The sequence below is a fragment of the Onychomys torridus genome, chromosome 13 (assembly GCF_903995425.1).
Source record: "Onychomys torridus chromosome 13, mOncTor1.1, whole genome shotgun sequence".
NCBI classification, from domain to species: domain Eukaryota; kingdom Metazoa; phylum Chordata; class Mammalia; order Rodentia; family Cricetidae; genus Onychomys; species Onychomys torridus.
Window position 1 is genome coordinate 60,872,689 of NC_050455.1, and position 288,358 is coordinate 61,161,046.

General features: G+C 37.8%; 1 pseudogene; it reads left to right on the forward strand.

The window, feature by feature from the left end:
- Positions 1 to 27,947: 27,947 nt before the first annotated feature.
- LOC118594552 lies at positions 27,948 to 182,534 on the forward strand (annotated as a pseudogene).
- Positions 182,535 to 288,358: the final 105,824 nt, after the last annotated feature.

Here is a 288,358-nt window from a genome sequence, read left to right on the forward strand (position 1 = left end):
AAAAGGTGTTTATATTTTAATGATTTATTTTTCTTTTATAATTCTCTTTGCATTCTGCCTTTGATCTTTATAATCTGTGTTCAAATTGTATTCCATATGTACCAGGGAGGGAACAAATGTTGAAAGAGGCAAGAGGCTTGTGCAATAACATTCAGAAGTGAAATCAATCTGACTGCTCATTTGATAAATGGTTCTTCCTCCCATATCACCCACCCTTGACCCAATGGTGAACAATGTATGGGAGGGGGGTCAGACATGTTAAAGGACTTTCATGTGATTTGAGAAAACACTCTTTGGGTTTGTTTGCTTCCTCGTCCCCAGTTAGAAATATGTTGTTATTGGAGAAAACACATTTTCAGGTTTAATGATGTGGCTAAAGGCTTTAGGCAGTAAATTTGCAACTAGAATGAGGTTTGTACTCTGTACTTGATACCTGGGAGAATAGGTGAAATTCATCATGTCACTTACCCAGATGTAAGCCAAGGAGGCACAATTACTTATTTGTGGTTGATATATGGAGCTCAGAGCTGATCACATTTTCTTTGGGACCCTCACTGAGAACCATCTTCTTACTGAAGAAAAGTCCCCAGAGTCAGATAAACTTCATTCCAGTACCTCAAGCTTCAAGCTATTTATAATTAGGATTTTACCAAACAAGATCTTTCATCATATTGTCTGCTTCAGTGAAATTTTTGTAAGATTCTTTGACTCATCAATATGAACCCTTAACTTTTCTAGTTGGTAAGAACTTGTACAAAAAGCAAATTATACAGAACCCTAAGTTTGGTTGTGATTGCATATCCACAAAAAAAGATAGAGAAACACAAAAACACTATTATATGGTTATACATCAGCACCATGTCATAATACAAAGTGAAGAAAGGGAGTTACATATTGGCAGCTGCCTGCAGGACATTGAACATACTCTCCAGTGAATCCTTGATGTGTCTGAGAAGCTAAAAGAAGGAAAGCAAAAGGAAATATGGAGAGGAAAGAGTCGGTAAAAAAATAATGAAATTGAAAGAAAATGGCAGTTAAGAGCAGAGATTTCAATGAGTTGTGTGTCTAAATTAGAAATAAAAAGGGAAGTCTTACACATTTTTCTCATTGGGGACTGATATGTTACATTCATAGCTGCTCTCAAGTGTGCTGGGATTTATTCAGTTGTAATAACTTCTTAGATGTGACAGGGAAGTGACTACTTACTAAAAGCATGGTTTAAAGTCCTCAAATGTGTAAAGGGTTCTGGATGGGTTTTCATGGGTAATATGAATATCAGAGCTGCCATAGACAGTAGCATAGAAAGGAAAAAGACAAAGACTTCACCCAGACAACGTTTCTCAATGACTTAACCTGGCTTTGGGGATGGGGATTTCAAATGGCCATAAACCTATCAGGTAACCAATGATACAGATAGATAATACAGAGGGTAACATTGTGTCATAGCTTAAAAGAATTATGGTCTGAAAGCAACTGAGAATTTTTGAGACCATTTCCGGGTATTACAGTGCCAGTGATGTGAGAAGATTAGTATCACTTTTACAGAAACAATGAAAATTCAATTCAGAGACCTCGAATAATCCAAGGTATTTAATGTCCAAAGGAATATGATGGACAGTTTTGTAGCTCCAGGACTAAACAATGTAATCTTCTGAGTGTTTTGAGGATTTTATGAAGTAAATACTCATGCACTATAGTTATATAAATGGAATCCTTGGATGAAGTCATACATGATACTTTTTAATGGATAGTGACCATGTCTAACCTATGATACAGCTAAATAACAATCATCCCCCTCTGGAGGAGGATATAATCTTTGTAAAACTGGAAAAATCAGAATAGTTCCCCCTTGCCTCAAGAGGATAAGCTGAGGCTATTAGTTAACTATCCTAGAGGCACTCAGTAGCTCTGTCTAAAAGACATATAGAAACCTGAAAGCTCCTTGGAGATATGTCCCAGGACTGGCTCTGACCTTTTCTTTAGTTTTAGGACACCTGACTATTTGATCTAAAATTACAACCCCACAGTAATACTAAATGGAAACATTTACAAATATGACTTTTAAAGATAAAGAAACATATGGATGAGACTACTATATGCCAAGCACAGCACATGACGCTCACTGCTGGGACTATGATGTGTTCCTGGTAATCAGTGGGAAGAAGCAACCAAACCATAGAGAGAACACAGCTCATGTTGCTCTGAAGGAACCACCAGTTAGGAGGTTAGAACAACTGTGCAACTCAAGAACTAATGGCTGTTCTTGGGTAAGACAAGTATTGTCCAATTTTGCCTTTTTATTCTTAGGTTTTCCAAGTCTACAATGACTGGGTAATTGTGAAGCCATGCCTTTAAGTCAGAAAAAGTACTTGGGCTATTGCTATTGTGCCAAGTTTTAGGTTATGTCCTACATCCTTGCATCTTTCTGCTCTAATGCTCTGTGCATGATATTTCTACTTATGAATCTGAGTGTCTGTCTAAACCTCAACTTACTACACAATTGACAAAGGTGAGTATTGCCCCTTAGCCAGCACACTGCTCACACTCTGGGAATTCACTCTGCACACATAATTTTCAGTGCTTTATTTCTATCTAATTCCTAAGCAGTTCACTGGTTTGCTAAAGCTATAAAATAAATCCAAGCTTTTAGTATTTTGAGAAACTTTGCCTGTCTGTAAGGGATCAGAGAGGGGATGTGAGAGTTAATGTTATCTTTCATATAAAGTTCCCACTGGTCTTTTTTTTTTTTTTTTTTTCATCACTCTGAGAACTAAAAAGTGCCCAGCCTCCTGCACAATTCTGGGCTCATCCGCTAGGATTTCTGCTCTACTCACATGGACTTTCTTTGTTTCTACTTCCCTTTCTGCCTATTGTGCTGTGATTTAGCCTCCGCTTTTCAGATTTCTTTTTTTTTTAATTTTTAATTTGTATTACATTTTATTTATGTACTGGGAGTGTACATGTCAAAGTCAGAGGATACCCTTTAGGAGTCCTCTCTTACCCCTCATGGATGTGGGGGATCAGACTCAAGTGGTCATACTTGACCACAAACGCCCCTATCTACCAAGCCATCGCACCAGCCCTGTTTCCTAGGTTTTGCAGCATGTTTTTATTGTTTACCATAACTTCTTTCAGTTTGAGTGAGATTTTCTATTTATATTTTTATGAATAAATAAAATGGAAACAAAATCCACTGATGGAAGTTTTAGTGCTGTGCTGAGAGAGAGCCAGTGGAAGCACATTTGCTCAGACCCTTTTCCCCTTTGCCTGGGCTGTGATAGCATTTTTGTTGTTGTTGTTGTTGTTGTTGTTCACGATTGTGCAATTCTGAATTGCAGACTTTTTCCCCCTTTAGCACTTTATAGTTCTTGCTCCACTGGCTTCTGAATAAAACAGCTTCTGATGAAAATCTTTAATAATTCTGAGTACTTTTTTATTTATTCACTTATTTCCAAGTAAATGCATTATGATGCTTAATTTGTAAAAACAAATATTGCAGCATCCACACAAATGGTAAATAGGTTACTACAGTGAAGCACCTCAGTTATCTTTTTAGATGTGTGATGAGAACAGCTAAAATCTCACTTAGCATATGCTTCCAATGTAGTGTGTTATCATTGCTTCTATCCATGATGCAAATTTTACTCTAAGACTTATTCATCCAACCTGTCTGCTACTTTGAATCTTCTGACCTGTACCTCCATTCTCCTTCCCCAGTAAAGCACACTTTTAAAAAAATAGTAGGATCTTTTTGTTTTACATTTTGTGATAAAGTACAACATTCCTCCTTTCCAAATTCTTCCATATATTCCCCCCTTTCAAATACATGGTCTTTCTTTTCATTAGTTGTTATTATATGCCTATATGTATAGACACATGCATATATATATCTGTGTGTGTGTGTGTGTGTGTGTGTGTGTGTGTGTGTGTGTGTATGTATATATTACTCTTAAAAATAACCTGCTCAGCCAGGCGGTGGTGGCGCATGCCTTTAATCCCAGCACTTGGGAGGCAGAGCTACGTGGATCTCTGTGAGTTCGAGGCCAGCCCGGGCTACCAAGTGAGTTCCAGAAAAGACACAAAAAAGCTACACAGAGAAACCCTGTCTCAAAAAACAAAACAAAACAAAACACAAACAAACAAACAAAAAACCTGCTGAGTCTGTATGTTGCTTAAATATATATTTTCAGAGCTGACCATTTGGAATTAGAAAACCAATTGGTGTTATCTTTCCTGAAGAAGACGATTTCTCTCACTTCAGCATTTTTTACTTGCTTGTAGTTTTATGTGAGGTTCAGGCCTCATGGACTTTGCACAGTCCACTATGATGCGTCCATGGGTATCATTGTTCATTTCATGTTCAGCAGTCATGTTGGCAGGACTTTATTGGTATAGCTTCTGCCATTACTAGCAGAAACAATTTCATAGAAAATTCTCAGATCTTCTAGCCTTATAGTCTGTTCTGTCTCTTTTCTTGCAGTGTTTCTTGGTAAATACAACCTTCACCCCTCATCAAGGAAACTTCTTTTTGCGACAGAGAGACTACCACAGAAAACAAAAACCAATCAAAATGCAGAGTTTTGCAGCTCTGTCCCATTGGGCACTCTTTTCTTCTTCATCTCTGTATATTTTATTTGTACCTTGTTTAGTTTTGTAGTTGTTTGTTTATTTGTCCAAGTTTAGGGCTTTTTCTTGTCTATTTTTAGTTACTTTGAATGTGTCTTAGGCCTGTGTGTATCTCACATTTTTTTTCTAAATTTCTCAGAGTGGTAATTTGTCTTGTATCAAGTGTATAAAAATGTATCTTTACTTTACAAAGCATATCATCCTCTTCTGCTCTTTTGACAGTTTCTACTCCTTCTGAAACTTCATTTCATGCAGGTTAGATTATTTGAAATTGCCCTTCTGAAGTTAATATTCATATTTACCTCTTACTGATGCTTTTTTTTTCTTGCTTTTTCCCTTTTTCTTCTTGTAATTTACATTTTAGAAAAGTTGCTTTGCTCAATCATTGTGTCTCTGATTGATTTGACCATCTATCCAGTTTTCAGATATGCAGGTCACAGGACTTATTTATACCTTCATGGAATTACTTCATTCTAGCACTCTATTTTAGTCTTTCTTTTAGTCTCCATGTCTTTCGTGACACTCCTTTGTACATATGTATCATCCTGCTTTCTCACCAGATTCTTTCATATATTAATTATAATAATTTTCAAGCCATTACTCAACAGTTCTAACATCAGAAGTATCATTTAGTCTATTTATTGCCAGGGTCCCCATAATTTTGGTTGAACATTTTACAAAATGTGTAGGAGGTCAAATATTGAAATAAATCTTATTTTTCCTGAAACTAGTGTATCTCATCTCCTAGCTAGCCGTGATGAATTATATGAATCAAATAGGTAGTTTAAATTCTTTCTTCAGTTCATAACAATTTTCAAATTCCTTTACAGTAGGTTTGTGCCAAATGAGCGCTTTGGAACAGCAGAATATTGTACTCAATGTTTGTTTGCTGCTGGTTTCATCTTACAGAAGTCCCTGGAAGTGTACACAGTGAAAGGGGTCTCTTCCCCTGCTTTTACACTTCCCTCGGTTTCCAATGTTTGTTGACAGCTGTTTAGCTCTGGGCTTCTCTTGAGCACAGGGTGTGACTCTTATGGTCAAGTAAAATTTTACTCAATACTTCTGTGCCTAGGTCTTAAGGCATGGAAGTTTCATGCCGTTACCAACACTAACAAGCCTCTGCTATCTTTTCAGTTAGGCAATGTTTCCCACTCTTTACCTCTGTGAATACTAGACTGGACCTCCAAAAAAAAAATCTCCTTTCTCCTACAGTCAGAAATGTTTTTCTCTATCCTTCATCCAGAAGGCATTCATTTGTGCTGAAGTCTAGAGTGCGGAGGGTCTGATATTCCCACTCCCATTGGCAAAGACTTGTTTCTAATAGGAGATATGTACAGAGACACAGGGTAGGTACATCTGTGTCTGCCCCGCCCCACTCCATCAATACTGTTTCATGTGCTACAGACAGAGATGATCTTCTATGTCCTCTGTACCCAACAGAAGTCCTAGATAGGAGCTTGCAGAGGAGGGCACATGTTTCCTGTATCTGGGGCTCACAGTGATTCAAATCTAACCTAGACTCAGCACTTAAGGTTCAACTGATTTAGTTAATTTCTTCCCAAATTACTTGGCTTGAAATATCTCTTCTGGGGCTGGAGAAACAGCCCAGCAATTAAGAGCACATACTGATCTTGCTGAGATCCAGAGTACAGTTCCTAGGGTGGCTCAAAACTACCTGTAACCCTAGCTACAAGAGATCTGAAACCCTGTTCTGGTCTCTGTGAGCATCTGCACTTGTCTATACATACTAATCCCCTCCTCAGGCACATGCACACATTCACATAATTAAAAGAATACTTTTCTTTGTTTCTTCTACACAAAAGTGAAACAGCTCTTTTAACCCTATGTGTCCTGGTAAAATTTGTTACTCTGAAAGTTCTGCTTCACAAACTCAACAATATACTAGATTTAACTAAAGTTAGTTTTTTTTGTAGTTTACCCAGGAGTTTTTAAATTCTTGTTAAGATGAAAATATTGTTTTCTTTTTTCCCCCAACCATACAAGATTATTTTATTAGGATTCACAAAGGACATTGAAAAATCAAATATTTGTTCACCATTAAAAAGACTCTTTGCTGGGACTGACGTAGTCACTCTGCATATATGTTACAGTTGTGTAGCTTGATCTTCTTTTTCACTGAAGAACTTTCACCAGTAACTGGTGGAAGTAGATATAGAGACCCACATCCAAGCACCAGGCCAAGCTAGAGCTATGGGAGTCCAGTCAAAGAAAGGGAAGAAGGATTATAGGAATGGGGGTGAGGGGTGTCAAGATCATGATGGGAAAACCACAGAAACAGATGACCGAAACTTGTGAAAGCTCACAGACACTAGACCGACAGCTGGAGAGCCTGAATGGGACCATGGGGGATGGGGAGTGTTCTGCTTCAATTGAGTGTGCCAGGCTTCCTTGTGCCAGGTCTTATTGACTCCCCATAGGAAGTCATACCCTTTCTGAGGAGTGGATGAGGGTGGGTTGGGGGAAGTGAGGCAGGAGATCAGGAGGAGGGAAGGGAAGGGGAACTGTGGTTGCCATTGTAAATGAATAAAAAATAAATTAATTTTAAAACAGAGAATATTGTTTTCTTATTTTACTATTTATTTGTTTATGACATCTTGAACAGAAGTGGAAAATATTTAAATTCTATAATTGGTGCAAATAGTTTCATCAAATTTAAAGCCAAAAATGGATCTCAAAATTCTCAAAGAGTTGACATCAGGCATTTTAGGTTTACGAAATTCTTTGACTTGTGAACCAAGCTTATAAGAGTTGGGATGTCAGTAAGAATTTTAAAACCCAAACTTAGAAAACAGTAATGAAATAGAAAACTCTCAGTCGTGAGTATTCTTCTCATTGGTCAACCCGCATTGCTGGTTCTCTATGCTTATGAAGCTTTGACACACCCTGGGTGCACCATCTGAGTTACAACAGAGGGCAACCAACCGTCCATGCTTAAGCGGACTCCGATTCAGTCTGTCCCCGGCTCCAAATGAAACCTTGTCTTTTATTTACAATGTTTTTGCTCCCTTTGTGTTTGCGCTCCATTTCCTGCCCACCCCAAACTTTATTAAAATAGCATGTATATGCTCATGGAACAAACAAAAGTTCGTTGTAAAACAACTTTAGTATCTGGATGTGGCAGGTTATTTACCACCTTTATCCAACTCCTACATTCTATAGATATACAAACAAAATAGAAGTTAATACTGTCACATACTAGTAGATACAATGATACAGTTCAGGTCTTGTGACTCTAGTGTCATGAATTTACAAAACCAATGCACTACAGGATATAGTGGTACTATATATATGTGGTACTAATTGTTTTAAAGTCTACTCAAAGTTGGACAATAATCTCTAAAATTACTGTAAGGTTTAAAGAGATAAATTCATATTTGCTATCCCATGTATGGACAAGCTTAGGAAAAGCAGAGGCAATACACCATCACTAATTTTCTTTGCCTCTTCCAGCGAGTCTAGAGTATTTGTCACGTTAGTCCTTATCTATAAATGAATTAAGCTAGATAAGTATTTCCTCAGAATGACAGATATTCGATGGCCATTTGTATCGCATATATAAATATGTAGATAAATACATTCAAAACATCTTAGAAATCACCCAATGCATTTAAGTATTCTATTGCATTTATATTCAATATAGAAGTCAAAGTATCTGTCTCCAGTGATCTTATAAAGAAAAGTGAAAGCAATGTCTTTGTCTTCCTATCTGTCTGTCCAAGGCATACCAGCCGCATCACATAGAGCTTATGGTACAATTCATCCTTTAAGACAAGAGGATTTTTATTAATTACACAATTATTTAATTAGCTGGTTTAAAATTCAGAGACCATATATGTGTATATATAAATTATATAGAAATTTGACATATGTAAAAATTATATGTCACAAAGGTTAAGTGTTTTTATTTATTTTTGGAAGAGTATAATGATAATCACTGGACAGGATAACCAAGGAGCAGCAGAAGGTGTTTTAATCTCCTTTGTAGTTAAATCACATACATATAAAAAAAAATCTTGTCCAAGATGCACACTACCGTAGATTATTTCATACTACCGTCAAATGTGGGCTAACAAGATTCAGCAAAGGATAATGTAACAAAATCACCTCCATTCACTTTACTAAATATAACTATCATAAATTATTGGAAATCTTTGCAATCATGGCTTAAAATTGAGCATTCAACTGGGGACTAATAGAGCCCATCACCCTGTTAATCCTTAGATAATTACAAAAATCCTAAATTGCCAGTCTTGTGATTGAAGTAGATACATAGAAGGCAGTAGGGTATCCCTGATCACTAAAGAGATGAAAATTTAAACAAAGGAAGGAGTTTACAGTGTGGGTTAATATTAACAAATGTATGGAAAAGGATGTTTACCTCTTTTTATGCTTGTTGAACCTTTTTTCCACCAAAATGTCAGTCTCAGGGCTAAATGTACTCCCATTTCTTGGCATTATTTAATTTTCTATTTTTCCTTGAAAATCTTCCATCTGTGCCTCCCCTGCTTTCTGTAAATCTCCAAACAGTTTATCTGTCTTGATGCTTTAAAAAAGCGACTAATGTTGGATCAACCCCTACCCTTTAAGTTGTTTCAAGTATTGGATAATTCTTTTAAAAATTGAATTAATCAAATGCTCAAAAAAGCACATTTCTGAAAAAGTTTCATATAGCTAGATAAATGATGAAGTTCTGAACCTCATGCACGATGTACTGAATTTGAGTGTTATTGGCACAATAATTGCAAGTCAACTGGTTCCTGCAGAAATACTTCTGCATGTCAAAGTTATGAAAACCAGAATCAGAAAGATTCTTTTTCAATATTAATCACTGATTACTTAGTATATCATCACCTTCCATCCAGAAAAAAGAACTCTCTCTGTGTATTTTAAACAAGAGAGATATGGCACAGGGACTTGATTTCACTGTTGACAAAAGAAACCATGCAGCCAAATGGAAAAGGCAACAGTTAACTAAAGAATTAATCATGACAAGATGTTGCTAGTACCCAAACACTGGAGTATTTTAGGAGAATAGTTGATGTTTGTAGATCCCTGAATCCAAAGAACTCTCAGAGAATGGAGAATTATGGGACTACTCTTGAGAACTTGAGGTAGAAGACAAACACAGCTTTCCCTCTCTTTCCTGGTAGTTTTTGTCAGGCCTTGCCAAGTATGGAACAACACAGAATTGGCAAGAGTGCCTTTTGATTGGAGAACACAGAAGAGGGTGGAGGAGGACTGAGCATAATCATGGACTGATTGACTCTCATGATTACTGACAGAAATGGTACTAGATAAGATGGTGATTGAGACTCTATAAATTTATAGTGTTCTTTTTTGGCCTCAAATATTTATCTTCTCCTTCTTATTTTACCCAAATAATTCCAATAAATTTGGGAGCTTGATGATTCAACCTCCTCTGTCTAACTGGTTCTCTAGTGGTCCTACTGACAGGAGTGAGATTTTCTAAGATATTCTAATCATATTAACCACAACAATAAGTGTATATCAGAAATTCTATCTTCTTAATTTTATTATCTCTTTCTGGCATAAAAAAACCATCTGTAGGCAGTGTCAGACTAAGGACCTTCCATTGACTGACACTGCTCTTCAATAACATTGCCACTTGCCTCCAAAGACTAAGTTAATAAAGTTAAGTCATCCATGATTCTCCCAGCCTTCTCAATGTCTTCCCACAGTTTTTACAATATAGAAGAATTAACCATACTACTTAGGAGCTAATAACTTTCTATCCCATCATTAACTAATAATTATTTCATGCCCATTATCTTAGAATATGAATATGTTGTGAGCACTTGATTAAAATGACTCTACACTATACCACTCATGAATGCTCTGTATCTTTTGGACTTATACTGATAGTGGGCTTTTAGTACTTGCTTAGTTTGTATGTGTTCACTATGCCTAACAGCTACTGTTTGATATCCCCATCTACTGCAATAGAATTAGCTTAGCATTCCATTTCATCTTCCTGTCTACACATTTCCACTGTACTTTTGGGTCCTCAGATGATGTGTATAGTTGCTAACACTTGTCTAGTGCTCCCTTGTATTCCCCTTGGATATATATCTTTCCTATAATCTTTCTCTTCTCCTAGCCTATAATGACCCTTAAAGCTGCGAAATACATCACTATATTGTAAAACTTCTATGTATCTCTGGTTTGGACAATGTAGCTCTAAAAAGAACAAAAATTGAGCATGATAATTTTCTATTGAAACCAGAAGTTACAATATTTACATATAATAGATCAAGACTACAAGCTTAGTAGATGAATTAATGATAATAAAAAAAAACAATATAAATTCCTCTGGACAGTGGTGGCGCATACCTTTAATCCTAGCACTCAGGAGGCAGAGGCAGGTGGATCTCTGTGATTTCGAGGCCAGCCTAGTCTACAAAGCGAGCTCCAGGAAAGGCGCAAAGCTACACAGAGAAACCCTGTCTCAAAAAACAAACAAACCAAAAATTTAAAAAACCCATAAATTCCAAAACTAAGAAAAATTAGAATAGCTTGAAGATATTGTCTTTCTTTAGAGTGTAAGTATAATGCATTCCCTAAACCTAAAATGTTCAAGGAACATTGTGGAAAAAGGGATGGCACAATGTAAGAACCAGGGACAAAGACATTTGCTGTGAGTTAATATTTTCTATGTATGACAAGAAACTTAAATCCAGGAATCAACAATATCGTTGCCTAAGCAAGACCTGAAAAATGACATCAGTTGGTATGCTTGTATAGATACAGGAATTCTCACAAGATTTCACCTCTAGATGAAGAGATGCAAGGAATTCATGGTTGCTGAAGGAAGAAGAGTGGATCTTTTACAGGGAGGAGCCCCCTGATAGGTTATCCAATAGCTTAAACATATATGAGCAACAATTTTTAAAAGCCAGCAGTTTGCATAGCAATGATAATGAAAGAGGAAGAGGCCATGAAAATATTAGTATAAGAGTAAACTGAATTTCAAGTAGTATATGGAAAGAATATCATAATCTACTGATGCCTAGCCTCTCATACTGCAGAATATAACTTCAGTTTATACTTTCAGATTCTTTCCCAATAAAAGCTCTAAGCAGAAATCTAAAACAAGAAAATATGTTAATTTCCTTTTTTGTTCCTCAGATGCACTACGGTTCACACTCTAAGTAATTTCAGGAAAGAAGGATAACATTAGCTGGAGCATGGAGCTTAGACCAACTGCATATTAGCCAGCCATGTGCTGATTTCCATGTCTTGAAACAAAAGGTTAAAACAAGAGATTTTCAAGTCCATGGTTTTAGGCAGAATCAACATTCTCCTTAGAAAAAGTGTGTTCTTTCTACTAGAAGTAATTTACTTACTCTCTCATTAGAATTGACATATTAATCAAATTGATACGTATTTGTAAGCTCAACTGTATTTCCAATTGGCAAAATTTGAACTTTCATGAGAAGGAAAGGCTAACAGTTTCCAAAGAAGAGGATGTGGTAATAGGAGAGTAAGGGGCAGACTTGTAGGAGAGAGAAGGTAACCAAGCAAGGAGCTGGAGGAAGTACTGCCTACTTCACAGTAGTGCCACAGATTCCTTTGATTGCCAGCTGAACAGGCTCAAATGACTGTCTTTATAACACATTAAAGAAAAAGCTGTTTCACCATTTCATCTTGAAATACAGAATACAGGACAGAAATCTTGAAGTAGTACTCCAGAAACCTCTAGCTCTATTATCCCCATGATTAGAACCCAGATGTTTGAGAAGTTACCTTCATTCTTTGCTGGGAGGTCTTGAATCACGTGCAACACACCCCCACAAAGCACCAAAGGCACGCTCCTCTCCCCTTCTCTGCCACCACCTGTCCTGACTTGCTCTCACACTTCTCACTGTCTCTCCTGCTCTCTCCGGAGCTGTGCCTCTGAATGTCCTCTTTGTCCTCAAATAGCAAGCGTACTTATTTGTATAACCACACCACAGCCATCCTGTCCACGTTGTATACACACTCAGATATATACATAGACCTTCATGAGTATCCGTATACTTTTCTTCAACGAAAGCCCTGTGCTTCTGGTTTCTCTCCTCAAACTCTAATGGCGTTGTCCTTTTGGGAAATCGTCATAGTTGCTCTTGTTTACTCTGGGAACTCGTTATTACCACTTCTTGAATTTCAATGTTTCTTTATGAGCTTTTTCACAGATCTCAGCCAGCCCAAGCACAAAATGCCTTTCACATTAGCTGCCATGTTTGATGTTCATTTTGAAGCAAGCCCAGGAGAATCACAGTTAATAGCTAATTGTTCAAAACTATACTGTACATTCTTTCCCTGAGACATACTTAAAATAGAACTCTTGGAATTGAGTTCAATAAATACCTATGCAGATTTCTGTCTTCTACCTAGGGTGAAGAAAGTAAAAATAAGCAACAATCCCATCTGGCAGCATCACATCAAAACAAAACACCAGACAATCTGCAAGTTGACAGTTGTTTTGATTCCATCAGAGAACTGAAGCAGAGCAAATAGCTAGCCCCAAATGTAGGAGTCCTCTAAGGAGAGGAAGCATGCAATCACATACCTACCCTGGTAGATATAGCTGTACTCTGCAGCATTGACAAGGACCAACCATTTTAATTTTCAACAAATTTGTAAGACAGCATGTGAACTAGTGTGACAATATATCCTCTGCTGACAGATGCAAGGGAAATTTGTACCTGTGGAAAGGCCCCTTACCCACATGCCTGTGGCCCAGAAGAAAGTTCAGGGATGGTGCGTGAAAAGTGAGAAGGCACTGTGATGCAGCACCCACTTGGGGCAAAGTCTAGAGCCCATTGTAGTGGATAGCCATCCCAGCATTGGCCTGGAAGTTCCAACCCCCATTGAGGCTTCAGTAATGATCACGCCCACAAGGGGGGGGCAGAGGAGGGAGCGGAAGACCGAGGATCAAGAGGAAGTCGCTCTCTTGGTTCAGGGACGCTGGACGCAGGAGGTAGACCGAGCAGAGTTCTCCAGAGAACACCGCCGGACTGTGCTATACCTTTGCCAGACCCTGCAACCTACCCCTTCATTTGTACGTTACCCTACAAAATAAACCTCCCTTTTAACTACGTGGAGTGGCCTTAATAATTTCACCAATAGCCCATGATCCTTTTGCCCTACAGGACAAATGTCTTCAGACAGACATCAAAAAAGAGACAGCAGATTCCGGCACTGCAGGTCTCAAGTGAAGAAGTATGAAGGGTGGAGAGGGAAATAGCTGAAAGCTGTTCCTTTGAGGGACACAGGTATCTATCTGTCACCACTGATGATCACTGTCTCCTGCCATTGGAATCTGGACCAGAGCCTTAGAAGTAAGAGATCTCAGAGCTGAGAGCTATTTATTCCTTCATTTCCAAGCCATCGAGGGTTTGTTTGCTTGTTTGTTGGTTTGTTTCTCTGCTGTTTAGATACTGTGAACTTGGCACAAATCAAGACCCCTCTAAAAAGAGAAACCTTAAATGAGGGGTTGTCTCTATCAGATTGCCAATAGCCAAAGTCGGTGAGGAATTTTTCTTGATTAATGACTGATGTGGAAGGATCTAGCCCATTATGGGCAGTGCCAACCCTGGACATGTGCTCCTGGGTTATATGGGGAAAAAAAAGAGTAAGCTGAACAAACAATAGAGAGCCATCCTATAAGCCCCATTCCTCCATGGTCTGTCCCTCTGTTTTTGCCTCCAGGTTCCTGATGTGCAGATGTTTGTGTCTTGTCTTCACTCTATAATAAATTAAGTCTATAACGTGATTGGCATGTATGTCAAGTAAACCCTTTGCTCTGAGAGTTGATTTTGGTCATGGTGCTTATCAGCATCAGAAAGCAAACTAGGACAGCTTCTGTGCCTCATGCTAATGCTACACTTGGTTTCCATTATCGTTGCTGATGCCCAGACATAATTTTTCTAAGAACACACTCTTATTTTTCTCCTAGTCATGGTGTAAGATTAAGCTTTTTGACTTTTTGAATGGCTGCCAATGAATGGGGTTTAGACAATCCTTTTATTGCAGGGCGTTGAAAATAGACAATAAATAGAGAAAGAGGAAAAAATATTAGAGGATTAAAAATTCAACAGCCTTCAGCACTTGGCTGTGTTTTCTTCTGTGAGCCTTCCTCTAAGTCTATATTTTTTAACATTAGGTCGCTTGGAATTGGAAAAAGGAAGATAATAACTACATAGGGTAAAAATCTCCTGCTCTCAATAATTGTTCCATTTGCCTTGTTCTTAGGTGGCAGATTTAGAAAATGCAGAGGTAAAGGGAATAGACCCTAGCATTTGCATGTGGCTGAGGGATGTGATTTCTCCACTAGGGTCCTGTGAATACATGTGCAAAGAGCAGCACAGGGCGCCAGCCTTTCTACCTTCCTCTGATCTTCATGTGTCCCACCTTGCAGCTCTCCTGGGGCTTGTTGGAAGACATTCATGGTCCTCTTGTACTTGTCTTTTAATCTTCCCTTCCATCATCCATCCTTCCATTCTGCAAGCCACTGAGGGATTTTCAGAAAACAAGCTGGGCATAACTTCACACTCACTGTATTACATTAAACAAGAACAATGACATTTCCAGACCCCCACAGTAATGAACAAAAAAGAGAGATAATTATGCTTATATTGTCTTCTGATTAATCCCCCAAAGTCCCCTAAGCATTCCAACCCCAAGAAACTACTTTCAAAGTCAGAAAAGGGCAGACATAGAAGAGCAAGGCTAAGGTGTTACATCCCTAGGGAATGCTATACTCCAGTGGTTTCATCATGCTTAGGAGGCTTAGCAGGGAATTTTGATGTAGTCTGTTTTCCTTTTATTATCTTTTTTTCCTTGCTACTGGCTGTGGAGCCAGTGTTCCCTGAGTGAGCACTAACATCTCCTTGAAGATGACAGTGACTTTTTTCTGTAGCTGGCATCATAAGTTTTAAGTGATAACCAAGATCTCCCTTCTTCCTTCCCTCCCTGATTTCTTTGTCAGCAATTTTTAACACCTTTGTATACGAAATTCTTTGTCTTTATAACACCAGTTGATTAGAAACAAGGGAGGTGATCCCAAAGGGAACAAAACAAAAACTTTCTGTAAGTTAAGAGGTATCTATGCCATTCCATCTTGGTTTTAATCAGCTGACATTTCACTGTAGCACAATTTATCTATCATGATAAAACTTAGAAGCAGGTGCCAAGGTGGGCAGTGGGCATTCTCACAGCCCCCGTGCTTAGTCATAATGCTTCTTGAAACAACTATATAAGTGGGTGTGTTAACATTGACCCGACATTGGACTTTCCACACACATCTATTGAATCTGTTTCCCCAAACCTTCTAACTGCAATTTAGATAATGAGGAATCCAGACACACATGTGCCCTGCTGCTGTACTCCCTATGGTTACAGGACAAAGAAAACAAAGGTGGAATGGGGCTTCAAACTCACTCTTTGCTAGCTAATATTTATAGACTGGAATGTACTATGCAGACTGAAGAGGGGAGAAAATTCATCAACAATCTCACCCAGGTGTAGATCAAATATGCTACAGTATCAATCTACCAGGCAAAATATGCCCAATGGTGCAATAATAGCATGGCTATTTTGAAGACAATGAGCTACTTTTTGATTAGATTGGAGGCCTACTCCAGGGGAAGGAATACAGAACACAAATAAAGCTGGTCAAAGGCCTATGACTAGAGAGAGCATGAGAACTGTTTTGCTAAATGGTCATGCTATTACACTGTCTTCTAATTATTTATGTTTTTAAAGATTTTTTAAATTATTTATTTGGTGGGTATGTGCACAAGAACACAATTGTTCTTGGAGGTTCCCCCTAGATTTGGAGTTAGAGTTGATTCTTGGCTATTGGACTTCAGTGCTGGGAAAAAAAAATCAGGTCCTCCTTAAGAGCAATGTGAACTCTTGATTGCAGGCCGCGAAGTAGATGAGTTTATACACATAGACTAGTATTGTTTTCAGTGTGGTACAAATTTGCAAAGTGTGCTGTCAATACAAGTTGTCATGTCTGAAAATACTGAAATTAATGAGTGCTGAATATTTAGCCCTAGATGAAACACATATAACATTTCCCAAGACCCAGAGGACATCAAAGAATAAGTGAGGGGAAGTTGGACAGAATTAAAGATGTGGAGGAGTACCCTTGCCATCCAAATATGGCATGGCCATTGCCATCATGAACCATGCAGTGATGGAATTGCAGAAGACTGGGTCCTTCAACATTCCATCATGGGTGCAGGAGATGCACAAAGTGTCATCCATTCTGAGGATTATTGAATATTAATGTTTTCTAGAAGAAAGGGCCTTGCTTTCTGTAGTCATGTAGCCACTGGGAGCCTAGTTGGAAGAAGGGGCTCATAGGGAAAGGAAGGATGATAACAGAGGAAAAACAGGGAAACATAGCTATAGTGCATTGCACATATGTATGAAAGTGTCAAATATAAAGAACTTGAAAGTACCAAAAGGGATTTCCAGGTCTGTGATTCTTGGAGGCTATTTTAATGGCTGAAAAATATGAATAGGACTGCTTTTCCTGAAGCACAATTTTCAAACTGCATAATTCTAAATAATTACTTATCTATTTTGTAAGAAAAACAAACCAAAACAAATGAACAAACCCATAAAGTTTTAGTGTTCTAAAAACTTCACTTCCATAATTTTTAAACATTTCCAAATATTACTTTCATTTATGAACCTTTTTTAAAAAAAAAAAATGTTTTAGTGTCCTTGTATGGAACATTTGCTTTGCATGGGAATCTCTTCGCCAATATTTCTGGCAGGTATTTTTTCAGCCTCAACCCAAAAGACATGAGTTAATGAAGCAGCAAGATTTTTCTTGAGAGAGCCAGTTCATTTTATGGACAACTATTACTGTATGAACTTCTTCTTTATAAGATAGAAATTACTTGGCTATTGTTTTTTGGTGATATTTCCACAGCCTCTATAAATGCACAGAATAAATATGATCAATTTTCCACATTACAAAAATCTCTAATGTCACCAACCTTTCCTCTCTGTCTGATACATTGAACCCATCCAAGACATACTTTTCCTGTAATGATGTTCTCTTTGTCTCTAGGATTTTAGACTCTTCTCATATGCTTATCTCTCTTTACTGTCTTACAGAAAGTAGAAATATATAGATTTGAGCAGAGGTCCCCAAATATAATCAGGTTCATATAGACAGTTTGTACACTCTTTAACCAGGACAGGTCACAATAGCATAGCAAGCATGTCACAATGGCATTTCACAGCCACCCAAAGTTACCTAATGTAATTGAATGAAGCTAAATGAATGCATAGACTTTTGTGAGCCATGGTGATGATGGGTACATCAAATGCAAAAATAAGTAGATACTTTTGACAGTTGCACAATGTGTTCATGTAGTAGAATATCACACTTATGTGTATTCCAGAATATGTAGAACCACTAAATACAAGAAAAAGGTAGTTTTAAGTATTTGGTTTGGGAATTTTAGCATTTACTGATGAAAGCTACTATTACCAAAGTCTTCTTGGGTAATTAATCATTTAATTAAGAGTTTAAACAAAGTCTTGTTGATGTAAACACATAGTCACTATGATCTCTACAGGAAATGAGTCTATGCTTATCTGGCTACAAGCATTGACTGGAGCTAGATATTTAGCCATAAAGGCTTCAAAGGTGTAGCAATACTTGAGGTGGGTCTGAAAAGCTGGGAATAATTTGACAAAACATGGCCTGAGGAGAAAGTTTCAGCAGGAGTCGAAAGTATAAAGGTGAGACAAGATAGGACATGTCAGATGAGTCCACAATGATTGGGAGTCCGAAATAATATACATGGGAAAAGGGTAAGTCTTTCCAGACTAAATGACTTTGGTTGTCGTGAACAGAATGGTTGTTCTACTAAGAAAGTATGTATGAAATAAAGACTATCATCACAGAAGTGGCATGAGCCAGGTATGGCTCTCAAGAGCTAATTTTGGGGGGCAGTGTGAACAACAGCTGAGATAAAGGGAAAGCAAAACAATGGAATTAGCTACAAGGCTTCAACAAGAGTCCAGAAATACACTTTTGTGTGTACATATTCACACATATAATAGAGATGTGTAAATTATAAAAATGCAAGTTCAAATGTACTTCATATCTGTTCCACTGCAAACATGCAAAATTTTCTCCACTGACACATACATACATGCTTTGAGACCAATTAGTGATGAAAGCACAGCAATGAATTGCAATAATCTAGGTTCATTTGATTTTATCTATCTTCTAGTGATTGATGATTGATTGATTGATTGATTGATTGATTGTGAGAGGGTTTGTTTCTACATCATTTTGAATTTATTCATTGAAAATTTTGAGCATTTATACAATGTATTTTGATCATATTCAAGCACTGTTACCCAAACTCAATTGGCCCTATTAGCCTCTAGTCTTCTCTTCCAATTTCATATACTCCAATTTTTGTTGTGGTTGTTTCTGATAACCTCTTGAGTTTAATTAATGCTGCCCATATCCACACTATCATCACTGAGGCATGAGCAAACTCCTAGAAGCCTTGTACCTAAAGAAAAGTGTTTTTTCCTCTTTTAGCAAATCATCCACTGTTGATATATCTTCTGCCATCTGTTGGATTTCAACTGGCCTGCTATTGTGCAGGTTCTTGGACAAGTAACCAGAGATACTTAGATACATAGCACAACAGCCATGTTACGGCCTGAAGTCAGCATTTGATAACTATGTCTTCATCTGCCAGCTCTTATCTTCTTTCTGCGGGCTCTTCCATGATGTTTCCTAAGCCTTGGATGAGGAGAGCTATAGATGATTTATCCACAGCTGAACACTTACAGTTACTGGTACTTGACACTCTGCATAACCTTTACCCACAGCCCAAAGAGGCTTCTTCATCAAAATTGAGAGCTGTACAGATCTATTGGTATAAGCATAAAATATTTAGAAGGAAACTTGAGAGCCTCACTATTTGCCAAAAAGGCAGTAGGTTCCTCATAAGGCCTATGATGCTCCTAGTCATAAACTTTTGACCAAGTTTACAATACTAGGAATGAAATTTTTCTTGTGCACTAGACCTCATGTCCAAGACGAAAGTGGTTAGTTATCTTCATTAGTATCGTGCCACTATTGCATAAGTGGGTACATTTGGCCAGGTATACCTTTACTCTATGCAGTATCCAGTTTTTGATAAAACCACTGATGTTTGTTCTTTCCTATCAGCCTATATAACACTTTGTGGCACTCTGAAGTCTAGACAGTAGGCAAAGTTTCCTGGCCAGTTGAGATTGATTTTCTCTTTAGTAAGATCCTGTTGTTGAAAACACCATTCACTTTTATTGTCTTGTTATGGTTGGTAACCAAGAGCAATGACAGTAGCCCATGATGTTTGGGATCTTTCACTGTCCTCCCTGACCTATACTTCATAAGGAAGTATCCCATACCTAGCACAGATATTTTCATTTAGTGAACCATGTACTGAGGGAGCAGTACTGTCTGCTCATACATGACACATCTGTTCAAACTCATTTTATTAACATATATTTTAATTAGATTATGAATTAGTAGAATTTCATTAAAATTTTCAAACATTCCTAGTTTCGGTTAACCCATTCTCTACCCTCTGCTCTCTCCTATTGCCCTACCCCCACCCCCACTTATACCTTTAACTTTTTAATTTGCTTCTCAAGCAAATACACAGGAGATACATGATTCAAATTGATTCAGTACCAGGGTTGTATAAGGCATCTCTCTCCTTGTACTAAATTTATTTTCTTCAGTAGTTGCTGCACCTGTGTTCAGGTGTATCTTGAATTATGCAAATCACCAAAATCTTCAAAACAATGTGCTATAATAGTAATGCACTGGGGAGCATTATAAGGTTTTTCAATGTTTATAAAGAATCTAGCATAGTCAAATTCATTGAAGCAGAAAGAAAACTGTGATTTTTAAGGTACTGAGGAAGAAGAAATTGGGAAGATCAATATCTTAAATTGTATAAAGTTCCAATTTTTTTTTAAGATAATCTTAAGAATCCACCACACAGAACAGGCTCTCTAGTAAACTTTTCTGGATGTCTGTAAGATAATGTATGAACTGAGTTTTCTGAGGGGATGTAGATACTTTGTTTTTTCATAACTCTTACTGAGACAGAATTATCAATAATCTAGTGTAGTACACATCTTCTGAGGCCAAATTGAAAGCACCCAAGAACCCAACAAGAGGAAACTATAACTGTTTCTTAGGAAAAACAATTATTATGTCACAACTATACTCTCCATATGAACAAGTCATTCATTTTTTCTGCAATTATATTACAATAAAAAATAAGGAAAATGATAAATTGGGAAACGGATTCAATGAAAGTATTAAGGGAAAGCATATGAGTTTGAGTCAAATATTTGTAAGAACATAGTATTCTGCCATGATTAGTGTATATCTACACAGAACTCTAAGATGTTAAGAATGACAGGAGGCAAAATGAGGAGAAATTAAGTTTCGTTTATCAAAAATCATTTAAAAGTAGATAGTTTAGTTAAAGCTAGTATTAGCATTGCTTCCCTTTTAATGATTAGATGAGCACATTTTGCAGGAGAAAAAAATAGAGTTATCAACACTTGCACATTTACTGTAAAATGAAGTTTATCTCAGAGGTTAGCAGCCCAGTGTCAGTGTGCAAATGAGGGTAGAGTCCAATCAAAGACACATCCATTCTCCTCCCTGCTGGCTGCCTTTCTCCTTCATAATCTACTAGGAAATAAGGCACTGGCTATGAATGCAGACTATGCAGGCTATGCAGGTTTAAATTTCATCTCTAGTACTTTTGTAATCCTCTGGTGTTACTTAATTTCTAAATACTTTTCTTTTGAAATGAGCTTATTTTATGTTACTGAGATATGCTATTGACATACACCAAGAGCCTGTGTGTACTGAGAACATTCTAGTGAACATAGAACAGCAAATAATATTGGAAACCTACATATGATAGCAAATAATGGGGATAGAGGACAAGAGAAGCAGAGATAAAGAAATACTGGGAAGCTTGGTGTGCCATTAAATAGGACAGAGAGCACTGAAGAGAGGGACATGGGGTATTTGACTGAGGGAAGAGGGTATTTTATGTAGGATAAAAGACTTAAAGCCCTTGCCTGGTCTGGTAGAGTTAACAGAGAGCAGGAAGCAGTGTTTTTGTAGTACTGGAGGAGGAAGGGAGTCAGGAGAGAAGGTCAGACAGGCTTATATGGCCAATTCATTTGGACTTCCAGAATACAGCATGATCTTTGGCTTCATGGACCAAATGGATTTAAGCAGAACAGTGACAAGTGCTACTTTACTGTCGACCTGTTCCTGCATTGCATGTTAAGCACATGCTAAGCCAGAATTTCCTTTTTACTTTAGTTACAGCCCACCTCTTCTCAGCCCAAAAGTAGTGTCTGCCCTACACATCCATCATGCCTGGGTAACAGCTACAGATCATCCAACTTGATACCCACTGTGCCCTATTTACGTCACTCCCAATTCCTCATCTTTCTGCTAGTTTTCCCTCAGATAACTCACTTCTCCAAAGTGGCATTGTTTTCTAGGTCATGGAGTTAACAAGTTAGTAGTACTGATGGGCGTGTGTATGTGTGTGTGTGTGTGTGTGTGTGTGTGTGTGTGTTGTGATGTCTTCTATTAATTCTAGAATGGCTTTTAAGAAGCTAAAAGTGATAAAACTGTCTCACCACAGCAGTAAATAGACCATATCATTATCTAAATAACTACTGGCTCTGCCATGTGTTTTTTTTTTTGGTTTTTTTGTTTGTTTGTTTGTTTGTTTTTGTTTCTCATATTTGAAACTCTGTGCTTTGGTACTGCACATGCATAGTTACAGAAACAAGATTTGCTGTTTGTGTATTGCAAGCTTATGCATACAATAGGCCCATACAATAGATTCTGCCTGAGGGCCAGTAAGACTGGCTTAGCAGGCAAAACCACCAAGCCTGATCATCTGAAGTTTATCCTTGGGATTCACATGGTGGAAGCAGAACTGACTATTACAAGGTATCCTCTGTGGCTTATGTGTACTTACGTGCACATGCATTCGTGCGCACACACACACACACACACACACACACACACATACACGCATACATGCATATACAAATAAAATAGGTAAATAAGTAAATAAATAAACATAATAAAATTTCTATCTGAACATGAAACTGTTGATCAAACTTTTACTTGAAGAAAAAAAGTATATTTATAGTTACAAATAGGTCTGCAATTATTATAGGGAAGTAAAACACATCCACTCAGTAGTGCAAATGAACTAGTTTAAACACATAAACAATGAGCAGAAAGATATGAAAATCACCAGGATTTGGTGGCCCACACCTGTAATCCTTGCACTCTGGAGGTTCTAAGAGGAGAGTTGTCTTGCATTCTAGGCCAGTTTGGGATAAGTAATGAGTTTGAGGTAGCTACAGTTGAAGGGTGAAGTCTTCTCTCTCTCTCTCTCTCTCTCTCTCTCTCTCTCTCTCTCTCTCTCTCTCTCTCACACACACACACACACACACACACACACACACACACAATGTAAACATTGAACTGAAAAACAAAACTTGTAAGTCATGACACATATGCAAGTATTTTTAATGTAACACATCTCTGGTGTTGTAAATATAATTAATAAAAAGTAAACACCAAAGTAAGTGGCAAACCGAATTTTTGATGAGCTTTAGAGAATTACAAGCAATCATCCCAGCCAGTGGATTTCAGGAAATATTGAAAACAAAATTTCATTCTAAACTTTAAGTATCTAGAACAAGCTAGAGAGGAACAAGATAAATATAAAAGATGTATCATGTCAGATGGGAGTTAACTTCATCTGGGTGTAAGCATGCCTCTAGTGTGCAGGAACAAATCCTTAAACTGGAGGTACTGGATTCTAACAAAGAGCATCAAAGGAGGCTTCCATGTCCTCTTCAATGCTTTCAGGAAAGACATAATCTCTGCCAATGATGTTTAGGGATCTTACTTTAGGACAAAATGATTACTCATCTGGTTTTCGGTGAATGAATCCAGGGTTCTTCAAAGGATGAAAATATAGCCTGAATATAAGAGTGGTTTGTGGTTTGGTACTGTCTCTAATCATAATCCTACCTAAGTGAGTAATTGGATGCATCTTTCCTTTCAGAGTTCTATCCAGGATGCAGATAAGTTTTGGATTAATGAATGTTATTTTCACTAAACTTTATTAAAATTGGGGGATAACGAAATTGAAATTAAGCCATGAATTCCCTCTTGGCATAGGCATGTATTCTCTGACTAGGAGTTTGAAACTTCAAAATACATTCCAACACAGAAGATAAACTGGATTAAATTAGGCAAACATGGGATCTGTGACCTCTAAGGGCATCAGAGATTTGTTAAGTAAGAATCTGAGAGTCTTTCACACATGAAAATTGTGTACAATAGTTTATATGTCTGTACACTTTCTGATTAAGTCTGAAATGTCCTAGTCCTTTAGCTCCTCCAGTCAGGTGTTAAGCTCGTGTCTTCAATACTCCTAAAGTCTCTCTTACTTCCTCAGACAAAACTGCTCCTCCCTGGAATGCATCATGGCCATGCTGCTCCTCCTTCACCCATTTCCAAATCTAATGGCAAAATCACTTTCTAAGTACAATTCAGATCTGGATAAGCCCATGGATCACCCTCTAGTGGATTCAGACCCCATACAATGAAGAGCACTTTCTTTACTACAGTCTTATTACTAACTAATCTTCCACTGCATTTTTGTCTGCTACAACCTGGCCAGCCACAAAAGGTCTCCACTATTTCCAGCTAACTTGACAGTCTATAGTCTTTTGACCTTCTTTCTTGATGATCATTTCTTGCACTGTGCTACCTCAGTGCCCAGTACTTGTGTCTCTTTTCTGTTCATTCTTGAAGGATCAGCTCCAGAGTCATCTGATCAAAAAAAACCTTCATATAGTTTGCCACAATGTATTGCAATTATTCTCTCCCTCCCCTCTTCTAGCTTAGTCTGCTTATTCAACTGAAACAAAGTAATAGGTAATTTATAAGCTACAGAAGCAAGAAGTCTACAACTAAGGTGTAAACATAGCTGTTTCTGATGAAGGTTTGGGTGCTGCTTTCTCAATGAATCCTTGCATGACCTAAAAATGGTAGCTATCTGCAGTCTCTTTTATGAAGGTGGAAAATGTTATTCATCTTCATGGCCTAAACACCTCCCAAAGTTCTGTCTCCAAATACCACAATACTGGAAGCTCTCTTGTCTACAGTCTGGGTTATTTCCTTGATCAAGTTTCAAACACTTCATGATCCTATTACAACTGTGTCTCCTTGTTCCATGGTGGCAGGTGATATTGACATTGCTGTTCCTGTGTACATGGATCAGAATGAGCCTCCAGGCCTGTCCTTCTAGTCTGATTTTAAATACAAAGTATCTATTGTAGCTCTTTCATGTGCTAAGGCTTGTTCAGTACAGAAAATGCTGTAGTGAGCAAAACATCATTTTCTCCTGTGTCAGTTGATGAGCAAATTATGTGCTTTATCAGCTAAAGGATGAGTTCAAACAACCTAAAAGGAGAACATAGATAGCCTGGACCATAATTTCAATACACTTAGTTAAGAACTAGTTATCTTAACACATGAGCAGTCAGTCAGTCATATGGTGGCTGAACAGATTGCTAACAATTCATGGAGTCAAGGATCTCACAAAACGGAACCAACCTTCCACTACCTCTGGTATGTAGCTTAAGAACACCTGGAAGGATGAAGTCTTTCAGTTCAAAGGAAGCACATTTGTTTCACTGTGTGCTTATCTACCTTTGAGCACTTTCATGGGTAATTTTTTGAGCTAATAAGTAAATGAATGAATGCTAAATAGGGAATGGGGAATTCTTAGCAAGGAGTTACAAAATAAAACCTGTCCCACTCTAAAAGGCCCAAACAGATTTTTTTTTCTATAGAGAGATTACAGTTAATTAGCTCCCAATTTGCTTCAAGTAACAGAAGGGATTTAAGAGTTTATGGTAATAATATGCAAAAGGTTGAAATGCCTTTGAAACATATGCTAAAGTTTGCCCCTGAACAGAATGTAAGATGCTACTGATGCATACAGGGAGGGCAGACGTGGTACAGGGAGTGCCCTGAGCTTCTGAAGTACATAGGAAGGCAGCTGCCAGTGACTCCCAAGGATACAAATTTAGATGCAGGGTTATAGTAAGCTATACTCAGGCTGCACTGTCCTAGGGGGAAATACCCCATAGCCACGGTCAAGGTAGACAGGTGAAACTGCATAAATTTTCTAACAATAGTAGCTAAGTCTTCACGGAAGCTTAATATATACTAGCTTCACTTTTTGAAGAATTATATGATTTGACATAGTAATTCTTAGGAGAACCATACAACGTAGGTATAATTACCTTTATTTTGTGAATGAGGAACTGAAGACACAGGGAAATTAAAGAACTTCCTCAAAGCTTCATGAGTAGTAAGAGTCAGAATTAAAGCCCAGGCAATTGCCTTCTAGACTCTACACTCTTTATAAATATATTGCAGTATGTTTTCTCCAGTTCATACTCCAAAAGTTTACTGCAAGGATCGACTGTGTTAGGAGCATTAGTACCATTTTAGGACATTTCTTGGCACATGGAAGTACCCATGTTGCTTTTATTGTACATGTTTTTTCTGATAAGGCATCAACAAACATTTATTCGCCCAATAGTGTACCCACAACAGACCAAAATAACTATTCTACCTAAGTCTAGCTCAGTGAACCAATAAGTTTATTAAGGTTACTTGCAGGAACATGGATGACTCAGAGGCTATATTACCCCAAATCCCATTTTAGACAGAGTAAAAAGTAGGCCCCTGGATCTCCCTGCATGGACTGAAGGTTGGCTTGCCAAACAGTCTCTTTTTTCCAGTAGTTGTTATTACTTCGATAACATTGGTGAGAAACTTTCTGAACCTTGTGAATTTCAAGAAAATCCTGAGACTTGTGAGTTATTTCTTTTGATGAGCCTTATGAGTTTTATTAATTTCTTGAGTTTTAAGGAACCTTTCTATATGATAATGTTTCAGTTCAGAGGGCATTGCTGCATAAAAGCCTTGAACACTTTTTTTTTTCTCTTGGCTGATGCCTAATTCTGACATCTATTTTTTTTCTTTCTAGTCTGAATTTCCCTTGGTCAAACTGAGTCTCAGCAATCATAAGCATAACACGTCAATGTCTCTTTCTTTCTTCCTTCCTTCCTTTCTTTCTTTTCTTTTGTGGTGAGTCTCACTATGTATCCCAGGTTTGTTTTAAATTGGATCCTCCTGGGTCAGTTTCCAAGTGCTTGGGTGACAGATGTGTTCTACTGCACTCAGTTAACTAGCTGCTTTCCTGCCCAGTTCATTCAGATGACTATTGGGATAAACAGGAAGAAGAAAAGGCTGCATATGCACAGTGGTGACTTATGCAACATCGGATGGAGCATTTTTGGGGACTCAAAGTCTCCACACAGCAGTGTAGTCATAGTGTGATGAACATGAAGTACTATTAAAAAACAAGAAACCTGGAGATGTTAAAACCACTTATATCACAGCCATTAATTTACATATTGTGTCCCGAAGATAATGGCTAAGATTCTAAAATGATAATATCAACACTGAAAGAGACAACATAAGAGGACTGCGGAGATGGTCCAGTCAGTGCAGTATTGATCCTATAAGTTTTAGGACTTTTGTTTGATTCCCAGCACCCACGTAAAAAGCTACATGTGATGAGGCAAGCTTATTATCTCACCAATGGGGAAACAAAGACACGTGGATCTCTGAGGCTCACTGCCCAGCCAACCTAGCCAAATTAGTGATCTTTCAGGTGAATAAGAGACCTGTGTAAAAAAGTAGGGTGAAGAGCAACTGAGGAAGAAACCAATTCTCAACTGCGCTCTCTCTCTCTCTCTCTCTCTCTCTCTCTCTCTCTCTCTCTCTCTCTCCCCCCCCTCCACAAATAATATATGGATTACTAGGAAAAAGAGACAAACAGGGAGATAAATCAGAATCAAACATGGGGCATTGTTATGTTGTGACAGAATGTGCTGCACAGTAAAGAAAAGGTTGTGCCATGGGTGACAGGTGAGAAGACGACGTAGTTGGACTTTGGAGCCATGACTTGAGAACTGAAGACAAAAGGCAATATACACACGTGTTACCACACTGAATAAAACCATAATCTCTCAGGTTCAGACATACCCAGCTTTGGCTTCTCTGCAGAGGAAATATAATATCAAAAGGCAGAATGTTTTGTGAAAAATTTGGCCATGGGGCTAGTCAGTTTTTCAGACAAGCTGTAAGTACAGCTGATAAGAGACAGATAACAAAGGAGACCTTGGTAAGTTCAGAACAAGGTCTTCTAAGCAGAGACCACTGAGAGTTGAGAATTTTGGAAGCCTCAGGTTCTGGAAAAAAATTTAATAGACTGATGAGCAGCTTTTGTGCCATATGAGGACAGATTGGTATTCTGCAGTGGACCCTGATAGCCACACAGCTGGGGGAGATACAGCAGCTGAAGCTAATAATAGAGTAGCCTGGAGCACAGACACAAAGCCTGGTGGAAGTCATGGTGGGCGACACAAACCCACAGGGAAACACATGAGTATCAGTTCTCCTGGCCCTTTCCCTTACCCTGATGAGCAGAAATGGCTGTCATCAGCATCTGAGAGTGTTCAATATGGTACGGAGCTCTGAAATTGATTCCCAGCTGAGGTGCATGATCTGATCTCAGAGCCTGTGGGAATGCTTTGGCTTCATCTTCAGATACTATTTCTAGAAGTGAGAAGCATTATTATCAAGGTGTGTGTGTTTAGCTCTTTCTGCCCACTAGGCACTTCATACCCTTTACTTCATTTGCTCTTCACTGTAATCCCAAAGTGGCAGGAAAGCTTTCTCAAAGCACTTTCATTTTTGCACATAAGAAATAGAAGCTTTTAGAAAACAAGACTTGGTTACATCACATAAAACCGTGATTTGAATGTCATTTGGTTTGGTTGTAGGATGTATGACTGTATCACCTCCACTCTGTTAACTTTGTAGTGATTGTTTTGTATTGGGAGAGTGTTAGAGTGGCATAGGTTCTATTTTGGTGTAGCATGCGCCAACATCTGGCCAGGTTTCTAATCAGTCAATATTCTACTCTGCTTTTTGTGAGTCACAGTACAGAAAGACTTGTAAGTACTCTTAATCTTAAAGATTTGTAGAAAGTGAAGTAATAGTTTTAGCAAGGTTATTTTGTCTAGATAGTATCCAAAGGAACTGAGTTTAAAACTACCAATGACTATCTCCTTGGGATAATTAGACATCCATCAATAGCTAGTTGTTTGGCCGGTGTTATACTGGGATTCAAGGATGAAACAACTAGTATGATACAAAATTCAGATGTCATTATATGAATTATAATGCTAAATTAATATAATTCTTTCAAAAAAAAAACTTTAACCTTAGTACAATAGATAGACGGCTATAGTTGTAGGTTATGTTTTTCTGTTTTCCTTGAGGGTGATCAGTATTTCCCCCATCCTTCATTTATAGACAAAAAGAAAGATATGTAGGTAGTGAAACTGAGCTCTCCCAACTGATCAGAGATATAGACAATGACTTTCTACATATTTTCATCCCTTCATAACCTAAAGTGAGACCTGAGACTTCAGCTGCTCTTAACCCCCTATTCTGACCTGTGTAATGAAACTTATTATGTTGAGTACAAATTGGCTTCAAAGTATGTGAAACAGGAAAAATGAAATGTGTTGTAAAATGAAACAGAATTATAAATGAGAACACAGGGTTTAAAATAAATTTCAATAATCATCTATATCCTCTAGAGAAATAAAATGTGGTAGTCTAGATAAATAATCTTTCCACACTTCATCATGTTTTGAATAAATTTTGAATTCCTAACAAACAACTGTAAAGGAAAATAAATGAGACATTGTGACGAACTAACTAAAGCCCATTTATTAATTGTGGACTGGCTACATATATTATGTTAAAAAATGTACCCTGTGGTTATAAAGAAACGTCTGGAAGTAGAGTAAATAGTCAAGTAGACAATCCCTTAAAGTGGGAGATTACACTTAGGGAGTATAAGCAAGGGTCTAGAATCCCACAATGAGGCAGGGCTGTTCATCACTGGGTCATGGTATCCCTGCCTGGATATCAATGCGCTGGCCCCTGACTTTTCTTTTGTAGAAAGAAACATAAAGTCCTTGCACTAAGTGTTTAAGGATAAAATGAATAAACTTCTGGTTTTTAAAATACCTTCAGGTCTTGACAAATTAGAAAAGCATTGAGCAGACTCCTTAGAGAACAATCATTATGATGGCATCTGAGAGAAACATTTTACCCTTCATTTGGATTCTACTCAAACGCCTACTAAAAAGTTGATCGGACTGTTTGGGTAGAAAGCTTTTGTCAAAACAATGCTGAGATTTCTTTCCAATCAGCAGAAAAGCAGGAGCCAGTCACCTTTCTATTGAGGCATAAATCTTTTATTCATTTACTGTTTTCTCTACTGATCTAGAGGAACATAGTTGATTTATTCTTTTGTAAACTATAAAAATGATGACTGCATATAGCTCATGGTGAGCAGGACTGTCCTTTTGCAGAGACACAGAGTGCCCTTAAATCCCTGGGATCTGCCCAGAACAAAAGAGTACAAACCCCCTTTCAAATGAATTATTCCAGCTTCCTCAATAAGGAATTGCATAATACATTTCTGCAAGAATGTAAACCCTGTCCTCCCTCAAATCAGGTGAAGCACAGAGAAGGTTGGCAGGGAATAATGAACTAATTCACACTCAGGGCTCAGAATTTAACCCTCACAAACATTCCACGAAGTGCTTTGAAACCAATTGAGAGAAATTCTGGAACATGTCGTAATCACACGAATAATAAGTAATATGGCTAAGATTTGGATTTAGGTCTTCTGATTTCTAGACCTTATGATTTTACCACATTGTGGGAAAAATTTGAAAATAGTAGAGATTTTCTACTTCCTTCATGAAAGTTTATGAGAAAATTTACCAGTTCTCTAAAAGCAAAACCTGAAGCTACTCCTGCTAGTTGGGCAAAGTTTTGCACAAGAGAATAAACAGTATATATTTGCTTTGTGGGATTAAAGTCGCCATGACAAGGGCAAAAATAGGCATGGCTGTGTTCTAATAAGACTTAATTATGAAAGTAGACAGTAGACAATTCTTCTACAGACAGACAATCCCATTGAATTTCTAGGAAAGAAGTTGAAGGTGTTTCCTGTATATTGGTATATTGAGGCTTGCTAAGCAGCCAATGAAGATAACACGCTGATTTTTTGTTTTTTTTTGTTTTGGTTTTCTGTTTTTTTTTTTTTTTTTTTTTTTTTTTTTTTTTTTTTTTTTTTTTTTTAAGAAGTGGCATTGGCAAATCACACTCAGGCCAGTCTTAGATCAACAAGTCTAGCTTTGTCTTCTGAATTTTAGCCTTAAATGCAAGTTACACTTTTTTTAAAGGTTAAAATAAAGTTTATTTATGCTAGTTGTTAATGGCACCAGTCCAGCTGAGCAGCAGAGAGTGATGATCTCAATGTCTATACAGAAAAGCAGCCTTTGAACCTAGAGCCTCCTTCCAGTTCTTCTTCCTCCCCAGGGTAGGTATGTGGTGGCGCACAGTGCCTCTAGGCCCTCAGCTAAGAATGTCCACACACTAAACAGTAGAGAAGAGCTCCTGGGAAGGGACAGGGAATATCTCCATACAAAGGAGGCTCAGAAAGATACTTCCTTGAATTTCTCTGTTGAAGATGTTCTGTGGTGAAGTCAACTGGGCTATTCCAGCTCTGGTTTGATCATGAACCACCCAGCAGGTGATAACAAGGTTCCTGGCTGTGCATGTGTCAGTGAGGAAGGAAAGGCCAGGTCAGCACACAGTCACAGGCCCAGTCTTCTAATGTTGAGTCCACTTGATGCTCTTGAGGTCACTTCCATCTTGCACCATCTCCCAGAGGGGACTGATTTCTCAGAAGCGTTTCTCCACAGCATCAAGTGGAGCTCTACAGTGTCAAGCAGCCCACTGCAGAAATAGGGCAGATTTGCAGTTCCAGAAAGGTGTGTTTCCACACTGATGCAGCCCAAGATGCTGGGAAAATCCCACTTGATGTCACTGACATGAAAAATGATCTCATGAACATCAGCGGTCACAAACTCTATGGTCCTAAAGGGGTTGATGCTATCTATATCCACAGGCCCTGGGTGCACGTGGAGGCCCCTCAGAGTGGAGGCAGGCAGGAGCTAAGTATACAGTCAGGGACACTGGGGCTGGAAGCAGCATGTGAGTTGGCACAGCAGGAGATGGAGTATGACCATAAGCATATCTTCAAGTTAGCAGAATGGCTGACAATAGAAGATAATGAACAGGCTTCCAGATGTGGTGATGAATGGGGACCCCCAACAGCACTATCCTGGCTGTATCAACCTCTCCTTTGCAGATGTGGAAGGGGAGAGTCTGCTGATGGCACTCAAGGATGTCACCTTGTCTCAGGGAGTGCCTGCACTTTTGCAGCCATGGAGCCCTCTAACGTCCTCAGAGCAATTGGTACTGATGAGGATTTAGCACACTCTTCTATCAGGTTTGTCATTGGCTGCTTCTCTACAGAGCAAGTTACACTTTTTGAACATCTTGGAGGGAGCATAAGAATAAGAGAGGAAGAAGTTCCAGTAATTGTAGATTGCTATTTATCTGAAAGAAATTCTAGTATTCAAGAATTGGCAGTGAAGAAGGGCTCTTTTATGTCCATTATCTGTTCACTATGGTTTTGTTGTTGTTTTCAGGTCCTAGGAGGTGGCAAATGTTTTAAAGGGTTTTACTTTTTGATAGTCTCATATGTGTATAAAATGGATTATGAGTATATTCTCTCTCTCTCTCTCTCTCTCTCTCTCTCTCTCTCTCTCTCACACACACACACACACACACACACACACACACACACACACACACATACACACACATATTACCCTCTGGGATTCTTGTGCTTTTCCTTTGGAATTAGTTCTTTCAATCTAGTCCCCAGTGTCTGTACCACTAGAGAAAATATCACTCAATCATCTGGATGTTGATGTCCTCTCATTCCGGTTTAAAGTATTTGGGAATTATATGGGGATATGCACTGTTTATCTATGCATGAGTCTTGGGATCAACTTTAGCAATGCAAAGCATGAACAAGACCCCAAACTAAACCCTTGGATATTTAAATCAGCCAGTGTCACTGCATTTGGCCTTCCTTCCTCCTATTTGTGTGGTCTTTGGGCTATGTGCTTAGAATTAGCTGACAGTTTATGAAGGCATGAAAACAGGCCCTCTGATTTTCTCGCTAAAGGTGATCTGTGCTTGTATTTCTATGATCCTTTGTTTATTTCTGTCCATCTGGCCTCTGAACACTTGCAGTATACCCACATTATTCCCCAGATGACCTTGGGAAAAGATCCTTGAGAAAAATCCCTTCTAGGTGCTAAAGAAGGAAACACAATTTTGTGATAGACAGGTTTGTCATTTGTCAAAAGATCAACTTCATTAATAGCTGAAACTATACTATTTAAATATAAAGGTCCTGATGCACCATCAGATTATTAAAATAATTTGAATGCAGGTGCCAATACTTGATCTGTAATGAGAAAATTATACCTGTTTCATGCTCTTAGGTCATCATGACCAGAGGAAATTTTTTTTCTTTTTTTTGGTTTTTCGAGACAGGATTTCCCTGTGTAGCTTTGCGCCTTTCTTGGAACTCACTTGGTAGCCCAGGCTGGCCTCAAACTCACAGAAATCCGCCTGCCTCTACCTCCTGAGTGCTAGGATTAAAGGCATGCACCACCACTGCCCGGCCAACCAGAGGAAATTTTGCCATAATTATTTCCTCTTTATGTGGTAGAAAGTTTTGTGCTGACCTTGACCACCTTTGAAAAGATGCAGACCTCTATCCAGCTGACTCCAAGAGCCCTTCAGCAAGGTTAAGGACAATATTCTTTCAACTGACCAGAGCTAAGATCTATTACCTAATTAGCATTTCTCCTCAAGAAAAATGAGCCAGTTTTTTCCTAGGGCAGAATGTTTCATCACATTTGCTTGCCTATCTCTGCCTTGAGAAATATTACCCAAACCTGCCTGGAATGGGAAGAAAAAGATATGTCTTTGACAGAGATCTGTAACAATGTCTTATGATGCATCTCCCACTTTTTGTGAGGTTGACTATGTTGAATCCAGCTCAGAAAGAAAGAAGGGAATGAAAGAGGGAAGGAAGACAGGAAGGGAGGAAGGAAGAAAAAAGGGAGGGAAGGAGGGAAGAAAGAAAGAAGGGAGGAAGAAAAGAAGAAAGGGAAGTGCTGCGGATATCACTCTGTATAAATAAAATGCTTTTTGGCCAGTGGCCAGGCAGGAAGTATAGGCGGGACGAGAGAGAAGAGAATTCTGGAGGTGGAAGGCTGGGGCCGAGAGACACCGCCAGCTGCAGCCATGGCAAGAAAGATATAAGGTACTGGTAAGCCACGTGACAAAGTATAGCTTAATAGAAATGGGCTAAATATAAGAGTAAGAGCTAGACAATGGTAGGCCTGAGCTAATGGCCAAGCAGTTTAAATAATATAAATGTCTATGTGTTTATTTTACAAATGGGTTGTTGGACTAACAGGGCTTGGGGAGGGGGGTGTGGCTGCAGAGAAGGTCTCCAACTACAGGGAAGAGAAGAAAAGAAAGGAAGGAATGGGCAGATCAATCAATCAATCAATCAATCAATCCCTGTTAAGGATTTTACCCTCTGGAATATAGATATTGTCTTTACTTAGACTTTCTCAAGGACTCTAGATTAGTTCTATGCTCTATATGAGCTCTTCTTGAAGTGGACCCATTATATCATGCCAGAAAATATTTTAGGGAAAATTAATCTTGGGAAAATATGAGGGGTAAAAAACAGCAAAGGTTAGAGTTTTCAATCTCACATTTAAGTGCTAACCAGGTAAAACCCTGCTTAAAACAAAATCGGACACTTCCAGGGTGGCCATAAAAATGTATGCATATATACATACATACATATACATATACATATACATACATATATACATATACATATACATACATATATATATATATACACAAAAATAGTCTAGCCAGGTGGTGGTGGCATACACCTTTAATCCCAGCACTAGGGAGGTAGAGGCAGGCAGATTTCTGTGAGTTCAAGGCCAGCCTGGACTACAGAGTGAGTTCCAGGAAAGGTCTTGAAAAGCAAAAAAAAAAAAAAAAAAAGTCTAAATATATTTATACTATAATGGGAAGAGAATACCCCCAACTCAATAATATGTAGTACCAAATAAAACCCCTAGTACCAGGACTGGTCTACCTGCCTTGGAATTGTTGGCCAATAGGCACCCATAGTCCTCCTAACTGTTACAGGCTATGGCTACGGCTTTTGGTTACCTTCAGCACATGATGGTATAATCCTATTGCTAAAGACACTACATACTTGAGTCATAGAACATGGAGAAATCTTGCTGATATTCAAGTGAAAATTTCATCCCAGTGGCCAGTTTTCATATTGCTAGCAGGGAATATGTACACTATTGGAGTAGAAAAGTGATCATCAATTTTACCCATTCAAGAACTCTAAGAATTATAATGATAATAATCTGTCTGGCAAGATAAGACCACAGGTACAATAATGGCAAAAAAATATTTGGGAAGTAACCATTTTTTTTAAATTTTATTTAAGACTTACTTCATAAAATAGAATCCACATTTGACATTGTCAACAAGGTCAGGAACTTTGGATATATATTTCATCGGCCTTAAGGGAAAGCTACTACAATTTAGTAGGCATAACAAGAAAATGACTCCTAATGACTTATCACTAGACAGATTAGTGCCTCTTCAACCCTTGTCAGAGAAGCTTCTCCTTGAAAGCTATGTCAATGAACAGAGACCAATAGCTTGTCAAATTTCAGAGAATATAAGACTGTATAGTGCTTTGCTCTACAAAGGATGCCTATATTGCACCCTTCCCCTCAAGGCTGAGAGATCTATGTGGAAATGGAGGCAGAAAGATTGTAAAAGCCAGAGACCAGGGATGTCTACAAAGAAGCAGTGTTTTGTGAAGATAGCAGGAGAGTTCTAGAAATGAACTCACAGTGGGTGTGATAGCATCACGAGACCTTCACAAATTCAAGCCAGAAAACATACCAAGAAAAGGGGAGGTAGGCTTGACACTCTATGCATGTTTTGGGGAGCTATTGGCCTTTGATTGCTTCTATAAGAGGGAAAGGCAGTTGTCTTTGATGGTGTGGCACTTTGTAGTGGTATTTGCTCTGCCCATGACCTTGGGCTATAGGACCCTAAGGAGGCAGTGCTTTTTGCCTTTGTATGTGATCTCTTAAAAGGAAAGGAAGGTTCACAACCTCGTTTCCCTGCTGCCGGCTAGGCTTCCTGGTGCGATTAAACTGCCAGGTGGATTTGCTCAGGGTCAGATTAGAGGACGACTTCAGCTGTCTACTCCATTCTGTATTCATGAGTATATTTCCTCAATTTACCCTAATAAATTTCCATAATACTCCTTAACCAGACTCCCATGGATTTATCACATTAACATGCGGTATATCAAGCACATTTCAGAGATGGCTTCCCTGGAAGAGGAAATCAGTCAACACAAACTGGACTTGGTGAGTTTTAGGAACAAGAGAGAGAAAGAGTGGGTATGAAGGAAAACATGACGAAGTTGAGTGGATAGGGATGTAGGGGAGGATCTGAGAGGAGGTGGGCAAGCAATCTGAATATACAGAGAGAAAAGTGAAGAAAAGAAAAACAAATATAAAAAGGTTATTCTTTCTCTAAATTTGTGTTGGGTTTAGAATTCATATTTTGCCCTATTAGAATCATGATGCATTTTTGTTTGCACTGTGAAAACATTGCATCAAAGAACTCTCTTTTAGGAAATGTAAAATAATGTTTTATAACTAATTCTTCCTAAGTAAGGGCAACACGGATGACTTCTAAAGAATTCATCTGTTTGTGGCAATACTAGCTTCAATGTAAAGAACAAGAGAATTTTCAACATGTGTTTCCTGGGTGCTTGATATTATATCAGGAAGCAAAAACTGAAGGTTCCTAGAAGTAAAAAGCAAAAACAAACCTTAGAGTGCCATGCAATTGGTCATTCACATCCCAAAGTACTGCGTGTTTGTTCAGTTGTAGTCTTAAGTATCTCTTTGCCCAGAGCTCTTTTTGAAAAATCCCTTCCCTACTGAGATTTTATGAAGTTTAACTTGTTTTGTTTTTCTGTATTTGTTAGTTTTTTTCTTCCAAGAAGAGCTCTGTATATCCTTAGGACACACATTGGGAAGAGCTGTGTGTTGCATGCTATCTCTCTAGGAGTTGATTAGCAGATGTTTGATGTATCATGTGCCCAACTAAAGAGCATCCCCATTGGCCTCTTATAATAATGGTCCTATGATTGTTGATGAGAAGGGGTGGAGGGCTGCACCTAGAAGGATTATGATTATGTTTGCTATGTGGGAAGAAACTGGGCTGTGCAAATTCTGTGACAAAAGTTCTCCTAGAAACAGTCTTTGAGCTGCTATCTTGGCTGCACAGGATGATGGGAGTATCAAATCAATAGATCTTCCATTAACTGGCAATGTAAGCAAGTACATGTACTCTTTCATATTGGATCCTATGAAAGCCAAGCTTACTAAAAGTATGGCTTTCATACGTATGGATCCCTCTTATAACTGAATTACTAGCATGACATGGTAAGTTTAAAATGGAAGGAAGCAATAAACTTAGGTATTACTTTTCTTTCTTCTGCGTTCAATATTCCATTTTTACTCTTATGTAATGAATATTTATTTACAAAGCAGGAGGATCTCTGCTCAGTGTCCATCTGCTTCAGCACAGTATTTCTCACCTAATGCTCTAACTTCCTGACAGTGATGTCACAGCCCTTTCTAGCAAGGATTGGTTATAATTAGAGCTCCAGGTAAAACTTCAACAGCAGGAACAGATGGGCCTATAAGAAGCCAATTGTCTATACACATGCAAATTTCATCAGCACTTCAATCCTGAAGAAAATTGTAAGAAATAGTCTCGGGCCCATATCAAGCATCTGTATGATGTGGAGGGGTTTGTTGGAGTCAGATGCCCTTCCAGAGTCCACAAGGGAACACAACTTGGCCATTGAAATTCAACGCTGCTGGCTTTTGATATGTGTGTTGGGGGTGGGTGCTGGAGTGGGTGGCACTCTGACTAGGCATAAAGAAGTGGGTATTCACTTGTTTGCCTCTGAGGGAGGAGCTGCAGCCCAAGCAGTGTCAATCTCGATTAGCTCCTTCAAAGAACATTTGTATGTGACATAAAATAAAAAACGATACAGTCAGTGAAGTGAAAAGCAGTAATTGCAGATTCTTCTCAATGAGTGTTTTATATCATTGTGACCCTGTATTATTGAAATCAGTGAATTACCAGTTAAGTGTAAGAAAAAAAAATGTAGCCCTTTATTTATCAGTTTATGTGATTTAGGAGGATTGCAGGATTTGTTCAGTACTTGCAGAAATAAAAAATAAGAAATACAGGTAGAGCTGCCCTGTGGTCTTTCTGCAGAGGCAGAGCCAATCCAAACTGCCTTCCTCCTCTACTCCAATGTGTAAGCAAATTGTCATTACATTTTTTTTCTTTCTCACACAGGGTGAACAGACTTGATCAGTTTGCAGTGACTCAGAGTCATCTCTCCTCCCTATGGCAGTTAATATATCCCATTATCTTATTCTTGTCTATAGCAGTCAAGCTAATCTTCACTTTACTATCCTACACAGACTTTCCTAAATAACTTTCCTAAGATACTTTTGGTCCTGACTTTCTCAACTCAGTTCAGATATGTCGAGTCCCTGGAGGAAAATCCAAGTGGCAATAAAGTCTGCTTCAAAACGATTTACAAATATTGATTGAATATGAATATGAAAATCTTCAGCTTAGCAATTGCACTCCTAGTCAGATATATGTTTCACACAAATGTGCATGTTAGTTGGTTAAAAAACACATACCAGTCTGCATACCTAATAATTCTGCACTTCAGCATTAAAAAAAAATGGTGGTTTATTTATACAGCGAACAATATGTAGACTGGGAGTGCTCAATCTATAACTCCCAAGACTAACAATGATAAGAGTAAGGAGTGTTCATGTAAAGAATGAAGTAATGATCATGTAAAGAATAACAGATGGCTCAGTGGTTAGGAGTGCTAGTTACTCTTGTAGTGGAACATAGTTTGATTCTGAGCACCCACAGAGGATAGTTTACAACCATTCATAACTACAGTTCCCAGGAGACCCAATGCCCTCTTCTGACCTCCCAAGTACCCAGCATACACTTTCATATTTGCTGGCATTCATATGTAAAATAAACTGATTGTGTCCATTTTTTTTTTAATTCAAAGAATAAAAGCAAATGAAGCTAACTTCTATTTGAGTGGCTCTTCCTACAGGATATAGAAAAGGAGAGGTACAGGAGAGCTGAAGGATCATACAACATTCTGCTCTATAATGTGGTTGTGAGCTCCATGGTTTTTGTTTCGTTTGGGGTTTTTTGTTTTGTTTTGTTTTGTTTGTTTGTTTGTTTGGTTGGTTTTTGCTGTGTAAGAATTCATTGAGTCATATGCTTATGGAATGTGCAAAATATTATCTTTAAGAATAAATTAAAATTTAAAATATAAAGGAAAATATCCCAGAATTCAAAGCTTTTACTCTCCAAACACTACTTTACATTCAATCACAGTTACTAATTCTTTGAGATGAGATGTCCCATTTCTTTACTTATTTGGTAGGCATTTCTTTTTCCTTGGGCATCTCCTAAGGTGTTACTTATTGTTTTTATTCTTTGGTGCTCCTTTTATTTTACTTTTACCCTCTGTGATGTATTTTACTTTTAATTCTTGAGTTCATATCACATTTTGAGTCCTCTTTTTTATTCTGTGGCTTATTATTTTTACACTTTTTCATTTAATTTTAGCTAATTTTACAAGGATTTTTCAATCATTTTGACTAATCCTTCCTTCTTTAGGCATATTATAATATTCTTTATATATCAGAATGTCATTCCACTTATATTCTTTTTAATCTCTCTCTCTTGTTTTCATGGTAACTTTGCATGGAATTTGACCTTCCAACTTTACCAATGATTAATATTAGTTTTATGAGATTTTTGAATTGCATTCATGTGGTGGTATTATGATCCCCAAAATATTGTGCACCCTAATAAATTTATCTGGGGTCAGAGAATGAAACAGCCGCTAAACAGACATAGAGGCCAGAAAATGGTGGCACTCACACCTTTAATCCTAGCATTCTAGAGGCAGCAATCCCTCTGGATCTCTGTAAATTCAAGGCCACATTGGAAACAGCCAGGCATGGTGACACACACCATTAATCCCAGGAAGTGATGGCAGAAAGTAGAAAGATATATAAGGCATGAAGACCAGAAACTAGAAGCATTTGTCTGGTTAAGCATTTGTCTGGTTAAGCTTTTAGGCTTTGAACAGCACAGTTCAGCTGAGATTCATTTGGAAAAGGACTCAGAGGCTTCCAGTCTGAGGAAACAGGATCAGCTGAGGAACTGGTGAGGTGAGGAAGCTGTGGCTTGTTCTACTTCTCTGATGTTCCAGCATTCACCCCAATACCTGCCCCAGGTTTGTTTTCATTAATAAGACTCTTTAAGATTCATGCTGCACATTCAAATAGATAGCTTTTCTCCATGGATGAGCTTCTCTTTGTTTAATATAAAAACAAAGTAAAAACTGTGATACTGAGCTTTGCTGATTAACCTATGCTCCCTAAATGTACTTTGGTTTAGACATTCTCATTCCTTCCTAAGCATTGCCCAAGCCTCTTGGTCTGGATTCCTGTCACAACAGTTTCTCCTAGGGGTGACATAAGTCATTGTTTTGTACATAGTGGCAAGGCTGCTCCAGCTTCCTCCGTTCCTCTCATGTCCCTCCTTATAATCCCATAGTCCCCACCATCAAAGTTTTTCAGTTTCTTTACTATATTGCTGATTGAAGTGTCCTCCTATTTTGAAGTTCTGCTAATAATCCTAACACACCAAATAGTCAGTTTTTCTGTTTTCTCCTCCACAGCTGACAGTAAGCTGCAGGACTATTCTATCAAGGCTTTCTCCTCATAGTCAATTCATAGGAAAACTCCATCCCAGCTGTCTTGAAATTGCTGTAAGAAGGTTTAAAACTTCATCTCTATGTTCTGTTTTTCTCTGAAGATTCAGAAGTTCAAAGACCATGCATAATATAACCATCATGTTTCCAGAATAAATCCATCTATTGATTTTTCTCATTAAATATGTCATTTATTAGATACTCTTATGTAATGCCAACAATATAAGAAGTGGTAACTGGCCTTGAGATAATAGTTTAAAAGAAATGGACAAATATTTAGATTTTTTTAATTTTACCCATGCATCCATATCTCTCTCTCTCTCTCTCTCTCTCTCTCTCTCTCTCTCTCTCTCTCTCTCTCTCTGTGTGTGTGTGTGTGTGTATGTGTGTGTGTGTGTGTGTGTGTATGTGAATATGGTGCCCATCAAGACATCAAGACCAGAAGAGGGTGTTAAATCCCTGGTGGGAGTTACAGAAACTTTTTATACACTTGGTGTGAGTGTGGGGAACCAAACTTACAACTTCTGAGAGAGCAGCATGAGTGTTTTTAATGCTGAGCCATCTCTCCATCTTGAAGTAATGGATTATTATTAAAGATCATCTATAAGATATAATATTAAAATTGTAGGATCTTAAGAAGAAAATAAAGCAAGTAGATAGTATTACTAAAAATTTTAATTCAAAGTAATTGAATAGAAGAAATAATATTTAAAACATTGAATGAGCATTATCCCCCAGAGCTACCAACTATCATCAAGATGTATCCTAATGAAAATTCCTGGACATTTAGGAAGAAAAATGTTTTGGTCAGTTAGGTAAAAATTCTGACTTATAAGGAAGAGAAAGTTGGCTTATCACCAGGTATTCTGACAATAATGTTGAAAGAATATTGAGTGATAGTCTGGATACACAAGAAAAAAAGGCAAGAGACAGATTTCTAAAACAAATATAACTTTTCTCTAGAATAACACACACACTATTACCAGCATGCATAGAGTCATAAAACACTGCCTTATGCTCCCAAAAATCTTCAGAGGCAGTCAAAAGTACTGGAACTGTATAAAGGGAAGGATGCATGGAAAGTATTACATTTACAGCTATTTATAGAATTAAAACTGAGAATTGAAAGAGATAATATAGTGATCAAGTGATTTGATAATGTAAACATAGTACCAGCTTCAGAAAACAATAAGCTTAACAAAGAGTAAAATGTACAAAACAGGGATAAGGACAAGCAAGCAAGAAGTGTTTTCAGTGACAATGATTAGTGATAATACCATCAGCATGTGTACTGTGAGACTGTAGCATGGGTAAAGTGGAATACAGCAAATGATTAATTGTGACATTCTAAGTCTATTTGTTGTATACTCTGTTGCTGAGGAACAGCATTCATGGTAAGAGAAAAAAACACTGCTGCAGAACTGTGGAAGGTCCAAGAGATTATTCTGCTACTAAGCTAACAACAGGTGAAGACAGCTACATGGAGTCTGGGAGATCTGCTAACATTTTAGGCCAGAGGAAGGAACGAATTAGTCATGACCTACAACAGCAGCATGACCTTTGTGTTTGTGTCACTTGTCCTGTTCTACTAGACCCAGGAGGTGGCAGAGGAACTTAGTTTGGATCCCCACACACAGGAAGTACCCATCGGAGCCAAGCAACCTTGAGTTTAGCAATGCTGAACGTTTTATATTAGGCTGCAAACTAAAACACTTGTTATCAGTACATTTCTGTGTCATCTTGATTAGGTTTTATAATACCAGGCAATATCACCAAACATTAATCTCAATTGTGATAAAGCTATGTTGTAGACATTGTTGAAATAATCATTCAATCTTTAATAAATGAGAATATTCTTGCTAACAAGCATGAAAATAATTTGTTGAAGGCCTTAAAAGCAGAAATTAGAGAAGATGTTCTGCTTCATGCTTATAAAATCAACTCCATTCTGATGTCCCTAGCTTGCTGCTGACCTGACCTCTGAATTTCATACTCACTCAGCAAATTCTTTCAGTAACATCTATTTAGAAATACCCCTTTGCTTTTAGCTGATGCACTGTTCTTTCCTATGGCGGGAAAAAGATGTTTGTATTATACTGGCCATAAGCAAATCTATACTTGGTTCCAAAGTAAGCTGTTGTCCTTATCATTCAGGTTTGGTAACTATACACATTGCCTTTATAAAGTTGGGTATACAGGCAGCCAGTGCCTCCAATTCCAAGAGTTTCCAAATCCATGGGAATTATTTCTAAGAGTGGCACTGAGGTTAAGTGAGACATTTGTAGCAAAAAACTGTAAAATCAATGTATCAGTCTGAACTCACTCTATATCATATATGCAGATTTCCCCGATTCTGTTGATGAAAGTTTAGGAAAAAAAAAAAGGAACTGAAGAAATGTGTACTGTAAGTCCAGTCTTTCATTGTATTATCCATTTCCCAAGAGGGTTTATGAAGGAATGATTTCTCTTTGGGGTCTGAAATATTTTAGCAACAGAGCACATATTTGTAGACCACTACGGTAGCATCCATGTTAACTAGGAACCAGTATGAAGAGATTTCTACATGGATGATTTGAACTTAATAAGCATAAGAATCAAAGTAAACTCAGACTCAATGTAACTGGCCACCTTCCAAAGATGTTAGACAACCAATTAATTATCTTGAAAAGTGAATAAATAAAAGGAAAGACATGCTGTTATCCTGGCTTCCTTACATGAGCTGGTGGTGGATAATTGGAGAGACAAGTAATTAGCCATAGCTCAAATAACTGACCAGAGACAGAAGACAGAATCCAGCCTAGTTTTCTACTGGGTAAATCTGTGCTTCTGTGTTTTAGAAAAATTTCTGTTATGATATTGACAGTTTTACTTTCTCTTTATGGTCTGATGTGAAAGATGTAAGATAAAGGCTTTGTAAGTTTGGGAAATTTTGGTGTGTTTACAAAAGTCCCTTAAGCCAACATGGCTTCATAATTAAGGTGTGTTTCTCACTTCTATTCTCAGAATTTTCCCTTGGTTCTGTCTTTCACAGACTAATGGAGCAGAGCCCACATTAAACATCCTTAGTTGTTTGTGTGAGGGTGGGAGCAGGGGGAGAGCTATAAAAAGTCTTATACACACACACATGCTGTGGGGTGTTCTGTATGTTAAATGTGTTGCTCTGATTGGTTGATAAATAAAACACTGATTGGCCAGTAGCCAGGCAGGAAGTACAGGTGGGACAAGGAGAGATGATAATTCTGGGAAGTGGAAGGCTGAGGCAAAGAGACGCTGCCAGCTGACACCATAAGAAGATGTTAAGATACCGGTAAGCCATGAGCCACATGGTAATTTATAGATTAACAGAAATGGGATAATTTAAGATAGAAGAACTAGATAACAAGAAGCCTGCCGTGGCCATACAGTTTGTAAACAATATATGTCTCTCTGTGTTTACTTGGTTGGGTCTAAGCAGCTGCGGGACTGGTGGGTAAGAGAGATTTGTCCTGACTGTGGGCTAGGCAGGAAAACTCTGACTACACAGACAATAAATAACTAGGCTTTATTAGCATGGAGATAAATACTTATCACTTAAGTTTGTGATTTGTTTACAAGAAAACTAGTGACATTATCCTAACCAATCACAAATAACCCAAAAGATGCAATTCTGTTATAAGCTTAAAAGATATAAAAATTAAACAACTTTGTTAATCACATTAATAATTCCTGAAATACTTAATTTATCATTTCTTTACCTACCACAGTTCTATGTCTAAAACCAGGAAACATTAGTTATCCATATAGTATATATTAAGTAAGGCAAAGTGTGATGGATTTTGAGCAAACCCATACATTCTAAATTAATATTATCAACTATTTTGAAACCAGAAGAGAACCTCAGACATCCAGGAATTCATCAACTATTAAGCAAATGTAGACTGGGAAGGAATGAGTACTGTACAGTGGACATTATCCTCTATTACCTTTCTTGGAGGAAATCACAAACATATGTTCTCAGTCCTTTGTTGTCTTGTAGAGCGTGGGAATCCTTTGTGATAATTTTAAACACACAACAAAAAGGGAAAAAAAAGAACATAGTATGAACCAACTTCCTTTATAAAAATATCTCACCTCAAAGGGAGTACCTTGAATGGGTTAAACTTTCTTCCTATACAGAACATTGGTCCACAGATACTTGCTTCAGATTCCTGCAAAGAGGTGCATTTGCCCTTATAGGCATTTTGCTTTACTGAGTCTATGGCTTTGTGATAATACAACTTCCACATATGGATGAATTGACTGTCTTCCTTTATGACTTCATAATTCTGATTCCTTACTGCCCATTCCCAACCATTTAGCTGTGAGGAATTCCTCTCCTTCCTACTTCCTTTTAATTCACTTTCAGTAAAATTATAATTTTCTGATCATGATAAGTAGAATTAGGGCCTAAAATGTTTTGCAGGCAAGACTGGAGCTCTACAATGTGGTGATATTGTGTCCCCCAATATATTGTGAACCCTAATAAACTTATCTGTGGTCATAGAACAGAACAGCCACTAGATAGACATAGAGGCCAGAAAATGGTAGCACACATACATTTAATCCTAGCATTCTGGAGGCAGAGATCCATTTGGATCTCTGTGAGTTCAAAGCCACACTGGAAACAGCCAGGCATACATAGTGAGACATGCCTTTAATCCCAGGAAGTGATAGCAGGAAGCAGAAAGGTATCTAAGGCGTGAGGACCAGGAATTAGAGTCTTTTTTAAGCTTTTAGGCTTTTAGCAGCAGTTCACCTGAGATCAATTTGGATGAAGACTCAAAGGCTTTCAGTCTGAGGAAACAAGATCAGTTGAGAAAAACATATTGTATGTACATTTCTAATCTTGTTCAAGCTATTGTACCTATATACCTCATTTAGCAATGTAATGCAAATTGCTAGTCCTTGAAAGTTATTATTAAAAACTACTAAGGATAACAAAGAAATGCAGTAGTTAGTCACTTACTATAACTAAATTTGTCATGTTATATATGTTTTCTAGTTCAAATAGAAATATATTTTAGATAGATAATCTTCAAACACTACAGAGATCTATAGAATATGATGTTTTAATAACATAGGTTCTTTTTTTTTATGACAATGAGACATGTCTGCTTCTGGCCGCACGAATCTACTTCAGAGAAGATGATGAGCATTAAAAAAATTCCACATGAAGTTTACTTTCTTTGTGGTAAAAGTTTGCAACTGGGTAAGAAACTGCCCTTGCCTCAACTGCTGACAGCATTCTGCCCAAACAGAACAAGCAGGACACACAAAAAAGTAACTGCTGAACTTTGTCAAGACAAAGCAGGCAGTCCTTCTAATATACTGCTTCACAGAAAAGTTTGTCAGATGCCAAAGATGGATGCCCCAGTATTTCAGAGGAAGCTTGGGTGACTGTCCAGGCAGCCAGCTATATCTGTCACTTCTCCCATTTTTTGGAAGTTGCATGCTTGCACTTTCTGCTTGCTCAGGTATTATTATTTCCTTCTCGGGTCCCTGATACAACTGAAGACTTTATAGTTATAGTTACAGTTTGCTTTGTTACCATATTCAGAAAAGAAATTCAGTAAAGATGTGTAAAGTATGTAAGGTTGAGACATTAAAAGATAGTATGGTAATGCAAGTTAGAAGGAAAGTGAATTAGGTACAACCCTTTGGACTCACCAAAACAGGATAGATAATGGAGCATTTTCTCTGAATTTATCAATTGTTAATGGAGTAGACATTGTTCATGTGATTATTGCCTATATATACATATATATATATAATATATATAATATATTTATTATATTTATTGTATAAAGTTTTTCTTATATTAGCTATAACCTTTTTTTCCAATTTTAGACAACAAAGGGAGAAATATGGTTATATTTTGTTTGTGCTCTAACAAATAAAACTTGCCTGGAGATCAGAGTGTGGAGCTAGCCAGTAGAGGCCACGCAGTGGAGGCATACAACTTTAATCTCAGCACTTGGGAGGAATAAACAGGAAGCGATATGGCTTGACAGAAAGAGGAAGGGGTAAGGCGAGACAGAGACAGGAGTTTAGCCCTTTCAGTCTGAGGATTCTTAGAGGTAATAAGTCTTTCTAGTGGCTGGCTGATCTGCTTCTCTGATCTTTCAGCTTTCACCCTGATATCTGACTCTGGGTTTTTATGATTAAGACCAATTAGAATTTGTGTTACAAGCTTGTGCATAGAATATCTGGGGTAGGACATGCATACAACCTAGAGTTCCCACACATATTAAACTGATACTTCATAATGAATTCTTCCTCCTAATTCAGAGATTCACTTCTGATTAGAACCAAGTAAGGTTCTGTCAATGAAATGGATGTCAGTAGGGAATTCCTCTGATAGGTTTTCTTTATATTTATTGGCTGATGCAATGGATAGACAAGATACTGCTATTTTAATGTTTTCCTTCCTTGCTTAAATGCACCCTGGAGCTACAACTTGAATATTATACCAATATAGGAAATTTGCTGAGTCATAAGTAGTAATGTTATTGAACCAAGAGAATGCTGATGGTTGGATTCATTGCAGGAGAAAATAACTTTCTATTTAATAAGGATACTCCTGGTCCATTTTTCTGTTCTTTGCAGCCAAAATATTCCACCAGAAATTCCAAATGTGTAAAGGAGCCCTAAAGAGGTAAAATAACTTAACCAAACTCATGCAGATAATCCATTTACAGAGATATGATTGGAATGCAAGAATAGAGACTCACCATCTATTGTCCTCACTGCAAGTCCATTCCCCAGATAGAATAATCTGTGGTAACTGTGAGGGAAGGTGGGGTAAGTTTATTCATTTGCTTTCTGCATAACTTGAGTTTGGGTGAGAAAATACCAAAAATAAATATATGAGAAGAAAACTTCAGGACATAATGTTTAACTGAGTGTACATTTATACAGTTGACCTAGGCCCCCAAAAGCAATGTCTCATTTATCCAAAAGCTTAGACAATTGCATTAACATCAAAAGAGACTTGTAATTGTAGTCTAACTTCTACGCCTTTTGTCTAAGAGGGAAGAAGGAAGTGGGGGAATAGAAGCTGAAGAGAGAGGGCATGAGGCAGAATACAGGCTACAATGGGGACAAAGCTCAAGCTCCCTTCCGTGTAAAATGATACAAAAGTATGTCATGCACAGGTAAATGTGAATTAAGGACATCTGTAAGAAACCTGAGCCTGGGTGATTCTAAATCACTCTTTGCCTGACCAATGTATCTTCGGGATAGGCCTTATTGATAAAAAAGACAATGCAAATCCTTCAAGGACAAAAGTTGACAACTTTTAATGCTTTTCATCAAATATATATCCACTATTGTGCTCCAATTTGAATGTCTTTCAAGTGTTGTAAATTAAAATAGAACTACATTCCTTTCCCCCATCCCTTTCTTCCTTCTAGCCCCTCCCAGCTACTCTTACTTGATGTTTTCCCTGATCCCCCGACTCTCCAGTTGGTAGCCTCTTTTTCTTTGATTATTATCATGTTATATATGTGTGTGTATTTGTGTATACATGTGTATATACACATATATGCACAGGGTGTATATATATGTGTGTGTGTGTGTGTGTGTGTGTGTGTGTGTGTGTGTGTGTGTGGTTTCAATGCTGACCACTCTGCTTTAAAACACTAATAAGGGGATTCATCCCTGAGAGAGATGAATTTTTCTTCTCCCAGCAGTCATTAGTTGCCTGTAATTCTTTTTCTAGGTGTGGTACCCTAAGAAATGATCTTTCTTCAATGTTAACATGTCCATTGATATTACCAGCATTCCAGTCTGGTTTTCTAAGAGACACTATTTCACAGCAGACATCCTAGTATTCTGGCTTATATAATCTTTCTATCTACTCTTTCTTGATGTTCCTTGAGCCATAGATACAGGAGCTGTGACATAGATGTATCCCCTGTAATTATAAAATGATTTCTCATTACTGTACTGACAAATTGACACCTCTATAATACTAAGACATTTTGAAGTCTACCAAGCAAACATACTTGTATTGATGAACAGTGGAGGGAACTGTTATTGAAACATTCCATTTTGGAGGGAAGCTTGTTAAGGATCTACAAGTGTTAGAGAGAGCCTCCTGGAGACTCAGGAAACAACTCACAAATTTCAGGTGGTCTCTGAAACTCATTAGATTCACAAGTCTCCTTCCTTTCCCATGGTCATGAGAATAGTACAGATTACTTAGGAGAAGATACTTTCTGACTTGTTAAACTGCTGGCAATTTGTGTAGAGATATCTGTAGCTGGAGAGTTTCTCTCCAGCTCCTGCCAAGCTCTGGTAGTCCCACAGCCCACTTATAAAATAAACACACAGACTCTTATATTATTTTAACTGTTTGGCCTAATGGCTCCAGCTTCTTGCTAACTGTTCTAATATCTTAAATCAACCCATTTCTATTAATCTATAAGTTGCCACATGGCTCATAGCTTCCAGGTCCACTTCCCAGAATTCTACTCTCTCCTTATCCCTATACTTCCTGCCTGGCAACTGGCCAATCAGTGTTTTATTTATTAACCAATTAGAGCAACACATTTAACATACAGAACATCCCACAGCAGATATTTTTCAGCTTTGCAACTGTTTTCGGGTCTTCCCTGCTCATGTAAGTAACCTCTCACATATATTCCTATAGGTAACTCCAATTAAGTCATTAGATCCCTAAGTTGGTCTTTGATGACTTCCAGATTCATGTCAACTTTGTCCAAGTATGGTCAGACTATTGTGCACTAGCCCAATAGGGGTGGGGGTGGCAGGGCCAAGCGTGGTAGGGCTGAAGGAGGATTCTGAGAGGTGGTGAGTATGACAAGACAGAATACCTGGGAGACTGTGCCATAGGATAGCTCATTTATTAGGATGAGGGACAGGTAGTTATAACCCAGGAAGAATGGCTGGTTGGACCCATGTGATCATATGTTATTGATTGTAGAATGAACATTAAGGATGTTTTATTTGCATAGTCAGGATCAGCAGGGGCCAGAGGAAGGAACTGTAGGCAGATGTTTCTTTCCTGGCCACCAGTACTCACATAGAGACTTACATTAGTTATAAATGCTTGGCCAATAGCTCATGCTTATTATTAGCTAACTCTTACATTTAAATCAACCTATCTTTCTTATCTATGCTTTGCCATATGGCTTGGTACCTTTTCTCAGTACAACATGCCAATCTTGCTTCTCTCTGTGTCTGCTGGCGACTCTCCAGCTCCTCCCTTCTTCCTTCCAACATTCTCAGTTTAGCAATCACACCTAATTTTATCCTGTTCAGCTAATGGCCAGCAAGCTTCTTTATTAAACCAATCCCGGGGATATATATTCACATAGTGTAAAGGAATATTCCAAATTTCCCTGTTTTTGTCTAACTAAAATAAGGTTTTAACTTTAACGTAGTAAAATTATATACAACAAGGAACCTTATAAGATCACACAGAAAACAAAAGAAATCCAGCCCAGGATGTTTCAGCAGTCAAATAAATAGCAACCAGTCCTTGTAGCCTTGGAGACTCAAGTGCTTATCAATCGCTGCATGCACTAGGGCCTGGGGTCTGTTGGTGCCTGAGCAAAGCTGGGGAGCAGCCAAACTACTGCCGCTCTCAGGATGAGAAAATCTGGGCTTTTAGGCATGTTTAGACCCTTAGCTTCAGGCCAGTCCTGCAGGAGACATTATTACTTTTTCAGTCTTTGGTTTCTTACCTATAAGTAGATGTTTATTCCCATCTTCCCAGGAATCATGTTACATAAGAAAGTTGTAATGTTAACAAATGCCCCCAAACCTCAACACTCTGAAATCATTCATTGCAAAACTTAAGGTCTGAGAGTCTGGGAGGAAACATATTCCTTTTTCTGAGTATACAGTTAGGAAGAAATACAGTGAGGAGCTAGAGGAAACTTACATCTGGGTAGCATTTGGATAGCTCTGACCATCCGGGATACAAATCTGGGCCTCACACCTTTCATCTTAAATAGGGAAAGGTTAGGTTTTGAAATGTTAAAGTTACCTTGAAACTCAAACTCTGTAAATTGTATTTTTTGAACAACCATTTCCCCCATTTGATAACCATGAAGGGAAAGTTCCCAAAGTCTGTTAGGCATGCCATAAGCCTGACAATCAAGGTCAGCGAGGAAGGCAAAAGTGGACAGGATCCAGAGACCTATGCCATAGCTCAGAGTCCAGAACCTCAAAAAAATCAAGAGTAGGAACAAGTCAAGAATCAGTCTATGAAACTGACAAATAAAAGGATCAAATTTAGGAAACTAGTTAATACAACAACAATAACAATAATAATCAGGAACCTAAGCCTGGGTCTCGGTGACAGCAGCACAGAGCACATGGAAATATTAATTAATGTATGACTCTGAAATGTCTCCCTGGCTATTTAGTAGCTTCTAGAGAGGAAGACTCAAATGAGCTGAAAGAAAACAAGACCAAATGAAAGTGGGGGAAAAAAAAGCCAACTGTGTGAGTGGTGGTGGTAGTGGGGAATACTTTGTAAAAGTCGATCTTTCATCTTCAGAAAGGCATGGCTAATAGATCAAAGAGCAATACATTCATATGCACATACATACATTCATATACACATATATACCTATAAAAATATCCATGTGTTTCAAAAGGAAGGAGCAGGCTGTCTCCGCGCCTTGAGTTATGAGGAAATAGAAACAGATGCACAGCAAGTTAATAGGTTGCTTTTGCTGCTTGCCTTGTCCCCTCTCCCTGCAGTTGGATTCTGGGGAATATTTAGCATAATATATGGCAACATGTATCTGCCCTCCAGTGCATCAGCAGGAAGGAGATATTTACAATTGAATAGCAGTCAGTACGGGGCCCAAAGGGGCAGCTCTACTGCAACCACTCCATTATTTACAGTCCCAACAACAGGCTTCATTGTTCCATTGTGACTTCTCAGCTGTACTGACAAGTGAACAATCTCAGAAAGGCTTCAGTGGGAACCTGGACATGCTAATGATTCTCTCCGAGGAGACACATTGACCTCACTGTAGACAGAGAAGTAACTTGCGACACATTTCAGGACCTTCCAAAGATGTGCATAACAAAAATAACTCTGGGGCTGTCTGACCCTGGTGCCTGAAAATCTTTTGAAGAAAAGGCCACTCTGAGTTACTACACTGTTTCTTGTTCAAAAGAAAATGTATTTCAGCTCAGAATTATCTATTAATAGTTCAGTTACAAGCTACCAGATCTTACTTAATTTTAAACCATGAAGTTTCTCAGTTTGACAGGTGTATAGAGACAGTAGAAGAGGGTTTAACAAAGCATGGCACACATAATCCAGTATTTATAATTCATATGAATTTATAATAATCCAGTATTTATATGTAAAGAAAATTCATTCAGCAAAGTCACCCTTGCTTGTTTATGTATACATTGTCTATGGCATTGTTGAGTAGTTGCCATAGAGAATGTACAGACCACAAAAATATTATGGAAAAAGTCAGCCAACACATGAAGTATGACAAACCCACTCAAATAGAAACTGATGCCTAAAGGAACTAAGAAACGTGACCTAAAACACACAGTTCTTGCAGACACTAAGAAATCTCAACCATGTCTCTGATTCCAACTGTTATCCCCACCGTTGTTGTCTCTTAAATTTGTCGATATAATAAAAACAAATCACAGAAGGAAAGAAGGCCCATGCACATCAACACACAATTGTGCATCTGCTTCTGTAGAAAGATGCTGAGGTACTTCGTAGTTGAACACTGTGATTCATGAGTTTTCACTGTAGTGATATCAAGGATTTGAGAATGTAAGTAAACCCTATGTACTAAACTGGAAATATTAAGGATTTTTGTTTTACAACTCGACCACCATTCTCTAACTAGATCTCTCACTAGATTAGATCTCTAATTAGATCCCCACTGACTCTCTAAGAAACTTTTATAGTACAATGAATGCACATGTGTGTGTATTGTCTGTATATGTACATCTTAAGCAACTGAATATTGTAAAAAAATTAACCTTATACAGAAGTTTAATATATAAAAATGTATAAAAATTGAACTTAAGGCTTCAGGATTTCCTGGCTGTTTATGACCTTACCAAAACTATTACTTTCCATAGATTATATTGGATAAATTCTAATTTGTTTCAGTTGTCACCTTTATCCCCTGTACATGGTCCCCAATAATTGGATTTCTAGCCCAAATCTGATGGAAGGACAATAAACTCATTAATTCATAAATGCATTCAGATAAATCTTCTATTTATACATGTCTCCTTTTTTTTTGGGGGGGGAAATCCTTTTGTTTTGAACACAAATCTCTCTGTATAGAACTTTTAACACTCATTCCTCCTCCCCATTCACAATTTTACTTTTTGCGATATGGTTCTCAGATGACCAGCGCTGCATACCAACTTCAAATATGGTCAAGGCTCAGAATCATCAGTTTGATCCAGCCCTGGACAATGAGAATTTGCATTTTAATAAAATAACCAAGGGATTTATTTGTACAATAAAGTTAGTTAAATGTGGCTAGAGTATAATAAATAAGATTCAGTCATATTCTATAAGGCAAACTATGAATGCATGGATGAGTGATCACCCTTCAATCAAGTAAAGAAAAAAGATATACAGTTGTGAAAAGAGCTAAATTCAAAGAAACATTTCCTGCGTGTTTTCCCGGGACACTGTGACCAAGAGTCCCTGAGAAGGCACAAGGAATATGCCAAAGTCCCTGACCTCAAAGAACCCCAGTTTCATGGATGAACAGTTCTAGATGAAGCAAAGGTATTTAAAAAAAAAAATGTGCTATAGGATTCCAAAACATGTTGAGATAAAGTCTTTCCTGGAAAGACACCCCCCAGATGATGGTACAAATCTCTAAAGAGTCCTGTAGCCAGATGGCTTTACTAACATCAGGAGGCAATAGATACTAAGGCAGACAGCCATGCAAAGGCATATAAGGCTGTGTTGCAGTGTGCCCATTCCTGCAGGGCCCTGGTGAGTCAGATGCTAGGTTCCCAGCCTCTGTGCAGTCCTCTGCTCATGAGTGTTGGGAAAGCACAGTAACTACAAATACAACATAGTAAAGCAATGGACAAAGTTGACCAATCGCTATCTGCCATGTTGGCACCTACCTGTGGGCACTGTTTTGTCCCTTTACTTGTTGACAAAGCAAACTGTTATAACATAAGCTGTTCAACTAAGTAGTTAATGAAGCAGTGAGCTGAAAGAGGCTTCCTGCCAACAATCCACAAGGAACTGAGGCCTCGATCCAACAGCTCATGAAAAACTACACACCAAAACAACCACATTGTTAGGGACCAAGATTTCAGGAACCAAACTTGAACCATGGAAAGTACTAGCTAAGCCAGAGAACAAGTCATAAGCCCACTGCCCTCCCCCTGAGCAGTAATACCTGTTTATTAACCAGAGGCCCCCAAAGATAAGAGCATTCCATGGTCAGGTAGCCTAGCAACAGAACAAATGGCCCCTGACCAGTCACCTTAGCAGACTTCTTGCAGTTGCATGACCTGCACGTCTCCCACGTTCTGCACACCTTCCATGTCCCTTCCCCTTCCCTCGTTCCTGCCCCTTCCCCTCTTATGCTATATAAGCCATGTGGAGGAAAATAAAGTTTGGCGACTTGATCAGAATACTGTCTTGCTGTCAGTCTCTTGTGTCCCCTGTTCTTTCATTCTCTCCCACAGGTGGGTCGCCCCCTTTGAAACCCTGCTGGTCGGGGCATCTGGTGCCCAAAGTGCGGTTCAACCCTCGCCTCGTAGGGAGTTGAAGGTCCTTCTCCAGGAAAGTCCAGACGTCTGGTGGAGATTTGAAGTGATCGCCCATCGAGACCACCCGACTTGGCGTCCTGGTGATCCTGAGGCAAGCAGGAAGGATGAGGTGAGTCTGAGCTATAGACTTCACCCTGGGACAGGGAACTTCTCAGGACTTGTTCCTAAAGGGCGTTAAAAATGCCCTCTAGACACAAGGGATAAGGGTTCATAAAAAAAATGACTTCATAAAATTCTTTAGTCACTTAGAGGACTGTTGTAACTGGTTTTCCCAAGAAGGGACAATTAATGAAAAATGCTGCAAAAAGAGAAGGCAGCCAGCGGCTCTGGCAGGGTGTGAGTCGTGCGGCATGTGTCTGGTGTGTGTGTGTGTGTGTGTGTGTGTGTGTGTGTGTGTGTGTGTGTGCGCAGTGAAAGGCAGAGCAGAGGGCGGAGAGAGCTGGGAGGGCAGAGGAATGAGAGTGGGAGGTGCCTCTCTGCAGCTCCTTTGCCTGAGTGGAAAGAGCCGAGCCAGCCTGAGCGCTCTGTTAAAACAGCATGGCAGCGTCGGCAGTGGTGGCCACAGCGTCTGGTCTGTGGTGAAGTGACTATGCTGAACCCGCCACCCTCTGTGTTTATGTCTGCCCTGGTCATCATCAGCCTCGCAAGTTTCTTCACAAATGTGGGGGAACAGGAGAGCTTTTTTGCAAGTCCTGGGCATGTGAAACTATGGGCAGTACCTATTGGCACCCCTCTTCTTCTTGGGATTTTATTACTGTTACCAGCAATTATTCCATTGGACATAGTAATACTTATCATGGCACCCCTGATTGTTCCTCCTGGTGCCACCCCCTAAAAGTTACCTTCACCGAGGCTGGGAAGGCTCATTCGGCCTGGGAGACGGGCCTCACTTGGGGTGTTCGTCTATATCAGGAAGGAAGAGATACAGGCGTCACCTTTATCATCAAACTTTTAAAACAGCCTGTTAATTCCCCTAATGCTGTTGCCATCGGTCCCAACTCTCTTCTCAGCAACAATGATTTTTTTACAACCAATATATCTCAGACATCCTTGGGTTTTTCTCCCACGTTCCCACCTCCCCCACCAACTACCAAAAATATGATTACCACCCTTATCACAAAAACCTACCAGGTACTCAATACCTCCAAGCCTGATTTGGTTGACTCCTGCTGGCTTTGCTATCATTCTGCCTCACCATTTTATGAAGGAGTGGCTGTTGATTTAGATTTCTCCCTAACCACTGACCCACATGATTGTCGCTGGCAACAGCCACCCACATCTCACCTTACACTCTCCCAAGTTATGGGCTCAGGCCGCTGCCTTGTCACCCAAGGTGCTATCATTCCCCCTGTTTATCAACCACTTTGCAATGTCACAGACAACCTAAGTACTTCCCTTAAATCTGGACATCTTCTCCCTGCCAATGATACTTGGTGGGCCTGTACTGATGGCCTAACACCATGCATTTCTCTTCATTTAAATAATCCCTCTGCTCCCTTATTTTGCATATTGGTTTAGCTTATCCCTAGGCTAACCTATTATTCTCCAGATCAATTCTCCAGAAGATGGGAAGAGAATACTCTGGCAGAGACAGCTGCCCTCGCACCCACCCATCGCTCGAAAAGAGAGCCTGTGACTGCAGTCACTTTAGCTGTCCTCCTGGGGGTGGGGGCTGCAGGGGCCAGTACGGGCATAGCTTCCCTGGTCTTATCTAATCAACATTATTCAGAGCTTAGAATTTCCATAGATGAAGATATAGCGCAGCTCGAGCGAGGCATTTCCGCCCTTGAATCCTCCCTCACCTCCCTTTCAGAGGTGGTCCTCCAAAACCGCTGAGGGCTAGACCTCCTCTTTTTACAGCAAGGAGGCCTCTGTGCCACTCTTAAGGAAGAGTGCTGCTTCTATACTGATCACACAGGAGTATCGAGAGATAGCATGGCTAAGGTCTGTGAAGGCTTAGAGAAGCGCAAAAAAGAAAGGGATCAAGAGCTAGGCTGGTTTCCAAAATTGGTTGTCTACATCTCCCTGGCTAACCACCCTCCTGGGACCCTTGGTTGGCCTCATTCTTGTCTTGACATTTGGCCCTTGGGCTTTGTCTCCACTAACTCAATTTGTTCACGGTCAGCTGGCCAAACTTCAGGCAAAACAAATTCAGGTTCATTACCATCGCCTAGACCTCCATGAACGTGGTCTTGATGAACCAGATACAGACTCTGTGTCAGCACAGACCCCTCTGCCCAGGGGAGGATGCACCTGTGCCTGGGAGCTGTAACCCACTGCTTAGGGGATTGAGGGTGCAGCCAGGACTGCAGAAGGCAGGGAGACTAAAGTGCTCCATCATCCTGGGTGCCTTGGATGACATGCTCTATTGCATGGTGGTTATGCAGACCCTATACTCTTCCCTCCTGGATTAAAACCCACCCCCTGTAAAAAACTACATCATTCCTGCTTCCTTCAGGAAATGTGGGGACGCCTACATGAACTGACCGACTAACAGTGGAACTGAACTTTTATCAGGGATGGAGCCTCTGTCACCCCTCCCCCATCACGGCGAAACATTTTGTTTTACTGTATGTATAGAAGGGGGAGATGTTAGGGACCAAGATTTCAGGAACCAAACTTGAACCATGGAAAGTACTAGCTAAGCCAGAGAACAAGTTATAAGCCCACTGCCCTCCTCCAGAGCAGTAATACCTGTTTACTAACCAGAGGCCCCCAAAGATAAGAGCATTCCATGGTCAGGTAGCCTAGCAACAGAACAAATGGCCCCTGACCTTAGCAGACTTCTTGCAGTTGCATGACCTGCACGTCTCCCATGTTCTGCACACCTTCCATGTTCCTTCCCCTTCCCTCTTTCCTGCCCCTTTCCCTCTTATGCTATATAAGCCATGTGGAGGAAAGTAAAGTTTGGTGGCTTGATCAGAATACTGTCTTGCTGTCAGTCTCTTGTGTCCCCTGTTCTTTCATTCGCTCCCACAGGTGGGTTGCCCCCGTTGAAACCCTGCTGGCCGGGGCACCACATGAGTGAGGAAATAACAGTATCTTCTAAATAAAATCTCATGGCCTTGTGAGAGCCTGAACCAGGAGATTCAGCCAAGCAAAAGGCTCATGCTTGTCACACAGAACCTATGTGAAATATATAATTCTTCCTCAGTTGGTAAAATTTGGAATAATATGCAATTGAGGAACATATTAGTATAACACAAAATATGGCCTTCTAAAGATATGACCACCTCTTATTATTTCAACCTATGTTATCTTAGAAGGAAAATATTTTACAGATATGATTAAGTTCAAGAATTTGAAGTAACTGTATTGTTCTAGATTATCCAGATGAGTCCTAAATGGAATCACAAATGTCCTTATCAGAGAATCAGAGAGAGATTTGACATAGACAGAAGAGAGGAAATGTGGCCACTGATGGAGATATAGGTTTGATGAGGCTTCAGGCCAAAGGATGATAGCAGCCATCAACAGCCAAAAGAGACATTAAGAATACTATATTCAGAGGAAGTGCAGTTCTTTTAACACTCCGATTTCATTCCAATGATACTGATTTTGGATGTGTGGCCTCCAAGAATGTGAAGAAACAGATTACTGTTATTTGAAGTCACTAAATTTTTGGTACTTTATTATGGCATTCACAAGAATGTCATAAGCATGGGATCTGACAAGTTTCATGTAGATGGAGTGAGGGATAAACTGGAGGAGTGTCATGAAGATGGTGTGGAAAGAAGAGCTAGAGCCAGAATGTTTAAAGGTTGGTGGTGATAGGCAGAGTCTGTAGCTTGTCCAGTAGGTCAAAAACAGATATTTATAAGAAGTAGAAAGAGAAAATAGTTTCTTCCACGGCATCAAATGCCTCAATTGCTTTATTCCAAAGCTCTCTAGTGGCATCCTATAATCTAGATAGGGTAGGGGAGCCTGGATGCCTTTAATGTCATAAGCAGGAAGCTGAGTAAGAACTAACAAGAATTTGAGGAAACCATCAGAAAGACTCGAGTCACAGAAGTATTTTCCAGAAGAGGCTGAAGAGACAAGCAAAGCTGAGATTAAGGGTTAGAGGGAGCAGGAGGGTCCTGAGCAGCAGGAGCAGCTAAGTGTATTTGGAACCACAAAGTTCTTTGCAGCACGTCACTCCACTACACATGCAGGTCAAGAACCAGAGCCCTTAAACAGTCTTCTGGATCCTAAGAAAACAATAAAGCTTGTTTTCAAGGACTACTAGTGTAAATACTGACTTTCATCTGTGATCAGAGTTCAGAGTTCACAAAAACTTATCAAAAGGTCTTCCAAGAAAAGAAAAAATATAAAAGCATGTACCAGACACAAAAGAATGACGTTAGAACACCAGGGAGAGAGAATCACACTAATCAATTGACTTCTGCAAGACTGAAGGCAGAGTCAGGAAGGGGTCTCATTGACCTAACCCAGTCAACCAGACACTGGGGGTATGCCCTGGTGCTGGTAGCTTAGCCTTGTGGTACTTCAGTAACCCAATGTTTAAACCAATAACCTTGAACTAAGAACAGGAGAATGTCAGTATAAACACAAATTAGGAACTAAAAAAAAAAAAAAAAAGGAGGGAAAAACATAAAACTATTTCCAGAATGAGCTGCTAATATACAAATAAGTCCCAGGTGAATATAAGATAATAGCATGCACAACACTATTTTTTCTCTCTTCACATGAATCTTTAATTAATTAGCATATTGTCTAGAACAGAGGTATGAGTGGTGAAGTAAATGTGTAAAATTTGATAAGCTATTAATAACAGAATGTGATGTGTTTAGAGAGTATCTCACTTACATATAATAAAAATATCTATAAAACCTGTATGTAAAAATATTTTTAAATAAACGAATACAATAATTTGTTTTCAAATAGTTACATTAAGTAAAATATTGTATTAATTCCAATAAAACTTTTTAAGTCTATGGAAAATATATAGTGTTTTTGCTAAAATTTATGAAAAATGAAACAATGTGAGATTTTTCACTTATTTACTGTGATATGAATTCATTTTTTCATTTAAAAATCTTTATTAATTCTTGGAGAATGCCATACATTATATTTTGATCATAGTCACCCCTTCGTCAACACCTCGAAGATCCACCCACTCATTCCATACCTGTTTAGCTTTGGATTCTTAGTTTCTCCTTTAAAAAAAAATCTATTCATGTCATTTCCACCTCTCAAATATTTTATATATTTCATATATTTATAAAGTGTATATATCATAACCACCTATGACTACCCTCCAAGCTCTTCTTAGAGTCCCCTACCACATCATCCCCTACAACACATCTTTCTCTACTTCCTGTCCTCTCTTTAAAATATTGTTATAAATAACCCTTAAACTCAATTAGTGCTGTCCTTATATACAAGTGTGTGTGGCTATCCACTGGGGCACTGAACATCCTTCCACTAGCTGTGTCCTCAAACGAGAATGACTCTCCCTTCTTCAGCCAACATCAGCTGCCAATAGCTCTTCCAGTATGGAGAGTCTCAGGATACCCTCCCCATCTATGCAGGAAATTTAACTGGCTTGATCTTGTGCAGGTAACCACAACTGAATAGATGTCTACAATAGCCATGTCACATTCAGATGCATGTTCTGCATTTCACAGCTTTTCTCCACATTTACCAACTTTGCATTCTTTCTGTGCTCTTCTGTGAAGTTCCCTGAGCCTTGGATTGTGGCAGGTTGGTATAGACGATCCATTCACATCTGATCACTCAAAGTTATTTATGCTTTGGCACTCTGACCAGTTATGGGTCTCTGTATTAACTACTACCCACTGCATAACTCTACTCTGACCAAGGCTGAGAGCCATAAAAATCTGTGAGTATGTGGTTGTTTGAATGACATGACTCCCATAGGTCTCTGGCATTTGAATACTTGATCTCTAGTTGGTTGCCCTCTTTGGAGAGAATTTACTCATTGGAGAAGGTATGTCACTGGTGGGATTTGACAGTTAAAAGAATCCCTCCATTCTCGGTGTTTTCACTTCTTCTTGCTTGTGGTTCAACATGTGAGCTTTAATTCCAGTGTCATACCTGTCTGTCTGTTGCCATGTTTTTTTTTGTTTTGATGGCGATTGGGCTCTTATACCCCAGGATCCATAAACCTCAAGTAAATTCTTTATCTGTGCCACCTTGGTCATCTATAAATTTTTAATCATGGTAACATAAAATTAACCAATTCAGAGAATAAACATAAATATGGGGAATACAGTTTGATAATATGACCATTAAGCAAAATAGCAAAAACAAGTTACTCCTAGAGACTATCATCTCCCCAGTGATAGACTGCTGACAGGCTTTACAGTACAGGGCATTAAATCCCTCCTGTGGAGCAGGACTCACATCAGTCCAATCAGAAAGTGATTAGTTACCCCAGTAATAGCAAGCCACTATTGTACTAGTGGCTACATCCTCCAATTATCTCAGTGTTCTATCATTCAGGGTCCAGTGCTTGATATGGCTGTTGATGTTTTTCTGTACCAAAAGCCTTCAGATCACCTTCTGACATTAAGCGATCTAGTCAGTAAGGAGAGAGTTTTCTGTTCAGTTCAAGGCTGATTTCTCTGTTCTATATCCAAAATCATCAACAGGATCTTACCACCAATTTATGGTGGACAAACCAGAAAAATGGCAATAGCCTGTATTGTTTTGTGTCTCAGGGCCTCCATGACCAATAACTTGTAGGGAGGTGTCTAGTACTTGGCATTGAAATTCTGAGGTTTTCATTTATCCATGTTTTCTGGGAACAGCATTGTCCACTTATGCAGGATATTGACATTCATATATATATAATTAACTTACCAACCAGTAGATTTCAATAGGGCATCTTCAAGTATTCTTAATCTTGGCTAACTCACACCATCCTCTCCTCTCCAGTCTTCTATCCCCACTTAAACCTTGAACGCCACCTGTTTCTCTTCTCTCTTTTTATGAGTTCCAATATTTTCTCTAACTCATTTTTTTTCTTGAGTTGGAAGACAACAGGTTTCCATATAGCTTTTCTTTTTTTTTTCTCATATAAAGGAAAACATTTAATTAGGGTGGCTTGATTACAGTTCAGTGATTCAGTCCATTGTCATCATGGCAGGACATGGTGGCACGCAGGCAGACATGGTACTGGAGAAGTAGCTAAGAATCCTACATCTTGGAGGGAACAGGAAGCAGTCTGAGACACTGGGCAATATCTTGAGCATATATGAGACCGCAAATCCCACTTCCACAGTGACACACTTCCTCCAACAAGCCACTCCCTTTGGGGGCCATTTTCTTTCAAACCACCACACTCATCCACAGTACATGTGCATTCTGATCTGAATCAACAGTAGTTTGTCTTTTATTATTTTGCATTACTGGGGAAACCAAAGCCTTTTATAAAATATAAATAGCTTTTCATAGCCATGTCATATTGATTAAGCCTTCTGTCCACAATGTGGTTGTCTATAATTCACATCACTCCATGCTTAAATTTTGTTATCTGTAGTATTTTCTCTCTCTACCTTCATTTCAACTGTACTTTATTATCTCTTCTACCTCTAGGAATCTACCCTCAGTGGCCCATTTATACTTTCCTGGCTTCCCCATGTAATGTATATTAAACATACAAAACAAATTATAAATTTTATTTTTATAAGATAAATAAAACACAGGAGGTTATTCCAATTGTTTTGTATCTGTTGAGATTTGCTTTGTGGCCAAGTATGTGGTCGATTTTAGAGAAGGTTCCATGGGGTGCTGAGAAGAAGGTATATTCTTTTTTGTTTGAGTGGAATGTTCTGTAGATATCGATTAAGTCCATTTGAGCCATAACATCAGTTAAGTCCATTATGTCTCTGTTAAGTTTCAATTTGGCCAATCTGTCCAGAGGTGAAAGTGGGGGGTTGAAGTCTCCCACTATTAATGTGTGGGGTTTTATATGTGATTTAAGCTTTAGTAATGCTTCTTTTACCTATGTGGGTGCCCTTGTGTTTCGGGGCATAAATGTTCAGAATTGAGATTTCATCTTGGTGGATCTTTCCTGTGATGAGTATGTAATGTCCTTCATCATCTCTTTTGATTGATTTTAGTTTGAAGTCTATTTTGCTGGATATTAGGATGGCTACACCAGCTTGCTTCTTAAGACCATTTGATTGGAAAGTCTTTTCCCAGCCTGTTATTCTTAGGAGGTATCTGTCTTTGAATTTGAGGTGTGTCTCTTGTATGCAGCAGAAAGATGGGTCCTGTTTTCGTATCCATTCTGTTAGTCTGTGTCTTTTTATAGGTGAATTAAGTCCATTAATATTAAGGGATATTAATGACCAGTGATGGTTCGTTCCTGTTGTTATTTTTATTTTTTGGTGGTAGTGTGTGTGTACTTCTCTTCTTTGGGGTTTACTGCTGTGGTGTTATCTATTGCCTGTGTTTTCATGGGTATATCTGCCTTCCTTAGGTTGGAATTTTCCTTCTAGTGCTTTCTGTAGGGCTGGGTTTGTGGATAAGTATTGTTTAAATCTGGTTTTGTCTTGGAAGGTCTTGTTCACTCCATCTATGATGATTGAAAGTTTTTCTGGGTATATTAGTCTAGGCTGGCATCCATGGTCTCTTAGTGTCTGCATTATATCTCTCCAGGTCCTTCTGGCTTTCAAAGTCTCCATTGAGAAATCGGGTGTTATTCTGATGGGTTTGCCTTTATAAGTCACTTGGCATTTTTCCTTTGCTGCCCTTAATGTTCTTTCTTTATTCTGTACGTTTAAATGTTTAATTATTATGTGGTGAGGGGACTTTTTTGCGGGGTCTAGTCTGTTTGGTGTTCTATAGCCTTCTTGTATCTTCATAGGCATTTCCTTCTTTAAGTTGGGAAAGTTTTCTTCTATGATCTTGTTAAATATATTTTCTGTGCCTTTGAGTTGGTATTCTTCTCCTTCCTCTATCCCTATTATTTTTAGGTTTGGTCTTTGCATGGTGTCCCATATTTCTTGGACATTTTGGGTCATGACTTTGTTGGTTTTAGTATTTTCTTTGACTGATGAACCTGTCAGAATGGCTAAGATCAAAAACACAGAAGACAGCTTATGCTGGAGAGGATGTGGAGCAAGGGGAACTCTCCTCCACTGCTGGTGGGAATGCAAGCATGTACAGCCACTTTGGAAATCAATATGGCGCTTCCTTAGAAAATTGGGAATCCATCTCCCCCAAGACTCAGCTATAGCACTCTTGGGCATATACCCAATGAATGCTCAATCACACTACAAGGGCATTTGCTCAGCTATGTTCATATCAGCATTGTTTGTAATAGCCAGAACCTGTAAACAACCTAGATGCCCTTCAACTGAAGAATGGATAAAGAAAATATGGTGCATATACACATGGAGTACTACTCAGCAGAGAAAAACAATGACATCATGAGGTTTGCAGGCAAATGGATAGATCTAGAAAAAATCATCCTGAGTGAGGTAACCCAAGCTCAGAAGGACAAACATGGTATGTACTCACTCATAGGAGGATACTATATGTAAAACAAAGATGACTAGACTGCTACACAACTCCAGGGAGGCTACCTAGAAAACGGGACCCTAAGAAAGACACAGGGATCACCCAATGACAGAGAAATGGATGAGATCTACATGAACAACCTGAATGACAGTGGGAGTAATGAAGGGCAAGATTTGAGGGAAAGAAAGGTTAGGGGAGCAGGAGATCCTAGCTGGATCAAGAACAGAAAGGGAGAACAAGGAATAACAGACCATGATAAATGAAGACCACATGAGAACAGGAATAGGCAGAGTGCTTGAGAGGTCCCCAGAAATCCACAATGATATATCCTCTGTAGACTGCTGGCAATGGTCGAGAGAAAGCCTGATCTGACTTAGTCTGGTGATCAGATGACTAAACACCCTAACAGTCGTATTGGAACTCTCATCCAATAACTGATGGAAGTGGATGCAGAGATCCTCAGCCAGGCCCAGGTGGAGCTCCAGGTCTCCAATGGTTGAGAAAGAGGAGGGACTGCAAGAGCATGAATTGTTGAATCCAAGATTGCAAAAAGCACAGGGACAAATAGCCAATTGAAAGAAAGCACATGAATTATGAACCAATGGCTGTGGAGTCCCTAGCTAGATCAGGCCCTCTGGATAAGTGAGACAATTGAATAACTTGATCTGTTTTTGAGGCACCCAGGCTGTGGGACCAGGACCTGTCCTTAGTGCATGAGCTGGCTGTTTGGAACCTTGGGCTTACAAAGGGACACATGCTCAGCCTGGAAGGAGGGGACAGGACCTGCCTGTACTGAATCCACCAGGTTTAAATGAATCCCCAGGGGTGTATTGGTCCTGGAGGACATGGGAATTGTGGGGAGGGGTTGGGGGGAAGGTGGGGGTGGGTGCGGGAGGGGGAAGGACAAGGGAACCCATGGCTGATGTATAAAATTAAAACACATAATAAAAAAAAACATAAAAAAAGATAAATAAGATACATAAAGATAGCACCCATCTAATTAAACCTATGGATCCACATTTGAAAATAATATTCACTCCTTGGTTTTTCTCTGAAACCAGTGAAAGTACAAATGTACACTAAGAAAAGCTTCTAAAGCACAACTTTTAATTAAGTATGACTGGCATCTGGATAAACATTTCTAACTGAAGAACTTAATTATAATGAGAAGCTTAGGTCATTTCTGAATCAATTATTAAATCTACTGACCTCATAGGTTATTTAAAATATTTCATTTTAAAATAGGAAATAATAATAATAATAATAATAATAATAATAATAATAATAATAACACCACATATTTAAGTATAGTGCTTTCCAATTTATGATTCTTATATAAAACTTTGATTACTGATTCTGTGCTATGCAACCAACACAAATGTTATTTTTTTTCTGAACAGTCTTTAAGTGGAAACAAACAGGATTCAGAGTTCAAAACCAGCCATATGATTGTACCCTTTGGAAAGATGACAGGAAATGAGCTCAGTAAACTTAAATTGTCAGCCTGGAGACAATCAGCTTTTCTCCACAGCTCAGAAAACATTCTGACTCAACAGTTCAATGTCTAATTCTACGGTGATGAACGATGAATATGCACTATCGCATATGACATCTCAGACTTCAATGTCTCTTAACTATGACAGTACAGAGAAAAGGTAGATAGGAAGAGAAAAAGAAGGGGGAAGAGAGACCTGAAAGAGAGAAGGAAGAGTGACTACCCATCCCAATCACAATTCCCTTACTCCAGGTATTTACCTCTGTACATCATAGTCCATTCACTTCCCAAATGTTAGAAAAATAATAAACACTACATTTAAATTTTTTAAATGTCCCTAAGGCCACAGAGAAACTACTGAACAGAAGGATTTTTATGTTAAAATGCATTAAATATCAGACGATTATTGTCAAAGTATAGTTGAAATAGCAACAAAATATGAAAATACCTCAATTTGCCTCCAGGGGCATTAGTGTTTTCTCAGAAGAACTTCTGTCCCTTTTGCTTACTTGTTCTTTCTTGTTACATTATTATCTTGTATCCCAAAGGGGATGTTTCCGTTGCCCAGTGCTTCACTGTCCCTGTAAGCCAGACATGTAAGAAACTGCTTCTGATAGGAAAATATCAATCTGGGAGGTACTAGGAGACAGTAAACTCCACAGTACTGTGCTCAAATGGTAGAAATAAATATTAAGCCACATATAGATTTTTTTTATGTAGAATTATGAAGATTAGCTCCATTCACTATGACATTTTGTTCCTGTATCGGGTCCTGAAGAGTAAGATCCAGAGGGCAATTATTTGTGATTATAAAATGGACAGAAGTTGGGGAAAGCAAAGATAGACAGGAAGCTGTGAGGGTGACCTGTGAGGACCAAACAGAACTCACATCAACTGCTTATGCCTCTACATCTCCAACTTGGACACATGCATATTGATCATGCATCTCACTCAGGATGGGAAAAGTTGGAGGAAGATATAAATGTGTGGTGGGGAAACTAAAGGCTAGATTCTGCCATGCCAACAGAATAAGTCAGGTGATTAATGCTGTATGGGTGTGTGGTTGCAGTGCCTCGGCTTTTCGTCAGCCTTTAGTACACATAAACCATGGGGTTTCCCTTCCCTTTTTTTCTCTGAGCAAGGTATCTCCTTTGGCAGCTGCAGAAATAGCTCATCCTATGTTTTTCCAAAGGCCACAGGTTCAATCCTAGGACTCACATGGCAGTTCACAACTATCTGTAACTACAATGCATCTTCTGGCCTGCATAGGCACATGGCACAGGCAAACAGGGTGCACATACATGCAGGCAAAACCATCCATGCAGGTTAAAGAAAAAAAAAATGTCTTCTTTGGTCCACACTAACACATAACTGTGTATGGAAAGGACAAATATAAGCTGATGGAAGAAATGCACCACAGTTGGCCTGGGGTGTTCTCTCTCTCTCTCTCTCTCTCTCTCTCTCTCTCTCTCTCTCTCTCACTCTCTCTCTCTCAATTAGAAGTGAAAATTGCCCAGAAAGAACCTCATGAAGGTGATTCTTAAATTTTGAAATAAGAAATATCTTAACATTTCATATGGGGCATTTAAGAAAACTAATAAAAATGATCACTCATACAATAATTTGCTTTATAAAAATTTAAAAAAAATATATTTCTGTGCCTTTACACCAAAATTTTTCTTCTCTATTGCTGCTCTGAAAATGATTGCTCTCTGTGTCTAGGAAACACCATGGCTTATAGTTAAAATCAATGGCTTTCAGTAGTTTGTGTTGTTATTTTGAAACTTGACTCTTTTTCTTCTCCCCACACTGCTTCCTTACTTTGTGGATTTCAGGTGAAAACAAACTCGTTTCTCCGGCCTCTTAGTTACACAGTCATTCATCTTTTTAACCTTAGTGAACTTTTCCTTGGGTTTCTATGATCTGAGTTTGATGTTTCACGTATTTCCCAGCTTTCCCCTACCTTTCCAGACCCACCTAATGCCTAATGTGGATGAAGAAGAGGGAAAAGCTTCATTTTGTATTCAGAATAAGGAGGGAAAGGCATGAAAGACAGCTCTCATCCAGCACTTACCAACAGGCAGTTGAGTTGCACCTGAACATATGCACCTGAACAACATTCCATGATTTCCTGAAGTTTTAACATTTTTGAACTTTCCAAGTTAAATATGTGCATTCTTATATACTCTTTTAAGACTCATATGCTAGGCTTTTACATAGAGAAAAGATTTTTAGAAATTTAGAAGTATATTTCTCATTTTCTTTTTCTTCAGAGAAAACTGATGAAATAGGTTTTTCTAAAAACCCAGGAAATGAGACTGTTTGGAAAATTTTTAGCCCTAAGAATAGTATTATGAATTCCATCAGGATCAATTTTACGGATATTATGTTACACAGAAGATTATATACATAACAAGAAGAAAGGGTTCTCTGACCCAAATATCCAAGTCATCAAGTGCAAATCATGCCACCCATAATGGAAATAATTTGGTTGGTGGAGGAACAGGAAGGGCATCAAAGGAGATGGTAATTTTGGCAAATAAGCTTATTCGATAGTCTATGAAAAGACATTTCCTGTGTTTGCTTGTTTTGAATTTGACTTACACATCAGCTCTTAAAGATCATAGTTCTCTAGAGACAGCCACATGCAGTCAAATAGCAAACGTACGTAATCAACCCACAGTGGTTCCTGTGTGCCACCATGTGTCTCTGAGACAGAGAAAGAACCCAGTCACCAGTGGTCAGCAGATAGCTGTCACAGAGCCAGTGGTGTAAAGCACAAATACACTCTCCAGACTGAGAAGCACAGTGCTCAAGCTGACAGGAAGAGGTGACTACCTTTCTCACTGAGTTTCTACTTAATTTCAGCCTGAGATATACATCTGTAACTTGCCCAAGTCATGTTCCATCCTAGAACAGCTCCACTCCAATACTTTGTACACTGTGAGGTGAGGAAGCTGGGGCCAGTCACCTTGCTTTATGATGGATAGCTCTGTCTACATCCCTGATTCTCACAGCCTCCCAAGGCATCAGATATGAGCACTCAGAGCTCAGACACTCTCTCTGTTGAATCCTATATCCACTCCTTTTTTTTTTGTAGGTATTGACCTTGCAGATATTTACTAAAAATTCTTTGCATGTTAAAGCCATCTCAGAACCTACTTCTAGGGAACTGGTTCATAACAGAGTATACATGTCTTTTCCTACAGGAAATTTGTACTTGCTTCTGTTGGGAAGTTATGAACTACATGAACACCCTTCACTTTTATTATTTATTATGATTTAGAAGATTATATGAGTAGAAACTGTGCTTTATTATTAACAACAAAAGGTTATCTATATATGAGGATAATTGTTTGAATTATGTCTATTAAATTAAAATTGTCCATCAAATTTAAACCACAGTGCTTTCTGGTCACTTCTGTTCTTAAATTTGTATTCTGTGGATTGTGATCACTCAGTGATCCATTTCTGAAAAAGGACAGACATGGTGTCAGCAGACTTTGAGAAGACAGCCTTGAACTTAATTTAATGATGCATATTATATTAACCCATTACATTTGCCCTTCTTTCTAAGAATTACTGAATGTGCTCAAATATAGTCACACTCAGATCTCAAGAAATAAATTGAAATTGCAGTGTGAATAGAGATGTATATAAGATTCTCACTGTGGGAAAGGTGATGGAGGAAATACAAGACAGCTTAGCGAAAACAAATTATGTGACACTATAGAATAGCGTCCTCAAAATTTGAGCTCTGGTTCAGTTGTGTTCACCATGGTCCTGGTCACTTATGTTATAACTCAGTTCACACATCAAGAAATTTTTAGGATCAATTGATTGGTGCTGTCCTTCAGCCTTGTTCAGTGAATGACAGCTATAAAGACTCATGGCTGCTCAAGGTATTGAGAACAAGTGACTATGGAATTTTGAAACTTAAATTGGACACTAAAATCACTACACACATACTCCTCCAAGGTTGAGGAAAGATGGCAGATGAGAGGACAGAAAGTACTGGAAAGCTAAACAAAAGGATGGAGGGCAATGACATGCTTTATTGTGGACATGACATGACCATAGCTTTCATGAACTCACAACAGCTACAATTGCCTGCATAGGTCTTACACATTAGCCAATTACTGTTCAGTAACAGATGGGGAAAAGCCCAGTGGGCTTTGCCTAGGAGCACTAAAGGCGATAGAGGGCTGTGGAAGGGAAAGGAAGTCACTGTCTCTAGTGATGTAGACACTGATGAGTTACCCAGTGGATATCTTCACTTTCACGCCTGTGGAAGTACAGTGGGTTACAAAGCACAAACAAAATGAAACACTGTAAGAGTGGAGTGGGTAATTGGTAGGATGAAGTGGGGTTTGTAGGGGTGGGAAGGGAATAAGAGATATAGAGGATGAGCTTGATTCTATTATGTTATATACTCGTATAAAATTGTCAAAGAATAATACAAATAATTGTAAAAGAAAAAAATTGTAGAAACAACATGACAAGTCTGGAAGGTTGCATTCAGTGTTATCTCAAAAATTTTCAGTTAGTTTCTTTTGCCTGTAGTTTACACCTAAAACTTACCACCAACAGACGAGAGAGAGAGAGAGAGAGAGAGAGAGAGAGAGAGTTTATTGAGTCTATCCTGATGAGCCTCCGATTTGATTGGAGTTACTTGTTACTTATAGGAGCAGAGCTAATTCAAGCAGCCCCATCACTACAAATCCCTGGCCAAGTGTGGGAGTCTCCTGTCCAACTTGTACACAGATTCAGTCCCCTGGAAATAGCTACTTCATCAACTGAACTTCCCTAAGCCTTGTAAGTTTCCCGAAAGAGCTATACAATACTACCAGAACTGTCCCCTGCGGCAAAGGCAGAAAAGGACTCATCCCAGGACTCGTGCTAGGGGAAAAATACTTAGGTGGTTGTTTGTCCTTACTACTTCATCTTCTACTGGAGAATATGTGTATATTATGTACACATGGTTTAAAGTGTTAACACCATCCATACCTCCTCTAAAATTTCAAACCAGATAAACGTGTTCATGAAGTCTTACTCAGTGGCTTCAAGGTCAAGTGACATGGCTATTTGCCCATGGAGTCCATCAGCTACATTTCAAAGAACCATAATACTGCTCTTTGTTGGAATGGGAAGATTTTGCATATAAATGGTTGCTGAAATATTAAATGGAGTTTATTTTGAGTGAAAGAGTTAATAGCACATCTAGGACTATGTCTATAAAATTATCCAAAAGGTGTGTTTTGTCAGAAATTGTTCATGTTTTGAAACTGGAAGCAGGTCTTGTAGCCTTATCCTTCACCCGTGTCTCCTTGAGATAGTTCAAAATTTGTTGTCTCTGCTTGGATGCTTCATATATCTTTTGCCACACCACCTGCCTCTTCTTTGTTCACTTTCATTACACACACACACACACACACACACACACACACACACACACACACACAGGGTGAGAGAAGAGATTGCTTGAACAATGGCTGAATAGGCAAAGGCAAGAATCTGTAAAACAATAGACAAATCCCTGATTGCTTCATGCATTTGTATGACAATTTACAGGACAAAATAAGATGAGCATTTAGAGTCAGTGCCTCCTGTGGTCTTCTGAGAGAAAACAGAGACATCTTATGGTGTGGAATTAATAAAACAGAAGGACAGAAAACAAAGTGAATGGGGGCTATGACCAAAAGCAAAGCAGAGGTTGCAGGGCAATGACTCCATTTTGTCCTGAGCCCACAGTAAATATGAGAGCTAGCAGGAGCTCAGAGAATCTCTGCTTAATGTGCTCACAATTAAGAAGACTGAAATAACTAATTTATTAATTGGCCTAGAAACAACCCACTGATCTGTGATGTGTCCAAGATTCAGAGTCCAGGATTTGTATGAGTACACCTCTCCCTTTGACCCATCTGTTTCTTGATAAATAATTGATGATGGTTTGAAAATGGCATTGTCCAGTCACTTTCTTCCTCTGAATCTCATATTTAAAATGATGGTTCCAGGCAGGATGATCTATGAGGTCCCTGTAACACTAACATTCTAAAATCGTATTATTTTTATGACAGACTTGGGACAAGCTACATGCCTTCTAAGTTCTCATTCTGGGTTCATTTCCTACACCACTTACAGCGAGTCCTTAGGCTCCACAGAATTCCCCAAGGCAGTGATGGATGAAGATGGCTGGGAGAACAGATGATGTTCATCTTCCTCTGTCTACACCTGACTGTGACTGATGGCAGGACACACGTTGCTCAAGATCTGACGATACAGAGGTAGGAATAGTCTGCCCTCTATTAGTTAGTGATAAGAGTGGCCAGATCCATAATCGGTTTAGCCATAAGTACTAGACAAAGTGAGTTATCACTCTCACCAAATAGTTTTCTGAGCATGGTTAATATCCTGAAGAGAGAAATCAGATGCTGCCTCCCTGTTAGGTACCAAAAAACAAACAAACAAACAAAACCTTTAAAAACTAGATTTCAAAAAGCATAAACTAAGTTTTAAGTATCATTGTCCATTTGGGTAAATCTTGTCATTTATTTTTTTTCCATTCAATCTTTCTGGAATATAACCAATAAAATTATTCCTCTTTCTCTATAGATGTAATAATCTCTCTAACTTTGTCTTAGGACATTGGTCTTGGAGATATAAAAGCTCTTTTATGAGATTTTCTGGGTTTCTAAATGTATTCTAAATGTATTTGTGTTTATAAATGTATTTCTTTGTTAAAGGTGTATTTATTTCTACTTTATTTGAATGAGTGTATTTGTATGTATGTATGTCAGTGTACCAGGTGAATTATTGGTACCCATGTAGGTCAGAAAAGGAATTAAATATGATGGTGAATCACCATGCTGGTGCTGGTAACTGGACCCCTGGTCTACAAGAGCAGCAAGTGCTGTTAACCACCAGGCCATCTCCCTAGCCTCAGAGGTTTGTTTCAGGGTCCAGAGTTGAAATAGTAAATAAGAAAGACCATTGTAATGAAAGGTGAAGAACTGTCTACTAGCTATATTATGTATTTCTAACATTCTGAACTAACAGAACATTTGAACATCGAATGCCCAATTTGATGTTATTTTAGCTGAGAATAGAGACTATACTTATGACGCATATTCTATGTGAGCTTTGTGAATGATTAAGTCAAGTTAATCCACGTATGTCTATCACCTAACAAACTTCTTTTCTCGAGTTAAAAACATTTAATATCTACTCTTTTGACAACTTTAACATATGTAAATGTTCAGTATTATCAGTCACAGTCACCCTGCTGTTCAATGATCAGTTGAATAGATCTTATTTAATCAGAACTTTGTGTCCTATGACTAACATCTCCTATTTTCTCTCCTTTGGTGTCTTCAAGTTCATGAGAATTATTGCTTAATTCTCTCTTTCAGTAAGCTTGGATTATGTGGTATTTGTTTTTCACTGCCCCACTTATTCCACTTAGCACAAGGCCCTACTGATTTATTCAATGACAGAAAAATCAAGTCTATTAACTAACTAGGGTTTTCTTCTGCTTCACTTGAGACTTTGATATCCAGTACAGTTGTTTTATCTAATTTCTTTTTTTTTCTCCTTTTTTAAAATTTATTATATTTGTGTTTTAATTTTACACATCAGCCATGGGTTCCCCTGTCCTCCCTCCTTCCGCCCCCCCCCCCACCTTTCCCCCATCCCCTTCTCTCCATTCCCCTCTCCTCCAGGGCCAAGACTCACCTGGGGATTCATTTAAACCTGGTGGATTCAGTACAGGCAGGTCCAGTCCCCTCCTTCCAGGCTGAGCATGTGTCCCTGTGGAAGCCCAAGGTTCCAAACAGCCAGCTCATGCACTAAGGGCAGGTCCAGGTCCCACAGCCTGGGTGCCTCCCAAACAGTTCAAGCTATTCAATTGTCTCACTTATCCAGAGGGCTAAGTATTGTCTAATTATTTTTATTGAGACTGAGACTTCCTCACTCAATCAACCCAATTGCATCAAGTTTACTTTCCCAAGTCACCTCAGATAAATAACGTACCAAGTAGTTAGGCAATGTGGATTCTGCATTAACAAAACAGTAGATAGAACGAATATAAACTTAACACTGAGTATAAATTGTTATGTTATCAACATGACAATGAATGTTTTACATATTGTTTTGCATCTTCTGAATATTTTACATATATTAACCAATTTGGTTGTGAGATAGGTTTCAATATCAGTTACTTACAAATGACTAGGAATGATATGGGAAGTAGCACAGTGAAAAAGGCATTTGTTGCCAAGCCTGAGATCGTAAGTTCAATTCCAAGCACTTACGTGATGGAAGGGGAGGACTGGCTTGCTCCATCTAGCTTCTGTCCTTCACAGATGCCCCATGGCAATACAACACAAATGAATAATAAGTCAATGTAAAGCACAGTTCTTAATAAGCAGAACCTGAAAGAGATTAGAACTTGCCCTAAATCTCACAATTATATATCAGGAAAATCAGAATCTGCATGATGGAAATTAGGTTCAAAAATATTTTTATGAGGCTTTTTGCATATCTTATGTTTCCAGATTTGTTGTGAACAGCGTGATACAGGATGCAGAAGAGCCTGCAGATGAAGAGGTGAGGTCCTGCCCACTGTGTTTACACAGGTAACCATTGAATTAGTTATCTGTCAAATGAGTAATTGTGTTGATTTCTGTAGCAAAGTGTTAAAAAATGGGATGATTTTAAACTATGTAAATTCTTTATCTGATGGTTGTGGAAACTAGGAACTTGAAGGTGAGACATCTGCAGAGCAAATTCTTCCCCAAAGACACTGGGGAGTAGTCAGACCTGGGTCATTTCTTAGTTTCTGACATTTGCTGGCAAGCCCTGGCACCCTTGTCTCACAGCTGTTTCACTCCAATCCCTGATTCCCTCCTCTTGTGGATTCCTTCCTGTTGTGTCTCTTCCTCTTTACTCCTAATTAGAGCTCATTCAAATAGAGTATGATTGCATTTTAAGTTGGTTATATCTGCAAAGTCCCTATGTCCAAGTAAGGTCACATTTATAGATACCAGAGGTCGAAATTTAAACACATATCTTTTGGAGCATATAATTTAACTAGAGGTATTAGGTTAGGCTAGAAAAAGTAGACACACACACACACACACACACACACACACATGCAGACATTACTATTTCCTGATGATATCATTTCCTATGTTTTTCTAACCCCTAGTTTTCCTACCTGTGAAATCACAATGATAATAATACCTACACTGGCAGGTTATTGTGAGAATTATTTGGCAAAAACACATAGTTGAGAAAGACATATACTACTTCAGAGTAGTGCTTTCAGAAGAGAAAAAAGAAAAAAAGAAGCAGTTCAGACAGGAAGCTATTGAAGAGTGTCTTCAAAAAATGTGATAAGGATGTTGAAATGAAGCTTTTCACAGCTGATGGCCAATGACGGGGTGGTGGGGAAGGACTCCATTTTCTTTGTTTCTTTCTTTCTTTCTTTTTTTCTTTCTTTCTTTCTTTCTTTTTTCTTTCTTTCTTTTTTTCATTTGTCTTTATTAAGAAATTTTCTACTCACTCCACATGCTATCCACAGAACCCCTCCCTCCTCCCACCCCCAGCCTCTTTCCCAAGCCACCCCCCATCCCCACATCCCCCAAATCAAGGTCTCCCATGGGGAGTCAGCAGAGTCCAGCACACTGAGCCTAGGCAGGTCCAAGCCCCTTCCCACTGCACCAAGGCTATGCAAGGCACCACAGGCACCGGATTCCAGAAGCCTGCTCATAGACAAAGGACAGATCCCATCCCCCTGCCTGGGTGTCCCCCAAACAGTTCGAGCCAAACAACCGTCTTCTGTATCCAGAGGGCCTAGTCCAGTCCCATAGGGGCTCCACAGCCACCAGTCCACAGTTCATGGGCTTCCACTAGTGTGGCCGGTCATCTCTGCACATCCTTCCATCATGATCTCTATGTCCTTCGCCTGCAGTATCTCTCCTCTCTCTTTCATCAATTGGATTACTGGAGCTCAGCCTGGTGCCTGGCCGTGGATCTCTGTATTATTGGTGAAATTATTAAGGCCACTCCACGTAGTTAAAAGGGAGGTTTATTTTGTGGGGTAACTTACAAATGAAGGGGTAGGTTGCAGGGTCTGGCAAAGGTATGGCGCAGTCGGGCAGTGTTCTCTGGAGAACTCTGTTCGGTCCAGTGTCCAGCGTCCCGGAACAAAGAGAGAGACCTCCTCTTGATCCTCGGTTTTCTGCTCCCTCCTGTGGCCCACCTTGTGGGCGTGATCATTACCGAAGCCTCAATGGGGGTTGGAACTTCCAGGCCAATGCTGGGATGGCTATCCACTACACTGTATCTGCCTCCATCTGTCACTGGACAAAGGCTCTGTGATGACAGCTAGGTTATTTGCTAGGCTGGACACCAAAACAGACCAGTCCAGGTACCCTCTGGACCACTGCCAGGAGACCAAGGTGGGGTCAACCTTGTGGATTCCTGAAAGCCTCCCCAGCACCCTGCTTCTTCCTATTCCTATGATGTCCTCATCTATCATGGTATCTTCCTCCCTGCCCTCCCACTCTGTCCCTGTTCCAGCTTGACCCTCCCATTTCCCATGTTCTCATCCCCCACTCCTCACCCTCTGCCACCCCCCACACAGTCCACTCATATAGATCTCATCCACTTCTCCTTCACAGGATCGTCCATCCATGTGTCCCCCTAGGGTCTTTTCCTGTTATCTAGCCTCTCTGGAGTTGTGGGTTGCAGACCCGGTTTTCTTTAAGGGCTGGTCACTGGGAGTTTGAATATGCTCCAATGAGTACATGGGCAACACAAATTGAACTTGACATATATGTTGATATGTGTGTGGGTGGGGGGTTGGGGTGTGTGTGTGTGTGTGTGTGTGTGTGTGTGTGTGTGTGTGTGTGTGGAGAGTGCAATGGTGAGAGGATGGACTTGGGAAAAAGTTGAAATGACTGTGATCAGGGTACATTGAACAATATTCCCAAATAATCAATAAAAAATATTGTGCTGGGGAAAAATTAAAACAAGCAAAAGAAAAAACATTAGAATGGGGTTTCTCTAGCACATTTATTTATCCTCCACTTTTCTACGTATCTTAAATGTTTCAGTTATTTAAAGATGAAAAAGTCAAATAATCAAAGCAAAACACTACTGCAGGTCTAATGTTCTAGACCAACTTAAACTTTATTTGAATTTATTTTCCTTCTTTTTGTATGAATGTGTGTTAGTAGTGTATGTGTGTGTGTGTGTGTGTTGCACACGTTTCGGATATGTATGTATGTATGTAAGCACATAGGCCAGAGGAGGACAGTGAGTGTCCTGCTCTATCATTTTGCCTCATTCTTTTGAGACAAGGGTCTCTCACTGAACCTGAATCAAGACTGATGACCATCAAGCCCCTGTGACCTTCTTGTCTTTGAACCATGATGCTTTGGTTACACAAATGTACTCAAAAGACAGGCCCAGGTTGTTTTTATGTTGGTACTGGGATCAGAACTTACATCCTCATGATTATATAGTGAGGTCTCAGCCTCTGAGCTATCTCTCCAGCTCCAACTTTCAGGTTTTTTTTTTAATCACATATGAATAAAACAGCGGCGAATTACTTTTCAGACACTGCAAACTATAAAAGTAATACTGGTTCAGAATTATAATTCAGATACCAAAGCCTAAAGTGAAAATTAAAATTGCTTAATAACTTTTGACATATTTATGCCCTTTCCAATAGTTAAAATAGAAAATATTTTGTATTCTTCCACAAAATATTTGTAGATATAAACATGCATATACAACCTACAACCTTGTATACACAAATGGAATAAACATACACTTAAATACGCACACTATGTACATGTACTTATATTTATAACATGTATGTTTGTATATAAACATACTTTTAAACAAGCTCATACAAACCTAGCCTACTTACAATAGCAATTATATGGCATATCATTTTATGAGTATATTATAATTCATTAACCCTTCTCTATAAATGGATGTTTAAGATGGTTCTTCTTTCTTCTAATTAGATAATTCACAGAGATAAGTGAATATCTCTATATTTTTCATATCTCTGGGGGAAATATCTTAATGTTTAATTACTGAATTAATCCACATAGTTATTTTTAATTCTAGTAATAATATATAATTTGCCAGATTTTGAAGGTATATTTCATCTTGTTGAGTTGCTTGAATGTAAAGAGGAGAAAAAAGTACAAGATTTTTATGTTCCTTCCTAGAGACCTCAAAATAAATGTTAAAAGTGTACATAAACATTTATGCATGCAATAACAATTAATGAAAAAAGAGGCCATGATTTTGACAGATAATAAGGAGGGGAATATGGGAGAGCTTGGAGGGACTAAAGGGAATGAAGAAATGCTATAATTACAGTTTCAAATTTTTAAAGTTAAAAATAAAAAGTTAAACAGTGCATGATGGTCCCAGCCTGTAGTCCCAGCATATGAGAGGCAGAGGTAGAAGGCTTATAGCCAGATTCAAGATTAGTGTCAGCTACAAAACAAGATCCAAGCCAAATTCTCTCTCTCCATATATATGTATGTATGTGTGTGTGTCTGTGTGTGTGCACGTGCGCACATGTGTGTGTGTGTGTGTGTGTGTGTGTGTGTGTACAAATCAGCTGAATACCCATTAACTAGAAGTCCTTCAGATTTTGCAAGTGTTTTGCTTACCTGAGTATTTGAATAAGCACTTACACACTGAACACAAAACTCAAAAGATTTCAGATTTTAGTTCATTTTCAGTTTTTGATATTTGATATAGAAATGTTAAGCCTGGTGTTTTATTTTTTGTTTTTTTGTTTTGTTTTGTTTTGTTTTTTAATAACTACTCTGAGTCAGATGTTTTAATTACTAACCTTAGCAGTAGCTGTATTTCAGTGCTGTCTCGATGATGACCCTGTGTGTAAATAAATGTGCTGGAGAAAATGGGACAAGGAAGGATATATAGTGGTATTGTAATGAGAGTTCTAGTTAGGTATGTTTCATTCCAGAGCCCATGTGGTATTCCCTACTTGAGAATGTTTTCCAGGGTGGACCTGATGGGGAGCATAAACCTCTCAGAAAGATGAAATCCAAATGCTTGGGAAACATTTTAAAAATGTTCAACATCTTTAACCATCAGGGAACTGCAAATTAAAATTACTTTAAGATTTCATCTTACCCCAGACAGAATGGCTAAGATAAAATACAAAATGAGGACAAAATACTGGTGAGGATTCAAGAAAAGGAGAATACTTATTCCCTGCTGGTGACAGTGCAAACTGGAGCAGGCATCTTGGAAATCACTGTGAAGTTTCCTCAAAAAAGCTAGAAACAGATATACCACATGACCAGCCATATCACTCCTGGGCATACAACCAAAGGACTCATCATACTATAGAAACAACTGCTCCTCCATGTTCTTTGCTGCTTTATTCACAATAGCAATGAATGAAAACAGCCTAGGTGTTCTCCAGTCAATGGGTAGATAATACATAATGGAATATTATTCAACCATGAAGAAAAATGAAATGATGAAATTCCAGGTAAGTGGCTGGAGATGAAGACAACCACTCTGAGTAGGTAGGGTAACCCAGACCCAGAAGGAGACACATCACATTTTCTCTCACTTGTGAATGGTAGTTTTGCATCTTCAAATAAATATGTGTGTTTCATTTGCAATACCTGTAGAGACAAGGATGTTAGCACAGCCATGAGGAAGGAGGCTTTCAAGTGACATGAGACAGAATGCAATCTGTTTGATATGAAGGTTAAATTGGGGCAGGAGATGACAGGACAGGGTAGAGAAGGAAACTGGCTGATCCAACTTCCTTTCCATATTACCAGGGTCAGTCTTATGGTGGTTATTTCCCCAGCAGTCATTGGCGTTCTACTTTCATCATGAGTCTCTACAATCTGCCCGGAGATCCATTTCCTAAGAAAGAGTCTTTAACACATAAGAGGATTTTCAATCTTAGTCAGTTCTCCACACCTGGTCCTGTCTGACTTCCCACCCTAATGTGTAGTACTGGCACAGTCATTTAAATACATAGCTTTGGATTTAGGTTGATAGATCCTCCCTGTTAATTTTAGAATATTGATTATATTTGAAAATCTAGTTAAGTATTCTATTGGTATTTTCATTATATTTCCCACTTTTGATCAGTTTTATTAAGAAAGTTACGGCATCATGGTCAGATGAAGCCATGATGGGACCTTGAGAGGAGAGATAGACTCTTTAGTTCTGAAGGTCTTCATTGGAATTTTTAAAGAGAATTCTGTTTATAATCCCAGTTATTATGAGACAAACGCAAATTTCACTATTGCCTGTTTTCTTGATTTCCCTTAGGATTTGTTAAAAATCAATGGAATGGTTACAATTCCTTGAAACAAGTGGGTATTTGAAACTTTGAACTTTAGCTTATTTGTACAATAGGAATACTAAGTCTATGAGCAGAGATAGCTTCCAGTTCCTGGGGGCTTAACAGATTCTTAGCTTCCTTTCCCTGCAGAGTTGCCATTCACCCATGGATCAAGCAGCAGGTAGTTCTTGATTTTCTGTTCAGAGGAGGCTTTGAAACAGGAGGAGGGCAGGATGCTCCTCCTGGAGTTTATTTTCATAGTATTTCCATTATTTAATGTCAAAGACTAATGGAAATGAGTTTCATAAATATGTCTCCTACTTTGTAGATTATCAAGAAATATTAGTCTTATATATCACTTAACTATTTTTGCTGTTGTCATTATTTCAATTGTTAATATTTGGGGCATAGAAATGTTAGGGAAGTTGAAGTTATATCCTTCAGCTAGTCCTTGGTAGAACTGGTGGGTCAGCAACTGTCTTGCAACATATTGATAAATAATTGCGTTCAGCAATCTCATTCAGTTGGAATGCGACTAATGACAAATTAGGATACATATACCCAACTACTTCATAAAGAATTTATTTGACTCTTTAAGACATATGATTTGGAAAGTTCTATACCTCTGTCTTTCTTTTTTTTTTTTCCTTTTTTGTCATTGGTGTTGTTGGTGTGTATGTGTGTGTGTGTGTGTGTGTGTGTGTGTGTGTGTGCGCGCGCGCGCACACGCGCACGCGCGCATATGTGCATGTGGGCATGTGCGTATGCATGTGTGTGAGGAGGCCAGATCTTTTTTTATTTTTTATTTTTGTTTTTTTTGAGACAGGGTCTCTCTGTGTAGCTTTGGTGCCTATCCTGAATCTCACTCTGTAGACCAGGCTGGCCTTGAACTCACAGAGATTTGCCTGGTTCTGCCTCTCGAGTGCTGGGATTAAAGGTGTATGCCACCACTGTCTGGCCTAATGAGGCCAGACCTTAACTTCAAATCTCATTCCTCAGGTACCATCCATCTTGATTTTTGAGTCCAAGTCTCATAATGGGACCTGAGACTCATGAATTTAAAAAGCTATATGACCAGCAAACCACAGAGGCCTGCCTGTGTCCACATCCCCAGCATTAGGATTATAAGTACACTGGCTGTTTACATAGGTTATGGGGACCAAAGGTCCTCCTCATGTTTATATACTAAAGACCTTACCCAATAACTTTATCCAGTGAACTATCTTTCCACCCCATCTTTTTAAAAATAATGTTTAGAGTAACATTATTTGGTAGCTTGAATAAATGATCCCCATAGGCTCATATATTTGAATGTTCGGTTTCCAGTTAATGAACTGTTTAGAAAGGATTAGGAAGTGTGGACTTATTGGAGGAGATGTGTTACTATGGGGGTTTTAAAGTTTCAAATGTTCATGACAGACCCATTCTGCCTTCTACCTGTAGGCAGATCAGGATGCAGGCTCTCAGCTACTGCTCTGTCATCTTGCCTACTTACCTTCCACCACACTCCCTGCCATGATGATAATGGATTAACCCTCTGAAACTGTAGACAAGTCCCAAAATAAATGTTTTCTTTCATAAGCTGCCTTAGTGATTGTGTCTTCTAACAGCAATAGAATAGTAAGCCAGACACATTTCGTGTTCAAAATGTCAATAAGGAATTGGGAAAACCAGTGATGTCTAAAATCCAGATAGGAATGAGAGTATGAACTGGCTTGCCCTGATACTAAATAAAAATCACCATCACCACATATCATGAGAAACAACCAACTAAAAAAATGAAGAACATGTTCCCTGCTATCATTTTTCCTTGATAATATTCCTTGGGTTGAAAGTACATGCTACTTACTGATTAATGATGCAAACATTTTATATAGCAATTAAACCTACAAGCTTGCACTGTTAGTTTCACATATAATCATTTAAGAATCACATAACCCAACTGGTAAGTCATTATTTTCCATTATATTATAAGTTAATAATAATTAATATATTTTATTTAATATATAGATATAAATAGATTATAATTATACATAGCATGTAATAAATAATGTTATATATTATTAAAATTATTTTCTATTATTTCTGTATACAAAGGGAGAATAACTATCTTGCCCAAAGTCCTACCACTCAGGAATTGACTCTGAGTAATTTCACTCTAAACCTGTGTATTTGCCCAGGACATACAGCTTTGTCTAAGAAAAACCTTAGGCTAGAATATAGGATGGTATAATTTGGTTGGACATTAATCATTGCCAAACCTCTGAAAAAATTTCTCAGTGAATCAAAGCAAGAAATTGTAGATGAATTTCTAAATGATCTTATTAAATAAAAAAAATAGAGCCAGATATAGGGTGAAAGCCTTAGAGAGATCAGGAAAATAGGAAAAGCCACAGCTAACTTTACCTCACCAACTCTGCAGCTTCTAAATGCCGTGACTTCTTGTTTATCCATGCCTACATGCCTTGCTGTTCTGCCATCTGATTTTCTCTCTCTGTCTAGCTACATTATTTCCTGTCTTTCTGTACAGACCTCCAGACCCCCACAGTTAAGGAGTGTTGGAATTTAAGGCGTGTGCCACCACACATGACTCTGTTTCCAATGTGGCCTCGAACACACAGAGATCCTGCCTGCCAAGTGATAGGATTAAAGGCATGTGCTAACATTGTAAGACTTCTGTGTTGTGGCTGGCTTTTTCCTCTGATCTCCAGGCAAGCTTTATTTATTAAAGCACAAATAAAATATATCACATTTCAGCACAAATAAAATATTACCATAAGAAGTCAGGTAAATACAATGTACAAGAAAAATTAAACATTAGTATGTTATCCTTGGTAAGGTGGAATGTGTGGGGATGGAAAAATTTCTCCATTTTCTATATTAGCAAGTAAATTATAGCCTAGATCATACTGTGTTTTGAATTATAAGAGAAATATGATGAAAATATATACAAGTTACACATGCCTACAACACACATACATATACACATATACACTCACCACTAGAAGCAACTTAAAAAGTGAGAGATCAATTAAACTTTTATATGTGGAGGAAGTTTACAGTTTATTTCTCAATCTGCCAATGGCTTAATCTTGGCTCTTACCAAATAATTGAATTGCAGATGAGTGCCATCTTTGTTTTGAGAAGTTCTTTACATTACAATGTATTCTACTTGTATTTTCTATGTTCAGTGACACAATCCACTTGGATTCATTATGTATGAGAATACATCCAACTCAAGGTATTAATTATCAATATTTACTCATGATTTAACACTTTCATCCACCGATTCAAAAGTTTCTTGATAGATTTCTCTAAAAAATTATCTAATGTTTTTGGATTTTTTTCCATTTTGTTGATATATCTGTCTAGCCCTGTACCAATGCTATATTGTTTTAAATAGAAAATCTATATAGTTTAATATGTTAGTAGAATTATTCATTCTCATTACTCTAATTGTCATGTTCATGATATTATTGCATGTGAAGTTTTCCTTTCTTTTGCTTTCTATATTACAACTAAATTTTTATTCAAAGATCTATTTTAAAAGTACTGTGATTGTGTCTAAGTTTTAGGGGTCTCTTTTGTGCTCAAGTACTAATGTGCATCCATGTTTAAGTCATCTATACAAACAAGAGACCTACATTTCCCTACATGGAGAACTAGATATGCACAGATCATTCAAGATAGTCCATGTTCTTCAAGCCTACTGCCACATCTCTGCTTTTACAAGATGGCATCTCTCTGTAGTTTCTACACAAGTTGGAACGAAGAGAACTCTTCCCAGCTTAGCGAGCCTTCTCTTCTTAGCCACACCCCACTCACTGATAAACTGTCTGCCTCCTGCTCCACCCTGGTAAGATTCTTTTGCAGATCCAAGTCCTATTCTCATTTTCTCCAAGATTAAAAAATTCCCTCTTTTATTCCACTTAGAGTCTTTTATTTCCTTCTCTATCCATATGACATTTTTCTATCATGGGTCGGTGTCATGGAATACCACTTTCTGCTTCCTTGAATATGTATTTAAACCTTCCCCGAAGTTAGATCATGTGCCATAGAAGAAGGAAAGTGCAATCTCCTATAACAGCAAACAGAATTCGTTTCTACAGGGTCCACAGAGTGAATTTATCACAGAAAGGCTTAACAGAAATTACTACAACTATCTCCAAGGAATTAGTGGGTGTGCAACCTTAAAAATGCAAGGGGACAGGTTGATAATGCCTCACTGGCAATTAATATAAAGAAATTATAAAATAAGTTTAACTGCAAATTCTGAAGTAGAAAACCATAATCATTGGAATGGAAAAAACTCTACATAGACTCAAGAATAGAGTTGACGTGACTTAAAAAATTTTGTCATACTTCAAGGTGCATTGATAGTATACAGTCTGAAGCACAGTGAGGAGAATAACGAGGGAAAGGACAGATAGCCTCGGATAACTTATTTGCTAACATGTTGACACACATGAGAGTTTTTACTGGAAGGAGGTGAAATAAAAACATGGAAAAATAATCTTCCTAAAGGTAGCAATGCTCAGCAAACTTGAAGGAGGAGAATGAAAAGAGATGTCAAACCAAGCACGTCTTACTGAAATGCTGACATATGAGGACAATATTTTTAAATGTAAGAAACAAGGAAAATATGAGTGATTAAAGTGATAATAATACAGATGACTCTTATCAGAAATAATGAAGACCAAAGGGAAATGGGAGGAAATATTCAAACATCTAAGGGAAATTTTTAAAAAAATGCAATTATCCCATATTAATGAACAATTAATGTTATCAGGTATTTAACCTAGAAAGTAAACTTTGTCAGACATAATAATTCAAGTTCACCTGAAAAAAGAAAGAACATACATTAACATACTCACACAATTATAAAAAGACCTGATAGTGAACATCACTTTTATTTTCTTACTTTTAAGTTATTCAAAAAAGAATTTGTACAAAACAGTACATAGGCAATCATAACTGCTACTTTAGTTACTGTTGTACGATTTTTATGTTACATCCTTATATGAAGTAATCTGATTACTTTAAACTATTTTGACATAGATAAAATGAATGGGGTCAAGGAAAGAGTGGAATGAGAAAGTCACAGCAGGACTCAGGAAGGCCCTATTGCTATGATACATACTGATAGAACTGCCAACCTCAGATCTCACCTGGACCCAGAGACTGGACAGAGAGAACTGACTCCTGTAAGTCATTGTCTGACGTCATGATTGCCTGTGTACTATTTTGTCCAAATTCTTTTTTGAGTAACTTAAAGTAAGAAAGTAAAAGTGATGTTCAATATGTCCTTTATAATTGTGTAACTGTCTACAAATGTGTGGTTGCACATGTATGTGTGACTGTGTGTGTATGTATGTATGTGGACTCATGAACACATTTACAAAAGGAATAAATAAATATGAAATATGGAACTTATATCATATCATAATTGGAATCTACAGAGGAAACAAAATCAGAAAAAAATAAGTAAGTTTACTATGACACAAATTTTAAATATTTATGTACAATTTTATTCACTTCTTTAAAATATAGTGTTTATAACAATGATTAAAACTGTAAAGCTGTGTTTTCAATTTTTCTCCCTATAATATATGTGTATACACACATATATAACACCAAAGGAAATAACATAATTCAGAAATATATTGTTTTTCTATACCCTAAGAATTAATTAGTGGCAGGTGGCAGTGGCACACACCTTTAACCCAGCACTTGGGAAGCAGAGCCAGGTGAATCTCTGTGAATTTGAGGCCAGCCCAATCTACAGCACAAGATCCAGGACAGGCACCAAAACTACACAGAAAAACACTGTCTCGGAAAACAAAACAAAACAAAAAAAGATTGTTAGTATAAATTTGGAGTAGATTCTGATAGATTTTAATATATATTAACCTCTAATCACTAAAGAATTTTTAAAATATAGTAAAAGTTATCAACTCAATTAAGTACCACAATAAATTATACTTAATGTAATCTAGAACAGTAAGGAACTGTTTAACAAAAAGAAATGTGCAACATATAGGAAAAGAAATAAAATACCAAATGAACAAGTACTATGTCAATAATAACAACAAATTTGAAGGTGTTGACAAATTTCTTGTAATGACAAGGATTATCATAGCAAAGTAAAAACCACATCTAAATATAGGAGGTTTCCAGAAAACACACTTAGATTCTGAAGTATAAACATGTAGAAAGTGAAAGGAAAAATATGTAAGACACATCATGAAACAATGACCACAAGAAACCTAGTGTATATGAACTAATAAATAAAATAGAATTTTGGCAAAAATAGTATTAGGGATATAAATAAATATCTCACACTAACAAGATGTTCAATTACTCATAAGAACATAAAAATAATACATACATGCAACTGATTGGAAGACACAGAATTTCATGGAGCAAAACCATCATAAAACTGAATAGAGGATTAGAGAGATCCACACTACTAGTTGGAGACTTGACTACTTCCATGTCACTAGTACCTAGAAAACGAGACTAGAACCCCAAAAGGAAATAGAAGACCTATTATCAACTAAATATGTTAGCTGTCTTCTGTAAGATATTCTCAACAACACAAAGCACATCTTCCTCTCACATGTGTATCAACTAGCTGGACAAAACACAGCCTAGGTCATTAAATAAGCCCTATATGAGATTTAGAATGTAAAAGCAGCAAAATTGTGCCAAATCTGATCTGTGGATGCAAAGGAATAAGACTAGAAATCAAAATCAGTAAAATGGTTGAGTAATTCATAAATACATAGGAATTAAATATTTCTCAAGTATTTAGTGAACCAATCAAAACTATATTATAGGATATTTTATTCAGGTACTTTATTTGTTTATTCCTAAGAAGAAAGGTTTATTTGGGCTCACAAATTCTGAGAGTTCAGTTTGTGTTCAGCTTGCTCCATTGCTTTGGATCTCATGTGATGTGGCAAAGTTGTTCACCTCGTGGCATGCAGGAGTCTCTGTCTCTCTGAACTAACTAAAGCATACTTGCACCAACACACACATTTGCCAACCAATTACTGTTTGTGATTATACTCTTGTCTTGTTTCTTTGTCCCACAAAACTTTTAACAATAAATACATGGAGACATTTTTGAGGATCTAAGTAGGTTGGGGCCATGTGGCTTCTCAGCTCAGAGATGTTCAATTGTCTTTGAACTCTCACATCTACTTTTACTGACACAGGTCTTATTGATAATTCTTCCCTGATATTCATCTATATAGGCCTTATAACTATCTCATCATCCAAGATTTTCATAGTTTTCTTGGGTTTGTTTTTAAATTGGCCTTCTACTTTCTGTGTCTGTATTCATGAAGTTTTAAAATCTTCTGGTTTTGTCCTGCAAATACTGGAGTGGGTCATGGCAGGAAATATCTATTATTGATGGAGTCTTTAAAAGGGAGAAAGTAGGGTGATACGTCTGCCCAACTCAAATCCCATTCTCTATAGCCCAGTTGTATATGAACAGAGAGTAGAAGAGGAAATGGACTTTCAAAGGCCAGAAAGAAATATGAAAAGGGGGGCGGGGGTTGGAACTCATGACAAGTACCCAGTAAGAACTATTTCATGACAGGACAGAAGGACCCTTTTCACAAGAGATGCTGTGTGTTCCTTCTTTTCTTCTAGTTTTCCAGACAGAGGTATTAGTCTGTTTTTCCACTATGTCGCACATGGAAGCTGTCAGTCATATCTGTACCTGACACAGACTAACACAGATCCATCAGGCTCCATCCAGAGAGACGCTGAAATCCTAGACTCCAAATTTGCCATGTAGATAAGATTTTTGTTCGGTTTTGTTTTGTTCTTTTGTTTGTTTGTTCTTTTTGTTGTTGTTGTTGTTTTGTATGTCTGTTTGCTGTTGTTGTTTAGTCACAGCAGTTGTACATTTTCCATAGAGAAAGGGGAATGGATATTTGGTAGCAATAAAGATGGACTGTGATTGTCATTAAAGTTATCAATTATCATGATTAAGATATTAACTCAGGAGAAAACTGGATAGTTGGATATAAAGGAATTTGCAATAAATCCTTTGGTGATATTTTGTTTGTGCTCTAACCAATAAAGCTCACCTGGAGCTCAGAGTGAGAAGCTAGCCACTAGTTAACCATAGAAGCCAGGCAGTGGTGGCACACATCTTAATCCCAGCACTTGGGATCTCATGCCTTTAATCCCAGCACTAGGGAGGTGGAGACAGGAAGTGATAAGGCAGGCAGAGACAGGAACTCAGCCCCTTTCAGGGTGAGGAGTTGGCAGGGTGAGAGGTGACTGTGGCTTGCTCTTTTGTCTCTCTGATCTTTCATCATTTACCCCACTATCTGGCTCTGGGTTTTTATTATTAAGATCAATTAGGATTCACACTATAAAATTCAACATGTATTAAGAAGTCTTTAAATAAGCCACATAGTCATTCTACTCTGTCCACACATTAGGATTGCATTTCTTCCACTCTATCTAATTAAGAATGGCCTATGTGTTTTTTCTTTGAGTGAGAAAAGATGGAAGAATGTAAGAGATAACACACATATCCAGGCAGAGGGTGGTACAGCCAGTGGCAAACTCCCTGCATCCATTAAGCTTGGCTCCTGAAAGACTCTGTTAAAAACATTCACATCCCCTGCATACAGCACACATATAGACTTGTGAAGCTATTAACTAATTCTTTTAAGCCATTAAGATTAGGGAACTCCTTCTTGATTGTCTTTGGTTATAGAGCATAAAGTAAGCTCTACTATCTCATAAAAACAGTTACCTCAACAATTTTCAAAAGAGTGAAACTTGTAACAGGTGTGAATGTACTTCTATTTAGCATGTAGTAGTTGGTATTAATATTTTTTCATTTACTGTGGCTATTAATGTAATTATGGTACGTAGCTGGAAGGTTTCTATGGTCCCTCCTGGTCCCCACGGTCCCATGTTCCTCTGGTCCTACCTAGCCTCACAGTCCATCAGCTGCTTATAAAATAATCATTCAGAGGCTTAATATTAATTATTGGTTGTATGACCTAAAGCAGGCCTCTTGCTAGCTAGCTCTTGTAGTTTAACTCAATCCATAACTATTAATCTATATATCGCCACAGGTTCTGTAGCTTTACCTGCATCCCATTACATGTTGCTCCTAGGATGGCAGTCTGGTTTCTCACTACTCTGCCTTTCTCTTCATGTCTCTCTCCTTGGATTTCCCACCTGCCTCTAAGCTGCCTTGCCATAGGCCAAAGGTTATTTATTAACCAATGGGAACAACATATATTCAAAGCATACTGGAAAACATCCCCCAGAACTTCCCTTTTTCTATCTAATCAAAAAAGAAGGTTTTAGCTTTAATATAATAAAATTATATATAACAAACAATTATCAAGCAAGAATTATAGTTACAATAGCTAGTCTATTTGCATTTAGAAAATTAAAGAAAATATTTTATCTATCCTATATTTGTGAGTTTAAGGTTTTATATCTAATTTATCTTTTATCATAATCAAGGAAAATTATAATTATTATCATTATTCTCTAACTATATAAAAGACCCCAGAAAGATATAATATTACCTAAGTAAACAGGAAGTGCTGGCTGCCTGGACAGTCACCTAAAGTTCTTCTGCAATGTTGGGGCATCCATCTTTACTCTATAGACCTAGAGTTTTTTTAGTTGCTTCTCTCTGGGTCCTGCAGAATGTCTGGCAGTCTCCTCTGTGAAGCAGAAATGTGAAGGACCATATCGCCTTGTTTTGGCAAAATTTAGTGGTCATTTTTCATGGGTCCTGCGTGTCTAGTTGATACAACATTTTGTTAAGCAGTCTAGATAAGAACAGTTTCTTGCCCAAATGGCTAATTTTGTCATAAGGAAAGTAAACTCCATATGGAGTTTCTTTGGTGCCCATCATCTTCTTTGAAGTAAATTGGTGCTGCCAGGAGCAAACGAGTCTCATTGTCCAGAAAGTCTAAGATTTAAAACATTTTAAATGTCATATTCTGTCGGTTTTTGAAGTATTTGAAGATTACCTACCTAACTGAAATATATCTATGTATATCTAAAAACTTAATTACCATGACTATAAGTTTGATTATCCAAGATGACTATTAATCTGTATTTCTTAATTCTATATTACAATTTTAAATGAGCTGCATAACATAATAGCTTAAATAAGAGTAGGAATATGCATACAGTGTAACAAAATTAATTTTAAATTTGTACTAAATTAAAATCTATAGCAAAGTAAAACATTTAAACAAGTTATTCTTTAAAAGTGGATTCAATAATCTACCCTTTTATCCTATCATATCTATAATATCCCCTTTTCTTCTTTAGAAAAAGATTGCATTTATAATCAACCCCCTTAAAATAAAAATAAACATTTATAAATAATATTTTGGGAATTTGAACATAGCTTTTCTTATTACTTCCCCCAGCAATGACATCCGCTCAAAGAAGAGGCCTGAGATTAAATATTTCTGTTTATATTTTTTGCTAAATATAAGATCCTTGCAATTTTGCTAGGCTAGATTTGTGTTTTCCTCAGTGGCAGAGGGAAGATCCAAAAAGGGTTTTCTCTGTTGCATGCCAAATCAACCTGGCTTCTGATAGGAAGTCCAGACTCTAAGAGAGCATCCTTGTTATCTTACATGACATGTCGACACTGTTCTTTCCATACTTCTACTTAACAATTTATAAGAGAAGGCCTCAGGAAAACTGAGACTGGCCTGAGATTTCTGTGTGGACCAGGCTGGCCCTGAATTTGCATCAATCTCTGTCTCATCATTTGGGTGCAGAACTGGCATGAGCTACCTTGCCAGGCCATCCACCATAAATTTATAGATAGTTAAAATTCTATCTTTATAATGTAAAAGACCCAATGTAAGGACAACATTGTGTAAATAGATGTATTCTAGTGTGTGGAAACAATGACAAGACAAAGAAAATCTGTATATATCTAGTGATGATGCAGATTTTTTACTGAATATTTAAACCTGTAGCTGTTTTATTCCAGAGATGCAGAAATCTTGTGCATGCGAGGGCCAGGTGTGCGATGAGTTTGTGGTTTTTACTTGTTTGGACCACCACATTCTTTTTTTAAAGTTTTCTTTTCCCATCAGTATTTCTGTCACATCAGATCTTCCTATTACCATTTTTCTTCTTCATGAACATGTTTAAAATCCGGGAGCCTTCACAATAATAAACTTTTTTATTTATCTAAAAAGTCTGTATGCTAATTCCTCACATAGTTCTTTTGTTGTGCTGTCTGTTTCTGAGATTTTGATTGCACATGAATTAGAGCATTTAATGTTATTCTACAGCATTTCTTCACTTTGTTATTCTGTGAGAATTTTTCTTTATTTGATCCTGAAGTACAACTGTATGGTATTCATAAATCTCTGTATATTCATGCATATGTTCATAACATGGACACGGATATTTGGAAGAATTCTAAATATTAAAAAAAAATCTAAGGAGACTTTTCTCGCATTTACATAATCATAACTATGGAAAACTCAATAATGATGGTTGAAAGTAACAAATATGCATGCAAATATTTGTAGTAATGCTAGCTTTAATTTTCACATGTAAACAAGCCAAATAGCTATCATTGTTTACCTGAAATGTCTACATAATTAAGTTTCTTCACTTATAAAAGGGGCAAAGTATTCACATGTTATGGATGAGTCTCAGACACATGATAAGTGCAAAAGTCCAACACACAGAGCTCTGTATAATCTATGCCTCCATCTACATGAATGACTGAGCTGATGTAAACATACTAAAGATAAGACTTGTGTCTAGTTGTTTATGCTTAGAGTTAGGAATAAATAGAGACTTCATACAAATGAGAGATCTTTAGAGGACAATGAAAATACTCTAAACATGTTTTGAGTTGAGGATCATACAAGTCTGTAAATTTTCTAAGGAGTTATACATTGAATATGAGTTAATTTTATGGTACATATTTTTAAAAAAGCAGAGATAAGTTAGGATAGAATGAAAAGAGAAAAAAGATACACATACACACAGATAGGAGAGAGAGAGAGAGAGAGAGAGAGAGAGAGAGAGAGAGAGAGAGAGAGAGAATAAATACTAATCTTCATGAAAGTTGAGGCAGAATGCTGGTATTGGCTCAGAACTCCAGCTGAGTGAGGTAATGCAACTGTGTTGGGCTGTAGAGAGGTTCCTAATTTGGGCTCTGAGTCACTTCCCCTCTGTGCACACACAGGAGATTCATAGCCTTCCTGCCAGTGCACAGCATGTCCTTACCTGTTGGATAGCACTGGCTGGCAGTTGCTGACTCATCCTCTATCCTCCAATAGACTAATCAGCATTGATGTTCGCAATTATGCTGCATCCGGCTCTCGACTTGGTTCTTCAAAGCTATGATAGCTTTAATGTGATTTGTAGCAAGAGGCCAGTATTTATAACAGTCATCACTCCTAATAACCAGAAATTTGTCAATGTCACTTGGACATCAAGGACAGGATGAAGCCACTGGCAAGGATTCTTAGACAGAGCCAGCCTACAGAAACAGAAGCTATGCTCATTAGTATAAATGTATATGTCTAATAACTCATTGTCCCTTCTAAATTTTGATAAGAAGACCCTTCCCTGACCATCCTAGCTTATCAGCGCAAAAGACAATATTTGTAAACTATAACTACATATTATGCCTACCACATAGATTAAAAAAAAAATCACTATTTGGTAATCTCTATAACTAAAAGTATCTACCAGGGAGAAAAAGAAAGGCAAGATGGAATTTCCACAATTATATTTATCCAGAAGAAATGGTGATTTAAGTCAAGCAGTTAAAGAATGGTAAAGAAAGGTCTTTTTACTATATAAGAAAAATAGTCTCAAGAGATACTGAGGACTTCAGACACTTCTGTGATGCCTGTTAGCATCCATAAGGTCATGGGAATTACAAACACATCATGTTCTATAGCATTTCCAGTTTCCAATAGAATAACCACTTAGTGATATTCAATACTATTTTTATTGTATAAGTAAATAAAATATTGAACAATATAAAGGTGCTTTTAGGCACATATACATCACTGGAAGAAAGCTTCTTGACCACATGCACCCTTACAGTGAAAACATCTGCAAAGGGAAGAGTCAGGTAGTTATGGCCAAGAATAGGAGAAAGATTCATTGCTTCTTTCTATTGATGTGGATGGTTAAGAATAGCATGATCAGAAACCACATGAGCACTGCAGATATGCAGGTACATGAAGGCTCTCTTCTAAGAGTCTCACAGGGTATCTTCTAGTCTGCAATACTCTAAGGGGTAAGATGGTGGAGAGATTTTTAAGTAAGAAAGAGCTCAGAGCCAAGTGAAATGTGATGTTCTTATGTTCTTGCCTGAAGGTGTACTTTTTTTTTTTTTTTTAAATAATGAAGCTATTTCTAAAAAAAAAAAAAAAAAAAAAAAAAAAAGGTACAGTAAGGGTTGCAAATGATTCTCAGGAGCCAATCTCACTAGTTCTTCCAAAGCACCTAAATGGTCTGAAGGGAAAGTATACTTATCTACAAAGCCAGAAGGTGGTTTCAAATCTAATTATGGGTACAGTGAAACTCTTTCTTATTTTGTGCTTGAACGGGAGACAGCTGTGGACCAGCTTGGGCCACTTTAACCAACTTGGATGTATGTATTTGTTTGCTTTTCATTTTGTTTGTTTCTCTTGATGTACCTGGGATCAGTGAAAAAAGGCAAACTCATAGCCAGGTGGTGGTGGCACACACCTTTAATCCCAGCACTTGGGAGGCAGAGCCAGATGGATCTCTGTGAGTTCAAGGCCAGCCTGGTCTCCAAAGCAAGTTCCAGGAAAGGCGCAAAGCCACACAGGGAAACCCTGTCTCAAAAAAAAAAAAAAAGCAAACTCACAAAAGTGCCATAAATTGTTGTGCTCTGTCCATGTTTTAGCACAGAATGATAAAAACCTCTGAGCATCAGAGCAAGAGGGAGATCTAATTCTCAGAGACCAGTTCTACCCATGCAAGCAGACTAAGCAAAAGCTAGTGTTAACATCAGAGGTTAACCAAAATGGTAACTTCAGCCTAATGTAGTGTTCTAATCTAAAGGGTATGCTCTCCAAAGACAAACAAGATGGGATTTCATGTTGTCTCTGTATTATTTTTCCTGCTTCACTTTTATGATTTGCTAGCCTGATTGACATAACTGCATTATATTGCCTTTTAAGAAAGAGTGTAAGTAGAATGTCTGAGCAAAGCAAATGTTCACAAAGTATGGCTCTGGCAAACCTAATTTGCATTCATTAAACATTCACAATCAGTGAAGCAAAATTAATCTTGAAAAATATTTACAGAAGTACTCTCATAAATAACATTGGAAATATAGTCACCTTTGAACAAAATTAGAGCTTGCAACACCATTTTTATGAACTTCACATTTTTAATTGAAGTCAACCTGAAAGAACTGCGGTTTGTCAAGGTTTTGTGCTAAACACTCAGAGCCTCTCCTTCCCTAAAGATAGAAAATCTGTTAATAGAGAGATGGCCAGGGTAGAAAAGAGGCAATTTCATATGTCACAGCCAAAAATGGTTAAATAATTCCTTCATCTTATAGGTCTCAAGTTCAAAAGGCTATGACTTAAAATAAATGTTTGCCCAGTCAAGTAACTGTGCTCTTGAAGCTTTGTAAGAAACACTAAGCAGAACCAAGCTCTGGATTTGGATTTACCCTTAAAGTACAGAAGCCGCAGAGCTTCTACAGTGTGGATGTCTATCACTGGCTGCATGGTTGCTACCAAACTCCCAACTGGAATCTTACTTTATCCACAACAGAAAATACAATAGTCTGGATTCACTTCTTTGTTGTCAGCTGAAAATCCCATTTGATATCTTGCAAATACCTTTCTGGATGCATGGTCTTGATAGAGAAAAGAGGAAAGATAATAAAGTAAAGGGAAGGAAGTGGAGAGCACTTACTTTCCAAGAAAGTAGAAAATGTAACCTGGTAATTTTATGTCATTATATGAATAATGACTTGTGGATTGATCTTATGATCCTGTTGATGGATTAGGATCAAAGCATGTCTTGCTGCACTGAAACCAAGTTTTGTAAGGACTAGTTTGAGGCCATCAGCTATATTAATTTGCAGAAAAACATGTCTAGGGGAAAGTCACATGATATTTTTAATAGGACTGGATCTATATGACTCTTGATTAATTGCATTAAGTCACAAGTTGAAGTTGGTCCTGTAACTAAAACTGTTAACACTTACTTGAGAGGCATTTGCAATGAGTTGAGCCCTCTTTTAAAAGTCTATGACATCAGTATTATGTTTAAACTAGTCTACTTGTGAAAAATAAACAGCATTTTGAGGTCTGTACTTGGTTGAATAATGTTCCTTCACAAGTCACTCACATTTAGAATGTAAAAATCACCTATGAGGAAAAAGTTTAACTACAGGTGTAATGGAGGCTAGTCATACTTGATTGGAGTAGGCATTAGTTCATTTGAAGATGTCATTAGAAGAAAAGAAAGATGTGCAAGCACAAACATGTAAAAAAGAATTAGGGGTTGCAGTGGCATGTCTGTAAGCAAAGAAATTCTGGAGATCCTGGCAAGTATTAGAATACATTAAGAAGGTCTAGAACAGAAGGCTCATTAGCACTTCCATAGAGATGACGGCCCTGCTGATGTCTTCATTTCAGAACTCTAGGCTCCAGACTATGAGAGAATAACATTCTGTAGTTTTTGACTACTTAACTTTTAGTACTTTGCTACTGTGGCCATAGGAATGTAACTGTGACATGTGTTTGAACATCTATTCATATACTAGTAGAACTTGGTTTACCTCTCAAGTTCACAAACCTAACCACCACCTTTCATTATTTTATAAGCCATGGTATTGGTAGTGGACTGGCAGTGGCACTGGGGAAATACAAGTGGAGAAATTTCAGTTCTGTAAATGAGCCTCTATGCCTCAGACATAAGTAAGGTTAATAAACTGAGTTCAGGCTGTCTTTAAACAACTGTCACTTTTTCTTCAGCATCTTTCAGTTTAAAGTTAGTCCTTTCATCTCTGAAACAGTGTATTAGGACTCACTACAGTATACTCTTTGAGTATTTATTGAATTAGTGCATCAATCATGTAGATGGTAAAAGTTAGCAGATATTAAGGGTTTACTAACATTGATTGATTGTCCTTATTGCTGTGACATATGGCTATCATCATCATCACTGCTAATTTGGGTGTTTTCCTTTCTACCTCCCCTTTTCTTTTGTTTTATGTTTTGGTCATGAGGACTGAACTCAGGGTCACACACATGCCTGGAAAACACTGCCACTGGGTTCCCTCTTTATTTATGTATTTATTTGTGGTGTTGTTTTGTTTTACATTTGAGACAGTGTAATAAGTAGGTTTCTGTAGAGGAACAGCACAAAGTGTGGGGGATGAAAGGGTATTAGATTACCTTAGGCACAGTAGTACAGGAAGTCCAAAACTGGACTGTTTGCATACTGGAGAGACAGAGAGCCCAGAAGGTACTCAATCCAAGAAGCTAAATGCTTAAGAACCTGATACTTAAAGTTCAGAGTTCCCTGAAGGGTTGCTGGTGCAGTGTCCATGTTCAAAGTTCAAACCCATGTCCTGATGTCAGTGGAAGATCTTGTCATTAGAGATAGATGCTGACGTAAGTGATCAGGACATGAAGGTGAGCACATGCATTCTGTGTTTCTCTCAGTATGTGGTTTTTCTTCATCACTCATTACATCTGGGCAGCTCAGTCAAAGACACTACTCACCCCGAGATCAGAATTTTCCTCTCAGTTAATTGTGAATGGAACTTTCCTCACAGACATTCTCAAAGTTGTGTCTACTCTTAGAGCATCATAAACATTTTTCACCATGAGCCTTGTTTCCAAAAGCCTTATGCCACCCAGCTACAAAGGTATAAAAATAGGAACATATATAAAACATTACTGATAATTAATCTTTATTTTATGTATAATTTTATCATGTATTAAAAACAAGGAAATTTGCTTACTAATGAGATAGTTGTGCTTGCTAATTTTTCATAAATAATGAATCTTGGCTGGATATTTTGTACTGTGGGATGGAGAGTATCATCAATGTTTTCCAGAGTTGATCAATATTTTATCTTTATGATCATTACCCTAGGAATGATGCTTTGAGGAAATACATGGTACAGAAGAACACTTAAACAAAATGCAGTTTCAAAGTTGTTGAAAATTCCTCCTAATCTTAAGCCGTAATTCATTTCATGAATTTTCTTTTGTGAAACGCAAGTTTGCATCTCAAAAGGAATTTAAAAAATAATCTATTCTAGCACAATGCAAGCCAAACATAGGATAATTTGACACTTACATGCTGAGCAATGACAGTAATACAAACACTTAAAATAAATGTTATCCTTAATTAAACCATTAAGTGTTTATAAACAGAGAACATATGTACAGTAAAAACACTAAACTCCACAAACTGTGGTTGGGATTTAGGTACATGGATAGCATAGCATGTTATTACACCCCAAACTATACAAAGGGCAGAGATTCAGTGTTCATAACAAAGGCTGCAGTGAAACGACACAATGCCACATGTCATGAGAGGTCAGCAACACCTCAGTGTATACTCAAAATATTTTGTTATTATCACTAATTCATTATTTTAGTGATCCTCATTGTGTTGTGTGACCCCCTGTGGGGCCTAACCCCTAGTTAAACAAGCTGGGTTCTGGAATTCTGTATTACTCTAGCCTTGACCTAACCTACCTGAAAACCTAGTGGGCATTTCAACTTTGAAAACAGCAAGAAGGGTTCCAGGTGGCAGGAGAGGCTAGAAGTCTCCTGCATGGGATCTGGTGCAAGCATCAGTCCAAGAGTGAAAAGTGACTCTATTCATGAGAGAGGAAAGAGGAAGAGCTTGGGAAACACAGAAAGGTAGAGGAAGGATATGGGAAAATGCAGAGAAAATGACAGGGGATGCAATAATAAAATGTAAGCAGAGCACAGCTCCAGCCACATAGCTCCCTGACAGGGACTACAGCAGCAGAAATCAGTTCTGGAAGGTAATCCAGCGGAGAGACAGGCATTTCCATCCTCAGGACAATCCCACACTTCTTAAGAGCTTCAAAACTAGTTGGTAAGACACCACTTTGGTTAGATGAGTCAGCAGTAGATGAAAACCCCATGTTTTTTTTTTGTTTTGGTTTTTTTTTTTTTTTTTTTTTTTTTTTTTTTTTTTTTTTTACCTGAAAACGGGCTGAATGACGAGGAGCCAACTGGTGGAAACTCAGCTACCCAGAAAGCCTGGGAAGAAGAACATCCTCAGGTCAGGGAGACTTCATTTGCAACAGCTCCAGAGTGAGAGATCCCAGGGAGACAGTTGAAGAGAACAGGAAGAGTGGGTGCCCACAATCAGAGGAGGCAGGAAGTAGAAGATGCCAATGAAACAAGGGTGTGACTTGGGAAAGACTCTGGCCAGCAATCTATCTTATCTGATGAGAGAAAATCTGAGATTTTTTTAAAAGCATGATATCATCATCATTTCTCTTTTTAAGATTATAATGTGGGCAAAATTATGTAAAAGATTTTTAAATTATCTAGACATGTATGTGCCTGTGTGTGAATATATTCATGTGACTACTGGTGCCTGCAGAGCCCATAGAATTCAGACATGGAGATGGAGTTACATGTGATTGTGAGCCCCCTAACACAGGTGCTGGGAATAGAACACAAGTCCTTTGCAAAAGCCCCACACTCTCTCAATTTCTGAGCCATCTCTCTAGCCCTGAGTCCTCAACTTTGGTAGCTCAGAGTCTAGTGTCAGGCTGGTGGATCAACCTTTGCAACTTTTGTACTGTACTTTTCCTCCTGGAGAGCTGAAAACTCTACAGTTCAAGTTCTATGCCAAATATACACAACAATCAATCACTCCAGTGGATTGGTTAACAATCAGAAGACCTTGAAAGCATGAAGATGGGTCCTGTGTCCACACAGATCTCAATGCTACAGTTTCTTCCCAGATTGCCAATGCACTTGCAAGACAACCCGAAATGAGAAGTTTGCTCATACTAGGGTTGCAATCTAGGGAGTCTTGGGAAGTTGTAAAATCTACTTGGCTCACAAACTGTAGAGCTCAGTGCAGCCAGCAGAGGATTGTAATATGCAAAGAAAGGAAACTTCAAGAGAAGGCATCTCCAGTGGACAGCATAAAACTGACCAATATAGACTGATCAAAACCATAAATCACAGGAACAAAGTAATGCACAAGTTCAAACTCACCCCATGCACATATCCGGCAGTCTCCAGATGGTGAGGATTGTCGTGGATATCTGTTCTATCTATGAACTTGAAGCACTGCCACTAGAGATAGAGCAGATAACTGTCCTACTTTCCTATGACCTTGAAGTACCTGCCCCTGGGGCATGACCTTGGGGCTACCATTAAGACCTGAGACACCTGTACACCAATCTTCTCTCCCTCGTGGGCTTGGATGCTGGGATGGACTCAGGTGGAAGAACAGCATGGACTATACCTCAGTCTTCCAGGACCCTACAATAAATCTACTATACTGTAATGAGTCTTCCTTCCTACATATTCCTTTACTCTTTAAGCAGACTCTGTGGATTTCTCACATTAGACGAAGAAGCCAATATTTCATGTGTTTGTTATTGTTTTTCTCCAACTCCCATGTAGTAGTACTTTTACTTAATTGTGTGTTATTTTTAATCACTTCATATAGTAATCTAATTTTATTTACATGTTTTTTATTATTAAGGAATGCATATTCTTTTTTTCTTTTTTATTATTAAGAAATTTTCTGTTCATTTTACATACCAACTACAGATGCCCCTCTCCTCCCTCCCCCTCTCTCCCCCCCACCCCACCCCCTCCATTCACACCTGCTCCAAGGCAAGGACTTCAATAGGGAGTCTGCAGAGCCTGGTACATTCAGTTGAGACAGGTCCAAGGCCCTCCCCCTGAACCAAAGCTGTGTAGGGTGTCCCACCATAGGCACTGGGCTCCAAAAAGCTTGCTCATACATCAGGGATGAATCCTGATCCTACTGCCAGGGCCCTTTAAACAGATCGAGCTATACAATTGTCTTACCTATGCAGAGGGCCTAGTCTAGTCCCATGGAGGCTCTACAGCTATTGGTCCACAATTCATGAATTCCCACTTGTTTGGTTTGGTTATCTATGTACATTTCCCATTGGGGTCTTGATACCCCTTGCTCATAGAATCCCTCTTCTCTCTCTTCAACTGGACTCCTGAAGTTCCTCCTGGTGCTTGGCTATGGATCTCTGTATCTGCTTCCATCAGTTGCTTGATGGAGGATCTATGATGACAGTTAAGGTATTCACCAATCTGATTACTGGAGCAAGCCAGTTCATGCACCTTCTCCATTATTGTTAGTAGCCTAAGCTGGGGTCATCCTTGTGGATTCCTGGGAACTTCCCTAGCACTCTGTTTTTCTCTGTTCCCTTGATGTCTCACTCTCTCAGGTACCTCATTCCTTGCTCTCCTACTCCATCCCTGTTCCAGCTCAACCATTCCATTCCCTCATGTTCTATACCTCATCCCCTACCCTCCATTGCTCCCCTACCCTCAGCTTGCTCATGAAGATCTCAACTATTTCCCCTTCCCTGGGCAATCCATGCATCTCTCTTAGGGTCCTCCTTTGTTAGTTAACTTCTCTGAAGCTGTGGCTTATAGTCTGGTTATCCTTTGCTTTATATCTAGTATCTACTTATGAGTGAGTAAATACCATGTTTTTCCTTCTGAGTTTGGGTTACTTCACTTAGGATCATATTTTCTAGTTGCATCCATTTTCCTACAAATTACATAAAGTCGTTGTTTTTTACTGCTGAGTAATACTCCATTGTGTATATGTGCAACATTTTTTTTTTTTTATCCATTCTTCAGTTGAGGGGCATCTAGGTTGTTTCCAGGTTCTGGCTATTACAAATAGTGCTGCTATGAACATAGGTGAGTATGTGGACCAATGGTATCAAATTAAAGACCTGACATTAATATGCACACCTATGAATACCTGATTTTTGACCAAGAAGCCAAAACTGTACAATGGAAAAAAGAAAGCATCTTCAACAAATGGTACTGGCATAAGTGGATGTCAACATGTAGAAGATTGTAAATAGATCTGTATTTATCACATGCACAAAACTCAAGTCCAAGTGGATCGAAGACCTCGATATAAATCCAGTTACACTGAACTTGATAGAAAAGAAAGAAAGAAGTAGCCTTGAATGCATTGACACAGGAGAGCACTTCCTAAATATAACACAAGTAGCACAGACACTGAGATCAACAATCAATAAATGGGACCTCCTGAGAAGCAATGCATATTCTTTAAAGTTTATTCTTAGATAATTTCATACATGCTTATAATGTATTTTGATCATAAAGGCCCATACTACCTTATATTTTCCCCCAACTCTTCCTGAACCCTATATTTTTCCCAACAAATTATCTATCCATTTTCATGTCTTGTTTTATGACTTACTTATTTAATTAGGATTAATTGAATGAGTATAGGTAGAGGGTTATTTACTACAGAATGAGTTACACCACTGAACAAAATGCCCCACCCCTCTTCATGTAACCATTGATTGCCAGTGGATACTCCAGGAAGATTGGACCCTCTCAAGTTTCTTTTCTATTTATGAGAGAATGGCAAAGACCCTAGACTTATGCAGGTAATTGCATACAATAATTTTATAAGTTTAGTAGCTATGTCATATTCAGAAGACAAAGTTCACAACACATCTATCCATCCATCCTTCTGGTACACTCCTATAAGGTTCCCAAGCCTTGGCAGATGAAATAGAGGTGTCCTTCATAGGGATGGGTGCTACAGATCACTTATTCTCAATACCTTCAGTAGTTACGGATCCCTGCATTAACCACTGCCCACTGCAAAATGAATGTGTGGTCATATTATATGTGTTTGTGTGTGCGCATGCATGTGTGCATATGTGTGCATGTGTATGTGTGTGTATGTTTACACACACAGATTAGTAATATTTGCAGCCTTTGTCTAATCTGTGGGTAAATAACCAGAAATATTCTTGTGTTTTTCTTTTCAATTATCACTCATGCATTTAACTAACTTTATTTTGGAAGCTTTTCATCATCACAAAATTTGTTATTTTTTTCCCAGTTCTTTATTTTTCTACTCTCTTGAGTTTTCTTCCTTTTCATAACATTTCTCCTTACTTTCTCTCTTCACTTTCCTTTTTTAATTTAACTGTATTAAATTCCTTTTCTCTGCCTCCTTCATTTATACCAGTCATTTCATATTTGTGCAATTTCAGTAAATACATTTTAACTGCATAGTACAGTACCTCTGCTATTTTTAGTTTATGGTAATTTGTTAGGGATTATGGACTCTAATCAATTTTAGGCATTTTATTTTTTATGGTTGGATATTGGTGCTGTCACATCAATCTGTTTTGTTTTTTTTTTGTTGTTGTTGTTGTTGTTTTTCTTATGTCAATAGTACTAGTGATTCAGCCATCAAGAAGAGGCTGCACAGTAAGACGATTCTCAGGTACAAGTAGATGAGAAATCCAAATCAAAAGGATTTATGATCACAATTCTTAAAGAATCTAAAAACACTGGGTCACTCTGTAGAATCCATCAATGACTGCATTCAAAGGCACAGAAATGGGTTGTATGATATTTGAAGATTTCAAATGTCCACTAGTAAGATTTATTAGGAGCTGGGAATGTGGCACCTGGCTTCAATCCCAGTACACTGGTAGATAGATATCTGTGAGTTCAAGGCCAGCCAGTTGTACATACATTCCAGAATAACCAGAGCTACATAATAGGGAGACCCTGTTTTCAAAAGCAAATTTTCATTAGTAACTTCAACTAGGATAAAAGCAACATATAATTGAAGGAAAGCAATCACTCAGGATCCTAGAGAGAAAAGCCAGCAACAGGAAGGAAAAAGTTGGAAAAATAGATGAGAATGTCAAAAACATAGATGAAAAAGTCAGAAAAGTGGAAGAGAAACGACACAATGAGTTCCAAATTTTGAAGAAAAAAATGTAGAAATATTAAAAAGAAAAAATAAACCCAGTGTATCATTTTGATTTTAAAAAAGAGGGTCATTTTTCTAAGGAAGCGCCATATTGATTTCCAAAGTGAGTGTACAAGCTTGCATTCCCACCAGCAGTGGAGGAGAGTTCCCCTTGCTCCACATCCTCTCCAGCATAAGCTGTCTTCTGTGTTTTTGATCTTAGCCACTCTGACAGGTGTAAAGTGGTATCTCAGAGTCATTTTGATTTGCATTTTCTGGATAATTAGGGATGTTGAGCAATTCCTTAAATGTCTTTCAGCCATTTGAACTTCCTCTGTTGAATATTCTCTGTTTGGTTCTATAGCCCATTTCTTAATTGGACTGTTGGGCATTTGATTTCTAATTTCTTGAGTTCTTCATATATTCTGGATATCAGCCCTCTGTCAGAAGTGGGTTGGTGAAGACCTTTTTCCATTCTGTAGGCTGTCGCTTTGTCTTGTTGACAGTGTCCTTTGCTCTACAAAAGCTTCTCAGTTTCAACAGGTCCCATTGATTGATTGTTTCTCTCAGTGTCTGTGCTACTGGTGTTATATTTAGAAAGTGCTCTCCAGTGCCAATGTGTTCAAGACTACTTCCTACTTTCTCTTCTATCAGGTTCAGAGTAACTAGATTTATGTTGAGGTCTTTTATCCATTTGGACTTAAATTTTGTGCATGGTGACAGATATGGATCTATTTGCAGCCTTCTACACATTGACATCCAGTTATGCCAGCACCATTTGTTGAAGATGCTTTCTTTTTTCCATTGTACATTTTTGGCTTCTTTGTAAAAATTATATGTTCATAGGTGTGTGGGTTAATGTCAGGGTCTTCAATTCAATTCCATTGGTCCACATGTCGGGTTTTTTTTTTTTGCCAGTACCAAGCTGTTTTTATTATGGTAGCTCTATAGTAGAGCTTGAGGTCAGGGATTGTGATGCCTCCAGAGGTTGTTTTATTGTACAGGATTCTTTTGACTATCCTGTAGTGGATAGCCTTCCCAGCATTGGCCTGGAAGTTCCAACCCCCACTGAGGCTTTGGTAATGGTCACGCCCACAAGGTGGGGCAGAGGAGGAAGCAGAAGACCCAAGATAGAGAGGAGGTCTCTCTCTCTCTTGGTTCTGGGATGCTGGATGCAGGAGGTAGACTGAGCAGAGTTCTCCAGAGAACACTGCCAAACTGTGCCATACCTTTGCCAGACCCTACAACCTATCCCTTCATTTGTAAGTTACCCCACCAAATAAACCTCCCTTTTAACTACATGGAGTGGCCTTAATAATTTCACCAATATCTGGCGCTCATGTGGGGCAAATTCCAAAGGCCTGGGTGGCTCCCTCCCTCAGCCTCCTCCCCGACTGGCGGGTACCTAAACCCACCTGCAAAGTTCCATTTAACCAGGGGACACCTACACGGTTCCATTCCCAAAAAAGGGAACAGTTAGTCCAGTCTTAGTTCCCTAGCTTAGGCCCTAGACTAGCAAAAACCAATGTGAGTGAGGTGTTCCCACTCCTCCTCTGCCCCGCCTAAGAGCATGAGACTCTTAATCTCAGGGTCGTGGGTTCGTGGGGATGGGAGGAAGAGGACAGGGGAACCCATGGCTGATGTGTAAAATTAAAACACAAATATAATAATAATAATAATAATAATAATAATAATAATAAAGAGGGTCATAATGGCAAGATGCACTGACAGGGAAGTATAGAAGCAGAAGTAATAGTATACAGGCTGGAGAATAAAGTTGGGGAAAATTTCATGAAATTAGCAATAAAGCGTAGCAGGATCTTAAAGAGTCTTATTAATAAAATCAAACCTGAGGCCAGTTATTGGAGTGAATGCTGGAAGATCAGAGAGACAGAACAAGCCACAGCCACCTCACCTCACCAGTTCCTCAGCTGATCCTGTTTCCTCTGACTGGAAGCTTTTGAGTCCTCATCCAGAATGGATCTCAGCTGAACTGCTGCTAGAAAGCCTGAATGCTTAACCAGCCAAATGTTTCTAATTTCTGGTCCTCACACCTTATACACCTTTCTGCTTTCTACCATCACTCCCTGGGATTAAAGGCATATGTCACCATGCTTGACTGTTTCCCATGTGGCCTTGAACTCACAGAGATTGAGAGGGATTTCTGCCTCTGGAATCCTAGGATTAAAGGTGTGAGTGCCACCCTTTTCTAGCCTCTATATCTAGTGGCTGTTCTGTGCCCTGACCACAGATAAGTTTATTAGGGTACACAATATTTTGGGGAACACAATACCACCACAATAAAGAAGAAAAGATACATAAGCATAAGCATGGCTAGCCCCTAAGAACTCTAAAACATGAACAAGAGACCAAACCTAAGAATCCACAGGGAGAGAAAGGGGATGAGATAAACTAAAGAGTCTTAAAGAATCAATTCAACCAAATTCTCACAGTCTAGACAAGGAAGTGTTTGAATACCCAAGCAAAGTGCTGCAAATCCTTCAATGCTTTCCATCACATATCATAGTTAAGATATCAAAAACACAGAGCAAAGTGAAATGTGTAAGTCACTACAAAGGCAAACACATCAGAATAGCATGGAGTGATATATTTCAAGCTCTGGGAGTAAATAACTGCCAATCCAGATTGCTATATTCAGCAAATCTATCTTTTTAAGTTGTTGGAGAAATAAAGACATTTCAAACAGGCAAAAACTAAAACAGTTTGAGACTATAAGCCAGTACTGCAGAAGATGCTTAATGTAATACTGTGCACAAAGAAGGAAGAAAAACAGTTTCCATAATGGGATCACAGAAAATAATAAACTGCATCAAATGAACTGAGGATGTTTAGGATGGAATCAGTTATATCCAACACAGGAAACAGCAAACCATATATTCTAATACAGGGGAAGAAAAAACCAACACCAATATAATCAAATAGAAAAAAAAAAAAAACACGATAGAAGGAGACATCATGGGGATAGGGAGAAACCAGGTGTTTCTCAGGAATCCACAAGGATGACCCCAGCTTAGGCTACTAGTGATAGTGGAGAGGGTACCTGAACTGGCTTACTCCAGTAATCAGACTGGTGAATACCCTAACATCATAGAGCCTTTCCCCAGTAACTGATGGAAGTAGATGCAGAGATCCACAGCCAAGCACCAGGCCAAGGTCCAGGCATCCAGCTGAAGAGGGAGAAGATGGGTTCTATGAGTATGGGCATCAAGATCATGATGGGGAACCCACGGAGACAACCAAACTTAACTAGTAGGAACTCATGAGCTCTAGAACAACATCTGTGGAGCCTCCATGGGACTGGACTAGGCCCTCTGCATAGGTGAGACAGTTGTTTAGCCTGAACTGCTTAAGGGGCCTCTGTCAGTGGAATCAGGATCCATCCCTGCTGTATGAGCAAGCTTTTTGAAGCCCAGTGCCTATGGTGGGATACCCTACCCAGCCCAGCCTTGGTTCAAGGAGAGGGCCTTGGCCCTGCCTCCACTGAATGTACCAGGCTCTGCTGACTCTCCATAGGAGGCCTTAGCTTCTTGTAAGAAGGAATGGGGCGTAGGTGGTGGTGGGGGAGGCTGAAGGGGTGGGAGAAGGGAAGAGGGTGATCTGTGATTGGTATGTAATGAATGAAAAAAAATTTCTTAATAAAAAAACAAAGTTCTAGGAATTAGTAAGCATCTTACATTCAAATCCTTATAAATATAAATCAACTAAAAAATGAAGAGATACAGACTACCTGGCTGGAACAAAATACTACATCTAACTTTTGTTGTGTCTAAGAAACATCTAATTGGTAAAGGCACCTGTGAAGTTTCATTGTTAACTTGAGTGGATTTATAATTGTTACCAGGGAAATCTGGATCTCCTCTTTGTGTTCTTAGTCTCATTAATAAAATAATTTGGGAATAGTGTTATTGGTTGTCTTGCTCTTTTGAGGGGCCTACCACCCGGCTCCCACATAAATCACACACAGAGGCTTATTCTTAATTATAAATGCCCAGCCTATCTTGGCTTTTCTTGCCAGCTTTTCTTAACTTTAAAATGTACCATTTACCTTTTGCCACTGGGCTTTTTCCTTTTATTACTTCTACAATATCTTACTTTTACTCTTACTCTGTGGATGGCTATGTGGCAGGGTTCTGGCCCCTAAACATCCTCCTCTCCTTGTTCTATTGCTCTTTCTTCTTTTTCTTCCAGATCTTCTACTTATTCTCTGCCGGCCTGCCTATCCTTTCTTCTGCCTCACTATTGGCCATTCAGCTCTTTATTAGACCACCAGGTGTTTTACACAGGCAAAGTAACACGGCTTCATAGAGGTAAACAAATGCAACATGAAAGCATGCAACTCATCTTTGCATCATTAAACAAATGTTCCATAGCATAAACAAGAGTAACACATCTTAAGATAATATTCTACAACAGAATGGGTTTAAATGAAGCTACAGAATAATTTTCTAAGGTTTTAAAAGAAAATCCCCAGGTGATAAGTGTAAAACTCAGCAGCTTCCCAGTAGAAGAATATACAAAAGAGAAAAAGCCATGTCCTTTCAATCAAGTCCAGGGTTAGGAGACCATACACAGAAAAATAAGGATATTTTTATTAAGGGAAGAATAAGAAGAAAATTTACACTTTCTGAATAATTTAGTGCTGGGAGGGAGTTGACATATGAATTTATATGATAGAAACTCTGTTAACAGCTTTTCTAGGGGGAAAGAATCCTGAGAAGAAAAAGGCCATTCATTGTGTTCTTTAAAGGGGCAATAATTCCTTCTATCTCTTTTTAGCATGTCTTTAGGTGAATCTAGTCTCCTGAGGGGTGGTCTCATGGCTAGGTGATCTACCTACCCAGCTATGATGTTAGGTCTTCACCAAGGTCAGAGATTTCATTCTCTTGAACATAGGGAAATAGTTTTTTCCTTATTAGAATATGACTACTACTGTAACAGAATCATCATAGAGACACACATAGGTGTGTCTATGAGATTACTTTCAGAAAAAAATTACTGAAGAGGAAATACCCACCCTGAATCTGGGCAGCACTAACAATAAAACAGGATTCCAGACTAAACAAAAAGAGAAAACCAGGGCTTGAGAGTTTATCTCGGTGGTAGAACGTTCATCTATCAAGGGCAAAGCCCTAAGTTCACTCCTCAGTTCCAAGGGACCAAAAAGGAAACAGTGACCTTCACATCAACATTCATCTCCTTTATACCTGACTGCACACACAGTGTAATTAGCTGTCCTATGCCCCTGATTCCATGATTTTCATGCCATAGTGGACTCTACTTTCAAACTGTTAGACAAAATAGACCTTCTTCTCTGAAGTTGCTTTTTTGTTTTGTAACCAGTAAGAAAAGTAAATAAAATAAAATAATTGTACTAAAAAATCAGGCCACCTCTATGACAAAACTGATTTTTACATTTGTAGGTTTCTGGAATTGATTTGGAGGAAGAACGTGGAGCTTCAAGCTAGAGAAACTCAAAATTGATGTAATCAGAGCTCAATTGTACACCTGCTAGGATTTAAGAAGACCAGAGTACTGAGAAGGAAGACAGTGGAGACTTGGCTGGTGAAACGTCAGAAGGTAACAGAACTCTGTTCAGAACTGGATTATAGTCCATTTTATGGTTATGTTTGAGCAAAGAAATCAGCTGAATTCTATCTGTGTACTGAGAACTGGAATTAGGCTGAACTAAAATAATGGGCTCATTTATTTGATGGATGAAGTTTCAAGATAGCACAGCATCCAGCCTCTGGATGGTTACTGTGTAGTGTACTTATTCAGATTTGTAATGGGGAGCGGTCAGAATGGCAGGAGAAGATGCAGTTTGGTAGGGAAGGAGTGTGAGCAAGTTGAACATTGCAGTAATAGGGGTGTACAAAGAAGCTAACATAGTTGATGAGAAAAAGCATCAGTAAATGGAAACCTTCAAGTAGGTACTTGGACAATATGCAAGGTGGTAGGGATATAAAATCCTTCACATCAAAGGCTCCAATCTGTAAAAACATAAATCCACATGAAGGGAGACAAATGCCACCAAAGAGAGTCCATGCTCAAAAACAACTATCAAAGAGGTGCTTCCTTCTCAGGCTTAGCCTTAAAGGCACACACGCTGATGTGAATGTGGTCAAATGGGATAGCAGAAGTTGCCAGTATCATCCAGGTAATACTGGTCTTGCAGCCATGAATGATGTCACAGTAGAGGTTTCCTGCCAGCTGCATTGAGGTTTTAGAGAGCTGATGAGATGAAGAAATGTGATGTGTGGTCAGATTCCTTGTAAGGGGATGCTTAAAGATGAGAAAGTGAAGCCTGAGTTTTAGTGGAAACCCAGGATGGTGGAGACGCAAAGACATATACTAAAGAAACCTCAAGCCATGAATTGGAGCTGATCTAAGGGAGAGGGTATGAATAACAACACAACACAGAATCAAACACAGAGTTGAATCTTAAAAAAAAAATAAGTTAAATGGAAAAAATCTAACCGAACACACAAATGAACAAACAAAAAGAAGGAAAAAATGCTCGAATTAATAAAATTAGAGGTGAAAAATTAGAGATTCTAAAAATTCCAATGAAATACAGAGAATCTTTAGAAGCTATTTGGATAGTTTCTCTTCCAAATACATGGGAAATCTAGAAGCAATAGATGAATTAAGTCATACATATGTTCTACCAAATTAAATTGAGAGGATATAAACTATAAATAGATGTATTGCCTAGTGTGGTAAGACATATCCATTGGGGCAAGAACGGCATAAATGTTATGATTTTAACCAACCACATTATTACTGGATTTAAGTCCCACTCCATAAAACAGAACTTATACCTGGGCAAGAATTGGTGACTTGATAGGTTACAGGTACTAGGGATAAATCTACCACTAATTATCTTTATGCCCACAGATTAGCATAACTCTTGGTACTCGTCAGAGAAGCTTCTGCTACTGGTCAAAGTACAAATCAAGAGACAGACATTACCAGGCTTAAACTGGCCATTTCTATTAGAACCCCTGTTGCCAAGGCTCAGAGATTATTGAGGAGGGGGAAGTCAGAGGTTGGAGGGGATTGGTACAATGGAGAGAACATGGCAGCACTGTTGCAATAGACTCTCGCTATGATTGTGACTGTATGAATGAGGCTTGCACAGGTTCAAGTCAAAACTCTTACTACACCATTCTTGGAGATCTATATCAAGGATTCTAAGTCAGTATGCCACATAAATATCTGGGAATTCTTTTTTATTGCTGTGTTATTCACAACAGGTAAAAAGTGGAACCAGCTTTGATGTACACTTACAGGTTAATGGATAAAAAAAAAAAAAACCATGGTACACAATCACAGTGAAATTTTATTCAGCCATAAATAAAAGTGAAACACTGACATTTGCAGAAAAATGGATGATCTTGAAAATCATTATATTAATGGGAATAAGCCAGAGTCAAAAAAAGAAATATCACATTTTTCTCTAATATGGAACCCAGATTTGCAAATGTGAGTGTGTGTGTAAGTTTGGAATTGTAGAATTATTATAAATGTAGCCAATTTGATAATAAGTATCACCATAAGTTTATTCCATCAGTTTGGCATGTATCCACATCTCCATATGTTAAACTTACTTTCCAAATCAAGATCATAACAAGGCTAAAATTCCACCTAACATTGTATATCTATCCAAGCACAACTGAAAACACATTCTAGAGTAGGTGTCATTTAAGTAGAAGTCACTTAAAGGAAGTCACTCTTTTAATATCCTGTATTTTAAATCTGATAATGAATATTTAGCAGTGCTTAAATTCTGATAAGAATTCCATTGATGCTAAGTCACATGATAAAGAAATATAAGAAAAACATGGGTATCTGCTCAATACATGTCTATATAACAAACACATATTCTTAACAAAATATGAGATAAACATTTATGACAATTGGGTTGCTTGTTTCTGAAATTGGTCATATGGCATTGATGATATTTACAACATCCTTCTGCTACCCATTCTGTTTTCTTTCCACTCCCAGGGAGTTCTTTAGCAGATCTTGGTTCTTCCCCTGGAGAGATAGCCATACCTTCATTCCAGACAATTCATTGGATTGAGTTGTTCAAGTTTCTCCTGGACTTTAATCACAGGCATGGTGATAGATAATCTACTGTAAGAGTTCCTTTGCACTTGAGACTTTCATAAGTCCATGATGGAGTGGCAGTCCATTTTCACTGGGAAACATGGAATGGAAAGTCAACCTTGCTCTCACTTTAACTCTTTCTTAGCCTGTAGACTTTATGGAATGTACAGTTCAAAGTGGCATTGGCTGAGAGAAGTCTTAGCTTCTAGTTCAATGGAATGCTTACTGTGCTTCCTGGATGTGTACAGTGTATATACTGGATACCAATTCAGAGCATATACCTTTTATCATCCCTGCAAGCTCTCACCACTTACATGGGACTATAACTTTGCTTTAAAATGCCCATTCCATCATCTTAACAACCAGATGATTCAGACTGTGGGAACATGATAAAAACCAGTTAGTTCTATGAGCATGATCCAACCACTTCACTTGTTTGGCTGTTAAGTAAGGTCCTTGGTCAGAAGCAATCTTGTGTGGAATACCATTCTGTAAAATATACTGTTAGTCCTTGGGTAGTAGTTTTGGCAGAAGCACTGTATGTTGGAAAGGTAAACCATACCAGAACAAGTGTTTATTCAAATAAAGGCAAAGCCTTGCCCTTTCCATTACAAATGAGGTCCAGTGTAATCAACATGCCACCTGGTCACTGGCTTGTCACACTGGGGAATGATGCCATGCTGGACTCTTCATGTAGGTCTCTACTGATGGCAGATTGGGCACTTGCGACAGCCATAGCCAGGTCAGTCAGCCTTGGTGAACTGAATCTATATTGCTGAAACCATGCATAACAATAACCCTTGTTATCATGGCCATTTTGTTTATAGGCCCATTGGGCAATTAGAAGCCTGGCTGAGAAAAGAGAATGAACTGCTTAATGGGTGTCCTATCTACTTATCTATTACATCTTTTGCTGAGGTCACTTTATAATGAGGATTTTCAGAAAACACAAATGTCTTCATGTCATTTGCCCATTGGGAGAGGTCTGTTCATAAAACTCTGGTTTCTCACTGGTTTTTCAATCATGCTGCTTGCAAGTTCCTGGCCATTAAGCCAAACCATTGACCACAGCCCATGAATCTTGGTATAAATACACATCTGGCCATTTTTCCTGCTTAAGAAAAATATACAACCAGGTACCTTACCCAAAAGTCAGCCAACTTCAAAGTTTTACCCTTTTGTTGTTGTTTGGGTTTTGTTATTATTGTTGTTTGTTTTTGATTTTGTTTCTTTGTTTTGAGACAGAGTTTCTTTGTGTAGCCCTGGGTGTCATGGACTTTCTCTGTAGACCAGGCTGGCCTCAAACTCAGAAATCCACTTGCCTATGCCTCTAGGGGCTAGAATTAAAGGCCTGTACCACTAGCACCTGTTGTGGAATATTTATACACTGTGTGAAGATATATTGCTGTGATCGGTGTAATAAAATGCTGAAAGGCCAATTGCTATGCAGGAGGTACACACAGTACTTCCATGAAGAAAAAAGAAGAGGAGGAGGAATTGAGGTGGGCAGACAGATGCCAAGGAGACAGGGAGGAAGTTGGACATATAGAATGAAAGAAAGGTAAAAAGCCATATGATAAAACATAGAAACAGGTTAATTTAAGTTACAAGAGCTAGTTAGGAACAAACCTAAGCTATAGGTCGAGCTTTCATAATTAGTAAGAAATCTCCATGTCATTATTTGGTAGATGGCTGGTGGGACAGAAAAAGAATGGTTAGAATCACCCAGCTTCAAAGATTTCTCACAGTTCTCCATGGATGACCCAGAAAGGGGTTGTAATGCTATAGCTACATATTTTTGAGTGATATCTGCATAATAAATAGAACCACACATCTATAAACCAGGCTGTAACTTTCTTTTCTTCTATGAATCACAGTGCAAATCCCAGGAGGCCATAGGTGTATTAGAGCAGAAGTAAACATAGAAATTGAGGCTGGTTTTTCCTGTAATGCATGCATGATTACATATACTTTTATTTTATGTTGGGCTTTATGATTTATGTTCACAAATGAAGTTTATGACTTGATGGGTCATCCAGCTAATGATGGACAGCTCAGATCACATGGTAACTTCATGGACCATTATAAAATGTCTTGTTTCCACTAAGGCTCAGTAGAATGCCAGGAGCTATCTCTCAAAGAAAGAAAAGTTGTTTGAATATGACATTAAGGTCTTGCTCCAAAATCCCAAGGGCCTCCTCTGTAATTTACCTATGGGTACCTGGTATTCATATATACGTATGACATAAAGTAGACCTATATGACTCAGCAATTCTATACACTGCCATGTCCCCAAAGGGTGTCATATCCTACTCTAGAGATACTTGCTTAGTCATGTCTATTGTTTGTGTATTCACAATAGCTAGGAAATGGAAAAAAATCTAAATGTCCTTCAACTGATGAATGGATAGTGAAAATGTACATATACATTTCTATGTATGATAAAGAGATGTGATTTTTGTAAGTAAATGGATGCAACTAAAAATATTGTACTGAATATGGTAACCCAGAAATCCATCACACCAATCATAAATCACCTTTTAAGGGTACCTCATCTCTATAGGCTTGCTGTAACTTAAGTCTAGTTACAGACCTAGAGGTGAGAGTCTTAAGGGACATCAACATTGTCTTGCTTGGTGTTTCATTTAAGAAAGATCATTGACAGTTCCATGTGCAATGCAGGATGGACTCTCTCTGATGAGGATGGACAGCCTAATACTACAGGGGTTGAAATGAATCCACCACTAAATGTAGGGACACTACTTCTTAGAGCAAAATAAACACACCAAAATTAGAGATTTCGATGTTCTTGGACTCATTAGGTCCTCCCACATATTTTCCATCTCACTTTATAGGATCCCATTCTTTTTCAATGATTGCCATAATGTTGACTGAAGGCAACTTTTGAAGCAGAGATTTGTTGTGATTCTGCCAATTTTAAGACAAAGTACTCCATCTGTTTTTAAGAAAGCTCATCTTTGTGGTTACAGGAGTGATGATTCTATCTCAAGGCACTCTTAGAATCCCTTATATTGTTTATGTGTATCTGGTGCTGAAAACTTGGATCTCTTAACTCATCTTTTCCTTTGTTGCTTTATCCAGAGGTACTCTAGGCAACAAACTGATATATTCTAGCCTTACATAATATTCATTTGTTACATATGACAAGTATCATGAAAATCCTTGCCTCTCATAAATGGTCACCTAGGAATAGTGAATGCATTTATTTTATGTGTAAGCAGTCTGTCTCATGGATCAGTAGTGCTCTCCATACTCCATACTTTCAGAAGAGCCTTTAACAAGTTTAAGTATAGTTGAATTAAAGAGTATAAAGAGGCAGCTTCAGAAACAACCAAGTCTATTGGATAAATTTATCCTTAGTTTTCTTTCTTTAAAACAAGTCTTGGGTACTAAAATTTGTTTTAGGAAGGGTTCTCTGGAACCAGAACCAATAGAACTTACATACATTTAAAAAATAAATTTACTATACAATAGGAGCTGGATGATCTAACAAAGGCCATTTGTACACTAGAGAGGCAGGGAACCAAGCAAGTGCTTAGTTCAAGAAACTTGGTATGCTAAGTAGTCAGTCACAATCCAATGTTGAGAGTCTAGAATTTCCCTAGAGAGTATTCCTTGAAAGTCCAAAGAACTAGGAGTCTGAGGCCAGTGGAGATCTTACCAGGGATAGATGCTCACTCAAGAAGAAAAACTAAAGAGGAATGTATACACTGTTTTTTCCCCCTGGGCAACTTGTTGGAAAGTACCACTCACTTTGAAGGCAAATCTCCCCTTAGATAATAGTCTCTAGAATTTCGTAATAAGCATACCCAGAGATGTATCTGAAATGATGCCAAATCCAATCAAGCTGGGAATCAGGAACAAGGAACACAGATTAGGGGTTTTACTGTGTTACCAAGACTGTCCTTGAGTGTGTGATATTCTTGCCTCAGTCTCTGGAGTAGTTGGACTGCAGCTTACATTGACTACTTATTTGTTTATGTAACCTTGGGCAAGATAGTGTTTCTTGACTTCTTATTATTGGATATTGGCATATTAAAATATGCTCATATCATTGAGTCACTGTGACTCCATTTTTACAAATCTAATTGGAAGTAGGGTACATGAATATACATACTTGAGTTATTATTAGGAATGTGATAAACCAAGGCTCAGAATATACAGTAGTTTTTACTGTGTCAAAAGCTTCTCCAGTGAACTGTATTCTTTTTTTGTTTAACAATTTATTTATTTATGTTTTTAATTAAGAAAATTTTTTTGTTCATTTTACACACCAATCAAATATCCCCCTCTTCCATCCTCTTGTTCCCCAGCCTCCCCAGACAACCCATCCCCCACTCCCCACCATAAGAAGGCAAGGTCTCTCATGGGGAGGCACATCCAGTAGAAGCAAGTCCAAGCCCTCCCCCCTGCCTCAAGGCTCCATGAGGTGTCCCATCTTAGGCAGTGGCTCCAAAAAACCCCCTCATGCACCAGGGATGGATTCTGATTCTACCACCAAGGGGGGCTTCCCAGGCAAATCAAGCCACACAATTATCTCACCATGCAGAGGGCCTAGTCCAGTCCCATGCAGGCTCCACAGCCATTGATCCAACTTTCATGAGTTTCCACTAGTTTGGTTTGGTTGTCTCTGCAGGTTTCCACATCATGATCTGATGTACTTGCTTACAGAATCCCTCCTCTCCCTATCTCTCTGACTGGAGCTCTGCCTAGTGTTTGGCTGTGGATCTCTACATCTGCCTCCATCAGTCATTGGAGAAAAGCTCTGTGATGACAGTTAAGGTGTTCACCTTTCTGATCACTGAGGCAAGCCAGTATAGTTCAGGCACCCTCTCCACTATTTCTAGCAATTCAAGCTGGGGTTATCCTTGGGGATTTCTGGCAACTTCCCTGTAGCTGGAGACCTTCTCTCCAGCTCCCGCCAAGCCCTGTTAGTCCAACAACCCACTTATAAAATAAACACACACACACACACACACACACACACACACACACACACACACACACACATAATTTAAACTGCTTGGCCATTAGCTCAGGCCTACGATTGTCTAGCTCTTACTCATATATTTAGCCCATTTCTATTAATCTATACTTTGCCATGTGGCTTGTGGCTTACCAGTACCTTACATCTTCCTTGTTCTAGCAGCCACTGGCAGGTCTCTCTCCTGCCTTCCTCTTCTCCCCATTCTCCTCTCTTTTAGTCCCGCCTATGCTTCCTGCCTGGCTACTGACCAATCAGTGTTTTATTTATACAGAGCAATATCCACAGCACTCCACTTCTTTTTTTTTTTTTTTTTAAAGGAAGGTTTTAACTTTCACATAGTAAAATTACATATAACAAAACAATTATCAAGCAAGAATTACAGTTACAATATCTAGTCTATTTGTTTTGGCAAAATTAAACAAAATATTCTATCTATCCTATATTCATGAGTCTAAGGTTTCATATCTAATTTATCTTGTATCATAACTGAGGAAATTATAACTATCTAGTCTTCAACTACATCAAAGACCTCAGAAGGATAAAATATTACCTGAGAACCGGGAGAAGGATGCAAGCAACTTTTGGGAGTCCTGCAGGTAGACAGATACAGCTGGCAGCCTGGATAGTCACCTAATGTTCCTTTGTAAAGCCGGGGCACCTGTCTTCAGCCCACAGGGCTAGAGTCTCTTGGTCACTTTTCTCAGTGTCCTGTAGAATGTCTGGCAGTTTCCTCTGTGAAGCAGGAACCTGAAGGACCATTTTGCCAAGCAAAGTTCAGTGGTCACCTTTCTATGGGTCCTACATGTCTAGTCAATACATTTTTTAAGCAGTCCAGGCAAGAACAGTTTTGCCCAAATGCCCAAATGGCTATTTTTGCCAAGAAGATAAACTCCATATGGAGTGTCTTTGATGCCCATCCTGGAGAGAAGATCTCCATCTACACTTCCCTAGCACCAGGTTTCTCTCTATCCCCATGATATCTCCCTCTATTATGGTATCTCTTTCATTGCTTTCCCACTCTATCCTCATTCCAGCTTAACCATTCCATTCCCTTATGTTCTCATCCCCTATCCCCTACCTTCCATTGCCCACCTCTCAGTCCCAGTTCTCTCATGGAGATCTCATCTATTTCCCCTTTCCAGGGAGATCCATAATCCCTATGGCAGTCTTCCTTGTTAGATAGCTTTCCTGGAGTTGTGGGTTATCATCTGATTATCTTTTGCTTTACTTCTAGTATCCACTCATGAATGGGTACATGCCATGGTTGTCCTTCTGAGTCTGGGTTACCTCACTCAGGATATTTTCCATTTCCATTTCCATGACAAATTTCATGATGTCATTGTTTTTCTCTGCTGAGTAGTACTCCATTGTGTATATGTACCACATTTTCTCAATCCATTCTTCAGTTGAAGATCATCTAGGTTGTTTCCAGGTTCTGGCTTTTACAAATAATGCTACTATGAACATAGTTGAGCATGTGTCCCTGTGGTATGACTGAGCATTCCTTGGGTATATGCCCAAGTGTGGTATAGCTGGGTCTTGAGGAAGATTGATTGCCAATTTTCTGAGAAACCACCACACTGATTTCCAAAGTGGCTGCACAAGTTTGTACTCCCACCAACAGTGGAGGAGTGTTCCCCTGCCCACATCCTCTCCAACATAAGCTGTCTGCAGTACTTTTGATCTTAGCCATTCTGACAGGTATAAGATGGTGTATCTCAGAGTCATTTTGATTTACATCCCACTGATGACTAAGGATACTGAGCAACTCCTTAAATGTCTTTTGGCCATCTGTAATCCTTCCTTTGAGAATTCTGTTTAGCTCTATAGCCCATTTTTTAAATTGGATTGTTCATTATTTTGATATTTAGTTTTTTAAGTTCTTATTATATTTTGGAGACCAGCCCTCTGTCAGATGTTGGATTGGTGAAAATCTTTTCCCATTCTGTAGGCTATTGTTTTGTCTTATTAACTGTGTCCTTCACCTTACAAGAGCTTCTCAGTTTTAGGAAGTCACATTTATTAATTTTTGCTCTCAGTGTCTGTGCTACTGGTGTTATATTTAGGAAGTGGTCTCCTGTGCCAATGCATTCAAGACTACTTCCTACTTTCTCTTCTATCAGATTCAGTGTATCTGGTTCTTGGTTTTTTGTTGTTTTTTTTGTTTGTTTGTTTGTTTGATTGGTTGGTTGGTTTTGGTTTTTTGAGACAGGGTTTCTCTGTGTAGCTTTGTTCCTTTCCTGGAACTCACTTGGTAGCCCAGGCTGGCCTCGAACTCACAGAGACCCACCTGCCTCTGCCTCCCAAGTGCTGGGATTAAAGGTGTGTGCTACCACTGCCTGGCTCGTATCTGGTTTTATATTGAGGTCTTATCCACTTGGACTTGAGTTTTGTGCATGGCGATAGATATGGATCTGTTTGCAATCTTCTGTGTGTTGATATCCAGTTATGTCAGCACCATTTGTTGAAGATGCTTTCTCTTTTCCATTGTACAGTTTCGGCTTCTTTGTCAAAAGTCAGATTTCATAGATGTGTGGGTTAGTGTCAGGGTCTTCAATTCCATTCCATTGATCCATATGTCAGTTTTTATGCCAATATCAAGCTGTTTTTATTACTATGGCTCTATAGTAGAGCTTGATGTCAGGGATGGTGATGCCTCCAGAGATGGCTTTGTTATACAGGATTCTTTTAGCTATCCTGAGTTTTCTGTTTTTCCAAATAAAGTTGAGTATTTGTCTTTCCAAGTCTGTGAAGAATTGTGTTGGGATTTTAATGGGGATTACATTGAATCTGTAGATTGCTTTCGTTAAGATTGCCATTTTTACTTTGTTAATCATACCTATCCATGAGCATGGGAGATCATTACATTTCCTGATATCTTCTTCAATTTTTTTCTTCAGGGACTTAAATTTCTTTTCATACAAGTCTTTCACTTGCTTAGTTAGAGTTAACCCAAGGTATTTTATATTATCTATGGCTATTGTAAAGAGTGATGCTTTCCCTGATTTCTTTCTCAGCCTGTTTTTCATGTGTATATAGAAAGGCTACTGATCTTTTTGAGTTAATCTTGTATCCTGCCACATTACTGAAGGTGTTCATCAGCTGTAGGAGTTCTCTGGTAGAATTTTTGGGGTCTCTTATGTATACTATCTTATCATCTGCAAATAGTGAAAGTTTGACTTCTTCCTTTCCAATTTGTAGCCCTTTGATCTCCTTTTGTTGTCTTATTCCTCTGGCTAGAACTTCAAGTACAATATTGAATAAATAGGGGGAGAGCAGACAGCCTTGTCTTGTTCCTGATTTTAGCGGAATTGCTTTGAGTTTCTCTCCATTTAATTTGATGTTGGCTTGCTGTATATTGCCTTTATTGTATTTAGGTATGTTCCTTTTATTCCTGTTCTCTCCAAGACTTTTATCATGAAGAGGTGTTGGATTTTGTCAAAGGTGTTTTCAGCATCTAATGAGATGATCATGTGTTTTTTTTTTTTTCTTTCAGTTTGTTTATATGGTGTATTACATTGACAGATTTTCATATGTTGAACCATCCTTGTATCTGGGATGAAGCCTACTTGATCATGGTGTATAATTTTTTTTGATGTGTTCTTGGAGGAGGTTTGCCAATATTTTATTGAGTATTTTTGTTCATGAGGGAGATTGGTCTTTAGTTCTCTATCTTTGTTGCATCCTTACCAACAGACATAGTAAATAGCAAAGGAAACATTATGTGAAGAACTACAGCAATGTTTTCTAAATATTTTCTAGGTCCTAGAACATAACCAAAGTAGATTATAGACTGACTATTAGAATTTTGTATTTTCTGAGACAATTAAATTTCCATTATTTTAGTCATTATAAGTTGGGAATTGATGCAGAGAATAATGGTCTAGTTTATCCTTATTCAATAAGCAATTACCGCAAAAGTAAATGTCACCAATGAAAGGACAAGAAACAAAGTTCTTGGATGCCATAAAACATCAGGAATATAGATGTTAGTGCATACCACCTCAATTCCACACTCAACAGTACCAGTTATCACCCACCACTACCACTTTGATTTGGTAATAATCACTTTATTGATTTTACATAAGGACTCGGTAAAAACCTATCCAAATAATTACTTCAACCCTCTTTCCGATCAGATTATTAACCCTGAACAACTTCCAAGCAGAAATTTAGACCTGTCACCCTCATAAATGCTTTGTCAATGTACAAACTACTATGGAATGCCTCCCCCTGCTCTTTGTTCCTGCCTTCTTGTCACAAGTTCAGTTCTAGAGATGGTTTATTTTGTTTTGTACTATCAGAGATAGCTTTCACAACAAGGGCTAATATTACAAAAATTTCCCCCACTTTGTGAAAATCTTTTAATCTCTCCCACCTGGCAAAACATTTGCCCATCACAAAGCACACCTCCACTGCACTCCAGAGAACTTGGTGGCTTTGAGGCCCCTTCTCCCTTTCCTTCATTTCTCTTCTACTGATTCATTTAAAACTAGTCAGTTGGGAAAGACCATGAGGCCAGGCACTACATCCATTAGAATGAAAACTGAGCGAACTTCCTGTCCTGGAGAGCTTCTTAACCCCTTTGGGTGCTGGCACACCCTTTGTGTAATAAGAAATTGCCTTGCCAAACTACTTTCATTTTGTTCATCTGTTCCCTTCTGTGATAAGATTGCTCTTTCTTTGCTTCAAACAAGGCAGACATGAGCAGACCTACATACCACCTCCTTTAACCACAAGAAATAATGTCAAAAGATGAAGTGTGTCTCAGACACTGTGACAGACTCTGGCTACTCTGAGAGCTACAAGCTACCTGATGTTTTCCCCAAGGTGAAGCCCTCAGTGCTGTCTCAAAGAAGACTCAAGAAAGAACACTTCCATTTCTAACACAGTTCCCTTACCAGGAAAAGGTATAGATTAAAATTAAATCTCATTTCTCTGAGTCATGAGATCCTAGCTGATTTAATTATTACATATGGGAACACTGAGGTAATCAGGCTCTAACACATCTCTCAATCAACCTCTAAATGCTTTGGCCTGCTTCCAAATTCCTTGAGCTTATGCCCAACTTGCAAACCACATTATATCAATATTCATGAAATGTCTCTGTTAACTCATGATTGTGCTCAAAGATCTTCCTTAGGCTTGCTCTCCAGATGCAGAGGTCTTTGGGGGAAGGAATTTTCTTCTGACTATTCCAAATATTCCCCTGCCAAGGCAAGTATCACCTAGATTCAAGTACAGCTGTGCTTCATTGTTTCCATAATGTTCCAGGCCCAAAGCTTTTTCCATCACTTTCTCTTATAAAAAATATGCACAACCATTAATTTCTCACCTAGTTACATCTCTCTATATAAGCATTTTCTATCCATCCTATTGAATACCTCTGACTCACACCCCAACTCTTCTTTCTCTCTCTGCTGAACAGTTCTTTTAATTCAGTTATTGATCCACTAGTATAGTCTCTCTGGTGACTTGTAAATTTTTCTCTTCCTGTAAATCTATTCCCAGCTTCTCCTACAACATAGCATAATCTAGACTAGTGCAGCGTAACATGTGTTATGTAACAAACACATCATAATACAAAACTCCTGTAACAGTTAAAACCTTCAGTTTAACAATGCTCCTCCTACGTAGGACCTTTCCTTCTTCAGCACATCTTCCATCTCTCCTCAAATTCTCAGAACTCCATCCCTGATCCAGGTCTTTCTTTCTATCTGTTTGGCTGTCTGGTAAGTTACTACTTCAATATTTTTCTTTGGGTGATCCAGACACCAACAGGAGAACATGGTACACGCTGCGACCAACAAGTGTCAGTTTCCTTGTTTACAAAAGGGAGAGAGGGAGTTGTAATTCCTCCTCTGTAGATTAAGCTCAGATAATCTATGAAGAAATGCAGACCAACTGATGGTCTATGGAAGACCATCCCCTTAACAATATGAAGCCCTATAAAGGAACAGGTATTATCTAGCTTAGCTACTGAATTTCTGAACAAATGCATGGTCTTATGTTGAGTTTTGGGTGAATAAATAAAACATTTGTCTATGCTTTTTTAAATATTATAAGCTTTACTTAAAAATAAACCTGCAGAAAATAAATTCATCACAAATGAAAATTAACCAGGCCCTGTCATACAACTCAGTGAACCATCAAAATAGGCATTCAGAACAGAAGCTGTGGAGCTTAACATTAAAATTTACACTTTGAGTATCAAATATATTTTATGAACTTATCTATCATGAATATACTCAAGTTCTCTCTCTCTCTCGCTCTCTCTCTCTCTCTCTCTCTCTCTCTCTCTCTCCAACAATTAGTTCTATGTCCTCTTTCAGAACTCATTTGTAAAAATTATCTCAAGAGAACAGGAGAATGAAGGAAAAATAAGATGTAGTAGCTACCTTTGCTCAGGGACTGAAGAAATTGTCTTAGACCACAGTATCAAGAAATCACCTAGCTCTTCACTGCAGACCATTTAGTGAGCATCATAATGTTTAAGCATCCAAATTTTAAATTTCTATAACAAAGAAAGTGCGTCCTGTATTCAAAGACCTTACAATGCAATTTTGCAAGCCAAAATAGCCACATGAGAGTAAGACAGTGTGGAATTAAGTTCTGTAGCATAAGATTCTGAGTTGAGTGCAATCCTTTTCTCTATCCAGGGAGTGGCCTTGGACATTTACAAAATCTTCTAAGGTTGAACTGAATGATAATTTTTATCTTCTTGATATATTGGGAAGATCAAATGAAATACTGCAATTAAATAGCAGTTCTAGCAGAGCAGTCCAAGAGCTTAGGAAGTGTTGATTTTTTTTCTGTCTCATTATTAGAATTGCTATAGCTGTGAATGACAGTAAATAGTGACCAATGAGATGAATTCTAAGTAGGGCTTCCTAAGAGAGACAAATGATTTTGAACTTTGGGAGACTGGCAGACATATTGGAGACTGGAAAGACAATCAAGGCTGAGAAAAACCCTTAAAAATGACAACAAAATCATAAGAAGTTTAGATAGGTATGGCCAACTTAGGAGCCCACATAGAAATAGCACTTCCTAATGGCTGGCAATGTGAGTGGACCACATTGTAGACCCTTTCCATGAGCTGTTGAATAGTGTATTTACCTCACACTGTGCCTCACCATACCATGGATCAAAACTATGAGCCTATGACACATTCTGAGAGCCTTGGCCTAGATGTTAGAATTTAGCTAAAATTTTGAGAGAATGAAAACTTTGCCTTTCCTTTTTAAATATTTATATATAATTGTTTCATAAACCTGGTGGCTCTGTAGAATGTATGTATCTGGTAACATTAGCAATATCTAAAAGTTAATGAGAAAATTTCACCTGTCCTTTTCAAAGTGACCTTCTCTGAAAGGCTTGCTATATTATTATGGCAACTGGTTAAATTAAGCTTTAAGGAAAAAATACTAATAGAATAATTAATTTTGGATTCCACAAATTTCCAGTAATAAGCATTACTAATGCTTCATTTTTGGGCCACTGGATAACTAGTTTAAACTTTTTTTCTCATTATGTAGTCAATTTAGTTAATTTGAGGAGGCCACATTAGTTTTTCTCCTTCTTGCTTTTATTAGCTTTTGGCCTTCGTCCAACTTGTCTTAATCAAAATGCTTATTATTTGTGTCTTGCCATTAAGGATAATCTAGTTATTCTATAGATAGCAAATTGCATGTTAGGGAAAAAATGGAATCATTTAGTTGCTACCACACAATTCTTCTGCTTCTTCTGAGTAAAAGCAGAAATATTTGCAATTCAATAGCATGGAGTCATTCCGGGACAAGGGCTAATGGCCGTTAAAGGGAGTATTCTCTGACAACTGCACTGTGCAAATTAAAGTCTTTTACTTCAAATGTCGAACAATCTTATGTATATTTATCCCACTGCTACTGGAGAAAAGAAACATGATTTTTGTAAACAATTCATTTTGTTTTCTCAAATATTTATTGGATGCCCTACTATGTGCCAGACATGGATCTGTACTCTCTGGGTATAGCCAGAAACAAGACACTGACTGCTCTCAAAAGGTTTATGTCCTAAGAGGAAGTCAGAAAGCTGCACTTACTCTCATAACATGTCACACTATACAGGGGGAGAGTCCTCACAGATTCTGTGAAGGCATATATGATGATTGGAAGAAAGCGCTGTGAAAGGGGGCATGGATGCAGAAGGGTCCTATTTTAAGTGGTGTGGTCAGGGAAAACATGCCAGATAAAGAGAGCATTTGACCAGAGAGAATATATAACACAGATATACAATCTCTGATGCTCCATGCTCACCCATAGCCATAAATCAACAGCCTGGGTAAGGAGATTTAGCAGGGCTTCTCACTCATCAAAATTCGCTAAACTTGTATTGCTAACCAGAATATGGGTCTCTGTCTTTCAAATGTTAATAAATGGTTGCCGGCTTAATATTGACTCGAAGGAGAGACTGTAAATCTGAGAGGTTGCCACTCTGTCATACATCATGCATATTACAGAAATTAGCAGGCTCCTACTGCCCAGAAGGCTGAACAAAAGTAGGATTTATACTCTTTCCTCCCTGATCTTTCACACATGAATCAAATGATATATTCCCAAAGAAGAATTAGAAACTGACACGCTCTATGCCAGCATGTAGATAAGGTTGGGACCTGTGTACATCGATGGTTGCACTCCGATCTCATGTGTCGCTGCCATATGGAGATTAATCTGGCTCAGGCCCTGCTGATAGTTAGAATTAATAATCATCCTTACACAATGCCAGCCGGTCACCACAGAAACGTGCTCCCGAATGAGGCTGGAGTCATCAAGCACAACTCAGCCATCACCTGCTCCTGTTTCCCCCTTTGTTAACCTTCAAATTAAACACAGTCACAAACCACTTATGGGGAAAACAGCTTTCTACTGCCCTTAGGAATCCTGGAAGCGGCTTTCACAACATCGTCACAGTACCAAATCCAGGCCCTATTCTTCTATTCAATACTATTGAGAGCCTTTTAAAGCAAAAAAAAAAAAAGTTCAAAGAAGTGCTGTATGTGGATTTTTCAGCTCACAGCAAATCTGAATTTGCTAACTAGCAGAAACAGAAAAAGGAGACCCATAAAAGAAGTAAATAATGAAAATTGACTACTTGATCCAGTCCGAATACAGGAAAATTTTAAGGACGCAGCAGAACCCAGCAGTGAATTACATCAGAGCACAGATTAAAAGTGGATGCTGACTCTGAACGAGGTCTGTCTGGTCTTTCCTGTCTTTGTGACCCAGAACAAATTTTCCAGCCTCTCTGTGCTTTTGTTGCCTCGGCTGTAAAATGGGATTAATGGTAATGCCTCGGACTAGAGAGATGGCAGGCCTTTAAAAGCTAGGCTCCTAACCATGGAGATGAAGGTAATGCCTTGTTAAAAGGCTCTTACCTCATACCTTATGAGCACAGCTTTGATTGACCATGTGTACATTCCTAAGGTTTACTTTGTACTCTCGATGTCTTAATAAAAATATACTTTCCAGCGTCTGATACATAAAAACACCTAATCACTGAGCATTTTAATTGCTATGGTCCACACTAGAAATTTTCCTAGAATGCTGAGTTTTAGAAGGGTCTTTTCATTGGTAAAATTAGTAGGTTTTATTCACAAATAGAATAGTGGTGAATTTCCATTGATTAAAATGAATGCTAACATATTTTTAAGACACTTTCCGGCACTCTATGAGAACCCTTGGATGCTTTTAACATTACAAATGGTATACTGAGCCGGGCGGTGGTGGCACACACCTTTCATCCAGCCCTTGGGAGGTAGAGCCAGATGGATCTTTGTGAGTTCGAGGCCAGCCTGGTCTACAGAGCGATATCCAGGACAGGCACCAAAACTCCACAGAGAAACCCTGTCTTGAAAAACAAAAACAAACAAACAAACAAACAAACAAAAACAGAAAAAAAAAGAAAGGAAGGAAGGAAGGAAGGAAGGAAGACAGACAGACAGACAGACAGAAAGAAAGAAAGAAAGGAAGGAAGGAAGAAAGGAAGAAAGAAAGAAAAAGAATATTGAGCTGAATTTCTAAGTAACTTTGCATCCAATAGTTGGCTGTGAAGCTTTCCCATCGTGCCTATGGCTAGACACTGAGCAGTTCCTACTCTACAGTATTACGGTGTGTGCCTTAGGGGGCCTAACAAAAGTCCTGGCCAGATTTCCCAAAGCTACAGTGATTTCACCAAACAGATTATGCCTATTTTTCTCGTGTGCCTGTATTCTCACAAATGTCTATAATGTTCCCATTATCAGTTCACAATGAAGTAAGAATTTGTTACATATTTTAGGCACATTTCCATCATGAGTATTTATTCTTTTAAGTTGTGTTTGAAACTGTAAGCCTCATTTGTATGAAAATACTCCACTTCTAATGCAAGATTCCATTTCTAGACATTGCTATTTTAGATTTTACTGCAGGACCTTTGAATCAATATGATTCTCCTCAATAGTGAGCAATTTTCACTGGTCATATGCACTTATGCATATCCTGCACACACAAGTACTACTTACCAGCATTGTTCTGGAATGTATTTTTAAGAACGACTATGAGGGCTGGAGAGATGGCTCAGCTGTTAAAAGCTAGGCTCACAACCAAAAACATAATAATGACTGTGTGTACATATGTGTATGCAATAACAATTAGTGAGAGAATGGAGGACTGTATGAGAGGGTTTTAGGGGAGGAAACAGAAGGGAGAAATGTTATAATTATATCATATTTCAAAAATCAAAAAGTAAAGAAAGGACTGTGTAATCCAAACTCCTTGGAAGATTAGGATAGACTCTCATTTATCAAGAGGCAGAGTTACATAGTACCTAGAACTATAATACATATCTTGTTAGGGTGTATATTAGAAAATATATAATTTCTAGTAAAATTGTAAGTTTTTTAAAGTTCCAGAAGTAAATTTTTAAAATTCCAGAAATGTGAGATTCTTTTCCTAAAGAAAATTGACAGTCTGTGTGAGAGTCACCTGGTCCTCATGGTGTTAACATATTAGAACTGGGGCTCAAGAAACTAAATAAGAGAAATGGGACCCAAATAAAAAAGATGCTAATTTGATGTGGCTATTGCTATGAACAAAAACTATAGTTTAGCATTCACTTAAGAATCTTTTGGTTTTTGCCGGCATCCATAAAACCATAGCACATCAGTCTGTTCACTTCTCAGTAGCATGAATCTCACATATTTTTGACATGCATCAATCAATTCGAAATTTATTTTATTTCAAGAAAGCAATAATGATGACTACTACAGAGTTCAAAGATGGGCTTGGATACTATGGAGACCTTAAGAATTCTTAGTCTAGAAAGAATGGAGAAACCAATTAGCATTCTGTTTTAGACAGGGACATGACTGAGAGCTTCAGAGTCTTGATAGAAGAATTGGCTTGCAAGGGGAGAGTGAGACTATTTCAGAGAGCAGGCTCTTCAAATGCCTTCAAGCTGATTGAAAGCATCTGCTTATATGCAGATAGTTGGAATTTTAATTACAAGGGATTCTTTTCTAGTCATTAAACATATCCTCAAAAAAAATTCACCAAATAGTACTTCTACCTAGTTTTGGAAAAACATGCTTTTTCTTAAACATTGCAATTAAGAATTAAAAAAAAAAAAACATTACATTTTATAATGCTAGCTAAATATAGTCCTAGTAGAAATTATAAAATTCAATATGTCAAATCTGACATATTGAAGACCCACTTGTTGAATTTCCAGTTTGAGGTGGTGGTGTGAGGAGTGCTGTGGTTTGACTCCATAGTAAAACAACTGAAACCTCACACCCAGGATTTTTATCCGCAACCTCTTAAAGCCTTTGAAAGGTTTCCAACATAGTCATGACAACTATATCGTCATAATTCACAAAATCTATTAAATCCCACAAGTGGCAGCTGGGGTCTGTCTAGTATTTATGCTAAAACTTAATTTGCTCTCCCTTAGCTCCTCGGGACAGAAGCTGCCTCTGGATGGACATGAACGTGAAGATAAAGCTCCATAACACTGAAGATCTCTTTGAAGAGACGGAGTGTTTTCCCAGAAAAAGTAAGAACTGTAGACTCTTACTTCCTGCCCATTGACCCCAGCTACCTCAGGTTTCACAAGTGAAGTTCTTGGTGAGTACAGCTAAGCAGCTGTGAGTCACTTCCTTCTATCCGACCTGCACAAATGTTATCACAGGTCTAAAAGATAAAGATTGTGAATCTCTCTTTCCTCTCATCCCAGCATACTCACAGGGTAGAAGATTCATCCAGTCGAAGCAAATCAAAGAGGCTAGAACACTGCTTTAGGGCATTCCAAGAGCTCAGCTGTGACCCTGACCTGAATTTCTAAGAAGTTATTCAAAGATTTCAATAAAAGGAGAGGAGTCACACCAGGGAAAGCAAAAGAAAACAAGAAAAGAGCTTTGGATGTCTGTCCCCAAAACCGGAGTTTGAGGAAATGTGTAGGGAATTCCAAGCCTAAAGGCACTCTTAGAATCACATTTTTTTTTCATAATACACAATTCATGACCTAATGAATTCATGAGAGAATACAGATTATAGACCCACTTTATCAGCTAAAATTTGAGTGAAAAAAGATAGATAAGAAGAGACATTGAGAATAAAATAAACTTCAAAGACAAACTTAAAAAAGAAAAACATTGGATAAGAGATGTAAGAAATAAGTTGAATAAGACTCTGGAGTAGTTTATGCCCCTGGGACATTGTAGAAAGTGAGAAGCAATAGTCAGAAATTAGTGGAGCTAACTTGTAAGCTGCATTAACAATAGTAGGTGGTTAAAAATAACAATAAGGTATAAATAAGGTGCTAGGATAACCATATTAGTGACTTCTTTCATCACTGTGACATGATGTCTCTCAGAAAAAGATAAGAAAGCAATGTATTTAGGCTCATGACTTCAGAGGTGCTGTTCCATCTTTGTAGGGAGAAAAGCATGGTGAGCAGAGCTCTTCATGCCAATGCAACTGAAACAGCTGAGAAAAAAGACAGGTAAGAAGTAGCCAAGGAAAGATGTGTTTCTCAAAGACCCATGCCATGTGACTCACTTTCTCAACCTCTTTAGAGAAGTTACTCACTAAGATATGTGAACCAAACAATTAAACAATCAAGCAAACAGAAACTGCACGTAGGATAGTTAAGTTATGTGTTATATAAAGTGTCTAGTTTCCAACAAGTAAAATTTGAAGAAAAATTGGAGAATGTTACCTAGATAAAGGGAAAAATGACAACAGAAATAGCATGATGATAAACTTCAAGTATCTATAGTAATATGTTCAATTAACTAAAAATAATTTCATTTAAAGGGATAAAGGAAATTGTTATGAAAACTCTTCGACAAAAAGAAAATAATCACTATGGATTTAAATATTTTTTGAAGGAAATGGTAATTTTGTATTTGAAAAAGCACGACTGAATGAAAATAATAGTTTAAAGGGACAAGTAATAATTTGTTCTAGAAGTAGGAGGAAATGGACAAGTTTGAGTTGATTGGAAGATATCAACTTCAGAAAAAATTTTGAATTTCAGGCAGGAATGCATAAGAAGATAACAGGACACATATAAAAATATATTAGAAGTAATAATGCCTAAAATTCATTGAAAACTTTAATTTGTTATCGTTGATCCTACATAATCCTACACTGCCCTGTATCACATCCTAATTGAAATGCTAAAAAGTAGAAGAAAATCTTGAAAACAGCAAGAGAAAACCACTCAATTAACAACTGATTGCTTTTTGAAAACAAGGGAAGCCAGAGGAAGTGGGATGTGTTAAATGATGGAATCATTGCTAGAGGGATCTCTCACTCCACGATTTTGTATCTACCAAAAGAGTCTGAAAACTGAAGTGAAATAGAGATGGACCCAGAGGTCTTTGTTTCATATATCTGTTAGATGAAGGATATTCAAAGAAGGTTTCTGGGCTGAAAGCAAGTGCTCCAATGTAGGAATGCAAAACCATGCACATACAAAAGAATCAGTGAAAGTGATTATCTAATTATAAAGTCATTTGGGAACACATCTCATATACTTTATAATCTGCTGGGGTTTTGTTTTTGTTTTTTATTTTTGCTTTTGCTTTTGTTTTGTTTTGTTTTACTGAGCAGTATACCAATTATTGTGATCATATAAGAATAAATCATCAGAAATAATTTCTATACTCATTAATCAATTCAACTGAGTAATCAGTTAAGAGGCTAAACCATTGTGGTACTGTTCATGAGAAGATTTGAAGATACTAAAAATGACCCTTCAGTCTGGAGAAACAAAAATTTCACTATTCCTTACTTAGCATACATACCCCTCACCCACCCCCAGTCATGAGATTTATATTTCCATTGATTTTTAGATTTTACTTCTAACAGAAAATTACATTTACTACCATGCTAAGAAACAACCAAGCAATACTTTTGCTAAAATCAAAATATCCTTCAAGCAGTGGGTTGGACAACAAAATGCAATGTGGCTTGGAGAATAGGAGGCCTTGATTAAATTTGAAGACCTTACTCTGTTTCTAATTGTCAATTTTTTTTTTTTCTAGATTTGCTGTAAAGTTTCACTTAGGTAAAAAAACAAAAGCAAACCCATGGTTTATGTCTGCTGAGAAGACCTGATGGAATTGTTCTAAATTTAAGAACACCCAAGTTTTGTGGAGTCTGGAAAGTTAGAATATGAATCAGAGGTACTCACCCCACCTCTTTCACTGATCTTTGTTATTGACTGATTTGGACTGCTCCTCCCTCAACTCTGTATCATATTTCTCATTTGCTTAAAAATGTTATTTACTTCTGTGTTTCCTACTTGGTAAAATGAAAGCTTTTGTGTACCTCACACCAACTAGTGCTAAATGATTCAATTAACTGTCTTTTCAGTGTCTCACTCTGGATGCTGTAGAGAAAAAAAAAATCACAGTGACTTAATTCAACATATATACTTCACCCTCTGGAACAGTCTCTCATGCAAAGGAAATTCATGAAGTTTTACCCTGCCAGGAGTGACAAGCACAGACAACTAAATTTAAAGAGGACATTGGTGTGTTCAAAAGTCTGTTCCACTAATGAAAGTAAGCACCCTTTCTCACCTACAGAATCCATCATTGACACCTTTCTCCATGACTCCTTCTACTTCTTAGAGAATAACTTAATTCCTAAGAAATATGCAAATAATTAATATCAAGGTCTTTCATATTTAGGGGTATTCTGTGTACAACCCAGTATTTTTAATGCATGGCATAACATAGGTGTATTTTAAAGGACAAAGCTAGAAGTAGGTCACCATACACGCTAGTCCCCTCCTACCCAGCACCCACATACCTAACATCTTTTCTGTGGCTTAGGAAGAAAGAAAATTTTGTATTCCCTTTGGTTCATTTTCAAAGAACCAGTCTCTAACCTGAGTGCCTGAGTTGAAGATTTCCCCAATTACATTCTAAAAGAGACTTTCCCACTTTTTCTCCCTACATGGAAATGCTGATGCATATGTGACATTAATTAAAGGACTAATTTAATAGCAAGTCTATGAAAAATATGCCAGTTTTTAAATAGTCAATTGTATTCTCTCTCCTCTGTTTATACCAAATAATTCCAGTCCTATAAATAAAATGTATGAAAGAGTATGGGTAATTAAGGTCCTTAGCTGGATGAATATATGTGAGGTTGAATGACAGAACTTGTATGGTAAAATTGCTGCTTACATTTCAAGGCAGGATTTCTAACAGATGCCCTTACCTGGGGCTGCAGTATGGGAGGCAGACACAGAGCGTTAAAGGAGCTTTATCAATAAGGTAAACTCAGGTGCTAGAAATGTAAGAACTTCAAGGTACTCTGGCAAATCTATTCTTTATCATTATGACTTCCTATAAGCCCTGACCTTTTATTTTCTCAAGACATGAAAGTCTGCTGTGAGATAATCTTTTTGTATTCTGTAAAGATATGTCTCTGCCTAAGGTGTTTTCTCATTGGTTTAATAAAGAGCTAAATGGCCTATCAGTAGGCAGGAGAAGATAGGCAGGACTTGTGGGGAATGAGAGGACTCTGGGAAGAAGAGAGGCAGAGACACCAGCAAGATAGGGAGGGAGTCATACAGAATTTAGGATAGGTAAAGAGTCACGAAACAGAACGTAGATTAATAGAATTAGGTTGACTTAACTTATAAGAGCTAATGGGACAAACCTAAGCTAAAGGCCAAGCTCTCATAATTAATAAGAAGTCTCCCTGTCATTATTTGTGGGCTGGCAGTCCTGACCAGAAGGGTCAAGGAATGCCTTTAGGTATTAACCTAAGAGATATCCAGTGACACTCTTGGGAAATATTCTTGTAGTGTACTTTCAGTATAGCTAACTCAGTATCATATCGAAACTTTACATTCTTCTTTATTTTTATCATAATTTTGTTTTTAGTTATTTATCAAAAAAGTTTAGTCAAATCTTTTCCCTCAAAATTATTGGAGTCTTGTATACAATACTAGCTAAGTATAAGTAAGCATTCAATAAATACTTACTTTTTATTAGCTTGAACTTATGATTCTTTAGATGTGAAGCAGAAATCCCAGTTTCTTTAAAGGCTAGCTTAGATTACACATAGCACATGGGACAGGAACAAGAAGAATATCAGGTACATACAAAGCCAACATTCACACAGAACAATAGATAAGAGGCGGAGTAGCAGTCCTTACAGACTGTCTGGTACATAATTGAAAACCTGAGGTTGACCTCTTTTCTGTATTCATCATTCTGACTGCTATTTTTTTCAGATCTTGATCTTGTTAGATGGTCATTCTCCACTAATCTATCCTGTAGTACTGGCTGCTACCAATTACTTCAAATCGTACTTTAGCACATTTTGAAAAGAATTTGAATTCCTCCATTCATTTTTTTTCTCAAATTTCTTTTCTCTAGCACATCAATCTGTTCTCAGAATTCTCCCAACACAATTGTGCTCCCTCCTGACTTTCTATTCTTTATTTTTAAATCTTTCTTGTTTTTCTTTCTTCTTTCTTTCTTCATCAGTTTTTTTTTTTTTTTGACACTATGTCCTATGTAACCCACATAAAATTCATGGCCTCAGATTCATCATATAGTTGAGGATGGTCTTAGATTCCCGTTCTTCCTGACTCTACCTACCACATTCTATAATCACAGCTATATGTTACCACACCCAATCTACATGCAACCTCTATTCCTCCATTGACCATGGGGGTTGACTTATTTCACATGGCTAGCTAAAAAGTCCTTTTACTCTCTCACCACTCCAGGTGTGTCCTTCCCAGAATTGAAAATTTAAAAGGACAAACTTCCTTTATGGAGGAGGATTCTACTTTGGTCAAGAATGTACAAATATCACTGATCCTCTTCTAGACCCTCCAAACAAACTCCTAGAACTTCATCTTTATACTTGAAAAGCAGTAAGAGTCTTTTTTTTTTTTTCCTATTGCTTCTTTCTGCCTAAACCATTGTGGTACATTATCATTATTAATGAGTTATCAGGTATAGTGAAGTATCAGAAAATGTAAAGATTCATTTACATTGGAGTGTAGATCTATTGTGGAAAGTGACAATCTTGGAAGTTTCAATATCACTATGAGCAGGTTAATACTACCCAGAGCATAACTTTAGGAAGGATGGGCCTGGAGTTATAAAAGATGAAGATGACACCTTTCTACCCAGCTAGATTAATCAATCCCCATGATAAATAGGGTTGCACTCTCAGTGAGAAAACATATTGTCAAAAGCATCATGGGAAGACAGGAAATGATAAAACCAATCATTAGGAAGAAGTTGGCAAATTTATAGTATTGTCAAAAGACAAGGAACTTTTAAAAATGGCCATTTCAATCACAAATTCTATGAAGTCTTGAAAAGAGAAAAATAGCTAATTATGCCAATTTCAGTTGATTAAAGAGTATGATTTTTTAATGGAAGTGGGCTATTCTCTATGATGTAGTTCTCAAATACTATATAATACCCCTGTGTCTAGGTTTGATTGATACTGAGATCTGATAAGATTTTAACTTCCTTCTGTCCTCATGCTTCAGTTAGTGGATTGTGATGTTGACTCATGAGAGGAAAGGTGTGTCTTTCTAGAGTGTTGAAAATAGTGTGAGTCTGAACATGCATCTTTATTACACATTGTCTGCAGATCCTGGTTAGCTATCCTGTCATTAGGATATTGCATTTTATGTAAAAGATAATGTAATATAGAGAGTGGATTAGATAAATGTGATATGAAATGGTTAGAGACACATATGGAATGAAAACTACAGAACTAGATTCTCATAGCTCTTAGTTGAAGACTAAAAGGAAAAGAGAATTCCCTTTGGGTGATATATGACTTAATTTGCCTTTACAACTCAGGCATTTTCCCAGTGTTGTTCTTAGCTTCTTACCTAAGCAAAAGCAGGCCTGGAATTTTAATTTAATATTCTAAAACATAAAGAGTACAATGAGGTCTTAAAGTATAATATATTATGAAGGTGTAGAAAATTGCCATTAATGACAATAAGTATTTTGTTGTTGTTGTTTTTGTTTTTTTGAGACTGGGTTTCTCTGTATAGCTTTACTCCTTTCCTGGAACTCACTTGGTAGCCCAGGCTGGCCCTTAACTCACAGAGATTGGCCTGGCTCTGCTTCCTGAGGGCTGGGATTAAAGGCATGCACCACTACCGCCCGGCGACAATAAGTATTTTTGTACAGGTCTCAGTTGTGGTGCTCTGGGTATATATTGACTTGACAATATGGAAAATATCCAACAGGTTATTATTGGTCTGATTCACCGACTCTGATTTTGGCTCTGAAATTATTGATATGTGGCTTTGGGAAAGTATGGTCATAGAAAAACTTCCTAAGAAACTTGGCCAAATTTTCTTTCTGAATCTCAGCCTTGTTGTGGAAATAATAAAGAATATCCCAATTGATGACATATCTGAGTATTTCCAAAGGAAAGCTTTATCAGACCTTCTTTCTAACAGAACCTGAAGATCTCTAGTTCCCTAAGAAAGGGCTTCTATTCATCCCAATGTTTCTAGGCCAGCCTTCTTTCCCAGACAATTTAGACCCTGGAGTTGAGCCCTTTCTTTGTTTGAATTTACTCCAGAAATTATACCCACATTGGATTTACTCCTCATCTTTTCCTCCTTCTTTCCCTGAAATGACTTTCCTGGGACTCTTTTCTATATATACAATGTGACTTTCCCTTTTCAATTTTAGGTATCCCCAAACTATTGCTGGTGTAACATTGATGCTTTCTTCTTTGGAAAAGCTACATACTGAACCTACCTAGATATAGTCTATCTGATACATTGTAAGAAGTCTAAAGGATATAATGTTGTTTAATACATATTCAATTGAGGAAGGAAGAAAGAATATATGTCCATGCAAGGCTGAAGAGAAATATCACAGCATCTTCCATTCACCCAGAGCATGTGATCTTTGATAGAGCTGATATTTTTGTATAGAATTTTCCATATCTGTAACATTGAGACAAATGTTTCCTCTAGCTATCACAAAACCTTATGGATATAGCCATAGCACTGTAACCTATAAGTTGCTACAATTTTTTCTGGTATTATTATAGAAATTTTATTTCAGGTGGTATATTGTTTCTTTGATCAAGGTTCAAACTTGATATACAATCAGAATCAAACAACTGATCAAGTGCTTTCAGGACAGAACTCATGCCTTGGAAATATTAGCTGGACCAACTATCCATAGAGTGGTAGAGAATACCCTCTAGGGGAGAAATTTCTTCTTCCTCCTCCTCCTCCTCCTCCTCCTCCTCCTCCTCCTCCTCCTCCTCCTCCTCCTCCTTCTCCTCCTCCTCCTCCTCCTCCTCCTCCTCCTCCTCCTCCTCCTTCTTTGGTAAATGGATATAATGTCAACCTGCCTTCTGCATACTTATTTTTTATACATATAAATTAGGGAAGGTTTCATCTATTCTTTGGTATAGGGATTTTAACACAGAGACTCACAACTAGTTAAAGTACAAATCAATGGGCAACTGAATAACTAAATATTAAAACAAACAAACAACAAAGTAAAAAAAAATAAGCTATAGAACTAAATAGAGTTCTCAGAATGTTCAACATTAGTAAAATGTAAATTAAAACTACTTTAGAGTTCATCTTACCTGAGCTGGAATGGCTAAGACCAAGGAAACAGACAACAAATGCTAACGGGATATACAGAAAGGGGACCCTTATTCACTGTCCGTACAATTGCAAACTATGGAAATCACTGTCTAGGTACCTCATAAAGCTAGAAATAGAAATACCATGTTATCCAGCAATACAACAATGGACACATGCCTCGAGGATTACACAACCTATTAAAGAGATACCTGCTCATGTACATACATTGATGCTTTGGTCAGAATAGCTAGGAACAATCAAGAGCCTATTTGTCCATCAACTGATGAACTGTTATTGATGATTTGGTGCATCTCCAAGGCTGAGATTTTTATATAGTTAAAAAGAAAGATGACATTAGAAAATTTATAGGTAAATGGATAGAACTGGAAATGCTGACGCTGGATGAGGGAACCCAGACCTAAAAGACAAATGTTGTATGTCTTCTCTCATATGTAGATGGTCGCTTTTATTGTTCAGATTTGTGTGTTTAAATTAGAATACCTGTAAAGCCAGAAACTAGAAAATGGCCACTAGGAGATAGAGTTTTAAGGGAGAAAGGATGGTAGAACACAAGTAGCATGGAAATGGAAAGGAGGATAATGTGGAAGAGAAGGTTTAAGTGAAGAGGAGGATCTGAGGGTAGGGCAGAGAAGAGTCATCTGAAACAGTATGTTTGAAAAAGTCATATGAAAATCTGCCATCTTAGAAGCTGGTGTGTGTGTGTGTGTGTGTGTGTGTGTGTGTGTGTGTGTGTGTGTAATCAGATGCCATAGGTTATCAAACATGTCCCAAGTCAAGCATGAAGTACCAGTCTTTGAGGCATTTTGGTGGAGTATACAATAGACTCACAGAACAATATATGCAATTACTACTGATACTGTCTACTGTGGTGGTTGTAATGAGAATGCTCCCCCCACCCATTGATTCATATATTTGCATGCTTTGTCCCCAGTTGATGTACTGTTTGGAAGGATTAGGGAGTGTGACCTTGTTGAAATAGATGAGGGCTTGTTGGAGGAAATATGTCATTGGAGTTGGGCTTTCAGGTTTCATATGCCAAGGCCAGCCAGTCTCTCTCTCTCTCTCTCTCTCTCTCTCTCTCTCTCTCTCTGCACTAACTTTTGGAAACTGTAAGCAAGCCCCAATTAAATGTTGTTTTAAAATAAGAGTTATCTTAATCATCGTACCTCTTCACAGCAATAGAAACCCTAAGTAAGAGAGTTACTGACCAGAACTTGATGGTAAGATCATATTGCTGGAAGCTTTCTCCATACTTGCTAACTTCCATATTACCAGATGGTACTATGTAGGCTGCTGGGTAAGAAACTACATCATCAATCTTACAAAGTATGAACTTTGTGGGCTACATTAACAACCTGCCAATGAATGCAATAATGGCATGAATGTCATGGAGTATCCAATTGCTTTCTGCTCCACAGGATAAGAATTCACTTCTGGTGTCATAAACCTGGTCAAGGAACAATGGCTGGGTCGGTTTTGCATCCTAGGGAAGATCCTACTTTTCTTATTTTGCAAAATGGACTTAATTACAGAGTGCCTTCAAAATATATATCTTGATAATGATCGATTTGTACAGCTCTCTGTTCTCATTAGAGAGTCTTATAATTGTAGTTGGTGATGGTTAATACAGAGTTTGAAAACTGGTCAAAGTGCCGAGAACAAGTAATTGTGGAATTTTCAGCCCTAAATCTATGTGGCATCACTTTTCCCCAGAGCTGAGGGATCACCACTGAAGAGGGAACAGAAACATTCTAGAGATTGGTGATAAATACAGCAAAATACAATTTTCTGAAAATGATAGGGTGTTTGGGTTTCACACATAAATTTACAACAGCTGTGGTTGCCTGCACAAGATCAAGCCTATCAACATTCCAGGAGAGATGGGGGAGGGGCAACAATAGAAAGGATATGGACTAAAGGGAATCTTCAGTAACTGTTGGCAAGGTGTAAAACTGCTACATCCATTCAGAAATCAGTGTGGATGACTCAAAAAAACTAAAAAATAGGTTTGCCACATGACTCAGCTATGCTGCTCTTTGGTGTATTCCCAAAGGCTTCACAATCCTACTCCACATATACTTACTCAGCCATGTTCATTGTTACTCTATTCACAATAACTAAGAAATAGAACAACTTCTGTGTTCTTTAATTCATGAGTGGATAATGAGCTGAACACAGACACTATAATAAATGCTTTGTTTGAGTATTTGTTTCAACTCTAAAGAAAAAGGAAATCATGAAATTTATAGGTAAATGGATGGAACTTTAAAATACTATACTAAGTGAGATAACTCACACACCCCCAAGGACAAATACCACATATTCTCCAAAGGTGAGTATGTAACCTGGAACCACAGAAAACAGTGAAAAAAGGACCATGGGGCATGCTTGTGGAGAACAAGAAAAGGGAATGATGGGGCTCAAGTGTTTTAAAGCAGAAAATGGTGAGATGGAAGAGAATACAGAGAGACAGGAGAGTAAAATATCACTAAAGAAGTCTGAAAAGCCATAAAAGTCCTATAATTACTTATTTACCTAAATTTCATGTATTACATATAAGTATATATATACATATATATGTATACCCATATATATACATGTATGTGTACCCATACACACACACACACACATACATATACACATATTCACATATATACACATGAAGAAGGCCAAACTCCTAACCCAGGAGCTATTGACACTTGATGGCTGCTGGCCTCTAGTCTGTTGTCCATGCTTTAGTAGTTGACCTATACCCATGTATACACTGGCAGTACTAGTTGGATTCAGTGGACTTAAAACCAACATGGGAGGGAGACAAAGTGAGGGTGGGTCTGTGGGGTTTGGAGGAGAGTTTAGGTGTGAGTACAATCAAAACATATTGAATACAAATATGAAATTCTCAAAGAATCAATAAAATACACTAACATGGAGATTCAAATAGACAATGTCTAAGAGTGAGAGATTCTGGAGCACTCAGTATTAAATGGGATGTCTTCATCAAGCTCCTCCCCTCAAAGCTCAAGAAACCACCTGGAAGAGAAGATGGTAGGATTATAGGAGCTAGAAGGGATGAAAGACTCCAAGGAAACAGTATTTTCTAGAGAAAACAGGACTGGTGAACATAGGAACTCACAGAATCTACAGCAGAATGCAAGTTCGCACAGGTTCAAGCTAGATGGCATCCAAGAACCAAGAGAAAGAAATGTGCAAGGGCTCCCATCCCTAACCGAGAAAATATCTGCAATTGACACCTGCTTTCAAACAAAAAATTAGTTTTCTCCAACAGATTCTTGCTGGGTGAATTAACTCCACTTAAGTGTAGTCCTATGCCCAGGAGTAGATGGCCCACATAAGACAACCTCAATGATATGTTTGGATATTTTGGTCTCATATTGCTTTGTCTGGGCATTTTTCATCTTACTGGACTTCTGCTTGCATGTTATGACTTCCAATTTCATCTTTTATTTGTTTGTGTGCATGTGTTACTTTTGTTCTTTTACATTTTTAATTATTTCTTGTTTGTTTATCTATTTACTTACTTATTTTTCAAAGAGAAAGAGTAGAATTGGATCAAGGGGGGTTGAGAAGGATTTGGAGGAGTAGTCAGAGGGGAAATGATGATCAAAATATATTAAATGAAATTTTCTCAATAAAGAAGAATACACATATGTATTTTAATATAAGAAGTCATTTGAAATCTATAAATTTCACTAGAGAGACCCACACACACAAAAAAATAATAATAAAGTTATGATTTCAGGATCATTCCTAAATTCAGAAACAAGGATTACAGTAAGTCATTTTGTATAAGAGTTTCCAGGGAAAGTAAAACCATTTAAAGCAAAAGAAACAATTTGTCAGTTTGAGCCTTGGATTATGTTCACTTCTGTTGTATTTATTGCTCACTCCATCTCTCTTATCATTTTGCTTTCCTTCCAAACTCTTAAAATGTATACCTAGAAATTTCAGACTTAAGTTTTTAACGCAATGCCAAGACTTCACCAGTAGATTTCATGATATCCTGCGTGCATATAACTATTAGATCAGAAGTAACTGTGTTGCCACTGTGTAGGCAACAGAGAAGAAAAAAAATCTTTAAAGTATTTCTTTCTTGAAATTATAATAATTTCACAACTTCCCCTTTCATTTCCTTTTTCTAAATTCTCACAAATGCTCCTCCTTGTTCTCTTCAAAATTCATGCCCCCTTTTCATTAATTGTTGTTAAATACATGTATGCATATATATCTACATACACATTCCTAAATTCATCCTGTTCAGTCTGTATGTCACTTATTCAACCAATGTTAGAAACTTCCTGTGACCTTGGACTGGACAACTTTTAAAGTTAACCTGTGGGATTAGATACCTACCTGATTCAGAAACAGGAACAGCTCATAATATCCCTGAACTATTGTGATTAGCCTCAAGAGACATTTTGTACTAAGTCATAGTACTAAGGACAGGATGGCAAGGATTGGTGGTAACTGCAAACAAATCCTCCTTCCCACCATGGAACTTTCAGTGTAGTGCAGAAAAGAACAGATGGTGATTTCTAACCTTAGAAAATTCTTTAAATAATAATTGAAATTTTCTGTCCCTATCCTGTATGGGATACTTTAACATTAAAGTTAGAGACCACGTAAGACCAAAAAAAAAAAAAAAAGTTACATTTGTTTTCATTGTAATTTTTTTCTCCTTTTTATTTATTTATTATATTTGTGTTTTAATTTTACACATCAGCCATGGGTTCCTCTGTCCTTCCCCCTCCTTCTTCTGCCCCCAACTTCCCCCCATACCTCCCCCTCCATTCCCATCTCCTCCAGGGCCAAGACTCACCTCGGGATTCATTTAAACCTGGTGGATTCAGTATAGGCAGGTCCAGTCCCCTCCTTCTAGGCTGAGCAAAGTGTCCCTGTGTAAGCCCAAGGTTCCAAACAGCCAGCTCATGCACTAAGGACAGGTCTGGGTCGCACTTCCTGGGTGCCTCTCAAACAGTTTAAGCTATTCAATTGTATCACTTACTCAGAGGGCCTGCTCCAGCTGGGGGCTCCACAGCCTTTGGTTCATAATTCATGTGCTTCCATTCATTTGGCTATTTGTCCCTGTGCTTTTTCCAATCTTACTCTCAACAATTCACACTCTTACAGTCCCTCCTCTTTCTCAACAATTGGACTCCTGGAGCTCCACCTGAGGCCTGGCTGAGGATCTCTGCATCCACTTCCATCAGTTATTGGATGAGAGTTCCAGCACAACCGTTAGGGTGTTTGGCCATCTGATCACCAGACTAGGTCAGATCAGGCTTTCTCTCAACCATTTCCAGCAGTCTACAGAAGATGTATCATTGTGGATTTCTGGGGACCTCTCCAGCACTCTGCCTATTCCTGTTCTCATGTGGTCTTCATTAATCATGGTCTGTAATTCCTTGTTCTCCTTTTCTGTTCTTGATCCAGCTGGGATCTCCTGATACCCTAAGCTTTCTTTCCCTTGAAACTTGCCCTTTATTACTCCCACTGTTGTCCAGGTTGTTCATGTAGATCTCATCCATTTCTCTGTCATTGGGCGATCCCTGTGTCTTTCCTAGGATCCCGTTTTCTAGGTAGCCTCCCTGGAGTTTTGTAGCAGTCTAGTCATCTTTGTTTTACATATAGTATCCTCTTATGAGTGAGTACGTACCGTGTTTGTCCTTCTGAGTCTGGGTTACCTCACTCAGGATGATTTTTTCTAGATCTATCCATTTGCCTGCAAACCTCATTGATATCATTGTTTTTCTCTGCTGAGTAGTACTCCATTGTGTATATGTATCATATTTTCTTTATCCATTCTTCAGTTGAAGGGCATCTAGGTTGTTTCCAGGTTCTGGCTATTACAAACAATGCTGATATGAACATAGCTGAGCAAATGCCGTTGTGGTATGATTGAGCATTCCTTGGGTATATGCCCAAGAGTGCTATAGCTGGGTCTTGGGGGAGATGGATTCCCAATTTTCTAAGGAAGCACCATATTGATTTCCAAAGTGGCTGTACAAGCTTGCATTCCCACCAGCAGTGGAGGAGAGTTCCCCTTGCTCCACATCCTCTCCAGCATAAGCTGTATTCTGTGTTTTTGATCTTAGCCATTCTGACAGGTGTAAGGTGGTATCTCAGCAAAAAAAAAAACAAAACAAACAAAAAACAAACAAACAAAAAAAAAACATTGTATTTTTTTAATGAGTAAACAACTTTGTGGGATATATGTACATTATTTTCTTATTTCCCTAATTATGAATAAAGACTTTTTTTTATCAGCAACTCTTAACTTCTAGACTTTGAGTCAGGAAACAGTGTTTGAGCAAATATGAGGTGTCCTCAATTCTTTTTCAAGTATCAACTTGGGTGTAGGAAGCAGGGCAAACTCTGAGTGAGATAAACTCTAAATGCAGTAGTGGTTGAAACAGGCTGGAAATTTTCACATATTTCAGAACACTTTTTCAATTTCCTTTTTTGAATTTTTGTCTCATCAAATATCATACCTCTGTGGTCTCCAGCTGCTGTATCATTATTTCAAAACAGTCCTTGTTCACAAATTATTTCTTTTCCTGTCCCCAAATCAAAACTCACTTTCTCTATACAACCCAACTGTTCTTTACAAAAAGTCATGAGATTATAACAACCCTTTCACATATGCTTGCTTTTAAAATATAACTTTTATTCTTTTTCCCTAATTACAGAAGTTACTTGTGGTTGTTGTAGAAAGTAAGAAATAAAAAAAAATATTAAAAAGAAAGTAAAAATCCCTGAGGTTTGTTGTGTATTTGCATTCCTAAGCAAGATTTGACAGATGTACTCAGTCAGTGGAGATGTACTGGAGATCTGAAGTTTTAGCAAGGATTGGAGATAGAAAGTTTAAGAGGGTTCAAAAGGAGGCAGACCTCATCTCTATCTCAAGTATCTTATAGCATAATATCCAATTTATTTCATTATTAATGAAATAAAGATTGGTAAATGCTGTACAGTTTATATGGAGACTGAACCCCCAGCTTGTCTGAATTCTGTTTTCATGCTTCAGAAATGAAAGTTTAGCTTTGAAGTTGAGGTCATGGCAAGGTGGTTCCAACATGGTGTCCAATTTTCTATCTAGAACCATCCATTCTTGGAAAGCAAAAACCCAACTGAGATAGAAAAAGCATTATTGTTATAAGTTATGCCTAAATTCTTAAATCCACTTATTCTCTGAAACCTACTCTAAATACTAAATATTCCATTTCAACTCTTGTTTCTGTTTTTCATAAATTTATCAATTCATTTCTTTTGTAGTCTGTAGGATGACAATTGTGGACAGTTAGATAAACGCACTAACAATTAAAATACAGAAGGTTCATCAGTGTCCCCCTCCACAGTTCTCTTCTGTTACATTTTTTTTTTTGCAGTCTTTGATAACTATCTATGGATGATTTCTCAATCCCCCCTAATTCTGCCTTTTCCTCTGGTGTTGTTCACTTACCATGCTGCCTGAGATCCATCTCTTCTGTGTATGTATTTAAATATGTTATTCATGGACATATTCAGTCCACTCAGCAGAAATCCAAGACATAGGCAAGATTTTGCAGGACAATTCTACAAAGGACGTTCTAGTGGACTGAAAGAAAATGGCACCCATAGGGAGTGGCACTGTTAGAAGGTGTTTGAGGAAGTGTGTCACTGTAGGAGACAAGCTTTGAGGTTTGCTATGCTCAAGCTACTCTCAGTGAGGCACATAGTTGCTTCTGCCTGTGTATCAAGAAGTAGAACCCTCAGCTCCATGTTTACCCCCAAGACAATTATGGACTAAACTTCTGAACTGTAAGCAAACCCCAATTAGATGTTTTCCTTTATAAGAGTTTTCTTGGTCATGGTGTCTCTTCACAACAGTAGAAACCTTAACTAAGACAGAAGTATTCACTGAATGTAGTGAATCTTTAGGACAAGCCTGGAACATCAATATGATTTTAAACATTTTTAAGAATGTCTTAAACATTTTATGCCAACAGAAAGATTACAAGCTTGGATTAAAATGAATAAAGAGGGTACAAAGTTTTAGAAAATGCTCCTAACTCCCAATGGGATTATGACATACAACACATGGCCAGTAGATGGGGATTAACATAGTGACACACAGCTGGTCAAGGCACAGAGAGTGCAAGACTGTGGAGCACTCAGCCATAAGCAGGACATCTTTATCACACTCCCTCCACCCAAGACTCAGCGCCCATTTTCACATTTTAAGTAGCTTCATCCTGTTTGTTAAATAAACAAATGAACGCCAGGCAGTGGTGGTGGTATATGCCTTTAATCCCAGCACTTGGGAGACAAAGCCCGGCCGATCTCTGTGAGTTCCAGGCCAGCCTAGTCTACAGAGCGAGATTGAAGAAACACACCAAAACTTCACGGAGAAACTCTGTCTCAGAAAAAAATATGAGTATATAAACATTTTACATTAAATCATAGCTTATTAACATCACTTTGGTATATATTCTTCCCATCTCAGGATGTCTTTGTGTTATTTCCAAGTATAATTTGGACTGTTTATGAGTGTTTACATAATGCTTTCATCTTCAAAAATACCTCAAATTATGTTAGAGAAAAAAAAAACACCTTCCCCCTTTGGCATGTTCTTGCAAGCTCACTAAATTGTATTAAATATATTTTTGTGTATACTTTGTCCTGGTTGGAGAGCTTTGAATGAAGATGAAGTAGTTTACTTTAATGAGCTTTAATGACATATATATATATATACATATATATGTATATATATACATACATATATAATTTTTTGAGATTATAATATAATCATATCATTTCCCCCTTCCCTTTCTTCCCTTTAACCTCTCCTATGCACTACCACCTCTAATCATATTGAAATTCATGCCTCGTTTTCTTTAATTGTTGTTGTTGTTGGTGGTGGTGGTGGTGGTGGTGTGTGTGTGTGTGTGTGTGTGTGTGTGTGTGTGTTTGTGTGTGTGTGTGCGCGCGCACACATATATGTGTGTGCGTATGTGGTGTCTTCTCAGATTTCTTGGCACATTGCCTTCAAGGAGAAATGCTTTGACTTTCATATTATTGAGTTACTAAAGACAGGTGTTTCTACTTCCAAATGTAGGAGCTGATCCATTAGGAGTCCATAGCTGACAAAATGTCTTTGTTGGATGAGAGCCCTCATCAATTCTCTATTAAGTCATATTTCAAGTGTAACTAAAATGTTCTCTTTTTGCCAACAGCATGAAGCTGGTTTCTCTAAGGCCACATTATCAATGTATTCCTGGTTTCTCTCCACAGACACCAAAGTAGGATTTATTTGGCTCTTACTTTGTACCACTGTTGCACACAGAATAAACACTTGAGATTCTATAGTGGATAATTTAGAACCCAGTACCACAGGGCCATGTGAACAGAGTAAGTTGTTTCTCAGTCACAAATGATAACACTCATATTTACTTCCTGTTCACTATCTTAAACAGCACTCACCATTATAGTGATAAAAAGTCTCTCCCTCGATTTTGCCTCACTTTGTATTACTCCTCATTAACTCAGTTGCCCCTGCATGTGTCTTATTAGAGTACAATAAGATTCCTCCTCTGAACTATGGACAATCAACTCCTCATTCAGTGGCAAGTGTCTCATTGGCCATTCTCTCACTGTGCCTTACTGATACAAATCCAGAGTACATTTTAGACATTGTTCCTTTGGCTTTCCTTATGATCTAGGAAATCCATTTCCTGCACATCTTGTATTATCTACCTTTGCATATAAGTTTTGATGGCAGTGGAATTATTTGCTTATTTGATGGTATTGGTACATTTTTTAATGTTTTGTTTGTTGATAACCTATACTTCCTCTGTAACTATTCTAAGCCTTGATGTCAGGAAATAACATTCTTCTTCATAAATTGCCGAAGAAATGTCATGTCACATGAAGAAAGGTTAATATAGTATTTTCACAACTTATCCTTCTCTGAATACTTAAGTATTGCCAAGAAAAATGAGCTGATATTAATTTCTGTAAGACCCAGTGTTTTCTGACAGCATGCTGACCTCTTTCACATTTAGATCTAGTTGCTTAGTCTAACCCACTTTGTCCAGCAGTTTTCCCAGCTTCAATTTTTGTTTTTCTTCTGTGAAGTTTAATCTATATATTTTCACCATTTGTAACCTAACTTTCATGACCACTACAATGTGCACATTCAAATTTAGACCTGAAGTCTCCTATTTTGTGTTTAACTTATAGTCCAATAGGAATTCTAGAATCTTAATAGTAACTGGACTTAACTAAATATGACTAGGAATTGGAGTTAAGTAATTTACATACGAGCATGCCCTAAGCAACCACTAAGCCTCAGCCTGTATATTGCAGCCCTATAGTGTATATAAGGCATATATATTCACATTATATCCTAGTTATGGTGTGGTAGTTTGAATAGGAGTGGCCTCATAGGCTCATATATTTGAATGCTTAGTCACCAGGGAATGGCAGTTTAACCTGAGTCTAGTTGACATAAAAGTAGACAGCACAAATACAGACCTGCTCAATATGTAAATGACATGAGGTAAAAGCACTCACTCAAAATGGGCATATGCTCCTGAAGGGTCTACAAATCATTAGATTAAAAATAAAGTTGAGGCTGGAGGCCAACTTGTCACCTCTTCTCTAGTGAAAAGTCATGACTTTAGAATTAACTACAAGGAAGGAGACATGAACTCCTGGCTGCAGAAATGGTGTCAAAGCAGTAGGCATGCTATTTATCTTTTCTTTCTTTCTTTCTTTCTTTCTTTCTTTCTTTCTTTCTTTCTTTCTTCCTTTCTTCCTTCCTTCCTTCCTTCCTTCCTTCCTTCCTTTCTTTCTTTCTTCTTTCCTTCCTTCTTTCTTTTAGATCATGGTTTACACACTTCAATTAAGTACCTGCGGCAATCCATACAACTTATTCCATTAGACCTTAGGAGAATATTATTTTCTAGGAGAGTTGCCAACATGATAAACTGAGGAGATTCCTGGTGAAACTTGAAAACAAGGAGGAAAATTCTCAGTGTGCCCTAACAAATACTGCCCTTTTAGGTTGTTAGCTATAAATCAGGAGAGGGGGAAAACAATGGAAGAAGTGTCAAGTAATTCATGAAAGGAAATAGCAGTGAAGAAAAATCACATCACAGGGCTAATGTGACAAGCGTTAGCATATCTTCGGCAGGAAACAAAATGAACTTAAGATGTTTAACATGAAGGGAAGCAAACCAAGACCTGAATGCCACTAACGTTTTTCAGGAATACTGGAAAACTGTGGTAGAATGAGAATACATCCTGCTCAGAGGGTAAAATCTCCACATAGAAGATGGAAACAGGTCAGTACTGCATCTCAAGAAATTCAGAACTTGAAGGGACTTTAGAAAACCAGATCAGAAGCAGCACTGTCATCATGGGGCTAAAGATTCTGAAAGCCAGCTATTGTGTCAGCCAGAGTTTGGAGTCACTCGTGGGGGGTTGAAAAGAATTTCAGGAATTCAAACAAGTAACATGAAGATTTTACAACAGGACTAACAGAAGCAGAAGGAATAACCTGAAAATAATATAATGAGCTCAAGTTGGGGAGGATACACAACCAATGATGACTGGATTTTGACATTGAAGGTCTATACACATTGCCTTTGAAAACTCTCCTTCTGGAAGACAGTAGACTCTAGAAAATGTTCTATGGCAAATTTCTGCATCCATAAAAGAATGAGTGGGAAGATGACTTACAAGACCATGAAATTTAAAGCATGGAATGGGATTTCATGATAATGTGAGATTAACACTGAAAAAAATAATGGAAAGATAATGTTCTCATGGGAAGAAATTACTCCACAACCAAATGCTATCAATCAAGAAAAGTTGTCAAACTCAGGAAACAATAGAAAATGACAGTCAAGTTTTAATTTTAGGTAAATGATCTATTTGTTGGTGTTAATATATAATATAGCATATCCTATATTATTTTTGAGAATAATTAGACTAAAAAGTACTAGTTGACTAGCAGAAATTCTTATTTAATCTGACAACTCTATTTGACTATGAAAGGATTAATTTCATAGTCAAATATTTTCAACTTTCTACCATCATGCTAATTTGCTCAATATATATTTAGATTGTTCTGAACTTTAGTATAGACAGCAGTCACTCATTTATATTGCTATGACTACATTAAAGACTGGAAGGAGTAAGAGGAGACCTTGAAGTAAGGCAAAGGGAACAAGAACTGTGTTGTATCATTCTCCTACAATAAGATCATGTAACTTTGGGTATCATAGTAGTCTTTCTGTGGGTAAAGACTCATAGAAAGCCAATGGAATTATAAGGTCATTTTCAAGCTACAGTAGAAAAGAAATCAGAAAACCTTGGAAGGAAGTTGAGCTGGAGATACAACTCAATGGTTCAGTGTATCTTAGCTCACTGAAGACCATGGGTTCTCTGCTTAGCACCACCAAAGAAAAATAAAAACTATGAGAATAAACGATATTCTCTTCTGCTGTGTTGCCAACATAAGACAACACTGTCCAAGTTAGATTTTCACAGATTTACCTCATGAAAGGAACCGTTATCTACGACACAAGCTGATCGATAAAGACTTGTTTCTAGGTAAATAATATAAACAAGTGTTGTCCAAACAAAATATCTCATTTCATATAATTATTGACTACTATATAAGTAACTAGTCTGAATTCAGATATGCCATGAGTCCAAAATACATTATTTCTTAGACTTAGTATGATAAAAAGAATAAAAATGGATGGGTGTAGTGATGCTTGTCTTTAGTCCTAGCAGTCCAGCGGCAGATGCAAGAGGATCCCTGTGAGTTTATTATGGATGGGTTGGTCTAGAGAAGAAGTCTCCAGATAGTCTGGGATGCATAGTTAGACTCTGTTTAATAATATTAGGTAAAACAATTCATGAATATGTTGTATTTATCAATTGTTGAAGAAATAAAATCTTATCTTTGCTGATTTTTGTTAGTATGTTGTTACTATTATTAAATTTATCCACTTTGTTTTGTAAATTATGGCTTATAACATAAGTTTGTAGGAAAATGATGCTGTCAATCCTCTTCCTAGGCTTTTTGAGTAAAAGATAAATTATTTCAAAAGTGATCTAGTTCATTTTTATAGTTTAACTAGTCAGAAAGTGTGGTCCAGAAAGGTGAAATGCCTGGCCAAGGACATTCTACTAGTAGACAAAGGCTTTCCATGTCAATTTATGATGAACTTGAAAAATTGTCTAAAATTTGCATGAATCTGTAAAGATGCATACAAATGCCTATTTCACTTAGGAGACCTTATTTTAAAAAGTTCTGCTTTGTTCTGTTTGCATTCAAACCTTAATGATAGATAATTTAATAAGACAAAGTGTGCTTAACATGTACTTATAATATCGATCATTTCATTTTAAATAAAACCACATTATAATGAAATGTAAAAATATCAAAAGGGTTTTTAAGAATACTGTGTTCTAGAACAGTTTTGATATTTGGCCTCATATTAAAGGTAAACAGGGCTGACCCTGATCTGTTAAACTCTGGAACAACATTTCTTCATCCATACCTATACCTTATGATGCTGACCATTTTAAAACATAAAATTGTTCCACTCTCTTCACATATCATCCACCCTTGACTTAACCTCAATACTAGACACTTTCTGACACTAGTTGTTTACTTTATCTGCCACAATGTTAGTAAATTCCATCTGTTTTGAGATCACCATACCTACTTCATGTCTCCTGCAACCTTTCACATGATCTCAGCTTGTACTTGATTGAAGATTGCTTTATGCCAAGGTGTTTTTCTCTAAGACTGACATCTATGCACAGATCCTATACCTTCTGTTTTCAAGGAGCAGGAATTTAGAGACCTATAAATATAATCAGAATGCATCATCTTTGATAACAGAGGTATTACCCAATTACAAACTCAGGGCTTTTAGAGGTTTCATTTCAAACCAATATATACTCCTTAATTAAAATGATCCCATGTGCACTTTCTCATTTAATAGAGTAACATGAAATATTAATTACTTATATTGGAAGTAAACAACTGAAAGCTAATAAATTTACAAATTCAATTACTATAAAAACTATCAAATGTCTTTTTGTTTAATTGCTATGGATTCTTCTTTAGACATCATGATGGAATTAATAGAACATTCTTGTAATCAATAGAGATTGATTAATTGAACAATCTGTAGAACATGGTTAGATTCTTTAACCTCGAGACATAATTATTTATGCCCAGGCTGTACCAGAGCAAGCACCTATCACACAGATATGAGAGGCATAGAGCGAAGGTAGAGGGAGGAGGTTTGGACATCATCCAAAGTTCAGAGTCGGGTGATATGGTTTTTGCATATATATGGAGCATGTCACCCTTGAAGGGTAAGCATTATGCTGCTCATTAATATATTATCAAAGTCTCTTCATAAGTGGAAAAAAAAAACCAGTCATCCTTCATGGATGAGCTGTTGCCTTATTCCTACGAATTTGTTAAAAATTAATGCTACATCATCTACGTTTTGGAACATGCCATACTTCAAAATACAGAATGATAGATTTTAGCATAAAATTATGCTTAAAGTACAATAACAATATAAAGATCTGTAAATACAGCCCTTTCACTTGTCCCTTGGAGCTTCCTCTTGCAGTCCACGCACCTGCATTTCTCCAGCTCTCTGCTTCTCACTATGGTGTGACTTATATCCTCTGTGGGATTTGTAAACTCTTAGACAGCAGATCTATTTTTGAGGCAGGAAAGTATTAATGTCATCATTTTCAGCATTGTAAGTTTACAAAGCAACCAGTCTACTCTTTCATGTATGCAATCATAGCTTTCTGCAGCCTTGTGGCGATACATGTGAGCCAATGTTTCAGAATAAACAGCCTGGTGTGCAGAACAAGGAAGAAGGAGTGGGTCTGACCCGCTGACCTAGTAACTGAGGAGTAGCATTGGGACATTGTTCCTGGATATGTCTAGTTAAAGGTTATATGTTTCAAAGGAAAATAATGCCCCTCTCATTCCTATGCAGTCTTTTTCTTTTCTGTTTTTTTTTTTTTCTGAAAATAGTTGGTTTCTTTTCATTTAATATATTCTAATCAGGTTTCCCCTCCTCCATCTCCTCCCTGATAATCCTCCCCAACTCTACCCATCCAACTTCACATCTTCTCTCTTCTCTTCAAAAAATAAAAAGGAAATAAAAAAATGAACAAATAAATAAGAATTTTTTGAAAAGGAAAATGCATAAGAAACACACACACACACACATACACACACACACACACACACCACACACACACACACACACACACACACATACACACACACACTCCATAAAATACAAAGGAAAAAACCATGACATATAAGCAAAAGGCCAGTAAGGTTAAAAAAAAAAATGTCCAAACAAATATATATGAGACAAAAAAAACTTCCAAAAATACCATTGAGTTTGTATTGTGTTGGCCAATGACATTTTAGTATGGGGCCTGTGGTTAGCTATAGTTTATAAGTTTGTATATCCAGTATGAATCCATTAGAGAAAACTTATTTTTTCATTTGCAAGCAGTTTTAGTTAGAGATAGCTTCTGAGGTAGGAATAGGGACTGTGTACACTTCCCCTCTTGGTCCTGGGATTTCATCTGGCTTGGATCTATTAGGCCCTCTGCATGCTGGGGTAGTCTTATATTTTTGAGAATCTTAAAAAGTTCTCTAATCATTTCATCTAACTTTGTCAGAATCAATGCTCAATTTCCTCCTGTAATTATTAGCAGAACAAAACCTACAGTGCCTATCATGTGGCAATAACAACATCTACTCATGTCATATCCACCCAAATATCAATCACTTCATAACCCTTTAGAATACAGCTAGGAAGCACATTCTGCATACGCACTTTACACCGGCCACTTAGACTCTTTATTCTTCTAGTTTTAGAGACTCTGTATATCCATTTTTTTCTCTATACCTGGAACAGCCTAATACCTATCAAAACAAGGTTTTCCTCTTCCTTTGGTGTTAGGGTAAATAATATTTCTATGAAATTCATCATGGTTTATTTACACACATGTATTTATTTCTTCTGCTCTGCTGTCAAAACACTTACTAAAACTGAATGTTTTATAACTATTTGTTTAATGTCTCTGACTCAGGATTGCAAGCTTCCTAAGGGCAGGAAAATTTCTTATTTGTCATTGGACCTCCTCTGTCCAAAAAATTCTTTAACACATAGGAGCCTTGAAATAAATATTAGAAAAAATGCCTTGTATTCTATATTGAAGTATTATTACAAATTTAAATTTTATATAAGTAAGGTCTTTAATTTGGTGTTCGGAGTACATGTACTTGGAAAATGGTGGCCAAAAAAAAAAAAAATTAACATGAGTAAATATAAACATCACTCCAGAAAGTTACCATTTTCATTTGTATGTATTGACATTTAAGCTCTGTTCTATCAAATTGCAAGTTTGCAATAAAGACTACTATTAGCCTACAAAAGTAAACTTTATACATCTGATGGATTCCCTCTGTTTAACCTCACTCTAGTCTCCATTATTATCATTTCCTGCTCCTGATTCTGAAGTTTTTACTTTTTAGCTATTTGTAAGATTGTACTGTTTTATCTTTCTATGCATGTTACTCCATGTATCTTGCCATTCAGGTTTACTTATGTTGCTATAAATGACATGATTTCTTGCTTTATAGAACTGAATGGTATTTCATTGGATATCATATTTCTTTATCTGTGCATCTAATATCAAACTCTCTTGAGAATTGTTGGAGAAGGGTTATGTAGACTCTAGAGTAACAATTTTCACCTACTCAATGACATCAGGGAAACTTTCAGCTTCAAGTTATAAAACATCTCAATTAAAAATGATTCAGCAAAGTGTCCCTGTGTAAGCCCAAGGTTCCAAACAGCCAGCTCATGCACTAAGGACAGGTCCGGGTCCCACTGCCTGGGTGCCTCCCAAACAGTTCAAGCTATTCAGTTGTCTCACTTATCCAGAGGGCCTGATCCAGTTGGGGGCTCCACAGCTTTTGGTTCATAGTTCATGTGTTTCCAATAGTTTAGCTATTTGTCCCTGTGCACAGGGACACTTTGCTCAGCCTGGAAGGAGGGGACTGGACCTGCCTGTACTGAATCCAACAGGTTTAAAAGAATCCCCAGGGGAGTCTTGGCCCTGGAGGAGATGGGAATGGAGGGGAGGTGATGGAGGGAAGGTGAGGGTAGGGGCGGGAGGGGGGAGGACAGGGGAACCCATGGCTGATGTGTAAAATTAAAACACAAATATAATAACCAAAAAAGGAGAAAAAAGAAAAATGAAAAAAATTACAAAACTCAAAAAAAAAATGATTCAGCATAGCTCAAGATGCAGCTCAGTGGTAGAATGACTGCCTAGTTCAGCATACAGGAGGTCTTCATGTCAGTTCCTACTACTGCAAGACGAACAAGGGAACGTAGAAACATGAATAAATAAAGGATGGAAAGGGAAGACAGGAAAGAGGGAAGGAAAGAAGGAGGAAGAAGGGATGAAAAGAGGAGGAAGGATGATGGAAGGGAGGAAGAAGGAAGGAAGGAAGGAAGGAAGAAGGAAAGGAGGAAAACAAAAGAAAACTGGATCTGTTTCAAGCTGTGCAGCCATAAGATGAGTGCCACAGGGTGACAGGCAGGACTCTCAAGCCACAGTCTGCTTTGCTAGGAATCAACTCAAAATAAAAAACAATGCATGGTGGCTCCAGTTCCAGACACCACATCCATCCTAAAATAATCATCTGAATAAAACAGCAAGCTACAGACAAGCAGAAGAGACCAGAAGCTACTTCCTGATGCATGGGAAAACACTATCAGGTAGTGAAAGTTACGAACTCAGTCAGCTCCTACACCTAGAGGGACATCTGAGGTAGTTTACATTGCCTGTTATAACAGAAATACCATTGTTGGCTTCATGAAACCCTGTCCCTATGGCTGCACAGGCTGGGAGGACTGAGATGAATGTGCTGGCCAGTTCAGTTTCTGAGATGGCCACCTTCCTGGTTTGCAAGAAATGTCCTACTTTTATCCAAACACTAAGGAGAATTAAAGCTCAAGTGTTTCCATTTCCTCTTAGGGACCCAAATCCTATGATAGAAGGTCTTCCTCCATGTAGGCAGACTTTTTTGTTTAGACCTCCCATCAGCTCTGAGCCACCCGCCACTCTCCAGATAACCACCAAGAGACTTCTTATCAATTATAAATGCTTGGATGATAGCTTAGACTTTAGATAGCTTTTATAAATTAACCCATTTCTATTAATCTATGTGCCACCCAGAGGCTTGTTTACTTCATGTATATAGTTCCCATCCTGCTCTCTCAGCTTCTCGTAACATCTCCTCTGACTCTGCTCTTCTCCAAAGCATTCTCTCTGCCCCTAAAATCCTGCCTAGTCATTAGTCACTCAGTTTTTTTTAATTTTTAATTTTATTTTATAATTTAATTTAATTTTACATATCAGCCATGGGTTCCCCTGTCCTCCCCCCTCCTGCCCTCACACTCCCCCCCCTCACCTTCCTCCCAGACCACCCCCATCTCTATCTCCTCCAGGGCAAAGACTCTCCTGGGAATTCAGCTCAACCTGGTAGATTCAATCCAGGCAGGTCCAGTCCCCTCCTCCCAGGCTGAGCAAAGTGTCCCTGCATAAGCCCCAGGTTCCAAACAGCCAGCTCATGCACTAAGGACAGGTCTGGGTCCCACTGCCTGGGTGCCTCCCAAACAGTTCAAGCTAATCAGCTGTCTCACTTATCCAGAGGGCCTGATCCAGTTGGGGGCTCCTCAGCTTTTGGTTCATAATTCATGTGTTTCCATTTGTTTGGCTATTTGTCCCTGTGCTTTTTCCAATCTTGGTCTCAACAATTCTCGCTTATACAATCCCTCCTCTTTCTCTGGCTGCGACATCTGTTACCCCACTGATTGCCAGGGTTGATTTGGCTGATCTTGCTGGCTACGGGGGTGTCCCCTTCCTCCCTCACCACTCCATGTGCGTCCCTCCCAAAGCTGCACACTTGGTCGAAGAGGACGACCTTCTCCGAATAGAGGAGGACTAGTCTTCAGTCAAGGGTAAACTAGTAGCTTCGCTCCCCTGCTAGAACCTCCAAATAAGCACTCAGTTTTTTTTATTAACAATGAGAGCAACATGTCTTTACAGTGTGCAGAAGGATTATTTCACAGCATTTTTCCCTTTTGTCCAATTAAGAAGGAAGGTTTTAACTTTAACATAGTAAAATTGCATACAATAAAAACAGTTATCAAGTAAGAATTATAGTTACCATATTCCATCCATTTGCATTTGGCAAAATTAGGAAAATATTTTATTTTTTATTTTATTTTTGTGAGTCTAAAGTTTCACATCTAATTTACCTTTTATCAGAACTGAGGAAAACTTTAAGCATAATTATTTAGTCTTTAACTCCACCAAAGACCCCAAAAAGGTGTAATGTTACCTAATGTCAGGAACATTTGGCTGCATGGACAGTCACCTAAAGTTCTTTTATAATGTTGGGGCATCCATCTCTTGCCTATAAGGCCTAGTATATCTGACAGACATTTCTGAGAAGCAGAGAATTTTGAACGACTGTCCTACATTTTCTTGGCAAAGTTTGGCAGTCACATATTTTTTCATCCTTCTGGGCCAGTTTAGACAATATACTGTCAGAAACTGAGGGAAGGGCAGTTTCTTGCCCAGTGGCTACCATTTGCCACAAAGAAAGCAAGCTCCATATGGACGTTCTTCAATGCCCATCATCTCATCTGAAGTAGATTGGTGTTGCCAGGAGTAGATGTGTCTCACTGTCATGAAAAGTCTCAGTTTATTAAACATATTAAATACCATATTCTCTAGGTCTTTGAAGTGTTTAAAGACCATCAATCTATCTATCTAAATATATCTATTTTAACTTGAAACATACCCAATATGACTACAAGTTTGATTATTATAGATGGCTAACTACTAACCTGTATTTTTTAATTATACATTTTTAAATGATTTGTATAAGCACAATACCCCAGACAAGAGTAGAAACATATGTAGAGTATAAAAAAATTAACTTTAAATTTGTGTCAATAAGCCAGAATCCATATCAATGAAATTTATTTTGAGGTTGATAGTTGTTTTTAGATTAAAGTAGATTCAATATCTACCCTTTTACCTATCATTCTAATATCACATCTCCCTTTTTTCCTTTATAGAGAGATCTTTGGATTTAATACTTGTATTTAGCTTTTTTAAAAAAATATAATCAATGACAACTTGTAACCAGCACCCTAAACAATGACAAACATCCATAACCCATTAACCAAAACTCAACCATACCCCATCTGTTGGGAATGTGGCATTTAATATGTTTAATAAACCAAGACTTTCCATGGCAGTGAGACACATCTGCTCTTGGAAGCACCAATCTCCTTCAGATAAGATTATGGGAGCCAGGCAGTGGTGGCACATAACTTTAATCCCAGCACTCGGGAGGGAGGCAGAGCCAAGCAGATCTCTGTGAGTTTGAGGCCAGCCTGGTCTACAGAGAGACAGGCATCAAAACTACACAGAGAAACCCTGTCTCAAACAAACAAACAAACAAACAAAACAACAACAAAAACAAAAGCAAGTTTATGGGGAGATGGGCATCAAAGAACCTCCATGAGCTCATCCACACCTGATTCCCTCCCACCTGCAAAGGCCCATCACACTGGGCTTAGGAGTTAAACAGAGGACTTTTGCAAGGGCTCATTTAGTCTATAGCACAGTGAGAAACAGGCTTGCTGTTTCATTAGAGTTTGTAAATAAGAAAAAGATTATTTCTGTCATCGTCTTAGTTAAATGACATTTGAAGAAACTCAATATCAGCATTTTATCAGGGAAAGGTTTGTTACCTCTGAGCTCTTAGGGGAATACCAGAAAAAAAAATGCAAAACTGTGTCAGACTTACAAGAAAAACACCAAGAAAGGGAATGGCATTTCCAGAGATAGCGATGTTGATCATGAACTGTTGACAGAGATGGATTGGGAGAAGCACAGAGTTGGAGGAGACAAAGCAGGCCTAAGAGGCAAGAGGGGCAGGTGACATAGAGAACAGGGTTTGTCAGATACATACTTGTTACCAAGGCTGCTATAGATGAATACTTATGACCAAAGCCACTTCAGACATGCAAACCCCATTGTCCTTATTTTGATGTGGAAGTGAATACGGGTCCGCTGATGAAAGCAGCTGCTATATCTATTGACTGTGTGGAAGAGAAAAATTACTGAATCTTCGGCAGTTGCTTATTTTCCCATTAAAACTAGGCAAAGCCAATAAGGTCATAAGAAGTATAATCATTCATGAGGTCAAAATGACAGTTTTACTGTATGTTTGAAAACTCAAAATACTGTAGGTCAAAAGGACAGTCCCTTTGGCTAATCTAGGGGAACCATATTTCTTTTCTGAAGGGCAAAACATTAATATTGGATCATCTACTGCTATCTGTCCTGATGCCAACAAAAAAGACAGAAATCATTTTAATAGAGCAAGCAACAGAAGAAGTATGTGCCTATTGAGTGGCTACACTGTCACATAGGCTATGAGAACATGCACACACAAGTACACTTCCATTCCCAAAGAAAAACAAGTTTGAGATTTTCAAGACATAGAGCCGCTAGAAAGCCTTATTAAACTTCATGGCAGTGGTCATTAGTATCATGTAATTGCAGAGAATGCTGTTGTCATCCGGCATTGCTTTATTTGAGGGTGAGATTAACAAATGAGTGAGGTTACAATCAGAGAAGCATGTTAGATGTTGGTCACTTCTTACTGACATGCTTTCTCTTTAACAGGAGGAGCTCAGGAAATCAAAGCATCATGTCCATTTCTGAAATAAACAAACAACAGCAACCTAACCGATTTGCATCTTTCTCCTCTCACCATTAGAATGTTTTAAAATTAAAAGGAAATGCCACCACCATCATCAACAACAACAACCAAAATAAAACCTGAAGAGAGCTGTGGACAAAGAGAACCACTTGCCATCAATGGAAATGAGTTCATCAGCGTCAGTAGGCTTATGTACCCTAACCATAGAAGAAATGGAGTGCTCAGGGTGACAAAGGCTGAAAATCCTTCACTAGACTCTCTTCAGCTTGCAAAGACCCAGAAAATTCTGCTGCAAATTATTTTCTCTGTTTAATAAGCACATCACTTGCAAATGTTCCAAGCACATAAATACAACAGTCATAATCACTGGGTTCAATGTCAAACACCATTTAAATCTACTGATTAAATCAATGTAATGATTGTAAACCTTTTTTTATTATTATTATTATTATGGTCCCTGTTTAAAGAAGAAAGTAAAATTGAGGGGAAAGCTAAACCTTTACTTGAAGGAAATGAAATCTATTATTTACATTAATTTCATTAATGGAATTTCCAAGAGTCCCTGTGTAATCTAACATTTTCTCATTAAGAGCAAAACCATCCCTCCACTCCAACATCTTTTGTTCTTCAACCAGAAAATCAGTCTAGTAGGTTTTATTGTACATATACTTAGGTCCCTGAACAAAGTGTGATGGGAAAAAACATTCATTCCTCCATAGTGTAAGAGTCCATGCCTATCATCTAAGTGAGTCATGATGTAATTTCAGAGGATGGACAGTACCTGGGAAGTTTATGATTTCATCTGCTGAGAGTTTGAACCAATAAGGACTCCTTCAATTTTTTTGCTCAAGTCTAAACAAACACTTAGATTCAATAAAATTAAGAAAACTGTCAACTTGGAGTGAAATCACAAGTACTTTTACAGAGCATCAACTTTGAGGCAATGCCAGCCACATACAAAATGAACAAACAAAACAACATCAGGAAAAATTTTTAAAAAATAAACAAAAGCCAATATGACAACATACTTGATTAATTTGTTATTAAACATCAAAGGATTTTTAGAAATTTAGAGGAAAAAAATCATATCTGAGTTATAGCATACTTTATTCAAAAAATTACTTTACTCTTTTACAGTCTAAATGTAAGTCACCAGCACTGACTAAGAGAACATCTAAGTGAGGGGAAAAGGCATGGGCAATTGGTTTTGAAGGAGATAAAAATGTGATCATGAATATGATATTGACCTAGAGAAGAGAGTATAGTGCAAATAGAAAAATGAAAGACAGAATATTTGATTTTTTTTTTTTTTTGCTGTTTTCCTGGTTGTGTAGGGACAGAATATATAAGCAAACTCTAAACTCTGCATGTTATATATCATCATCATGCTGGAAGCAACATTTATTGATATTATGATATGTATTTATTTTATTGATAAATAAAAGATATTTATGAAGAGCTAGTTATGTGCAGGTTTTATGGTATTGTCTGTGGGACTGGCAAAACAAACTAAATTTCTTATCTGAAGTTCAGATTACAGAGGATCTTATACATCAATAGACTCTCACTTCCAATACCTAGTATTTGGTTCTTAGCTTGAATTATTGTCACTGTAATTGTCTTTTTTTCAAAGCAAAATAACAGTTCCTTTGTTGCCTTTTCTTATTAGAAAAGCAATTTAAACACAACTTAATGCAACAGTGTCCTGATGCTGATTCCATCTCACAAACAGAAGCATGTAATCTGATTCACAAAAAAGATATTCCAAAATATTCCTAGCCTAATATAGCTTTAGATATAAGGGTCTGTGAATGTTGCTACATAGATGTGGTCATGAGACTGCTGCTGTACCAAGGACCTGGACAATCAGTTACATCAGTCCTCAAACACGATTTATACTTTGTCTTTTCATCAGACACTTTATCATTCTGACCTCACTGGAAAGCACTGATCGACCTGCAACTTCTCTTTTCTCCTCTAGAATGTCATAAGTGGAATCACACGATAAGGAAACTTTGAGATTGCTCATTTCATTTGACCTAAAGACTTTGAGATGATCTGTATTGTACACATTAATGATCCATTTCTTTTAAACAATTTTAATTAAAATAGAGTTACATCAGTTCCCTTCTTTTCTTTTTCCTCTTCTGCCCCTCCCATGTACCCTCCCTTCAACCCCCCTCAGCCCTCTCTCTCATTAATAGACTTATTTTCTTTTATTAAGTCCAAATATATTAGTATAACATGTTGTATCTATTTGGGATTGTTCTGTGTATATGGTTTCAGAGATGGCCACTTTTTATTGGCTAACCAGTAAGATGACTCATCCTTGGGTGAGGTTATTTTGCCATCTCCCATTCCTTTTTCTTGCATATGAGAATTTTGTAATTTAGAAGACTTAATTAAAGAATATTTGGGCAGCTTCAAAATTAGAGTAATTATGAAGAATGTTGCTCTGCTATTTTATCTATGGTATCCGAAAATATATTTCATTTCTATGGTATGGATTCCCAAGAAACAGACTGTACAAACACATGGTATGTGTTCCACTTCATAAGATGTCAAAACACTTTCTAGAATAAATGTAAGATTTTTCATTCCTACAAAGTGATATGCAAAATTTCTAGTTGTTCTGCAACTTTGCAAGCACATTATACTGTCTTTTAATGAGAATCTATACTAAGTAACTGTATTATAGTTAAAAAAAATCATTTCTCTGATGGCTAATGCTTGTGTTTGCTTGCCATCTGAATTTCTGATGTAGTGAAATTCTAGTTACATTATTTTGTACTTCATAATAAGCTCCTTGGTTTCTTTTTGGGTTTGAGAGTTTTTATATCATTGATATACTTACCTGATCACATATGCAATTGCAGTTTTTTTTCTCCAAATGTACAACTTTTCATTCTCTTAAGAACATCTTCTATGGAGAAAACATTTTTAGTTTTGTTGAAGCCCAACTTATTAACTTGATATACCTTTCTTTTGGTGTTATTTCTGAAGAGCTTTCCTAGCTGAAGGGCACAAAGGCTGTCGGTTAGTTTTATAGCTTTAAATTTTGTAGTTCAATCTTTAATCCATTTCCATGAATTTTGACATAAAGGGGCACGTCAATATTGACTTTTATACATATGGATGTTCAATAACAGGACTAGCAGTGTTCATTGAAAATACAATTTTTACCACTAATTTATTTCTGTGTTCCATCACAAAACATCTGCCTACAATTGCACATATTTGTTTTTTTTTTAAACTTTCTATTCTATACCATTTACCTATGTGACTATATTTTCACCATGTAACATTTTATATATATATTTTTGGTTGTGAGACTAGCCTTTAATGCTGAGTCATCTCTCCAGCCGATTTTTTAAATTAAAACATATTTTTTATACAGTGTATTTTGATCATTTTCCCCTTCTCCAACTCCTCCTAAATTCTACTCACTACTCTACCCAACTTTATGACTTAGGTTCTCTCTTTAAAAACATAGAAATAAACAAACAATCCACAAAATCATAAAAACAAAAATCAAAACAAACAGGAAAAAGATCAATAAGACAAAAAATGCCCAAACAAATCAAAAGAAAACCCAAACTCCATAAAATGCCACTGAGATTTGTGTATGTGTTGGCCAACTATTCCTAGGCATGGGGTCTGCCCTGGAGTGTAGTTAATATACTCAATGAGACTTCACTAGAAAAACTGATTCTTCCCTTTGTCAGCAGTTATCAATGGACATAGCTTCTCAGTTACAGGTGGGACCCTATCCACTCTCCCCACCTCAGTGCTAGGACCCTGTTTGGATTGAACCTTGGCAGGTCTTGTGAATGCTGCCACAGTCTCTGTGAGTTCGTAGGTCCATCAGTCCTGTTGTTTCTGTAAGACATTGTTTCCTTAGAGTCACCCATCATTTCTAGCTCTTACAATCTTTCCACTACCTTTTATGCTTAGATCCCTGAACCTTGAAGGGTGCACCTTAATGAAGACATCCCATTTATGATTAGGTGCTCCAAGGACTCTCACTCTCTGCACATTGATCAGTTATGGGTCTCTGTGTTAATTCCCATCTACTACAAGAAACAGCTTCTCTCATGTGGGTTGAATGAGGCACTGATCTTTAGCTATAGCAGTATGTCACTAGGAGTCATTTTATTGCATGTCACACTCTTGGATATCATAGTTTTATAATTCTCTCTCTCTGTGTGTCTCTCTTATTTCTCTCTCTCTCTCTCTCTCTCTCTCTCTCTCTCTCTCTCTCTCCATTCTTTTTCAGACAGACAGGGCCTCACTATATAGCTTGACTGGCCTGGAACTCAATATGTAGATCAGACTGATCTCAAACTTGGAAAGGTTTGCCTTCCTCTGCCTCCCAACTTCTGGCATTAAAGGCATGTGCCACTATGCCTGCTTTCTATAATGCTACTTAAAGTATGGGCATATATGCCTTTCTACTTCATTGTCTTTAAGTATCCTTTGATTGTTTTAAGTTTTCTGATTTTCCATATAACCTTGAGAAATAGAATTCTGTGTCAACAACCAAAAGAACATCTCTTGGGGGTTTTTGTTTGAGTTTCGGTATAATTACAGATCCATTGAAGAAAACTGGTATCTGGATTTAAACTTTTAACCAATAAAAGAAGAAAATATCTTTCCAGTTATAAAGAAGAGTCTTATTTTTTCATCGAGATTTAGCTATTTTCAGTATATTCTACGTATATTTAGTTATATGATTACCTAAATCTTAGACTCTTTCACAAAGCTATTATAAATCACATCATTGTTTTACTTTCAATTTTCAGTTGTTTGCTGCTAAAACACAGACTTATATTTGATATTTGTAATAATCTTTTGTCACATAAAATACTGGTATAGTCACTTATTCTGTACTTGTAAATTTTCAAAGTACTCTTTACACAGACAATTATATCTGTAAATAAGGGCAGTATTACCTTTTTTATTTAAGCCCATAACTTTATTCCTTTTTCTTTTTATCATATCAACTAGGACTTCAAACATGATTTAAATACTGACACACACTCTTGTCTGACTTCTCAATTAAAAAAAAAAAATATGTTGAAATAGTCTTTCTCTCTCCCTACCTACCTATCTATTCATAACTCAGACTTGTCTTGAATCTGTGATCCTTGTAACTCTAGTGCTGAGGCAAATACTATTATTCCTTTTTTGACTCTGTGGTGGTTTGAATAAGAATAGCCCCCCCCATAAGCTTATATATCTGAATGTCTGGTTACTTGGGAGTGAAATTGTTTGAAAGGATTATAAAGATTAGGAGATGTGGTCTTGTTAAAGGAATTGTGTCACTGAGGGTGGGCTTTGAGATTTCTAAAGGCCATGTTAGGCCCAGTTCTCACTCTCTTTCTTAGCCTGCAGATCAGGGCGTAGCTCTCAGCTACCTTTCCAGCACCATGCATGCTTTCACAACCCCTGCCGTGATGATAATGGATTAACCTCTAGAACTGTAACAAGCTCCCAAATAAACGCTTTCTTTTATAAGAGTTGCCTTGGCCATGGTCACAGCAGTAGAACACTGACTGAGACTTTCCTTTAAAGGAAAAAGCATAAAATATTTTGCCAGTAAATAGATCAACAACCACACATTTTTATAAGTATTTTTTCTGGTTAGAAATTGATAAAGAAAAGCAAAACCATGACACTATTTGGAAGATATTCATAATATATGCATCCAAAGAAAAAAATTAATATAAAATATGAGAAAATTTATCCTGGAGGGGTGTTTCAGTGGCTAAGGTCATTCTTGGTCTTGTCTCTTCTATAGACTTGAGTTATGTTTCAACCAGTTGAAACTCTTACTCTGGGTCATCTACTGCCTTCATTGAGCAACTGCATCCATGTAGTAAACATGCAAACAGAGACAAACACAATAATACAAATAAGGTGTTTTTACAAAAATGAAAGAATCTGTGATTCAAAGTTTAAATACTCCAAATTACAGAGAAAGGCAACATTCAAAAAATTCACACAGAAGGGCTATATATTCAATACACATGTAAACATGTACTCAATCTCAACAGTTTCAAAGTCCAGCAAAGTTCTATGCTATGTACACATATTTGTATTCTTGAAAGCATCTTCTTTATAATTACATTTTTTTGGTACAGGAGAGTTTCTTCAGGAAGTCATCAAAAAATTTCTACAGTATTTTGATGTTTCATAGTTTTGAATTACAGTGTGACTGATATTAGGTTACATATAAAATTTAAAGTAGTTCTATTCATGAAAAATGATTAAATCTCATATTTCTTTGTATTTAATATTTTTAAGATTTTTCAGTACCTCATGATTCAAAGCCTTGTAATAGACACAAGAAATTAAATAACAAACCCAGCCACAAAACTAAGTCAATTTTAATCATGTAGTCACGATTTCTGCTTTATATACTTTGTCTCAATTTGATCATGAGACATGTGCTCTGTTTATCTCTTTCAGTCATAAATATTCTGAAAACTTTTCTCATCAGCAAGGGGAAATATTTTACAATCTCAAAATTAACCATCAAACTATACCTAAATTATGTTTGATTTGATTCAGTTTTCATTTAATTAAAACTGATTAATTTCAAAAGATATAAATTTCATACTTATTATTTAAAAGTGAAACTTATTTTTTCCTATTTTTGTCATTATCAAGATAAAATGACATGGGGCATGATGGTACAAACCTATAACTCTAGTAATCAGGAGCTAGAGGCAGGAGGATAAAAAGTTTGAGGATGTTTCAAATACAACAAAAATGAAAGAGGATGAAGTGGGCTGTAACTATGAGAAATCATTTTGTCTATAAAGATTAACAAACACAAAAATAATTCTCCCAAATTGACAATTATATGAAGAAAACTATGCTTCTTTTTGTTTTTGTTTTTTTTGTTTTGTTTTGTTTTTTTTAAATAAAACCATGCCAAAACAGTTTCTTTGATTCCTCAATCTACCTTCAGGACCTAAAAACATTTAGGCAGATAAGAGTAGAATCAGAGCAAGAACCCTTGACTAAGGAGCTTGAATTCCTATCATAACTCTAACTCTTTAAGAATTGTAGGGGTTCTCAAGCAATCAAGAATCTAGTTTGGAGGAATGAAGTTAGTACTTCACAGGGAAAAATGTAGTTTATGTACTGTTTAGAATTTGAATTAGTTATATAGTTATCTCTACTTACACACACACACACAATAAAACTACTTTTATGAAGCATTTATCCAGGGTTAACAATTGCTTCTGTTGTTTCACATAGTTCTATGAAATGCAATTCTCCCCAATATTTATGAAATCATTACAATATTACTAATGATGTAACTCAGGGAAGAACTTGGCTCCATAGGTGGACAGTAGAACCAGGAGTGGTCCAACTTCCAAGCCCTTGTTTTGTTCAGTGTGCCATCCTGGTTATGTTTCCATGACAACTAAAGTTTGGTACAACATCCACCCAAGAATCAAGGAAGCCAATTATTCCTAGTGCAGCCAGCATGAACAGTATAATGCCATAGTAAAGTTCACATCTTTCACTTTCATGTCCTTTCACATCCAAGTAGTTGTTAGCAACAAGTTGTGCTGTAAAACAAATGAAATGGAACAAATCCCCAACGACACCCCTCTCCCTTCTCTGCTCCTTCAATAATAAGCTAATTCTGGACACCTGAAGTGAGTTCCTTGAATTTGATGATGGTACTTGGTAATTGCCCTTTGACCTCCATCATGTATTTCTAAGGAATCTTGTGATCATTTAGCTCACATTTACAAATGCAATCTTTCTTTGCCTAATGAAAGTTCACATTAGTCCTTTTTTTTGGATTATAGATTCAGGCATGTTGAAAACATTTTACCAAGCAAGCAACAAATATTAAAACACAATGTACTCAAACACTCATGGCTTCACTGAGCCAGTGCACAATCTTCTGAAGGACTTTTGAAGGGAAAAATGGATATTCAGGATGCTATTATGGCAGGTGGTAGTGTGGGGTTTTCTTCAGCTCCCAGGCCAGAGACTATCCACAGAAAATCAGCCATGGCAGAGGAATACACTGCTCAATACTTGTTCAAGCCTAAAATTTGAGAACAGCTGCAAGTGGGTTGGACAGAGAAATGAGGCAATCCTCTTTGCAGCAGCTAAGCAACCAGGCAACTTTATGTATTTAATTTGCAGAGTCCCTGCTGTTGCTTGCTTGAGGACTGATGTTCAGCCAGCTGCCATCCCCACCCCCACCACCAACTGCCTGGCTTGCCAGCTGGAGCAACTTGCTTCCACCTGACCCCTTCAGCCAGGTTGATGTCCAGTAGGCTTAACTTCAATTGGCAACAGACATTTTGTCTTAAGGAATCAATCGGGATTGTTAACCTGTGTTGATGCATTTGCTTGAGCTGCACCAGCCCGTTCAGCTGTAGACAAAGGAATCCCTTTACAAGTATATTCAGATGTTACCCAAACTTGACATTATAAGAAAGTTATAGTCAGGAGTGAAAGAACCCGGTGAATGCCTCTAGAAAGTATATGGGGTGTTTTTACAGTTTAAATACCCCCAGACAATCAAATTACCCTTCAAATAGCCAAAGTCAAGTTTATGTCAGAGAAAAGGTGAGTAGGGTAAGGAATGGGTATAGCACTTACAACAGTTAAAAATAATATACTTAAATTAAACAGCAAATTTTTAAGTCATTTTCAATTTGGGAACTGAGCTAACTAAGTCATAAGCATTTTTTTCAAATTGCATGTCTGTTAAAAAGTACAACTTCTGTATTTTTAGTTTTAGGACTATGTCTGTCAAGATGTGTGTGTGTGTGTGTGTGTGTATGTGTGTGTGTGTGTGTGTGTGCGCGCGCGTGCACGTGAGCGCATGTGTGCATTGGGACTTTGTGTTATGTGTTGTAGGTTTTGTTGATCATAGAAAACATCTAGCTGTTTCTCTCTATATTTAAACTTGTTCCTGACAGCATGCTGAGACTGGATGCCTTAGTAGCCTAAGGGCTTTCAGTAAGTAGTGAATGAATGAAGGAATGACAAAATGATGGAGCTTCTGAGCAATGTTTAAATTTAAAGCAAGTAAATTTTATTCCGGATACCACTCTATCTCCTTTATTCACACAATTAGATAGTCTTTCTCTTATAAAATACTGAGCATCTTGTTCATTTTGCTTTTTTCAAGAAATTCTATTTTCAATGATACCTACTTTGCAAAACAATATGTGAATCAATAAAAATTTAACAAATCTTTAAGGACAGCTCTGAAAGATGTCTGTTACAGTCAATGATATTCTAGGGCAGCATGAAAAATAAAATCTTCAGTTTCTGATTAATTCATATTTAAGTCAACATATATTAAAGCCAACACTGGCAGGATAATGTTAAAGTTACTTGTGGCAAGACAGTGAAACCAGGAGTGATGGCCCATATCTGTAACCTCAACACTGAGGTCACCATAAAATTGAGGCAAACCTGGGTCCCAAAATGAATTAGTTTCAGGCCAGCCTGAGCTACAGAGTGAGGCCCTATGAAACATGCACACCACACACACACACACACACACACACACACACACACACACACACACACACACACACACACACACACACACACACACACACACACACACTCCTGAAAGAAAATAGTCAGTGCAATGTTATAGCATTTTAGGAAACAGATAGAGAATGAATGACAAACATAAAGAATGAGGAAATCATATGGCATATTGTAATGTGATATACATTTTTAAAAGTGTGAGTACAGGAAAATTGGGAAGAATTGAATAGTTTGAAGAAGCAGTTGACATTTTAAAAAAGTACACTGGTAGGCTAAATTGAAATGTGAAATTTGAATAAATGAATAAAGAAAGGGTCAAAGTCAGAAAACGAGTGCAGAGGATGGAGGAGAACATGTTCTTGACATGTTAGAAGAATAATGAAGAGAATAAAATGGTATTAATAGGGTGAAAGTGAGTATTTAAGAGCAGGATGAACAGGTAGCTGAGGAAGGCAGATAACCTAGAGATTATAGGTCACAGTAAAGACACTGACTTTTCTCCTGACCACATTAAGTCACTGCAATAGTAGGCATAGAGATATAATTTGAATTTGTTTTAGGAAGATTACATGTGCATGCTGAGAATAGACAATGAGTAAGTATAGAAACATAGAGGTTTTAGAGCAAGTTATCATGATGCTATACCAAAACAGCTAGGATCAGGTGTACAAACCTGAGTGATCACAGGAAGAAAGTTAGAAGTGGCTAGAACCTGGTTACTTTCAAGATAAGGCAACAGGATTTCTGATGAATTGAGTGTAGTGGATGAGAAAAAGAGAGAAGACTAAAAAAATGGCTCAGTTCTCTCTTGATTACCCACCAGAGTCTGATGATAAGACCTGATTTCAGAAGACATCATATACTTTGTTTGAGGAACATAGAGAAATCAAACTGGAAGATCCCATCTTGGTGGGTAGCTTTCAAGGTACTGAAAAGTGCTATGCAAGCTGCTAGAGGAGAAAAGCCAACAATATTTTCCAGCTGTGAATCCTGTGAGCTCACATAATACCAGCCTGCCAGTTAAAATGTGACCACAGGTACAATAGTGGTACAGGTGTTATGGAGGTAACCTGCCAGTTTCTCATACTTTTGATTTACTCAACAGGAGCAATTAATGCCTATTACAACAAATACAGCCCGAAGCCCATGGTTTGTGAGTTCACAAGCCCTGTAAGGAAACATACTACTATTGTTCTTGTGCTATATGAACATGATGTTAAACCTCCTTCTAAATATTTATATTTATACCTATAGATTAGTATTATCTTCAGCTTTAGTCATAGAAGGTAATGCTTAAAGTGGATAATGGTTAAAGAAGATTCCTACTTGGTGAAAATGCTGAGAATGAATTAATGTCAAGTGTTCAGCCTTAAATGACACATTTATATCAACTCCTTCATATAAAATTGTATAAGAAAGAATAGGCAGGATGTAAGAGCCTGAAAAAGGTGAAAAAATTTCTAAAAAGATGTATTATGGACATTAAATGGCTGTTATTCTCATGAAATCACAACAGCAGAGGGTACCTGAATAAGTCTTAGATAGGATTGAGCCCATCAAAATTCTATTTTATAAGGAGAGGGGTTCATAATTCCCACTCCTCACTGAGGAACTATAGACAGTGTAGCCACAGGTAGATTGCCCTTGATCAAGTAAATAACCCACTTCCTATGCTCATGCAGGCAAACCTAGTTAAATGCAGTGGGGCATAAATAAACAAAGTTTGAAAATAAGAGTGGTACTTGCTGGAAAGAAAGGTGTAGTAGGGAAAGGCACAAGAGAAGATAATGAAGGAGAATAGATCAAATTGCATATGTATGTATAAACATATGTAGACACACACACACAAACACACACACACATATATATATACATAATTAGTATATACGTACACACATATAAAAGATATTTTAGAATAATAAGAAAGTGATAAGTAGAGTTAGAAAGGTATATGAAAATCAAGGAAATTGGTTTTAAGTGAAGATATTGTTCAGCCATCACTGTGCATACAAATTAAGTAGGGATGTTAATAAAAGGCTTATAAGATACACAGAGAACCTTATAGATCAGGTATTTTGGAAGGACAGGATCATATCAATTAAAATAATGCAGAAACAAGTGTCTAGGAAGTAAACCAAGACATTATATCTGACATTATTGAATATGAGAATCTATTATGCATGTGTGGAGATATTAACCCATCAGCTAGATGTGCAAGTGTGGAATCAGCGCAGAAAGCAAGACTAGACATTCTTCTTTTTGCATCAGTAGTATTTAGGTGATTAAAACCTGTTGTTAAAACTTGAAAGCTTTATAATGGACAGAATCATCAAAGGAATGAATGTACAAACAGAAGAAAATTTAAAAGAAATTGAGACAAAGGTCTCACTTTGGATATTAAACTGGCCTTGAACCCTTGGCATTTCTACTATCTCAGGAGTGCTAAGCTTATGGGCATCAACCACAATGCATGGTTTGTGATATGCTTCTGAAGGAATAGAAAAAAAAAAAAAGACAGATTTGTGTATGTTTGTGGGGATGCTCCAGTACAAAAGACAAATATGATGTAGGAGAGAGATGAGACAATTAGGAAGTATAGTCTTAGACATAAAAGGAATGGAATCATAGAAACATGTCTGGATTTTACAATCATGGACATCTTCAAGTTCCCTTTGACTGCTATAATTTCTTTTTGAAAGTATAAAACAAGATCACCAGTGAGGTTAAGATGGAAGAGAACCTGTTTCACGAGATTTTATTCCCCACCAGCCTTACCAGTTGCATGAGAATAATCATAGGGTAAGATGAAAGACTGGCATTAACTATGATTATACTATGGAAAAGCAAGAGGCAGGAAGAATCTAATACAAAAATGTTACATAGTTGACCATGTAATTTGGATAACTAAAGGAAGCAAACATCAAAGGACAGCTAAAGGTAATTATGACAAACCCAGAACCAATACCATACCAAACATCAAGGAACACCATTGAAGTTGTGGGGAAAATGTGAGAGCTAGAGGATGGGAGTGAGCACTCTGAATTGCAGTTCTCTAGGTTTACTATGGTTCCCCCACTTATTAACTCACATCAGCTGTGGTTACCCACATAAGACCTGTACAAGATCAATCTAGCTCAAATTAGTCATGCATGGGAGATGTGGTCCCAGGTCTCATTCCTGAATGAGAAGCTACTGTCAGATGATAGTTACTTGGTGGTGATGAGTAAAAGGGGCATTCTTTTTTTTTTTTTTTTTTTTTTTTAATGTGTGACCACTGGTAGATTTCCCATGCTATAATGTTGCCCATACATCCATATGCATATGGACAGCATTAGTTGGAATTAGTGAATAAAACAAAACAAATGAATGAAGAAACAAAGGACATGAGTTGAAAGAGGCTAGGTTGGTGGATTTTAGGGAATAAGTGGATAGGAAAATAGGGGTGAACATCATTATATTTTTGTATAAACATATAAAATTAAGAATAAGTAAAAGTTACTTTTAAAAAGACATCTAAAAGGGGCTGGAGAGATGGCTTAGAGGTTAAGAGCACCAGCTGCTCTTCCAGAGGTCCTGAATTCAATTCCCAGACATCATGTGGTGACTCAAAATCATCTATAATTCAATCTGAAGCCTTCTTCTGGTATGTAGGCAGAACACTATATACATAACAGATAAATCTTTTTAAAAAAAGATATCCAAAAGAGGTAGATTATTGGAATCTTGGTATTAGTGGAGAAAGTGAGAGGGAGAATTGTTGAAATGGGAGAGGCAGTAAGAAATCACTCCTCAGGACTGTAAACACAGAGTTTAATTGTATCACCTTGTGTCCTTCCATTTCTCCTTCACAGAGCATATGCTGAACTCAGAAATTGTTTTCAGTGTCTTTCATCTTCCTTTGAAACAGATATCAAGCATTTCGCAGAAGACCAGATCTAATTCAGGGAGCTAGTGCAAGTAAATTAGAGGGAACAGGGTAAGTAGAAATCATAGAGGGAGGAATTACAGCTATTATTCATTACAATGTCCAGAATTTGTCCATGGCAAGGCAGAGGTTGAAGGACGGGATCACTGGGGTAAAAGAAGCTCAGAAGCTAAGGGTGAAAGTGTTAGAATTGTTTTATGTGTTCTGAAATTGCACATAATCAATACAATGATGCAGGAGCTGAAACAATTTTTAAAATGAAAGAAGAATGACATAAAATCAGTAAATTAAACCACAAAGAAGAGTAGAGGGTGATGTAATCTGGTGACATACTTCAAGCCACAATATTTGGAAGGTTGCAAGGTGAGAGGAAATAAAATTATCTGGTGTGACAATACATTGCAGAATAGCATTTCTGTACCGCCTCTATCTCAGTCAAGTTGTAGAACGTCTAAGGCCAGTGGGGAAGAAATAATACTAACCACACTTTGAGGGGTTTCAGTGGAGCTGTGTCACTAAGCATGGATCAGTTTCATTAGCAGAGAAGTATTGAATAAGTAAGCAGTTTACATCATTGAATATATCTTTCCCCTGAGATATCTGGTCAAATCTGGAAACAGGATAAGTTATTGACATCTCATCAACATAGGCCAAGGATACTATGAAATATCCCAAGGATATAATATCCCACCACAAATAATTACTTGACCCAAATGTCAATGGTCTTGAAGTTAAGACACATTTCACTAGAAAAATGTGAGTAGAGGTTGAGGAGACAGGGAAGTTTTACAAGTCATGACTATGAGTTCCAGAAGTTATTGTGAAGATTCTCATGAGTAGATAAGGCATAGAATAAGAAGACAGAACATTCCATGTACAGTGTGTTGTGAGAATCTGAATTTCATATTATGTTATAATCAGGAAGTCTATTTCTGGGGTAAATGATTCACCAGACATTATGCGTGTGATAGAGAGTGTTGCAGAAATCCTCAGCAGCAGCAATAAAGGGTTAGGATAGGTGGTCACTACTCCAATGAGCCTGAAGATCCTATAAAGCTTGAACATCCACCTAATGAATATGCTTTGCTCCTGTCAACCTTTTATCTTTTTATTTTCTTAGTTTTTCTTTATCCCCAGCTCCTTACTTGTCACCCATAGATCATTAGATTGCTCAGAAGCACTATCAGAAGAGAGTAGCATCTATCTTTTCTATATTTTCTTCTGTCTTTATCTATTTTGTCATTCAAATCTTTACTGGAGTATGTCTTCTAGCCACTTCTTTTCCCCATGGATCATAAATTAGTGATTGAGTTAAATATTACTTTCAGATTAATATGTTAAATCTACTCAATAATAATGAAGCTGAACAAAGACTTTTGAGGTTTTAAGGAATCATTACCCCCTGGGACTTCAGATATATTGGCAGAGTTACATTTCATTTTTATTGTTGTTGTTGTTATTATTATTAATATTGGTAGAGACATTTACTTCATTCAACTCAAATGGACAATTTCGTTTCACAAGGAATCTTTGTAGAGAGTAAAACTAATTATTATTATTCCTCTTCAGACCTGTAAGCCTCCACAAAGACAATCCTAGAAAAAAGTATTCAGATACACAGAATGGTTCTTCTTACACCATTCCTATCTTTTTGAAAAACATAGGTCTTCAAAAGTGCTGAGGTTTTTTTTTGTTTGTTTGTTTGTTTGTTTGTTTGTTTGTTTGTTTTTCAAGACAGGGTTTCTCTGTGTAGCTTTGCGCATTTCCTGGAACTTGCTTTGGAGACCAGGCTGGCCTCAAACTCACAGAGATCTGCCTGTCTCTGTCTCCTGAGTGCTAGGATTAAAGGTGTGTGCCACCACCACCCGGCCTAAAGTGCTGAGTTTTATACGATGTGTTTTGATCATGTTCACGACCCCCCAACTCTATTCACTCCACTTTTCTATTCATCAAACTTTGTAAACTTAAAAAGAAAAACAAAACTCCAAACCAATTTGTGATGCCTGTACTCAGACATTTTTTGCCCAGCCAGCCAACATCCAAATAATGACACAGAGACTTCTTAATTGTGAAAGCTTGGTTGATAGTTTAGGCTTGTTTCTAACTAGTTCTTAAAACTTAAATTAACCCATTTCTATTCATTTACTTTCTGCCTGTGGCTATATAACATTTACTCTCTGTAGCACATGCTACTTCCTCTGAGTCTTGGTGTCTCCTTGTGACTCCACCCTTCTTCCCAGCATCCTCTCTGCCCCCCAAATCCTGCCTAGCTATTGGCCATTTGGTTTTTTATTAAATCAATCAGAATGACACATATTCATAGTCCACAACATTTCCCCCTTTTGTCTAAATAAAAAGGGAAATTTTTTAATTGTAAAACTATAAACAATAAGAAAATTGTCAGGTAAAAATTACATTTACAATGTCCAGTGTGTTTGGATTCAGTATATTTGGAAAAAAATACTTCATTAACTTTCCACTCTTGATGATTCCAGAGTTTTGTACCTAATTTACTTTCTCTCATGACTAAAGAAAACTGTAGCTGTAACCATCTAGCCTTTAATTCCATCAAAGACACCAGGATATAATATTACCTGAGTGAACAAGAAATGCAGTGCAAGCAACTTCCAAAATTAAGAAACAAGATAGATATCTGGCTATCTGGATATTTACCCCAAGGTTACTCTGCAATATTGGGGAATCCATTTTCCCATTCCTAGAATATCTGACAGACTTTTCTGTGAAGCAGGAATTTTGATGGACTATCTTGCCTTGTTTTGGCAAAGTTCAACAGTCTTTTTTCTTTGTGTCCTGCTTGTCCAATTTGGACAGCATACAATCAGCAGTTGAGGCAAGGGCAGTTTTTTGCCCAAAAAGCTAATTTTTGCCACAAAGAAAGCAAATTCCATATGGAGGCTCTTTGAAGCCCATTATCCTTTTATGAAGTAGATTGGTACTGTCAGTGTAAAGCCCTATGGTATTAAAACATTAAAATGTCATATTCTATAGGTCTTTGAAGTGTTTGAAGACCACATATGTATATATATATATATCCATTTCATAGTTGTATGAAAACATAACTAACATGACTACATGTATGATTGTTATATGTGACTAACTTCTAACCTGCATTTCTTTATTGTCCTAAATAATTTATAATAATAATAATAACTTTCAAAGTAGAAATTTACATTACCTTGTTCAATGAGCTGCATAGGTACAATACCTTAAATAGAAGCAGATATGTATATATACTGTGTTCTAACAAGATAAAAACCTTAAAATTTGTATCAACATATAGAAATCCATACCAATGTAAAATATTTGAGACTAGTAGTTTTTCAAAAATAGACTTAAAAATGCACCCATTTATCTCATTAATTTATATCCCCACTTTTTCCCTTCAGAAAGAGATCCCTGAAGCTAATCTTCTTCATTCAGTTTTTTTTTCTGATCATGACCAATAACAATTTGTAAACAACCCCCCTAAACAATGACAAACACCCATAGCCCACTGAGTGACCAACACACCACCCACCCAATCTCTTAGGAATGTGGGCATTTTGTTCTATAGACTTCTTTCTGTTGTCTTGGGGTGCTGAAATCTTTGGGGGACCCTGAGAAAATTAGGATAATTATGAAGTCCTGGCTATAATGGTCTGTGAGGCTGGACAATCTCATCTAGCAGCTTTGGAGTTATTCTGGATGCACAACTCTGAGGAACCTGAAACAAAGGTGCTCTGAGAGGCTGGATCACCTGGGCCACCCATTTTCATTGGTGTCTTGTCCCCTTGCTCTGAAAACACAAATTTTCAAAGGTAATATATATATTAACCCATGTATGAACTGTGCATTGTACATAAGCCAGTCAAAGATGATATTTTTGTTTTAAGTTTGAGCAGGCAAAATACATGTCACATGTCTTGTAGTTATTTTAGGTTTATTTCATTATGTCTGTAGCCAGGCTTTTCAGCACCAACCCCCAATCAAATATGATTCTCTTTAACCTTGGATGACTCCACAGCCTTTTGTTTTCTGCGGAAACAAAAGCATAACCTCTTGTCCAACACAATGTATTTTTGAATTCCATTCTGAAGTTAAGACACTTTAAAAATATGCAGGTTGGTTTAATTATCAGCTTCTATAATCCAATATTTCTCAATAGTCATTGTTTATTCATCAGCAATGAAAAAATTCAAAGACAGCACAATAACACAGAGGATCGAGACTCCCTGTTCATTTCTCATCTCTATGTAGCTTATTCTTTTTTTATTACTTTACTCTTTCTTTAAAGACAATGCTCTATTATTTTTAAGATACTTATTTATTTAGTTCTATGCACATTGTTAAACACACTGTGGCCTGTTTAGAGTGGTTTTTTGTTTTGTTTTTTGTTTTTCCTTTTGTTTTCTGTCTGAATCTGGTTTACTGCATGTTTGTAACCCTTTCTGTCTGCATGAGCAAAACCTTAAACCCACCATGCAGCTTAGCTCATGACACAGTGGCAGCTCAAGCATGCAGGCAGCTATTGGGAGACATGTCTCTCTACCATGGCCCACACGAGAGACATGAGACTAAGAAGCTGCATTTGGCTCTGTTTTTGTATGTTTAGAACCTTTTTTTTTTTTAAAGCTTTCTCATGTCTTATGTGGATATACATGATCAGACATTTAGTATCATTTGTAGTAAGACTTTTTCAGGCCTACCAGCCGACTCCCAAATAGCAACATGGAGACTTCTCATTAATTATAAAAGCTTCACCAATAACTGAGGCTTGTTTCTAACTAGCTCTTATAACTTAAATTAACTCATTTCTATTCATCTATGTGCTGCCACATGGTTCATGGGTATTACCTCTCCTCCTACAAATCCTGCTTTCTCAATATCTTAGCATTTCCTTGTGACTCCACCCTTCTTCCCAGCATTCTCTTTGGCCCCCAAATCCTGCCTAGCTATTAGCCATTCAGCTTTTTATTAAACCAATCAGAATGACACATATTCACAGTGTACTAAAAGATTATTGCACAATAGGTATCCAAAATATTCTTGGATGTGTGGTCTTCTTCTGGAGTATGATTCACTTACCAATGACTTCCCTCTTAGAAAAGACTGACCTTTCCTTTCCTAGCAGCTAACAAATGCCAATTGTTCCACAGCTAGGGGTATGATTGTGTGCCCAGTTCTGCTCTCCATGCTAGGATTTGGTCTGGCATGGGCTTACACAGGTTCTATTCATGCTGTCATAAATTTATATATGCATTTCTCTGCTGCATTAGAAGATGTTTCCTTGTAATCATCTACCACCTCTGGCTCTTACAGTTTCTGCAATAATTCTTAGGGGGAGAGTGTAGTACATGTTCCCTTTATAAGTGAGCATTCTATACTCTTATTCTCTGTACTTTGGCCAGTTATGGGTGTCTATGTTCATCATCATTTACTGCAAACAGAAGCTGCCTAGCTACCTACACAAATTGGATTCTCTCACCACAATGTCTTGCTTTGTGAGTCTCATTAGCCATTTTAGTTTGTATATAATGAATGGTTGCTTTTATGGTTACTTTTTTTAGTTAAAAATCCACACTGTCACTAATTTTCCTACCCCTTTCCTCCCTTTTGTCTACCAGCTGGTTTCCATGTTGCTTTTCCCTGTTTCAAAGATACCCAGTATATTCATCACACAACACCTTTTATTGTTTGTTTGTTTAATGTGTCATTTTCCCTACCGTTTACAATTCCTGCTTTACAAACAACCTGCCTCCTAACAAACTCCCAGTGCCATAGAATCAGGAACTATGGGTTAGCCACCTGCATTATATGAACCTACAGCAGTGCCCAGTGCTGAAATTCTCCCTGAGAAGATTTATGGGTAGATTAGGACATAACTAGCCATGTAGAAAGTTATAGAGTTCTGAAAATCATATCTTCTGAGTGTCATTAGACTATTATGGGATTTTTACACACATATTTTATACACATATTTGTAAATATTTAGGGGAAACAATACAATTTGATTCATGTATATAGCATATAATAATCAAATAGGAAAATTAGTTCTTCCATATTCTAAAACATTTGTCATTTCTATATTATAGGAAACTTTGAACTCTCTGCTTTACTTTATAATGTATAATATATATAATGTGTAATTTAAAATGCAATATAAATAAATTACAAAAGGCTATAGCTGCCCTACTGTGCTATTAGACCCATCTTCCAGCATCTTTCTTTCCCCTCTCCTCTCCCTAGTATATACTGAAAAGGTTCTATGAGTGATTTCTATGGGTCAGCTGCTTTAGTTTCTATAAATGAGTGAAACACATGGATTTGCCTTTCTGTGCCCAGCTTACTCACTTCATCTGATATCCTTCAGTAGTATACATATTTTCACAAATGGCATTCTTTTTATGCCTGAATAGCATCCATTGTGTATATGTGTGTGTGTATATATATATATAACATTGTTTTCATGTACTCCACTATTGATGGACACCCTGGTTGACCCCATATCATGCCTCTGATGATTGTGCTGAAACAAACAGAAGCATGTACTCACCTCTCAGATGTAATAGCTTTATTTCTATAGAACATATACTGAGTGGTGGGAATCACATGGAATTTTGAAGTCTCTTTGTATTACTTCTCCCTTGAATCTTTTACTGTCATGTAATCAATTCTTGACCCTGATCATTATGGCTCTTTCTACCAGTGTTCCCAACAGAGTCACCATTCCAACTTTACTCTATTCTGCTGTGAGATTGGAAATTCCAGAAAATAAAGGGTTTGTCAAAGATAGGCGCTGATTTACTACTTGAAAAACACTTTGGGGGAAAAGGCTATGATCTTCAAGGCATGTAATTTTTTTTGTTTGTTGTGCTGGTCTCTAAGGAACCCTTTCGTTTCTCACACAGTGTTTGGTTAGTCTCTAGACAGTTGCAATCTGAAGGGGAAGGTTATCACATTCATGTCTATGCTGGTTTGAACACTAATGATTTTAAGTCATCAGTGGAAGTGCTATCTAAATTCCATGACAAACTCATAAGTACTCCATATATGTTGTTTTCTGTTCTTCAAGTATCCAGCACTTGTCCGTAATTACTTCACACAACCATTTATTCTTGTTCAGAGCTGGATATTCATATGGTACCTAATGTAAAATATATAATTGCCATATTCAATCCATGGAAATAGTAGCTCAGATTTTGAATTATGACCTTTTCCTAAGCTAGTGACATTTAGTATCATACTCTCTCAAGAATCAGGACAATGACAGTCAATCAGTTAGCTAGTAGTCACAAGGTTAAAGGTCTGAGATCTACAGTACCTTGTGTTACTATGCATTTTTGGGTTAGAAATATTAAATGCATCTTTGATATGGTACTTTAATTTGTAATATATTTATTGGGATAAAATACCACCATAATCATGGGGCATTTGCATAATGAAAATGCATTGATGTCTCATGTCTTACTTCTCTTGCTTCCTCTATCTTTATTTTCTTTTATCTTAAGATGAAACAAAAGCCTAAAACACAAGTTTTTGGAAGTGATCCACCTCTGCTTTAAAAGCTACAGTTTTTCTATTTAACTAGATGTGTCGGCAATGGCTGGGGAGAAAGAATCTCTTTTTCTTATTGTGCAACTCTTATTTTTTAATATTTTTATTCATTTTACATACCAACCACAGATCTCCCTCTCCTCTCTCCTCCTGCTGCCCCGAAACTTTCTTCCCCCATCCCTCCTCCCCTCCTCCAAGAGGGTAAGTTCTTCCATGAGGGGGACAGAAAACCTGGTACATTCAGTTGAGGCAGGAGCAAGCCCCTCCATGATTTATCAGGGATAAGCAAGGTGGAGATTCTGATGAGTAAACTGGGCATGAATGGAGGCAACAGAGGGTAGGGGATGGGGGATGAGAATGTGAGGGAACAGGACGGTCAAGCTGGGGGAGAAACAGAGTAGGAGAGCAATAAACAAGATAGAGGGAGACGTTATGGGATAAGGGAGAAACCTGGTGCAAGGGAATTTCCCAGGAATCCACAAGCATGACCCCAGATTAGACTACTAACAAGAGTGGTGAAGACTGGACTACCCTGGTAATCAAATTGATGAATACCTGAACTGTCATCATAGAGCCTTTATCCAGTAACTGATGGAAGCAGATGCAGAGATCCATAACCATGTACCAGGCTGAGCTCCAGGAGTCCAGTCAAAGAGAGGAAAGAGAAAGAATCTCCTAATGTTTTTGAGTTCCAGCCTCCTCAGCTATAGAAATAAATACTTTGATACTGAAAATTTCAGGTTTTATGTGACAACCAAATGTTCCAATACATTAGAAAATATTTCACAAACTGTGAAGAACTCTCAACAGCTGTGTTAGAACTGGAGGAGAGGATAGATGTGTGGGGAATATGAGGAAACAGAAATTTTGTAGTATAGACTCAAGAAGGATACAATCCATTTACAGAAACAAGATTTTTATATGAGAAACAATTAGTGAATGCTACCAAATATAAAACAGATAATCAATGAAGAACTCATGTGGTACAGAGTATTAACTGCTTTAGGACTTAAGATAAGTCGGTTATGTGAACTGAATAAATTTTAAAAAAGTGTCTTAGAAACAAACTACGCAGTGATGAATTGTATCCCTCAATATTGTACACCCTAATAAAGTGTATCTGAGGATCAGAGGAAAAAGCCAGTCACCATAGTAAACACAGAGGTCAGACAATGGTAGCACACATCTTTAATCCCAGAACTTGTTTGCTTGGGAAGGACACACACCTTTAATCCCAGGAAGTGATGGCAGGAAGCAGAAAGGTATATAAGTCATGAGGACCAGAAACTAGGGGCATATTAGCAGCAGTTCAGCTAAGACACTTTTGGGTGAGGACTCAAGAGGTTTTCAGTCTGAGCAAACAGGAACTCACTCTCTTTAGCAGAGGATTTCATAAAGGTAAGATGTAGTGCCTTAGGGGCAGATGCAGTCAGGAAGAGCCCTTTGCCAGCCAGCCACTCTCAAGGCACTGCGACCCTAGTTCCAGCCTCACAACCCTCACCCTCACAGTCCCAGGGACCATAGCGAAAAAGAGCTCTGAGAATGTTATCTATAGCATGTCTGACGACAAAATAAAGGGTCCTCTCAACGTACCTGTGCCGGATGGTGCTCTGGCCAAGTGCAATGGCCCTGCGGGCCTTGGGGCACCCCGGTAGCTGCCTTGCAGTGCTGCCTCGAGAGACCAGGACAGTCCAGATAGACTTCATTATATCATGTGTGGGCTTTGCTGTGGGCCTGGGTAATGTATGGAGCTTCCATTACCTGTGCTAGAAGAACTGTGGAGGTGTGTTCCTTGTTCCCTACTTCCTGATCGCCCTGGTGAGAGGAATCCCCATTTTCTTCCTGGAAATCTCACTGGGCCAATTCATGAAGGCTGGCAGCATCAATGTATGGAACACCTGTCCCCTATTCAAAGGCCTGGGCTATACCTCCATGGTGATTGTCTTCTTCTGCAACACCTACTACTACATCATGGTGCTGGCCTGGGCCTTCTATTACCTGGTCAAGTCATTCACCACTACTTTCTCTGGGCCACATGTGGCCACACCTAGAACACTCCTGAGTGTGTAGAGATCTTTCACCATGAAGAATTTGCCAATGCCAGCCTGGCAAACCTCACATGTGACCAGCTTGCTGACCGTCAGTCCCCTGTCATCGAGTTCTGGGAGAACGTCTTGAGGCTCTCTGTGGGGCCGGAGGTTCCAGGGGCCCTGAACTGGAAGGTGACCCTATGCCTGCTAGCCTGCTGGGTGCTGGTCTACTTCTGTGGGTGGAAGGGGGTCAAGTCAACAGGAAAGATTGTGTACTTCACTGCTACATTCCCCTATGTGGTCCTCATTGTGCGGCTGGTGTAAGGAGCACTGCTGCCTGGAGCCCTGGATGGTATCATCTACTATCTCAAGCCTGACCGGTGGAAGCTGGGATCCCCTCAGGTATGGATAGATGCCAGGACCCAAATTTTCTTCTCTCATGCCATTGGCCTAGGGGTCCTCATAGATGTAGGCAGCCACAATCGCTTCAACAACAACTGTTCCAAGGATGCCATCATCCTGACACTCATCAACAGTGGGACCAGCTTCTTTGCTGGTTTTGTGATCCTCTCCACCCTGGCCTTTATGGCCACAGAGCAGGATGTGCACATCTCCAAGGTGGCAGAATCAGGGCCTAGCCTAGCCTTCATTGCCTACCCACAGGCTGTCACACTAATGTCTGTGGCCCCACTCTGAGCTGCCTTGTTCTTTATGCTGGTGCTGCACTGTCTGGACAGCCAGTTTGTAGGTGTGGAGGGCTTCATCAGCAGGCCCCTGGATCTTTTCCCAGCCTCCTACTACTTCTGTTTCCAAAGGGAGATCTCTATGGCCCTTTTCTGTGTCCTCTACTTTGTCATCGATCTCTCCATGGTGACTGATGGCAGGATGTATGTCTTCCAGCTGTTTGACTACTACTCGACTAGCTGCACTACCCTGCATTGGCAAGCCTTTTGGGAATGTGTGGTGGTACCTTGGGTTTACAGAGCTGACTGTTTCATGGATGACATTGCCTGTAGGATTGGGTACTGACCTTGTCCCTGGATGAAATGGAGTTGGTCCTTCACCCCATTGGTCTGCATGGGCTATCTTCGTCTTCAAAGTTGTATACTATGAGCTGCTGGTCTACAATAATACCCTTGTACCCATGGGGAGGAGCAGCCGTAGGCTGGGCCTTCAGTATCTGAGAGCAGCAAGGTTGTTGTGGTGGAGAGTGTTATGTGACAGGTACCCCCAGCTCATATCACCAGCTCATCTTTTGGTAGCCATAGCAACCCCTGCTTTAATCTCTACCCATCCCTTCAGGGGGTTGCCTTTCCTTGACAGTTTGGGGGTCTGCCTGAATGGGAGGGTAGGAAGCACCATGAGTGCTAACAAAAATAACTTTTTTCCATTTTTAATAAAATGCCAAAAATATCACACACACCCCTCACAAAAAAATCTTGGTGGAGAATGGAACCTATTGTATTGCAAACTTGGGACAGGCCGTGAGGCATAATTCTGCTCCAAATACAACTGATATTGCTCCAAATCACAGAGTAGGAACACACAAAAAAAAAAATTCTGCAGGGAACCATGACCACACCCAACAATGACTTTGAGATCTCCAAAGAGATGATGGGATCCCACAATAACGATTCCACATGGACCATGATAAAGCCATTAAGCTGATTAACACCACCCAAAGATTGGCTTTAGACTACAAACTGATCAGGATAATTTCAAAATGGCTAGCTAGGATGATCCAGCCTCACAGGCTACTCAAGCAAAGACCTGAGACAAGCCCTGCACTTTCGCATTATGCAGAGACTAGACAACAAATGGTACAGCTACCTCTCCCAGGACTTGACAATTAACCCAAATTTTTTCTTTTCAGGATTCCTTAAAGATGTCTTTGCCCCCAAAGACAGCAGGAAGTAATTTTAAGAACATAACACCCACATTCCCAAGAGGTCGTGTACAGTGGGTGGTTTTTGGTCTTTTTATAGATTTTGGATAATTGTCATTGTTTAGAATGATTGGTTATGAGTTGTTATTGTTAATGGTTAGGAAAAAGGCTAAAGAAAGGAAATTAGATTCAGAATTCTTGTTTTTGTTTTTTTTTTAAAAAAAAAAGAGGATATAGATAAGAGGTATTATTGAATCTACTATGAAAACAAGATGTATAAATTATGGATGAAGGGTAGATTATTGAATCTATTCTGAAAAGAAATAAGAGGGAATACAGTTATGATACAGATAAAAAGGTAGATTATTAAATCTACTAAGGCAACTACTAGTTTTAAATGTTTTACATTGGATTGGATTTTTTATATTGTATATAAATTATGTATATTGATACAAACTTGGGATTGATTAATATAGATATGATAAGATAAAAAGGTAGATTATTGAATCTACTTTTAGAAGACAACTAATTTTAAATATTTGTACATTGGATTGGAATTCTGAATATTGTATAAAAATTTTGTATAATACTACAAATTTGAGATTGATTTTGTTAGAATATATTGTACATATATTTCTAATCTTGTTCAAGGTATTACACCTATACAGTTCATTTAACAATGTAATGCAACTTGCTAATCCTTGAAGGTTATTACCAACTAGTTAGGATATAAGGAAATGAAAGTTAGTAGTTAGTCATTACAATCAAATTTGTAGTCATATTAGATATGTTTTCAAGGTCAAGCAGAAATATATTTTAGATAGACAGGTCATCTTCAAACACTTCAAAGATCTACAGAATATGGCATTTAAGATGTTTTAATAATACAGATTTTTTTTTCTTTTTGTGTGACTATTTGAGACATGTCTGCTCCTGGCAACACCAATCTACTTCAGAGAAAATGATGGACCTTGAAGAAACTCTACATGGAGTTTACTTTCAATGTGGCAAAAGTTAGCCACTAGGCATGAAAGTGCCCTCACATCAACTGCTGACAGTATGCTGTCCAAAATGGACAAGCAAGACATAAAACAAAGGACTGCCAATCCTTGCTCAGACAAGGTAGGAAGGCTCTTTAGAAAATCCTGCTTCACAAATGAGTCTGTCAGATATGCTAAGCCTGTAGACCAAAGATTGGTGCCCCAATGTTGCAGAGGAATCTTAGGTGACTGTCCAGGCAGCTGGCTGTTTCTGTCATAACTCACATTTTTTGGAAGTTGCTTGTTTGCACTTTCTGTTTTACTAGGTAATTTTATTTCCCTCTTGGGTCTTTGAGGGAGTTGAAGATTAGATCGTTATAGTTTTCCTTGTTAATAAATTCAGAAAAGAAACTTACTAAAGAAGTGTAAAGTGTATAAGTTTGAAAGACATCAAGAGATAGTTTTGGTATTGCAAATTAGTATAGAAGGTGAACACAATCCTTTAGATTCAAAAAATGTCATAGATACTGGAATATTTTCTCAAAATTTGTCAAATGCAAATAGACTAGACAGTATTGATGTATTTGTTGCTTGTATATATTTTATATAGTTATTGTACTTATTATATATAGTTTTTCTTATATTAATTATAACTTTTTATTTTTTATTTTTTTGTTTTAGACAAAAAAGTTCAAATGTGGTGATGTCTTGTGTCCCCCAATATTGTACACCCTAATAAAGTGTATCTGAAAATCAGAAGAAAACGCCAGCCACTATAGTAAACATAGAGGTCAGGCAATGATAGCACACGCCTTTAATCCTATCACTCAGCAGGCAGAGATCCATCTGGATCTCTGTGAGTTCAAGACCACACTGGGAACAGAGCCAGGCATGATGGCACATGCTTTAAATTCTAACACTAGTTAACCATAAAGGTCTGGAGGTCTGTATAGACAGACAGGAAGTAACTGAGCTGGGCAGGAAGAGGAAGTGATGTAGCTGTAGAGTCGGAATTCTAAATGGTCTTATTCAATAAGAAATACTAGCAAAGAGTCAAGACAGCCTTATCTTACCACCTAGTTGCTGTCAGAGAGAGAGAGAGAGAGAGAGAGAGAGAGAGAGAGAGAAAGCGCCTGCTATCTACCAAGAGAAGAGAAAAAAAAATCTACATGCCATGTACTCCATCTTGAGCCAATTTAGGCCTGAATTTCAGCTTTAAGCTCCACCATGTGAGTGAGTTGGTGATCTGGCCATAAGCAGCTCCAGCTGCATGTAGCCACCAGTAGCTATGGTCAAGTGCAGCTCTGGTCATGGCAGCCAGACCAGTAGCTCCAGCTGGGCCTGGGGCCTGTAAACTCTGGCTGAACTGGGGCCTGTAACCACTGGCCTGTGAGGCCACCAACAGTTTTTTAATGAATTTTTGCCACATGGGCACCAAGTGCTGTAGATATCACTCTGTATAAATAAAATAGTGATTGGCCAGTAGCCAAGCAGGAAGTATAGGTGGGAGAAGCATAGAAGAGAATTCTGGGAACAGGAAGGCTGAGTCAGGAGATGCCAGCCTGCTGTCCAGGGAGCAGCATATAAAGGCAACAGGTAAAGCCATGGAACATGTGGTGAGATATAGATTAACAGAAATGGACTGAGTTTAAGTGTAAGAGCTAGACAGTGGTAGACCTGAGCTAATGGCCAAGCCGTTTAATTAATATGAGCTTCTGAGAGATTATTTTATAAGTGGTTGCAGGGTCTATGGTGCTGGGCAGGACTGGAGAAAACTTCAAACTACATAGCTCCACAGAGAGACAAAATGAGATGGCAGTATAGAAGGCATACAGCCGTGAGTATACAGGGACTAGGTCTCTTTAGAGACTGAGGTGTCAGTAAGGTAAGGTTGGCTGTGGCTTGTTCTGTCTCTCTGATCTTTCAGCCTCTTTTTTTTTATAAGATCATTTAGTAATTTGCCTTACAAAATTATAATCTTATATCTTGAAAACTGAGTAACTCTCACTTCTATTTGCAGCCAATACCTTATGTAGGAGGTCAGACTGCAGGGATCAAAAAGATAAATAGAAAAGCTGCATGGGAATGCCAAGGATCATCATTTCTACTAAAAGTATTGTTACTTTCTGGTGAAGTTATGCATGTTTCTATAGAGGCTTCTCATGACAAATGTGGTCTCAGCCTTCTCTTCCTTGAAAGAGTCATAGAAGAATCAGTTATCTATAAAGTTTCCTAGTATGGTGAAAGTATAGCCACGTTTTGTAGCTGTTCTTGGTGAGCAACATACAATAACATACATAGAAATCTAGATGTAACTTTTAATAATACGGGCATTCAGATTTCAGAGATTTAAGTCCATAGTACAGTTTATTTAAATCCAGCAATTCTTACTCAAAGCAAAGTACTATATTAGCAGCTGAAAATACCAACATGGATGCTTGTCTCTCTCCAAAAGAGATTTGTTAACTGTATGAAGTGAAGAAAAAAATAAAAGAAAAATTCAAAAATAGTCGGGGGGGGGGGTTGTATATTCTAATACATATATTTGGCCCTTCAATGGATGCAAATATCAGAGGCAAGGGGATATTAACTCATCTATGTTTTAAATCTTTATCCCAGTCTGATAAGGAGTGGAGTTGATGAAATGCTTCAAAGAAACATAGTGCTTGAAATTTAAAATGAAAGGATGGTCTAGAAAACTAAACTGTTAGACACATGGTGACACATGGTAAGGAACTGTGTTTTCTTGGCATTAGAAAATAAGGTATTCTTTTCTTTCCCTCCTAGGTTTTAAACAATGAAAAATGAATCAATAAGAAATAAGACACAAGCAATAGAGAGATGAATTAAAATGACATCAGTATAATCAGGCAGGCTTGTTAAACCAAGTAACTTCATATGGTGCCAAAGTTGGCTTTCTGTTGGAGTGATATCTTACATTCCATGAGAAAACAAATTAAGAAGATAACTGGAAGAGACCATTCCATCTATATCCTCCTTAATGCTAGGGTGCAGTGCATGTGTCAGAAATGTCTGCTAAGTGCATGAATGTCAGCCATCATTTTGTACACCGAGCTTTCTGTAATGGAAAGATGGTCATGCACTCTCATGAGAAGCCATGAAGGTGACGTCCTAGTTTAAAGGAGCAAATGCCAAGCTGTGGTTCTACAGGAGCTGTCACTCATCAAAGACAATTACTCAGTTTCTGCCTTAAGGTGGTCCTTTCTGAAATGACTTTTTCTTTGGTCTTGTTTCTCTTTGGCAGTACCAGCACCCATTGACTCTGATTGCATTCACAGTCCTCACTTCTCTTCAGTACTGTGACTTTGAAGAAAGTCTTCCTTATTCCATTTATGTTGCCCTTCTTCCTTTTATTCCAACAACCCCTAATCTTCCTTCCTCTCTCTCCATCTCTGCTTTTTGATCTTTTAGGCCATTGTTCATTTTGTATATTCAGTGCACCAGAAAAAGGCCTGCTGGTCTCATAAGTATCATTTTGACATGATCTTACCCATAGTTTCATATACCATATAAGTTGAAAGGAAATGATAATATGTTTAAATGTAAAACCAATGTCATTGTTTTATGCAATGACATGTTCCAGTACACAAAATCCTATATGCCTTGGGAAAAAATGATCTTTCTTCATCTTCCTTTGCCTAAGTATTCAAATGTATAATGTTCTACATTGGGGCAAGACATTTACCCCTGACTTCCTCAGAGCAATCACTTTGTGCTTTGAAGCATGAAATTCAATTACCCATATCATTGTCTTGGCTTGCATAGCTACAACCATTATTAATGATCATAAAGTTACCTACTTATTTGATATAAATTCAGCCACAGTATGCAGTTCCAACCATGACTCAACAATATATATGTGTATTTTTTAAAGTATATTTATTCTAAGGAATAAAATTCCCTAACAAAATTTTCATTCTGTTTAAGATAAAGTTGAAACATAAAAGTGCAAAACATGTGACTCTAAATAGCTAAGCAACTATCCAAATTAGAGAAATGGTTCTGAAATAAAATGAATGATATTAAATAAATCATAAGCCTATTTTCTCTAATATGTACTTATCTCTATCTTTATTTCAGATATATATGAATAATTTGTTTTTAAAACACTTTTTTGTACTTTCAGTGGAACTATCCTTTTAAGAAGTAAGCATAATGCCTTGCAGTAGAACCTCAAAATCAAATCTGCAAGAGTTGCATTTTTTCATGCTAGTATGTTAGTGAGATGCCAGACAAATCTGAAAATCTAGAAGGCTTCACTCTAGGCTACAGAGAAAGAACCTCTCACCTAGTGAGAGCTCTACTGATTCAGTATTTTACCTCCATCACATTTCACATTATGGAACCTAGATAGGATATATGTTATCTTACATCATGGCAGTTAAACATAATTTCTATGTTTCAGTATTTAGTGATAAAAATTATTTTTTCAGGAGACTGGAGAGATATCTCAGCAAGTAAGAGCATTCACTGGCTATTCTCCCAGAAGACACAGACTCAATTCCGAGCACATAGTAGCTCACAACCATCAATTACTCCAGTTTTAGGAGATCAAGCGCCCTCTTCTATCCTTCATGGGCATCAGAAATTCACATACAGGCAAAACATCTACACACAAAAAACAAAATAAGAATAGTAAATTAAAAAGCATTTAAAAAATTCTTTCAACATAACCACATAATATTTTATTGTATAGGATATGATTAATAATAATTTCTTGGTATCAAATATATTAAAGATGTTTAAATGTCTGAGTCTTCAATGCCATATTTTGGTTAATATTTAAGACTTAGTTTTTAATTAATAAGATTTTGTCTCACAAAAAAACCTTAATCCTTTAAAGGTATATTGTTTTATTACTAAAATTTTTACTTATTATCAGTGATGTTGATTTCTAACTCAATGTTTCTCTCTTTGTTCTTTTAAATAAAAATGTGTCCTTTTTTCCCACAGAATTTCCTTAGTTTTTCTTTTGTCTGAGTTCTTCTTTTCATGTTTTATATGTTTTTGTATTTTTCATTACTTGTTTTTATAAATTTGTTACTTTATATTTTGTTTTAAACATTTTATGAAAATAGGCATTATAATTTACTACTTTTATATATAGTTAGCTGTTAATATGAATAATATGAACAATATTCAGCTGAAACATCTCATATCTGGTGCATGTCCATCAGAATGTCATGGACAATGATGATGTATATCCATCAGGATGTCATGGATGATGCTGATGTGTGTCCATCAGGATGTCAAGCTGCAAGCTTTCTTAGGTTGAGTTTCTATCTCAGTTACTTTATAGAAGTCATAAAATAACAATATTCAAAATAAATTCTATCTTTATCAATTAGCTAAACATTTTCATAAAAGAATTATTCTTGTTACTTAGTCACTCAGTGGCTAGACTATACTACAAAACCAGAGTAAAATACGGTATCAATTTTCTCTTATTGCTTTTATTCACCAGTTTTGATAGTAATAACTATGTTGGTTAGTTTTTGTCAACTTCATACAAACTAGAGATCCTGAGAAGAGAGAATGACCTCAACCAAGAAATTTTCTCCATCAGACTGGCGTCTGGATATGTGGATTTCTTTCTTAATTATTATTTGATGGAGGAGGACTGTGAGCTGTGCTATTCTGGGTGGGTGGGCTGGGCTGTATGGGAAAGATAACAGAAAAAGACAGAGGACCCCAGCCAGCGTGAGCATTCCTCTGCAATCTATACTTCAGCTTCTTCTCTAGGTACCTGACTTGGCTTCCCTTGATGATGGACTATGACACAAACATGTAAGCCAAATAATTCCTTTCTTTTCATCTCCAAGCAGCTTTTGTTTATCATTTGTTACAGCAGCAAAAAGAAAACTAGGAAACAAATGAATAAAGAATATTAAAGCAAACAAGAACACACTGATTTGCCAATATATATTTAACATCATTACTTCTTAAATTGCTCCACTTTGGTCTGTGGAAATTCTCTTCATGTTGGCTCATGAGTCCTTACAAACCAACAGGACAAGAGAAGATATTCTTTTACAGGTCTGGAATCACTCAGGAGAAACTGAACTCTCAAGGTTAACACCATACATATTTATCATTTCTATCACTCTCTAATCCTGACTAATGTCTTTGATATTTTTATATTACCTTCCCTAGAATATTTCTTGTGTTTTCTCTTCCAAAGTAGAATATATTCAGCATGATTTTTAAAGTTAGGCTCAGAATTCTTTGGTTGTATTTTGTAAATTCATTAAGTCAATACAGATTTTTTTTCAAATTTTTGATTTGAGAGGATGAATCACTCTGAATGATAAAAAATTAAGATACTTAAAATATAGTTTTGCTTGACAGAATATTCTATGCAACATTTCTTCTCTGAGACGACTTTTTTTTTCTCTTAGTGATTCTTGTGACCACAAGACTGGCAGAATCCAATGCATTAGGGAAACATTCTATTCTGAGGATTCAAAGGTCTAATTATACGACTCACTTCCACATAATTCTCAGACTCATGAATTTTGGTTATGGAAGAAAAAGCATCATATATGTGATGCTGACTTATAACAAAATCATGTATGGAAGGTTACATGCCACACTTAGATAGCACATCCTTAAGTTGCCAGAAAATCATTTTTCTAGGACATCTGCTTCAGGCTGATGGTGAACTAGGTGTGAATAGTGAACTATTCCCTAAAAATGGACTTAGTGCTGCACTTTATACAGCATAAAATTAGGTCCCTTCATTAAAACAATAGAATTTCATAATAGGAATTGGTCTCCTGTAAATCTGTGGATGATGGTTTGGAGAGAAGCCTTGAGAACAGACATGGAAAAATCCACACCCCAAAGTAAGTTCCTTTTATGATAGTAATAAAATATTTTCCCTGGCTACGTAAATTACATAATATAGTCAATCTGCCATCAGGTGGCTGACTGACCCACCTGAAGAATGAAATCTGTTATGAGTGTTGTGTTGACCTCTGCTGATGGCAAAGCAATGTAAAATATAGATAGATTTAGATACAGTATGAAAGTTTGTGTTGCTCAGAACTCATTTCAGTACTGAGTGTGCCTCTTCCATTTTATGATGAAGAACTGATGTCTTCACAAATTTGTATAGGACGATATAGATGGTACCCATTTAATAACTGGCATGTTAACTCATAAAAATTTGGTGTTTCACAGCCAACGTTTCTGTCTCTTTTAGTTCACAGTAACAAGCCAGCAGCAATTTCTCAAAATTATAACAATTATCTGCAGAGATTATTAGCAATTTTGAATTCAAACACTGCTAGAATGCAATATAATTTGCCTATGGGAGCCATCTGAAAATGGCTCCCTCTGTCTCCTCAGTCACCACTGGATGTGCTGATCATAGCCATTTACTTGACAGGGTAGATGTATTACAGAGCAGTGTTTCTATTTTAGTTCTGTGTTCAACCCAAACCTTATACCATCCCAAATTTCTCAACAAATGGTTTCAGTAATGTGACTAAACAAGATGTACATGCCTCACGTGCAAAGAGTCCTATCAAATGTTATCAGTATTTCTTTGTAGTAGAAAAATGTAGATGCATCATACTTTCTCTGTACTGTGAAGAGGCTCTTGTATGCCTGTAATGAAAGAATCCTGATAAATCCTATTGAGAAATGTTTTAATAAAACACACCTCAGTTTCCGCAAACATATGCTCATTCTAACTTATAGCATCACTCAACATATTACCTTACTTGTCCAAAATAAAAACTTTGCAAATGAGACTAAATGTCTTTTTGTTTTTTTTCTTTTTGGTTTTTTGAGACAGGGTTTCTCTGTGTAGCTTGGGAGCCTGTCCTGTAACCTGCTCTGTAGACCAGGCTGGCCTCGAACTCAAAGAGATCTGCCTGCCTTGCCTCCCAAGTGTTGGAATCATAATATAAATATATTATAAATTATCTAATATAATATATAATAAGTATATAATATAATAAGTATAACATTTACACTGTGTATATTATATATCTTAAAGACATAATATAAAGATTATACTGTATTACTGAAGTATGCTGAACATCATCATAAAAATTTATAAAAATAGGAGCCAAAAAGACTCAAGACACAGGAGATAGGATTAATCAGGGAGAAATCTGGAAATAACTTACAGTACTATGCTCTGGGTTATGCTCATTTTTATGTACTGTGTAGCAGTAAATATAAGCAATCTTTTAGGGCTAGGCAAAAAAAAACCCAGAATTTCCATAAGAAATTCAATCTGAATACATGATAACTGTAGGATTTATGATTTTCTAAACACAGACATATTTTTGAGACTCTTTAGTTTGTGGAAATTTTCTTTAACCATACTAAGAAATGAATTTTCAAGATGCAGTGACTAATTTTGCAAGTTCTTATCCTCTCAATGTTTAAAAGAAGTAACCGGAGATACTGTTACAGCTAACGCCAAAGATCCAATTATCATAACATAATTGTTATAACTTAGATCTAGAAAGTCTGCCAAAGGCCTAGGTTTTCAAGGATTGGTTACCAGCACATTATACTACACTGCATATAAAGCCTTTAGGAGATATGACCTACTATAGATCTTCCTAGAATTGGAAAACATAGATTTGAAGGAGATAGCAGGGCTCCAGACCCTTCTTTCTCTCTTTTACATTCTGGTTATGAGGTGAATGCTTTTGCTTTCCATGGGCTCCCCATGATGACATAAAGCCCTAAAGGCACCCCAATGCAATGTAGCCAAGCAACCATGGACTGCTTCCTCATAACTTATAAGCCACAGGTAATCTTTTCTTGTTAGAAATGGATCTTCTATTATTTGCTATCATGACCCAAAGCTGATTAACTCAATGACTGGCTTTCAAGAAGAGCATGGTATCTCACAGACAGAAGTAGTGATAGTCCATGTGGATCAAACAATGACACAGAATTAGATGATTAATGAGTCATGAAAAAATAGCAAATAGGCATTGCTGGCTCTACCTGTCAGATAAAATTACTCCTGTTTATCTTTACTAATAGGAATGGCGGGGGAAGCATTGACTTAAGAAGTAGATGTGATAGATTAAAATATCATAGCCATGAAGCCACATCTGGACCAAATGGCAAAATGAGCATTATTTAATGATTAGATGTACAAAATGCATTCATATCATAGTCCTGTAAGGCTGCCCAAAGGAGGTTGTGTAAGAGATCACCACTCTTGTAAAATTCAAATCCTTGTTTAAGGCCAACAGTTCCATAGTTCTCTTAGAGATAATGATAATGAAGACTGCACTATCTTGGTAGAAGAATACAGTAGAGTGGCTTCCATTTGGTATTTTCTATCTGGATTAGTTTTTTATTATTATATGACAAATTTGCATATGCTTAATGGATTAAAGGATCATCCATTTATCAGTTTAAAAAATTTTAGTTCAGAAATATGACAGAGCATGGTTAGATTTTCTGCTCAGGCTAAAATCCAGGTGAGGTTTAGCATCATCAGCTCCTTCAGAGCTCAGGGTCCCCTTCCAAGTGTATTTCTGTTCCTAGCAAAATTCAGATGCTTGAAGTTGCTGGCTGAAGACTCAGATCTGTTACCTGTTAGTTAGGGGCTTTTCTCAGCAATTGGAGATGTGTCTGCATCAACCATCAGGAACCCTATCTTCAGGCCATCTATGACTTGCCCAGTCTGCATTGTGCCTCATAGCTCTCTGATCTTGTTCTTTGCAACCATGTGGGAAAATCCCTTAGCTTTGAATGAGATCACATGATTAGATAAAGCCAACTTGATCAGTACATATTACAGTCCATTGATTTGGGATGACTATAATATTTAATAACTTCTACTCAGGGAAGTGCCCACACTGATGTCTGATTAGATGACTAGAGTTCTACCCACCCATCTGTTATAGCCTTCATTTCAATAGACAGGGAGTCAATCTATGGATTCTATCCAATTCTGAATGTATTTATTTCAACCATGCATTTCATAAATCTAGAAATTAATGCTGATTTTCTGGGGTAACACTCCCAATGTGTAATAAACACTACTCAAAACTCTATTTAGTTGATAGTCTCCATAATTTCTCTCTCTGACTAAAGAGCCACAATAAAACTAAGTCTGTAAGAAGTAACATCATATCTAAACAACCCTGCATCCATCCTCTAAATGGCAAATTGTTTTCTCTTTTTTGTTTCATAGATTCAGAGATTCTACTTACTTTACTCATCAAGTAACAACTTTAATATGGTGAGCTACTTCAGTTCCAAAGACTCCTGAACAGATGTCCACTGGCAGTGATTCCTGTTAACAGACAATTCCAGCCACTATTTGGTATCTCCAATTACTATTAGCCTAACTACATCCACCATGTCTTTAGAGATTAAACTTTGCTACCTATCCCCTATCACCTCAAATCTAGCATCCTTGCTAATTGGGAGAACCAGTTTGGTAATAGCAAACCACTGGCCCATTATTGACCTACAAAGACTAAGCATCAAGTATTCTTAACAGAAACTCAGTAAATGTTTTTTTTTTTGTTTTTTTAGTTTTTTTTTGTTTTTTGTTTTTGTTTTTTGTTTTTGTTTTTGTTTTTTTTCTTATGGCCCTTATGAAGAGACCGTCTTCTGGAACACTTTAGGAAACACAGTGAGGGGATGGATCATCAAGTCCTACTTTAAAAATGAATTATAGAATTCTGATTTCCCTAAGCTTTTGGACATTTTCTTCTATAATATATCAAGGGAATTCTTCTAGGAGTTTACCTTTAAAATTTTAGATGTAGGTTTTAATCAACAAGAAACTGTTTAAGAAATTCTTAGTAATTTAGCTATCATTGCATTCTGAAACTAGACTACAGCTCAATGATAGGAAGGTTGCTTAACGTATGTGAGGCCATACGTTCATCCACAGCACCACAATATCAATAAATAAATGATTAAATAAATAAAATCATAATTACTGCTTAAGAAATGTATAAACAACATCCTTGCCCACAATCTCCCAGACCATTCAGAATCCATTCATGTTCTTTGGCTGTTCAAGCATACATGGAAAACAGTATAACTCCTCTGCTGGAACTTGGACTTCCTCAGATGTCACACACTGAGCCTCACTCAGTTTTTTCCAGAACTCAAATTAAGCTGCTAGCCTAGAAGCAACAAAATTTTACTTTCAGGGCTTAATGATGAGCAGTGTACCATGCAAGGAATACAGTTGAGAGAAAAGGATTCCTATCCTTCAAGCATGGGCATTAACCTCAGGCAAGAATGAGGAACATGCTGAGGAAAGAGCCTCAGTGAGCTTAGAGGTTCACTGTCATCAGCATCACAGGAGTAGTGACAATTAAACCCAGTTTTCAGGGAATTTCCCCTTCCAATCAAATTTTACAGTTTTAACTAATGAAGTCCCTTGTAACTATCAGTGCAGTTTGTATTATATTGAATTTAGTCACACGTAGTCTCAGACCTTAGCTTTCATTTTCTGAAGTCTCAACCATGAGGCTATCCTTAGCAATTCCTGTTTTCTTTCTAGATATTGGGCAGAGAATGAAAAATTCTGGGCTCATAAATTTCTTCCCACAAGTTCATTACTGTACATAAAAGTGGCCAAATGATCCCATATTACTCCTTATTTTTAACAGTAATATTCTAGGCCAAAGTCTTGTCTCTGTAGACACTTAACTGTGTAACATGCAATGCATCTAACTAGCAAGATGAGTCAGCAGATCATAAATAATGTGTGACTTTCCAAAAACTTAGACACTGGTCTCCAAAGGATTAAAAAAAAAAAATCTGCTGTTTTACTTTTTCATCCCAAATGGCAGACATACATCTCTTGTGTGTAATCCAATCCTGAGGGAAATGAGAAGGAAACTCATTGTAACACATGTCTGTCTTTTAGGTCGACCAAGCCACCACCCACAGTACTTTCCTGTGACTGCCAGGTCCAGAAGCATGTAAAATCTCTAATACAAGCTTCAAGTAGTAAAATTCAACTGGAGAATATAAAAAAATGCATTCTAATATATGTGTGAGTATCAAGAAGAAATGTTAGTATTTTCTCCCTTACCCCTTTGAACATAAACCAACTAATTGCATTCTATTTCTTGGAACCCAAAGAATCAGTTCCATGCTTCAGAATTTGGAATGTCATTGTGTCTGTGGATTCTTTTTGCAGTATTTCTTCCACTTTCCCCACCTATTTAAGTCTTCTGATGGCTGTCTTCTTAGAATGAGCAGCCATTATTCGATTATGTGTGTTCCTGGATGGGTTTTGTTATGCCAGTGGAGGTGATTGTTCTTGATCTTCTCTTGTGATCAATCCCTATATCTCAAAATAGCTATCTTACTTTTATCTTGCCTTTTTTTTTTTGTTCTAGTCCACTAATGATGATCATTGTGGTCCCTAGATCCCAACTTCAAGAAAATGGGCCTAATCCAGGAACCATTCCACCCATAATTTATGGTATCAAGAAATGTATTTCTGCAATAGGTTCTAAAGAGACTAGCATCATAAGAAAAGCTAGGATTTTACAGAAGACAAAATTTTGGCTTTGCTAAGAGTCTTGACAAGTTTCATAAGTCAAAGAGCTTATAGGTCAGAGTCTGCAGTTGTTGACATACCCCAAATGATGGAGTGGATTTTATGAGTTCAAGGAGGTCAGAATTTGTGTCTACAGTAGTTCATTAAACCAAGAAGAATGCAAGAAGAAAAACATCTCTAAGAAGGCAAAGTACAAAGACCAGGTCAAATGGTCAGAGATGATTACAGTTGAGTGCAGACATTGAGCTCAACCTCAAGAATGAGACGCATGCTTATTTTTTACTTCGCCATTACTCACTATTTGGCTCCTGATCATACAAACACCATGCTAAAATATGAAGTTATGATTAAGTGAATCATATTGACTAAAGGGTGATCAGGACTAGGATAGCAATAGGTCAGCCAGTGATCAGCATCACACTCATTTTGCAATCCTTTTTGTTTTCAGAAGCAAGCAAGTTTGGAAGAAAAAAATATCACACGTTAACCTTATACACACATCATATATTATAGCCTAGTTCCACAAACAACAAAACTAGTTTTTCAAATTGTACTTATGAATTTTGATTAACACGAACCTGAACTCTTCCTAATTTTCTTTATCTTTCTTATAGTTAGCATCCTCTGTGTGTAGCACATTGCCCAATGAGTGTCCATCCATAATGTGCTATGATGTTGTTGACCTGAGTTCAAATCCAAGTTTTGGTATTATGTGACCTTGCACAAGTTACTTTTCCTCTCCATGTCTGTATGTCCTTGTTGTGCTAATTTGTTTATCTTGACATGAACTAGAATTCCCTGGGAAGAGGGAGCCTCAACTGAGGGATTGCCTCCATAGGACTAGCCTATAGGCATGAACGGAAGCCGTTTTCTCGATTAATGTTGCTGTGGGAGGGCCCAGCCCATTGTAGGTGGTGCTGATGCTAGGCAGGTGGTCCTGGATTGTAGAAGGAAGCAGTTGAACAAGCCATGGAGAATAAGCCAGTATAAAATGTTCCTCTCTAATTTCTGCTCAGTTTTGACCTCTAAACTTGGGCCTTAAGTTACTGCCCTAGCTTCCTTCAATGATGTACTGTGATCCAGACATGTAAGCTAAAAAGCTGAATAAGCACACTAATATATAACATATGATGCTATATATGTATATATATATATATATATATATATATATATATATATATACACATATATATGTATATATATATGTGTGTGTGTGTGTGTGTGATGCTATATTTTCTATGTATTATATATAATATATATACATATATATATGTATATATATAGTGCTCAAAGTGGTGCTATACCAATATTTGTTGGTTTTATTAGTAGCAATACCATTTTAGTGCAAGAATTGATACGAGGGCTACTTTGTGTATGTGAAATACACACTCTGTCACTAAGCTGTGCCTCCACCTGGTGATCTCTTCACTTAAACTCTTATAGCACCCTTGTTTGGCACTTGAATTGTTAGTTACATCAATTTTGCACCTGTTTTGCTCCATAATTAGGTTTCAGTATCTGCCTGTCCGTCCTGTGCATGGTGGTGCTTCTCTGGAAACCTCCAAGAGAAGCTTGTAATGGCTAAAAGAGGACAGGAAATGAAGGTGATTCACTTAAAATGGAAATCTCTCAAAAATAGTTCTCCATATTTAAGTACAGTCCATGCCGAGGAAACAACTTCATTCCATGTGTGACACTGAACATTATACCCCGGCCTTGAGTTTGAGTAACTTACATGCTAGAATACTGGGTCTAGATGTGAAGAGAGTTGTCAGGGGTATACAAACTCCCTGGAAACCAAATTAAAGAAGAGTTTTGCTTTCTAAAGGAAATATTAAAAGAAACTTTTTCAACATGCCTTCTTCTGTTATTTCTAAGTATAGTTTGCCTCTCCAATGTCCATGACACCCATGTTAGTTCCCACTGGCAAACATTTAGCCACAACTCTCCAACTGTGTAGAAGGTGTCGCTACCCTTAGCACTCTGCTAGGTCCAGGCTGAGGCAGTTTTTAATCAACAGGAGAAGATATACCCATTTTAAAGCATTTAAAGTCGAAAATAAATAACAAATGTAACTTATACTCCCAAATATCAATTTTTTTAAATAGAAGAGACACGGACATGGAATAATGAGGAAATGTGTTCACTAACTTATTTCTACAGATATTATGGACACATAGAAATCTGTTATTCTTGTTTGCTACACTATCCAATTCTAATTGTATGCTTCTTCTGTACTGTTTATCTCCTAAATCAGTATGAAATTTATCAAAGGCAAAAACTTGATATGTCTATTCTATTCTTCCTCTGAAACAAATAAAAAGCAAACTGTGACCAATCAACATTAACAGTTAGTTGAATGAGCAATCACAGAGAAGTTGCAGTCATTTTCTTGTACCTGTTTTTAAATGCTGTTGCTAAAGTCAGAACTTAGGTAGCTCTCACTATATGGGAAAGTGTAGGGTGGGGAAATGCGATTCCCTTAGTACAAGGGAAACATTATTTTTCATAGTGGTTGGGTTAATAAATAACAGTCATAACTAAATACTAAAAGATAGATATTCGAAATTCACATGTGAGAAGTAGACAAGTGCCACAATAAACCAGGAAACAAGTTCCATGGCCATAAAGTTAAGTTTCTGTAGTTTATGGTTAAAACAGAATCTGGAGATGTCCATAAAGGAAGTAGCAACTTGAACCTACATATGGAATTATAGGATTTTTTAAATTTATTGTGAATGTGTGCTGTAGATATATTTCTGTATGCTATGAATATGTGTTGCTCTAATTGGTTGATAAATAAAATGCTGATTGGCCAGTAGCCAGGCAGGAAATATAGGCAGGGAAAGCAGAGAGGAGAATTCGGGGAAGCAGAAGGCTGAGTCAGGAGATGCCAGTCCACCGTCCAGGGAGCAGCATGCAATGGCACACAGGTAAAGCCACAGAATTTGTGGCAACATGAAGATTAACAGAAATGGGCTGATTTTAAGTGTAAGAGCTAGCTAGTAGTAAGCCTGAGCTAATGGCCAAGCACTTTTAATTAACATAAGCCTCTGTGTGTTTACTTGGGTCTGATTGGCTGTAGACCAGGCAGGACACAGGAAAACTTCCAGCTACAGATGTGCTTATATAATATTCCTAAAACTACTAAAATCATAGCAAATCTCTAACAAACACACACACACTGAGTAAATAAAATCAATCTTTGAGATTGATTCCAGAAAGACAAATTTTAGATTACACAAACACCAGTGAGCTCCCAGTGGTAGGAGTGAATCAGGGAACCTGTGTATTAATCATGTCATTGGAAGCCTACATCAGAAGGGAATTGTCACTCTCATCAGAATATGGATGCTAGTAACTCTGTTTAGAGAAATGCTAAACCCAGTGGAGAGATTGTAATAAATGAAAATAGTTATGGAAAATAGGAGAAAGGTAAATGGATTTATGCATACCAACATTTCTAGCATGCATTTAGAATAGGAAACAGATGAATGTTGAAACAAACATTTCAGAAAGCCTCCTCCTAAGATTTTGAAGCTGGTACATAAAATTAGCTGATGATCGTCGCCATTAAAAGGCAGATGTTAGCCGGGCAGTGGTGGTGCACACCTGTAATCCCAGCACTAGTGAGGCAGAGAGAGGTGGATCTCTGTGAGTTCGAGGCCAGCCTGGTCTACAGAGCTAGTCCAGGACAGGCTCCAAAGCTACAGAGAAACCCTGTCTCTAAAAAAAAAAAAAAAAAAAAAAAAAAAGTAGATGTTAAAAGATTGTTTTTATAGAAACCCTAAGATGAGTATTTAAATGTCAGTGGAGAACTTGGAGGCCCTTCTCACTTTCTCCAACAGTCATGCACGGGTGATAAAAGTAAAAAGCTGACAGTAATGAAAACAGAAAGCTACAATGGCAAGCAAGAAAAATAATATTTACAACTATGTTCAGTCATATTAACCAGAATTAAGTCATGGTTGCAACAGCCTTAGGAGATAACCCTTTGGTGTTGGCCACTGAAGACCTTAAACATACATTTTGGAAGAATGGTTTTACTGACCTCTTCAATTAATTTTATTTTTAAATGCATTGGTTCTTTCCCGCCAGAATTCAAGAACCATGAGGAACACAGGAGTAGATGGCAACCACAGGTGGCCCCTACCTTTAGGAAGTCTGTGTGAATAGCAGTGCTTGCTTTGTGGCCACAATCTCCGGAAAGGGTGGAGAGCAAAGGAGGCTGCACATGTGAGTCAACGTGTAAGGTCAGGTGCTTCCTACTCCTTACATCAACCTTGCAGAGTACAGCTCTGTTCAGAGTGAGTGAAAAATACCATTTCATGTAACTAATGTTATTTAGAGAATGGTCCACTTGCATAGAAATATCAAGGTTCTACATCTCTCATACCCATTATGACTTGTAGTTTAGCTTATAGGCCTTAATCAAAGCAAAAACATACACTCACAATACAGAATCTACTGTTGGGATTGAACTGAGTCATTGACAAAGACAGAACATTAATGTATATTCATAGAAATTCACACATATTCCACAAATTGGGCCTTATTTTATCTACGATTTTATCCCTGATTATTTGAAAAACAAAGATAGCAGAATCTTTCCTCCATATTTCACCTTGTCTTTGCAAATATTAAAGTACATTGTAAGTCTGTGGAAACCATTTACATGTCGTACTAAACATCTAAATAAATGGTTGAGAAACATAGGTTAATTACTCTGATGGTTCTCATAATCCATAATAACTATATACAGTCCTAACTCCTACTTTAAAATATCCATGGAAGGTAACCCATCACAAAAAGCTATCCTGCCCAGATTATCTCCAATAATTATAGCAGTCATCCTTGACTGTCTGAGCATTCTAGTCAAGGCAGCTACCCTGAAGAAAATATAACAAATAGTCTAGATTATACCAAGACAATGAACAACTGTCAGATTCTAGGATTTCTAGCAGCAATTATTTATTTTGCTTACATGTTTTATGAGTAGAAATGTAATAAACATTTTAGTCACTGGAGGACCAAGGCTAACATTCTCTATGAATATACAAGCTACCACCACTCCACAGAAGGGGATATAGTGTGGGTATGCTGGATATTACTACATGTATTCAGAAATGATATTATCATTTTTTTTTTATTCATCTGTGGACAAAACAAGCTGCATGACCATTTTAATTCAGAGCAGCAGGAAGGGACAGAGAACAGAAAACGTTTGGAGAAATAAATAGACTATCACCTTCATATAAAAAAGAAAAATGGGAAATAATATTATGAGGCAGAGGAGAAATGAGGTGAAAATACTTTAAATATGTCATAAAGATTTACTATCTTTTATGTCTGGTAAACTCTTATAATTCAGAAAGAATAAAAATTAAAGCAGAACTTCATATTTCTTGATAGATATAATCAAATGTTCAATCTCACTAGTAATTCAAGGCTAATACTTAGAATGAGAGAAGATAATACTGAGCAACTACATTGTGCTTACATTTGTGTATGCTATCTGACCATTTCACCAATCATACCACAGAATAAATATCAATTGTTAGTGCTGCTTTAGAAACAATGCTCAGAAAGGTCAACAAACTTTCTGAGGTATGGCATTTTGAATGAGATTGTCCCCCATTGGCTCACATATTGACCCCTAGTTGGTGTCAATGTTTATAAAGGATTAGGAAGGGTGGCCTTGTTGGGGAAAGTATGTCACTGGGGGTGGGATTTAGGGTTTCAGTGCCATTCTGTGCATGCTCGCTTTGCTACCTATTGGTGGATCTGGATGTGAGTTCTCAGCTGATCTTAATTGAGAGCTCACACTCAGCTTTCCTCCCTGCTGCCATGTTCCTTGTTGTGATGGTGACAGACTTACGTTCTTTTAGAACCAAAAGCCCCAAAGACAAATTTCTATGAGTTGTCTTGATCATGGTGTTTTGTCACAGCAATAGAAAAATAAGAAGACATCATGTCCCAAAACTAAGCAGTTCAAAATGTTGGCTTCAATCTAGGTGTATCTGATTCCACGGTATGTAAAAACTTATAAATTATATTTCTTAAATATAAATTTAAGCGGTTTTTTAAGTTTCACCCATGAAATATGAAAAACATATGATGCTGACATATGTATAAGAGAGATGAGTTCAAGAGCAGACACACATTTGTAAAGTCTGTTCAGGGACTATTAAATACTATATCTGTTAAACTTTTGTAAATACATAGTGCTACTTGGAATCATCTGTTTAGGAAAATGGAAGAAGTGGCAAAATTGTCAAAAAGAAACAGTTTCACTTGGGTGTAAGAAACACATTTTGATACTTATCATACAGCAGAATGGCAAAAATGAAAGCCAATGCATATGTCAAAATTGAATATCTCATGACAAAAATATAAATGAGGTGATAATACATCAATTGGTTTGATTTCCTCATTCCATACATTCATATAAATCATATTGTACATCATAGAGTTACATTTTTAATATTAATTTAAAATAAGAACCAACTGCTAATATCTACACTCACTATAACAAGAAAAAGAATAGAACCAAGGGTTTCTAATCATTAAAGAAAATAAAAACATAGATACTCTGCATATTGTCCAGTTATGGGTCTCTATGTTATTCCCCATGTACTGGAAGAAGAAGCTTCTCTGATGAAGCTTGAATATGGCACTAATCTACTAGTAGAGCAATGTATCACTAGGAGCTATCTTGTTGTTCTGATCCATTAGCAGAATAATAGTAGTAGGTTTTCCTTTAGGGTGTACAACCTACCTAGCTTCATGTTCTTGGACTTTAGCAGTGTCAGTTGTGGGTCACATCTCATAGTGTGGGCCTTAAATCCATTCAAAATGTGGTTGGTTACTCCTACAACATTTGTAACTCTACTTTTACAGTATATCTTACAGGCAGGTCAATATTTAGGACACAGGTTGATAGCTAGGTGATGTTGATAGTTACATTCCTTCTCCTGAAGCAAGCAGAGTACCATTTAGTGCCATGAACACTGGCTCTATTTCTCCATGTTTGATGATATGCTCAGTCCTAAGTGAGATGTCTTCATCAAATTCCTTCCCATAAGGTTCAGAGATCTATGTAGGAGAGAAGACAGAAAGATCATAAGAGCCAGAGTGGTAGATGATTCCAAGCAAACAGCATCTTCCAGGCACAACAGGTTTGATACACATATGAACTCACAGAGACTACAATAGTATACACAAAACATCACAGGTTTAATTGAGACAAATCCACCAGTGAGAAGGGGAAGTGGAAGGAAAGTCACACCCTAATCAAGAAGCTATTTACAATTGATGCTTGCTAAGAAAGGATAAATCAATTTTCTCCAATGGTGTGTCATTGGATATATCAACCATGCTTCAAGGCAGGCCCCATGCCCAGAAGTAATTGGCCAACACAAAACAGACTGCACATTTTTTGTAGGCTTTTAATTTTTAAAAGAATCTTCCAGTTTAGCTCCCTGTTCCTCTGTCTTCTCTCACTCTTCTTCCCCACCTCTACCCATAAGTTCCTGTTACAGTCAGTCAGCTTTGAAATTCTGGAATCATAGTTCAACATGGTAAAGGCAAGGGTCTCTACCCTTTATTCCTCCCAGAACTACAGAGACAGCAACAGTGATAGCATCACAGATGGCCCAGGTCAAATTGTAGGCAGGGAGGAGATGGAAGGATGCATGTGATAGATACCACAGACCTTCCTGACAAATAATAGCATTGGCATATGAGTGCACACACATAATCCCAGGAATACAGAGTAAACACAGTGGAGGACAACCTGAGCTGAACACATAGCTTAGACAGTAGAGCATTGTACTCCTCATACCAGCTGAAGATGAACCCTACACAAGGAGAAGGGAGTACTGAGAGAGAACAAAATCCCCATACCCCTCCAAAGATGCCCTCTGGTCCAAGTTCCATTGACTAACTCAATCAGGTTTTTTGCTTTCTTCTGACATGGAAGGATAAGAAGAAAAGAAGAATCAATAGGTAATAGGTAAGAATGCAGACTGCACTCGAATTTCTGGGATAGATCATGGCCTCACAGTTCTACCAGTGTCATCTGGGAAATCTTGAAATGGGGAGCTGATCTATTCTGGTGGATGACATTTCTTCAGGGCTGATGCATATGCGCTGCAACTCTCAATAATGCCAAGACTCTTGCCATTTCCTTCTCCAAAGAGGAGACTGCTGTGCCAATACTAACACTCCAGCCAAGAAACAAATTACACCTAACTTCATGTATTCATTCATAAACAGTAACACACATGCATGTGTGTATACACACACACACACACACACACACACACACACACACACACACACACACTGCATTCCTTGAAAGAACATATATACAGAACTGCATTCACATTCTCAAAAAGCATACTCACATACATAATCATAAGTACCCTCATGAACATTCATTCACACCTATGTATGAATAACATGAATGAAATAAAGTTAAATGAATAAATACTGACATAAATACTTTAGATTTATCCATCTTAAAATGTACTTGAAGCAGGCCCCAACTATTAGCTAAAACATTCTGTAGTGCCACCATCCACAAGCAGATGGTCTTTGGAAAACTATGTGGATATCTTCATATTCAATTTTCTTGCTTGTAAAACGGAGATGTTGGCTCACACTAGTTTTTTAGTCTTTTTTATCACTAGGTATACATAACAAATGCAGTCATCACCAGCATGAACTTTGAGATAAATGGCAAGACTTCAGTGCCTGACCATGATGATCAAATATCCTTTGAATCTAGATTAATTTAATGCACCTCTCTCATAGGATTATTTGTGAGTTCTGTAAGGACCACTTACCAGAGTACCTGACCTACAATGAGCCAATAGGGAGAAAAGACTGTGTGTGAATAGAAAATTGTCTTTACATATGCTGGGAGACTTCTATTCATCTATTCTAGACTTGTTGTTTGAGGGGCTTTTCAGCAAGCAGACACCATGGGATTTCTGTAGTTACACAGTGATTATAAAAGTGTGAAAAACATGTACCTTGTAAAATTTCACAGAAAGCATATAGTGAACTATGTCTGTGACCATCTATTGAATTCAAAGTGACTTCCCCATAATCAAAATGTAATAAATTCATCTACTTTTCTTACATGAGTTGTTTCCACTTTTCTTACATGATCTGTTTCTATTTTTCTGAGACCAATAATAAACAAGAGTCCTACCATTGGTCTGAGCTCATAATGTAAAGTCTTGGGGGATGGAGATAAACCACATCTTCTCTTTCCCATTTGCTTAGTGTAGTGGGGCTCTGTTGTGTTCCATGAAATAGGTGAAATATTCTGATCAGGGTGTGCTAAGGTAGCAAGAGGGTGAGAAATCACCTACCCTACAACATCCTCAGGGAGTCGAGGAAGTTCTACTGGAGGAAGAAGATAATGATTCAGTTAAGATAATTTGAGATTAACCTAATCTAGCCAGCCTAAGGGATACAGAATGATAGTAGCGCAGGCTAAGAAGAAGTTATGGGAGCATAAAACGTCCCACATGTGCCAACTGTGTTAAATGTTTCTGGAATTAACTGTGTGAGTGACTTTGAAACTCTTGAAGATAAACTCCAGAAAAACAGAAGATAAGAACCCATACTTGCTATCTCTAGGCCTCTAATGTGATTGTTACTCAATGAAGGACAATGTTTCATGACTATTTTTTTCATCTTTGCCACTCTCCTAACATCCTGTACAATAGCACATAGATTGATTTGGGGATTCAACTCTATATATTTAATTTTAAAAAGGCTTAAAGCATGAGGTGATGAGTCAAATTGAGAATCTCTTTTAAATGGGTGTATCCAACAGGCAAAGACAGGAGGTCCCTATTACAATGCAGTTGACTGATGTAATAAGTAAGATTTCCATCGTCCCTCTCGGTTCTTTATTATTATTATTATTATTATTTCTTATATTTTTAAAGATTGTAACAGAATCATATCATTTCTCCCTTTACTACTTACAAACCATCCCATTTAATCCTCCTTGTTTTCTTTCAATTTGATGTGCTTTTTGTTCATTAATGGTTGTTAAATGAATAAATGTATGTGCGTACATATATATTTCTAAATGCAGCATGCTCAGTCTATATACTGCTACTCATATGTATGTTTTTAGGACTGACAATTTGGTATTGGATAATCAATCTGTGTGCCCTTCCCTGGAGAAGACTGTCTCCCACTCTCAGCACTCCTCAGTTGCCTGTAGTTCTTGGTGTAGGGTTGATGTCTCCTGAACTTTGTCTACTTTAGCATGTCTCTTGTTGTCCTTGTTCAACTCATGTTTAGGTAGTCATGTTGGTGAGACTTTATGGATGTAGCATCTGACATTCCTAGGAGACACATTCCTACAGCATACTCCATGATCCTCTGGCTCTTAACAATCTTTCTACTGTGTCTTCTGCAATCAAACCATTTTTTTTTTTCATAGCATGAAGGGTGTTTTAAATGAACTTCATTACTTTCTAGTTGATTTGTTTTAGAAACAAAGATCACCCAGCCTGTGGAAAATTTGTTGGCTTTTTCCTAATATAGGATATTATGTGGAGGGATGCTTGCCTTTAGCAAGAGCATGTGTGTGTGTCAAAGAAAAACGGTTTCCACCTCATAGAGTCAAAAGAGAGAACATGCTCCAACAAATGGCTTCACGCCCATGCTCATCTCGGCAGCACTAATTGAACCCAGTGATGTAAATAAATAAACAAACTAATTAATTAATTAATTAAAATAGGAGGATATGTGATGAGTAGGGGTTCCTGACAGGAGTTGGAGAGAGGGGTATAAGGGGTAGATATGATCAAGATACATTGTATACATGCCTGAAAGTTTCAAGAATAAAGAGAAATGAGAGATAAATTGAGTCAAGACAACTTTAAACTTGTAAAAACTTTTATATAGAAACTCTGTACCTGGAGGATGAGGTAAGGCAATACAAGCTGTGGAAGACAGTCACTTGGTTCTCTGGACTTTTATGGTAAGACGTGACTGGTTGGAAAACTTTGTAGGCTGGCAGGAGTCTGAAGGTCATTAGTCTGTAACCTCAGTGCAGTGAGTAGCATATATCTGTTAAGAATGAGGAAAGGAGCTGGCCGGAAGTCTCTTCCTTTGAGTGAGGGTCCTACCTAAGAACAATGCAGAATTCTAACTGAGGCTTCCAAAGCTTTCTCAGTTTCTTATGACAAGGCAGATAGTAGAGAATCTAAACTTGTGCTTGTTAGACTCCATGTGTGAGCAAATACATGTGACCAACAAACTGCTGTTCATCTTTTTTGTCCAAAGTCAGGTGTAGCTGGAATTTTCTCCAGCCCTGCCCAGCACCATGGATCCTGCAAGCACTGTAAAATAATCACTCAGAAACTTATATTAATCGAACTGCTGGGCCATTAGCTCAGGCCTACCACTGACTAGCTCTTACACTTTACTCAGCTCATTTCTGTTCATCTATATGTTGCCTTATGTTCCATGGCTTTGCCTGTTGCCTTTACATATTGCTCCCTGGACAGCAGGCTGACATTTCTTCCTAATCCATCTTCCTGTTCCCCCAATTCTCCTCTCCGCTAGTCCTGCCTATACTTCCTGCCTGGCTACTGGCCAATTGGTGTTTCATTTATCAATCAATCATAGCAACATATTTTTACAGCATACAGGACATCCTACAGTAGTCAGGTATAGGTTTTTGGTCACCTATTTAGGACAGGGAATCTAACAATGTGTCACAATAACTTCCAAGCGGAATAGAGAAAAGAACATCTACTACAATTTTCTTTTTGGAACTGAACATGATCTTAATAATTTAACCATACCTTTTCAAAGTAGCATTTCATCTAGTCAAGAATGAAGACAAAACCTTAAAGCCTTCCTTTTCTCTTTAAATGAAGATTATTATTTTTTATATGGACAAGATATTTAGCACTTACTTGTGTTGTAATTCATCTATCTATGCACATGTAGTCACCATTTATTTACTTATCTTTCCATCTCTTCCTCAGTTACTGCAACTATCACATTGTGGTGAGCCACAGGAATGTGTTTTATTTGGCATCTGCCAGCATGGAACTGCCTGTACTCAGGGAAAAGAAAGCATTTAAAGATCAGTCTTAAAGAAAGTAGAGGAGCTTTGAAATCTTAGTGAGAAAATAACTTTAATTCACCAAAAGAAAAAACATGAATAAACCAATCTACTTATCAATTTACATAATTCCTCATTAGTAATGACACAGCAGTACAGATTAACAGCAAAAAATAAATTACATGAAGAAAATGCATGAACATAGAACTTTTGATCTAAGATAGTTATTTATTAGCTATTATTATTTAATGACAAAATTATTCTGAGAAAAAAAGTCATGTAAGATAAATTAGCCATAACAGGAAATATTTTGTATTTATTATTTATTTCTGTGTATTTGCTAAAATTGGATTTAATATGGGGACTGTATAACTTTCAAATAAAAATCACACACTCCTCCTTCTTACAGATAATGATATAGAACCCCCAAATATGAACAGCTGAAGATTCAACATAAGTTCTTGAAATTTATAAAATTTTTAACTACAGTGGGTTTGTACCCATAACTTTGAGAGTATACCTATTAGTGTCAAACTGTTACCTATGGAAAACTAGGAGTAATTTCAAAAAGTGTTCAAAGGGACTGTAAAAAAAGAGGGGAGGTATGGGACACACTGCTAACATCATCTCTGCTGTGGGATGGTGCAGGAAATCACTGAGATCTCACTCCTAAACACCCAGCACAATGTCTGACAGGATGCACATGTTCAGTGAATGTTTTCTGAATACTATAAATTCTCTTTTCTGATGGTATTCTCTTGTCTTTCTATTGGTGTTGGATTAATTTTAGGAAAAAAATAATAATAATGTTAGTTTTAAGGCACTTCAAGATTTCATCCTATTTCTGATTATAAAACAGTATTTTCTTAAGAGCCCACTCTAGTGGGTAGCCATTCCAGCCTAGGCCTGGAAGTTCCAACCCCCATTGAGGCTTTGGTAATGGTCACGCCCACAAGGCGGGGCTGAGAGAGGACTCTGAAGACCCAGGATCAAGAGGAGAGGCTTCTCTTGGCTCCAGGACCCTGGACGCTGGAGGTAGACAGAGCAGAGTTCTCCAGAGAACACCGCCGGACTGTGCCATACCTTTCCCAGACCCTGCAATCTATCCCTTCATTTGTAAGTTACCCCACAAAATAAACCTCCCTTTTAACTACGTGGAGTGGCCTTAATAATTTCACCAATAGCCCACAGTTTTCCTCACTTAGTTCAGTACATAAAAATATACATATTCACTTTCTTCCCTCACAGTACAAAATACTATTTTAATTAGGAAGAGAAGCCTAATTTTATGCTACCCAAAGTCTGCCCTCAGCCATTGTTACTGACTATCATTTCCCTTTTGGCTGTGAGATAAATCCAGTAGGCATAAACCACTCTTGCCTCACAAGGTGGAAACAGGTGGAGATAAGTCCAGTTAAGTGACGACAAAAGGGTACCAAAGACTAAGAACAGAAAAACCACAGCCACCAACTTACCTTCATTTCCTCCTGCTACATGCTTACTCTTTTAATGGAAAAAAATGACAGAGTGCTCCCAGAGAAGTCATATAAATGTTGAGAGGCAGCATGGAACTCAGGCATAGACATGCTGAGTAGATGTGCTAATATCTGGAAATCAGATGAATGACTTGCACACATATGTGCAGCCATTATCACACAGAGTGATGCATTGGCATTTCGCTATAAGTTCACTTTAGATGCTACTTAGTCTTTGTATCCATATATATATTCTAAAACAAAGAGCAAGTAAAGGGACATATAAATTTGGAAAGACTACACTTTTATTCACAAAGGAACACTCTGAATAAAAAAACGAAACAAAACAAAACACTAAGCTTTAACTCAGTATTCTTAAAACAAATGATTTCTAAACCACCTCAGTATTGAGAAGCAGGATTCTGCGAGCTGAGAAGGAGAGCTGAGTACAGCATAGACCTCCATCAGTGTCTTCTGGACTAAGTAAAAAGCAGATTGGAACAAGAAGGAAATAGAAACTTGAAACTAGTTCCAGAACAATTGTAAAGGAAGGCAGTCCTTTTGATTTGTGTCTTTAGGGAATTGTGGTATGTTGTTGGTAAATGAAGTATCTGTCTACTCATCTGTTTTAAAAACTAAAATAAATGGGCTGCAAGCCACGTCTAATAATAACGGAAAATCAGACCTTAGCCTGGCAATCATATAAAAATGTATCATTTCCATAGAGTGCCCCATAAAACAAAGGAAACAGCTAAGGACACTGTTAAATGACCCGATTTTTTTCCACTACCACACAGCACCTTATCCTGTGTTTAAAAATGTTTTGAATATTAATGGTGGTCCTATCATTTCATTTTAAATGTGAACATTAGCAGCAAATTCAAGTCATTCTATCTCTAACACATAAAAAAAAAATGGCAGGAGAAAGGGGCTTCTGCCTAGCCTTTGTGTTCAGAGCAATTAATTTGAACTGCCTGGAAGCTGACTTAAAATTCTTTATAGCTTCTGAAAGCTCTCTGTCATCTGCCATTTGTGTTCTTCCTATTTGCATGGAAACCTGGACTCATTGGAGAGGCTGCTGCCTGTCAGGGCTGCAGGTGATGGCCAGCTGGGGCCAAAGCACTTGGTGTGAATCTTAGCATCTGAAGAGGGTCTCAGGAGGCCATACGTCTGTAGGGACTTAACACTGTAGTCACATGCCAGAGCCCTGCTCAAAATCTTTTTGCTAGAAAATCCCAAGCTTCAGGACCTGAGCAGTTCAGACACTGTGACTGTTAGTTGAGCATTCTAAGGGGAAAACTGTAAGGTAAACTGAGGTGTGTCCATTTGGGGTTTGAGGGGCAATAAGGTCATCGGGCAGGGCTGGTTGTTTGAGGTTGTGTGCCCTGTGGAGGAGAATGAAGTTCATTAGCAATTATTTCCAGGTCCCCATGGCTGTGTATACATGATTTCATATAACACACATGCTGCCCCTGATTAATGGGTGTAACAGTATCTCTGTAATGAGAAAAGCTGGCTGGTAGAAAATCAGAGAATGTTGTTTGCCAGAAAGGTTTTTGCCGAAATCTGTCCCGTGTCAAATATTAATGTTAACTACAAGGAGAAAAAAATCGAAGACTAATTAATTTCTGAATTGAAAGAGAAAAGAGTTAATCCAGTTTCCAGTATTCTAAAACCTCTAATCCTGAGAAAGACAAATCTTCCATGAAGAATATTAAAAAAAAATTATACATTTGAAGAAAATCTTAAGATCCAGGCCAAGCTTTTTATGGGCAGAAGAAGTTTGGCTTGCTCATGTATCCATTCACATTCTTAAACAAAGGGTTGTTTCTTAACCTTTATTCCTCCTGCCTTCCTAAAAGTCCTATGGAATCTATTTACAAGTCTACCTAATAAGTCTGAGGACAACAAGTAAGTAATTAGAATGCAACAATTAATTGAAACCAAGAAGTGTGCATTTGGCAAGACTAAATATTCTCCTAAAAACAAAGGCTTTTGTTTCTGTGAAAAATCTCAGTTGTCATAAGAATAATGCCTCAGATACTACAGAAACAATATGGGGCTGAAATGTAGAGGAAAATCTCAAATGTCCAGACATTCTGATGATTGAAATCACCTACTCCTTCCTCCATCTTTTTTTGTTTGTTTGTTTGTTTTTCGAGACAGGGTTTCTCTGTGTAGCTTTGCGCCTGTCCTGGAACTCGCTTTGGAGACTAGTCTGGCCTTGAACTCACAGAGATCCACCTGGCTCTGCCTCCCGAGTGCTGGGATTAAAGGCGTGCACCACTACTGCCAGGCTCCTTCCTCCATCTTTAACAAAAGGATATTTGTGTTATTTTTCTAATAGGACTGATACAAAGATTAACTAAGAAAAGATATGAAATAGCACAGTTCACTGCATATAAAAAGTACTTAACAAATACTAGATATTTACAGTACTAGGAGATGTAATAGAGGACAGCCTTAAACCAGTACCAAATGAACACATATAATATTTCATTCCTAATTATGAGGCAGTTTGTGGGCTTACTGCAGAATATGTATCATTTAAGAATAGTCCTTCTAGCTGGAGAGATGGCTCAGAGGTTAAGAGCACTGACTGCTCTCCCAGAGGTTCTGAGTTCAATTCCCAGCAACCGCATGGTGGCTCACAACCATCTGTAATGAGATCTGGCGCCCTCTTCTGGTCTGCAGGTATACATGCAGGCAGAATACTGTACACATAATAAATAAATAAATCTTAAAAAAAAAGAATATTCCATCTTTGGGAATTCTAAATAGACTAGTTTAAACACAAGGTATATTGACATCGACCTATAACCTAGGTAAGGATTGGTTACTTTGATTGACTGATGTGTACCCATGATACTGTCCATCCAAAGTCCATGACGGCTTATTGGTTTATCCTTTTAACAAGTGAGCAATCTTTTGGTTCAGAAATTCCTGAAGATTCCTGAGAGTCAACATCAGTCACAAACTTGTGTCTTTAGGGCTGATTTCAGAGAACAGTTTCTAATGGAAAAGATTAGAAACAATTCCACCTACAATAACCTCAACCACACCTCACAAAAAACAAACAAACAAAACCTTGGAGCAAATGTAGTCAAGGATGTGAAGGACACCTAAAATGAAAACTTTAAAACTCTCAGGAAGGAAATCCTGGAGGACACTAGAAGATGGAAAGACCTCTAGTGTTCATGGGTTCATAGAATTAATATTGTGAAAATGATCATGCTATCAAAAGCAATTTAAAGATTTAATGCAGTCTGAATAAAAACTCCAATGCCATTCTTCACAAACATATGGAAAAATGTTAAAATGAACATGGAAGCACAATAGCCCTGGATAGCCAAAGCAAGGTTGTCTGAAAAGAATAATTCTGCAAGGTTTTTTGTTTTTTGTTTTTTGGGTTTTTTTTTTTTTTTTTTTTTTTTGGTTTTTTATTCTGTTTATCTTTTTACCTTTCCTGGAACTCCCTCTGTAGCCCAGGCTGGCCTTGAACTCAGAGAGATCTGCCTGCCTCTGCCTCCCAAGTGCTGGGATTAAAGGCATGTGCCACCACTGCCCAGCAAGTATTTTCATACTTGATCTCAAGTTATGTACTATGTACTACAGAAGTATACTAACAGGAACAATATAATACCTGCTTCTCAAGCATTCATAGCTCCTTATTTATTCTAGATAGCAACACATTTCAAAAACCTTCTAAAACAGTCAACAGAGTGATGACAATATAAAAATGTAAAAAATAAACTACTGCCAACTATAACCTAACAGAGGATTAATATCATGAATCTATAAAAACTCTAAGAACTGAAATGCATCAAAAATCCATGAAATCCAACAATAAGTGGGCAAGTAAATTGAATATATGGTTCTCAAGAGAAGAAATACCCATGGCCGGGATGCATGGTGGTGGTGCCATCATAGAGATATAAATGAAAACTTGCAATTTCACTCCCAAGTAAATACCTGAAGAACTCCAAGTCAACATACCACAGAGATCTTGGACATTAATGTTTATTGCTGCAATAAATAAATTAAAATACTAAACCAGCCTACATGCCCATCAATAGAAAAATTGGTAATGAACATATCATATATGTACAAAATGAGGTTTTAATTCAGCTGTGAAGAAGAATGAAATTTGCAGGAAAATGAAGGGAACTAGAGATCATATGTAAAGCAAAATAAACCAGACTTAGACCAATGTTTTTCTCATGTATAGACTAGGAAGTTAATATAAATATATTTATTATATACATATATTTATTTTATAAGTGTATAATGAAAGTACAATGGAAAATATGATGTAAAGGAAAAGGTATAAAGGGAGAGGAGGAATAAGAAATATCAATGAGAGGCAAGAAAGGCAAACTTGCACATATTTTTCTTTCCCATATAGCATTTAGGTAGAGATAAGTGACACTGGCATGTCATACATATCAGACACAAAACAAGCAGGGTGCTATTTGGAAGACATAAAAGGACTTGTAATTTACAGTAATTTATCTTTTAAAATGGTTTCCCTTGAAGACTTGACATTTTTTATTTAATATGAAGATAAAGATACTCAAAGAGTTGATGTAAGTGATAATTAAGAAAATCAATACAAATTATTATCACTGTAAACTCCGAATGCATAAGGTCTCAAAATTCCATCCTGTGAATCCAGGGATGATGTAATGTTCACTTTGGACCAGTAACAGATACTGAGTGGTCTTGTACCCTGACTGGCAGGATCCTAGCTGGCAAAGCCTCCTGATCTGTTATACTTAGAAAAAATGCTCCTGTATCCATTCATAGCATTGTTACAGGGATTCCCAACACAAGCCCACAGCCACTCTAGCGAAGAACTTCTTGACTGCACATCAACACATCATGATGGCCTAATGAGCCCCAACTTTGTTCTTTGGGAAGCACCATCTCTTGGAAATCGAGCTTCCTCCTCTATAAAATAGGGATACAATCTGATCATTTCTGTAATGAGGTTGCTTTGAAATTCTAATGACATTATTAATGAGTTATAATCTTGTTTACATCTTAAAACTGCCTCTAAGAAGGCAATAGTAATGTTGTACTTGTTAAGGGTAAAAGTGTCTGATAGAACTTTTTGTTACACAAATGATGATTTGCAAGAATGAATGAATACATGTGCTTGTTGAGAACAGTTTGGCTAGCTCCTGAGAGATGTCTTCTGGAACACAACATTTTTGACTAAAAAAAAAAAAAAAAGGCTGTGTTTAGAAAGAGACCTAAAAGACCACAATCACAGCTTCATCCTCATCTCCCACTAGAAATACCAGTTCAGAAATCTCCTCTATAGCATTTCTGTTTTGCAGTGTTTCTGGTACCTTCTTGATGATTACAAATGCATTGTACCTATAAGGAAGGCAGGCCATTCAACGTTAAATAGCAATAATACTTTGCTTTTGCCCCTTATGTGAGCACCTGGGAACTAATCGAGGACTCCAGATCACTACTGCATTCTATACCTGTTCAAACACACTGCTTTCCTTCTAATTTGTTTTAGCTAAATGTCTCCACACCTTCTTGAGTTATAGGAAATTGTCTCCAGATGCCTTTTCACTATTTTACACATAGCATAGTTTATCTTCTTAACTAGCAATGACTCTCTAATAAGAGAATCTCATCTCATCGTAGCTGTAGGAAGATCACCTCCATTTCATTCATTATCATTGACTGCAATTTATAGCTAGTCTGTAATTATTCCTGGCTGTACAGAAACATGTTTCTGACCTCAAAATGATTAGATAATATTTGACCTAAAATCCCAAAGGGTTTTTCTGTGAATGCAGGAACCCACTATTGTGAGAGGTAGTTCATTTAAATATCTTAGGAAATTTACATATGAGATGAATAGAAAGAAAATGAGGACAGTAGTGGGAAGAGTAGGCATAATGGAAAATAAAAACAAAGGCTGATTTATCAGGATTGCCTTTGACCATCGTTAGATCACATGCCTCGTGTGAAGGGACTAATAGCACTAGAGAGAAACTGTATCGTGAAGAACACTCTAGGATGTCAGAAGGCTACTAGTACTTCCTTTTCTGTTCACTTGTGTTTTTGTTTAATTTTTCTGTAATGAACTCTATTGACTAAGTCAGCAAGTAGATAGTTCTGCTACTCATCTTTGGAAAGAGCCTAATTAAGCCACATGGTCAACTTGTCCTCAAACACATCATCTCTCAGACTCCAATAAGAAGTGAGATGTGGCAGTGAAATTATGCATTTGTGTTTGTAATAGGCTAGAAAAAGGCTGAGGATAGAAAAGGGCTTAACTAATTATCTGTAGGGGAAGGTAAGTCATGATGGGGTTTATAGAGACAAATACTAGAAGTGAGTAATGAAAATATATTTATAAGAGAAACATGAAGATCAGCAAATCAGCTGGCAAACAACATGATACAGACCAGTCAAGGGATTCCAAGTGACTGTTCCTTATCTTTTCTCATCTACCCATATGTCAGCATACAACTTTGCCCCACAAAAGTAATTTAAAGATACTCAATCAACACAGATATATCTAAAGTGTCTGATGTTCTGATGTACCCATCTATGGTTATGAACAGAAACTTTGGAGTTAGTTTGCTTGTGTCTGAGACTTTGCTCTGTGACATAACTTCAATGATCTTGTTTCCCTATTTTTATCTGTGCTATGGGGCTTATAGAAACATTTGTCTCCTTAAAGGACTATTGAAGAAATTTAAATTAGTTAATACAGGTGAAATCCTTAAAGTAGGATCTGATGCAGAATTCTTGCTGTGGAGGAGTTGGCTATTATCTAGTAGTTAACCTCACAACCCCATAGAGATCTAGAACATCACTACTCTTTACATCTACTCTCCTCAACATTTTCTCTCAGTTACTCTGTGCATGCTTGGCAGTTAAATCTCCACACATCATCAAGGAAGGTCCATTCATATTTGTTCCTGCTCCCCATGGATTCTGTATCCTAATCTGTCTGTCACCCTAACCCAGACTCCTGTCTCCAGGTGCTTGAGTGTTTACTTCCAGGGAATATATTTCAGAGTCATCTAGAATGACACTATTTCTCTGTTTTGCTTGTTTGTTTGTTTGTTTGTTTTTTCTTTATCACTAAACTTGAATCTTCCTTTCAAAAATTCTGCTTTAGGAACACATGGCTTCTTTACCCCTCCCCCCTTCATATATCTTTGCTAGAATAAAAGTTATCTAGGGAAGAAGAATGGGGCACTATACCTATTCAATGCACTGCTTACTTGATGTAAAGATGAATTTGAAAACCAGGTAGGAAAAGAGAGTATTAAAATCCAACTACATACACATCCTATTTTGTTACTTCTAGATAAAACATACAATTTCATAAAGTCTCTGATTACACTGATATCATTCCTATGCTATTATATTTATCTAGTTTCTTTCATTGCATATACCAGATTTGTGCTGCTTAAGGGATAGCTTTCTTTCCTTACATATACCCTTATATTTACAATTTTTCTAATGGTAAGCAGTTAGCTCACTTTGTTTTTCATTACAGTGAGGAAGTGTGGTAGTACATGCCTTTAGTCCCAGCACTTGTGAGGCAGAGGCAGGCAGATCTCTGTGAGTTCTAGGCCAACTTGGTCTACAGAGTGAGTTGCAGCACAGCCAGGGCTATACAGTGAAACTCTGTCTCAAAAAAACAATAAAAAAAATGAGGGAGCAATGAGTATCCTTGTGCCAAAATGCCCTACAATTTCTTCTACAGTATAAATACTTAGAATTTGATATAGCTGAGTCTGGAGGAAGCACACTTTACATGCTGATATTGCTGATATTTTATAAAAATTGTGTTCAGTTTCTATTCCCACTGACAGTAAATGCAAGTTCCAGCAAACTACCATTATTGCCAACATTAAACAGGATCAAAATTTAGATGACTCTGATCTGTAGAATATAATACTACTTATAAAAATCTTTGTCCCAAAGTTATCTGTTTGGTTGTAAATGAATTTCTAAATGGTCTTAATACATAAAAAAACCACGGGGTCAGAAATTTGGGTTCCAAAGTTCCAAAGAGAACTTCTTCCTGTATACTCACATTTATATGCCTTTTCTGTTCTGTTCTCTCATTGGTTCTCTTAGCCCAGCTATATCACTTCCTGTTCCTACACGGCTTGGTCACTTTCTGTCTATCTGTACAGACCTCCAGACCACTAAGCTTGGTACTGGGATTAAAGGTATGTGTCACCAAGCTTGGCTCTGTTCCCTAGTGTGTACTTGAACACACAGAGATCCTGCCTACTAAGTGATAGATTTAAAAGTGTCTGCTACCACTGCCTGACTTCTTTGTTACCTATAATGTCTGGCCTTTTTCCTCTAATCTCCAGGCAAGTTGTATTTATTAAAGAACAAATAAAATATCACCACATTTCAGCACAAATAAAATACCATCACATTTGGTTAGTTTTTCTACATTTTCAAGAGTTACTTAACTAAATTTTTAGGTATGGAATTGTAATACTTTTCTTCAATAACTTCATATTTTCTCTATCCCTGTATTTATTCTCATTTCTTTTCTTTTTTTTTTTTTTTTTGTTTTTTTTTGTTTTTTTTTTCAAGACAAGGTTTCTCTGTGTAGCTTTGAAGCGTGTCCTAGAACTCACTCTGTAGCCCAGGCTGGCCTCGAACTCTCAGAGTTCCGCCTGCCTCTGCCTCCCAAGTGCTGGGACTAAAGGCATGTGCCACAACCGCATGGCTTATTCTTATTTCTAATATTGCCTTTTATGTATTCCATACTTTCTTGATCAAAACTGTTAGTGACTTTTATCCTTTACTGTTGCTTTAAATGATCTATATAGGGGTTGGGGATTTAGCTCAGTGGTAGAGTGCTTGCCTAGCAAGCACAAGACCCTGGGTTCAGTTCTTAGCTCTGGAAAAAAAAAATGAACTATATGTAGATGGAAAAAATAATGACCTATATGTAGATGTAAGTCTTATTAAATAAGAAACACAGTGCCAAATGCAAAGTTAAACGCCCAAGAAGTTAGAGAAATAGCTAAGAGCTGAAAACCCTTTCTTACCCTTTGCTGATACTGCTATCCTTCCCCTCAGAAAGAGACCTACTTCTTGTGTATCTGTCTTTTTATTGACTTTTTGTTCTGCCTTCTCATTGGTTGTAAACCCACCTCCTCGTCACTGCCTGTCTATACAGTCCTCCAGGTCTTCTATGGTTGGTATTGAGATTAAAGGCGTATATCTCCATGCTGACTGTATCCTTGAACACACAGAGATCTGTCTGTTATGTGATCGTGATTAAAGGTGTGTGCCACTGCCTGGCTTCTACTATGGCTTGCTATTAGCTCTGACTCCCAGACAACTTTATTTATTAACATCCAAATAAAATCACATTTCAGTACAAATAAAGTATCACCATACCTATATATTTTTTAAGAGATCAAATTTCTTAATTTAATATTTTCTATGTTATTATTACCATGATATATCTATTAGTTAATTACTCCTCTTCAGGCTCTTGTTGTTCATCTACCAATTTACTAATTTTCTATGTTCTGTTTTTTAGCTGTAAGACTTAAGCCATTTCGTTATAAACTATAATTCTTATAATCAGGAAGCTTAAGTGGCACTTTTCTTAGCACTTCCTCCTGTTCCATGCATAGCATTTCTTCTTGTATTTGTGTCATTTGAAGTGATTTCCCAACAGAAGAGAAGATTTATGCATATGTAACATCACAATCCAATCTCTCCTGTTTTCCTTGTGGGGATTTATCTTTTATGTAACAGCTAAGTATCTTGTTCTTAAACAATTCTGTCTGTATGGATTCTACCTGGAGCATCTGATTCAGAACATGTTATAGAAGACTGTTTTCTGCTCACTAAACACATCTCTGCTTAATGCTCCTTGCAATGCTATCCTTTAAATTTCAGCATGGCCATGTGATCAGTAGAGCACACACAATGTGAGGAGAAGTCACTTGTGTCACTAGTGCATAAACTTTAGAAGCTAGTCAATGATTCACTTTTCCTGTACAATGGTGATTATAGTAGCAGGTGTTATATGCAGCATCTCAAGCCCGGGTTCCTGCTGACTAACATGAACAGTGCCATCTGCTCAGCTTATGAACACATAGCTGGAGCACAAATGCATTCTCAAGCAATTGGCTCCTGAGAGTCTGAGTGCTTGTTACATCATAGCCAGGAATCCTGAATGGCACATGTGCTCCAGTCACTCCCATTAATAATCAGAGAGCTGACATTTCCTTCCACATATATGTTTTTCTCACAATAATTGCTCTTCCATAGGTTTACAGAGAGTCCAGACAGAGTTCTATTTCCCAGACACATCGGAGTGATTATATCTCTGAATCATGAGAGATGGAAGCAGAAAAGAAATTGTATTTTGGTAGAAAATGACAGTGCAACTAGCACCAGTGCCTGCCTGACCACAGCTAAGCCCAGTCCTTCCTTTACAAGAGCTACAAGCACAGTGGATTTGGGGCTGCTGGTTGAAATTTTACTAAGTGATTCAGAATGAACTTTACAGCCATTGTGAGTTCAAGGTGGTCATGGCAAGGTTTCTTCTAATGACTCCTTCATAGCACAATACCTTATTGGTTAGGGTGGGGAAGTATTCACTCCCATCTTGTGTCTTTGCATATTGCATTATGATAGAAGTCACCAATGACTGTCCTTAGAGACCTTATAACCATTTCTGGAAAGGGACTATGTCCAAGCACAGAGCTACAAAGGAGACTAGTACCCTGGTTGAACGAAGCTGGAGATAAAATGCATTTCCCTGTCTTCCTACATGCCTACACTCTTATTAGGCTGACATATTGACCTGTACATGGACACATCTGTCTCGCTTACCAGTCCACACTCTGCCTTCAAGGATGAATCTTCATCCAATTACAGCTGAGGCTACATCTCCATAGAAATATGCTTTTATATTTTTTGTATTTATAAACATTTGCAAAAACATTTGAAGTGAAAAGAACATAAAGTAAAAGGATCTCTGAGGCATTCTAATATTATCAGGTGACAGTATAGATCACATCTCTAATACAAGGTTGTATTTGAGTTTTTAAATTAGACAAGTCAGCTCCTTGAAAATTCTATCAGGATAATAAATCTATGACATTATCATTTGGAAGCAAATATTAGATGTATGAGTGTTATTTGGTAACCATTGAACATACACTTCTCCGAGGACTATGACTAGCAAAGACTATTATTTTCCCAATTTTAAAGAAGCAAAAACTAGGAAATTCAGTTTTGCTTGGCTAAGAGGAGTATTTAATCAAACTCTGATACAACATCACATTATAATTAATCTGTATGGCACTCCCCATCAAAAACATTTTAACAACCAAAGACATTCAAATATTAGTTGAACCAAATAACATTAGATGAAAGAAAAAATTAAAGTACATTTTTAAATCAACTTGTTACTTGATATACAGAGGGCACAGGAAGTACTAGAGACAAATTGTAGGCAATAAAACGGCAAAAACGGGAAAATTACCAGTTCTCTGAATGTGTAGTTTCCAGGATAGTATTTGTAATAAAGTTCTAGTTTTCCCTTCACTGAAGTTCAGCTGTGTTCATTAGAAGTGACATTAAGCACAAAGTCACAGAGTGGCCAATGTACATGAAATTGTTAAATGACTTCAAAGGAAAATATTATTAGAAAACAGAACTCCATGACTCAGTGAAGTAAAAAAGAAATACCAAATATGATTACCTGGTATGAGGAACTCAGAGCAACATCTAAATTCTGCTGAACAGAAGGCCAACAGTGGCCTCTTTTCTTATTTAAATGAAAGACACCATAAACAAGTCTTTGATAGTCCCATGCTGGGCTCTTGTTCTGGCCCAATCAGACTTGATTAGGAGTGCACGTTCAGCCTTTTATGAACACCTGTGTCTAAAGCCCACAAATAATTAGCTTAGCCATACCATTTCACTCTAATAATGGTGTAATTTGCCACGCCTTTCAGGCTCCGGACAGCTGGTGCTATTGAAAGGCACCTCAGGATTAGGGCCTGACTCCCAGGCCCGAGTCTTTGGGGGGTTCTTAGGTATCCATGGCAACACATTTAGACTGCAAATTATCACCTCTAATAATAACTGGGGCAGTCTATCTTTATTTTATTCCAGTTATCCTTAGACAAAGATATTGCATAGAAAATGACTCAAATCTCTAAAATAAAAAAATATACATATAAATTACTTTGTGAATAAACACCTAAGATTGAGAAGGCCAAAAAATATTTTTTTAAAACCACAACTGTTCAAAGTTCATTTGGTTATTTAATATAGATCTATCAGAAGATAATTGAAGGAAAGTGAGGGCCACCAGTGAATTCGCCAATGCTAATTGATGCTGCTACCTACAGCTGCATGAAAATCTGAAGGTGAATTATTCTGTTGAAAAGCTCCTTAAGCAGAGCACAACTTTGTGACTGCTATACTTTCATCTGAGTCCCTAGAAGGTTACAAATTGGACAGCCTAGGAATACTGATAGGCATACTCAGGCTCCCCACAGCTTCTCAGCACTCCAATCAGTGTGTGCCATTAACATAAACATGGCAGCCAGGTGGGGCTAATCACAGTTCACCTCAAATCCTGGTCCAGTGAAGGAGCAGTCTGTCAAATTCATACAAGGACAAGGGAAAATTTCCTCGTGTCAAGACACACCACCCTTGCTTGACTCAAAGAAAAAATGTTTGTTGAACAAAATATTACTGTGTGAATTTAGTATGGAAGGAAACTCGGTAGCCTTTTTCTATTTCAGCAGAAAAGCAATCCCTGCTTGTGGATTATAACATTCAAAGAGTTGCAGTCAAGTATAGTGTAGATGTCAGAGGACATTTTGGCTGAACACTGGACCTTCAGAGTCAGACTGACTGGATGGATAACTAAACCTTGTTAAATACTCACTGGATGACATGGGATAAGTCCACAGCCCCCTCTTGGCCCTCTGTCTTGCTTATATAGTGAGAACTAAAAAACAAAAACAAAAACAAAATAACCCACTTCAGAGAGAGAGAAGGCATGAATGAATGAGATAACATGCATAAAAGCCCTCAATGGAATGTTCTGGACACATGGTAAAAAGCAAGCATTACTCACTCTTGTTAATTGTGTCTGACCAGAAGATGTGTCACCAAGATGCTCCTTCCAAGATAGTCTTCCAGAACATGTGACCTACAACACTAATAACTGAGGAAGAGGGGAGGTGGGGGAGGAGCTCAGAGAACATTCCTGGATATTGCAAAATAACAGAAATGATATTTTTTAATAATTAATACTTCTGTGATAATCTAGAGAATATTTTTTTAAAAATCAGTTTTTCAAGTACCAAAAACTCTTGCAGTCATGCACAAAAGTGATGTCACCCACAGTAAATGCCTGGAACACAAAGGTGATTACTAATTACTTGCTAAGGGCCATAGATAAAGTGTCTTCACAACCATGCAGGGGACAAATCATCCTCTCTCCAATGCTAAGCCACGGTGCAGACTAATACTAAGATTGGATTTCACTTGAGTTTTTAAAACCCACATGGAGATGGGTGAGGTAGATGAGGAAGGAAGACCAAGGAGAGCAAACAGACTAGGGATGAAGAGCACTGACACATGAAATTATGAAACTGCTTGAGAAGTTGAGGAATCAATCAGAAGACAATTAGGAAGGAAACCTTCCGGATAAATGTAAGTGACTGTGGTAGCTGCTGAGGAAGGCAGAATGCTTTCATAGGGGAAGTGGGAAAAACTTCAGCTCCAAGTAAAGGAAATCACTGTGAAAACATTTTCTCTTGTAGGCACTCCAGGCATCATTTTCCCATGTAAGTTATTGTTTCCCAAGCATGAAAGACTTTAAGTAGATGTTGGCACAGGCTAGGTTAAGACACTAAACAGCTGCTATAATGGTGAAAATGAAGATGTAAAGTTAAAAAAAAAAAAATCTGACTTCGAATGTTCACAAGGAATTGGAAGACATTAAAGGAAGTGTAACCTCACTCACCCAAAAGCCTAAGCAAAACAGCTCTAAGGTTTAACCTGCAAAGTGAAAGTCTGTGTTCCTATAAAAGCCCAAATGGAAGGCAATCTAAATGAAATTGCTACATAATAGTGGAGACAGAGCCCCAGCTGGCCATTCCTTGTCATCAAATGAAGTTTCCAGTAGCAGATTTGGGGTACACCTAATTGAGTTGTTGGCCAAAGGGAAATCCCCAAACAACCCAGGCTGTTGCCAAGACTAAAGGTTGTTCTCCACAAACTGAGGGCAAGATCCCATTGCTGAAGACAACACCTACCCGATTCCGTGAACATGGAGAAGTCAGCTGGTGTCTACATAGAGCCTTCACCTCTACTTGCTAATGTCTTTGGTACAGGAAGGTACTCTGCCCACTACCAAAGACAAAATGTGAACACAAAATCAGCCACAAATCATTTACTGTACGCTGGTGTCTTCCCTGCAAGACATCTGAGTGGAAGTAACCAATAAAATCTCATTTGATGTAGGCTCACTCCATGACATGGAACCCATGCCCAACAGTGTTGAGTGATCAAGAACCTGAGACTAGATGGCTCAGGACTTAGAGGAAAACCAAATACTTTAAAAAAAAATGGAGTAATAAAATGATTCCTAATGATATTCAGCTATACTCATAGGTCAGTGCCTTGTTCAGCCGTGTCAGAGAAGCTTCCTTCTTCAGCATATGGGAACAAATACAGAGACCCACAGCCAGATAATATGCAGAGAGTGAGAGACATGAGAACATTCCTCCCTAAATGAGATGTCTCCATCAAAGCTCTCCCCTGAGGGCTCAGGAAATCCTTAAGAAGAGGAGGCTTCAAGTGTTTAAGAACCAGAGGGGATGGAAGATAACAAAAAAAACAAGCCCCTCCAAATCAACAGGATCAATGCATATATGAAGTCACAGAGACTGAGGCAGCAGGCACAGGGCCTGCATGGGTCTGCACCAGATGGGGTCTTAGAGCTAAAAGGAGCAATGGACACATGCCCCCATCCCTAGCCCAGAAACTACCTCTAATTGATAACGTCTTGCAAAAGACAAGTTAGTTTTCTCCAAAGAAGTCTCACTGGAGAAGCAAACTACTCTTTTATAGGTTGACTGCATGTCCAGTAGTAGATGACCAACAGAAAACAAAGCCAAAGGCATCTTTGATTCCTTTTTTTGTAATATCATGTCAAGCCTTTTCCTTTTTGTTAAATTTTATCCTTATTTTTTATTTTCATTTTACTTCATTTATATATATTTTATCCTCTCTCATTTTATCCTATAGGTCCTTTCCATATATATATATATATATCATAGCTTCCAGTTTAGTGTTTTTATGGGATTCATGAGAGTGAAAATGAATGGTTCTCTGTTTCTTGTGCCTTCTCTTGGGCTCTTTTCCTTCTGTTTGTTTTGTTCGGTTCTGATGTGTTAGTTTTTGTTTTATCTTATTATATTTTATTTTTGTTATTATCCCTTAGAAGCCTGTTTGTTTCCTAATAATAGAAAGGGGTGGGTCTGCAAAAGAATGGAGGTGGGGAAAAAACTGGGAGAAGAAACTACAGTTGAGAGATTTTATGTGATTAAAACATATCTATTTACAATAAAAGGAAAAATATAAAATAAAATGTTTACTTGCAACATTTTATTCACAACCACCCACAGCTAGAAATAACCAAAATGTTCTTCAACTGGTAAATGAAGATAAATGGGGAATATTTGTATCATAGAATATGACAAAATTATTGGTATGTGCAATAATGTAAACAAGCTGGACATCAAAGGAGACCCATTTCTGTAAATCCAGTACTGTGAAGATGGGACTGAGGGATTACTATTAATTTGAAGCTAGCCTGAGCTACATGAGTTATAGGCCAGTCTAAGCTACAGAATGAGAGTCTCTCTCAAAAATATGTAGGTCAGACAAGTTAGAATGAAAAGGTAACAGACTATAATTCAGTTTCAAACACAGATGAAATCAGGTGTGTTCAGGGTTTTGGGGCTGTAGATAAGTTTGTATAAAATTTAAAAGAATCAACAAATATCTTATAGATTATTCCTATCCTGAGACCAAGAGAAGGGGTTGGTTTATTTCACTGCAGTGGGCCCTGATAGAACTTTAAAAGCAAACAAACAAATTCACAACTCTGTAGTTATAGAGTTTCTCTCTCTGGGTCCCCCCAAGCCCCAGCAGAACCGTAGCCCACGTATAAAATAAACACACAGACACTTATATTATTTAAACTGCTCGGCCATTAGCTCAGGCCTACCATTGTCTAGCTCTCACTCTTATATACAGCCCATTTTTGTTCATCTCTATGTCGCCACGTGTTCCGTGGCTTTACCTGCTGCCTTTACATGATGCTCCCTGGACAGCAGGCTGGTGTCTCCCCCACACTTCTACCTCCCAGCCTCTCCTCTCTGTTTGATCATTATGCTGCATGGTGGATTTAGTCTTTGCTAGTACAAAAAAAAAAAAAAAGAGGTTTCTAGGCTACACATTGCTTTGATAGAAACATAGAACCACTGTTTCTAAAAGTTGATGACACCCAGAGCTGGTGGTAAACATACCACCGCCATGTTAGGAAGGTGAGGGAGTTGAAGATTAGATAGTTATGGTTAGTTAAAGTTTAGATAGTTATAGTTTTCCTTGTTAACAATTTTAGAAAAGAAATCCATTAAAGAGGTGTAAGTGTATAATTTGAAAGACATTATATGTTAGTTCTGTTAGTAATATAAGTTAGGATAGAAAGTGAATCAGGTACATTTTGGATTTACAAAAACAGGATAGATAATGGAATATTATTTTCTTATATTAGTTATAACTTTTTTCCTTTTTTCTTTTTATTAGAGTAGAAGGGGAAATGGTGATATTTTATTTGTGCTGAAGTGTGGTTTTATTTGTATGTTAATAAATAAAAGTGCCTGCCAGGAAAGAGAGTTAATAGCAAGCCATTTAGCAGAAGTCTGGCAGTGGTAGCACACACCCTTAGTTCTGATCACATGACAGGTAGATCTCTATGTGTTCAAGGATACAGCTCTGTTGTCTGAAGTGCTGAGTTAATCAATTTTTTAAATTTTATTTTTATATTTATTTATTTATTTTTTATTTTTTATTGAGACAGAGTTTCTCTGTGTAACCGCCCTGGCTGTCCTGGAACTCACTCTACAGACCAGGTTGGCTTTGAACTCACAGAGATCTGCCTGCTTCTGCTTCTGCTTCTGCATGCTGGACTTAAAGGTGTGCACCACCACCACACAGCTGAGTCAATTCTTATCCAAGCCTGCATTTGCCTAATTAGGTTTACTCTTTGACAATTCTGTGTGTTTATATAGTAAATTTTCCCCTCTCTGCCATCCTCTCCCCTCCTTTTCCACCCTCGTCAAACCTTCCCTATAGGCCCTTTGTGCACTCTTGACTTTTAGGTTGGTTTTGTGACTAGTAGTTTAGTTTAATCTACTATTTAATCACACTTTTCAGTGAGATGATCAGACTTATAAGGGAGGGAAGAGAGGCCAAAAATCTAAGCCAATGGTCACTGCTGATTCCACCCACCTTTCCTGGTGTCTATATTGTCTTCTGAAAGGAACTTGGGATTCCAGGGGCTTTTCCTTGTTCCTGCTTCCTCTAAGGGGAGCTTTACGAGGGAAGTGCCCTAAATTCACAGGGGAACAAAGGGAGAGGGGACTTTCCCATTTCAACTGCCCTAGTGTCTCTAAATTGAATGTTACAGCCTTAGACACATATAGCGACAAAATAATTTTATAATTTAGGATCATTTCTATAACCAGATTTATCCCCCCTTCCCTTTCTCTCTTTATCCCACCCCTCCACTCACACAGACACACACTCACCCACTCACCCACTCACCCACTCGCATTCTGTTTACCCCATGGTTCTCAGAATCACTGGTGTCCAGTCTGGGAAGATGATGCTTGCCTAAGCTGAGAGCTCTGGTTAGCTCATGGTCATGTGCTCAGAAACACAGAGGTCTGGGTACTTTAGGTCTATTGGGCAGTGGAGGGAAGGGAATGAATGGACCATCTCCTTTGTTGTGTTTCTCCATTTCCAAACCAGTTTCCTCTATTTGAAACAAGCTTTTCTTTGTGATGTGTGTCATTTGAGGATTTATAGTTATGTATTAAAGGAAAGAACAAAGAAATGGGTCTATACTCTCTTATCAGAAACTAAGCAGCCAGCTACAAATTCACATGGTACAAATTAAAGAGCACCACAAAATTATACTGTCCTATATTAAGTTCCTTCTGTATTGAAATTTGCCCAGTGCAGAGGAATTGTTCGTTTTTCAGGTCCCTTTCATTATTGTTCTGTTTGTCTTCAAGAGTCCCATAGGAGAAAGAAAATATTACAGCAAAGATGTCATGAACTCTGTGAGGCCCGAAGCTGTGCCACAAGGAAGTCTGGACTCCTATGTATGGGAAGGAAATGACTTCTAGTGAAATTTAGAAAAGCATTCATCTCTCTCCCTCTCTCTCTCCCTCTCCCTCTCCCTCCCTCCCTCTCTCCCTCCCTCCCTCCCTCCCTCTCCTCTCCCTCTCCCTCCCTCTCTCCCTCCCTCTCTCCCTCCCTCCCTCCCTCCCTCTCTCCTTCTTTCCCTCTTTCTTCATAATATCAACAAGAAAACTTTGTTTAGTAGTTGGTATTTCAGACATTTCTTACACGTGGGAATAGTATAAGTAACTGAGAACAGACAACATGTGGAGAGTCAGAAGAAAGCCACAATCCTCATTTTAAATGTTTAAAAACATTAGGTTCTGTTTCACCTCTTTCAAGTGATGTTGACTTATGGTTGTTGAAACAAATGCTACTTCTACATGAATTACACCAAGAACACAAAATAAAACTCGGGCAGACTGGGGGTGAGTCATACAAACCAGGAACAGACTATATTAGAGTTGACCCTTAGGAATGAGGAATAATCAGTGAGGTAATAGAAAACTTACAAGTGGTTCTCCAAGGAGTGGGGAGGACAGGACACACACCCTATCCGAGAACCACAGGTCAAGTTCATTTGGTAGAGTGCTTGCCTAGTGCAGAGGAACTCTTGGGTTCATTTCCACAAGCACTGCTTAAACTTGGCCTCCATGTCAACAATCCCTCATCAGAGTAAACAGGATGATCAGAGGCTCAAGGTTGTGTTTGGCTACATACAGGAGCCTGGATTACATGAAACTTCGTAGCAAATAAAAGTAACATAAAAATCTAAGAACTGAAATATTTTAATTTAGTGCAGAGAAAGAAAGAAGTCCCTAAACATGGACAGGCTCAAAGCAGTCACATCCTGAAACAAAACTGACTCCCCCTGTCCCAGCAGCCATCAATTTCTAATAGCTTCATGAGCTGTTCCTGCATGCATGCTGGCATTGTGTCCAGCTTAATCTTGTATGAATCTTGTGCACGCAGTCATAGCTGATATGAATTCATGCGTGCAACTGCCCTGTCACGTCCTGAAAACAGTTTTGTGGTAGCCTCTGGCTTTTCTTTCCATCTGTCTCCTCTTTTGCAGTGTTCCCTAAGCTTAGGGAAGATGGGGTGTGATATAGAGGACCTTTTGAGAGCTGAGCTTTCTGAAGTCTCTAGGCTCTGCACATTGACCAGTAGTGGGTCACTGTGTTGATTACCATCTACTACAACAAGAAGCTTTGCAACCATGCACACAACAGCAGAACTAAATGGATTCAGTGGGACCAAAAAAGAGCTCACGGAGTTAGGAGGTTATAGTAGGGGAGGAATAAGACAGAAAGAAGTGAGTGGAGGCTTTGATTAAGACACTTATATAAATGTTTGAAAATATCAAACCATAAAGAGATACTATCTACAATCAGTTTTTTTCTCTTAAAATGTTTAAATGGGAGAGTTGCAAGTGTAACAAGTCTTTTTTCTGTCCTGCCTGCCCCCATATAATGACATGGGGACTTCTTATTAATCATGAAAGCTTGGCCTTTAGCTTAGGCTTGTTTTAAACTAGCTCTTATAACTTGAATTACCCATATTTTTTTTATTAATCTATATGCATTTACCTCCATCGCATTCTGTGTCTGACTCATTCCATGCCTCTCTCACACCTCCATTATCTCCTCCTACTTCCTCTCTCTCTCTCTGTCCAGAAGTCCTGCCTATATCTTCTGCCTGGCTATTGACTGGTCAGCTTTTCATTAGACCAATCACAGCAATAAACTTTCACACAGTGTGCAAACACCCCACTACATGAAGGCTGAAACGATTAGGGAAAACAGTAAGGTGAGGGTTGCGAACTTTCCCCGAAACTGCAGGAAGACTGCTACAGACCTGTCATTAAAGGAGAATTGGGAAATAGTGTCTCACAGGAACAAAAGGTAGGACAAATGGGCACCTGAGAGTGGCAGGCAGAGTCCAAGCGCCTGCAGGGCTGAGAGAAGGGTGTGACAGGGGTCAAGAATCTTTACAACTTTGAGTTTTGTGGGTGGTTTCTGTTGTTTTGTGTTCTCTCTATCTTCATATATATATATACTGGTTTTCTAGATATGGGTTCCTTTAACAAGATTTTCAAATATGTTCACATTTAGCTCATTATATTTTTTATCTACAACCTGCCGTATTTAACAAATTTTTAACTTTTTTTTTTCATTTGCCTATTACACACTTCTTTACATCCATCTGTTCAGCCATGACTTCTTAATCTGTTATGTTGGTGTTCTTCATAGAGCACACTTATTTTTAATTATCCATTTTTTCCTTATGAATTAAATTGATCTCTGGCTTCATTTTTTATTTTGATTCATATTCTTCTTCTTTTCCATGTGTTCTCTTTCTACTCGTCCAGTTGAGTGGACCGAGCATTGATCTCCTACATCTGCAACATTTCTCAGCTTCTGACCGTTAGACAAATCTCCCTCATTCCTGTTTGGCCCCCTCTAGCAACACATGCCATATTTGAAGCGCACACTTTCATTTTACTGGACTGAAATGGTTTACACGTTCACATTTGGTTCTTTTTTAATCTGCACATTAGTTAGCATCATGGCTTACTGTGAAAATCAATAGCCTCTATGTTAAGTGTATTCAGTGTTGTTAATTTCTAATTTTATGAAATCATAGTCAAAAACCTTAATGCATACAGTGTTGAGTCTTTGAATTTCCTTTGTGGCTTGATATATGGTTGATTTAGAGAAATGGTACATTAGGACCCAAGAATAAATATGTTCCCTGTGTATTCAATTAATATTTGTGGTCCTCAAATTTCCTCAAGGCTTGCTTCTAAAAAAGACAAACCAACTTATTTGAGATATTATTTCATACCATTATACCTTCTTCAGGTTCCCAGTTTATAAGTTTTTCACTCCTTTGTGTATGCTCAAATATCAACCCATTCTAATTTTGAATTTTTCATGGCCCTCAAAAGAACCATGAACCCATCAGTTACCAGTTTCTTCCATTTGAGACCTAATCAAGATTTTGCTCCCCAACTTTCATACTCTCTAGATTGTCTCTTCTAGACACCATGTAAAGTGATCCATAGAGTGTGTGGTCTTGTGTCAAATGCCTTCCATCTATGGCAATGCTTTCAAGGATAACTTACGTTGTAGCAGACCACAGTAGTATTTCATTTATTTTTAGTGTATTATGCGAGTGCTCAACATTTTAAAATCTCTTCTTCAATTGATAAACATCTGAGCTGTTTCTACATTTTAGTACTTAAGAACAATACTCCTAGGAACATTTTGTGCATCTGGCTTTTCATGGATCTGTGTTTTTCTTCTCTTGAATTAATATCTGGAAATGAAATAGTTTGATTGTGTGGTGACTATAATTACCTTCCTGTCCAACAATTTTCCAAAGTGGTTGAATTGTTTGACAACTCCATCAATACCATTATCAAGGGGTTCCAGTATTTCACCATCTAAGGTATTTGAAATCAAATGAGTGGTATTACATTGTGCTTCTGATCTATTTCTGTAACACTCGATCATATAATGTCAGCCTATTGTATACTTTCTTTTAAGAAATGTCTTCATCAGAGCCTCGGTGTGTTTTTAATGAACTGAGAGTTATTGTTGAGTTTCCTAAGTTGTTTATGGTCAGGACATACTCCTCTCATCAGATTTACCACTGCCCAATAGTTTCTCCAGTTTTATGGATGAGCTTCTTACTTCCTTAGTAACTGGATAGTTTCAAAATACTTCATTATTTTGATATTATCTCCTTTTTCTTTGTGACCATTGTGTTTGTATGTAGAAAACCTTGTTAACCAAAGACTATAAGGATTTCTGATATTTTATCCTCTCAGAAATTAAGTAGTTTCATATTCCTTACATTTAGGACTACATTTTCATTGATTTGCATTTTAAAAATTACTTTTGTAAATATTCAGAAGTAGTTTTAGATTTACTGAAATATTTTGTAGATAACTCAGTTTCAATATATTCTACAATAAACAGCTTATTATTAATATTCAACATTGATCTAGAACATTTTTATAATTAATGGACATATAATTAATTGATACATTGTTATTAACTAAGTGTACATATTATTCAGATCTTGTTTTTAGCATTACTGCTTCCTGCCCCACAATCCTGTCCAGGGTGCAAAATCTCATCTAGATAGTGTGTTCCTTTGGACTCCTTTTGACTGAGACTCTTTCACAAACTTTAATTGTGTTTTGTTACTGATAGACTGGGAGATACTGGCCAGGTGTTTTGTAGACTCTTCCTTATCTGGATTGTCTGTAGCTTCTCTCATTAGACTGAGATTGTGGATTTGGTGTAAGAAGACCACAAGATGTCGGTACTTGCCTTGGCTTATGTAGCTCTGTATTTCCATGCTCTACATGTATGTGTAAGTTTTCTCCACTGTAAACAAAATATTTTCTCCTTTCACACTACACTCTTTGGAAAAAAAAAAAATCGTTAAGAATGCCTTAGTCTTAAAAGTGTGTAGTTGCACTATACATCTTTGTTTGTCTATGATTTGTTTGTTTGTTTGCTTTATGAGTTAGGATTTCTCTGCATGGATATGGCTGTCCTAGAACTCAGTGTAGAGAAGGCTAGCCTTGAACTCAGAGAGACCTGCCTGCCTCTGCTGAATGTTGGGATTAAAGGTGAGTGCCACCATGCCGGCATGATACTGCTTTGATGGTACAATATTTAAATAATTTCTTTGGAATTCTTCTGCAAATGAGATGTTCTATAATTTATCTTATTATTTTATCTTTAAAAATATAGGTAACAAGCACCTCTCTCGTGGCCCATCTGATACACTAAGTTCTGCTTTGCACTGTCTTCTCACATATATGCACACATCTGCATGCCATGTATACAAGCACTGCATGCTTTTTGTCTTGAAAATGTGTCTCTCCGAGCTTTAATTTGTTTTATATTTCCCTACCTGTTTTTGTCATGGTATTATTTGCAACCTTTGTTTATCTTTAATATTAAGTTAAAAATCAGAAGCTGCATTCTAAAAATCTTACCTATTTTTCCAAATCTGTCTTTGGCTCATTTTTATTATACTGGGAATAAACCAATATTTATCTGTACCATGTTTTAGATGGATAGATAGATAATTAATTATTTAATTAATAAATGCAATTGCATAAAATCTTTATAATAATAAAAATATTGATATTAATAATTAATATCTTCCTCACAAACTAATCTATAATCTCTTAAGGAGTATGCTCTTAAAAATAAGTCAATGAGACAGGTAAATGTGAAGTTGAAAGACTTTTATTTCAATGTAGCCTTTGAAATACATATTTCAGGGTGACCTAAAATTCATTCCTTCCAATGTCTCTATCAATGCATGACTTCAATGTCTAGTTTGGTTTGAGAAACTAAATGTCATTCACCATTCTTATGATTTAGTGGGTGGTTTGCCTTTCTTCTCTGGGAGTTCATTATGGTTAAATTTTGGTCTCGCAGATCCTTTATGTGTAGTTTTTCAAATTTTTTCACATTGTTTTTTTAATGGTGTGGGTGTTTTGCTTGCATATATCTGTACACCATGTGTATATAATTCCCACAGAGGCCGGAAAAGGCCTCTGCAACTGGACTTACATAAGGTTGGGAGCCACCATGTGAGTGTTGAAAATAAAATAAAAATTGGATACTTCTGGAAGAGTAGTCAATGCTCTTAACTGCTTAGTCATCTCTGCAGCCCCTATATATGTGCTTTTAGCCAGCTGTAAATATAACTATTTTGCACCCTAAAACTAGTCTCAATCTATGAATATGTGTTTTGTTAGTTCCTGAATGGTGTCATTGTTTTTATCTTCCCATATTACCTTTACAACATTTCCTTCTATGATTCATGAGTCATGAATGTTTGCATCTAATTTAACCCCTCTCTATTAAATTTATTCAAATGATCTCTGACAAATTTGCCATATACTTAATCTAGAAAATCTTCTCAACATGATATTTTAGCACATTAATTAATTAATTTGTGTGTCTTCTGATATTTGATTTTTCCATTGAATTCTTTATTTCAATGGTTAGATTTTTTATAGCTAATGTTGCCAGCTGGATTATCTTTATAAACATCTGTCTATTTTCCAAGTTTGCAACATATTCCCCTAAGGATATACATTATGTTGTTTGAAGTTTCTTTTCTTTATGTTCCATTAACTCTGCTTTCTCTAGTATATTTGTTGTTGCCTTGTACGATTGTAATACCCATTAAATGTTTTGTAACTTTAAAATTTTGCCTTATTGGTATTTTTTCAAAGTCTCAGTGTTCTTAAATCATAACTCTTAATTTGGACAGGGCAAAGTCTAATACTAGGCCAGTTCTGCCTGTTATTTTGAGGAAAGAGACCTGTATCTCTATGTGGATACCTGTGACTAGAGTATATTTCATCTCTGATTTTCCTCCAGCACCCTAGTTAATAGAGAGTCATCTATTTATTACTTTCTTAGCAGCAACTTTTCCACTGTAGAAAATCAAATCCCAGTGGGAAGAAGCTTTGTGTTCTTCACTACTTCCCATACACTTAGAGCAACAATGGCTAGAGAGCTTATACATACCTTTTAGAGAGATAAATAGAGTAGTCAGCTCTACCTGTCCCAGCAGGGCTCTAGCATGATTTCGACTCACTCAGGTCCATATCCATCATCACCTTCTTGGACATATTGCTCATGAGACAGATCTATTAGCCCAGAGTAAAGCCTTGAGGCAGTCTGTAGTCTTTTATTCCAATTTGCTTCTTGTGAAGAACCTGGAAGAGAGTTCAAGCTCTACTAAGTGCCAACTAGTCTTCCCACTGCTTTCCTGGAGTTACACTTAGTAGGTGGTCTCCCAGGTCATAGTTCCAGCAAAAGGACTTCAGAGAATGGAAAAGATGGAGGAAATGCATATCCAAGAACTGGCATGTATTCGTAGTGTAGACCATTTGTTAATAAATGCTATTTATTCACTCAGTCTGTATATAGGTCTGTGCTACTTATTGACAGAGATACATTCTGAAAAATGTGTCTTTAGGCATGCATCATCATACGAAAATTATAGAGGTGTCTACATACACATAGATGGCATATCCTAATGTGCCTAGATCATATGCTATTAGTATATACATACATTTATATATTCCAAGGCCATGTGATGCCATTCACAACTCATGTGTGTGCGTACACACACACACACACACACACACACACACATACACACACACATACACACACACACATACATACACACACACATACACACACACACATACACACACACACACACACACACACACACACACACACTAGCCTATTACAATAAAACAATAAAACACAAGATTAAATCACACTCAAGAAAATTGATGCAGTCAAACAATTCAGTAACTATGAGATATGAGGCAACTGTTAGTGGTCATATAGCACAATGTTTTATGATTTGTGGTAAACTTTATTATAATGACGAATAAACTCTCCAAAAACAATAAATCTATACATAAGCAATTTATCTAAATGATGGAACTATTTATAAATGATTTTTTATTTTCTAAATTTATGTATTTTCTAAATACATAAGCCACCAAGCATGATGGTACAAACATTTAATCAAAGCACTTGGAGGCAGAGACAGGCAGGTGTCTGTGAGTTCGAGATCAGCCTGTTCTACTCAGTAAGTGCCAGGCCTGTCAGGTCTATATAGTGAGATCCTGTCTCAAAAACAGAGAAATATGGAAAGAGAAAAGAACGGAAGAAAGGAGAGAAGAAAGGAATGAAGGAATGGAGGGAGAGAGGGAGGGAAGGAGGGAAGGAAGGAGGGAGGGAGGAAGGAAGGAAGGAAGGAAGGAAGGAAGGAAGGAAGGAAGGAAGGAAACTCATAAACCAATGAGAGCTATTTATTGACATGAACAGATGAGGTCTGTACACATGCTGTATTTGCTACTGCTGGTGGTACAATAGGTTATTACTTACACCAGCATCTGTTGTTGGTTGTTTTTACTCTTTTGGGGGGCCCATCACCCAGCTCCCAAGTAAATATAAGGGAATGGATATATAGCTAGAGTTTTCCTGATCCTGCCTGGCCATGGTCAGGACAAATCTCTTACCCGACAGTCCCGCAGCTACTTAGACCCATTCAAATAAACACACAGAGACTTATATTATTTACAAACTATATGGCTACAGCAGGCTTCTTGTTATCTAGTTCTTATATTAATCCATATCTATTTGTCTATAAGTTGCCACATGGCTCATGGCTTACCAGTACCTTACATCTCACTTTTGATGGCAGGGGCTGGCAGCGTCTCTCTGTCTCAGCCTTTTACTTCCCAGAATTTTCTTCTCTCTTTGTCCCATCTATACTTTCTGCCTGGCTACTGGCCAATCAGTGTTTTATTTATTAACCAATCAGAGCAACACATTTAACATACAGAACATTCCACAGCATGTATATGTGTGGGCATGTGTGTGAGTGAGTGTGTGTGTGTGTATGTGTGTGTGTGTGTATGTGTGTGTGTGTGTGTCTGTGTGTGTCTGTGTGTGTCTGTGCACATGCATGAAGACAAAAGGTGAATGTTAGATGTCTTCCTCTATCAGTCCCCTATGTTATGTTTTGAGACAGTATAGCTCAGAACTGGATCCTCATAATTCTGCTGGACTGGCTAGCCAGAATGCTGCAGGAATTATCCTACCTCTACCTTCCCAGCCCTAGAATCTAAACTCAGATCCTTATGCTTGCATGGTAAACACTTTACTGACTGAATAATTTCCCCATTCCTTACTTCCATCTTTTATTTTTAAGGCACTATGGAACAATTACACAGGTCAAATAGAAAGTATGAGCCTATGACAGAATTATGAATTTGTTAGGCAAATGAATAATATCTTGGACATAGTAGGTGCTCATTAAAAACTTGTTAACTATTAATGTACAAAGTTTATTTACTCAGAAATCATTAAGGATCCTCCCTCAAGGATATAGCATATGGTAAAGCTAGAAACAAAAACAGAGCATGAAAGAGAAGATAAAATGGAGGATAACTTTTCCAACGTTAAAATGGTCTTAAAACCAACCCTGCTCAAAGTAATTCGGGAAAAGATAAATGTTAATCGCTTTGACAGTCTGAAGCAAAGCCAAGGGGAATTGGCATATTGGATCAATTTTTTAATTGACCAGGAACAACACAAAACAAACATAAAGATCTCAGCATTGATGGGACAAGCTTCCCAGCAGCCTGAGCAGCTTGAGAGAAAGTCTGGCAATAGCAACAGCCCCTGCATCTATCTACTCACCTGAGGCGATGGCCAACGTCCATAGTCCTCTTTTCCTCCCTGAAATGAAGCAGTGATTTAAGTAAGGGTGTGAATGCGGCCACTTTTAATCTGTTAATTTCTCATGCATGAGGTGTAATGAACAGATGGTTAAGTTAGAGTAAAGCAGAAAAGCAGGAAGGAAATCTTGATCCTAGCAGTGAAAACAGGGGATCATGCCCGTTGCTGAATGTATGATCCAAATCCCTCTATCACTTGAGTTTTCTCAGTTTTAGTTGTCTTATTATCAAAGAAAAGAAAATTCTTCTCCTAAAATTACATTTTTTGTAGTTAAAGTCCTTTCTTTTGTTGTTTTATTAATGTTTTGATCGCCCCATTTTAGTGTTTTTATCATATTCATCTCCCCTCCCCAAGCTCTTCCAAGCTTCACCCCTGTCCCTACTCACCCAACTTTGTTAGTGTTCTTTTTTTCCAGTCCTTTGAACCAATTCTCAACACCCTGAATATTCTTGGATGTACAGTAATCTACTGGTACCTTAGAGATAACTGCCTCTACTTTCCCAAGGCAACTAACAATTACAATTCACCCCAGGCTAGGGACAGGATTATGTGCCAAGCTTCCCTCTCCAGGATTATTTTGTCTGGCTTAGGTTTGCATAGGCTTTGTGTTGTAGCAATCCCTGAGAGTTTATATGTGCTCCTGCTCTGCTGTGTCCAGGTGTTTTGTATTTTCAGTCATCTACTACCTCTAGTTCTTACACATTTTTTATGCTCCCTCTCACCCAACAATCCTTGGGCCTTGGGACAATGGTGCAGTATATATGTTTCATTTCAGACTGAGCATTCTGCAGCCTCTTATTCTAAGCACTGAAGCCAGTAGTGGGTCTCTGTGTTAATAGGTATCTACTCCAAAGGGAAGCTTCTCAGATGGGGATTGAAAGATGCACTGATCTATGAGCATAATGAGTCATTAGAAGTTGTTTTCATTTTCAAAGCTCCTGAATCCTCACCCTAAATGTACTAGAAGCTTTTTATCTCCAAGACCTCATCTGACCATATATGATCTTTTCCTTTTCTGTTATCTTGATGAGCTCATGCCTTTCCCTGGTCTCGTGCTTGGATGCAGTTTCTAACTTCTGTTGCTATGAGAAGTAGAAAGCAGCATATCAAACAATGGGATATAACCATGGCGAGTGAGAAAAGAGTTGAGCTTTTGCTGGATAAAAGGCGGGGACAAATGTTCCAAGAAACCTATATCTGTGACCTTGAGAAATTTACTTATCTCACTTTCATCAAAATCATCAACAAAAGTGATTAGTGGATTAGGTCATTCCTAAGATACCTGTAGTATTTCACTGTACTTTTTTGTGATCCTACCACATGAACATCATCATTAGGAAAGCTAACCTGGAAAGAAGGCAAAGGGCCCCATGGTGATTTTATGAGAAGTTATTCATGTCTTGAAGATTACTTCTCATTATCCTCTTCATCCCTCCTAAGAGATTTGTGCTCTTGTGGTCCAAGCAGACCTATTGACTGGCTGGGCAAAGGTCACACAGGTAATAGGCATACAAACATGGAAACACCTCCCCAGTAATCTCTTATTCAAAGGACACTAGGCAACTGATAATAAAGCTTTGCCACACAGGACCCATCTCTAGGGAATCTACTAAGCCTTATGAAGCAGATAATGGTCAGACAGGTTGACCATAAATTAATCATGATTAAGACATAGTCTTTGGAATCTATTTTATTTGGGTATAGCAGTTAGGATGTAAAGGGATAATTTCTTGAATGAATTTAAAGTGAAATATCAGTATCACCAACTATAAAGAAAAAGGACATCTGAGCTATGAATAACTAAAATATAGTATAAGTCTATATAATAACTGCAAGCTTCATAGGAAATGTCAATTACATAAAGTGTAGAATACAATTTAGATAGTTTACTTTCCTGCTGATAGCAGAAAGATTTTAGACAAGGAGAGAATGCTCCACATTCCTCTACTTGGACAACTAATTAAGTTGTCAGTTCCAAATTTAGGCAGAAGCTGAAAATGGGCCAATTTAGAGTTAGAGGGATTGGGTTCTTGAGTAAAACTTCCACTCACTAGCTATGTTTTAGAAGGCAGAGAATTCCAGCATCACACTAGTGTGTGTTAAGTGAGGCAGACAGCTGAGTTAGGTAGGAGAAGGTGAGACCTTTCCATTGCTGCTAAAGGAAAGGACAAATTCAAAAGCAGCAAGGCTTGAAGCTCGAGAGATGACTCAGTGGATAAAGTGACTGATAGTCAGGCATGAAGATTGGAGTTTGAGTTTGAATCTCCAACATCCATGTTCTTTTCTATTTTTAGCTGAGCATAACAAAATAAACTTGTAACCAGTGCTGGGAGTGAAAGATATGGAGTGTTACTTACCAGTGAGTATAGACAGTAAGTGAGCTTTCTGTGTACATATACACACAGGGATATGTGTATACCACACAAACACACACACATATATATTACACACTACACAAACAAATAAACACGCGTAACAAGATGAGCTGTCAAATTGGGAACTAAAAATGTCCGTTATTTAATGACCTGTAGTTCATGCTTTGTTGTGGAAAGATTAAAAATAAGCAGTTATATTCCTTTTATGTTGATGAAAATTTATGCAATATATTCTGATTGAGGTTTCTCCTGTCCCATTTTGTGAGGAATGAGGATTCCTCCCAGGTTCTCCTCACCACCATCCACTCAACTCCTTGCCTTCAATCTTTCTTTCTTTAGAAAATAGAAGGTAACAAACAAACAAATAAGAATTAAATGAAGTATTGGAAAAACACAACACAACACAACACACACACACACACACACACACATTGGTGAAATTATTAAGGCTATTCTATGTAGTTAAAAGGGTGGTTTATTTTGTGGGGTAACTTACAAATGAAGGGATAGGTAGGTTGTAGGGTCTGGCAAAGGTATGGCACAGTCTGGCAGTGTTCTCTCGGGAACTCTGCTTGGTCTACTCCAGTGTCCAGGCACCAAGAGAGCCCTCTCATCTGGATCCTGGGTCTTCAGTGTCCTCTTTCAGTCCTGCCTTGTAGGCGTGACCATCACTGAAGCCTCAATGGGGGTTGGAACTTCCAGGCCAAAGCTGGAATGGCTACCCACCAAATCTCCCCTTTTGTCTAAATAAGAAGATTCTAACTAAATATAAAACTATATACGAAGAAATGGTTATCAAATATTGTCCAGGAGTAATGAGGGATAATGAACTAGATAAGATGGAACTACAAACAATGCAAACAATATCAAGCAAGAAACACATACTAAAATCCAGGGAAGTCTAGAGCATGGGTAGGTGGCATGTTACAAAGATCATTCCAAAGGGTGTCCTATCCTAAAGAACCTGAATCTAATACTTAGTATATTCTATCTAAGATAATATATATATATATATATATATATATATATATATATGTATATATATATATATATATATTAAGTTGTAACTATAACTGCTAGTCTTCAGTCTCATCAAAGACCTGAGAAGGAATATAATAATACCTGAGAAATGCAAGACAGATTCAAGCAACTTTCGGGAATCTTGCAAGAGTAGACAGAGACAGCTGGCATCCTGGACAGTCACCTAATGTTTCTCAGCATTTGTTGGTGCATTCAAATTGGCTACAGGCCTGGAGTATCTGACAGATCATTGGTGAAATTATTAAGGCCACTCCACGTAGTTAAAAGGGAGGTTTATTTTGTGGGGTAACTTACAAATGAAGGGATAGGTAGGTTGTAGGGTCTGGCAAATGTATAGTGCAGTCCGGCGGTGTTCTCTGGAGAACTCTGCTCGGTCCACCTCCAGCATCCAGGGTCCAGGCACCAAGCGAGCCCTCGCATCTGGATCCTGGGTCTTCAGTGTCCTCTCTCAACCCCACCTTGTAGGCATGAGTATTACCGAAGCCTCAATGGGGGTTGGAACTTCCAGGCCAAGGTTGGAATGGCTACCCACCACAAACACACACACACACACACATACACACACACACACACACACACACACAATAATAAATTCCCAGTTCAGCATAAAATAATAAACACATTTTGTGAAATAATCATATACCAAAAAAAAAATCCCAAATTTGAACCAAATATACAAACAATAGACAGGTGAGATAAAAAGCCCAAACAAAGCAGTATAGACCCCCCCCCAAAAAATCTACAAAAACACCATTGAGCTTTTTTGTGTTGACTGAGGCCTACTCTTATGCTTTTTACATCAAGAAAGACTCCATTGGAAAAAGCCTGATTTTTCCTTTGAAAGCATTCCTTAGGGATGAGAGATCTTGTCTACCTCCTCTTCTCAGTACTGGGACCCATACAGGATTTGTATATGCTGCCTTAGGCCTATGCATGTCTTGTGCATGATGCCACACAATCTGGGTTCATATATGCATCAGTCCTATTGTGTCTGGAAGAGTTTCCGTGACCTCAGACATCTCTTCTGGATCTCAGAATTTTTCCACTTCCTTTTATGAATAGTCTCCTGAGCCTTGAAAAGAAGGGTTTGGTGAAGACATCCCATTTAGGACTGAGTGTTCCAAAGTCTCTCACTCTCTGCACGTTGTCCAGTTGTAGAATTCTGAATTAATTCCCATCTCCTGCTAGTTTCCTGGACTATTTCTGTGGGTAAGTGGATGACAGAGGTGGCCTAGGAAAAAAAGGCTGAGAGGGGCCATGGGAAAGACCAAAGATCTGAAGTGAGACTGAAGAAATCATGGTGGAAGAAATAAAGGAAAAAGAAAATCACCTACCTGGGTCCCAACCAGGTGTGGTGACTCAGTATTGCAGGTAGAAAATGTTTCTTTGAATTGGCAGATGACACAATGGAATGGGAATATGCTAAAAGACTATTGTGGAATGGTCTTTCTGTACACTGTGAATATGTATTGTTCTCATTGGTTGATAAATAAAGTTGATTTTACCTATAGCCAGGCAGAATAAGGATGGGCAGGAAAGCCAAGGAGAGATACAGGGAGATACCAGCCATCCACTCAAGAAGCAAGATGCCAGAGAACTGGTAAGCCATGGGCCATGTGGCAATAAATAGATTATTAGAAATGGGTTAGTTTAAGTGTAAGAGCTAGCTAGTAATAAGCCTGGGATATTGGCCAAACATGTATAACTAATGTAAGCTTTTGTGTGTTTGTTTGGGAACTGGCAGGCAGGAGAGACTCCTCTGACTATAAAAGAGAGAACTGAGATAGTCCACAGGAATGAGAAAAATGGGTACACACCTAAGTTCTGTGGAATTCCCAGTGAGTGGAGGAAGGGTAGGAGGAAGGGTACCTGTAAGCAGACTGCTCATAGCTGAGCTGAGACTGGAGAGATCATAATAACAGAAAATAAGGAGACTGAAAATCACCTACCATGCAAGTATGTTTTTTTATGCACTTCTGAGATGTCCTCTGAGCCTTGTTAGTGGTCAGGGTTAGAATGTCCTACTTAGGGCTCAGCACTCAATATCCATCATAGCACTTTGACTATATATACATCTTTCAGTTGATGGCTGTTCTTTGCAAAGCTTCTAAATCTAAGTTTGGGGGGCATCCTATGTCTATTACTATAATTGTAACTATTCAGATGGTACACTGATAGCATGACCATTAAGTAAAATAACAATAGTGAGTACTATTCAAAGGCCTGTGACCCCCTCAGCCATAGGCTGTTGATTAGGCTTGTGGAGAAGTCCTCAAATCTAATCAGATATCAATTAGTTACTCCATAATAGTCATGCCACTGTTGCACCAGTGGGCACATCTTGTTGGTTGGTATTGCAGCATCCAGGGTCCAGCACTGGGTAAGCCCACTGATGTCTGTTCTCCTCCAGGAGCCTATAGAGGAACTTCTGGCACTATGAAAATTGGCCAGCAGGGGGTAGTTTTCCTAGTTGATTTGATATTGATTTCACTATACAAAGTATATTGTATCTCAAATAGGGTTTTACTGTATTGTTCTAGTGGGCAGCCAAAGGCAATGACAAAATCCTGTGTTATTCTGGAGACTCAGACCCTCCTTGATCAATAGCTTGTAGGAAGGAATACCATGCATTGTGCTATTATTGTTTTATCTAATAATCCATGTATTATGGGGATGAGATTGTCTAATCATGCAAGGTCATTCCATTCAAATTCATTTTATTTTCCTTAGAGAATGTTGCTGAAGGGTATACTGAGCTGGAGGATGAGTTTGAGTGCTGAGAAATGTCTTCTTGATATACCACAAAGATGCCTTCATTAACTCCAACATTTGGGGTTATCTGTACAAGATCAAGCCATCCAATTTCCAGCCTAGATATAACAGATGATTCCCAGGTTGTATCTCTTACTGAAGAGTTATTACAGTTGATAGTTTAAGATTGAGGGACTATCATTTCATTCCTTTTTAAGGATGTGGCCATTGGTAGGATTCCCATTTTTCAGTGGATGGCCCCATACCCATGTACATATGGGCAGCACTAACTTTATTAGTAGTGACTTAGTTAGGGTTTCTATTGCTGTGAAGAAACACCATAACTGCAGCAACTCTTATAAAGAAAAACATTTAATTGGGGTGGCTGGCCTACAGTTCAGAGGTTCATTATTATCATGATGAAATACAACACCACAGCATGCAGGCAGACATGGTGCTGGAGAAGGAACTGAGAGTCTTGCATCTTGCAGGCAACAGGATGTGATTTTTGCCTCACTGGGAGTAGCTTGAGTATAGGAGACCTCAAAGCCCACCCTCACAGTGACACACATCCTCCAACAAGGCTACACCTGCCCCAACAAAGCCACATCTTGTAATAGTGCCACTCCCTGTGAGCTTATGGCACCAATTATATTCATGCTACCATATGTGGGTTATCAACACAAAAGGCATGAGGTTGTGAGAGGCTGTGAAAGGGGATATGGTAGGAGTTGGATTATCTTAGTTACTACTCTGATTGCTGTGATGAAACTCCATGACTGAGACAACTTTAAGAGGGGAGCATTTAATTTGGTGCTTGCTCTACAGTTTCAGAGGGTTAGTCCATTATCATAGTGGTGAGGAGTATGCTTGATAAGCAGTGCTGGTGCTGGAGATAGAGCTGAAAACTCTCATCTGATCCACAAGTTGCAAACTGAGAGATCTGCTGGGAGCTTTTGAAACCTCAAAACCCACCTCCCTCCTCCAACAAGGCCACATCTCCTGATCCTTCCCAAAAAGTTATAATAACTATGAACCAAGTATTCAGACATGTGAACCTACAGGGGGGGTATTCTCATTCAGACCAACATAGGCATGAATGGGAGTTACATATGATCATATCTCATTGTATACTTGTATGAAATTCAGAAGAATAAAGAAAATATAGGGTTTTTTTTTTTTTAAGGAAATAAGTGAAGATTTCTAGAAAAGGATGTTCAGCCAATGGATCTGAAAGCTGTGTCTCTCACATAGGACTGACTGAACATGGAGCTTGGCTTCTACTCTATTATAATAAAACTCTTTCATGTTCTGGTTTTGTAAACTAAGGCAACTTTCCAAACTTCTCTGAGTCTGAATTGCTTTAAAATGTGCATCACATATCTTACAGTTATTAGAATTAGAAAGAATGTTATTTGGTTGCTCAGTGCCACATAGATAAGTAATTCAAATTCCACAGCTAATGCCTTTTCACTGCAATGGGAAGTACAAATCAAGTTGCTGCAAATTAATATTAAAGGAGAGTTTCATATTTAAACAAAAAATAACCTTGCTACAAATCATTTTTTAAAGTAAATAACTCTATTCAAACACGGCCAGTGCCTTATTGCTCAAGCTTAGATTTTTATAAATGAGATTTTTCCTAAAATGTGAGCATACATCAACTTTGCAGACATGACTTGAACAAATAATATCCTAAAATTCACTACACCAGAGACAGTCCAGTATGGCTGCTAGTGCTATAATTTAGTACCATCTTTCAAAACTCTTGCATTAGACCTGGACATGCTGACATCAATCTGCAACTGCAGGACTGAAGTGTGGGGGCATGGACATGTGGATTTTGGAGGTTTTCTGGCCAGCCAGTCCAGACGAAATAGTTCCCTCTAGGTTCAGTTAGATACCCTGTCTCAAATTCTAGGGAAAGAATGATCAAGGAAAACACTCAGCATCAACTTTTGGCCTCCATGTTAATAAGCATGGTCAAGTATATATATACAGACCACATGTGCACACACACACACACACACACACACACACACACACACACTTACATCAGTGGCCTCTTCTGAAGACAGAATTATAATTATCCCCCTCTAATCCTTGGGGGAAATAACATGTTTTTTCCTCCAAAAGTTACTTAGAAAAACACTAGATTTCTGCAGATTTTTCTTAAACACATCTACTTCAATAACTATTTCCATGTTTTGTGTTACTATGGTTGCTCATATGATATCTTATCACATAAGTGCTATAACAGCTAAGGTTTATTAAGTTGCCTGTTATATACTAGGCACCCTTGAAGCATTTGGTACATACTATAACTTTAATCATCTCTCTAAACCTAAGAAGTAAGTTTCATTATTTCTCCCGTTTTTATCAATGATGAAATTAAGACTCAAAGAAATCAAGCCACTTGCACAAGGTTCTTTATTTTTTATTATTTAAAACAATTTTTAAATTTAAATTTATTTTGATCATGTCCTTTCCCTCGCCCAAGTTTGTCCAGATTTTCTCCTCCTCCCTACCTACCCAACTTCTAAGTTCTTTCTCAAAAAACAAACCATAAACCCAATACAACAATAAGACACCCCAAAATTAGAAAACAAAATACATCACCCAAAATGATATAAGAAAAAAACAAACAAATAAGCAAAAACCTCATCAAATTGTAACCAATTAAAAGCATACACACAAAAACTGTGGAGTCCACTATTTGTTGATCAACTACTCTTGAGCATTAGATCTGTTCTGGAGTAGTCAATATAGTCAATATCATTTTTTTGGGAAAAAAAAAAAAACCTAATTTTCTCATCACCTAGTAGGTAAGTGACAGTTCAGTTGTTTACCTTTACCCTAGTGGCTAGGTGTGAATTCATTCATATTTTTTTAAATATAACAAGAGGGGTTGGGGATTTAGCTCAGTGGTAGAGTGCTTGCCTAGCAAGCGCAAGGCCCTGGGTTCAATCCTCAGCTCCACAAAAAAAACAAAACAAAATGAAACAACTAAATATAACAAGATAAAATACAAGAAAATAATACTAAAACTATCACTTCAAAGTCAGACAAGACAGACCAGCAGAAGGAAAGGAGCCAAAGGTTATTGAAGTGAGAAATGATAAAAAGCCAAGGTCTAAATACAAATAATTTACCTCTGTGGTTTATACTCATAACCATATCAAGCTCTCTTGTCTCTCCTTGTAGCATTATTGAGGGCACACTGTTCCTGCAAAAGATGTTTCGTGGGGCTTGTCAAAGAAAGATAAGGAAAAGACGCTGGGGATAAGAAAAAAAATCATTTAAGAAAATAGAGTATAATCACAATATTTTCTAAAAGTCATAGTAGAATGAAGAGCGAGAAAGGCAACATGCTGACAAATTTATCATCACTACTGAACAATTTTTCAACAGTCGCATATCCTTATATTAACTATGAAGGAAATCATGTTGCATTGCCCATTTCTTTTCTAAAGGAAAGGAAGAAAGAACACTGTTCTGTCCTTCTGTGTAACATGAAAGCTTGTGAGGGTGACTAACAGTCTCTGAGGTTGGTTCTTGTTTACTTTTATGATATTTCATGCTTTTATTTTTCCTCTAACTTCTACACTACAGACATACAGATGTGGACTCATTGACCTGCGCATGTTCTAGTCTTTTTTGCCTGCAGATTATGGAACATGCTAATCCCTCTCTTTGGGCCTTTCCCAACATGTGCTAATTTTTTTTTCTCATCATTCCTATGGCCAAAAGAAGATAATTGCAGAGGAACTCTACACTGACTCTGTGACTGGGTATGGGGTTTTAACTCACTCACTCCCATACCTCAGAAGAAGTGATAGCCTGAAAAGTACTCACCTATTAGTTGCTTATCTTTGCTGCCCTGTCCATCAGTTTTCTTGATGAGGACAGGGATTCCACTGGTCACTTCATGTCCAGTCTCCTGTCTCATTGGTAAATGCTAAAAGTACAGACCTGGCAGCTGGAATCTTGGTTCTGTCACATAGTCATGACTTTAATTGAATTATTTGCATTTTCTTAATTTCACTTTTTATCTATACAGTGAAATAACAATAGCATGCTCTTAAAAATTTTAGTGAGAAGCAAATAAAACAATGTAAATAAAAGCTTAAGAAGAGCATGACATATAGCTACCATTACATGCACTAGTGGTAGGCTTTATGACTGAAGGTTTTACATGAAATTGTAACAACTCACAACACACAGTTGGAAACCAAGAACAAAATTCATGCTCACCTGGGGCTATTTTATCAATTCACATTTTGATTCTTAGACATTTGTTCTAATGACCCCAACATGATATCAGGACACACCCAGACTTGCTTAAGATGAACTCAAACTAAACCACTGCTCCTCCTAGTTATTATGCTTCTGGCCCAGTTGCTGTCTTTTCTGAACTCTGGATTTCAAATCTCAAATCAGCATTTTCTCCACTGACAGCATTGTAAATTCAGGGATACTGTTCCTTGGGGCATCATTGACTGCTTCTGGTAAACAATGCTCAATGTGTTTGCTTTAGTTCTGCAAGGAAGCCAGGGAGAAATTGAGTCGGAGGCCCTGGGGGGCTTCTCTGACTGACGCAGGGGCAGGAGGAAGAGTACTAGCTTGGGGTTCAGCTTACTGAGAGCAAGATGCCCCTCAGTGTGAGCTGTGTAAAGTGTATTGTTTTTCTCCCTCTCTCTACCTTTATGAATGGCTCTCTTCCTCTCTGTATTAATCTCCTTTACTCTCACAATCATGGACACTCAGATCCTGTAGAGAAAGTTTCCCTGTAGCAGGAATCTTAACACGTACTGATGAATAAGAACAAACCTGAGGCCAGTTATTGGGGGAAATGCTGGAAGATCAGAGAAGCAGAACAAGCCACAGTTTCCTCATCTCGGCAGTTCCTTAGCTGGTCTTGTTTCCTCAGACTGGAAGCTTCTGAGTCCTCATCCAGATGGGTCTCAGCTGAACTGCTGCTCCAAAGCCTGAATGCTTAACCAGCCAAATGCTTAACCAGCCAAATGCTTCTAGTTTCTGGTCTTCACGCCTCATATATCTTTCTCTTTCTGCCGTCACTCCCTGGGATTAAAAGTGTGTGTCTCCATGCTGGCTGTATCCTTGAACTCACAGAGATCCGCCTAGCTCTGCCTCCCAAGTGCTGAGATTAAAGGCGAGCACTACCACCACCCAGCTTCTGCTATGTCTTGCTCTGACCCATTTTCTAGCCACCATTTTTGGCTCTGTATCTAGTGGCTGTCTGTTCTCTGACCCCAGGTAAATTTATTAGGGTACACAATATTTTGGGGAACACAATACCATGACATTCTCCTGTGTCCCACAGCCAATCCATCCCAAATAAACACACAGAGGCTTATATTAATTGCAAAATGTTCGGTCTATGGCTCAGGCTTATTGCTAGCTAGCTATTACATCTTAAATTAACCCATTTCTATTAATCTATATTTTGCCACATGGCCATGGCATTACTGGTCTGCTGGCATCTTGTACCTTGGGTGGCTGGATGGCATCTCTCTGACTCTGTCCTTCTGTTCTTTGTCTCTTTGTTTAGATTTCCCACCTGGCAATAACCCTTCTTGCCATAGGCCAAGGCAGCTTCTTTTTAACCAATAGTAGCAACATATAGTCACAGCATACAGAAAGACCATCCCACAGCAAGATCCCCTTGAAATTGAAATGTCCTATTCTGGCCTTTGTATGTTTTTTGTTTTTTGTTTTTGTTTTTTGCTGTTTTGATAGTGGAAATTGGCAGTTTGGACAGTGTCTGCTTCTGAAACACATCTGTGTGTTTCAAGTCTCATTCCCTTAAACTGTCCTTATAAAAGCCATTCCTTTATTAGTCTGTGCTTTGGCAATCAGTGTGAGCATTCTTTAGTACCTGCTAGGTACTTTCTTACCTGGCATACTTTCCAGGAAAAAAGTAGCACTGGACTAGGAACTAAGAAACTAAACTCCACCTGGATTCCATTTTTAGATTCTATTGCCTTCATGGAATTACTCCACCTAGTGGGCTCTGATTCTCCCCATATGTGAATCAGCAAACTGGAATAATTTCTCTCTGAAATTATTTTCTCTGCAAGATTATAATTAATGGTGGAAAGTTAAGGCTCTTAGAAGGCTTAAGAGGAACAGGAACCACGGAACTTCCCAAGATTTCTCTCATCATGTCATCATCATCTCTCAAGAGCTGGGTCAATATCAAGGTGTCCTGTAAAGCGGTCTGAATCAGACCAAACTCATCAATGCTTAACCTCATCCAACAGAGCCTGGGACAAGATAGCAGGACTCCCACCAAGGTTTTTTTGTTTTTTTGTTTTTTTCTCTTCCATTTATTCACTGATGTAATTCTAATAGATAGTACACTTTAGGGAGCCAGGGGTGTAGATCAAATTAGCATGTTATATAGCTGGAAGTCTGTTCACGTTTCATAGTTTATCTTTAAATCCATGTGAACCTTGCATTTTTCTCTAATATAAATTTTGATTAAAATAGTACTTGAAATTATTTACTAAGAAATAAGATTTATTGACCTAGATTTTGCACTCAGTTGGGTGTTCCATATGACCTCTTAGGTACAGAAAAAGCCCAGGTTTTTCATAGCAATAATTTTGGGAGGTCAGTACATGCCAGACATTATTCCAAGTGTTTCACATTGGTGCATAGTAAAGCAGAGACTACTGGTTTAACATCACATTTCTTTTTCTGTGTATATTAAGAATAAGAGCAATAACAAAACTCTTAGATTCAATGTAAGGACTAAATGATATATAAGGAACTACTTTTATAAACTGGCAATACTCTATACACAGCATCTATCCATGTTGGCTAATACTGATATCAATCATACCTCCTAGAGCATGCAAACAGACAGAGACTATAATTAAATTTATCTACTTTGCAAGAAGTATGAGTTTAGATAAGTTCTCATGAAATTAAAAGTCCCTAAGAAGTGGCTTAGGGAATTGGTGAGAGGAAATGGAACATATTGGACACAACCCAGCACACAGCTTTCTAAAACTATTTTATTTCAAGGGAAAGTACACTTGGGTAAGTATCAAGAGTAGGATTATTATTGACTCCATTAACTTTCAAGGTATTTTTCACACCCATTATCAGAGATTTTTTTCTTTTTGCAAATGCATTCCATTATTCAGGAAGAGAATTTTACCTATAAAAGAAATTTACCTATAAATGATAACTCAGGGAAGATTGAATTTTTTCCTGTTCTTCATCAAGGTGGCTTTCCTCATCTTTCACCCAAACCATAGTAATTTTTCTCTTCTTTTTAATATAATAGTTATCTTTCCCCAGTGCTAATGTTGAATTGAAACACAGATTTCTTGTGATTAATATAAAATACAATTTAAAACACAGTGACAAATAGATTCCTTTCTCTCTTTTTCCTCAGACCCAATCCCCAAATCTTGTTCCCAGCACTGCAACAGAACAGAAATTGCAGGGTTTCCTCACACATCCCCACATCTTTTGTGGCTCCCACAGACCATCTCCTCCTAACCTTCCCTCCTCAACTCATTGCTGTATCACAGTCACCTACTCCAGTAAACATGCCTGCTAAACCACAGGCTACATCTGCCAGAACACCAGGTAGGCTGCCCTCAGCCATTTTCTGTTCTCTCTGCTCTCCTAGATTCAATGTTGTAGTCTCATCCCTGAACTATGACATAACACCAGGCAAAACCTTCCCTCACTCCTGCCCATATCTCCTGGAATACAAGAGATGGTGGAGAGAATCGCAGTCATTTAAGATATGATAGAACAAAGGGATACATTGGCAAAAAAAAAAAAAAAATGTTAAATCTAAAAATCTCCTGACATAAAACATCCAAGAAAGCTGGGACACTACAAAAAGACAAAACATAATAATAATAGGTATAGAGAGGAAGGAGAAGAATAAAACCAGCTCAAAGGCCCAGAAAATATTTTCAACAAAATCATAGAAGAAAAGTTTTTAACCCAAAGACGATGCTTATAAGGTACACGAAGCATACAGAACACAAAATAGATTGGACCAGAAAAGAAAGTCCCCATGGTTACATGATAATCAAAACATTAAACATATTAAATAAGAAAGAATATTAAAACCTGCAAAGGAAAAAAAAACAAGTAAAAGGTAAAGGATGACACATGACATCTCAATGGAGACTCTAAAACCCAGAAGGACCTGGACAGATGTGCTGCAGACTCTAAAAGATGACAGATGCCAGCCCAGTCTACCATATGAGTAAAGCTTTGAAACACCATAAAAAAATACTAATTCCATGAAAAAAATCAAATTTAAATAAAATCTGTCTGCAAATTCAGTCCTACAGATGGTGCTAGAAGAAAACTCCAACTTAAGGAGGTTAGCTATACCCATGAAAAGACAGGAAATAAATAATATCACACTAGCAAAAACAAAATAAGACATAAATACACACACGCACACACCACTACCACCACCACCACCATCACCACCACAACTGCTACTATCACCAACACCAAAATAACAGGAATCAACGGTCATTGGTCATTGATATCTCTCAATATCAGTGGTCTCAATTTGCCAATAAAAAGACACAGACTAATAGAATGGAAGAGAAAACAGGATCCATCTTTTACTGCATCCAAGAAACACACCTCAACACCAAGGATAGACATTACTACAGGGTAAAGGGATGGGAAATGATATTCCAAACAAATGGAACTAAGAAACAAGCTGGTTTAGTTATTTTAATATCTGACAAAATAGGCCTTAAACCAAAACTAATCAAAAGAGTTAGGGAAGGACACTGAATATTCATCCAAAGAAAAACCCACCAAGATGATATTTCAATTCTTAATATCTATGTCCCAAACACAAGGGCATTAAAGTCTGTAAAATAAACATTATTGCACTTTAAGTCACATTTGACCCTCACATACTGATATACAGAGGCTTCAATACCTCACTCTCACCAATGGACAGGTAATCCAAACAAAAACTAAACAAGGAAATACTAGAGTTAATATTATTTATAAAGCAAAATTATCTAACAGATATCTACAGAACATTTCACCCAAACACAAAAGAATATATATATATCTCCAAATACTTAGACACAAAACACATTTCAACAGAAACAAAATTTGAAATAACCAAACCCCTGCATCCTATCAGACCACTGTGGATTAAAGCTGGATATCAACAAGAACAGAAAGGTTACAAACTCATGGAAATAGAACAATTCTTCAATGAATGAAAAATGAATCAAGTCAGAAATAAAGAAAGAAATTAAAGACTTCCTAGAATTCAGTGAAAATGAATACACAGCATACCCAAACTTATGGATACAATGAAAGGGGTTGTAAGACTAAAATTCATAGCACTAACTGCCTATATAAATAAAATCAGAGAGATTTCATATTAGCAATTTCACAGCACATCTGAAAGCTCTAGAAGAAAAAAGAAGTAATGGAGGAGTAGATGGCAAGAAATAATCAAACTGAGGGCTGAAATCAATAAAATGGAAACCAAGAGAACAATACAAAGAATAAGTAAAAGAAAGAGTTGATTCTTAAAGAAAATCAACAAGACAACAAACCCTTAATCAAACTAACTAAAAGGCAGACAAAGAATATCCCAGTTAACAAAATCGTTAACCAAAATGGGACATAATAACAGACACTGAGGAAATCCAGAGAATCATAAGGTCATACTTCAGAAACCTGCACTCCACAAAATTAGAAAATCTAAAGGGAATGCATACCCTTCTTGATAGGTACCAGTTACTAAAGTTAAATCAAGATCAGACAAATACTTTCAATAGTCCTATAAGCCTTGGTGAAATAGAGACAGCCATTAGAGGTCTCCCAGCTAAAACATTCTCAGGGTTTTAACACAGAATTCCAGCAGACTCAAAACAGAAGAGTTAATATCCATACTCCTCAAATTATCTCACAAACAGGAAACAGAAAGGACATTGTCCAGTTCATTTCACGTGTCCACAGCCACTCTGATACCCAAATCACACAACGATTCAAGAATAAAGAGAATTACAGTGCAATTTCCCTTACAAAAATAGAAGCAAAAATACTCACAAACTGAATTCAAGAACTCAAAAAAAAAAAAAAAAAAAGATTATCCACCACATTCAAGTAGGCTTCAACCCAGAGATGCAGAGCTGATTCAATATTCAAAAATCAGGACCACCAAATAAACAAACTGGAAAACAAACAAACAAAAAAACATGATCATCTCATTAGATGCAGAAAAGGCCTTTGACAAATTCCAACACCATTTCATGGTAAAAGTCCTAGAGAGATTATGGATATAAGGGCCATAGTTAAACATAATATATTCCATTTTTAGCAATCATAGTACCAACATCAAATTAAATGGAGAGAAACTCAAAGCAATTCCATCAAAATCAAAACCAAGACAAGGTTTCCAATCCCTCCATATCTATTCAATATAGTACTTAAAGTTTTACCTAGAACCATAAGACAACTGAAGGAGATCAAGGGGATACAAATTAGAAAGGAAGAAGTCCAAGTGTCATTATTTGCAGATGATATGATAGTATATAAAGGAACCCTAAAAATTCCACCAGGTAACACCAGTTGATAAACACTTTCAGCAAACTGACTGGATACAAGATTAACTCAAAAATAAAATCAGTAGCCCTCCTATATACAAATGACAAAGGGACTGAGAATGAAATCAGGGAAAAAACACCTTTCACAAGAGCTCCAAATTATATAAAATATTTTGAAGTAATTATAACCAAGCAAGTAAAAGACTTGCATGACAAAACTTCACATCTTTGAAAAAAGAAATCAAAGAAGATAACAGAAGATAGAAATATCTCCTGTGCTCATGGATCAGTATGATTAACATAGTAAAAGTGGCAATCCTACAAAAAACAATCTACAGATTCAATGAATTCACCATTAAAATTTCAAAGCAATTCTTTACAGACCTCGAAAGAAAAATTCTCAACTTCATATGGAAAAACAAACAACAAAAATGTTCTAATGCTGTGGGATGTCCTGTATGCTATATATTATATGTTGCTATTATTGATTGATAAATAATGGTGATTGGCCAGTAGCCAAGCAGGAAGGATAGTGTAGGTGGGACAAGGAAGCAGAGAATTCTGGGAGGTAGGAGGCTGAGGCAGGGAAACACTGCTAGCCACCATGAGGAGAAGTATAATGTAAGATACAAGTAAGCCACGAGCCACATAGCAAGGTATTGATTTATAGAAATGGGTTATTTAAAGAAATAAGAACAAATAGCAAGCAGCCTGCCATGGCCATACAGCTTATAAGTAATATAAGCATCTCTGTAAGTGGGACAGATTTGTCCTGATTGTGGGCCAGGCAGGACCAGGAAAACTTCAACTACATTCTAACATGATAGTTCAAACAATCCTGAACAATAAAAGCACTTCTGGATGTCTGGCCATTTCCAACTTTAAGTTGTGTCACAGAGATATAGTAATAAACACCACATGACATTGGCATAAACAGTGATCAATGGAATAAAATTGAAGACCCAGATATAAATCCATACACCATAAATTAACACCTGATTTTTTAAAAAAAGAAGACACAAATACATACTGGGGAAAAAAAAAAAACTCTGGTATCCTCTCTATCAGTATTCCTTCTAGTTTCTGGTAACATGTGGTCTTTTCCCAGCATGCAGAACCTCCTTTATCCTCTCTTAGTCTCCTTATTTTCTTTTAGGCTTTACCCCCATGTGCATTCATTTATTTACATATTTTAATACATGAGTAACTAAGATATACACATGACAGATAACATGAAGTTTCTGTCTGAGTGTAGGTCACCTCATTTAATATTAGACCTTCCACATTCACATTTTTTAATGAATTTTTCACCATTTCATTTTTCTTAACAGTTAACTAAAATCACATTTTGGGTATATACCACATTCTTATTTTCTAGAAATGATCTTATCTCCTAGTTATTGTAAATAGAGCAGCAATAAATATAGACATGCAAGTATCTTTACTATTATCTGTTTTGACATACTTAATTCTATATGAACTTTAAAATCAATGATACTTCTAAAGGCCTATGGGTAAAAAAGGTACAGAATATTGTTGAAATCAGGGAGATGAGATGGCTTTGCCATGGAAACAGATATTATAAGGATAATATTAGCATATTATCTACATAATATTTAAATGACTACACACAGAATAGAATATGACAAGCGTGTGGGAAACACATAAACCACATGAGAAAATATCTGGAACAAATATATAAAAAAGAGCTAATTTATTTAACAAATAAGTTAATATTAAGCATCGGTTTTTAAAACTTCAATAAACAAACCAGAAATTGAGCAAAGTACATAAATAGCTGTTCACATACATGCAAACATGAGCTGTGCATAGAACAAGGAGCCAGGACAATGGTAAGAGTGGCAATGTTGAGCAGCAATTGATTGTCAGATATTTGCAGCATGTCCAGTGCTTTCCTGAATGTTTTGCTTGTGTTCATTGGTTTAAACCTTACAGACAAGCTATGAGCTTGGCCTTCACATTACAAATATCTTCATCTTATCAACAAAGAGTCTAGTGATCATAGATGAAATAAAATAATGATAAATGAGGTAGATATGAAAACTCATTGGTCATTTTCAACTATCATTTTCATTAGTGTATTGACAAAAAAATGTCTAATGTCACATTATGTTGATAAAGTTATAAGGATTCTGACAACCTTACATATTTTAAGGACAATATTAATTTCTTCAACCTCTTAGCATCGTCTAGCAATATGTTAAGTGCATTTATGACTTAAAAACTTATTTATGTGTGTGGGTTCATGCACATGTGTGCAAAATGCAGTTAACTTCAAATCTGGGGTTCTTCCAGTGTCCTTTAACTCTTCATTTTCAGTTGGAACTTTATGTAAACTTACTCAGTTGACAAAGATTCAGTTTACATTTTATTCTGCTTGAAGAGATTTCTGATACTGTGAAGCAGCCTTCCTAGTAGCCCCCAGCTCTTGGTGCTGAAGGAGCTCTGTTCATAAGCTAGAAAAATACTCTGAATCTAGGAGTTCCTTTCCACATCAAAAGGCATTCTCAGGAGGTGAAATACCACTACACTACTGCAAGAGCATTCTGCCCTATATAAAATCCACTTAATAGTTTCCAAATGGCATCAATGGAGACCAAGATAGTTAAAACTGTTCTTCTGTAAACAGGCATATATTTGAAGGACTGGGGGGGAAAGGGTCATCTCAAAGTTATCTTTGAACTGAGGGAAGCTCAGAGAGCCTCCTATTGGATTATGGATAACTTGAGGGATATGTTGACATGATACTGGCAGGGGTCAGTTCTTGACCAGTGTTGTGAAGGTTCCAATGCAAGAAGATAGATTCACTAAAGGCACAGAGGGCACAGAACACTCAAGAAGAAAGCAGAACTTTAAAGTCAAGAAAATAATTCAAGTTTCAAGTAAACTGGAAAGGGAATGTGCTTAGAGTAATAGTTAAATTCTGGGCGAAGGATTGCTTTATAACAGTCAGAAGCCCTAATATGTGAATAAAACACATATAGAAAAGGGTTCCTCTTTATTAGAGTTTATAAGACATGAATTGGAGTTTCCTTTTAGTATCTGGCTACTATAGTCTCCATAGAATGGCATTTTTCTCCTTTTTTTATTTATTGTATTTGTGTTTTAATTTTATACATCAGCCATGAGTTCCCCTGTCCTACCCCCTCCAGCCCCCATCCCCATCTTCTCCCCAGCCCTACCCTCCATTCCCATTTCCTCCAGGGCCAAGACTCCCCTGGGGATTCAATTCAACCTGGTGGATTCAGTACAGGGAGGTCCAGTCCTCTCCTTCCAGGCTGAGCAAAGTGTCCCTGTGTAAGCCCAAGGTTCCAAACAGCCAGCTCATGCACTAAGGATATGTTTGGGTCCCACAGCCTGGGTGCCTCCCAAACAGTCCAAGCTATTCAATTGTCTCACTTATCCAGAGGACCTGATCCAGTTGGGGGCTTCACAGCTTTTGGTTCATAATTAATGTGTTTCCATTCGTTTGGCTATTTGTCCCTGTGCTTTTCCAATCTTGGTCTCAACAATTCACACTCTTATAGTCCCTCCTCTTTCTCGACAATTGGAATCCTGGAGCTCCTCCTGGGGCCTGGCCAAGGATCTCTGTATCCACTTCCATCAGTTATTGGATGAGAGTTCCAGCATGACCGTTAGGGTGTTTGGCCATCTGATCACCAGACTAGGTCAGATCAGGCTTTCTCTCGACCATTGCCAGTAGTCTACAGTGGATATATCATTGTGGATTTCTGGGGACCTCTCTAGAACTCTGCCTATTCCTGTTCTCATGTGGTCTTCATTTATCATGGTCTGTTATTCCTTGTTCTCCCTTTCTGTTCTTGATCCAGCTGGGATCTCCTGCTCCCCTAAGCTCCCTTTCCCTTGAACCTTGCCCGTCATTACTCCCACTGTCGTCCAGGTTGTTCATGTAGATCTCATCCATTTCTCTGTCATTGGGCGATCCCTGTGTCTTTCCTAGGGTCCCGTTTTCTAGGTAGCCTCCCTGGAGTTGTGAAGCAGTCTAGTAATCTTTGTTTTACATCTAGTATCCTACTATGAGTGAGTACATACCATGTTTGTCTTTCTGAGTCTGGGTTAGGGTAGATGTTAGATAAAGCAAAGAAGAACACTAGGAAAGACTTACGTGGGAATGGGAGAGGGGTCAGTGAGAAGGGGCATGATGGAGGGAGGATCAGCCAAAACTAATTTTGTGTGAAAAAGCTGTGTAGTGAGACCAGCTAGTTTGTAAGCTAGTTAAAAGTAGAGTAAAATCATAAGAATTTAAATTTCAAACAGAAATATCCTGTGTAAGGGACTAATGCCACTCCCAGAAGCCATAAGGTTATTCAACAAAACTTCCAGTGTGAAGGAAGAACTACTTCTCTACCAGTTCTTGGTCAGATAGGTTTCTGAAGCCCCCAAATAATATATACTACTGCCACTGCTGTTGTTTGCCCAATAGAATTAGATAATAAGACCATATTACTGAAGACACCATTTGTTTTATTGCAGGACACCAAGAAGCTAAGCAGAGGCTAGCTGGAAACTGCTCCCTGATGATGAGCTTTCCTAGTGCTGAAAGGTGCTATATAAGACGATATGGAGGAAATGCCACCAATAGTCTTACTCAACTGTGGAACACATATGCTACGCCAACAACTTGCCAGAGAAGGTGTGCCCACTGGTGCAATAGTGTTGAGACTGTTTGCAGGGTAATGAACCACTTTCTGATAGGAGATAAGGCCTGGTTCACAAGAGAGAATTTACATCTCTATTATAAACGCCCATGCTAGGGAAGATATAGGCCTTAGTAGGGAAACTACTGCTTTTATATTGTTACATGTACATGTTATAATCTGTCAAAATGCTCTCTAAATTTTCATGTTTGTTCCTATAGTTTAGTGTTATTGTCAATTTTAAACAGAGAATCTTCTTTTTGTTGTGGTCAGTGGTTACTGCAGAGGGATTTATAACCAGTCACAATGCTAATAATTTGACTCTTGAATGATTGTCCCTAAATGGAATATCTATGTCATCCCCACCAAAGCTCAGGAAATATAGCATGAGAGATACAGGAAGAATGTAAGGGATGGAAGGAGGGAAGTATTGGAGAATGTTGTCTCTCAGGCACAACCTGAACATTAGACACTTGGACTCACAGCATCTAGGATTACATGTCCACCATCTACACAAGATTGGAGCTGTCAGCATTTCATTAAAGATGGAGAAGAGACCCAGAGAAGTCGTTCCTTCCTTCCTAAGCATGTATAAGCAGCTAGCAGTTGCTGGGGTGAGTGAGAGTGGTATTTTCTTCAGTGCTGCAGCCACTGGTAAGTTGCTCAGCCTTCTGCAATGACTCCTCACCCATACTTCTGTAAGCAACTCTAGTGAAGTGCATCAGGTTACATGAGGCCACATCTAAATCATGAGAGTGGGCGTACTTGTTGGGAAGAGGAAGAGGACCAGTGAGAGGACAAAATGGTAAGAGGGGAGAATATGATCAAAATGTATCAGATACATGTTTGGAAATATCATAATGAAGCCAATTATATTTAATTATAATATGGTAATAAGAAAGTTAATTAAATAAATTTACATACATCAGTCAAAATGATTACTTGCAATGACATCTACAAGAGCCTGAATATAGTTCATTGTAAACTACTCAATACAATTAACTTTTAAAGGATATTTTGATTTGGAAATTTTTTTGTTGTTGTTTTTTGGGTTGTTTTTTTTTGTTTGTTTGTTTTTTGGTTTTTGTTTTTTTTTTGTTTTTTTTTTGGTTTTTCGAGACAGGTTTTCTCTGTGTGGTTTTGGTGCCTGTCCTGGATCTTGCTCCGTAGACCTGGCTGGCCTCCAACTCACAGAGATCTGCCTGGCTCTGCCTCCCAAGTGCTGGGATTAAAGGCATGTGTCACCACCTCCTGGCTTGGAAATTGTTTTGATAATGGATGTTTTTGTTAAATTACTGGCTATCTTCAGTGATTTAGATTCAAGTTAATGATTCAATTCAGACAATGTCTCACTGAAAGGACAGGCATTTTTTTCAGGTATTTTCACATTCTTTCCTCATTTTATTTTATTATTTGAAATGGTGTTAGTGTCTCTCAAGATGAAGGACATAGAGGCTCTGAATTAGGCATCCTTTTCATGTACAAAAAAACTTTCAGTGATCTTTTCGTGTGCATTTCCACATGCCTTGGGACTCTTGAGATGGGTAGATCACTCTCTTCCATTTTAATGGTTAATTCTCCTTTTCTACTTTTCTTTGACATTAAATCGAAATTTCACTTCTCTAAGAAGATGAAATATTTAATGAAGTCACCTGTGGAAATGAAAGCATCACAGAAGTGGTAAGAAAAGCAGTAAAAGATGACAGAAATTATGATTTTCTAGAGTAGTTTTCAAAATAAAATGAGTTATATGAGAGTAGCACTGTTTTGTGTCTTAGTCAAACTTTCAACACCATGGCAAAACACCCCAAAAAGATAACTTACAAGAAGAAAGATTTATTTGTTTGTTTCTTCAGATGTTTCTTGGTCTTTGCTTTCTGGTTAGGTGAGGCAGAAGATCATGGTGGTAGTAGCATAGATACATTAATTATAGCTAGCATGGCAGTCAGGAAACAGATAGACAAGGAGGTTCTAGGACACAATATGGGTTCCCTGGTAACCCACCTCTCAAAAATAAGCCCCACGAACAAAAACTAAATAGTCTAAAATCTTGTCACAAGTTGGAGACCAAGCCTTCAACACAATAGACCATGGGGGACATTTTTTAATCCAAACCATAGCATTGTCTTCATGTATTTTGAACACAGTTTCATAAAAAAAAGTACTTTTTGGATGAATAAATATTGAACTAGAGGAAAACAGTATGGGCTTGTAATTGGGAGGATGCAAAAGAGAAAAATCCTAGAAAATGAAAAGAAATTTCATTTAATAACTTTATGTCTCTAGAAATGGTATTATCCACCCAAATATGGAATCTCTATTCAAAGTTCAACTTTCATTTTGGCATATACCTAAAGCAGGTGGAAATGCATTTCTGGAAACTCCTACTAAGTCTGGTTAAATTGTCACAGGCATGACATCTGACACACTTGGAGAGAATAAAACCTTTGAAATAAGGAGGAAACATAATAAAGATATCAGTGTCAAAATCTTGAGAAATTCAGCTTCTCCCCTTAGCTTAACTTTATGGATGCTGAATGAGACAACTCCTTTTTCATGTTCCAGACACATTTCTCTCCTTGGTTTCTAAGCACAATGGTATGACTTCCTTTCCAAAATAACCTTGATAGTCTGTGACACTGTTTTTAGCAGGATGTGCCACAATTCAGGGTTGCTTAGTCAGTGACTTCATCTACCCCAATACAGCCTAGGAAGAGGAGTGAAGGCTCAGTCAGGCTCTCACACACAAACTCAGTAAAATTAAAGGATGAGAAGGATGGAAATGAGAAGTGAAAAGATAGCATTCATTAAGCATCATGTATAACTGTCACCTAAATTTGGCCTCAACCCATTTTTATTAGAATGGTAAACAGTGAGCAATTAACTTTTCCTGGCCACACAGCTAATATCCAGATTCAGTGCTCTAAAACAATGATTTTTTATATATATATTTTTAAGGTGTGAGAATTCACTTAATAGGCATGTGGAGTTCCAGATCAGGAAACTGCACTCCTGAAAATTGGTGTGCAAAGCAAAAAATAGCTATTGAAAACATAGGTCTAGTCTTTGAGGTCTTGGAGAGAAAGCTAGAACTACAAGTTGCCGGAAAGTGACTTGCCAGGCACTGTAAATTTAAGCAAAGAGAATCAGAGTTGATACTTCCAATAGAATTATAATACCTGAATCAGAGTTGATACTTCCAATAGAATTATAATACCTGCATGAGTCCTTTTGAGTAACACCTAGAGACAGCATTTGCATTTCATATGTTTGTGATAATTAACCATTTTGAGAGGTAGCGTTGGTGGAGATAATTACACAACTGCACATATATTTATAGTTCCCTATACAATCAGAGGTGAGCAGAACACTTCACTGTTCAATTAATGACTGTTTAAATAATAGCCTGAGCCATGGGATTGACTCTCTTCTTGAGATAATATAGCTTTGCAAAATAACTGTGGGAGTATAAAGAAATGCTCTTGGAAAGCACACTATGGTATATACTGGTGGGAACTTGGTTCATAATAATGTGGCCTGGGGTTAATATGCATAAACAAGGGAAGCCCTCTCTTTTTGCAGCAGAAGACTGCAGTCGTCAACAAGATCGTGTTGAGAATTTTCATATTTGTTTGAGGTTCTAAGGAATGCAAAGATGAAAAAGATTCTGTCCTCAAAGAGGTTAACCACATTAACTGGCAGTGCCAGATAGCAAATTTGGGTGTAAGGAAGCTATGATGATAAACTATAATGATTCTTCCCAGTCTTTGTCAAAAGAGGAAAATCTCAACATATTGGGGACCTTTGAGGAAGAGTTCAAGAGACTGGGGAGACAGAGGTTGAAGTTCCAATGGAGAGAAAGCACAGGGGTTCATCAGTCTATGATGAGGGAACAAATGGAATTCTAAGTGGGCATTTACAGGGAGGGAAACAATCTTAACTCAGTCTGTTTTAGAAAGCTCATCCAGTTGTGACACAATGAACCACTGTAGCAAGTGCTTTGCTAGTAGAAACACAAAATAGCTTAGCCCTAATAGTTGTCCTTTCCTCTTCCCATCTGGAAACAGGACAGAACGACAGGCTACGTGTCACCAAAACAATCTGTTACAGCTTCTCTTCTTCCCTTTCCTCTAATGGCTCTTTACAATATGAGGAATGATACATTTATTAAGTAAGTAAGTAATACTTAGCCTAATTTGGAATTTTTAAACTCTGTTTCATCTGAATATTAAATAGAATTCATTAACTGCTTTTATATTTTATCATCTGAAAAATGGGACATACCAACTATTTTGAACACATTCTGTCCCCTTAAGAATTTTTTTTAAGTTTTCAAAGTCTAGGTAACTAAAAGCTAAGTTATTATAGGAAATAATAGCAGCAATCCATCTACCCAGGGTAAGGATAGATGAACAAGGAAACTATTATACAGAATTATTATTGACCTTGGATCTTAGGAAATTGAGGACAATTAATAAATAACTGAATAGTAGAAAGGTGTATGTACAATATACAGCCAGTTTATAATACTTTCTCAAAGTACCATCCTGACTACAGAGATCAATTAACCAGGTGCTTGCCATCGTGGGAAGGTCCTGAAAGTTCCAAAATAATGTTTTTCTTCATGAGAAACTCCTAAAAATGGCCTGGCCAATGTAGTGAACTAGAATCATTGTGTGCAGACGCACATGTACATTCACAAAAAAGAAAGTTTAAAAAAGGCAAGGGTGTTGAAAGTTAAGCCAACAATGTATTGTGTTGTTGTTGTCGATGTGGCTTGTTTCATGGTCATGTAGGTCTTAATAAGAGTGTATTTGTGCCAGGCAGTGGTAGCACAGGCCTGTAATCTCAGCACTGGCGAGGCAGACCCAGGTGGATCTCTGTGAGTTCGAGGCCAGCCTGGGCTACGAAGTGAGTCCCAGGAAAGGCGCAAAGCTAGACAGGGAAACCCTGTCTCAAATAACCAAAAAATAAAAATAAAAATAAAGTAAAAGAGTGTATTTGTGTAGGACTGTATGTAGAGGTCATAAAATAGAATGGGGCCCATGAAAGAGGCCTTAAAGGAGAGGAGTGTTGAGGGAAATAGAATGCATGGGGAAACAGGATGGCTTGACGTTGGAAGGAATGAGAAGGGAGAGTGATTGGTGAATTAGAGGATGGTCATGTAAAACTACGCGTGTAAGTAAACGCCACAGAGAAACCTATCCTGCAAGCCATTAGCAATTTAAAATAAGGCCTAGAGAGATGACTCAAGTGGTAAAGTGTCTGCTATACAAGCATTGGTACTTGAGGTTGGTATCCCAGCACCCTCAGAAAAATGCCAAGCATAGTTGCATGTGTCTGTAGCCCTGGCAGTGGGTAGTGGAGACTGGAGGATCCTGGGAGGTCATTGGCCAGCCAGTGTAGCCAGTCTATGAGCACCTGATTCATTGAGAGACCCTGTCCCCCAAAATAGGTGGAAAGTGATCAAGAAGAAACCCAATGTTGATGTCTGCCTCCACAAATGTGCACACATACACATACATACACTTACATCTGTGCATACATATATATTATACATCCACAAAAATTCAAACAAATATCATAAATGAATGTAGTCCTGAGTCTAAAAATACATCGGGTTAATTGTGCCTGGAAAGGTGTCTGAGAAGTTAAGAGCACTTGTTCTTCTTGCAGAGGACCTGAGTTCAGTTCCCAGGACCCACAGTGTGACTAACATCCATCCATAATTCTAGTTCTAGGGGACTCAGGACCCTCTTCTGACTTCTCAGGACCTCAGGCACACACCTGGCACACATGATATATGCAAGGAAAATAGTCATGCGTGTAACATGAAATAGTGAGACAATGAAGAGTACAGCACCATGAACATCAAAGCAGAATGCCAAGAGTTTTGGCTTCCTTGAATGAGATGAGATTCTTTGGTGAGATTATGAGACTAAGGATACATGCTGAAATTCCTACCAATGACATTACTTCTCATTAAGCCTGAAACTAAAACAAACAACAAAACATGAGCTACAAATACCTGGAGGAGTTAAAGGCTAGAGTTAACCAAAGAACACATATTTTAATAACAATTTTTATTTTATTTTTTTTGCACAAATGAACTTGATTTCCTGAGGCCTAAACCAAAACAGTTTTCTCAAATTCTTCCTGAGTAAGTAGAACAGAAACATAAAGACAGTCATCATTCTTTTATTAGCTCATATTCTTTTTCAGGCCTTTATTTAGTACAACTTTGCCCCAGTTTCTAATTAATCACAGCTACCATTCATGGAGCATCCTCCATAGGACAGCCACGGTGCCAAGCACTTCATTTGCATTAGATCATTTGGTATTTTAGTATTGCCATGGTAGAAAATGTATTACTGGCATTTTACAGATGACACTTAGAAATGTAAAAGTTCTGCTACTGAAATGTGTACATGTATATACTCCAAATGCATACTCCTGTAAACAAAGAAGATAGTGTTAGAATTGCCAAAAAGTGGATTTAAATATAGACTTTATGCTCCTTATTCAGAGACTACAGGTTAGAAATGATCAACTTTGGATCAAGTGTCTATATGTCTAAATTTTACTTTGTAAGTTCAGATTGGTAGGTCTCAGAGGCTCTAGGTTAGATTACTTTCATAGTTCATGTGTCACAAGTATGAATCTATTTGACATCCAACTAATACTCTATTTAATGAAGAACATGTTGTCTAGACTGTTTAGTTCTCCAGCTATTCCATGGCACACTTGGATTTTCGATGCATTATATCTACTCTACTTTGAGCCTCTTTGTGTCTACCTGGGTAATCTGACAACAGGAGGTCTGTATCCTCTGCATTCACTGAATATATTATAGTAGTGGCAACTGATCCACATTCTAAGATCTCAACTGCGATGCTGAATGATTCTATAGATATAGTCTCATGTGAAGTCAATTCCAAAGTTCTAATCTGACTCTTTCATATCACCATAATTAAGTAAGAAGCCAATTTTTGAAACTTAAGAACAGAAACAAATGAGCTTGAGATCATGATTGGTGTCTTGTTAACATTTTGGAAAAGAAACATAAAGAGAAGCAGGAGCTTGGACAAAAGCCTGAAAGACATGGGGCAAGCCAGCCATACACTGTGGAAGGAGATGTTCCATACTTAAAGGCCTCTGATAGATGATACCATAAAGTTCTACAAATACATCTCAAAGGCGACTGTCTGTGGTGGTTTGAAAGAAAATGGCCCCCAAAGGGAGTGCCACTATTATGAAGTGTGATCTTCTTGGAGCAAGTATAGTCATGTTGGGGAAAGTATGTCATTGTGGAGGTGGGCTTTGAGGTCTCATATATGCTCAAGATACCATCCAGTGTTTCAGTTCACTTCCGGTTGCCTGCAAGATAATGGTGCTGATAATGATTTGAACTGTTGGGCACCAGCTCAAGAGGTTTCAGAGGAGAATTTTAGTATGTCAAATAGAAATCATTCTTGTGATATTATGGTAAAGAATATGGTTGGTATTTGCCATTGTCTGAAAAGTTTGCCTGAGGCTAAAGTGAGGAGTTTTGGATTAATTCCCTTGGCAGAGGAAATTTCAAAACAGCCTATTATAGATAGACTCTGTTGTGTGTTTATTAGTGATAACTCTGATGAAGATTCATAATGAAAAGGAGCAACATGAGCAAATAAAAATACAAAATATACAGAATAAGGACACCAGGAAGTGGAATTGAGCTACTATTTGGAATTGTGGTCTTAGAGCAGGTGTGCTCTTTGTAGGAGGCCATGCTTCACTATGGAGGTGGACTTTGAGGTCTTATATATGCTCAAGCCACATTCACTGTTTCAGTTCACTTCCTGTTGCCTGCAAGATACAGGACTCTAAGATACTTTTCCAGCACCATGTCCTACCATGAAAATTGAATGAACTTATGAAGTGCACCACCTTATTAAATGTTTTTCTTAATAAAAGTTGCTTTCAGTCATAGTGTCTCATCACAGCAATAGAAACCCTAAGACACTGTTGCCAAAAGAATTTATGGGACTGTGGGGCAAGCTTTACAAAGGCCATCAAGAGAGAAAATGGTAAGGCCCAAATACCAAGAGCAGGAAGAGGATAGTGTAAGAAAGCAGTTTGCTCTGAAAACCAGAGGGGGGGGGGTCAGAGATTAAAAACAAACAAACAAAAAAATGTCAGTAGGTCATGTACAGCAGGTAGATACAAGTGAAGTATAAAGGAGATAGGAGCGTGCAAAAGAGCGGGAGTTGTCCGGAAATATACGTCTTCATCTAACAGCCACATATCTTCTAGCTTCCTCTGTTTCTCTTATCAGTGTGTCTTTTAACTCCCTTTCTAGAATTGTCTTAGAACATTGGCATTTCAGTGTCTCATTCTATGGTGCATTTTTATAAACTAGTTCCAACTTAAAGTCTTAAAATTACGTAGTGGTTAATAAAAACAACTCTTGCAAAAAAACCTCATTCTATTCATTACTCTTCTACAGCCGACTGAGAGCAGAAATAAACTGTCTACATAGCAAACCTGTTTCTCCAAATGCTGTAGGAAATTAGGCAGCTAAAAATACATTCCATCTTTTTCAAGCATGTCAAGTGGATGTAATATGTCAGGTTGTTACTTTGAAAGTGATTGTAATATCAAAAATGAAAGATTAAGATTTCAGGTGGGAAAGAGGCAGTGATAGCCAGGGGAGATTTTATCTATAAACGATACCATCTCCATGTTAATAGCCCCAAGAGAGGAAAGTCAAGAAAGGAAACTCAGGCATAAATTTCACTTGCTCTGTGAGATAGTCTGATCTGCAGAGAAAGGACTCTCTGGGTTTTATCTATCAAATCAACAACTCTTTAACCCTGAAAATGTCAAATTAGACTTCCATTGATCAACTCAACCATTTCAAATGGTAGACACCACTCTCAGATCATTTCTTATAAGGCACAGGCAAATAGGAGTGGCAAGGAGAGTCAAGCCATATTCTAGAAGAACAAAAAGGGTAAAAACTTAGGTACACAGCATCCATAAGTCTATATCACCTAATTCCATAAGCATCTTTCCTCTCAAAGGGGAAGATATAGAGGGCCTTGGAAATAAGATGAGGAGATGTTTGTGAGTAAGTACCCATGACACTGTTCTTGACGTTTCAAAGAGACATTCTACCTGTACGAAGATAGCTGTTCTCTTAAGTATCAAATAAAGGATTTCAAGAGATAGAATTTGTCTTGCTTGTTTTTAACTTTCTGTACTAGATTCTACTTTAATTGATATAAAGGCTTTTCTTGGTAGTATTATTTTACTTCTTTGTATGAATTTGTAGAAGTCAAGAAATTGTACAGTATAAAGAACTCTAAAGGAAGTGCTGTAGGTTCAGTAGATGATGTCAACCAATAGTCAGGCATGATTCTAGATGGACCACAAAGGGGAAATGTAATTAGTTCAAAGATGGACAGCTTAAAGACCTGTAAGAATTTCTATTGTTAATTTCTGATTCTGAGTAGCGAGGATAATTCATACTGCACTCTACCCCTATCTCTGCAATTGCAAAGAAGGAATAATTTTCCCACCCCCAACCTTATAACCATATAATAAGGCTTAACAAGATAATGGCTCTTACGGGATTTCAATAACCTGAAAGGGAGAAGCAATAAAACATATCTTATTATCATCAACATATGCATTTTAGAATAATTATTTTAATAGCTCGATTTTCTCCCATCATAATGAGGACTACAATCTTGGCTAATTTAACTAGGGACTGTCTTTCATGCTTGAGTTATTACACATGAGAATCAAATAAAAGAATGTTTTCCCTTCTTCCCTTCCTCCATGCCCCATTCCCCATGCTTCTTACAGTTTTCCTTTCCATTTCATTTGTTTTCTTCCTTGCTTTAATTTGCTTTAATTGTGGACATTGTTTGGTTTGTTTTCCCCATTCGGAAAGGTGGCATTTTTATCCCCTGTAACCTCAACAACTGAAGTACACATGCTCTTGGGTTTACTCACATTCCATCCCTGGGCAACTGCCACTGTTTGTCATCAACACTTCCAACAGCCTGTTGTGTTTCTGTCTATATTGATGGAAAGACATTCAAAACAGTTTATTTTTATCCAGATTGCCTTTGAAGAAGGAGAAGAAGAAAACAGCCTTGGAAGAAGGAAGATCTAGGTCATTGAAAGAACCAAAACTTTGATGTACTAATAATACTAATTTATGCCTGTGTGGTTTTCAGAAAAAGGTAAAAATATCTCTTATATTGTATATAAAATTCAGGAGGAGGTAAAAGGGTCACCAAGATGACAAGAAAGCCAGCATACTCATGATGATGATACTATATGACAATTAGTCAAGGAAGACATAAATTTATTGGCGACAGGGTATTTTGTGGTTGTCAGTTATCTTTAGATTTAAAGGACTTTTAAGATTATCAAATACCATCTCCAGTTTACTCCATGTGGTCAACTGTATGTTCATTCCAGAACTTTCAGGTCAACAAACATTTATCTATCATCCAGATGTGGCACAACGTACAAAGGAGAGAGATGAGTGATGACAATACTTTCCTGTGCTAATTTTGGAAGTGATTCTGGTGGGTTTCCTTTAAAAAGTTAGATTACTTACTAATTCCATGAATGGTTATTTGATGCTTGTACAGACTAAGGAAATCTGTTGGAAACCCTCAGGAAACAAATAAATATATTGTCATATATTCAAAACTTGGTGGAGGAGTAAGACTTGTACTCATGTTGGACTGTTTGCTAGAACATATAATAAATACTAGACAGAAAGTGCAAAACTACTGATCCAATGCTATCCCACAGAATGAAGGCAAGGCTTCTAGCTAGTATACTAGAGAATGCTGCATGCAATATACATTGTTTTCCTCTCTACTAAAATGCGTGCATGATACCAATAGAAAAAGATATAGGGGGTTGGAGATTTAGCTCAGTGGTAGAGCACTTGCTTAGCAAGTGCAAGGCCCAGGTTCGATCCTCAGTTCAAAAACAAAAAAGAAAGAAAGAAAAAAGAAAAGAAAAAGATGTAGATATGGGGAAGGAATTACAAAGAGCTTTATTATGAAGACACAGTCAGAAAGTATGAAACAGAATGCAGTAGTAACATATCCTCTTGGATTGGTATATAGGTTTATGATAGGATCAGGGGAGAAGCCTGAAAAGTGAATTCAGTATTTAAGATAGAAAATTTCAACTGAAGTTAATAGAGAGAAATGGAGCACAAATCATAAACATCGGAATCAACTTTTAGGTCATTTCTCAGATGTCACCTCCTTAGGTCCACATATTCTCTGTTAGTCTCCCATTTTGTTTTTTATAGTGTATATTAAATTACATTGCTTAGTAATATGTTTACAGTTTTCATTTTAATCATCTTCGTCTTCCTTATACATTGTCATCATCAGAGGCAGAAACATTATTTCACTTATCACTGCATAGTAAGTGCACAACATGTCATTTGAACTATGCCTTCACAATTAATATAAGGAAAAAACACATAAAATGGTATTTAAGAAAATGTTTAATATTTACTTTATTGACTGAATAAGAAAAAAAGAGTTAAAGATTAGTCAAGCCCTAGCCACACATAGTATCAAATGAAGAGATTCACCATAATCAGGAAGTACAATAGAGAAAAGATCAGACCAATGGATTTGAAAATCAGTAACACAAGATTTATGAAGCAAATAAATGTGGAAGTAAGGATGTGTCTGGCTTCAAATAAGATCCAGGAAGAAGAAGACCACATTAGCAGGCAAAATGGGGAAATCTAGAAAACGTGGTGACTTGGGGATAAGGTCAATGACTATAGATTTAGACACACTTTGTTTGTGATACCAAGAAAACATAAAGGGTCCTATGCTTTAAGATAACTGAAAGTTCTAGACTGGAGCTGTGCAGATAATCAGGCTCAGCAAAATACACCAGATCACTTTATTTCTGATGAATTCTCTAGTCTAATACATAGTGTCTCTGAGGATGAGTATACAGAGAACAGAGCAGAAAGTGATATCCAAAACTGTGTGCTAAGTCCACTGTGCGGAACAGAGAACAAAAATCTAATGAAAGTTCAGACACTAAGAGAATGATAATAAATAAGGTCACACATTAATGATTTACAATTTACAATAGCTTGTAGTGTCAACATAATCTAATACCTGAATCCTTATCCGATTGGACATTCTTTGATCTTGCATATATTTAGCAAGTCCCAAGTGAAAATTCATACTTGGGATCTGTAGACCATCATCCCTATACATGCTCCAGAGTTATCAAACCATCCTTTGAAAAGCACACAATCAAATTCAAACTCCAAGCTTGCTATATAAAAACAACTCCCCAAAATAAAATCCTTAGGTTTCAAATAACAAGATTATTACTCTAGGATACAAAAAAAATTGTAGCCAAAGAGTGAGTGCATGGAGATACCACCTTAGCTAGGCAGTTCCAATGGATGCTATGAAGGGAGCAATTCCTCTCTACTAATGATCTGTGACTTTTTAGCTGACAGAGGTCCAGTGGCCTTATTGACCATTTTTTCCACAGGGACACCCTAAAATCAACCTGTCTGGGCACTTACATGTCTTTTAATTGAATCCTTCTGCGTAATAGAGTCTCATTGGCCAAGGGGTTAGGACATAGGTCACCTGTGGTCCATTCCTGCTAACTTCTAAGTGATTCAGAACGTTCATTTACTCATCTCCTCTGTTTAGAGAGAACAATGAACTCTCATGGTGAAGACTGCTTTAAGGAAGCTTAGATTGCATCATCCAGGAAAGAGGATGTTCTCATTTTGTTCATATATATAAGGTAGGGTCCTTCTTCAAGGCAGACCCCTTAAGAGTCTACACTACTTAAGGTTACATCTCAGGTAGAGTAATAAACGTTTAGAAATTCTTTTTAGTAATTAGGAAGTTAATAAATCAAATTGACAGCATTAGTCAATGCCTAAAGCCACTAGCAATGGCCACATATTTGAAGCAAGGGCAGTTTGCATCCCTTGTAGTATTTTGATGCTATGTTCCAAGCTACACTGTTCACAGAATGTTCATCAATTATTTCATAGATTTCACTGATGTGGCTCCTGGGATAGTACAATGTCAGCCTGTAATCAGAGAGTTTCAATAGCTAATCAGAAGTTATAATTGAAGCAAATCAGGATAAGAATGGCTTTTGACAAAGAATGATGCTTTGCTTTTAAATTTTATAGAGATGATAAAAAATAATTTAAAGAAGTGTCTAGCACCTCTTTTGAAAGGAACTCTGGAAATATCAACTTATTATTCCTGAGACCACTCCAGTAGAAGTAGAGGGGAAAGCAATTATTGGGTTGTGTAATTTATAGATTCAGCACAGAAAATGCTAGGTGCGGTTGCATTTCCAAAATAGATCGTTTATTCAAGTCTATGCAAGTACTTTGGAAATCACTATTAAATATAAAACTGTATAGGGAAAGCTAGGGAGAAAAGCTCAAGGGTTGGGGTCAATTGCCAGCTACAGTTACAACAGGGGTAATGTTGTCTTGGGTAAGCCACTCTGTCTTTCTCTCTAGAGTGAGGATTCCCTCCAGAAGAGGTTGTTCAACTTCAACAACCTTCCTACTTTGCACAGGAAAATTCTTATTTCTAAGGAGCTGACCTTTGTATTAGTAGATAGCTAACACCCCCATGCTCTACCCTGGAGATGCTAACAGAACCCCACACACAGCTGGTACTAAGCCCACTTTTATCCCAGTTACACTAAACAGATCTATCACTCAAGGTATCTCAAGGCATAGGTTCTTTGGGAAGAAAGAGGGTAGAATTGCCCTGGTAAAGAAACAGTGCTGCAGATAATTAAAAACAAAATAAACAAACAAATAAAACTTCTTTTATTGTCTTACATTTTCCTTTCAAATTGCCAGGTTGCACTATAGGGGATGTGATTTCCCTGTAAAGCCAAACAATACGTAATACGTATATTTTATGGAATTTATATTTGTCTTTAAAAATAAGTGAAACTTTGGGCAGATGGCTCAACAGGTAAAGACATTTGCTGTCAAGTCTGATGATTATGAGTTTGATCCTCAGGACCCAGAAGCTGAAAGAGGACAACCAACTCCTACAAGTTGTCCTCTGATCTCTACATGTATATGCAATGGAATACATATTCCTCCATTTTAAAAATTTGACATATGCTGCAACATATATGAACCTCAAAACATATTACTCTAGGTAAATAAATGTAGACAAGAATGAAAAATACTGTATGACTCCATGTGAAATAGTAAGAATACTCATCTTCATGGAGAACGAGAGCAGAATAGAGGCTACCAGGCATTGGGAGCAAGAAGAGTAGGTTATTGCTTAATGGGTACAGAATTGAGGTTTGGTATAAGGAAAGAGATTTACAAATGGATGGTGATGGCCATTGCCAACACTGTTAACACACTACAATGGAACTGTATATTTAAATAGTTTAATTGGTAGCCTCTGTATTGTGTATATTTTGCAATGAAAAGAGGCAAGACAAAAATATGAAAGTTAAATTAACAAAGACAATCTTGGCTCTGGAATCATACAAAACAATTAGCTACTTTCATAAGCATGCTAGAAAGTCTTAGAGAAGCATGGTAATCTGTTTTAGGGGCAACAAAGGCAGAAATCTCCTCTTTGAATTAAGACAGAGAAGAGGTTTTTTTAAAAAAATGAGTGTGGAAATTTTTTGTCTTATAATGAAATTACACGTAGGGTAAAAACATTTCCCAAATGCAAGATGGGTGTGCAAATAAAAAGATGTCCGTGGGGGGATTTACAGAGACGTTAAGAATGGCAACTAACTGTGGAGCCCTAAACTGTGTGGCAAATTCAAGAAGTTCACTTAAGATGGCAGTAACGTGGACTGTAATACCAAATGAAGGGGCATTCACGTCCAGACATCACTATGTAGGTCCTATAGGAGAGGCACCATGTCTGCCTTGTACACACACACTCAGCAGGTCTTCAACAAGCATCTTCTGAGGAAAATAATTATGCTGACCTGTCTTCCTCCACACAGTGTCTATTACCTAGTTCTTCTATTAATGAGTTGTCTGTATACATTGCCACCTAAGACATAGTTATTCATTTGATTAAGGTACCCTAGGGGCAGAACTATTTAACCTTCAAGAGAATATAGAGAAAAAAAACAAAGGGACACTCTCACAGGAGGCAGAATAAATCAGGAGTCTATAAGAGCCTGTGGGGGAGATTGCTGTGGGTGATTCATTGGTAAATAAAACACTGACTGGCCAGTAGCCAGGCAGGAAGTATAGGTGGGAATAGGAGAGAGGAGAACTGGGAGAGAGGAAGGCGACACAGTAGCAGCCACCAGGACAAGGAAGATGTAAGGTACCAGTAAGCCACGAGCCACATGGCAAAGTATAAATTAGTAGAAATGGGCTAAATATAAGAGTAAGAGCTAGACAACGGTAGGCCTGAGCTAATGGCCAAGTAGTTTAAATAATATAAGTATCTGTGTGTTTATTTTATAATTGGGTTGTCGGACTAACAGGGTTTGGCAGGGGCTGGAAAGAAGGTCTCCAGCTAGAGGAGATGGGAAAGGCAATGTTCTTGTGCCCATTTGTCTATGGAATTTGGGGTAACCTATCAAACTAGAAAGTAATAATCATGTGTTTGTTGTTCAGTGTACTCTGAATGTATCTAATTTCTGTTTTAAGCAAATATATTAGACTAAGGAATTGTCTATTTATTGGTCTATGCTGGATGTTGAGATGCAAGAAGATATGAGATAAGAAACAACCATGCAGGAGTCATAATTCTTTTTTTTTCCTTTTTTAAAATTTATTATATTTCTGTTTGAATTTTACACATCAGCCATGGGTTCCCCTGTCCTCCCCACTCCCGCCCCCACCCCCACCTTCTCCCCAGCCCCTCCCCTCCATTCCCATTTCCTCCAGGGCCAAGACTCCCCTGGGGATTCAATTCATCCTGGTGGATTCAGTACAGGCAGGTCCAGTCCCCTCCTTCCAGGCTGAGCAAAGTGTCCCTGTGTAAGCCCAAGGTTCCAAACAGCCAGCTCATGCACTAAGGACAGGTCCCAGTCCCACAGCCTGGATGCCTCCCAAACAGTTCAAGCTATTCAATTGTCTCTCTTATCCAGAGGGCCTGTTCCAGCTGGGGGCTCCACAGCCCCTGGCTCATAATTCATGTGCTTCCATTCATTTGGTTATTTGTCCCTGTGCTTTTCCAATCTTGGTCTCAACAATTCACACTCTTACAGTCCCTCCTCTTTCTCGACAATTGGACTCCTGGAGCTCCACCTGGGGCCTGGCCTAGGATCTCTGTATCCACTTCCATCAGTTATTGGATGAGAGTTCCAACACGACCATAAGGGTGTTTGGCCATCTGATCACTAGACTAGGTCAGATCAGGCTTTCTCTCGACCATTGCCAGCAGTCTACAGAGGATGTATCATTGTGGATTTCTGGGGACCTCTCCAGCACTCTGCCTATTCCTGTTCTCAAGTGGTACCAATGGCATTTCCTTAGACTCTTGTAGGACTGAGGAAAATAAATGCTAAACCCTTTCCTAGTGCCTTTTAGGCCACTCAGTGCCAGGGTAGTTATCAGTAATGTTCTTATAAAGCAAACTCAGCATTTACCTTTGTTACCTGGCACACTGGAGATTAGTAGTGAATCAATGATTCCAATAAGCAGGAAGTCACTAGGACAGTCTTAAGTATCAAATATTCTGCTTTAACAGGGAAAGATAAATGATAATCTATGTGCAAACATTTTGATAGAAATGAGAAACTTTTCTTTGAAGAAAGCTTTTATGAATGGAATTTAAAAATCACCAATGTGTCATAAACCATGCTCTTCATATTTCCAGTTACAGATACTTCAAAGTGAGTGAGAATTTACAGATCTTAGACAAAGCATTCTGAATATAGAGTAAGTCTGGAATTTTTCTGCCCTGACTGACTTATGCACTTTTAACAAGAGTTCCCCTTTCCTCTGCTGCCTCCAAACAGGTTTCCTTATGCAGACTACTTACTCTTTGGGGGTGATAAGGAGGAGAAAAAAATCACAGTATATGCTATTGGTTTCCATAACACTCAACTGAATTATAAGCCACACCTGCTGTAAACACATTGGTTTGTTTGGGAACTAATAGTTGAATCTTACAATTGAGACTTACAGGTACATGATTTGTCTGGGACACAATATTTAGTTTTTAGGAGCAATTCACAAATAAGTAGAACTAGAGTTTAAGGATATGCTGATATAGAAAGGATTCTTATTAGGTGTGTGGTAATCCCATTGAACAGTCACAGCAAGGGCTTATTCTGCACTTGACACAGATATGTGGCAGTCATTCAAGAACTCTGCTTAGCAGGGCAGTACATCTGGAAGTGAAATATGCTTGGCTACATTTCCTTCTCAGCCAGGAGCCGAAATCCGGCAAAAGGGAAGCAGTCAGGCAGGGACTGAAAGCAAGTACTTCCTCTTTTCTGATGGCTGGGAGCATAACATTGGTGACTATCTGTCATACACTTCAATCCACCCTCATGGCTCAGCCTGTGAGTCATGTGGCTAATAGAAGCCAAGGGAAAGAAATGCTTGCCTGGCATTCATTGATAGCAGCAACCCTGAGCTGAGCATAGCCATGACTGAGAGATGCCAATCATTTCACAGGTCAGCAGGCTCTCCTTGCATCCATTTCTATGCTTCACTGCTCCTGCACAAAACAGGTGAGAAAGTAAAAGGTAAGGATGCAAACAGAAGATTTGCTTGGACAGACACACAAAAAGTGCTCAGTGGCTGGTAGTTGCAGTAAAAGCAAAGCATGACATTCTCAAGGCTGCAAAGGGCAGAGACAATATCAGGCAAGTAGCCCATAGGTAAGCAGCAATCCCTCAGGACAGCCAGACATGCTGCCTCCTTCTCTGGGGCAGTAGATAATAGAAGCTTTGAAATGTTGAACAGAGTCATCTCTGGAGGACAAGAGAGAATCATGGGAATCAGAGAATCCTAATGTCACAGCCTTTCATTCTGGGGGAAAAATGTCTCTAGAAATCCACATTCTGTCTGTGGGCAACTTTCCCTGAACTGAGAGAGAGAGAGAGAGAGAGAGAGAGAGAGAGAGAGAGAGAGAGAGAGAGAGAGGATGAAAGCAGGTTACAGAGACTGATTCGAAATATCCATGAGGAAATCATGCCACTGCCCTGGGAGTTCCAAAATAATTGTCAGGATCTTAAAACCCTGTACTTTTCCCCACCAAGGACCCAATTATCTATTCTGTCTGCTGGTCTGAGATGCTGCTGCCTTGTGGTTCCAATCTACACCATCAAAAATAACAAGGTGCTTTTGGTCTTAAAACTGAAATCATCTCCACTGAATGATAGTCACATGTGTTGTCCAGATTTCCATCAAACTCTGGGTTGCTTACAAGGACACTTGGACTCTGCCAAATGCTTCTTCTGTGTGAACACTTTCTGTCATAAATGTTTGAACTTGTGTATCCAAGGAGCTTATCTGGAGGCTCTCCACTCCCCTATCCCTGAAATTGAAACTCCCTATCTAGTTCACCCTTCCATTGCTGACTTGGCAAGTACTGTTGTTCTGAACTATTCTCTAATCAGGTCCACTAAATAACTTTTTCCTCATTGTCTCCTAATTCTGACTTCATTACCTAACTCCACCACTGCAGAGCAGGAGGAACTGCTTAATATTACAAGGACTTTACAGTTAAAATGGCCCAAATGTTACCATATACCAGTGTCATGATAATAATTAGAACTTAGTATTGGTAATGGGTTTATACTCAAAGCATTACCTTTGTTGTGTCTCCTAAATGTATTACAGTCATTTGGAGACATTGATTTCTTCTGCTGCCATTCTTTCATTATTGAATCTTGTTCTCATTTTATATTACTTTCACATCATGCCCTTCCACTATCTATGACAATTAAAATTTGAAATCGTTGTCCATGAATTTCAACTTAAAGAAATATATAATTAAACTCCTTCCATTTGGAAGTCTAAGTAAGTCATTGTTAAGAAAATATTCTTTTCACTATGATATTATATAAAGGTATCCAGTGCTCTTTTGAGAAGAATATTTAGAAATAAGACCCAAAAAGGCTGTTCAAGTTAGCCATAGTCCAGATACTGAGTATACCAGAAGACTGCTTTTATCCTTGAATAGCTAATACTTTAACCCCCAGACTATTCAGTTTGCTAATACCATCTAATACTTTAAAAGAAAAAAGTCTGAAATGATTAGAAATTCTCAAAGAGGAAGAAAACTCTAAAACATTCAGGGGGTGGAGACAGGTCACTTGAATAGCATCTTTCCACTATAAATAATAGAATTTTTCATATTAAAAGGACCAGATATTGGATGGCTTAATGGGTTTAAGTTACAGACGGATACCTCCATTTGAAAGGAAGCCTGTAAGTCTAGTCATCTCTGTGACCTGAGTGCATTCCTAGTAAGTAATGCTTACATGAGTCCAGAGAGTCATCACACTCCTTCATTTACTCATTGAAATCAAGCCTAATATAAATTACCCAAAGGATCCTTGTCTGTTCTAGTCCACCACCAGACAACTTACTTTAGGAAAGGCAGAAAAATGAAAAGAAGTGAAAGAAGACAAGGAGAATAAAATAATTACTCTAAAAAATTAAAACATAAGAATGTATAATGCTCATGTTCATCTCCACCTAGAATTAATGCCTCTGCTTGAAAAGATGAGTGAGTTTGGAAGGCTGGTTATGGAGGAAGATGGATATCCTAGGCCTTACATCATAGAGAAAACCAAGGGACCTGGGTTTTAATATGTCTGGTCAGCTTTGGTTCTGAGCTCCATTGTTTGATTGTATAATTGCATCAGACAATTCCAATTCTGAAAAACTCTAAAGTTCTGTGAAAATTAAATAATTTTGGAAAGTGAGAAATGTTCTATGTACCACACATTTATCTTGATAAATAAAATGGAGATATTCCATTAGTAACTAAAGTAACCTTACAACAGTCACCTATCTGATGTATAGTCAATATGCACTTGGAACCAACACCATGTCAATCATTAAGTGTTTGGTTGTCGGTATTACCCTCAGATACACTCAAGCCCCTTTTATCTAAGTTCTTATAGCCATTGCCACAAAGTTGGAGCTTACAGTGAATTGACCTTGTTGTATTTTAATTTTGTTAGCAAAAGCTGGTTTTCCTACTAAATAATAGGGTGGTAATAGATTGTGTTGAGTAAAGTGAACAAACCCTAAAATCCACCATTTTTTGTTTTCTCTAACAAGGACATAACTAAAATTTTCTAACTTCAATTCACTTCTGAATATATTTTAATGGATTTTGTCCTTTGTCTACTTAAAATAACACCAATGGAAACCTTGACTTATATGCTATGACGTTATATTTCAAAAATATTTTAGAATGATCCTCAAAGAGCTTTCTACTTGATCAGGAACCTAGGATTCAGTCATGCTTTCTAATGTTTAGACTTCTAAAACACTTACCATGCAAATAAAAGGATAGATCAGACATGTTATTAAACACTCAGATGACTTAATATACAGGCAAAACATATTAAATTCCCCTTGTTTGAAAGACACATATCAATTCTCTCTGTTCTCTGAAATGAAAGTTAGAGAACATGGACAGTGGAAGTCAATAAAACTAGAAATGAAATCATACAAGACAGACAGATGGAAATAAGGTTTTGTTTTTTAAAAAGTAAATTGCTAAATATATATATATATGCCTAGCTGCAAAGGTTAATACTTAAATGCCTTCATTACAACACTGTAAGAAATCATCCTTTGATCGTAAAACCTCAGAGGGCTCATACCAAAAAACTCAAACAGCAGCTGTTATTGCCTGAATGACTAAATGCCCTTAATAAAAATATCAGATAATCCAAACCCAATTAATTCAGAGCTCGTTTTTCTGGTCCCTTGCTTTTCAAATTAACAAAGTTTTTACTCTTCCTCACTGGTAAATGTTTCCTATCACATTCTATTTGCATCTAATTATTTCTTGAGGCACCAGATTTCACTAGTCTGTGGACCATGGGTTGTTACAGGCCCTCTTCACAGGTGAAGGCATCAACATAATCAGACCTCACTTGTATTAGTGATCCATAGCACCAATGTCACACACTCATGACAGCTCCATATTTCCCTGCAAAAGGCAAGCAAGTACCTTCTAATATAAAATAATAAGCATGTGCCAATGGATATAGGTGGATTTGTTTGAAACACTAATTAAGCCCATTTTATTAAGTATTTTTCATGTCCAGTAGCCATATTTTTTTTAAAAAGCTCAGTAAGTCCTAGTTTGAAGATCTCAAATTTATACATACACACACACACACACACACACACACACACACACACACACACACACACAGACACACACAGACACACACGTACATATATGTCTCTGTGTATAATTTAATGTGTGTATATAGTTATATACAAATGTATAATATGTTATGTTTAATTATATATGTATATAATGCACCCATTTAATCATATATATGTTCATTGATACATATGTGTGTATATATTTTATATATGATATCTGTGTGCATATGTTTGTGTGGTTTGTGTGGTGAGGATAATATCATACACAAACACATACACACTGAACTAGGAATTGGTATTGCATAGTGCAAGTTACATCACAGTTATTGAAGATTGGATTTTCTTATTGTTCATTATCTACCTTCATATCTACAGAAGTTCTTTAGCCAAAATAGCAAAACCTAAACATTTGTTAGGAAAATAAAAAGATACAAATGAAGTGTAAAAAGTTCTGCTAAAAAGCTAGGCATCAAAATAGCTATATGGATTAGAGAAGGGTGCATGACCTTGGGTGGAACTGTCTCATAAAAGCTCCGTGAAAAAAGCCCAACCTGAACTGCTCTTCAAAGCATGAACAGACCTTCAGAAACCCCAGCATTTCCATGCAATTCACCATTAAACTCCCACTACCTACTAGAGAACAGCACTAAGCAATTTGAAAATGCAAAGCACGGATTATGACAGGCTCTTGTTACATATGACCTCATAATTCAGTAAAGGGCACAGAACACTAATGCAACATGTTGGAAACTACTGTAATGGGGGGAAAAAGCATTCAAGTGAGAAGTCTGAACATGACTTCTAGAGGCTGTATTAGAGCGAGTTCTCCAGTTTAGTTCTTATGTACTAACACTAACTAATCATTGATGACACAGTAGATGGATGAGAAGAAGAGATCACTTTAAGACAGCAGTTCTCAATCTGGAGGTTGGGGGTCACATATCCTATATCCTGCATATCAGATATTTACATTACAATTGATGGCAATAGCACATTTTCAGTTATGAAGTAGCAACAAAATAATTTGATGATTGGGGGTCATTACAACAAGAAGAATTGTGTTAAAGTGTCGCAGCATTAGGAAGGTTGAGAATCACTATTGTAAGTTGAAGGAGAAACCAAAGCACTTTCCATTAAGAGCAAGAAAATCCCAATTTCAGGTGTTAACAGTGAAGTAGCATGTCCAGTATCCAGGACTCAGACATATTTAACAGTAGATTTATTTTACTACTATTTATTCATTCAATGGCTATTGAATTTATTTTCCTTGATACTGCTCTAGACACAGAAAATACAGTAGTCATCAAAATAGACTAAGGTCCTAAGGAAACATAGATAGTAGAGAGACAAAATAATTTCAGAAATCGGAATTCCCTGAAAACAATGAAATCAGGTGAATTATCCTCCGCCTCTGACACTATCCATTAGTATGGAAGCTATTTAAAATCCACAGACTAGATATTAACTTAGATTAAAAAATAGCCATGAGAGATAAAGAGACTTGAAAAATTGACTATGTTGGGCATGTCAAGGTCATGTCAGACTAAGCGCTTCACATGACTCATGGGGAATTATTATTTTTTTAAATGTTAAGAATGTATTTTTATTTTATTTTATTTTTATTGTGTTAGTTTTTTTCATTTTTCTTTATTAAGAAATTTTCTACTCACTCCACATTCTATCCACAGATTCCCCCCTCCACCCTCCTCCCACTCTCCAGTCCTCTTTCCCAAGCCACCTCACATCCCCACCTCCCCCAAATTGAGGTCTCCCATGAGGAATCAGCAGAGCCCAGCACACTGAGCCTAGGCAGGTCCAAGCTTCTTCCCATTGCACTAAGGCTGTGCAAAGTGTCACACCTCAGGCACTGGATTCCCAGAAGCCTGCCCATAGACCAGGGACATCCCCATCTCTCTGCCTGGGTGTCCCCCCAAAACAGTTCAAGACAAACAACCCTTGTATCCAGAGGGCCTAGTCCAGTCTCATGGGGGCTCCACAGCCACTAGTCCACAGTTCATGGGCTTCCACTAGTGTGGCCAGTCATCTCTGCACGTCCTCCCATCATGATCTCCACGTCCCTCTCCTGCGGAATCCCTCCTCTCTCTCATCAATTGGATTCCCAGAGCTCAGCCTGGTGCCTGGCCATGGATCTCTGCATCCGCCTCCATCAGTCACTGCACAAAGGCTCTAGGATGACGCTAGGTTGTTTGCTAGGCTGGTCACCAGAGTAGACCTGTCCAGGCACCCTCTGGACTACTGCCAGCAGACCAAGGTGGGGTCATCCTTGCGGATTCCTGAGAGCCTCCCCAGCATCCTGCTTCTTCCTATTCCCATGATGTCCTCACCTATCATGGTATCTTCCTCCCTGCCCTCCCACTCTGTCCCTGTTCCAGCTAGATTCTCCCATTTCCCTATGTTCTCATCCCCCACTCCTCACCCTCTGCCACCCCCTACACACCAAGTCCTCTCATATAGATCTCATCCATTTCTCCTTCAGAGGACCATCCATGTGTCCGTCCGAGGGTCTTTTCCTGTTAGCTAGCCTCTCTGGAGCTGTGGGTTGCAGTCTGGCCATCCCTTCCCTCACATTTAGTATCCACTTATGAGTGAGTACATACTATGTTTGTCCTTCTGATTCTGGATTACCTCACTCAAGATGATATTTTCTAGTTCCATTCATTTGACTGCAAATTTCATGCTATCACTGTTTTTTAATGCTGAGTAGTACTCCATTGTGTATATGTGCCATATTTTCTTTATCCATTCTTCAGTTGAGTGGCATCTAGGTTGTTTCCAGGTTCTTGCTATTAGGAATAATGCTGGTAGGAACATAGTTGAGCATGTTGTCTTGTCGTAAGATTGAGCATTCCTTGGGTATATGCCCAAGAGTGATATAACTGGGTCTTAAGGAAGACTTATTCCCAATTTTCTGAGAAACCGCCATACTAATTTCCAGAGTGGCTGTACAAGTTTGCATTCCTACCAACAGTGGAGGAGTGTTCCTCAGGGGGAATTATAAGCAAGGTCAAAACAATCAGAGACATTTTATCACAGAGTTGCTTGGTCCCTACGGTCCTGAGCTTGGTGCTGGAACATGAACTGTGTGTTATGGGTCAACAGTGTAACAGTGCCTTGTCATCTAAGCCAGAAAACAACAGAAATGTCTCATGGAGCAGAACTGCTGCTACTTCAGTACTGAGTTTCATGTTGTGCCATCTGCATGCAACTGAAGCACAGTAAGCTCATAAGTCAGATGATGATGTAGCAGAAGTTTAATAAATCAACAAAATGCGTACCCTTCTAAAAGGAGAGACTGAGGAGCACTTTTTATAATGATGACTACTATCATTTATTGTGTTTTAAATATCTTATTCTATTCTACCTGGATCTCTGTGTGTTATATTATCATTATACCTATTTTAAAAGAATGGAACCTGTACATTGCCAGTGTCAGGTGGATGGAAAAAATCAGAGCTACTTCTGGAATGGGATGCTTTTGAGTGTTAACACCAATGCTCTTCACTCTGCCCCTCCATGTCTGTGTGTATTATAGTTTAAATATGAAGCAGTTGTCCCTGAACACCAAGGCATTGAAAACGCTGTTTCTATCCTATTGAGCGGTTATTGGATAATGAGAATACTAACTCATCAGTGAATTAGTCAGCTGATGAGTTAGTTCATAGCTGAACGGGCCATTACAAGATGGGCTATGAATGGAGAAGGTGGGTCACTAGGGAGCACACCTTTGAACATCATACCTAGTCTTCAGTCCCTCCCTCTCACTTTGGTGGCAGGTATGAGGTGAGCCACTCTCTTTGCCATGTCTTTTGCACCACAGTGTGCCACCTCACCATAGAACCAGGGATATAGAGACAAGCGACCATGGACTGAAACAGCTGAAATCATGATCCAGAATGAAAGTCTTCTCCTACAAGTTGTTTCTGCCAGACTTTTTGTCATAGTAATTCAAAGCTAGCAATGGCTAACACAATGTTTGTCTGCCTCACTATATCTTGAATCCCTTGAGGCAAAGGGCATAGTTTTTCCAGCTTTGTCCAGTTAGTACTTGGTACATAATATAATTTTAGCGAATACTGGAAAGATAGTTCAGAGATAACAACAAAAAGGACTGTGCATTGTTGAATGGAAGAGAATGACTAGAAGAGGAGAGACAATTTTGAAAAGTAGTGATGTAAATAAATCGAAGACAGCCGGGCAGTGGTGGCGCACGCCTTTTATCCCAGCACTCGGGAGGCAGAGGCAGGTGGATCTCTGTGAGTTCGAGGCCAGCCTGGTCTACAGAGCTAGTCCAGGACAGGCTCCAAAGCTACAAAGAAACCCTGTCTCAAAAAAACAAAACAAGACAACAACAAAAGACAAACAAACAAAAAAAAAAACAAGGACAAATATCAAAATGGTGATGATACAAACAGGAAAAGCAAGGGCTTAAGAAAAATTGTTACAGGGTGGAACCTCCAGATTTGGCGACAGGTTAGATATGAAAATCTAGGAAAGAGGAATAAATAATAATATTGGTGCTGGAAGCTAAGAAACTAGGGCCTATGGGATCTCTACAAGGAGATGTCCAGGCAGAAGATACTTAGAGATGTGCCAAATAATAACCCCATATCTCATGTGGTCTAATTTAAATTGTATAGACATTGTGAAATAGCACCAGCATTTCCTTGGAGTGTTAGAAATACGGGTTGAACAGGAGAGCTAGGAAGGTGCTCTGAAGCTGTCCTTCACAAAACTGAATGTCACTCACCAACTACACCACAGGGTGGGGTATGTGGTGGAATGGATGGACACTATAGAAATAAATCCTCCCAATTCATTGTTTGACTACCTCCCTGTACTAAGTCCTTCTTGGAGATGAGTTATTAGGTACTGATTCTTAAGTATGCCATCAGACATGTGCTTTTGTTTCCAAATGAAGAAATATCTCCTTCTGAACATTGAGTTTTATCTCAAAGGGCCAACGTTTACATGAATATTTTTTAATCTCTTTTTAGGTAAAAAGGTGACTATGTGAGGTTATGGACTAAGAGTGAATGATTTTCAGTACAGAGTGTCTGTGTCAAAGACATGTCTTATCTATAAAATGAACAGTCATTTAATTATGTCATGGCCTATAAAAGGACTGTACAGAACTTATTCAACTTTCTACTCTGCTGTCCCTGTAATTAGGAAGACTCCTATATTTTCAGAAATTAATCTATTATCCTATTTCATAGTATTTAACCTGCTGATCTTTTTATTCATTTAAAGTCTCCTGAAACTTAACAGAATCTCATGTTCTTTCACAGGACAGTTGACGTGGCTCTTTTTCTCTTTACTGCATCATAAATCTTGGCAAGGGCATTCAGTGAAGAGGAACAGCCTGTGGAAGGAATCCTGGCTCAGAGATGCCAGAGAAGATGAAAGAGCTGATAGGAGCCTGGCTGGTGTCTTCAGGGAAATTGTCCTCAGCCTTCTGAGGCTTGGTGAGGCTTAGAAGAGAACACTCCCTAAGTTAATGGTCCATTCACAGGGTCACTTCTCAACACAGATAAGTTTTGGAATTTGGAAGGGTTAGACTAAGAAAAACTAGAGCAACCCCTATGTACCTACTATCACAAGGAATCTTTCTATGTATTTGACTAGCATGCTAAAGCTGAGCAAGATGACACCTGAAGACAAATCCAGAAGGTTGGACTCCACCAGGAACAATGTTAATTTCTACCATTGCTTGCTATTACCTTGGGGATCAGGAAATCCAGCATGCTTACTTGTAATTTTTTTTTTCACTCCTTGGGTGCCCAGCTCCCAAATAAATACATGGAGACTTATTCTTATTTATGAATGCCCGGCCTTAGCTTTGTTTGTTTCTATCCAGTTTTTCTAACTTAAATTATTCTGTTTCTCTTTAACTACATTTTACCTCTGGGCTTTTAATCTTTCTTTATTGTGTATATCTATCTTTCTTTTCTTCTTACTCCAGGGCTAGCTGTGTGGCTGGGTGGCTCGCCTGTGGCATCCTCCTCTCCTCCTTTTTTTGCTCCTCTCTTCTTGCTCTCTTCCCTAGATTTTTCCTCTTATATATCTCTCTGCCCACCAACCCACCTATTTCTCTCTCCTGCCTCGCTATTGGCCATTCAGCTCTTCAATAGACCAATCAGGTGTTTTAGGCAGGCAAAGTAACACAGCTTCACAGAGTTAACAAATGCAACATAAAAGAAAGCAACACATCTTTGCATCATCAAACAAATGTTCCACAGCATAACTGAATGTAACACTTCTTAAACTAATATTCCACAACACTTACTCTGCTGTTGTTACACATGGAATGTTTATGTACATTCAGGATCAAATCCAAGTGGGATGGTATAAGGGGTCAGGGGCTTTTGGAGACGATTGCTGTTAGGTTATGATGGGTTTCCCACTGTGAGATTCCTGTCCTCATTGACCTCATGCTCTCAGAATCTCTACCTCCCTCTCTCTGTCTCTTTCTCTCTATCTATTCCTCATTCCTTCCCCACTTTTCTTTCTCCATCTTTACATTTCTTTCCAGGGAATAAGGAAGGATTATATGAACACACAGAGGTGTCTGCTCACCAAGATGAGAGCTCATCCTAGTAAATAAGTCTGCCTATACATTGACCTTGATTCTTTAGACCTACAAGAAACCAATGTATGTTGTTTAAGTTACTCCAATAATGATATTTGTTATAATAGTCTGTCCTGAGTAACACATCTTTTAAGTTCTTTGCTAAGTGTAAGGGTTCACTTTAATCTTTCTTCTAGTTTGTTACTCCATGAGCAAAATGGTTTTATTGGATCAAACTCTAGGATGCCTTTTACTTATAATGACCCCCAAACAACATTTTCATTTCCCTCCATATAGACCACACTTCAGGGTGGTCTGTGGGTGATGTTCTGGAGGAGGGGATCAGGGAATAGTTAACGCAGGACCCTTTAAATAAGAGGACTGTGGGGAGTAGAGCTGGTGATAAACACAGAGAAAAAGACAAGGGTTCACCCTCATTCCATAGCAGGAGGATGTTTGTATGTATTTTTTGACTAACATCTCAGAAGTTATGAGAGGCATACCTCATTTTAAAGAAACTTTTAAAAAGCCAAATAATAGGTAAAATATTTAAGCATAAAAAATGGAAAATCGAAGAGCTAGCCTGATGGTGAGTTTCCTTTAAAACCAAACAAAAAATAAATAAAATGATTAAGGAAACTATGAAGAAAGGAGAAATTAGTTAGGAATTCAAACAAAAGGATGATTTCCACAGGCCAACTGCAACATAAAATTTTCTCCAAAGGACCATGCAAAATACACATCTATTTATTCAACAGACACATGTTGAGTACCTGGAATATCATAGGCATAATTTT